The sequence below is a fragment of the Passer domesticus genome, chromosome 2 (assembly GCF_036417665.1).
Source record: "Passer domesticus isolate bPasDom1 chromosome 2, bPasDom1.hap1, whole genome shotgun sequence".
Classification (NCBI taxonomy): Eukaryota; Metazoa; Chordata; class Aves; order Passeriformes; family Passeridae; genus Passer; species Passer domesticus.
The window spans coordinates 103576367-103864724 of record NC_087475.1 but is presented as its reverse complement, the minus strand read 5'-3'; the positions used below and the strand labels follow the sequence as shown (position 1 = coordinate 103864724).

The 288358-nt window shown below is 42.3% G+C and overlaps 3 long non-coding RNA genes across 20 annotated transcripts; 1 reads left to right on the top strand and 2 right to left on the bottom strand.

The window, feature by feature from the left end:
- Positions 1 to 132452: 132452 nt before the first annotated feature.
- LOC135294638 (uncharacterized) lies at positions 132453 to 287934 on the top strand. 18 transcript variants are annotated; one of them, XR_010356724.1, is made up of 6 exons: positions 132462 to 133878; positions 135116 to 135219; positions 170747 to 171548; positions 177358 to 177405; positions 177920 to 177984; positions 287507 to 287934. It is a non-coding gene; the product is annotated as an uncharacterized LOC135294638 (long non-coding RNA). The 18 variants fall into 18 exon arrangements; XR_010356721.1 differs by lacking the exon at positions 287507 to 287934 and adding an exon at positions 179645 to 186420 and having other exon boundaries at positions 170747 to 171544; XR_010356720.1 differs by lacking the exon at positions 287507 to 287934 and adding an exon at positions 179645 to 186420.
- LOC135294641 (uncharacterized) lies at positions 218246 to 220767 on the bottom strand. The gene is made up of 3 exons (XR_010356738.1): positions 220711 to 220767; positions 220015 to 220062; positions 218246 to 218508 (listed from the first exon to the last, which is right to left on the bottom strand). It is a non-coding gene; the product is annotated as an uncharacterized LOC135294641 (long non-coding RNA).
- On the bottom strand, positions 247522 to 255946 carry LOC135294634 (uncharacterized). The gene is made up of 3 exons (XR_010356713.1): positions 255852 to 255946; positions 254934 to 254997; positions 247522 to 248451 (listed from the first exon to the last, which is right to left on the bottom strand). It is a non-coding gene; the product is annotated as an uncharacterized LOC135294634 (long non-coding RNA).
- Positions 287935 to 288358: the final 424 nt, after the last annotated feature.

Here is a 288358-nt window from a genome sequence, read left to right as displayed (position 1 = left end):
TGCTGCATTGACTCTAAAATAGTTGGTCTCACTTTAGACTTAATGATATAGTAAGTGTAGAGCCTTCTCCCAAGGTTCTCAATTGGATACTTCCCCTTTAGAGAAAGGTCAGTTATGGTTGAACTAGAAACACACTGAGAATGATTTGAGGGTTGTTTAAATTGTCCTCTGAGATGTATTGATCTTAATGGAAGGAAAATATGTCCTCTTGTGGCAAGGAAGATAGGGCTGAATCTGCTATATGAGGGCAGCTCTGTGACCAGATTTGGTTAGCAAAATCTCTTGCTGCACAGCTCTGTCTTGAATAGATGGAGATGTTATATCCATTTGTGTGTTTTCTATGCCTGCGTTGGCAGGATTTTCTAAATACCTGTGGAGAGGCACAAGGTATTTGTCAAGTGCAGTGACATAAAAGAGATGTCATGGGAAATTATAGCACTGGCAGTTCAGCTCTAAGGAGGGCAGTAAGTCTTCATGGATTCTCTGGTACCTGTGAGTAACACACAGTGGATTTGTTCTCTAGGCTACTGGGTGCCTTCAGGATGCAAAGAAAAATGGTGCTAAAGGGAATATCTGGATTCACTGGGGAAAAACCATGATTGACTGTGCAGAACATACGCAAAACTCACTGGCAGTACAGCATTTTTGTGAACTGTGCCAAAAGGTGGTGCAGGGAGAAAGAGGAGCAAAATGCATGTAGGAAGGGGCAGTATAGTTTCAGGGGCCAGTAGCAAAGAGAAAGTGCAAGTTTAGGAGTGAGACTATTTCTTTGTGTGTATTCAGCCTTGTGAACCTTCCTGTTTATTAACCAGCAAGGGATATCCTCATATTGTTTATTTGTTCCCTAAGCTTTACAGGGCCTGAGCTGGATGAAGCACCTGCCCTTATTTGCAGTCTAAGCCCTTGCATAGTAACAATGTAATCATCACAGTCATAATGACAAAGTCATTCATGGCAACTGATATGGTTTATCACATGTGACACATTTGTAGGTGTGTATGAGCTCAAGTTGCATCCTTTCTTTTGAGGAGCTCAAAAGAAGTTTCTGTCCCAGGTACCTTCTCCCTATTGACTTCTCCTTGGCTTGGCATAGCGAGCACAGGGTACAAAGCTCAGTGGAGACTGTTTTATTTGTGCACCAGAGACAGCTAGGATAGGTGATTTTCCCAGTGTAGATCTCTTGGTTCAAAGGAATGCTGGGTTTAGCTCTCTATCTCTCTGCCATGCACATCAGCTCTGCAAGTGTCTGTTGCCCTCACATGACATGAACTCCCAGACTGGAGCTCATTTGACTCTAAGGTTAATTTTCTTTAGCCACTGGCAGGCTGATTTAAGTGTCAGCTCATTATGATGGCATTCTAATTAGAGCCCCACGATAGCCTTTGACCCTGGGAAATGACTTGGGAGAGAAGAAGCAAATAGGGTGATAAGCTTAGATACTGGCACACAGGAGGAAATATATCCTGCCTGACGTTTGTGGGTGTCAACTTCAGTATTATCAGATTGTCCTCTGGGAAGGACTGGTTATTAGTATTTATCTCCCTCAGACAAATTCAGCAGCACTGATTTCTCTTGCTTCAAAGGGAGTTGCACCTTCTTCTTGCCAGGAATGGATTTAGTCCTTTGCCTTCATTTTCAAGGTGTATTTTGTGTCGTTTCAGAAGAGCTGATCATGTCTCTTTCTGGGTGGAAGATCAAGTTTTCACAGGGACATGTGAATTTTTTTCAGGCCTATCTAGGAAGAAGAGCTGATTTTTTTTTTTTAATTTTTTTTTCCCCCAGGATATAGAAGCGGGAAGGAAAAAAAGTATTCAGGTAAAATTAGTACTTCGATACTACATCCACATCCTAGAAAGTTGGGGTTTTTTTCCTTTTGCTCCTATGGACATAGCCTTTTGAAAAGAAAGTGGGGTAGTCATCTTGATCTAAACATGTGAGACTCCTACACAGCACCAGTGATATCTGAAGCAGATCCTCTCAACAAAGCTTTTAGGAAAATGTACAGTTATAACAAGTCTTGGCTAGGAATGCAGTCTGCCCTCTGCAGACAGGTTTTCCTTGTGCACCTTGAATCATGCCATTTCCTGCACACCTCGTCAGGAACTCCTAGCATTCTATGTCTCTACATCTTTCTTTCTCCTGTCCTTTGATAGTCTTTTATTTGCATTTTTCTCATATCCCTCAAAGATGGGAAAGTGCTGGGCCTGCAATTATGGAGTAAAGAAACTTGGAGGACATGATCCTCTGGAACTGAAAGCAGTGGCAAATTGGTGTCCCCTTCCTGTTCTCACCATACCTGGTGCATCTGAGGATGTCCTTTGGTATCCTCAGTCTGGAGATTCTCTGCCTGGTATTCTCAGGCTGGAACCCCAGCAGACTGATCTCTGAAATCTCATGGTTTTACTGTTGAGTGGGAGGTAAGTTTGTCCTGCATGGAACAGATGGGGAAACTAAACAGAGAATAGAGGTTTATGCAAAGCATCATAGCAAGTCAATGGCAGAGTGTACTAGAACTTAACTGTCTGCAGATGTTCTTGACTTGACCTAAGGCTCATTGACATCATTCAGGCTTTGTTAAGAGTCAGATCTTTTGATATTTGATATTTTTGTGTGCAGGCAAAATTGTTATCCTCAGAAAATACCAGTTAATTAAAACATTGTGTGGAATTGTCACCATTTCAGCAAGGTTTTGCCAGGAACAATTTCACATTTCCAGGTTTAAGTGCCTCCTCACCAAGCCAGAGAGGTCACACAGGAGTAGCCAGGAACCTGGAAGCCAGATTTCTCAGCTGGGACTAGAGACATGGGAAGGAGTCCTATGGGGAAGGCATCCTTCTGAATGAAATTGAGCAGAGGATGGAAAACAGAAGGCTAACGTTGCAGAGGGGTGAGGTCTGGCTTTCACATTTGGTACAGAGTGGGGAGCAGGGAAGGTCATTATCCTCGTGTGGTCTTGGCTCGGTCTGGTTGTGGAATGGGAATGACATCTTAACAAGTGGTGTGGGGTAGAAGATTGGTTTTCTGCATACCTCTTCTGGGGACTAGCACGTTGTCCAGACCTCGTCCGTAATAAGTCCTATAGGGAAGGACTGATTTTCTGAAGGAACAGTTGAGAAGTTATCTTCTTGTAATAACGAGGTACTTCAGTAGTGTTCCCAGCTAGCATGCAATCTTATAATTATCGGCTTTTGTGCATATATAGTATCCTGCCTGTCTTCCCCTCCTCTATATGCATGCAGGCATTCACTCATTCCTATCTCCATCATCTTTAACTAAATTAGAGTAAAATACTTCATTACAGAGACTTTCAGACACGAGTGTGGGCCCCAGGGAGTTTATTTTCATACAAATGTATTATGCACAAGGTTGATCTGATCACAGACAATTTGAACTATCTCTGCACCCCCAGGAAAATTCTTTCATAAATGTAAATGACGTGACACTCCAAAGAACAGAAAACAAGACAGAAGGAGAAAAGAGAAGAAAAGAAAGAAAGAATCTTTATGCTTATAGAAAGAAGATTATGGGCAACTGCAGAGGTGCTGGGTCTTAAGGGCAGGATATGAAGCTGTCAGGGCTCTTTTGCCTACCCTTTTCCTTCTCTCACAGTGTAGCCTTCTCATCAAACACCAAGATGTTGCAAGGTACTGGAGGGGGAAGAATGATGAATTAAGTATGTTTGAGATTATAATAACTGTTTCTATGGCAACAAGAAAATGCCCTCCATGGCTTTTGTTTGTGTTTTGAGCAAGGAGGCATGAAGTGAAGGTTTGTAAACAGAAGGCAGCAGGAAGGGATGCAGGCAGGGGGCTTTGTGGCACCCTGCCCATGATACTGACCCACTTCAGGCACACGTGGCTTCTTCTGGTGTGTGGGGCTTTCTTCTGCCTTGCTTCAGCTGTCGGTTGCAACTTTGGCTTTGGACTTCTGGGATGTGAGAGAGAGCAAAGGCATGTGCTTTTCCAGATTCTTCATTACCGAGCTGCTCAAAAGTTGGTACCTGTAGGACTCAGTGTCCTCTCATGAGGATATGTGGGACTGAGCCCCACATGCTTCTCCGTGGGATTCCTCCACTCTGCACCATCATAGGGAGCCCAGACCTGGCCCTGCAGGGATCTCCCAGTACAAGCAGTAAGCATGGAGGTTGAGTTAATCCTCACTTTCACAGAATATTAATCCTCCACACAAATTCACTGGGCAGAAAGATGCAATGTAACTGAAACCACTTTGGCTTCCCCTCTCCAGTACTGCACAGAGAGACCTATCTATTATTAAAAACCCTATTAGTCGTGGTAAGATTGTACCACTCCCTCTCACTGTAACTGCTGAGCGTTATCTAATTGGTTTTTATTACTACTCCATCTCTGGGAGCATGTGGAGCTCAAATACACATTTGCTAAGACATTTGCGTTCACTCGTCTTCGTTGGGGATGCTTTTAGACCGTTTAAGGTTTTGTCAGGAGGATTAAAAAAAGAGGGCAAGAGAAGAGGAAACTAGGAGAGATGGTTCCCAGGCTGCAAAGGATGTGGACAATGGAGACAAGAGGCAGACCAGAGAGCTCAGTTACGCTGGTGTTTCCAGCAGTTGTTCTGATGGACAATTGGCCTCTCTGGTTCTTCCAGCAAACAGCTGCTTCACTTTTCTGTTTCCCAAAGAGAGACATGCTCTCTAGGCTCCTCAGTCACTAGTGTTCCAGCTTTGTTTTGCTTGCACACAGAGCTGTCCTCTCACCCTGGAAACAGAAATAGATTTCAGTGAGAGGGCAGGACAGACTGTGCCCATTGGGCATGGGGCATGGCCAGATGAGTGAACTGACCAGCAACCTGTTGACACATGACTGGTCCCTTCTGCCCCTTGATCCCTCTATTTTACCATGCTTTTTCCTGCACAAACCACCTTGGTACTTTCTTTTTATTCCTTTGGTCTTTCCCCAGAATATCCCTGTAAATCCTGTCTAATCCCCAAATGCTTTTCTCCCTAGGCAGTATCTTAGGGATTAACACCCCTATCCTGTGCCACCCACATCTCCAGCAGCGATGGTCTCTCTTGCTGCCCCATTGCCCTTTGCTCTGCTGGTACCAGCATTTGCACAGCTCCATCTGGATGTGTAAGGCTTGCAGGGAGAGAAGCACTGGCTGTGTGACTAATGTTATTTGGGTAACAGCATGCCACACAAATTCAAAGGTGTTTCAGTGCTGGGAGCTGCCTTGAGCTGCTGGGAGCTGACGAGATTTCCAAGTCCTCCCAAGCAGTGTAGGTGTCTCTCTTTTGGAAATGAATGAATGTTAAGGAATTCAGTTTGGTGAGACATTTCTAGGAAAGGAAAAAAAAATTAAATCTTTCTGACCCTTGAATCTCCTAAGTAGTTTTACGCACTTTGGGCTTGGAGTACTTAGCAATTGGCAAAAATCAGACTTCTTGTGAAGTGTGATGTAACTGCATTTTGCATGTGAGCTGCCTAATCAAGAAATTTTAACAGTCATACTCATATGCTCCATGTAGCCATTAAACAGGCTGTAAAGCTGCATCACCACTTGCTCGGTTCAGGCTGGGACATTTTGGTTTTTGTGGTCACCGATCAAGTGAAATTGTTTGTTATGGACGGGCTGGTATGTTCATTCATTGATTCTGCAGGCATTCCTGCTGCAGAGGAAACAGCAGTGCCTTAGCCAGGGCACCCAGTTGTTTGAGCAGGGCAGATTCCCTCCAGGTTTTGATAGTTTTATAATGTCTGGAAACACACACTCCCATGCTAATGAGAGCAAATGAATGGGTTTTTTTCAGGGATTAACCCCCAGTGAGGCACTCCAAGGCTCCCCACAAAGGCAGTGAAAAAGCTCTGCCCTGCCTGATGTGAGTGGGCTGGCAGGGCACGCTCTCACCTTTCCTCTCTGGAAGGAGCTGTTTCAACCTGCTTGGCTTCTCCTGCCAGCACCTCACTTAAGCACTCCCAGGATGTTACTCTTCCTGTGGTGCCTGTTGTGTTAATGGGATATGTTTGAAGCCAACTTCACTGTAATTTCATTTTCCTTAGGGAGGTGGGGGGGAAGCACTTTCTCCTCGGAGCTACATCCCCGCTGCTCACTCTGCGTCCCTCTCTCAAAGTCTGCAGCATGCTCATTTTTCTTTCAGATAATGAAAAATGCCAGGAGCCAGGCGAGCCCTGGAGGAGCCCTTGTGGATGCATTGCTGCTCTGCACCATACAACACAGTCTAAGCCCCATCTTCTCTCCCTGCTGTGGCCCTGGCCATGGCCTCTTTCTGCTGCCCATTGTTTGTTCTAGGACAGCTGGACCATGCATCCTACTGCAGTGTGCACCTTCAACTGGAAATTACTCAGTACACAAGCTTGTGATGCAATTCTTTAACGGGAGTGTGTTGCCCAGCATGTCACACCAAAGTGCTGCCATTTGGCTTGGGGTTTCTGGCCCAAGTGCTGGCATTTACTGTACCAAATCATTCAGGAGCTTCCCACACCTGGGGATCCCTTCCCCATATGATGTTGTTGCAGTTGCAGTGGCTGAGATAGAGTCTAGTTCTCAGGGCATAAAAGAGAGGGAGCTACTGGCAGGGCTTTTCCCCTGGGGTCCCATAGTCCTGTAATTCAGTTCCCCCTCAGTCTGAAAATCCTCTGTCAATCTTCAGGGTTTACAGAGAAACTTGTCTGCTTTCTGGGGCACTCAGGGCTGCCTGAGATGGATGGGCAGCCAGGGGAGGGAGTGTTGTTTTTCTGTCTGAACAGTTGATGTTTTTCTGTTGTGTGGGTTGGGATATGTTGCTGGATTTGATTTTGGTTTGCTGTATTGTTGTTTGTTGAATAGCTTGGGGGGTTGTATATAACATTGAAATGGTTGGGGCCTGCAAGGGGTGCTTTTTTCCTGGCATTTAAAAAGAAATCAAAATAGATGAGACATTTTTCTCGTAATTAGAGATTGTACCTAAATCAAATGCTTTAGACCTCACTCCCCTCCTATTCCCCTATTTCCCACCCCTCTCCCCCTCCTACACACATACAAAGTTCAGCTGTTTGGGAATGCAGCTGGAAATTTCCTACTGTCTGGTAAGAACAAACTAAGCCTCCTTTCCTGGCTCTTTTAAAAAACCCCAACCAACAATGCGAAGCATGCCCACAACTGTTCTGTAGCCAGCACTCCTGTCCAGCTGCAGTGCAGGTTATTTCTGAATTACCCTAAACAGGCAGTTCCCCTGCTCAGAGGTCAAGGTCGGTGCAGTGATGGCCACATCCCTCTGTTGGCACTTCCCCGTGGGAATGACATTACCCCTCATGCCTCTCCCGCTCCTACTCCCTACAGCCTGTTATTAAACAAGGACAAGTGAGTAGCTTGTCTGTGTCTGTGTGCGAGAGCGCGACTCTGTCACCTGATGCATACAGATGGCTTATTAACCAATTAATTCATAGGACTAAATTGGCTAAATCAAACTAAATGACACCCAATTGCTGTACAAGGGTAGAAATGGATTGGAATAAGTGTTTCTTAAATGCCAGCCTCGTTGAGCAAAGGAATGAGTAGCAGAAGGAGGAGGGGGCCTTATGGAGGAGTGGGGATGACAGCAGACACTGGCAGGCAGCGTGAGCAGAGCTGTCCAGGGCATCACGTCCTAGGGAAGGAAGTGGCTCATGAGCTTGTGGCAGATTGTGCTGCCAGGAAATCAGATCACTCTTTTTGCTGGTGACACTTTAGGCCTGGGAATGCCTCTGGAAAGGGAGTCCCAGCCACATCCTCACTCTGCATCCTAGGCAAAAGGAGGTGTCTTCTTGCATCCCAGCCTTTGGTTGATTATTCACACATTATTAAGTGAACTATTGTTGATTACAGCATGATCTATTATTTATTCATTTGTCTGAGGAGTGGGGGTTTGATTTTTCAGAAGTGCAGTCTGCCTTTTCCTCTGTCTGAAGTCCCTAGGAACAAGTATGTTCATCTTCCTGAAAACTAGCATCCTTGTCCTTTCTATAACCATGCCCTCAGGACTGGCCAGAGCAGCTACACAGAGCTGGAATGCCTCTGTGTGCCTCACCTGCAGCCGTTTATCAGTTGCTTAAGGATGCTTCTCTCTGTTTTTTCCCTTGGCATTATTTATTTGTGGATCAGCTGACCTTGGCTGGCTGCTGCATGGCCACCAAGGTGCTCTGTCACTCCTCCTGAGCAGGACAAGGGAAGATAACTTGACAACTACTGCCACTGGCACAACAGACTAAACTTGAGAACATTAATTTAATTTCTTGCCAATTAATAACAGAGTAAGATAGTGATAAATTATAACGAAACTAAAAACATCTTCCCCACCCCTCCCTTCTTCCCAGGCTCAGCTTCACTGCCAGCTCTTCTTCCTCCCCCATGTGCTACACAGGGGAAGAGGGAATATGTGTTGCAGTCTGTCCATAACACTTTGGTGCTCATTGCTCCCTGTGCCCTTCCCGTGCTGCAGAGTGCAGTCCCTCCCACAGGAGACAGTTCTTCGGGAACTGCTTCAATGTGCATTCATCACATGGGGCACATTTTTCAGGAACAGATTTACCCCTAGGTTTTAGCTTCTGATGGAAAGCTTGCTCTTGTGTAGGCTCCATTCAATGGCCGCAGCTCTTGCTAGGAGCCTGCTTCAGCAGGGGCTTTTCAAGGGCTGCAGCTTCCTCCAAGGCCCATCTACCTCTCCTGCATTGTGAGTCCTCCTGAGGCTGCAGAGGAATCCACTCCGGCATTTGGAGCACCTTCTCCCCTCCCTCTTCACTGACCTTGGTGTGTTCAGGGCTTTTTTTCTTACATTATCTCCTCTCTTGCAGATGCTGAACAGTTATTTCTCACTCTTTCTTAATTATGTTATCGCAGAGGCACTACCTACATCACTGGTTGACTCAGCTTTGGACTGTGACTGGTTTGGAATGGCATTTTGGAGCCAGCTAAAGCAAGCTCAGTCCAAGATGGGAGGGAGCAGGTCCTGCTGTCTTCTCACAGAAACCATGTCTGCAGCCTCCCTTCCCTCTCAGCCTTGCCATATAAACTAAACAGAGTATGTTACAAGAGACTGTTTTTCTGCATAGGAGAGCATACCTATTTTCCTGTACTGAATGCTGACCTTTGCTCTGTGTTGTGATATACAAGATGGATTTGGTAGGATTTACTGGATGACTGGGAGTGGAAGGTATTTCCTCTGATCCCAGTTCAGTTTAACAACTACCATGATACATAAGAGTCATAACCTGATTTGGAATAGTGGAGGAGGTACAAGAGAAAGAAAGAAAAAGGCAAGAGTTGCACATCAGAAACTACTTATCGGCGGCTGGGGGCTATGTTTCTCAAAACCCTCTAATTTTATAAATTCCCACACTACTTTTTTATGTTTTATGTTGTAGTTTGAATATTTTACCTATCTCAAGGCTATATCTTATACCACCATATCAAAACTTGGGTTGCTTGTACCACTGTTCTGCCAGAGCTGATAATCTGAGCAAGGTTTCCTGGCTGCTTCCCTTAGCAGGAGCTTCATCTTTCTAATCATGACAAAGAGATTCTGTGGCTCTCCTTAAGGTGTGGTAGGGAGATGGCCCATGTGGGAATATGGGAGATGTCAAGTCCTTCCGTGAAGCAGAGCCATCTAGCAACAGCTTATGGCAGTTTCTTGCTAACAGCATCTTTGTTCAGCATGACTCAGGGCAGACTCTTTGGTTGATTATTCATCTTGTGGTCCCTTGGTCAGTGCTGTCTCCCCCAGGCTGTGTCCAAGTACCTGAGGGCATGAAGAGCAGGGGCTGCTGTCCATGGACATGCCCAGGAAAGTGTTTGTTTCTGGAACTGGGCCTGAGGAGGGACTAAACTGAAGTTAAGTCTGGGTGGGTGTTGTTTGAGGGGCAGCTGGACTTGATGTGTAAAACGCAGGGGCAATCCTTGTCTGGTACAGGAGACACTGTTACATAAAATGTCAGCTTTCAGGCAGAAGAAAGGGTGAATCCTTTAGTGTGAGGCAGGAGTGGAAGGTGTGTCTTGGTGATTATCATCTGGGTCAGCTGGGAAAAGAATGACAGCATGCCTCAGCAAACCCTGCAGAATCAAGGCACACTTCCGTACAGCCAGAACCAGAACATCAGAGCCCAGCACACATGCACATACATGCACACACGTGCACACATGCAGCATGCATGCTCACAGGCACATGCCACAAGCATGCACACGGCTCTGCACCCCCGCTGGGCCAGCATGAGTGTATTACACCCATGCTTAGCTTGGAACATATGCATTCATGGAGTACAGCCCATTAGGAATGAAACCTGTGCATATGCAAAACTGCCAAGAACACATTCCCCAGCACCCTAATGTTGGCTGTGGATAACCACCAAACAAACACATGCCTGACTATTATGTCAGTGTTAAAACTGCTCTTCTTCAGTTGCTGCAGCAAGATAAAGTATCCAAAGCCCGTCATGCTGCGGCATCTTTTTCAAGGCTGCAGTACACAGAGTGTGTATAAAATATTGAATCATTTAGGAGATTTTCATCTTTTCTTTTTTTTTTTTTTCTTTGAAAGAAGAATGGGATTTTCACTTTGTCCAGTGGCAGAACAAATGTTTTATGTGCTGGAGCCAGGACTACTGCTGTAGACCATTTGATGCATATATTTTGTGGCCTTTTTTTTGGTCCTTTTTTTCCCCCCTAGAATCATGCCTCTGAAAAGGGTCAAATCAACCATTTGGAAGGGTAATTTTTTATTCTTAGTGCAGAGTGTACTCCAAGAGCTGTAAAACAAACTTTGTCACGCTTTCATTAACATTTGTCCTCAAAAGATCTCTCACATTCCCTTGGCCCTAATAATTCTTGTTATCCCTGAAGAAACAGGCTGAGGAAGGGAATGCTTTCATAATTCCGGAGGTGAAGTAGGAAGTTTGTGGCTTCCATTCAATGAGCAGTGGACTGAGAGAAAATTTAGCCATGCACAAGCTGGCTCACTCAAGACTTTTGTGCAGGATTTTGTTTTTCCTCCCTTCAATGCTGTACTGCATGTACCTGTTTCCTGGAGGCTCTGATCATGCACGGAGGTTAATTGGTTCAGTAGATTTCTTCACAGCCTGTGTGTGGTGTTGGCCTGCTTTAGTTGGAAGTAATTTTTTTTCTGGTTTCAAAAAGTCTGTTTTAGGGGAGAGGGATGGCCTGTGGCTCAGGACAGGCCATTGGCTCAGGCTCTGCACTGTACCATGGTCAAACTGTGCACGGATTGCAACCCTCTCAAATGCCTCTGTTTCCTCATCCCTTCTGGAGCAATAACAGCACTGATTCATCTTAGAAGGAGCTAGAAAGACTAATTCATTAGTATTAGAATGTGCTTTGAGGTCTCCAGTAGACAGGTAAGCTACTACTATGCTCTGAGCTGTTTTTCCTTCTCCACCCCATTTATAATGATCTTGGGCTCTCTTGAAGTCTGAGTAGAAGCAGGCTGATCTTGGTACATTTTTTGGTTTTACCTTTTATTAGCAGAGCTCTGACAGTTCAGAAGCCTTGCATGGGCATGGAGTACATAGTCTCCCTTTTTTTTTTTTGTTTTCATGGTCCAGAACAGAACTGCTTTAGACACAAAGCACAGCCTAGGGTAATAAGAGAAGACAAAAAAATTAATTAAGAGGAAAGAAGAAAGACAAGAACTCTCTTTTATTGCAAAAATGGAAGGGCTGAGGAGTCTTGTTGATGTTTGTCAGTGTAGTTAGGTAGGTCATTTTTTGCTGGTCTGAGAGAATGCATAAAAAAATTAAATTTGTGTAAACATCAGAGGGTTTTGAATGATTCTGTGAGTAATACAGTAATCCTGTAAATTAAGTAAGCCTATGGTCTGTGCTGCTTCTGTCACATTCAGAGATGTAGCTGTGACACCTGTACAACTCTTGTCTCTTCATTCTCCATTTGCAATAATGGGTGTAAGTTGGCAGTACTCATATGTGAAGAAATGAGTGTAAAGTTTGGAAATGGCTTCATCATTATTGAATAATGTAGATCCTCTTAGAACTCCATGTCTGCAGATTGAGTGACACCAAAAGGATCAACAAGGAGCCAAGAAAGTGTGAGGGAGTCATGCAGGATCTGCTGCTCTAGCTGAATCTCTGCAAATCTGTGGGGCTTGATGGAATTAATCCAAGAGTCCTCAAAGAGCTCCTGATGTCATCACAAAGCCTCTCTCAATGATTTTTGAGCAGTATTAGGAATCCAGAGAGGTCCTGGTTGCCTGGAAGGTGGCAAACATTGTCCCAGTTTTCAAGAAGGGAAAAAAGGAAGGATCATGGTAGCTGCAGACCTGTTAGTCTCACTTCAGTGTCTGATAAATTTATAGAGAAGATTATTTTGGGAGGTACTGAATAGCACCTGGAAGAGAAGAGGAGACTGAGAGAAGACCTCATTGCAATCTATAACATCTTCGTGAGGGGAAAAAGAGGGGCAGACACTGATCTCTCCTTTGAGGTGACCAGAGACAGAACATGAGAAAATGGACTGGAATGAGATTTCCAGGGAAGTGTTTACAGCCCCAAGCCTGACAGAGGTCAAGAAGTGTTTAGACAATGCTGTCAGGCACGTGGTGTGATTCTTGAGGGTGGTCCTGTGCAGGGCAGAGTTGGACTCAATGATCCTTGTGGGTCCCTTCCAACTCAGCATATTCCATGATAGTCTCCTATCTTCCCCTATCCAAAGGAGGGGAAAATCTTTTGAGGAAGAAGTGTCAGAATTCAGCTCTAGAGGGAAGTACAGTTTCTCCAGTTTTCCTAACTCTCCTCAGGAAGCTGAGGAGAAGGAAAGAGCTGAAAAATGGGAGGATCGAAACACAGAGAAGATCGAAGTCCAGTGGATCTTCAGACCAGACACCTCCTGTTGATCTCTTCTGAATGCTCAACAGTCCTGCAAGTCAGTCCTCCGAGACAAGAAGGAACATTGAAAGTGCCTCACTGAGATTTGATGTCCTGGGCCAGGAACATCCTTTAATTAATTAATGTTATGCTGCAAGAAGAGGAAAAACATTTCTCTAATGGCTTTTCTGTCCTTGTCTTTGAAAGATGTAGCAGACACAGGTATAGAGTCATGTCCACACAATGAGAGGTATGTTCTGAGCAAATGTATGTCTAAATTTTCGTCTCCTTGTTTTGGGTGTTTATTTAGTAGGAGGTTTTTTGTCACTTTTTTTTGACCTTTAGCAAACTATATGTTTTCACATTAAACTCAAAGGTTCACAGTAAAATGACATCTGTGTGCAGTGGTGGAGAGAGGCATCTTTTTATTCTAAACAACCTCTTTTGGTCTGAAAATGTCTTTCAAAAGGATTTCACATCTCTGGTGAGAGGTTTTAGGGGGAAAAGTATTTAAGTGTATATTGTGTTTTTGATCAAGTCAAATATAAAGTGTTAACTTTCAGTTTTATTGAAAATTGCTTACTATTGCTGTCTTGCTTTGGGATAGCTTTGGAGCATATAGTATTTTCTTAGAGCACTGGATGACTCCAGGATTGGATATGAAACTTCAGTGGCAAGAAAGAGTATTGTATTTGCAAGGCACCCCTGACGAAGACAGGAATGATGCATCTGACTCCATGTTCTCAGAAGGCTAATTTATTACTTTATTATACTATATTATATTAAAGAATACTATACTATACTATACTAAAGAATACAGAAAAGATACTTAATGCTAAAAAGATAATAATGAAAAACTCATGACTCTTTCCAGAGTCCCGACACAGCTTGGCACTAGTTGGCCAATGAATCAAAACACCTCACATCAGTCCAATAAGGCAATCACCCAAGGGTAAGCAATCTCTGAACACATTCCAGACAAGCACAACACAGGAGAAGCAAATGAGATAAGAATTGTTTTTCTTTTTCTCTGAGACCTCTCAGCTTTCCAGGAGAAAAATTCTGGGTGAAGGGATTTTTTCAGAGACTGTGAATGCCACAAAAGAGGAGAAGAGACTGCCTTGTGACTGCCAGTCTTATGAACAGCAGATCAAAGAGGCTTGTAGCCCAAGCTGGGACTGCAAACACCATCATCTGCATTGCACTCCTGGGGAAATGAGTCATGAAATGACTGCGTGGGGTGGCAAGGTCTGAGGGGAGTAAGTGGGATGCAGTGTGAGAAAGGAATGGCTCCCACCTTGCTTTCCTATGGCTACAGCATGCTGGCAGTAACACTTCTTGAACTTGTCTCAGCAGCATGCTGCAGGACAAGTATCTGGGTAACAAACCTGGATGTGCAGTGCAGTGCAGTGCAGTAGTGCCACTTCTTCTGGGGCTGGGAGCACAGAGTACCTCTTCTGCAGTAGGTGGGGATAACTGCAGTTTTGGGAATGAGCCCTGGTGTGCTGGCCACACACGAGTCCATGAGTCTCTGAGCTTCCCAATGGGGATTTTTAACTTGACCTCGCTGGAGGCATCATTTCCGCTGGAGAGGTTTTAAACACTGCTTGTCTTGGGCAGCGCCAGGCAGCATTTAATGAAGAATGAAGGAAGCAGGGTGTAAAAAAGTGCACCTATAGGAGAGCAGAGTATCGGCAAGGAAGGGCACCACACTGCTAGTCCCAGTAAGCTAGCAGTCCCAGTGCTCAGCTTTTGACTATGTGGGGTGCAGAAGAGTAAGTAACAACATCCCATCCATCACTGCAGTGCAAAGACTGTGTGAGGAAGGAGAGGGGATTCACAGCTCCCCACTGCCTGGCTATGACAAGCAGGAGAGATGCAGTATCCAGCCACACCATGAATACAAAATTAGAAAGTGTGTGGGGACTATTTCAAATGCAATTGAGGTTTTTTTTGCTGTCTGTACTTCTTCCTTAGGCCACAATACAGCTCCTTCACAGGCCTTCGTACCAACCTGCCCCTCTCCTGCTTCCCAGCAGAGCAAACACTGAAGCACAGTGAGACATCTGGCAGGCACTCTGCCTTTCCTCCTTCCCTCCTCCTCTCTGTGCCAGTTTTGTCTGTCCCTGCACACTGTGGATGAGTTCTTTGGGGTCTTTCTTTAACTTAATGTGCATACCCAGCACAGCACAGTGAGGGCCGGGCTCCCTGTTAGGATCTGAGTGGATAATGATGGTTTCTGCTTCCATTTTTGCTGAGTCTGCAGGCTGCATTTTGTCAGCTGCATACAGAGGCACCACTGCCCTTAGCTAGTGTTGTCATCTGGAGTCCACACCTGGAGCTGCTGCTGGGCTGATCTGCCATGGATTTTGTTTGTCTGTTTGTCTGTTTGTTTGCACCAATAATGGAAATGTCTTAGTACCTGCCAATTATGAAAAAAAAGAGGCAGTCGTAATCTCCTTTCTCTTTTTCTATATCTCTCCAATTCTTCTCCTCTCCACTGGGACAGAAGTAAATAAAATGCTTGATAAAATTTAGACTTTATGTGTGTGAGAGAGATACTTATTGTGGTGAGCTGGATTGAAGAAATGAGATTTGCATAGATATGGATGGATAAAAAGAAGAGAAGATTGGGGAAGAATGCTTGAATACTGAATACCTGAAAATGTATGGATCTGAATGTATGACTGAGAAAACTGTCTAGACTTCAGCAGAGCTGTATTCAGTTGCATCCACTCTGTTCTTAGCCCCTTGTTTTGCTTTTAAATCACATTACTTATTTTGTCTAACTCCCCAGGTGTCTCATTTGAGGATGTTCTTTCTCATTAGGATGTGAGAGGAGAGAATTAGTGTTCAGTGTGCTAGAGGTATGTCACTACTACAGAGATCCTGTGGTGCTTAGCAGGGTGATGGTAGGGCAGTGCCCTCCTAGAGACTTTGGAAAACACCCATTGCTTGTGATAATTAAAATTTGAGGAAGCCTGAGAAGAAGCCTGTCAACATGAAATTTCCTGGGCTGCAGACAAATGGTAGGAAATCCTCAGAGTTCTCAATTTTGCAGTCATCCTCTAGAGGAAGTGAGCCACAGGCCAGAATCAAAGATTCAAGCTGGACTATGTAGCTTCCTCTCCACAACAGTACCTGCATTTTTGAATCGTACCTAGGACTATCATGGCAGACTTTGCCAGAAGCTGAAAAGATCTTTAGAAGACTTCAAGGCATTTTACTACTTCCATGTTGCAACTGGTAGTACATAGGCTGGGAGGTCTGATATGGAGGTTTGGGTCGGATCTGATACTTACTTGATTCAGAAACTCAGCTGTCATGATGGTTGGGAGGAGATACATCAGGGAAAAGGAGGAAGGTGGCACATTTGGGTAATCTGATCCCATGGTAAGTTTCATCCCTAGCAATGAGAGTGAGGAGCTAATTTACTTTCCGGAGCTTTAATGCATCTTCAAAAATATGCTGTCAGTTATTGTCACAATTCTGGATGTGGTGATGTGTCTCATTTCTGCTCCTTCTGGAATACTGTGAGTCTTCCTTTCAATTATTTCCTTTAGCTTCCAGTCCCAAAGTCTAATAATGTAACATGTGGAGAGGGGGAAAATGCAGTAAAAAGGTATTCCAGCACCTTTGAATTCAGCTTTTCATTTAGCTGAATGCCTTTATAGTCCTTATTTCCTAAGCTTGGACAAAAGTCTAAGCTGACAAAGAAAGATAGCAACTTACTTTTCATGTGCATAGGTGCTCTGGAAAATGCATGTGTGATCTCTCTGGGACAACCTGAAACCTAAGAATTCAGCACATGAAGATGTTTCTTCCACCTGGCTGTCAATGCTTTGTGGCCACATCTTTGGTGCCCATATCCAAGCAGAAATAAGGGTTTTTTGCAGCTCAGCCCACGTCTGGACTGCCCTGTTTGCAGTCTTTCCACATGATAAACAGGCTAATTAATTTACAGGGGAAAATAAGAAAAGGAAAAAAAAAAGAGGGCACGGGGGTAAGGACCAATGGACATATTGAAATGTCATTTCCCAGCCTGCAACTGGATGCTGCTGCCTCGCCTGTCTCTCTCCCACCCTTTTTTTTTTTTCCTTTTTTCTTTCCTTACCCTTTTTGGTTTTTTTGATCAGGTTATAAAAGCCAGGATGTAATTGGAACTGGCACCAAAATCAAACAGCATGACCTTGCTGGGTTTCTTCCAGTCCCTCCACACCATCCGTGCTGGCTGAGGAAAATAAAAGAGGGTGGAGGGGGTAGCGAGGAAGGGTGGCAGCACAGGGAGTCCCCTGACAACTCGGCTGCTCTCATGCTTGTTTTTGAAGGGCTTCTCTTCTATCCATCTCTTATTTATTTAATTTTTGTCCAAGACAGCCAAAGTGCTTTGGGGACTTGGGGGGTGACAGCAGAGCACACAAGCAGCATTTTCTTAGGAGCTGACATGTGAAACTGCTCTAGGAACTGAGCAATATAGTCTGCCAGCTCATGAGAGTGGTGTCAGCTTGAAGGAGCTGGGAAAACAAGGACCTTGATGCCTGGACCTTGTTGGCCTGTCTGGAGCTGAAGGAACAGTTTCTTATTTCCAAACTCAAGATGCGTGGCTCTGGCTCTGCTCCCTAATTCTGCCCTGTAGCAGCACCCTTCCAGATGACTGAGCCAAGAAAACTCATGTCATCTGTGAGCCAGGCATTTACTGGAGCTCAGATGTCCCCAAGGAGAAAATTTAACACAGATTGTCTATGGCTCATGTGCTCAAAAGCAGGTCTTGTGCTTAGGAGGGCTGGTTTCTGCTGTGTGCCCCAGGCTGGGTCCTCAGTGAGCTTTCCAGGAGGGGTCTGCACACATCTTGCACACATATTTCTTTGCTCTACCCCCTTTCTTTGGGACGAATTCTGAAAGTCATGGAAGCGTAGTACATTTCCAGAGGTCTCCAAGTTCTGGAAGGGAAGGGACGCAGGATGGCTCAGTACAATGGGAAACAGCCCCTGAGTTGTAGTATGGAGATGTGCCTGGATGCAGTGCCCCTAGTGTGGGGCTAACCAGAGCAGCCCAGGTTTGGGATTGTGAGAATCTCACTGTGAGAGGCACTTAAAGTGTGAGCTGAAGGCACATAAAACAGCAGGGAATAAATCTCCACTAAGTCGGTCCCATCTTTGGTGCCCTCACACACAGCCAGGTCTGCGGTGTTAGTTTTCACAAACTGGAGTAGGAAATGAGGATGAAAGCAAGACAGCAGTGGAGGAATGCTGCCAGACCTCAGGGGAGAAGACAGCAAGCTTGTTTACAGGCAATTGAGGAGTTGGGCTTGGAGCAAATAGTGTTTGGTGGGATTGATAGAGCCTATATAGCCATATCCCCATCTCCCTCCTCCATTCTGTTTGTAAACTGGATGCCCATTAGTTCACTATGAGTTTACACAGAAACTGCTGAGGTAAAAAAACCCCAAAAAACAAACAAAAAACCATAAAAATAAAAGAAATATATATATTTTATAAGCCTGTATTTCTGTTCTCTAATATGAATGAAATATAAAAAATGTGAGTGAATGAAGCTCCCATAGGAGAACAGGTAGAGAAGTTTGAGTCAGCAGAAGCAGAACAGAAGGACAGCAGAGGTTTATGGAGGCCTTGATAGTGGCTCGTTGAAAACAGTGATTTGTGAACTCATAGAGATGAATAATATGGTTCACTTCAGTTGCTTCTTTGCAGACTTAAGCCAAATTTCAGCATGATACTTTAGATACTTTTGGTACATGATGGGATAGGATTTTCTTTTGGGAATTTTTCAGGCATGATGCTGTGTTCATTCATAGTAGAAGGGTAGTTTCCATGACGTTCAAATGGATCGGATTCCGGCCCATAAGTGAACAAACACATCTTTAAACTGTTATGTAATTTTCTCTGCTACTGCTGCTTTGTTGTGATTTTGTGTTTTTGCAGTTAGCATAAATTTTTTGATTTGCCTTTACTTACTGTTCCTAAACAACTCTCACTTTCAGATCATCAAGTGCTTGTCTTACTGCAGGTTTGAACTGTACACCACAGACTCTCCTGTATAAACATTTGCAAAATTAAGTTTTATTCCCCCAAAGGAGTGCTTTCTGAAGTCAGAGAACACCCTTCTACTATGAATATCAATGTAATTAGTGAGATTTCACCCTGTGCAAAATGCTAACTGCTTTCTCCCGGCATGTAGCATTTGCTGGTAAACAAGGCAAACTGTACTTTTATGAACATCAGATCAAATTTGTCAGTGTTTATGCTTTGGCTGCACTAAGTTCCACCTTAGCATCCCCTCTCTGCACATATTTGGCCAATTTAATTGTATGGCAAAAAAAAAAAAAAAAAAGAAAAAAAGAAAAAAAATAAGTTCAGCATTGTGGAAATATTCATGGAAACAGAATTGTTTCAATTCTACAGAGAATATTCAGCATAAAAGGATTTGTTAATTTGGACAACCTTAGCAATTGTCAAAGAGAATCAGTCTTGAAGTCCCCTGAGCCCTGATTTGACTTATCAGAATAAGCAGCATCAGGTTTCCAATTGAAAAGTAAGGGAACCACTGTGGGTGGTAGATAATATCACATATTTATCAATAATAATGATTCATTTATTCCCTAAAGCATAAGGTAATATAGTCCATGTCATCAGTACTGGTAGTTTATATTTTGATGTCTTGGTTCTCCAGGTAAATATGCAATTCTTTGCTCCACTTTGCTAAACTCTCAGCTTTAATGTAATTTGCCAGTGAGTTCTCTTGCTGAAGTTCAGTGTTATGTTAAAAATAATAAAAAAAATCACTAGTAAATTTGTAATCACCACCTTTCAGCTTCATTAACTGCTCATTTTTTCTTGCATTATAAAGAAATCAAACTAGTTCTTCACCTCCATTCTCTGTAATATTCACTATTTCATAGACATTATCACACCTCCTCTTATTTGTCTTCTCTGTGACACAAACATTCCCCCCTCTTTTTATTCCTGTATACTGTATGCATTTTTTCACTCCTGTTATCATTCTTGCCACCTTTCTAAAGAGGAGGCTGAAACAATCCATTGTGACTTATCTGGCCACTAGTCAAACCATCTGGAATTTTAGACTTCACCTTAGAAGGGGAGGGAGACTGGGTGGGGGGGAATCCATCAAATAAATTGGAAAAACAAATACATTTATTGAACCCACCATCTGGTAGTGCACATTCCACCAGCAGAACAAAAAAAAAAAAAAAACAAAAAAAACCACCCAACAAAAAAAAACCAACCCACCAAGCTAAATTCAACAAATCAATTATTCATTGTGAATTATTCACTGGCTTCTATTCCAAACACTGCCAAGATATGTTTGTTTATTTTCATTTGGAGTTTAAAAAAATCCATGGCAACATTGCTGTTTGTCTGTGTTCAAGCACAAAGAGCAGACCTGCGCTTCTGTTCTGGATGCCTTTATTTAATAAAAGAAAAGCAACAGAACAAGAAAGAACAAAACAAAGTTCTCAGAAGAGAAAATAGCATGTGTCTGTAATGCATCTTTTAACTATGTCTGATAAAATGGTAGGTGGTGCAGGTGGCCAAGCTGTTTTAGCAATCCAAATGTGAAAAACACAGAAAGAAACACTGTATCTGTTACATCTGCATCAGGGCATCACCTGACACAGGCAGGGTTTGTGCCGCAGCCGAAGAAAACTGATGGATTGATTTTTACTGGAAAGGAGCTTAATAAGCTGGTGTGGCTGGAGGTCAGGGTTTACTTGCAGGTCACACTGGGGAGTAGAGGATGGGAGAAGAGATAGTTTGAGCAGATGATATGGGAATAGGAGGATTAGGAACATCCTCATCTGATGGGAAGCTGCCATGTGCTTGGGCTCAAGTTCCTGCCTGGTTTGGTCTCTTTTTGTGGCTCCACTTGTGCTGTAGGACTGCAGTGGGGATCTGAGCAGTCCAAGGCAATGGTTATTTGTAATTTTCTCTCTGGTTTGCAAGCTTCTGCAGAGCACGGCCTTTTGGGGAACTGGGGGAGCTGGACAGCTCTGGGTGGTGGGATTATATGTGAGGAGTCAGCAGCAGGGACAAGGTGAGAGTTGGCCATCTGTGGCCCTCATCCTGCTGCTCTATTGAAAAGCACAGCAGTAAAGGAGATTTTTTTTTTTCTGGTGTCCCAACTTAGTTACCACTAACAACCAATTAAGCCCTAATTGAATATTGGCCGAAGGGCATTCAGATAAGTGGTTAGGAAACGGAAGGAAATAAAAGTGCACTATGAGTCACACTTTATATTGATTGCAGTCTCCTCAATGTAAGGTGCTAGTGCCTGGCCTTAGAAGCATTTGGGGCAACCAGAGCATTTTTCCATATGTTTGCACACTGCCATGTACACAGCCTGACTCCTTCAGCTATTGCTGACTTTGGAGACCAACAATGGCACAATGGTGTGCAAACGTCCCTTTGCAGGTGCTGATCTTGGCATCCCAGTACAGGATTTGTTATTTTACATCATATGAGATGTTCAGTTTCAGCTTTATGGGGGTGTTGTACCAGAGAGCCCTGTTGCCTTTACCCAGTAATGAAATTATGTTATTCACTGATATATTTCTAGAAGTATGGGAGGCAGAAACTCTTGTTTGGGCGCATGCTTTACTCTTCAGTTTTTTGTTCCTACTTCTATATTTAACAAAAACAAAACAAAACAAAAAAAAAAAAAAAAAAGAAAAGAAAAAAAGACCAAAAAAAAAGCATTTTCAATAATTTTTATACTCCCTGATCAGTGTCTGCCTGGTCATCAATTTTGTGCCTGCAATTAAATCATTAGCACAAAATGTCCTACCATTAAGCTGTGGCCAAAAAATGCTGCTGTCTCAAATTGCACCAGGATAAGAGGTAAGAATTCTTACTGATACGGCAATATTCTGGTTTTGAATGTATGCTGCCTTTTTAAAACTGTGGCCAAGATTTTGGGAACTAAGGTTAGAATATTCAAAGCAATGGCATTTCCCATCTGCTGATGTCCTCACCTATCAGGTTGCTGTGCTGAACAGTTTACTCTGCTAGAGATCTCCACTGCTTCTTGTGGCACTAATACAAATATATATATTCAGAAAAAGGCGAGAAGGAGCGAAAGAGAGATTGAAATTGAAAACACACAAGATTAAAAACAAGAGAAAAAAATAAAATAACACAAACCAAAAAGCCCAGCAAATGAAAGATGAGGAGGATTTTTCTCCTCCTTAGAAAAAGTTTTTCATCATCTGATTTGCTTGGCTTCCTCCTCCTCTCTGGCAGTTGTAGTTTCCTTGTTCCATGTCCCTGCCCTCATGTTCCTGTGCCCAGTGCCCTTCCACTGGTTTTCCTGGGCAAGGCTGTGGAGCTGCCCAAATGCTGGCAGGACGATGGGAGAATTAGAGAGCAAGCCCCAGGGAATGGGCACTGCTCTGGAGGCAGCTCGGTGTGTGTGAAACAGGGTCAATGCCCACCTGCACTTTACAGGGACTACTGATGCCTCCCCTGTGAGAGGTTGCCTGGAGTTTAGTCCAAATCAAGAGGCTACTTGATATCAGGGACTGTTGCAGGAGCTCGAGATGGTGCAGAGAAGGTTGGTTGAGCAGAAAGTGAGGTGGCAGAACAGCTGAAACCCTTGAAAATCCTTCTGCACTTCATAGCTGGCAGATCAGAAACAGGCTGTGTAAACTAGGGGACACAGATAAATTTGACACCCAAAACAGTCTTCAGAAGAAGATACATTTGCAAGGGTGGATTTATTTTTCTTTGGGATTTTTGGGGAGGGAGGCTTAAAATTAATGCCACTAATGCACAAGGCTGCTACTGTTTTTCAGCAACATGGTTCTCTGAGATACAGGGGAGTTTTGTTGGCCATTACAAATGATTTATTCTGACAGTTATTGTATGTTCAACAATACATTAGGTTAAAATAGACTAATAGCGCATATTCATTCATGCTCTTAACAGCTCAGTAATAGATAGGAATGTCCTCTCCAACCTCATTCTCCTCAATAAACAAACTTTGGTATGTAAGCCAGACAAAGGCAGGATCCTCCAAAGGGAAGGATAGGTAGGTAGGCAGGGAGAGAGTTCTTCAGCAAATGCCTCTCTAGTTGCTGATATGTGATGGCAGAGGACTGAGAAGGTCACTTTGGTGTTAATAGCAATGCAGAGTTTTCTCCCAGCAAATAATGTGTACAGTGAGAACTTGCACTTTTAGTACTTTGAATCTTTCTGGAAATCTCAAATGCATGGCACTTGACTCTGTTTCACAAACCTTGTTGCAGCATTTGCCTCACAGGTCTTGTGGATCTCCCTGCATGTCAAAGGCACCACTTCCTCACCAAGCTGCCATGTCTTAGGCAGACCTGTCCGTGTTATCTGGTACAATGCTGCATTGAGGCACTGCTACCCTGAGATCTTTGTGCTGCAGGGTCAGCTCAGAGGGTGGAAGTGACATCAAGAGGAGTGCATCCTTGTGCCCCAAGGCCTCTGGCTAAACTGATACCATTCTAACCAGCCAGGTTTCTGATATGCTTTCACTTTAATAAGGCTTTTAACACTGTTGTGGCATCCCAGTAAGCAAGTCAGAGAACGTCAGCTGAAATACCAAAGGGTAGTTGCAACATCTCTTGTGCTCAGAGAGGAGCTAGCGACAGTTCTCTGTCAAACTGGAAAGTGTGTGGAGTGACAGGGCTCAGTCCTACAGCAGTCACTGCTCAGTATTTTCTTTCCTGAGTTTGATGACAGGGATAGCAAAGAAGCTCTTATTTTTAATGTTTATGGGATTGCAGGCCTGCTTGTGGAATGGGCTAGAACAAAATGCTTAAATTGCCTGGAAAAGTTATGTCTGAAATTCAGGAAGAGCATGTGCAAAGAACTGCACTTTGTCAGGGATAATGAAGTATATGTATGTGGGCCAAGGAATGGCAGGTTGAGGAGCAGTCCTGTGGAAGAACATGATGGAATTACTGTGAAATGTGAAGCCAGAAGGTGCTAAACTAAAGCAAGGATATATTTATTTAATTATTCACATCTTTTCACTTTCTCCTGCAGCAGCCAGGACACTTAGTATTCCTTCCTGACCTGCCTCCTTAGCATCCTTTGAGTCTGGCCCTGAGTCTCTGTCTGGCTATAGCCTGACAGCCATGGGCACAGATAGGTGACAAAGACTTATGGAAGGGCTGTGGTCACTCTGAGGTGCATCAGGGGCTCCAGCTCTTCTCCTTGCTCCCTGCCTAGTTTTGTGTCAACTCTGGAGAACCCCGATGCCATTAGCACACCTGTGGCATCAAGGAAAGAGGGAGTTAAATAAGTGGAAGAATGAGGCAGAAGGCAGCCTATTAAACCAACATGCTGTAAAAACACCCCAGATGCTTCAGGGGCTGCTTCTTCATCAGCAACAAAGCCATGGATCCACCTGTCCAAGTCCTGTGAGCCAGCACAAATGAAAGCCTAATTCTTAGGCATTGAAAGTAATCTGCCTATCATCACCTCCCCTCCTCCCTTTGCCTACTACTTTCTGTCCCCTACTTGCCTCATGACATCTTTTTGTAAACAGGGTGGTCTCTGTTTCCCTGAAAAGCATCAAGTTGGTGGTTAGACCTGGAAGGATAATTCACAGAGATTCACTGGCTCTGCAGTTTTGCATCATCTATTACAAATGTCTGCAAGCCATGGACAGTTGCCTTGACTTTACTCAAGGAATGATTGTTTGCTTTTTCATATTTTTGCTTTCCTTTCCCCCCCACTTCTTTCTTTGTTCCTGTTTTTTCCCTACTTTTAATTTTTTGGGGGTTTTTATTTTTTGGTGGTGGTGGTTTGTTTTTTTTTTTTCTTGTTTTGTTTGTTTTGTTTTGTTTTGTTTTTTGGTGGTTTTTTTTGGTTTGTTTTTTTTTTAAATCAGTTGAGCAGAAAGTATCAGAGGTTTGCTATTGAATCTACCTTTGCTGTGGTATATCACACTTGCTTCCCTTGTTTTCATGATTTGCTGAGGATATTTCATGTATCCAGAGGGTACTATGAAGACACCAGTGGTTTTCACTCTCTTTGGATGAGGAATCAATTTATGAAAATAGAGCACAGAAAAACATAAGACTGTTTGGATCTTGCTTAAAGGTTTTTCCTCTCTCCAGACTTGTGCCCTAGTATCACTCCTAGGAAATTTGAACATCTCGGTATCTCTTTGGCTGTGCGTGAGTTTAGAGGTAGCTTGTGCATGCCCAGTTACATTTGTGCACACAAACATTTTCCACAGTTAGATGCATGCAAATGACTTCTCTGATTTCTTTGGAACCAGAGCTGCAGCGGGAGATTTTGGGAGCTCTTTGTTTTTGCTGTGACCAGCGGTGTCTAGTGCAATATAAAGTACAACTTCCGATGCGAATGTGTGCATATGCTTGAGCTTCTTCTTTGTTCTCTGCCCTTTACTGTTACGTGGGTTGGCAGGCTGGAAATGGCTTCGTGCCAGTGTTTAATGGGAACAGCTCCCAACTGCTGAACGTGAGTGCAGAAAGCAAATGCAAAAGAGAGGGGTTTTGATAGTGAGAGCCACCATGTTTTAGCTGGGAAAATTCTCCTGTAATACAGATTCTATAACTTTCCCAACTCTGGTTATGACACATTTTAAAATCCATACTGCTGTGAAGTAGAAATTATAGCCAATTAAACAAGACTACCAAACAGAGTCTGTCCCCAGATTTTCCCTTTTTGTATTTGTTGAACTGCACAATTATTTTAAATTGAGTGTTGCATATTCATAAACCACATTTCAAACCACCCAGTCTTCTGGTTTATGTATCTAGTTGGAATATTAGCATATATTTCAGTAGCTCATTTCATTTCATTGATCCCAAAGTTCCTTACAGCAGACGTGCGTGACATTTGTACCAGTACCAAAGTGCAGCCTTCTCTGCGACAGAATATAACAGGTGTTTAACAGAGTGAGAATTGCCTCCCACCACATCAGCTAAACCAACATACAGCTGCCTCTGCCTCAACCAGGAGTGGCTGGGTAGGTTGTGTACAAGTACAACGTACAGCAGAAGGATTACATCACATCCACGACACTGGCAAATTTCTTTTTTTGGATTACTGTTGAGAGTGACCTTAGAGCCTAAGGGTTAGTCCGTGTGGACAGGTTGTGCTGCTGTAATGAGAGATGTGGATTTTAGTGGCCGTCATTGCAATGATGGATTGGGGTTACTCAGCCAGCTGGGAAAGCTGCTCAGGAGGAGCTCAGGTGAATGAGGCCAGTTGGGAGGGAGGATGAGTTACATGGTGTGGTTAATGGCTGCAGGGATATCTTATGAAATTTTCACCTTAAATGTGAGTGGTAAAACTTTCCCACGCAGGCAAACCCAAAGACCCACTCAGTGAAATGAGTGTTATCAGTTGCCTGTCACTTTTTTAAAACATAGCATAAGGGTTGGTAGCTCATGGAGGGAACCCTTCAAAGCTGCACCCAGCATGTCCCTCTTAGAATTCTGTGGCAGCGCTGCTGAGTTTCTGAGTCACTAACACTGTTATTTGCAGTTTCTCCCATCCAAACAGTGACAGTTCTTTTCTCAGCTCTGTTTAGCTTGTCAGCTCTGCAGTGGGGGGCTATGGCTCCTCAGGCACAGTTACTGAAAAAAGGGAAAAAGAAACCTCTTAAATTTCTATCGTCTTTCATTCTTGTGACATTTATCAAATTTCCTCTGACAAGTTCAGATCAGACGTGCTCCCCTGCCTTCCTACAAGTATCCCTCTGATGGACAGGGAGGGTGAGACAATGGGCAGCATGTGCTTGGAAAAAAAGGGGGAAAGTATTACGTAAGGGAGAAAGAGGAAGGAAAAGACTCATTAAAAAAACCCAGAAATAAAAATAACATTTAAAAAGGTTCTAAAACCTAGAGGATAGAGAAAGAAGCAGGGAAATAAACAGTTTAAGATTGTTTGAAAGACTTATTAAGCCCACACACTAGAGTCTGCAGTCTTTCAAATATCTGGAAAAACAAGTGTTGTCTTTACTGTTGTGTCTGCCAATATTCTTGTCACACAGCTAGTTCTGCATTTTCTGGTCCTTAGTTTTCTCCTGCCTTTCTCCACTATTTTTTTATTTTTTCCTCTAACTAATATTTTCCTCAGTCATTGTCTTATGTCTTATGGAGGTATTGGTTTGGTTTTTTTTTTCAATCTCTTTCTGCCTATGTCCTGAGTTGGAAAGGACTACAGGAGGTTTCTTCCATTTCCAATATAGATGGGCAGCCACAGTAGATCATGCTCACACACCCTCTCTTTCTTAGGCCATGTCAGAGGATGTCCCAGGAGAAGAAAGGCAAAGAAAGATCTGAACTAAACTTCCAGATCCTTCTTCATCTTTTTTCCTTACATTTTGGGATCATGTTGCTGGGCAAACTGACAGCAGTCTCTGCCTCCATCAGCTGCACAGTTTAACTGCTTGCTCTCAGGAGAACATTTGGAGAAAACTACCCATTAGGGAAAGTGGGGTTACATGGGCATATCAATAGCTCCCTGGCTCTTTTGAAATGCTTTTTCCCAGGCCTTGACGCTTGATGGCTTGGTCCATACTGGGCAGTGGTAGCACATCCTGCAGAACACTGGCACCACCACTGCAGGGGATCTCAAAAATTATTGCAGCTCCAGAACACTCAGCTCTGCTGACACATGGGCATTCAGCAGCTGGTACAGGCAGTGGCTGATATCTGTCATTAACTTCAAGATACGAACAGACCACAGCTGCCCTTATCCTGAGCTCCCATCACCACAAAATGTGCAGACAAAGTTTCATGGCAAGACAAAGCCACGTATGCTGAGAAGTTTAGGGTCTGCTGGCCACATAATTGTGTACAAGAAAAGTGACTGAAAAATCCACTGAAATGAGCACAGTCTGACTGAGCAAAGCTGTGCTTGCTAATGACATTGATGGGTTTTGCTTGTGGATAGCAATGAACCACACATTTTAACTCCCAGAAGTACAAATGGTCCTGCAGCTGCTGTTTGGTTTATCTTTCTGCTAGGCTGGCTGCTGCTGCACATGCTTTTCCTCTGCCATGCATCTAGTTTCCGTGTGTGTCACAGGAAAAGCTCTGAAGAAGTGCTGCATACTGGATTGGTAGCATCTGCCATCTTTTCAAAAGATGTGTTAGAGAGTCTTGATGGTTTGCACATGTTTGTCTGGGCTCTTTGTGGCTGAAGGAATATCACAGTGATTGCCATCTGCCATCAAAGTTCAGAGGTCGGTTGAAACACTGCCAAATATCAGCAATTTTCAAGACATCTCTTGGATCTGGAAATCAGCAGAGAACACACTTTTCTGGGTGATTTCCATTAGTATTAGTCAGAAAGCAAGTCCTCTATGTGGCTTAAAATGACAGAAGTGTTTGAGAATGAGTGGATGGAAGTCATGAAAGGTAGAAGTAATCAGGTTTGGTTTTGCCTCTTGTTTGGATCAAGAAGGTTCACAGATTTTTGGTTCTTTTTTTCACCTGAATCACCCTGGTAATCTGTAAATGTCTGCAGATCCATGCTCTTTGGCACTTACTATCATACATGAACAGGAAGGTCTGTGGTAAAGCAATGACTGAAAGAGAGCATGAACTGGGTAACTCAACTCAGGTCTCTGTTTCAGGCTAAACATGACACAAATGGAAAAAACCAAAAATACAGCCATTCATTGATTCCTTGTGCTTACAGATATCTGCTCAAACATGCAGCGTTTCCTTCTTGATAGCATTTCTGTTGCATGTTACTGTCCATCTGCAAGGAGATTACATATTTAGCATCTGTCTACCCATCCATCAGCATTATGTTTCTTAAGGCACCCGTTAGTGTTGGCTTTCAGCATCTGTCTTCCTTGCCACCTGCTTTCTGCATTCTGCATCTTTTCTGTCAGAAAATTCCCTCTCTGCTGTGGGCATTTGCTTTCTCGTGTCTCGGTTCAGGTAGAGATTCACTGGCTCTCTTTCATGGAGATTGTTTTCTTTTCTTCTTTCTCTCTGCAGTGTTCTTGAATGTAAAATAAAAGTGAGGCTGCTTGAGATATTTAGCATTGCTGCTGAAAGATCCAGGCGTGACTTGCAGTGTGTCACTGTTTCCTGATGGCATAGGACAGCTCACTTCTGCAATTACACACAGTACCAGCAGCATGTCAGATTCCTGACTTGCACAGCTTCCCAATTCAAACATCTTACTTGTGATTAAGAAAGATGTTGGCGTTTTCATTATTCAGAAGTATTAAAAGAGTCATCCCAGTATGTGGAAAAGTGGCTGACTTGGACACCAAAGCAATGTACAGGTGAACATCTTGACCTTCTACTGCCAGGCTATTTTAACCATGCAGTCAGGTGGAGAATTAAACTGCTGAATCTACCAGGACTGGTTACCTACAGAGACTAAATTGCTCTGTATGCAGCTGATGTACCCTGGAAGCTCAGGGCAATTAGCTGTGCATGATAAGAGTCACAAATTCTCAAGGCCAAAGTGCTCAGCTGCTCCACTCTTGAAGATCTTGGACACTCTACGGGGTCTGACCTTCACTCTTAACTTGAGCATCACCCTTGGCATGTAGATAATCAAGAGGCTGGAGTAACTGGGATAGAAAATTGTGGTAAACACCGTACAGTTTTAAAGCTCTTCTGCTGCTGAAGGCCTCAGTTTATGGAAACAGCAAAATTGTTTTCACTCTTGTTTTCTTCCTTTCATTAAAAAGAAGAAAAGTAGAATCTAAATGCAGTCCGTCACTTGTCCCTAGCTGAAGCACTAACTTACTGTGTGTCTTGTAATGATACTTAGAAGCATTGGTGTCATTATTAGCAGTGTACAAAGATATATCAAAGAACAGTTACTGTCCCCAGAAAGCTTGCGATCTAAACTCCGGATCCTACAAAGCATTAAGAATCTGCTTAGCAGTGTGTTTCAATTATAACTGATTAAAATTTCTGCATTGGAGAATAGTTCCTAAATATCAGTCAGGAGCCCAGGTTACAAAGCCCTCTAATAATACACAATAAGGGGAGTTCCAGAAAAAGCAAATTTACAGTCAAAATGTTGAGCATTGACTTTGGATTTCTTACAGTGCACACAAATTCAGTGCCTGTGTAAGGCTATGCGTAAAATGGGGAAAAGATAAGAAATAGATACAACAAAGATATAGGTGGAAGCATAAGGTAACAATGTAATGTAGTATTAAGAATATAAATCTAAGATAGAATTGAGAATATTCCAAGAGCTTGGTTTTTTTCTGCAACATTAACTTGATTGCATTGCACGTTAGAATATATATAGGTTCTCTGTTCTTATTTTACCTGTGAAATGTACAGTTTCATATATAACGTGTGATAAATAGGATGTACAATGGCCTAGAATCAATGGTGCAGGAGCAACTTTGACATATGGAATGGCTTGACTTCTAAGCTTGATTTCTCAGTCTTGATGTTTTAGCAATGCTGGGGTTTTTTTGTACTATAGATATATTTGCATGCATGTGCCCTTCTGAAAACTAGGTGAAACAGAAGCCAAACTTAGCCCTGTAGTAGTGCTGTCTTTAAAAAGAAAGACCTAACGAGCTTGTTGCAAAGCCCATCTGTTTGACAGGCCATTTGTTGAGTGCTAGTGCAGCTGGAGTGGGATTCTCTCCGATGGGAATAGATGGGCAGGCTGATAATTTTTATACAGGAGAGCTGAGTCTCTGGGGGAAGAAAAATGTTTTTGTATTAGTTTTGTTACCTTTTAGTTGCCCTATTTGTTAATAGTGGGACTTCCTTGGGGCTCTTTTCCTATTTCAAAATTGAGAAAAATAAAGAAAAATAGGTACTTTTCCCTATAACCTTGGGGATAAACTGGGCTGACTCTGTAGAATGACAGAGATTTTCTCCTGTGGAGTGGAGAGTGCTGGGGTTTAGAACATGTTATTTTAGACAGATATCTATTTGGACAGAGTGAAAAACCTGAAGATGATAAATGGCCTGTATTTGCACATTTCCCAACTGAAATGCTAACATTACTGGAGGCCCATTTCCCAAATCTGATCTGAAAGACATGCTTCATACTTATGTCTCTTCCTAGTGCTTTTATACCATCATAAAGACTTTAGTATCCCATCAAGCCATATTAACATTTTTCCTTGAGCTGGGATGGTATGAAAGTGGCTTATTTTCCAAGACTCATCATGCCTTCTCTAGGTAACAAAGAACTCTCATATATCCTTACTTTCAGTCCTCTTAGCAGCTCAGGGCATGAAGAAGGCTTGATGTGACAATCAGATAGGTAAGAACTCTGATGAAGTCCATGAAAATACAACCTAAGACTCTCAGGGAAAAATAATTTTTACCACTACCGCCCTGGCCACAGGCCAGTTTTTGTTGTCTCCTTTCTTTAGGAAGGAAATGTGGAGTGACAAACAGATATAGGAGTGGAAGGTAATGGATGATACATGGAAGCATTATGTATGAACATAAACATAAATATATGATGGAAAACATTGCATAGCCCCAGACACTTTTCTCCCTCCTTCCTTCTTTCTGTTTCAAATCAGATAAATTAATATTTTATTTTTGTGCAGCTGTAAGGGAGATGTATTATTGAAGGGATCAGGGATCATGTTTTCCCAGAATCCCTCCCCCTTCCCTGGTTTTCTGTGCTAGATCAAAGCAAGTATAGAGGGCAAAATAAACAATGACTTGTAGGGTTGGAATTGTGGAAGTTCCAAAAATTCCACCCCAGGACTCATAGAAAGACCCTCTGCAAGGTTTCATTTATGCCTCGAGTCCTTCTTGGCTTACTGTACTCAACATACCCATGAATAAGGCTCCCATGAGACAGGTGCATCAAGTTTGGCTCTTAATAAGTTATACAGATGCCCAAGGTCTGGGTATGGTCAGAAGAATGGTGTGTTACTCAAAGCCCTGCCTGCAGTTTTGGGTTCTGCACCTGTGCACATCTCAGGTTCCCTGTCAAATAGCAATGCTTCTCAGTTTGTGTAGCATGCTGTAAAATACATGCATGAAAACCTCTAAGGAGAGTATTGTGGTATTGCCTCTTGGGCATAGCAAAATTTGCTGGTCATTTGTGTTCTGTTTGTTTCTATTATTTTTTTTTTTTTTCTGGAGAAGACCTGAGGATTTCTCATCCAGGGAATTAGGAATACTTCAACTGCACCAAATTTAATCAGTTCAGCAGATATTTTTGTGCAGTCTCAGAGAGGAGAGGGTGACCTAAAAGTGTTGAACACACATTTTAAATCTACACTGTCCCTCAACAGAAAACCCTGCATAAAATCTGCAAATACAAGGTACTGCTTGGTCCTGTTAAAAACCCACTACTCTTCAGCCTGCCAAAGTATGAAGGTGCTGATGAGTCTGTCTGTAATGACAGGTTCAAAACAGCATTTGAAAACAGATGAGTGATTGTCTGAAAACAATCAATGAGATGAGTAAGTGTCCCCTCCAGACCAGGTATAGGGGGCATGAGCAACTCTGCTTTTTTGTAATCCCTGTGTGAATCTTCAAGTAAAATATAGCAGAGATTGAATGCCACAACACAGAGAGAACACATATGTTTTGGTCATAGTTTTTTTTTTTTCCTGGCATTTCAGAGGCCAGTTTCTTCTTGTTTAGTTTTTCCTTTATTTGTTTGTTTTGTTTGTTTGTGGTTTTTGTGGTGTGGGTTTGTTTGTTTGGGGTTTTGTTGGTTTTTTTTTGTTTGTGGCTGGGTTTTTGTGGAGTTTGTGTGTGTGTATGTGTGTGTGTTTAGTGGGTTTTTTGGGGGTTTTTTGTGTTTTTTTTTTTTTTGTTTGTTTGTTTGTTTGGGGTTTTGGGTGGGTTTTTTGTGTTTGTTTTTTGGGGTTTTTTTGGTTTGGTTTGTCTTTTTTTTTTTTTTTTTTTTTTTCTGGAGAGTCTCCTGGCTGTTGCAAATGTTTTTTAGGGAAAAAAATGCTGCAGAGAATAAACAGATCCCACAGGCTGATCTAAAAGATATTTCTTTTTGTCTTTTGCTGGTGGTAGAAGGGGATGTATTTGATAGTGGGAGTGCTGAATGCAGCATGGCCGTTTGCCTGACCCAGTGAGAAGCTTTATCATCTCGTGGTGTGTTGTGAGGCATTTGCTAAGTCCTGGGCAAAATCATCACTTTCAGTGCTGTGAAGGTGTTGGCACTGTTTAGAAACACAGGGCATTCTCCTCCATGAAAATCATGCATGTAAATCTGCCCTGCTTTGCCTTAGGCTCCTCTAATCTCCCCTTCTGTCCCTGGGGCTGCCCCCCAACCCCATGACCCTTCTGCTTCTTTCATGGCTGAGAAGACACACACAGCTGTGGGAGAAATTTGCATCCTCCTCTGTGTCCTCCCCCTTCCCAGCCACACATAGGAAGAAAATTCAATTAAGCAAGTGATTTGCTGTTGTGTTTAAGTTACAATAATAGTAATCACACCAATTATAGAAATCAGGTTGGCAATCATGGACCCTGCCCTCTGCATTGCTTATTAACTTCATTCCAATGTGTGATTTCCCTCCGCCCCATTGAAATTGGTGAATGTCACCTGTGTATGTCCCTGCTCCTCCAGGGTGTAATAGCATCTTTGAAACCTAACAACCAATTGCTGCCCTCACACATGCAGTCAGATTTATCCCTACCTCTCTCTATTACAATAATGAGTGGGTAGCAGATGTAGTCAAATGTTTTTGCAGTATTCTCTCTCTACCCTCCCTCCCTTTCCCTAGCAAGCAATAGTTTGAATCTTAAGCAGTGTCTTGGATTGCTTAGTGGAAACATTTCCCAGGCCCAGGGGGAAAATAGTTACACAACTGCCTAGGATCTTTTTTTCAGTTTTCCTTTTTTTTTTTTTTTCTTAATCCTATCTTTCTTTCTACTTGGATGAATCTTCTTTAATTATTTAAACTGTACAACAAGAAGCACCATTAAATATGATGACAGATGTCTCCCTGTGTTTCTGTTCTCCCATCTCCAAGATTATCAATGGAAATCCCTTCACAGGCAAAACATTACTTTGTTGCAGGGAAATTTTACCATATTTTTCCCCTTCTATTGCTCTCATGAATGTAGACAGATTTCTAGCTGACTTCCTTTTGTTACCTCTTTCTCCAGCTCTAGAGTCAAAGGGATGCAGAATCCAAAATACATTTGAGTACAAAAATTTTTGAGAAAGAAGCTGTAGGTCCAGTTTTTTTGGCCAAGGCAGGAAATCATATCTCTTTCTGCCATGAAATGCTGACATGCTGTATTGCAAACATGGGGCCTTAGCTTTGGGATGCAGTAGCTGTTCCAGATATCCAGGTACCCTCCAAAACCAGAAACATTCAAATCACCATCTTCTTTCTATAAAATTGGTTGTTGCTCAACTGTACATATGTATGAGCTCAGGGTGAAATTGGGTTGTGACATGTGGAGGGAATGAGATGAGGTGATGAATGAGATTAATCTCATACTACTTTAAAAAGATTTCAAGTTCTGTGAATAGAAATGCCAGTGAAAGAAGAAATGGAATTATGATTCTTCTTATTGATACTATTTCTTTTCTCTGCTTTGCTCAATCCCAGGGCTGGGAAATGATCTCACATCTCAGGGCCAAACTCAACTCCAGCATAAGGGATTAGAGAACTCCACAGAGTCACAGAATGGCTTGGGTTGGTTGGGACCATTACTTAGGTTAAAACTGTTGCCACTTGTCCTGTCACTACAGACCCTGGTGAAATGTTGCTTTTCATCTTGCCTTTAAGCACTTTATATATTGAAAGGCCACAATAAGGTGTCCTTGGAGCCTTATCTTTTCCAGGCTAAATAAACCAAAGCTGTTCTTCATAGGAGTGGTGCTCCAGCCCTTCTTGTGACCATCCTCTGGACTCAGTCATACAGGCTCACATCTTTCTGTGCTAAGGATATCAGAGGTGGCTGCAGTACTCCAGCTGGAGTCTCGTGAGAACAGGGTTGAGGGGGAAAATCACCTCCGCTGCCCTGATGCATTTTTTGATGCAGCCCAGAATGCAATTGGGTTTATGAGCTGGGAAAGAACATTACCAGCTCACATCAAGTAAGTTTTTCACCAGTATCTCCACGTTCTTTTCCACAGGGCTGCTCTCAATCAACTCATTCTCCAGCCTGAATTCATACTAGGGATTGCCTCGATGCAGGTGCAGGACCTTACACTTGGTGTTGTTGAACATCATAGGACTCTCACGGACCAATTTCACAAACTTGTCAAAGTCCTTGTGGATAGCGTCCCTCAGCTTCCTGTCATGTACAAACTCTCTGAGGTGGACTCAACCTTACTAAGTCATTAATAAAGGTGTCAAACAGTACCAGGCCTGATATGGCCCCTTGAGGAACATCACTTGTTACTCATCTCCATTTGGGCCACTAAGCCATTGAGTGCAACTTCATCCATCCATCCTTATTCCTTATCCATATACTACTCCATCCATCAAACCCATATTGTTCCAATTTATCAACAGGGATGTTGGTCTGAACCACGCCAAAGGCATTACAGAAGTAAAGATAGATGACATCAGTTGTGTCCATCAAAACGTTATCCTGCCTTGTCTAGTGCACAGCTGCTCCTCATGCCACCTCCTGTTGTATTCCTGCCTTTCCCAGTGTGTCTGGGTTGGGCATTCTTCAATCATTCATGGCATTTGCTGCAGTCCAAAAATGAGGCTGTTGGGAGGATGTTAATTTAGATGCTTGTTCAAAAGTCAAATTAGCTTCTCACATCTCTGCCTTTTTGGGATCACCGTTTTTCCTGTGGTTGGTCTGCTGTATTATTTACACTTTCCACAAGAGAGGTGGCGAGCCATCTGGATTTGGTGTGCAGCCAAGGCTGGTCAGATTGTCCACAGAATTAAGATAGAGCTGCCATGTATTGGGAATATCAAGCCCTTTAACAGGTATGAGAGCAGCTCTAGAGTGGCATTTTCCCAACATGCTGTGCCTGGTAAATTGGTCAGCACTGAATCATTTAAGGGACACTCTTTGTTATGTCTTTCTTCTACTGCCTACCTCACGCTACATCTCTCTAAACAAGCTCATTACAAATTTGTGCTTCGTTCAACATGTTTGTGCAGTGAAGTTGGGACCTGGCCACCTGAGTAACTTTGGTGTTTGATGTGGTGCTGAGTGGTGCATTCATGTTATGTCACAAGCAGGCTGCCTTGAATTGCTGCTGTGATAAGACCCTGCCTCTTCCCTAACGTGGCTCAGGCTGTCTGCTGAGCAAGCTGACAGAAAGGCTCAGTCGCACTTCTTGTCAAGTAGGGGAGGATCCCGTTTAAGCAAGAGTTTATCTTGAGAGACAACCTGTGCAGAAATAGTCAATTGGGCCCTAGAAGTTCAAGAAAATATTTTTCCAATGTTCTTCTCTCCTTAGGTTAGGTTTATTGTCATTAGCCCACCAGCCTGCTGCAGCTGATGAAGGGGCCGTTTTCCATGGTACCCCAGCTTGATGTCCCATGCTGGGATGTGGGCTGTGGCATTACCTCCTGTAGAGGGCTGAGTGCTGCCTTGCAGGGTTTGACAGCAGTACCAGGCCAAGTGCCTGGCTGCTCTCTCCACAATCCCCGGGGCAGGCACAGGCCGTATAATTGTACAGACAGGACTGGTTTAATCCTAGAGAAGGGAACAGATGGGGAAGGGAAATGGCAGCGTTTCAGGATGTGCAGGTGTTACCTGCCACAGTGCCACTTTCGGTTGGCTGCACAATGAGGTTTCACTGGTTTTTCTGCCACCTTGGCTGGCCCATGGGCTGAGGGACCTTTCAGCCCTGTGGCAGGTGGAGGAGAGTGGGGCCAGTGTGTCCTGGCCAGAACCCTGGAGCTTTCATTCCTGCGTGTTTTCCTGTTCTGACTCCCAGCCACGTGTAAATCTTTCCTTGCTCTTCACTTGCCAATGCCCAGGGCAATGAAGGATCAGGTGGCAGGTAAAGCAATCAATCTGGAGGGCTTTTAGCAGCACGTCCTGCCATCATTTGACAGCACATCTCTGTCAAGGAGACTGTGTCTTTCCCTGATCAATAAATCAATCTGTCCTTTTTTACCTTTGTGCGCCAGCCTGTCAGTCATTTCATGCCATGGACAATGTAGTACTGGCACTGAAGTGGTATGGCAAACATTACCTCCTGCTGAGGCCCCTCAGGGCTGGATCAAAGTCCAGGGCCTCTGCAGGACTGGTGTCCATGCCCACAAATCAAGGGAGGGCACCAATCCACATCCTTTTACCTGCCTGGGTCACTGGGTGGTATCTGATTTCAAGGCAAATCCTGTGTCAGGATGTCTGTAATGCACCTGAGAATATCCCTGAGAAGCCTTGGGTTCATGTCCGCATAAGCCACACGACTTCATTTCTGTCAGGTGTCACTGAGTCAGACATTTCTCCTGGCTCTCTGCAGCAGGGCTCTGCCAGCATCTCCTCCTGCATCCCACAAGTTCTCACTTTCATATGCTATAAAATTTTCACTGCTGTGTTTTGGGGAGAAAAAAGCACAATCTCCCACGGCAGTTGCAGGTGGAGGCATGGAGGATGCTGCTAGAGCTGTGCCAAGCGAGGGCTGAGGCAGTGCTGTGCTGCTGAGGCTTGCTGCGTGAGGCTGCTGCTGGCCTGGGGCTGGCCCTGCATGCAGGGTGGGCTGAGCTCCTGGCACCCGGCTGCTGAGAATTGTAGAGACGTAGCTTGTGTCAGCCTCAATTTCTGATTTATCTCCTCCTGTTCACCCTGTCACAACTCCTTCCTGCGAATGCAGAGTGAAGAGGGCGGCAGCGCTGGGTAGAGAGGGACTGACAAACAGCTGGGGCCTCAGAGCTGATGCCTGCACGCTGTGACTCCTTTGCTTGTTTTATCAAGGTCCAGACTGAGCATCACCCAAGTTAGGGTGCTCAGCAATGTCACTCTGTAATATCCAAGTGAAAGGCTGTGTCTCCTTCAGCATCTCTTCTACAAAACTGAGATTTGATTACCTGAGACTAGAAAACAACTGGTTTGGATGTGTTATGCTAATTTAGGGAATCTTCTTTTGGCGTTCTATTGCTCCTGGCTCTTTTTGGCAACCAGCTTTTCTTTCTCTTTGCATCTTTTGCCCTAAGATCCAATTGCAAATCCAAGGTGTTATGAAAGGGACACTGATGGTTGAATGCCATAAAAATGTCTCAGCTTGGTCTTGGGAATTCCTCTTGTTAATTTAGAAACACTTGGAAGCATTGAAACCAAGGCATCAGGTGACTGGAAGTTTCCTGCTGGAGTCAGGAGGCATCCCTGCAAAACATCAGAATCATCCAGGAGCCAGCACCAGAATGCAACTGATATTATCCTGTCCCCTACCTTTATGGTTTAACAACAAAATCAGCCTTCCTTTCTAGACACGTGTAATTGTATCCTTAGGCTATCATGACTATAACTACACTGCTACACTAATTAGGCTTACGGTTCAACATCTTTCTTAATTTCTCCTTTCTTTAATTTCTTTGAAATGTTTTAGACAGCCATCCTAACTTAACCAGTCTTTCATCACCTAACATCCTTCATTTTTCCCTCCCTCTCCCCTGGATGAAGCTGTGGAATGCCAAGACTCTTTTACAGCTCCTCTACAGCTGGTGGCTGGTGGAGCACCTCCTTCCATTCAGGCAGCAGGGGAGCTGCAAACAGAGCAACAAGAATCCTGTCCTCACCCCCACTGTGAGGTCTGGGAAGGCCTTGATGTGCTGCAAAACAATGACAGCTGCAAAATTCCTGGATGACCCTGGATTTGTTATCCTCTTAATTGCTTTTACTTCTTTTTGGAGGTCAGGCCCTGCCATCCATTGCCAGCTCCTCAGAGAATTTAGAGAAAAATAGGGACTAGCAGCTTAAAATGTGGTTCTTGACTGAAAAAATGAAAAAAGAAAGAAAAAGTGACTTGACAAAAATAGCCTCTTCCTCCTCTGTTGCTCTGATTTCTGTATGACTCCAGGTCAGTTTTGCTCACTTACAGATGGAAAAAAAAAGGTTTTTTGCCTTTTTTTTTTTCCTGTTTCTCACAGAGCTCCAGGAGAGAGACCTGCAGTTTCTCAGCAGGATAGCTAACTAAAGTCTAAATGAAAAATTTGGGTTGTTCCCGGAAACAGGGGGTGGGTGGAAATCCCCAAAGCAACAGTTTAATCCATATATTTTTTCTTAGATCTGCATAGTTGACAGTAAGACTAAAGAGTGACCAACAACTTAGTAGGGCACATCAGGAATCAGATATTGTGTGATAACACAGTTGTATGTAACTATTTGCAAGGAATTTCTTCGGGAAATTGTTCTTAAATATTTTAGCCAACAAGATGCTTGTCAAGTTTTTACAGTGTAAGCATTCTTACATTGTAAGGACAGAGTCAGACAGGCAGGGATGTTTTGTCACATACTGCCTGCCCCCATATTGTCACCATTTCGGGTGGTTTGTGGGGCTAAGAAAATATTGCCAAGCTTTTCCATCTTCTGCTTGCCACAGGCCAGCACCTCTTTTTCCCTCTTTTGGTGTGCTCAGGGAAAAATGCAGCTTTCCTTAAAGGGTTTTTCATTTTGAAGGTATGAAATGTTTTTCCTTCTCTGACTGCTGTAATTGCTGTGAACAGTTGTTTTACACAGGGGATGCTGTCTGCTCAAGGAATGTTTTAAAAAGAGGAAAACTTCAGATCATCAGAAATAGGCAGCAGACTTCGTCAACGAAGTGTGCAAAATTTCCTTGCTCCAGCACATCCCATGTGCAAGAAACAAAAAAGACCTCAGGTTGTCTATCTGTTAAGCTTGTACACACTTCTCTTCTGCACACATCTGCATAGGGAGTGTTATGTCAGGAGGGTGCCTCAGAGTCTGGGTGTGAAAGCTCTTAATTCCCAGCTCTGTGACTCCCTCTCCTCTCTCCCTGCCTCTCTCCAGCTTTACAGGCCTGTGAGGGTACCTTAATGCAGGGACTCCCAACCATGGCCCAGCCTTGTGAAGCAGGCAGCTTCATGGCTGGGGATGTCTAGGCCTTCCCAATTTCCCGTTGGTGTTTTGATCTAGCAGAATCTCTGCTAACCTCTCTCCTGCCCAGCCTGAGAGCTTCAGTAGGGGGTTGTCCCAAGGGACAGGCGAAAATAAGCCTTCTGTCATCCTGATCAGAGCCTTCAAACTGCTGAGAGAGAAGAGATCCTAGCCAGGTTTCCTCATGGATTTGTGTTTGACTGGTCCCTGGGGCTGATGTCAGAAGGGTGCTGCAAGCTGAAAATCTTGAATCTGAGACCATGCCCTCTTGAGATCCCGTGGTAAGCCTACTACACTACATGTGATGGTTCTGGTGTATGGTGGCTATCAGTTCATCCTGCCCACCTTTGCCATCTCTGTTAGATACCAAGCAGTTCTTCACTTTCTCTCCTAGGCAGCAGTGTGGCTGCTGCCAGGGCTCTCCAGAGGTCACTGCACCTTTCTGGCAAGTGAAGGAGAGCAATCCCACTGCCAGCATGGGTAGCAGCCCCAAAACATCGTGTGTCACACTGGGACTGTGCTGTAACTCAGAAATTGGAGATGAGGATAATATCTCTCATTCTGTGCTGTGTCACACGTGTAGAAATGGTTAAGCCAAGCTGTGGCCTGGGGATGTCCCTGTTTCTGTTCCTTTCCTCCCCTGCCCTCCTCAAATGAAAAGCTTAGAAGACAGGGATGAGGGAAGTGAAAGCTCATTCTCAGTGAACTTTGCAAGTCTGCTAACTGAGGGGTTTCAAGGGCAGCTGCCAGCTATAGTAAGGCTTGCAGGAAATTCACAGGAGTTGGCTGTAGGCATGTCAGATGATGTAAGGAGAAGGGACTCACTGATGTATACAGAAATAGAATTCACCAGGCCAGCTGAGGAGTTGAGGAGGGAAAAAAATGTTGCTTACTCACAGGAAAAAATGAAGGGGGTGGCGGTATGTTTTTTAGCATTTGAGAGGAATTGTCTGATTTCCTATTCCTTCCATGTCGCTGTTTTTCCAGGCTTTTTTAACCGGTGGAAGTCACCCCACAAACATCCCTAGATGACTTAGATGCCCTTAGATGTGATGGTGTCCCTGGCACTGGGGCTTTTCTAAAAGTGAAAACTGACTCCAGAAGTAATGTGGAGAAGGATTTAAAGCTGTTGTTTGGAAGCCTGCTGTGCTCCCTGAGTTGAAAACCCCTTTTGTGGTTTCCTGCTCCAAATCTTGTGGGTGTGTGGGCCCTGTGTGCCCACTGCCTGGCGCAAGGGTCAGTGGGACTCTGCCACCACACCTCTGACATGTTTTCTATCTGCGACCCCTTGAACTACACAATGTAGAAGGCGAAGGAGAATCTTGAAACTGAGATGGGGCAACAAGGATGACAAAGGAAGTTTGTCATCCCTGTTGCCCCATTTTTCTCAGTCATTCCTGGGGAACCTCCTTGCAGCTCCCATCAGCTTTTCTGCTGCTCTCAGCATCAGCAGCCGCCTCAGCAGTAAGCGCACAGAGTGTGATCGGGCTCAGCCTGGCCTTGCCCACAGCACACCATTCTCACCCTCATCCGGCAGCCCTCCTGTCCTGGGGCCACTCCTCAAGCCCCGTGCAGACAGGTGGGATGGGGCGAGCTGTCCTGGGCTGTTTGGGGCTCGGGGAGCGCCCCAGGCCAGGCTGCAGACTGCGCTGAGGGCCGTGACAGTGTCCCCTCGGCAGGGGCAGCCCGCCTGGCCGGAGAGTGCCCGAGGCCTGGGCGCTGAAGGGACGCGAGGGTGACGGAGAAAGCAAGCACAGCAAAAGCAGGGAACAAGCGCTGACTGCAGATGGATTTTGCCCCCTTCTGACAGCATCCTGCAACAGACCGGAGCTGCTGCCTCCGGCCGGCGCTGCGCTGCCGAGCCGGGTGCCAGTGGCTCCACAGATGCTGTCACAGCCACTGCAGCCTCTTGCTGCTTACAGGCAGGGAGGCTGGGAATTATGACAGAAGCCTCTGGGCTCAGCTGTAGAGGCACACGATTGTGCCACAAACAGGGGTGTTTTATTTTCAGGTCAGAAGATAGTGGTCTGGGGCAGGGAAGCTGGTGGGGGTACAAGAGGAACAGAAACATGGGAGTCACATAGCCCAGGGGTGACTGTCAGTGTCTGAGAACAGGCCTTGGAAGATGGCAACATATTTTTGCCTGCAGATTCACTTGTGAAAATCTGCTGCTGTCTTAAATGTTGTCAGTGCCTGAGTATTTGCCTTGCAGGAACACAAACACAGGATGCCCGTGCAGGCCCAGTCTCCTGGTGGACAGCAGAAGAGTGTGGAGCCTCTAAAGAAATAGCTGTGATTGCAATGACCTGCTACCTACACTATCCTGGCATTTGTTGGAGTGAGTGTTAGGCAGAGAGGATGTCAGGAGAGCAGGTGGGGGAGAAGGACGTGTGCTTTAGGGATGCTCACTATGTCCTGTGCTGCAGAGAATGGGGAGTTGTGGAGTTTTGTGGGTGTGTGTTATCTTCCAACCAGTCTGCCTGGATGGTTTTTGCTTGAGGAATTGCATTCCTTAGGCCTCGATTCCAGAGGCATGGGACAGCTTTTTCTTGCATTATTTGGCTGTTCAGCATTAGTTCTGGGCTTCAGTAGGAAGGTTATAATCACCTTATAAATAATCCCTTTCTCTCCAGTATGACCTCTGTGTGGACTCTGTGTGTGCTGCTAAGCAGCTACACGAGAGGTGGTGGCTTTTCCATAACTCCAATGCACTCAGGCTTAGTGGCATTTCAGAGTCTCCTCATGGATGTGTACTCAACAAACATTTCATATGAAGACCCAGAGGGCTGCCCAAGGTACAGTGATTCCAGTGGTGTGGAATTTCCCAGTGGTTGCCCAGTCATTATTTTAATGTCAGTCGGACCAAAATGAAATTTTGAATCCAAGGCAGACCTAAGAGGATGTGTGCTTTGGAGTTATGTTGACCTCTGTGCTTCCATCACAGCTGAAAAATAGGTCTGCTGGGCAAACCTGCTTCTTTTCAGCGGCTGTCAGGAGAGTTTTGTCTTTGGAGAAGTCTTGAGCTCTCTCCAGGGCCCAGGTGGCATTAGCTGAGGTGAGGTAGAAATCTTATGGGCACTGTTACAGCCTTCAACCCCAGGGCAGTGTTAGTGCCACCTGGTCCCCACTGCAGAGGGCACAATGTCATTCTTTGAAAATGGGTGTTGTGTAGAATGACCCTGCCTGATGGGGAGGATTTTGCTGCCCCCAGGAAAAAAGGTAGAGAAGCACATCCAAGCCTTCCTGGCAGTTCAGTAGTAGATTTGTATGCAGGTGTCAGAGAGAACATCTTCCAGCCCATCGGTCTTTTCCTCCTGTTAGTCCTCCTTTATCTGTGGCCTTTCTATCTCTTGGCTGCTGCTCAGGCCAGACATGAGCAGCTCACCAGACACCTGTTCTTGCATCATTCCTGGTCCCTCTGGGTTATGTATTTACTTTCTGCCTTTTTGTGCTCTATAAACAGAAGATACACAGGTCAATGGGTCACTGGGAAAAGCACCTAGACTTTTGTATGCAGATTGTATCCACAGCAGGCCCAGCAAATCCCACTCAAACCCCAGCTATGAACATCTCTCTAGCTTGGCCAGGCTGGAAGAAAACAGCCATATATAGCACATGGGCTCTTCTCTTCCCTGGGAAGTGAGAAGTGCTTCCAGCACAGGTTCCAGTGTTCAAGAGCACACTGCTGTAAGACCTAGAGAGGAGAAGATGCAGCCCACTGCCTGCATCCTACGTGTCCCAGTGCTTTATCTGCAGCCTGGATCCATGGGAGTGCAGAGCCTGGGAACTGTGATCTGCTTGCCTGCCAAAGTTGCGAGCTGGTACCTCCTGATGGGCTTGCCAAGAACATGTTGTGGCTGGTGTATTTTTTTCTTTTTCTCCAAGCAGCTGAGGGTGGCACCTGTGACTCTGGGAGGGAAAGCTGGACAGGTTTTTGGAGTGCTAATGATGATTAGTTTGTCTAAGCCAGCACAAACTATCAATGGGTTTGAAATGTTAATCAGGAGAAGGGCCTAGTGCTGAAGAGCTGCAGAATGAGAAATGAATGGGAAAGGGAGGGGAGGGAGGACAAGGGCTGGAGCGGGAAGAGATGCCTAAGTGGGGATTTGACACAAGTAGTTTCAGCTGCTCAACTCTCTGCTCTCTGAGTGGGACAGATGCCTTCCTCTTCTGTGTGCCTGGAATACCTCACTTTGCTCACAGAAACACTATGACTGCAATTAATTTCACTCTGCCTGTATAGGAAAAGTCTCCTTGAGGATTACTTCCTAGATACTCCTCTGCTCCACCCCGATGAAATTTACCCTTCTGCTGCTCTCTGCTGCTTGCTTGTTTGGCATTTTGGTATGCATATACCTTTGCACAGTCCTGGAAGGTACTCTCACACAGACTTGATTTCAGACAAACTGCTGCCTTGCAGGCTGCACTTTCCTGTAGAGTGCATGGATGGGAGGATTCTGATAAACACTAAAATACGTGCACTGTAAAAAAACATTAAACATGCTCCTCTCTCTCCTCTCTTCCTTTTGTAGATACCTGTGCACCTCCATATTTTTATCTCATACTTGCACTTGCTGTCCATTCCTGTACTATCTTACACTCACATTCACATGTAGGAAGATCATCCTCAGAGTACCTTGCCATGCTGTGCTGCCACTTTCAGCTCCTGAATTTTTGTAGAACAGGATTGTTGCTCACACACCCTCTCCAGCTGGTAATCAATGAGTGGGTGTAGATGTGGGTGATGATGTTGTCCCCTAATCACATCTCAAACTGATCATGTGTAGATGTAAGACTGCTTTTTCTCAGACTTTACCAGGAGCTCCTGCCCATTCTTTGGGATGGTCTTTGGGCCCATGGAACAGGAAATGCAAAGGGGGAAAAAAAGAAAAGAGAAAGAAAGAAAGAAAGAAAGAAAGAAAGAAAGAAAGAAAGAAAGAAAGAAAGAAAGAAAGAAAGAAAGAAAGAAAGAAAGAAAGAAAGAAAGAAAGAAAGAAAGAAAGAAAGAAAGAAAGAAAGAAAGAAAGAAAGAAAGAAAGAAAGAAAGAAAGAAAGAAAGAAAGAAAGAAAGAAAGAAAGAAAGAAAGAAAGAAAGAAAGAAAGAAAGAAAGAAAGAAAGAAAGAAAGAAAGAAAGAAAGAAAGAAAGGAGAAAGAAAAGAAAGAATTTCATAGCTCTCTAAGCACAGACATGCCTAACTTCCTGCTTAAGGATCTGAACCATACAGCTCACCCAATTAGTCAGTAACATAAGAACTGCCATACCAGGCAGAGCCAAGTATCTGTCTAGCTGCCTTTCCCCCATATGTTTCCAGCAGTGACCTATAGTAGATGCCAAGAGGAAAATGTACGAGTGCTTAAGTATATGATGTAACTAATGATGCCGCTCTGTTACACTTGCTGAGTCTCCAGTGATTTGCAGCCCAGGGACCTCCTGAGCCAGTAGTGTTCACTTTGTGCTGAGTAGCTCCATGTGGATTTGCCTCACAGCTTTTTGAGGTTCTGCAGTGTCCTGTGGCAATGAGTTCCACAGCTGAACTCTGCTCTACCTGCTCTATTTTGCATTTGATCATCACCTGTCCTGCTTCATTGAGTTTCCATTGCTCCCACTGGAAGATATAACAAAAGATCTTTCGTATTCACTTGATGTATGGTGCTCATGATTTTGTGTTTCTATGTCACATTTCTTCTCCATCATCAAAGCTCTAGCCTGAAGAAACCTGTCTTTTTCTCTGTGAAGAAACATACAAACAAGAATAAGCAGGAGGAGGCACTCCAAATGTTCTTAGCTTTTAGCATGTTTCAGACAGTAACTTTTTCTACAAACTGGTGCTAGAAATCAACCTGTGAGTGACTCCTCAAAGCTCCATATTCACATCCAAACCAGAAATCATCTGTGGTCTTTTCTATGCAGAGATTTTGCTATCCCATATCTAACTTGCCACTAAAATGGCTCTTGAAGAACATGTGTTGACTGCATTTCCTTCATTTTTACTCATTTTTCCTCATTCTGTCCCTTTTCTGTCCTCTCTACACCAAGCAGCAGCTTCCCTCACAGAGCACTGTGCTCCTCAGAGGAGGCTGACGCCTCACAAACCTGTCAAAATTAATGCAAGTTGGGAGTCTCTGGCCTGGCTTCAAGGTCAGTCCTATGCTGTGCAAGACTCTTAGTCATTCCTCAGTGTGCATATTTCCGAGCATGTGCTTCTGGAGAAGAGATAAACGGGAGCTGTAATCAAAGCATCTGGCAAGAGTCATGGCCTTGATGCAGTTGGGTAATTAGCTGGATCCCTGGCATCCTGAGATTGCCACCTTCTGCATCTGTCCTTTTTACAAAGGAGAAGTTCTGCAGTTAGCTGCATGACATAATCCCATCAGTGGCCATTGGGATTAGCTCTTGGCTTTACAAGGCAAGTAAGCAGCTCAGACGAGATGGAGAGAGCAAGAGCTCCTGTCTTGGAATCCGATTTAGAGATAAGGAGTTCCACTAAAGGGTGACACAAAAGTGTGAGCAAAAATAATAATTCATCTTCTTAATCAGGGAATCTTTTCACAGCAAGCAGAGCTTTTAGTGAATTTACTTCTACATGTTACTCTATGACACACAAACCATTTAAGTCAATGGCACCTTTTCCTTTAGCAGGCTTTGGATCAGAAACTCTGGCCAAAGAGTTTGGTACCCCATTTTTATGTAACTGCCATTCCTGAGCATTTACTTAATGGCTGGCAGGAATGTGAGAGCTGCCTGTCCAGTGGACTGCCATGATTTTTGTTCAGGTTCTGTGTACTCATCTTACGCAACCAGCACTCAGACTTATCTAGCTCTGCTTTTTCTCTCCTATGAGGTGGTTGTCAAGTTTTTCAGAGGGCCATGCAAAATCTTCCAGTGCAGGTAGTTCAGCTGATACACGAAGTCAGCACCACAGTGCTCCAGACTTTGTTTCTCTCCCCAGGGATAGTCTTGCAAACCAAAGCCATTTGTGTTAATGTTCACAGAAAGCGAGTAAAACGGGCCACGAACACAATCAAAACAAATCTGCTGTTTATATTTGAATGACTGTTTGGTCATGCTCTAATAGCAATAATCATCAGCAGTAGCAGCAGGGAGCCAGCATGCATGTTAACTGCATTACATTTTCATTGACATGAGTAATTGTAACATTCACTGAAGTTGTTCTAATAGTTACGATACACTTGTTGGTCCACGAGGTGGAAAGTGGTAGAAGGCCAAATTAAGGTAGTTTGTCTGACTCTTACTAATGAATTGCCCTACTTGCAACTGATAATGTAGCAGAAGTAACTTGACTATTGCTGATTATTTTTAAACTATATTTAAGGTACATCAGGCACTTCCTCTACTGCATGAATATATGTGATGATTGGAGATGGGCCCAGGTAGGAGTTGTTGTGAGTGCTGAGTGCAATACCTGAATTTGGTTTACAACTCTTCATCTCTTCATTCTCTTCATTCATTTGCAAACTAAATGAATGCCCTGTATCAAGCCAGTCCCATGTTGTGTAGAGAAAAGGCAAGAATCAATTCCGTTATTTCTTTTAAACAAAGAAATTTCTCAGCTAATAAATGGATCAACATGGTCTCCAGCCTAATAATGTTGTATTAGGTTTTCTTAAGTCTTGCCCTGGTCTGAGAGCTGAGTTAGGGGCTATTAGATTGTGTCACTGGTGGTTCAGATGGGGATCTGAGGTCCTCTACGTTTCAGCTCAAAGTGCCCAGCTGAAGACTGAGTGATGAGGTTGCATTTCAAAGCCATCTCTAGTCATAAATGCCATGTGTGCTTTCTTATTCTCTAAATTAAACAAAGAAACAAACAAACAGCAAAAAAACCCCAGTTGAAAGCTGGGGATCTCACAACAGGGGCCTTTCCATACCTACAGGAGATTCACACAAGCCAGCCTGGCCTCTGCCTCGGTGTGCTCCCTCCAGCCTCCCACTGCTCCTGGCCGGCTGCTCTCACCGCCCCGGGGTGACCTCCCTGCTTAGCACCCTGCAGCTTCTGCTCACGTTCACAGCATGCTCTAAACGAAGTAGAATGAGGCTCCAATTACAGTTTTAACGAGGATGAAAATCCTGATTCCCATCTCGTGCTGAGTTCCCAGCTGTAGGAATTTATCAGATTGTTCCAGCCGGGCAGACTCCGACTCCTGGCTCTGCCGTGGCCTCTGCTGGGCAGTGCCTGCTGGCTGTGCTGCAGAGAGCCGAGTGCTCTCTGCTCAGCCAGGCCAGGCTGATTTCTCACACGGCAGTGAGCAGTCATTTTGTTCACTCATCTGCTCACATTACTGTGGTATAATGATTTCCTAATTGCTTCTATTAAGCACATCCCTAAACCGCTACCTGTCCACCTGCCAGACTGTACTGGGGTCCATGCAGGATTGAAAACAGAGCCCTGGAAGGCCCCTTGGACTGTATCTCTAAGGATTCAGTTTTTGTTTCCAGTCAAGGATGAAGCCAAACCCTTAATGCAAGTCTTCACCTAAATCATAGCTAGGTTCTGTCCAGGGGCCAAGATGAGAGTCAGTCCCATCCAGCATCTCCTTCCTCCAGCTCTTCCCTGTGGCATCCAGACTCACCCAAAGCATTCCTGTGCTCGCTTTACTCAGATGGATCCTTCACCTGGATAATCTCCACCTGTCATCGAAGCAGTCTGGCCTGAGGGCTTCCTATGTGGTTCCTCTGCCTTCCTCTTGGGTCTGTGTGTGCTCAGCCCTCATCAGTCCTAGCTGCTCTCCATCTTCCCTGCCCTTTGGTCTCATGTCTCCCTCATTCTATCAAGTGGTTCACAAGGTAGTGCCAAGTCTGTCTTGTATGTGGCCAGCACAAGGCAGCCCCACATCAGCCCAAGCCTGGCACAGAGGGGAAAGGAGGGGGAAAAGATGGAAAGGTAACTGACATGAAAGAGGGAAATACAGTTGGGGAGTTGGCACAGGTGCTTCCCATGTAGTGCCAGGCAGCATTTTCAGACGGCGGCAGCACGTGGTGAACATCACTTTGCATATGAAAATCTAGTTAAGCTAACGAGGTCCTTAATTAGGGCTTTTATTATCTTTTAATTCTTTGCTTAAAGGAAAGTGATTACAAAGCTCATCTTTATGATACAGCAAACTAATCTTTCATTTCTGAAGTGTTTCCTTTCCTTCTCTTACCACAATAATGGGGAAAGGGAAGGGAAAAAAAAGGATTAAAGGAGAGGTGGGTGCAGAAAGGGAAACAAAACTGCAGGAAGGCCACAAAACAGAGGCCTGCGAACCTGCACGCTCTTGCAATACCTTTTCCACGAGGATCAAGAAAAGCCTCAGGAACCTGTGACTGGGAATAAGTGGATGGGAGAAGCAAAATACCAAAAAGGCAGTGTCACAGCAGGAAGTGGGGGGTCATAGGCTTTTGCCACAGGATCTGCATACCTCTGTCCCTGGCACAGGGCTTGCTGCTCATCGGTGCCACTCAGCCATATCAAGCAGCTCAGAGGGCTTTGTGCATTAATCTCATAGATGACTTTTTGAAGTGACTTCTGTAAAGGCCCCACAGATATCAAAGCAGAGTAGTTGGGGCCGTAAGGCTCCTGTTTGCTCTTCTAGATGCCCCCATACTGCACAGCCTATGAAACTGGAAGATGAACAGAGCTGATTAGAAACAAGCACATACTGAAAAACTCTGACAGGGTCTCCTTCTGCCCAGCACCCTTCACCCCCAGCTTTCCCAGCCTGTTGCTCCCTTCACCAGTTTTCCCAGGGTATTTCAGATCTAATGACTGGCACAATTTATGTCCTTTTACATTTCCTACAGGCCTGGTAATTTTATTCCATCATGTTAGATCCTTTGGCATACTGGTGCTGGGCTTCACACAGAGAATACTTTATACACTGGATCTTGACTTGTTATCACAGTCCTGTGAGTCTGACAAGAAGATATCACGCTTTCTGTCTTTTGTGATATGGACATTTGTTGAAAGCTGCTAAATTCATGTTTCTTGTGAACACTGCCAACTTGGAACCTTGGTTACTGCTTCCCTTCACCCACCTCTAAAGGCACAATATGATACGACACAAAGCCATATCCCCTAGTAGGGGGATGGTGATAGATCTCTCCAACACAAAGAGTGTAAAGTGAGGTCAGCTGCCTAAAACCGAGAAGCTTGAGAACCTTCAGGTGGGAACTCCATCAAGTCAAATTCTGTGAGCCAAGATTGATCAGGTGCCCTGCTGCAGTTTGTGCATCCCAGTGCTGATGGTGGAGTAATCCCTTGGATGGATATAAAAATAGAGTTTGGATAATTTTTTTGCCATTAAAGATCATGTGATATTTCCTATAAAAGTAGAGATGTTAACATCAATTTCACTGAATTCCAATACAAGTCATTCCATGCTACTTTCTGAATTTCTTCTTTTTGCAATTAAATTTTCTGTCTCTTCTGCTTTTCTTTTCCAGACTGCTTCACCACTGCAAAGCAGTTGCTTCATTCCATACCACAGCCACATTTCAGTTTTTGCTGATACAATCTTTGCTGTATGTGTTTAGAATGTATCAGAAAACACAATTTGGTGTGTTAAGGCTATCCACTTTTCACTGCCATGATAGCAATGTTTGCTGTGCACTTTTTAATCCAATTACAATCCAAATGAAAATAAAATAATTTTTTATACCTTCAACTTGCAGTTGAAGCTAGGAACATTGTGCGTTAGCACTGAGCATCAAACAGCAATTTGTGCCTTTGAATTCTTTTTCCCTGGTAAAAGATCATCAGCTTTATCTATGAAGTTGTAGATGATGCCAAAGACAAATGGACTGATTTTGCAAGGTGCTTACTGTCTGCATTTCCAACTCAAGCTAATGCTTAGTATCTGTGAAAATTAGGCAAAAGATTTTTTACAACCACTTTGAAGTGCTTTGTAGTCTCTTTTCTCCACATCTTTCACATTTATCTAGATTGAAGCAAGTTTAGAGGAGCAAATAAAATTACTAGCACTTCTTTGTCAACCTGGAAATAGTTTCTGTCTGTTCTGCTTAGAAATTTCAGTCTGAACAGGTAAGATGAGCACGTATTACAGCTTTTCAGAAAATATCATTATGATATTTTTAAGCTGGTAGATTAGTGTCACCATCTTTAACTGTTTATTTCCATGTTCGTATTAATCGTATTAATCTGCCCAATACAAGGTAGCTTAATTTTCCAATAATTCCTTAAGGACATATTGACCCTAGTTAGAATTGGAATGAGTAATGGAATACAGTTTATCATATTCATTAATTTCTGTAGATCTGATTTACTTTGTAAGATGGATAGCCTGCTGTTGCATTTGTTTTAGCTGGAGCCCCAGTTAAGTCATCTTTGCCCAAACTCTGGCCACAATGTGTTAGACCCCAGGTATTTCACTTACTGGATCAGCATCTCTTTCTGGCTTCCTGCAATACTTGCCAGAGTCTTCCTTTGCATTATCTTCCCTGTACCCAAATTAAAACATCATCCATTAATAGTCTGACATCTCATAATCCCTCAAAGATCCGTGCAATTACTCTTTGTAATACCTTGGGATCAGAACTTTTACCAAATGGCCTTTGCTTAAATTCACTGTATAGTATCCAAATGGTGTATTAAAAATCACTAGCTTAGAGCCCAAGCTATCTTTTTTTCTTCAAAAAATGAATGTGTTACATTAATTGTTTAGAATATTTTTATTTTTTCTGCTAAAATCTTAGCTGTCCTTTCTTTAGTGATTTTGATCAGATGCTGGACAGACTTTATGGCTTCGTTTTGGTTATGTGAATCGATACACATCCATAGCATATTTGACTTCTCAGTTACAACCACGTAATTCTTTCAAACTATAAATTGTTCTTCTGTACCAATAAATGCTTGCTTTTTTCCTATGATTAAATTCAGTTTTCCTGCTCATTAGGGCAAACAGTGCCTTTTTCTTGATGGGCATCACAGGGGAGCGATTAATTTATCAAAGTGATGTTTGGAGATGTGAGGAGTTCATAGTCTGTTTAGGATTCTGTAGTGCTTATAACACACATCCCTTTTTTCCAGCTTGGACTGTGTCATTTTCAAGTCTCAGTATTTTCCCTGGAACATGTTGCAGTCACCCAATTTAAAATAATACAACCATGCCATTAATGTTTAGCTGCGTGTGTCTGTCTGAGCCATTTATTTTGCACTCTGTCTACAGAAATATCTATGCCATTTTCTCTTTGTTTTCTAAATGTGCAGACTCTCCTGGTTTAAATATATCTTCTGAAACTCTGAATTTTTTTTTTGTCTTTGCATTTATATATCTATATGTTTGTGGCTAGGGTATTACAAGTATCAGAGTAACTTTTATTTCCCTTCTGGATTCTTTTTTGGATTCCCATAATCTCCAGCTTTCTGAAATGATGCAGTATGGACACTCATTCATCACTGAGTCACACAAAGCCCAACTGTGCATTCCACTGCCTTTTAAAGTGTCTCTGTTCCTGAGTGAAGATTATATACCCTCTTCTTCACAGGTTTGCATCCATCTGGGGTCTGATCCAATGCCCCCAAAAGCCTGTGGAATCATCCTAGTTGCCTTCAATAGGTTTTAAATAAGGCTTCAGTCATTTTGTCCCAAGGCTACAAATTTCTCTTTCATTTAAGGCTTGTGGAGCTCTTCAAATTCATGTGACTGAGCTTAAATGTCTATCCAGTCCCCAGTGCATCAGCTAGATCAATTACCCATGGTTGCAATGTTTTTAAATGATCACATTTTGTATAGTAGCAGCTTCTCTCTCTGATTTTCAGAGCCTGAGTCAAATCCTCCCCAGTTGCTTCTCCTCCCCTGCAAAAGCAGTGCACGCCAACAAACACCACCGAGTCCACCGTGTGTATGGTACTGCAGCTTTATAAGAGCCTCCTCTGCAGCTTATTGGGACTGGGCAACTGTTCAAGCTCTTCCTGATGCTCTCTTTTCTGTTCAGATTTCTTGACAATTCAGAGAATTTGGGGAAATAAACGCTCCCATCTCGAACTTGTGTCAAGGTTCAGTGGGCACCGAGGGAGGGCAACACTGTTGTCATGAAAAGGAAGATTATGTTTTTTGCATAAGGGTATACTTGGATCCTGGAGACATCTGAGTGATACTGGGCATGCTTGGAATTTTAATACATGTGTTATTATCACAGGCCATCCTGTGTTAATGTAATGTCTTGTTAGCTCCAAAAGCTAGGCCTGAAACTAAACACCTCCAGGGTTAGACAAAGCATTCGGTCTGGAATTGAACCAGCTCTGCCTATGAGCCATGAAGATATAACATTGGATAAGAAACAGGGCAAAAAGCTGAAAGTTGCAAGCTAGCCTTCCTAGCAGCCATGAACAAGAGAAGATGAAACACGGGAGAAAAGAATTAACTATAAGGCATCCATCAAAGTCTTTCTCAAGGTGAATAATTACACTCTCTGTTAATTACACGTAGTACCATAGCTTGGCTTTCATGATATATGTCAGGTTTTATTGCTCTTGTTGTCAGTTTCTGGATGTCATAACTCTGCTCCCCAGCAGCCTGTCTTCAGGATGTGCTATGGTAAATGAAAAAAGCATTTGCTAATGTTTGTTTCCCCAGGAACAGCAGTGCAATAGGGTGGTTGCAGACCTTGTACCAAGCTCTCCCAGCAGGATGGTGCTCAGAACTGGTTTACTTCTGCACTTTCTACAGGGCCTTGAAATTGAACCTGAATAGTAAACCTAAGTAACCCTTGCTACAGCAGGCGGGGGGGGGGGGAATGTTTCTTTGTACAGGCTTTATCATGCTGCCTCTAATCTCATTCATAAATCTTACAGGCCACCATTGCTGCCTTGGGTTATCCCTGGCTCTCCTAACCCACCCAGGCACCCTGGGCTTTCAGCATTTTAGAGGTCTTCTCACTCTAGTGTGGGGTTTCATGGCTCTCTTCCTGCATATTGGCAAGTCTCATTTTCAGTACTGTGCTTATTTTTCTTTCAGAAGTGTTTCTTGGATGAATTTTGCTTACAATTATGGAATCACAGAAATAAGCAATGAAAAAATGTATGTGCTTATAAAAGTCCTGTCAGGCTGAACTCATTCAACCAAGGAGAATTATCAGTATTATTTTACTTCCCTTTGTCATACCAAATGATTTACTAGCCAGCTTTTGAAGAGCATATGAATTCTTGTAAGAGTTATGATAGAACGTTGTGTTTCAACTTATTCAAACAGAAATGTGTGAGGATGCTGTTCTTTTGTCCCTTTCCTTGCCAAAAATAAACACATTTCATTTCACATCTGAAATTTTTAATTTGCTCTAGCCATGGGGAAATTTTTATGTTTAGTCCATGGGCTGAAATATGTTCTCATCGATTTTGTTTTGAGTACATTTGCATAAGGAACAAATTAATCAAAAATGTCTATGTGCTAAAATTTCATGAAGAAACATTGCCAAATTTTGGCTGCAAATAATTTGTCCAGCTCTGGTGATCAGGATGAATAAGAAAGAGCAAAAGTTCTCATGGAAATTTTTGTGTCTGGTTCTCCCATGTTCTTGGTTATGGTTAGTATTTGCAGGCCTGAAAATACTTACTGTATTTAACACCCCTGTGAAATAATATGAATTACCTTTCCCTTCTCGTGGGAGGCTCAGAAAGGGTGACACTAAAGATGGATCAAACCACCCAAATGAAATTTAAGGTGGGATGCAGTGTTGCATGGACCTGTGATCTTTCTTTGTAGCTTGTAAAGGGAACTTATGATAGAAGTCCATCTCGAAGGTAGGATGTTAGACTAGATGAATCCTGTTCGGTATTGTATCCATGGGAGGTGTCTGCAGGAAATCTGGCAGAGCAAGGAAATGAAACTACTCCAGGGATCCCAGGTAAATCATGGGACCTTCTTCCTTCTACAGCATTTCAGGCAACCTCTGCTCTCACAGATTTCAGAATAGAGAAGTGCTGATGCAAGCCAGCAAGCAGTCCAGGTAGAATAGCACTCACATTGCAAGCAAGCAGAAAAATAAGCACTCTGAGCACAGAAGAGATGCACTGATGCAGAGGATTAAAGCCAAAAAAACACCTTGGCTTTCTGAGGCAAGTCTGGGTCAATACTGGTCTTATCTGGCCATGTCTTGAGCAGGGGGCTGGACTAGAAACCTTAAGTGACCCCTTTTCACCTGCAGGGCTCTGCAGGCCTCTGGCTCCCTGTTTGTTCTGTGGCCTGGTCTCCAGTGCTGCAGTGTGGTTGTTGCATGCACCATGTAGCTCTTTGCCACCAGCCGGGCTGCAGGTACTGAAGATCACTGTGGCCTGTTCTTGGTGAAACTTTGAAGCTCTCCATGTCCATCCTGATAACACAGTGGTATAGAGACATCCTGGGAACACGCTGGAGTTCCAGAGAGAAGTGGCAGGGAACAATGGCCCCTTTGGGTACACAGAAATATTGCCAAGTGTGAGCAACCCTCAGAGATCCTCGTGCTCATAGGAAAGAGTTGGGTCTAACATCTCTGGTGTCCCCCTTCTACAGGGGCTCTCAGGAAACTCAGGATAGTTGCACAGGACAGGGCAGGTCAGGGCTTTGCTCTCTTCAGGCTTAGAACACTTCCCACTGAATCACCACCTCAGCTGCCAGCCATGCCCCCAAGCCAGCAGGCTCAGCCCAGGCCCTTGCAGTTCATGGTGTGGGGGCTGTGGGGAGAGTGGGGAGATACATCTCCCTGCCTTGCTGTAGAGGTCTAACCCTGGCTGTATGGCCACCAAAGCCACTCTATCCCTGCCCTGCACAAGTAGACTGGGAACACAAAATCCAACAAACAGTTCATAGCTTGAGATACGGACCAGGAGTGACCACTCATCAAATGTCATCATGGGCAAAACAGACTCAGATTTGGGATATTAACTGAATTTATTACCAATCAAAATGGGGGCAGGATAATGAAAAGTAAAATAAATCTTAAAAACACCTCTTCCCTAACCGTCCCTCATTCCCAAGCTTTACTTCTTCTCCTCCAGTGGCATAGGGAGACAGGGAATGGTGTTGTGGTCAGTTCATCTCATGTTGTTCCTGCTGCTGCTCAGAAAGAAGAGTCACTCCTCTCTTTTCTGGCTGCAATTACAGATTCACAATAACATTTTTCCCCTTCTTAAAATGTTATCACAGTGGCATTACCAGCATCTCTGATTGGCTTAGCCTTGGCCAGCGGCAGGTCCACCTTGGAGCCAGCTGGCAGTGGCTCTTCTGGACATAGGGGAAGCTTCTGGAGGTTTCTCACAGAAACCACCCCTGTAGCCCCCCCCTCTGCTACCAAAACCTGGCCACACAAACCCCAGGCACATGCTTTCCTTGCCCCTTAGAGTGGGCTGAGGGGAGGCACAGGGCACAGCCTCGCATCCAGAATGGATCTCACCCATGGCTCTTGTCATGCTTTCAGACCACTTGGCAGTGGCTTAGTTTCCTTTGGAAACTGGAGTCTTTTCAAATATGCCAGTGAAAATTGCCTAAAATTGCTTTTAACCATGCTAAAATCACACATAATTCCTAGAGCAGTGAATGAGATGCAGTCTCATTTGTTGTGTGGTCCACTGTCCCATTTGGCTAGGACAGTTGTAATGACACCAAGCCTTGGGGCTTCCCTGATGTCTGGTAACTCATTGTCTTTCCTTTTTTGGAAGGGTTGGCCATCACTGGACCTCTGTCCTTTTTGCTACATTTCTGAAATTTGTATGGATGAAGTAGCTGGGAAATCACTGCTTCTGTGTCAGGGCTAATTGAAGGAGTCTCTCCTTTGATGTCTTGGGTGACAGCGGGTCCAGCTATGCTCTGTCTTCTCATATAACTGCACTAAAGTCATATGAAGCCAGATCCACAAAGGCACAGGTATGTCCTGAAGAGCCCAGGAAAGCTTTTGGAATCTGGGCCTTTGTTTCAGTTCCCCATTCCTAAAGACAGAGTCCGTGTCTCTGTCTTTGAACTCAGGGCTTTTCTCTTGGTAGCCTCCCAGCTGTCACAGGGACACCTGCTACCACCAAGGAAATTTCTCTGCCAGTATGTAGTTCTGTAAGGTATTTTTACCATTCAGCCTCCCAGATAAACTCCCTTAGCAGAATCTGCTGTCCTGGTTGTCAAGAAGTTGGAAAGCCTTGCTGTAGAAAATCAGTGGCATTTGGAGATGAGTGAAAAAAAATATAACTCCGAATGTAAGTGATGTTAATGAAGCCCTTATATAGATATTTGTGTATTTATTGTTATCTCTCTCTGTAAAAACTTGGTTTGTGGGGGAGTGATTTAATTCAATTACTTCAAGATTGTGCTTAAAAGTATTCCCTTAAGATCTCAGCATGCCTTTTTACCTACCAACACATTTGAAGACAGTCTGCACAATGGAAATTGGAGAAATCACATTCAATCTAAGTCCCACACAGTGTCTCTTGGTTTACCTAAACCAGCTTATGCCTTCTCTCTAGGAAAACATTGCCCAGATGCTTGGGTCTTTATTAGAGCACATGCTAACTTTGTGGCTTTGAGTCACAATAAAGGCTTTCGTTTTCTGTCATAAATACTTTGACTTGATGCCAATGTAACCCTTGCTATGACACAGTCTCTCCCTGCAACTCAGAAGGTAGAGGGCTGGTGATTTCATCCTGCAGAGCAATGACAGAGAAAACACATTTCAGGAATTACACCTGAAGCATTTATTTTTCTGATTGCATCTCTCAAGCAACATTTTTAGGGGAAAGCAAGGTTGATGCCAGAATTCAAAATGAAGCATTCCAATGAATCTTAAAATAGGAACTCAAAGGGCCCTTAAAAACATCACAAGGCAATCTCTCTACCTTGATGCAGTCACCTGTACATCTGTTATTCCTGACATATTATTTATTTGAAAGCTGTCCAGTGCCAGAAAGACTATGCCCTTCCCAAGCAGACTTTCTAATACTTTCCCAAGCTTACCAATACAGGTTTCATCCTGCGTGCTAGTTAGCATGCACCCTTTTTTCTGAAATTTAAGTCAGTTACTCCTTGCTCTGTCTGCAGTGGACATGTAGAACAAATTATTTTCCCCCTTTTTAAACAATATTTTATATACATGAAGATTCTTGTCATACCTCCCCCAGTCTTCTCTTCTGCTTACTTTCAATTTACCCTGAAAGATGTGTTTTCTAGAAGCATAACTAGTCTTCCCTCTAGATTTTTTTCTTGGGTCCACATCTTTCCTAAAGTGTCATGCCTGAAACAGGACATCCTCCCCCCATCCAGCAGAACCCACTCAGTGTTTGGTAGAGTGGAAAGATCATATCATGAGTCCAGATCCCTATGTCTACAAGGCATTTGCCTTTTTCTCAGTGTTCTAATCTTGCTCAGATAAGTCCAGCTAGTAAATCACTGCATTCTGCCTACCTCATATTATTTTATTTCTGGAGAAGTTTTGACTATTTAATTGTTCCCTTATCTTCTCTATGTGGTTGTATCTCCTTGTTAAAGGCTTTAATAGATCTTTGTTGTATTCATTCAGTGGTTAAGAGTTCTTCTCCACATTGTAAAGATCTGTTTCAATTCCTACATTGGCTTTCAGCGGTCAGGTATCATCTACATAATTTATGAACCAGATCTCTACTCCATACCATTGTTTGGTTAGAGGATAACACATTCAGCACATTTGTTGTAGGAGAGAGCCCTGAGCATCTCACTGGGCACAATTTCCCTTGTTGACAGAAATCTCTGAGAGCAGCCCTCTGAGTCAGGCTGTGACACTGGTTTTATTCCTACCCTTGAGTAGTTACTAGTCCATGTTTTCTGAGATTGCTGAAAAGAATATCACAGGCACCAGTCACAAATCCTACTAAAAGTCAAGATATATGGCATCTACTGCTTGTCACCTTTGCCCAAGGCCCATTACCTGTCACACAAAGAAATTAAATTGGCTTGACACAATTTCTTTCTGACAATTCAACAGGGTCTGTTACTCATCTGTTTGTACTTATCCTTTTAGCTTTCTACATACAGTTTGATTATTTGTTTCAATATTTTTTCTTGGGATGAAGTTCAACTGAGTGGTCTGTAATTCTCTAGCATAATTTTTTAAAGCTGGGCACCATGCTTCTCCTCTCCAGACTCCTTAAGTCTTTTCTGTTCTCTATGATTCATGTTCTCTAGGACTGGAATTGCTTCAGCCACTTCTCTTAAGTATTCAAAGGAAGAGGTTTGTCAGGACCAGTCAGCTTGAATACACATTCCTCTGGGTTTTTTTCTTGGCTTTCATGTTATTGGCATTAATAGCATAGTGTTAGATGCTTGCACTTGGCCTACTTAATGAACTGTCCTCCAGAAATTATTCAGCCTTTAGACTGTCATCTGTCTCTTTCCATTAATACTTTATTTTTGTTCTCCTCTCCGCTAGCAAATAAAGGGGGTGCTTGTTGCTTTTTGATTGGATCTGTGCATCCAGTAGCAGGACCTTGGGTCTGTGCTCCCTTCATACAAGATCAAAGGAAGTGCTCATGATTTAGTTATGTCCTGCTGCCTTCCTGTGTGCTGCAATAGGACACTGGGGGTCTCAGTGCTGTTTCTCTGAGAAATTGTCAGCTTTCCTTGTTTCCTCTAGAATCACTTCCATTGGAGCCTACATATCTGTTTTCGGTGTGTATTCTCTGCTTCGTTAAAGTTCCCGCTTTTGTGTTCTTGTTTTAATTCTTACTCTTTGTATGGGTTCTGAACTCTATCATTGCTCATTCACTCTCACCAAAGGTGCTTTCTGCTTTCACAGTCCCAGTTCACCTTGGTTCCAGGTACAAAGTGAACTTGTATCACCAAAGAGATTCTGTCTTTGGGACTGCAGTTCTTTCTGCTCCAGAGCTTTTTGCTGTGGTGATGGTGTTTCCCTCTCACTTGTTCCTTCTCCTTGTCTGTCCCCGTGTTGATGTAGGTCAAACAGCAAAGCTTGTAAGCAGTGGCTGAGCTGCAGAGGCACAGGATCAGAGCTGCTGCAGAACTGCCCTTCTCCCACTGGGTCACTGGTTAGCAGTTCTGTTTACTTGGGCTTTTCTATTCCTCTGGGCTTGCCTCACATTGCATGAACTTCATGGATGCTTTGTGTTTGTTTTTTTCTCATTTAATGCTCATTGAAGTCGAACAGCCACTTCTTGCAGCTCTGCTTTGATTTACCGATCAGTACCAGGAAGAACCTGATTGTGTTACCGTGTCAAATCTGGTCACTCCTACAGCTGATTCAAGTCCACAATAAGATATCCTCTCCAACAGAAGTGGCTTCTCAAGTGTCTGCCCTTTCACATTTTTATTTTGATTTTTTTTTCTTTTTTTGAATTTCTGATTCTATTGCCACAACTGTGCAAAAATAGTAAATTAAAAAAACACAAAATGCAACCAATGTCTGGTTTTGCTTCCATGTTGGTTTATATGGAAACTCTTTTTACCTTTCAATCTTAAAGTTGTGTTACAAATTTTAACTAATGTTTACTTCTGTAAAATAAATTTGCAGTTTGTAGTTTTCTGCTTGTAGTATTCTGCCTATGGCAAATAATTTTTGCAAGGACTCTGATGAATGAATTCTACTAAGTGAAGTTACTCTGAAATGAGTGTAGCTCTTCTGTAGTTAAAGTTTCAACTGGGGTTTACCTGATTTTGAACAGATGTTTGCCTTATGAGATAGATAAACAAAGGAATAAAACCGTCCACAAAAGACAGACCGTATGAAGCCTTGAGTAAGAGGTTTTTACCTACTAAGAAATGAACAGGATTCCCTGGATTGCTGCCTATAGCTACCTGAAGGTAGAATTTTTTAGATGGAAAAATGTCCTTTAATTCACTTTGCAACTTTATGGCACAAGAACAAAAAAAACCAAACAATGCAAAAACAAATCAGAGATTAAAAAGCTACTCTAGTAGACTCATCTTGTTGAATCTAATGCACAAGAGCATTGAAAATTAGTTGATTGAACTCTAATTTTAAAAGTCACTGACATTATAAAAAATGTCAGAGGGCATGTCATCAGAAACAGGCTTAAAATAGGATGTCAGATGACTGCTGAAGACCTAAGTCTTTTTTTCTGTTTCTATTCTTAATTTGTTTAGCAGCTTGCAAATACTGAAACTACAAAGCAATTGTCAAAAAGAATTTTTTCACAACCCCTGGCAACACTCAGATGACCAGCATACATAAAATAATGCAACAAGAAAACAAAACCCCTCTTCAGGAGGAGCTGAAATGAGCCCTGAGGAAAAAACCACTAAAACTCTACCAGCAGTTTTCTCTCTTCCCTTTAAATTGTATCACCCTTTGTTCAGGATAGTGCTTTTGGTAGGAACAATTTGCTGGTGATGACTTTCTTTTCTGATGATGATAAGAATTAAGTCTGTCTGAAAAGCTCTGTGTTGATATAGACAAATCAAGGAGACCCATTACTTCATTTTCTGTTTCAGAAACATGTCCTTAGCTTGCAGGTGATTGTTCATTTTGTATTTTGTTAAAACAAGTTTTCTGTAGTAAGAAGACAAATGGAAATGCTCTGTGCTGATTTGAAAATGCATTCATAAATTGTGGCTGGTGTTCAGAAGCTGTTACGAATGATTGGTGTAATAAGGGAAGCTCATTAAGTTTTGGGCTGTCGACTTCAAATGGGAATAACCTGAGATTGAGGGGAAGAAGAGGGCAGATGGACAGCCACACACATGGCTGAGGAATATTTTCTGCAGAGAAGGAAGAAGGAAAGAGAAATAACTTCTACCAGTAAAACAAACATGTCAGGTATTAATACCAAGTGATGCTGCACATCCTAAAACCTCATGTCCCATCCCTGGATACTTGATCCTCTCAAGGAGCAGACCCTCAATGATTAAAAATTGTCTTCTGGTGGTTTAAGTCATGTAGAAATTTGTGACTATTCATTTTAAAATTCCAAGCTGCAAAGTGCAGAGCTGTAGGAGCTACCTGTGAGCATCTCAAGTCTCTCTGCATTAGGACAGAAGCAGGGCATTTTAGGTCAATGTGATGGCTGTCATCCTTATTCCTGAGCCAGAGCCTTTAGAGCAGGAAAAAACAGAAGAAGCCTCGTCACAGGGAGGAGCAAGAATGCACGTTTTAATAGTGGAGTGGTCAGTTTCAATTGTGAAACCAGGTAGTGGGAGGAATTTTAACTGCTCAGAAGAAAAAAACAGTTGTGTTTGTTCTTTATGAGTTAGGATGCTTAGCTGCATAGCAGGCTCATCCCAAAAACTCTCACCAAGTGCTGAGGAAAAAAGTCAGAATACAACTGAAAGTACTTTTTAGTATTCTTACAGATTTTTCAGCTTCTTATGCCAGCCAAAGTAAAGAACAATTGATTGGGGAAACCTCAGTAGAGCCTGTGAGTTTTCTCTAGGATGCATTTCTAGAAGGGTGAATATCAATTTCCAGCCCCTGCTTGCACCTCTGGAGGTCTGGTACTTCAAGGATGGGCTTGAGCTTTGTCTGAGTTTGGGGCTGGAGCCAGCACTGGAGTCTGGGCTGCTCCTGGGGGCTTGGATCAGCTGTGTTCCACTGGGGCTCAGGGGTGACACAGAGCGGGAGCCAGAGAAAAAGCTTAAGTGTGCCGGGGGGACTTGGGAAGGCAGAGCACAGCAAGCCTGCTCACATCAAGGGAAGCTGAACGGCACATGGGCCCAGCACGTGAGATACAAATAAATATAGCAGCCTGGTGAGTGCCCAGCTGGGGTGAGCTTTATTTTGCTTTTTAAAGGAATCCTGTCAATTCCTATTTGGCTGATAAATTTTAGCTTTTTTAAAAAGGGGAAAAAAAAAAAAAAGAGAGAAAAAAAGAGAAAAGGTGGTGGTTGTTGATTTTTCTCCCCCACACAAGCCAAGAGTAAGTAATTTCCTTTAAGAAGTTCATTTTTTGAAAAAATTTCTGTGCAAAGGGTTGTCTTAAAAACTGCTTCCTTGTCACCTGATACTTAAATTCACTGGAGAGAAAAAGGAAAGCTGCCACATTGATTTTCATTGTCCAGGCTGAGAGGAGACAAAAAGCTATGAGGGGGAGGGAAAAAGAATAAGAATACTCCTCCTGACGATAATCTAAGTGGTTGTTTGCAATAAGAATTAGGGGATATGTTCCTTTAAAAAACATTGTTGCTTTTTAAGTGGCTAGTTCTGCTGTAAACAAATCTTGGAAAACACTACTGGAATTAGATGTATTTCAATTAAGGAACTCAAAGGAAGTAGGTTTTTACCTACAGCAGAGTATGGAAATGAGGATGGGAGCGTAAGGCATTTTACAAAGCAAAATATAAGTTCCTTTGAGTAAACAGGGAAGTAACAGCTGTGAAATGTTGCTAGCAGAAATTAAATGTTGTGGCCAAAAGGTTTGTTCTGTTTTTTGCCTGTTTGCTAAGGCGTAATTGTTCAGGTACAAACAATCAATCAATCTGCAAGTGTAAGAAAGGGTCAGGGTGTCCATTTCATCAAACCAGACCAGTACATTACTTACTGCCAGATTAAATTGTCTGGAGGTGGGAAGGATGTCAAAACGTCATGCCTTCGATAAATTTGTTTTCCTGCAGACAGTGATTTTTTTGAGTGCCTGGCTGTGGTTGTTAGAAGTGCATCTTGCAGAAATGGGTAGTTGTTGCCCACCAGATGGGCAGAACGAGGGTGTTTTGGAAGATGCACCAGTGTGTTTAATAAGTCACTTTTTATTTTGCCAGACCTCATACAGCAAGATACAATGGCTTCCCTTTTTCCTTACATATTTATTAGCTGTTGGATATCTAGAAGGGAAATTTAAGTGCAGCATCCAGAGGTTTGTGTGTCCGTATGCATATGAGTTGGATGAAGTTTGAATCCTTACTGGCATCAGAAGATCTGAGTGTGACTCAAGCTACACATGTGCATAACTATTTACAGATTCTAGTCATGGTAATCATTAAATTCAAATTAATGAAACCTGTGCAAGGTTTAATTTCTTTATGTGGGGCCCATATTTCTGCTGGTACTCTGTACAGGCTAATTTGTGATGAGCTTGAGGATTCTGTTTGTCCCCATGTTGTCAGGGACAGATGGAGATAAGCAGCTCTTCACCTCATGATGCTCTTTGCTACAGAAAGTGCAAAATTTCTGTCTTTTAAATGATTTTTTAAAAACAATTTATTAATTAGCCACCTGTAGAAATTTGAAAACAGCAATCAGTATTTAAAAAAAAAAAGAAAATACTTAGAGCTTGGAGAGATGGATAATTTTTGCTTTTGTGGAGGCACCTCTGTAGGAGCAAACTGACTGCCCAGATTGTATTTTATATTGAATCCAGTGCAAACATAGGATTTATGCAAATAGCAAAAATACTAAGTGTCACATATAATTGGGGCCAAAATTTTAACCTCTAGAAATAAAAAACAGAGCAAAAGTAATGGAAAATCTAATCTGCTTTAGTACAGCACAGGATAAGTTTTGTGTTTTCTGCATGCAGCAATTTGCTACTTCCAGAGCAATTGGAGAGTGTTTTGATGATTTCCATGTCTTCAGTGGAAAAGAGTCTTCTGTGTTTTAGGAGATTTTCATTTTGTCTACAACTAGAAAAGCTCCTTGATCAAGTGATTTCAGCTTTTGGAAGGTTTTCCAGCTAGCATTGGCTAGCAGAATGCCAACTACATACATGCTTACTTTGTTAGACCTAACTCTATTTGTGACTTGCACCTTGTTTTCTTCAACTGCTGCCTATGTGCATGTTTTCAAAGAGATTTCAATTTTGAGTAACTTAGAGAGATGAAAAAAGCCCTGGTTCAGTGGTTTTGGTTTTTTTTTTTGTTTTTTTTTTGGGGGGGGTGAGTGTTTTGCTGTTTTTTTTTTCTCAAGTGAAAGAAGGTAAGGAAACACTAAGTCTCACAAATGTTCAGTCTGGCATTGCCTTCCTCTTTGAGTTGCAGGTCCAAATTCTTCAAATTGCAGTGAGGAGGAGGGAAGGGAGGAAAACAATCTTTTTACCTTCAGTATAAAAACCTGCAATTATGAGATGAAATTAGAGGAAAGCATATGAAGAGTTATTTAAGTCAGAGCTGAGAGTGGGAACCGATTACAACCTCAGCTCTGAAGAGACTCCAGCGCTTCCATAATACCATGGCAAGTCTTGAAATTTTCTGCCCTTCCAGGATCTGCCACTTTAATCACCTTAAATCAATGCATGAAGACTGAGGTGAGGAAGGGTGTTGAGAAATCAGAGGTGTCCATTCTCAGTTGACTCAGAAATGTCAGCTTCTTTGTCCATGAGATCTTCTGGTCACATTGGTTACAGGTAGTTTTACCAGTCAGCAAATACAGTAACATAGGAGGTCAAGGGGATTCCTGGCCTGAATCTTGCAGCAGCTGGGAATTGGTGATGGAGGAAGGCACTCGGAGCAGACACAGGTAGAAACAGCCTTTACTGTAACATTGCAGGGCTAAGGAAATGGGTTTGATCAGATCTGGCGCATGGCAGCTTGCAGATGGTGGCTGTTTGTCCTGCGGCAGCTGAGGAGCTGTACGTAGCGAACATCCTGGGTATGCAGTGTTTCTTCCTGCCGGCTCTGCATGTCCAGCAGCAGAAGTGCAGGAAGAACAGGAGGGTTGGGCCTGTTTGCCTTCATCTGCTCATCTCAGAGCAGCCAAGTGCCCTGCAAAGAAAGCATTTAGTGTCTCCATGTAATGTTTTGCTTTCTCTGGCATCCACATATGAATGTTGATTCTCTCCCTTTGCTTTCTCTCTTTCTGCCTATGATAGAAAAAAATAATTTATGGAATAAGCCCAGGCTGGGCAATGGTTCCCCACTCTTGTCTGGTTGGGAGCAGACCCAAGGGAAAGGGCTTTTGTGATGGTACTCTTCCGTGTGAGCAGCACTGCGTGAGAAAGGGGGTTCCATCAGTCTGTTTGGGGAAATTATGCTAATTTTTACAGGTTATTTAAACTGATTGTACCTGTTTTATTTGGTGTGTCATCATGGTCACCTATATTGGTGCAGCTGAACAGATGCAAATGGCACTCAGACAAGAGGGTAGGGTGATGGGGAGCTCTTACACTGACTTCACAGCACAAGAAAATGTATCTGGCAAACCAGTCTTGGTCCTCTCAGCATGTCTGACTTTGGGAGCTTGGTAATTCAGAGTTGGCCACCAGTTCCTCATTTTAGGAATGAGCAACAGCGAAGAGATTAAGGCAATAACAACAGCTGTCAGAATATAGCCTTTTTAGTGGTATATTGGAAAGGAAGTTTGGCCTGTGTTAGTCTCAACTGAGAATGCATCAGCAAATGCTGGGAAAGATGAAGAAATGAGTGTGCAGCAGTGTCTGTTCCCTAGTTTGCTGTAAACCATATGTCTGTTGGTAGCATATATAAATACTGAGTAGGTGAATAGGTGACTCATATGAAACTGGCCAGATATTACGATTATCAGCACTACTCAGCCATGCAGGTTCTGCCAAATAACTTTCAGGCATTTAGCACCTGTGGATGCTGTCCCTGTCATCACGCCAGAACTGGCTGCCATCTGAATGACAGCAGCTCCAGCCCCTTGGTATTGTCTGCCTGTCTTGCTGAGCCAATCTTCATGCACACAGGAATTGTTCTACCTCCAAATGAGGTAGAGCCACTCTGCTTGGTATTGCTGTGTGTTTCTGTACTATACAACAGTGCAGGCAATAAGAAAGAGGCAATTTCCCACTGAACTGCAGGTAACACAAATGCAATTAGCTGTACTGGTGTTTGGCCAGTGAAAATACGGGAACATTCTTGGAAGCCGGAGAGTTAATGATGTTAAATCTTCATGAGCGGCCAAAGTCTGTCCTCTCCTACTACTTTCTTTTTGCTGCCTTAATGTATAACTTTCTACCTTTGAATTGTAGGTAATTAAGCTGGACTCCTCCGTGCGGAAATGTCACACTTACCACCTATGGGCTTCCGATCTCCAGCTTTAAAAGGAATTATTCTTCCTGCAGCTCCTGCTGCTCCTGTGTTCCACTCTTATTAACCTCGTAGCCACAGAGAACAGTCTCTCCTGTGCTTTCATTAGATCTGCTTTTTAAAGAAAGGTAACCAGAAACCAAAGGAAAATATTCAAAGTAAAGATTTGACTTCTTTCACTTGTGGAGTAAGGTGACAATATGGAAAGAATCCTTCTAGCTCTTTTGGTCCATTCTGACCTGATCCTTCTGCTGGATCTGCCACAGCCATGCTCTCCTGGTTTGTCTCTCAGCAAGGAAGCAATTGCAGGTACACACGTTTGCCATCATTCAGTCTCACATTTCATAACAACCCTGATTTGATAGTCATAGAACTGAAGAGTATTTTCACCTGGAAGGCGTTGCAGCATAGCAATACACTTCTTTGTAGTTTAATCTTAATTACAACTTGAGGGCACCCTGTGTGGTGGCATTGGAGAGCACAGACAGTGTTTGTCTGTGAATGCACATCCTGAAGCTAAGCTAGAGAAACAATTTCATCCATTTGAGCAGGAGAATGCATCAAAACACAGTGCAATACATTATACATTCAGCTCCCTTTACACATTGCAGCACTTTGCTGGCACTTCTGCATTGCCCTGTATCCATTCTGCAAAATGTGCAGATGTGCTGTGCTGGAGCTATGGAAGTATTGGATCCATGGTGAATGCCAGCAGGAGACTGACTAAGCATGGGGACATGGTCAGGTAGTCAAACTTTCTGATACAGCACAGACAAGCTTAGCCTGTTGTTTTTGATTTTGAGAAAAGCTAAATGTCATTAGAAGAAGGAAAGAAAGAAGGGCATGTGTAAACTGAAGCTGCTTTTGGGACCACTAGAAGTTGTTCTTCTTGAAGAGTTTACACAAGCAAGATTTTCGGTTCATTTACGCTAACTGTAGTCAATTTGTGGTTGCATTAAGTATTTAAATCATTACCAAATCAGAAAGAGATTGTTTAGTAGTTGCTTTGCCCAGATTTAGAAATTACAGTTCTGAATGCCAGGTGGTAAGAAACAGTGCCCAGCATTCAGTAAAGAGCTTGTTTGCTCCCTTCCCACCTGGGGCAAGCTGGGCACTCTGCTCCTTCCACCAGACTTGCACAGGAAAATGCGGCACCCGGCATTCAAGGCAGAGGCATAAGGAGTGCTGTTTGGTTTTTCTGCCTTCTGATGTTAAAAGCTGCTTCCCTGGAAAATGTTTTCTCTTCCCTCAGGGCCCTCCTCTCATCAATTGAGAAAAGGAGTTACAACGGCACATGACAGATTTTTAGATCTTAATAATAAACAGTTAGCAAGGCTTTGGTTTGTGTTCTGCTTAGGAGCCTTGGAATGTGCAGAGATACTGCGTTTCATCATCAATTCCACCAGATAATGAAGTCCCAATTCCCCCTTATAGCAGTGTGAGTTCATGCAATCTCTGTTTTGCTAGGCTTGTCCAAGATGTGGAGGGAACCAGCAGTAGGGCACAGCTGCAGGCCGAGTCTTGAACTCAGAAAGCTTCTCCCCCATGCTGAGTCTCTCATCTGCTTCTACCTTTTTCTGTGTGGTAGATGTGTCTGAAGCACTGTGGGTGTGGGACATAGTAGAGCCTACAAGGATGAGATGAGGAGGTCAGGAAGGTGACATCCACACTGTTGCAATTCTGCGTTGTTTATCGTGCCTTCTTTGTTGGTACAGGCACACAAACAGCCCCAGGATGACTATGTCTTATGCTGAGATCCCTGAATATGAGGAGGGATACAGCTATTATAATGGTTTCCTCTCCCTCTGAGTTGCAGGATGAGTCTGCTTCAGACAAAATAAGTTCTTTGCCTCTGTCAGAGGTGGGATTTTCCCTATCAGGTCCATTCTAGTCATGAGTAGGGAATACTGCTAGAGCATCATGGCACCCAAATTACATGTCTTCACCTGGTTCCCCAGACAGCTGTGACCATTCAATGTCAATGCCAGTCTGTGGTTAAGCTGTTCATCCTAGGAAACCCAGCAAGGGTGTGGGGTAAATTATGCTTTCCCTCTGACCTTCAGGGACCTGAGGAGGAAGCCACTCATTGGAAAGTTTGAGGTGGCTCGGCAAGGAAGAGTTTTGCGAGTAATAATTTCTGTAGAGAAGAGAAGACTGAGGGAGTGGTTGTGAAGATGTGAGAAGGGAGTTTGGTGATCAAGGTTCAGAAAGTAGAGAGACTGCCTGATATTTTAGAGAGAGAGAAAACAAGGATAAGGCTATTTTTAGGAACAACATGTCCAAGCAAGTTGATGACAGTCATACCTCAGAGCAGAAATTCTCATGCTGAAGTGCAAATGCTGCTGAGCTTGCGCTGCCAGCCTAATGAGCAGATGAACATGATGAGCCAACTACAGTAAAATAGGGATTTAAATAGCATGGTTCCCAGGGAATTTGCATGGGAAAGAGGAGCTGTACAGGAGTGGATGATGGAAAGAGTGCCTTCTTTTGGGATAATTCCCTCATACAGCTCTCCCCAGAGAAGGCATCAGTGTCAATAACATGAGGAAAGGGATGTAAGCATCAATGTTGATTTGGTGGTTTCTGGTGGAAAAGCTAAATCAAAGCCCTGTGTTTGCCCTATTTGAGAGCTTTCTAATCCAACCTGGTGAGGAAAGTGCTGGTCCTGTTTCTTTCGCCTGAGAAACATCTCTGGAGCTGCTATTGCTTCTGTTTGTGTCACTCTACCAGAGCCAGCCTGTCTCAGGTGGATATTTAATCCCATTTCCACTTGAAGGTAAACCAAAGTTTTGAAGGTTTGGACTTTGTTTCCTTGAAGATTTTCCCCCTGTATTCTCCATTTCCTCCTGTATTCTTTGCTTTGTATCACAAAATATAATGAACCCAAAAGAAGAAAGGCAAAACCCAAAAAGCTCAGCACACCTATTTAAATTTAATGTCCCCACTTTCCTAGTTTGAACTTTATGAATACTGCATAAAATCCTAACTGTATTAGTCAAGGCCCTCCAAGGGGAACTCAGCTCCAGAAATTTTGAGGTGTTATGGTCCTGCCTCCCAGAGGGACATGCTAGTAAATGCTGTGGTAATTGTATTTGTTATCTGCAGCGTCTAGATTCATTACATGATAGAGGTAACAGGTGACTGCAACTTAACCTTCTCATTTAGGATGCTCCATGAGTCTTCATCCCTATCCCTGCCCCTGCTATCAGCACATACGGTGGCAGGAGCTCTCTGCAGTAGCATCATGTGAACCTCTGGCTTTTGGGTTTCTGAGGGCCTGTTCTGAAATGCAGTGTGGGGAGTGAGAGTCTCCAGACGGGGAATTCAGAAGCAGGCAATGGGAAAGTGTTGTGTATAAGTCCACATTCATCAAAAGCCTAACCCAAAGGGAGAGGTAGAGGTTGAGAGAGCAGCTTAACCATGAGAGGATCTTTTTCCACTGACTATAGACTGGCAGGCCAAATTTTGGTTCCTTTGAGATGACACTAAATAGGCAAGCAGTTTCATATTTAAGCACTTTGATGACCATTGTGGTCTGCTGCATCCCCTGCTGCTGTCAGATGGGATCCCAAGGCTTGTCAACATGACTGATTGCCATGTTACATCTTTCTCTGCATATGAGTAAGAGGTCCCGTGATCATTTGGATGAGCTTCACTGCGCAGCCCTGCCTGGGGTGATGGTGTGGCTGAAGAGGCAGGTCGAGAAGCTGTTGCTTGCTTGGGTGCAGTGAAGCTGCCAAATGATTCAGCACTCACTTGCCATGGTGGTGAGAGCAGCAGAACAGTGCCTGTGGGACATCAGGGTTCAGACAGTTGTCACCAAGAGTAGGGCTGGTCTTGGTCTTCCTCCATGACAGCTCGCCCAGTGGGACCAGGCAGCATGGTGATGATACAGCTGCAAGTCAGCTCCTGCAGCCATGTGGTATCATTCTGTGGTTCCTGTGAGACAGCCCTGTGATCATTGGTGATGGTTCTTGTGGGTAATAAAGCAGGAAATCTTCCCTTGACGATGGAATTAATGTCCTTGGCTTTGTCCCAGTGGCACTTTCAACTCTCCTGCTCTGTCTGCCAGATCTCTTGGTTTAGGGTTTGCCCTGGTTTTAACTGGGTTGGGTTAGGAACAATTAGTTATCTGCTGGAACAGGTTGGTGGAGTCTTTTGATCTGGGTTGGGGAACTTAATGTTGATGTCACCTGTGCACACTAAACTGGCACCAGAACCTCTTTAATCCAAATTACGAGCAGTTGAGCAAGGAGTCAAATCAAATTTAGCAGACCATTTTAGAAAATGATTTTATTCAACCTGTACAGCTCCTGTGTGTTCATTGAACCAGAGATGAAGTGATTGTTAAAGTCACTAGAGTTAAACTCATATAAATTTGAGTGCAGGCAGGCTTTTATGAACTCATTCGTGTGGATCAATCACAGTGTTGATCCAACAGGAGCACACTGAAGAACACAAAAAATAATTTAATATGCTACATGTTGGTTATGGGCAAGTATTCACTGGGCTCACCCATTGGTAAAGGCCATAACCAGGCAAGTGGTGTGGGAGAATGCTGTTTGTTACCACTGTGGGGACACTCAGGTCTGCATATAACCAGCCTTTTGACATCTTTGCTGAGACAATAGTCCTGTCCCATATGTAGTCCAAAGTGACCCTAATAGAATTTTTTTCTGCAAGTTGATTCCCTGTGACTCTGCTGGGGATGCTGGGTGGTTCCCCTTGGTAGGGGAGAAGTCCAAGACATTCAAAGGCCAGTATCACACTTGACAGCTTTCTCAAGCTCAAAATAATAAGGACTGTGTCCGTACCAACTCCAAAATACCATCCTTTTCCTAAGGGAGACTTCAGCAGGAGTGTGAACAAGGCTGTAGCTCATCTTTAATAATGCTACTTTTAAAAATAAATCATGTTTTATGGATCTAAACTTAGCCTCTCCAGATAAGCAAGTCCTGGGGCCGCTGGTGATTAATATGCAGCACTGGAGCGTGGCCCAGCGGGGCCCTGATTAATAGCGATGACATCATGACTTTTAAACATTCTGTTAATGCCGGCCCCGGTGACAAATGGGGATGCGCGGCATTGCTTTCTGTGGCATTTGCGTTGCCGGAGAGAGGGCCAGGAGCAGCGCCCTGTCGCCTCCCCTGGTCCAGGCAGAGGGAACCTGCCTGGCTGACCTGTGCTGGCCCTGGGAGCTGTGCCCCGGGACCCGGCACTGCCACAGCTCCCCATCCTCATTTGGAGGCATGTGCGAGTCCCTGGAGGGCAAGGCAGGTATGGTGGAGGTTTTTAAGCACCCTCTCCACCTGCAGCTTTCTCTGCCACCCTACCCTTCAGGAAGTTTGCTCACAGGCTTGGGGCCAAGGCAGCTCCCCATTTAAGGCTCCTGCTCCCTGCTGAAGTGCTCCCTGAGTTTTAGGGGCTGGTACCCCACAAACCTGGCACAATGTGCACCCCTAGCAGGTCTGAGGCCTGAATCCATACCTTTCTGGGCATCATAAGGTGACAATTTTGTTTCAGCTGCTTCCTTTTCCATGAGTTTTAAAGTAAATAGCCATGAAGTTAATAAGCGTAGGTGATTGTTGTGCTGCCAGGAAGAAAGGACTGCTGCAGTCATGTGCCATTTACCACAGTTTCCTGCCGTTCCATGACCTCCTGGTCTTTTCCCCCTATGTCTGGTCCCCTGTGCTGAGAGGCAGCACACTGCATGGGTGCCTGGGCCATCCTGCAGTACCTGGTGGGCAGCAGCTCCCCAGGCACATTCTGTTCCTGCAGACTGTGAACTAATGAACAGCCCCATCACTTCCCTCTTCCTCTCCTGCTTTTATGGCACCTTGCAGGGAGAAGTCTTGAATTGGAGTGCTGACCTTGACCTCCATGGGTGCTCTGGAAAGCTGTGTAGATTGGTGTCTGCTTTTGAGGGCTTGGGATTTTTTTTTACTTTTTGTTCACACGGCTTGATTTGGCCTGGTCTGGTGTCTGGAGAGCAGTCTAATAGACCAGACTGCTAAAACTTTTGGATCCTAAATAACATGTTTCTCAACTCTCTGAGATTTTGATAAGAATTTTTGCCTGGCGTTCAAATAAATCCTCTTCCCCCATCCCACCAGCACCAGTGAGAAAGAAGTAATTTGAAGCTCTCTGCTTTCATATTCAAATGACAACTCCAGGAATCCAGACTCCATTTAGTATCCAAAAGTAATCCCAGGAAGGTTTTAGACAGTTTGAGTTTTATAATATAATTTCATCTTTGCAGTGGTCTCTATGCCACACTAATGTGTAGTATTGGGACCAAATATGTGAGGAGTCTTGAACTGGCAAAAAATCTACTTGAGACTCACTGGTTGTGCTGGGACAGGCACAGCCCATAGTTGTCAAAACCTTCACAAAAAGCTGGTGACTTAATGTTGTTGTATTAAAGTTATATGTGGTCCTCTTTGACCCTTCTGATACCAAATGACTGTGCTGCATTTTGCAGAGCTTTTCTTGTTGAGTAAGCAAGTTGCTTTGGACTTGCTCAGTGTGTGGGGAGGGGTTTTTATTCCTAAACACCTCCCTCTAAAACGCAAGACATCTAACTGTAATGCTGTACCATACAGAGCATATTTTATGAACTTAAAGGTCTGAGAATATAAAAAATGTTGTAAATATATAACCTCTGAGCTACTGAGCATCAGCCAGGGAAATATCCCCCCCTCCCCTCTGGCATGACTAGGAGAATGCAGACATGCTGCCTGTCAGAGAAATCTTTGCTTGCTGGCATCATCTGCTCTGTAATGTTTCACCCTTGCAGCAAATCCTCTCACCCCTTCTCCAATCAGTCTTGTTCTTTGCACTTTCAAAGTCTTTGCCACCCCACCTTTAATGCATGTTCCTTGTGCAGTTAGTGCAGTGATAAAGTGCATTTCAGAGGAAAGGCAGTGCAGACAGATGGGATCAGGGGCGTCTATTTTTGTGTCTCAGCCATGGACTTGTGTATACTTGGTTTCATCAGCTTGCCCCTCAGCATCAGGAACAAATTGGTATTTGTCATAAACTCTTGATCCTTGAAGAAAATGAAGGGCCATTTAACATTTTTAGAGTAATAATAATAATGTAGAAAAGAGATGTATCCTGGTAGCTGAGAACAGCAGGTTATTTGTTTAAGAGCATACTTTAGAACAACAGCAAAAAGAACCTTTAATCTCAGAATTTCAAGGCACCCTGTAACCTATAAACATTGATTCTCCTTCTTCTTGTTATTCCTTGTGGGCATTTTACCTCTATAAAACCAAGCAACATTCCTACCCTGATGATCTTGCAGCAAGAACAAACGAATACTAGAGAGAACTGAGGCGAAATACAAGCAGGATTCAGATGGCAAACACAACCAGGGAGTGTGCTGGCAGTGGGTGGTTTATGTTCAGGATATCTCACCCATGGGGACATGTATTCTGGGTAAGTCTGCCTCATGGACACCTGTGAAAAAAAATTTATCCTGCCCTGGGGAAGCTGAGTAGTGGGGCATGTAAATGAGATTGGTCACTCCATAAATTTCTCTTTGAAAAATGTAGCTTTTAACCTGGCAGTGAGGTGAGTGGGTGAGTGTTGTTGAATCATGGAGGGGACAGGCAGCAGTTGGGGGAGTTTTTTGTTGGTTCCAGTAGATAAAGACATCCTGCTGAAAGGGAGTTTTGGATTTGCCTCCCAAAGTGTGTGCCTGCTGTGTCATCTCTACACTGATAATGTTATGCCTCCTTTCCTTTTTCCTTTTTTCCCCCCTCCACTTTCTATAAAAAAAGCACAGAAAACCATTTTGAGCTGTTCTGAAATTTTGGGTTCTTTTGTTTCTCTGCATTTCTATTGGATTATGTCCCTGACATTATTGCCAAGAAGTTAAATAATACATCTAGAGATTGAGAAAACTACATAATAAAGCTCTGGAGCTTATAGCTTTTCTAGTGCTGTGCCACGGAGCTTTTTGAGTTGAGAATTGTGACTGGCAGTCAAATTTAGACAAAAATGGTTTGAAAATTATTTCTTTTTTTCTCTTTTATTTTTTTTTTATCTGATAAGGACCAAAATGTACTGTTGGAAGTTGTAACATTCATAGCAAAGCAGCCTCAGAGATTCAGAAGAAGTAAACATGATTAAGTAGGAAACCTGTTTGCTAAGCAAGTGCCTGTGGTTGCAGATCATGGGTTATTCAGAAATCACGGGCTGTGCCACTCCACAACAGATGACCTGGGCACACCTGACTCATCTGGAGTCTTGTGCAAGATCAGGTCACAAAGGAAATTCAGACTGAGCTTCAGGACTGATGGAGGGCTCCCTTACACCTATGGAAAGGGTGGAAGTGTTTTCATTACCGTGAATGGATTTTGGCAGCCAGACCAAATCAAATTCAGCAACTCCAGCAACCACTTCTTACCCTCAGTTTGCAAGTCCCACAGCCTTTGCCCTGCCTGCTCCTGTCTGCAGCACCCTGAGTGCAGCAGGCACTGGGTTCTGGGCTTAGACTGTCTGTGCTTTGACTTTTCCTCTCTCTGTCCCTGACTGTTATGCAGAGCCAAGAGGAATTGAGTTTGGTGGTTAGATGCCTCGAGGAGCTGTGTGACAGCATGGATGTTCTTCTTAACCTTTTCATTGTCTGGAGGTCCCCTCCTCACTGCTGCTGCACCATCCCCAAGTTTGTTCAGGACACCCCTTGCCAAATCTCAGTCAGATCAGTCGGGTGAACTCATCCTCACTCTTTTGCCTATGGGGAGAGAAAGAGGTAATAAAGCTCCTCCAAAACGGACTGAACAGAAGTCATTATTTTATGTCCAGACCTTGCTGAGTAATAATGATCTGCCTTTAACCACCTACTCATGCCTCTGCTTATACCCATGCTTGTTCATGACCTTCATTCATTGTATTCTGTTGAATTGAGCTTGTATATTCCTGACACACAGGAGCTGCATCTTCATTCATTTGTGGTAAATGCCTGAGACACTCAGGGCACTTGAAATTAAATAATCAGCAGTGGAACAAAAGACCCCAATTGGGCACACAGGCACATTGTCTGTTTTATTTGCAGATAAGTTCTGCCTAAAAGCCAGCAATGCGTGATGTTTCTTGCTGCTTTTTTAGTTTAAAGCAGATGTTGTACACAATATTAGAAACCATATCCTTGCAGGCTGTGAAGGAATGAGGGCAGGAAGAGGGAAGTGAAGAGCTGGGATATCTCCTGTATCTCCTGCTTTATTTTAGGTGAGGCTTTGGGGAAGGGAAGTGTGTAGAGTGAGGGCTCTGCATTTGAGCAAAATGTTCTGTGCTTTTGTGCCTTTTGAGGCTGAGTGTCTGTCCAGTTGAGGATGATATGTGAAAGGGAGGAAGGGAGGGAGGGAAGAAGGTGAAGAAATAAAGGTGCTATATGGTGGATCTACACAGCATGGTTCAGTAAATGGCTCACATAGTTCATGTGAGCTGTGCTGGGCTCTAGAGGGTGGCATATCTGTGCTGGAGGTGAGAGAAGAGTCTATGAATTTTGTGATGATGCTTCATGCTCAAAGAAGCCAATATTGTCTTATTGTCTTATCCTAGGTGCAAATATATGCTTGTATCTCTTGAATTTTTTCATAGTTTTCAAACACTATGAAAAACTTCAAGAGATACAAGCATATATTTGCACCTAGGATAGATTCAAAAGGGTCTTATATCCAAGAAGGATCTCCTCTCTTTTTTCTTCCATTGGATTTTTGGGAAAGAAAAATGTATTTGCTCTCCCAGCTGAAGAATAGCCATATGGGAGCAGCCCTGTGAAACACCCTTAGCACAGGTGGGACGTCTTCTTCGAGGAATGTGTGGCAGCACAGTGAACTCCCATTTTATTTCTCTTCTTGGGAGCAGATAAATTCACTTGTTTTAAAATACTGAGAAGATGGGAACTACTGTGTGTGTGCATGCATGTGCCTAAATCCCCCCTTGGAGCAGTGGGAGCGGCTGCTGGGCATGTGCAGCTGGAAGATAACGCACTCATCTCCTCTCTGAGGGCAGGCGGTGCCAGCCCTGCCGTCAGGCCCAGGTTATCTGTTACCAGCACGCCGCTTGCTGCATCTCTTGACTCTTCCCACCTGGTTCCAGGCAGTTCCAGATGAGACCCTCTACGTATGATCTTGGCAATTAGTCCGTCAGCCCCTCTGAGCCTGCAAGGTCTGGCCACAGAGCAGGGGGAATCCCATTCGATGGCAGTGGGCAGAACAAATCAACCATGCCCACCAGATAAGAGTCGGGTCTGGCAGTGTCTGTCACTGTCAGTCCCAAAAAAGTCCAGTATTCTATGGAGCAGCTCTCAGGCTTCTGGTTACCTGTCAGGAATGGCAGCTGTAGGTTGTTCTTCCCTCCTACTGGGCACTGCTGAAAGATTTGTGGAAGCCCTGCAGGAGGTCTGTGAGTGTGGCTGCAGATGCTTGTTGTGTCAGGGTGTCACACCTCAGCAGAAAGCACAGCCTTTCCATCATGGGAAACTTGGAAATCTGTGCTTGTGAGTAGCAAAGGAGGGGAGCTATTTATTGGTGTGCGGACAGTTGGCACTACCTTTTGGGATAATTGCTGATTATTATTTAGATATCAAAAGGGCTCCCTGAATAACATCCTCCTCCCCATTTTGCAAACTAGGTGTGGTCTTAGCACAGTCATAATTTACCACGGAGAAGATCATACTTGCAATGCACAAGAAAATATCAATAAAGGCAGAATGGAGCATCACTCTCCCAAAGAAGACCAGAAGTTTATTATGTGGGTGGGGAGAAGGAAATCCACTCCTGGTTCTGTCCATAGAGTCAGAGAGTTTGTGTTGGAGTTACCAAGTAAATAAACAGGATCTGTATATGTAAACCCCTCATATAGCCTTGTAAATTTCAACTATAGGCTCCAAAAATATAAATTTATTCTTTTTATCAGCATTTTAATTTGATTTTTATTGGGTTTTTTAAAAGAAAAAAGAAGGACGTGAGTAAGAGAAAAGAAGAAAGGAAAGGAGAGGAAAGAAAAGAAGGAAAGAAATTATTGGAGTGAGAAAGAAAGTGAGAAAGAAAAAAGGAAGAAGTAAAGAAAAAGAAAACTACACTAGCAGAATATTAAGGTTTGATAAGGCACAGATAAGTCGTGGAGCTGAGAAATCTTGCCTCACTTGTCTGTATGCTGCATAAGTTATGAAGAGAAGTGAGTGACACAGTATATCTTGTTATTTAAGGAATATGTGCCATGTAGTTCTAGCATTTCCTTGTATTAGCATACTTGTGCAGCTATCACACAGTGTATCCATTTAGTGGTGGGGGTTTTTTCCTACTTTTTTCTTTTAAAATTAATTTTGAAGGATGGGTCCTGTCTTAGTAAAGGCTTTCTATATTCCATAACTTTTTGTGAAAACCTCAGCATAACCCCCCCTCAGCAGGGCAGAGCCCTGAGATGTTGAATGAATGAATGAATGAGAACTGTTGGGTTTGGAAGGGACCTCTTGAGACCATTTAGTTTGACCCCATTGCACAAGCAGGGCCAGCTGGACCAGGCTGCCCAGGACCATGTCCAGTTGGCTTTTGAGCATTTCCACTGTTGGAGACTCCACAACCTGTCTGGGCAACCAATTCCAGTGTTTGATTACTCTCCAAGTTAAAAAGGGTTTTCCTACATTTAGTTGGAATTTCTGGAGCTTTTGTTGGTGAAAGAGGTACTGCTTAAGGGCCCTACCTTCCTGATTTCTTCTGAGAAGAGTGGAAGAAATAGCAGTATCCTTGAAATGAAAAATGGGAAGACAACCCAGAAGGATTCCTTTACACACTTATTTTAGTTTTGATAAGTGAAGGGAGGTACCATCTGGAGAAAGCAGGAACTAATTTGACTGGGTGGAACATGGCTTCATCAGAAAAAGTTTGATCTGCAGTTAGTTTTTAAGTGCCTTGAAGCTTGTGGTGTAATCAGAGCTTTGCATTTCATTTGTAATGAAGGCAAACAGGTGCCAGCTGTAAAATTTATTCCTGGATCTGGACCCAAGAGTTTTCATGCTCCTCAACTTTTTAGAAGTTTTGATTCAGATTTTATTTCTGCTTTTCTCTCTTCCCTCTTTGGCCAAGCTGAAATGTCTGAGGATTGATTTGGGATATTTCAGAAATATGGAAAGCAGGGAAGAATATGCATACCTGAGAGGACTGGCGTATCTCTCTGTGTCCATTAAATGAGATTTCCTCAGTTTCCTGGGGCTCCTGGTAAAAATTACCAGATGGAGGACATGGGTCAAAATGACATATTGGACCAAGATGGCCCAAAGATCTGGTGCTTGAGAGGAAATGCTGCAGCCCTGGCTCCTGAACATGCACAGTGGCATCTACAGGAGAGCAGCCACCTATGTCACTTCTCTCTTCTGAACCTTATCCTGTAGGTTGATAGGCACCTCTTGAAAAATAATGAGGATATTCAGTTGCCCACTTGGTGCACTATGGAGGGGGATCTGCACTGACAGGGATCACCGGGGGCGGGGGGGGGGGGCGTGGGGTGGTGGTGTCTGCAGCTCAGGAGGAGCCACAGGGTGTCGGTGCACCATAGGAAAAGATCCAGGCTTCCTGAGACCTTGTTCAAACTGAACCTTTAAGCAGGATGATGGCCCATCAATAAGGAAGACACCATAGAGCACCATCACCTGATTCTTGACAGTGTGATGGGATATTCATGACAGTGTAATAGGATTTTGGTGAAATGCAGTATTTTATTCTCATTACTGGAATGCAGAAGGGCCACTTTAAGTCAGAAAAAATTGATTTTAGAATAGGCTTTGTTAGAACTGTTCAGTCCTACAATCAATGTAAATGGGCAAATATGATTCTCTTGGAATCCAGTTTCCTGAGGCACAGCTGTGTCATGCACACATTGGAGAAACAAAAACAACCGTCTGTACCCTCAAAGCAGAGAAAACCAAATTAATTCTTCATGCTGGAAGCCCTCTGAGCAGAAGGCTGAAAGAGCTGTATGTGAATGGGCCAAATTATACCCTCACCCCAGGTGTAAGGCCAATGAAGTCTGGAGCAGGGAAGGTAGAAAGGGAGAGGTGAGGCCTGTCTGCTGATATATGAAGGAATATATTGTGAAGAGAAATGCCCAATTTTTATAAGCCAAAAGAGGAAGTGCAGAAAATATTTAGGTCGAGCATTAGGAGAAAATTTGTAGTGGGTGAGTTATTTATTAATCAGCTAAGGCAAGGCATGCTTTGGAAAACCAGCCTGGCACTTTGGGAACCAAATGGGTGCTGTATGTCTTGAAGAATAGGGAAGTGGGATGTCGGGGTATAAGGATTAAATCCTGTCCCTGCTTCTGATACTGAGTCATAGCAATCCTGTGGAGAGATACCATTTTTAGTCCCTGTAGACAAGTCTAAGCTGTCCACAGCCTAAATAGGTCTGCTAGCTAAGAACAGACATGTATGTGTTAAGTCATGGGCAATATGAATGTTGGGAGTCGCTCGGCCATTGCCTTGCAAAGCTCCTGGATCAGATACAGCGGTGCCCAGATTTGGGGTTGTCTCCACTGAGAGATTACTTGTGCTGTTCCTAGGGAGAGAAGACATTCATTTCTCTGTTCACTAAATGGAAATGGATAAAAATGCCAAAAAAAAATATTCCTGGAGAAATTCTAAGTGAGCGAAAACCAGTTTTTCATCTTTGGAAAATTTAAAATCTCACAATTTTTGTCATGTGACCTGAAGAAAAATGGAGGGGAAAGTTATAATATTGGAAACATCCATAAAGAGTCTAAAACTCTTTCACTTCAAACTTACCAAGGCATTTATTATATTCATATAATGCAATATCAACATTTTTTTTAGCCTTATGCTGTCATGAAATTTTTCCTTGAAGATTTCTGCACAATTGATACTTTCCTGAAGAATATGCCATTTCGGTTCAACTTGAATCTTCTCTCAGAAAATGTTCCTTTTCAAAATCTTGGGCCGGTGTTGATTACCATTGTACAGCTGCTGTTCCTGCAGCAGATCCTTTCAAACACAGCCAGTGAGCATGCTGGTTTTTAGCCTGTACTTTGTGGCACCAAAGAACATAGCAAAACCACCCTTAGCTGCATCTGGGATGGGCTGGGGATGTTTCAGGTCTAACTTGTCTGTTGCTCTCATGATGAGACTACTTCTGTTTCTATAGCTGGAGTGTGAGGAGGATGAGCACCGCGATGCACAGGCACCATTACCTGTCTCCAGCACCATGGCAGAGAGGGATGCTTAGGTTTCCTCTGAGGGCCCTGTGGGCACCAGCTTCAGTGTTTAAAATGTCTCCCCAGAGACAGCTTTCTTACTTTTGAGGTTGGTTATGAGGTCACTCAGACATACAAAGCATTTTTCTTGGAAGGGTAATGTGTCATAGAAATAAATACCAGCTCTTACTCCAAGCAGGAGCTCAGACTTGGGAATTCAAGGCCTGTGATTTCAAGCCAGGCTGGTGACACAGCTTAGACACATGGATGTGCACACCCCAAGGCCTCTTTTGTTGTGTGTGCATGAAAATAAGTAAATAATAAGTAAACATGTGTAAATATTCCCTGTCACACACATGTTTTTATCTTTTTTTTGTTTGTCTCAATCCTTTGATGGTTGTATTCCTGGATTTCTGTTACCAGTGTACAAGCAGGGATTCTTGCTGCTCAGTAAAACACATCACAACAAACTGAGCTCTCACGTTCTCTTTCCCTACCACACACACCAGCACACAGACATTACACAGCTGCAGTCCTGTGCACGAGCCAGCATGGATGTCACTTAATAGGTACACTTATGTGGAGACTGATTTCTCTGGATGAATTGCAGTCACCAGGCTTTAAAATCAAAGGCTGGCCTTAATGCCAACCATGCAGCTGCAGGGTGTGTGGGTCACTGCCTGGGATCCTGATGAAAAAGTTCAGAGAGGGGTTTGTTCAGATGCAGGTGGACAGGAAGATTACATCTTTGGAGGGGATTTGGTGCTGGCATTAAGGTCACTCACAAAGCCACTTGCAGGTAGCGTCAAGCCCTCCCTAGCTCGTGCTGGGGGATGGTGGTGTGCTTTGTGTTGATGGTGCTGTGTCCTCAGAGCTGCCTGGGAGATGCAATGAAGTGGAAAGTGAGAGTAAACTCAAGGGTGAGGGAGTCTCAGCCACGTAATGAGGCAGTTTCTGCTTTCCCTGGATGCATGGGCAGTGAGAGCAGAATCTAATGCAGATTGCAGAGATGGAGAAGGTGTAAGAGATCCATCCAGTCCCTCTCCAGGCAGGTGTAGTGCTTTTATTTGAGCATCATGCTGTTAGGATTTCCTGAGGTGACATTAAGTGGATTCATGACCACAGCTGAGCCTGACACCACAGCGAGCCCCAGCATGTTTTGGTGCCATTATTTGGTCTAATGATGGGAATAAATACACCTGGAAGCAGGGAATCCTCTCCCATCCTTGAAATTTGCCTGGATGAATGTGAAGCCTTATCAGGCCAGATCCATGAAGGAGATAGGGGGTGATTTTTGTCCCCTTCGGTGGATGGTAAGTGATACTTGAGCCCTGTCGCCTCCCAGTTGCCTCCATCCTTCATTACCCTCCCATCTCCTCCCACTGCCCCCTCCTTGTATTGCCACCCACTCTCATAATAGCTCCTGCACCAGCACACCACGGCTGCAATAACAAATACCGCCTCGTTTCAGCATGATGAATGAAGAGTTTTAATGAAACTGGCCTAAGCCGTTCCTGGCAAGCTGCCTGGTTTTTGTTTGTTTTAAGCAAGAGTGATCCATCACCCTCCCGACTTCTCTCCATCGCAGCATCCCCAATCAATGCTCTGCACCAGCCTCCCTCCTGTATTCCTCAGTGGCAGCCCATTCCCTGGCTTCCTGCAGTTACCTCATCTCACTGTGACCCCAGCCCCCTTCCAGATTTGCTCTCTGTGATGGAAATTTCGTTTGGGTGTGTTTCTTTCCCTCGGGTGTCAGTAGCTGTTGCTGTGGCTAACGGGGTGCTCGGCTGTACGAGTGGATATCATCATCTCTGCCTGTGCATCTCCAGCTGCCAGTGCTCACGCACACACAGAGGCACATATTGCTCACTAATGGTGCAGTTGAATGTCTGGTAGGTATTAATTACCCTTGCAGCCTGCTCTTTCATTAGGGTCTCCTGGCTCTCCTGGGACAGACTGTAAATCAAAGTGTGACTCACACAGCTTTCAGAACAGAAAAATATAAACAATGAAGCCCCAAAGAATGGAAGAAATAAAGCAGAGCTCCACCCAACCTCGTGGGAAATAAAAAAAAAATTTAAAAAAAAGGAGAAATAAAAAAGGCAATCTCAAAAGCAGAAAGCACTTTAATCAAGTGAGTGGGTGGCAGCCCCCAGCTCCACACTCTGGAGCCACATGGAAAGGGGGGGGTAAGAGAGTTCTCTCTATGCATTGCTCTGTCTTCCTGTGCAATTTTTCATTATTACAAGGCAGGGAGAAGGAACAATGTTGGTTTTTTCCATCTTTGAAGGAATTAAGCTGACAGGTGTACGTGCAAGTGGTGGAATGAGGCAGGACAGAGGAAGGGAACAAACCAACTCAAATACAGAGTGCAGTGTAACATCAAGCATGGGACTCCTGGAAGAAAGAGCCAGAGAGCAATATCAATGCAGCTTGAGTTTCTAACCTTTCTCCAGCTATCCTTAGTACTTAGGTTTTTCAGAGCATCCTGATGGTCTGTGCTGAATAAATGCCATTTTTAATAATTTCTCCAAATTTTTGACAAATTTATCCCATGCGAATAACCTCCTGAAGTTTATTTCTATTTGAGAAGTACCTGGGGAACAGAATTTATTTCTTTAAGCAAAATATAGGGGCAAACAGGAGAATCCATGAGAGCTAACAGGATGCATTTGAAGAAACTTGTTCACCAGAATTTTCAAAAGAAAACCTTGAAAAACTTCTGGATAAAGTATGTGATGGCATTTTCATCTATAAAGCTGCTCTATGTGGCCACACTCTTGTGGTTTTCATAAGCAAAATGAACAAAAGAATTTGGAGTAACGTTGCCTTTAGTGTCAGGTCAGATGTTCTTGGAATGAGGAGGTGATGTGCTGTCCTTACTGTTTACTACTCCAGATTTTTTTTTGTGGAAGAAGCCTCAGGGCAGAATCAAGACCTCACAAATGCCATGAAGGGATTTATAGGTCTTGCCAGCCTTTGATGGCGAATAGCCTTACAACCTTTCCCAACAGAGAGCATTCAGAATGCAGATTTCTCTGAGCAAAGTTATTTCCATGTTTGCAGTTTGATATGGAATGGATACTTTAGGAAGGGGTACTATAGGATAGAAGCTCTGGAGAAAAAGGCCTGTCTTTTAAAATTATCTTGAAAACTCTAATATTTTCACACAGCAGATTAGGCATTTATTTGTAAAAAAAAATATGCTGGACATTCTGACTGCAAAGCAGATAATTGCTTAGTGGTGTCCATTCCAAGTCTGTGTAACATTTCCATTCTTGCTTTCCAAGCTTCAGATTGTTAAAAAGGAAGAAAACTTTTCTTATTTTCTTATTATCTCATCCCATGATGGGAAAGCCTACTGGGGTGGGGTGGGGGGGTGGGGGGGGCGGGTTGAGGTAACCTTGTAAGCCCAATAAGGACAGAGATTTTTTTCCTTGCTCTTTCAGTTAGGAAAATTTGCTTGCACCCTGTTAAATACATTCAGAATCCCACAGGATTTATCCAAGATCCAAGCTTGCTCTTTTAATCCCAGGGTTTGTTCTTACAAAGAAATTGTATCCCATAGAGCTTGCTAGCTAAAGTGTTCCCATTTCCTTGTAGGGGCCTGTCAGCAGATGCACCTTTGCAGGAGACCTACAATGTCTCTTTTGCATTTGTGGGTCATTCTTTTCACCTCTGCTCACTTGCTGTGAAAATAACAGCTGACCTTGAAGAGAGCTGCATGGTCATACATCCCATCACTACTAGGCTTTTGAAATTAGGGTAACCCTCAAATCTAAATACCTCTTTCACTACCTCCTCTTTCTGAAACTTGATCAATTTTTATTGAAAACAGGGTTTAAAGTAAATGCAGTAGATATCTCATTACCAAGAGCACAAGCAGGGATTCAGTTAGTCGGCTGCTACATTGCACAAGGAGATAGAAAAAGCATATGGAGCCTGGGCTATCTAATCTAATCTCACTATGTCTATATAATCTGGGTAAATGGCTAATCTATCACAAAGAGATAATAATAATTAAGGCTGCAACCAGGTTCCATTAGCAAAATTGATGTGCCTTGATCCCTATTGGGTTTACTTTGAAAGCAAGAGGGAATTTTTTTCCATAAGGCTTGAAGAAAATTAGTCAAAGTGTCCCTTTTTTAAAGAAAAAAAAATGTTATAAGGCATTAACAAATTAACCTAAATTTGAAAATTTGGCTCCTACCTAGCATTTGTTTTTTCATCTTCTTCTAGCTAAACATAGCTTTATCACTGTCCTGTATTCCAGATTTGCGTACGGTGAAAGACTCTTGAGAATTCTCTGCTGGATGAATTACTGGAAAATAGGTTGTAAATCAGCAGAATCATTAACTCTTGTTTTATGTAAGAGCTGTGATTGCTCTGTACTCTGGAAAGAGATGTTCTGCCACCTATTAGCCCCTCCTAACCCAAAGAGGATATAAACAGTCATTTTTCAGGAGGTTTTCCTTTACAGAGAGTCCTCTGAGTATTTGCAGTGGTGGTGGTAGCAGAATAGCCCAGATTTTTTAATCTCTTGTGGAAAACTCTAGTGTTCACCTTCAATACTGAACACTCCATGTGAGGAGATTCATGAGTATGGGTGGGTAGAGGGGTAATTCTGTCTGACACTTGGAATGTGGGGGTTTTATTTTATTTGCTTACACAGCTCGCTACAAAAGAAAACAGCTTCAGGAGTTGTAGATTCCCCACCTATCTTTGCTGTTAGTTTTGGAACATGAGCTACAAACTGATCTTGTTGGAGGAAGAAGGTGCTTTAAATCAACCCAGGTTTTTGGAGTAGTGCTTCTGAGTCCTCTGAGTATCCTCTCTCAGGATAACCAGGGATGTTTAAATTATGGCAGCCTCCTGACTGGCCTCTTGTGAGCTATCCTGCAGCACAACATTGGCATGGCAATGAAATGCTCTGACAACTCTCTTTTTTGCACTTACTAGCCCTTTCCCAAATCCAGCCAACATCTTCCTGGCAGGACAAGGAAGAGAGGAAATATAGTGCTTTAGTGAGTATTTCTATTAGGTATCTGCCCTGGCACAGGTTCTCCTTGTGGCTTTCCTGCAGCTACAAAGCAAAATGCCGTGAGCAGAGCTGAATCTCAGTGATTGCAATGGATTTGATGGGATCAGCTGCATTGTCAAGACTAGTCTCTTTAAGTCATGCAATATCTATAATTTCTGTGGAGAAAAAAGATGTGAACAACTAATCCAAAGATCCTTATGCATACTACAAAATATGTCTTAAAAGCCCATAGTGCTCCATAGGAAGGATAGATTTTATTTTGATGTGAAGGGTTTTTGTTTTTTTTCTTTCTATGCAAAACAGTGGTTATTAAGCTCTGCTCTGTAATGAAGAATTTCTTGGAAGATGTTGTACTAAATGGCAAAACATTACCTGCTGTTGCCTCTGGGTAAGTGTAATGATGAAACCCCAGCAGATGTGGGTTTGATTTGAACAAATAGTGACTTTTAGGTACAGAGCTCTGGTCTGCTGAGTGGTGCATGCAGAAATTCTCTGTTGTCTGGGGAAATATATGATATAATATTTTGTGTATCTCCATTTGCTCAAGAGGATTTATAGCCTGGAGGGAGTTTGAATATTGACATTGTGATCACAGGTAAAAATGCTTGACAGATTCTGTGTCTCTTCCCACCATAATCTTTGGCCAGTGTCTCACGAATGATAAGAAAAAGGGTTTGTTTTGCTATAAGCAAGTACCTGTCAGACATGTTTAGCAGTCTGCACCCAAGGGTCTGTTATCTCCTGCTTAGCTTGGTCTGCAGAGCTGGTAAGACAGGATGCAAAGGCTGTATGCAAGACGGAAAATGGCACTGTGTAAAGAGAGACAGTGCTTTTATGTTTGTGAAGAGTTAGGCAGGTGCTTGAACTGGTCATTGCAGTATAGGCAGAATTTAGGAGATGGTGTTCTTCCTCTGGGCCTCCTGGTTCCTGGCATCTGGTTCCATTGTCTTATTCAAAAAAGCATCTCTTCTAGGCTGCTCTTCCATACTGGGAAAATATTCTGTCCCCAAAGGAGATGGGGGGTTGTTCTGTAAGAATTTATGTTGTTTTTCTAACTCCAGTGTTGCGATGTTTGTGGAAGCGAGAACCTGAAAGCAAAGGCTAGAGTTGGACCATGCATGGTTGGGAGCCATATGAGGCCCCTTCAAACCAGTGGATCTCTGTTTTGATTGGCAGCCAGACCAGGTCTTTCCACACCAGATCTGCTAGTGCCCCTTCCAGATCAGGCTCTCCTTACCATCTCTGCCAGTGTGGCAGCTCTGACTGCATTCCTGGCCTTGACACAGAGTTCTGCCCATGCTTTTCCTGTCTGTCCCACAGCTTCCCTAGATTCTCAGGGATTGGACTCACCATTTCATGGACACAGAGATCCTTTATTCATGCAGAGTTCACAGCCTGTTCCCTGCCACCCTGTTTCAGAACCTTGGAAATAAATACTGAAGACTATAGAAGAGCAGAAATTGCTCCAATTGTATAGAAAACTTAAGTAGTTTGGATGTACATCCTAGGAACTATGGAGGGATTTTTAAGTCATCTCCTTGCTTCTATTTTCCTTTCCTTCGTTCCCTCCTGTTTCCACACTATCCCATATGGTATCTGTCAGATACTGTTCTCCTACCCCCAGAACTCTTAATAAGACAGAGATGAAAGTGTTCCTTTATTAATAATCACGAAAAATGTTGTGTGGAGTTCAGAACTGGAAGAGTAAAAGAAAGACAGTAATTAGCTTGTTTCTGTATCTCAGCTCACTGAGGCATTTTGGATGCAGTGAGAAAATTCTTGACAGATTTTCTTTTCCTTTTGTTCTCCCCTTCCACCTCCCCTTTCCTTCTTTTCTTTTGAAGTATCATGCAAAGTTCTTAGGTTTGGATTTTCTATTTTTTAATGATAAATTTTATAATATGTGTACACTTTTTTTTTCTTCCCTCTGACTTGTCAGAGGTATCAGCTCATAGTGTATCTCTTTGTTTGCCTGCTTTTCTAGGCAGTTCTACATTTGGTCTCCTAGAGGGAAGTAAACATGCCAATTTTCCATTTACTAACAATGTTTAAAGTGCAGGGGTGATTTCATTAGAGAGGTCCAGAAAACCATTGTTCAAGAGTTTTGTTTGTCCCTTTGTGAGGAGCAAAGGAAGGGAATTTAATATTCCTCATTTGTTTTTTCTTGTCTCCTATGCTAACACGTTCTGGAAGGACAGGGCAAATAGTTTTCATCTGGTTTTAGTCCCTCACCCAAGTGCATGCCATCTTCCTTCACAGAAAGGAATTCTCAAGTAGGATATACACAGCCATATTGCCAGCAACCAGTTCCAAGCCCTTCCTCCAAAGAAAATTGGTTTTGCCTCTTTGCAAATGTGTTGGATGTAGGACTAAAAGACACATTTTTTGACTCAAGGCCCAGGGGCCTTACAACTGGCATAGCCTGTCTGTGAGTCACTGTATGTGTCTGCTGTAGAAACAGCAAGTGCTTCTTTGTTTTTTTTTTTTCTTAAGTCTTGCAGGTGGGAAGAAACTAAGAGGGTGGGAGATGGAGCAGAGGCACTAAATCTGTGATTCTCCACCGTATTTTCTATTCTCATGGAATGGGTATAAGTGACAAGGCAGGGTTCAGGTTTGTGGGCAAAGGAGGGGAGTAAGACATCACTTTTGATGCCTTCAGTAACTGAGGAATCATTCTTACCTTAGTTTGAAGCCCTCTAGCAGTTTCTTCTGCTGCAGGGTACATTTGTTGATTTGTATTATGAAACAAATCCGAGTCTGGATGCAGTACTGCATAGGTGTGATAGATCCTACCCATTTTGAAAAAGATTTTTCAAGAGACTGTAGTAGAATGAAAGCAAATAAGTACTTGGAGTCAGTAAAAAGTTATTTTGACTGTACTTTTCCCTGTAAAATCCAGTCAGCTCTAAAGCATCCAAACTATATCATGTGCCAGCTGTCTCCATTCTATAATAGGGTCACCTGAGTAAATATAGTTAATTTCTGTCCAGTAACCAAAAATGTTAGATCTAAGGAAAAAAAAAAAAGAAGAAAAAAAAAAAACAAGCTGGTTTTTATATCAGTTCTTAGTGCATTAATTAAAAGCTCCTATGAGACAACAAGGATGAGTGGGATGCAATAAAGATGCTAAGAAAGAATAAGAACATTATTATAATGAAAGCAGATTAATGGGGCTTCACATAGTGGTGCTAATGGATGTTTTTGAACTTAGAAAGGAAGCGATGAGACAATTGAGTAATGAATTTTGTCATCAGAAAATCACAGCTGAGCCAACATCACCATATAAAAAGGGAACTGATTTATTGATTATAATGGAAAAGACTAATAGATGGTTTTAGTGAAAACACAACACAATTTTTTTTCTACAGGAATGCCCTGAAAAGGCCACTCACTTATATATCCATTCCCAAAATGGAGGCACAGTAATTACATCCTTTGTTTATGCACTTCTTGAATGCACACTACATTAGCACCAAGTGTGAGGCATATGAAGGGAAAGCCTGGATAGAAACCACAAAGGTTGAGAAGGCCACAAGGAAAGACTGCCAGAGCACTGCTGTGTTACTTCTCAAAGCAGAAAAAAGCAGGGACTGTGGGGATAGCTTGGCAGCACGTTAATATGGTGGAGGATGGATCGATCCCAAACTGCCACTGCTGGCAAAAAATGCATGCAGGACTGGCCACATTGTCTCAGATGAGAGATATCTGAGACCAGAGTGATGGGAATAATGATGTGCCTGGGAGAATTTTCATGCAAAGAGAAAGTTCTTTGAAAGTCTGGGACCCACAGAGCTTGTATGTTGCCAAGAAGAGGGGATATGTAAAAGTTTGTATGTTCATAGGAGAGCGCTTAAGTTTTCAGACAAAAGACCAAGGAGATGTTTGATGACACTACAAGATGAAAAAGTGGGAGTATTTTTTTCCCTGTAACAGGCAGGTTGGCTGGAGAAATCATTGTCTTGTAACATCATTAATAGCCATCTTTCAGCAGGACTCAAAAATAAAAAAGATCCTGTATCCACTGGGAGTATTCAGGGACTAGTCCTAATGAAGAAGAATACATTCTGGGAAGGAGAGCCAGCCACATGCAGTCAGTAAGATTTAAGGTTTCTCTAGGTCTCAAAACCCAGGATAAAGCCTGGCATAGAGGGAAAAGCACTTCAACATCTGTCCACATGGTGCATTTGTACCTTCCCTGAAGCATCTGGGGCTGACTGCTGTCCCACACAGGATAAGGAACTGGACGAATGCTATGGCAAGTACAGTCAGGCCCTGACAGTGCTGCTCAGTGGAGCCTCTCCTCGAACTTCCTCAGCAGTGACTCAAGGAGTAAGTGTGCACAAATGCATTGAGAAATCAGCCTGCATTATCACCACAGCTTAACATTTTACCTGGATGAGCCCCAGCACTCAGTTGCACCAGAGTGCAACATACTGTACGCTCCTGCATTCTGCACACAGCCTTTCAGGGACTAATTACCATTCATCCTGAAATCACTTTAACCATTGGAGGGAGGGAGATGGTATGTGCTTAACATCTGCACAGTGGCAGGCTGCCTGTGAGATTGGGACATGCAGCACGGATGGAAGCATCCATTTGAAAGTGCAAGGAGTGCTAACTGTAGCTGGCCCCTGCTGCAGAGCAGGCCTGCCTCTTGAGCACTCAGCTGGCTTTCCTCTGAAATGTTTTCTAGCAGCAAGGACCTAGTTGCATTCTTTACGAGACATTCCACAACCTACTGCCATACCTTGCTGTCAGGAAGTTTGTCTCAGGTTTGGTCTGTTTGCTTTTTTCCCTTTGTTTTTTTCTTATTGATATCCTGTCTCCTATTCACAGCCACAACAGGCATATTTGACCCTTTCATTCTTTGACTGCTCTAATTATCTGACTGTTTTGTTGCTCTGCTCTGCTCTTGTTCATTTTTGTCAATATATTTTGCATAATGAGGTGCTCAGGAGTGAAGATATAGTCCTGCATGTGCTCACATAAGATCTCCAAACAGAGAAAACTAATTCCCTCCCTCCTCCAGGCAGCTCTACATACACAAAAAAGGGGCTGAGGAAAGGTTCAATGGTGATTAAAGTCTCTGTTTTTGTGAACTTATAGACACAAGATGGGACAGCAAAGAGAGTTGTGACAATCATCTACTTTTAGCAGAAATTTCCAAGTCCCACTCTTCACTTTTAGGCCACCATGGTCCAGAAATATCTACTGTCCACACCACAGGTGGCAAAACACACCCAACCGTTATCCTAAATGATGGCTGCATCTCCAAAGGCTTGGAGCCTTTTATGGACTGCAGCCCCTCCAAACACATACTGCTTTAATACTGAATCTCACCCAACACTACTGAGCCAAAACACTCTCTTTTTAAGGCTTTTTGTGAAATAGTGAGAGAGCTTCATGATGATGTCAACATCATAAATCATCACGTGCAGTGCAGAAAGTCCGCAGTGATGAAGGTATGGAGAAAGAGAATGAATTGTTCAGTTAACTAGTTCACTCCTTCATTTCAAAACAGATTCCAAAAGTTAGATTTTCTCTCTGTAGATTACTCTGATCTGGTTAAATGTTGGCATTTTCAATTAAAATAAAAATTTGGAAATTAGGGCAATATGTTCATTTGGGCTTGTGGACTCTCAGCTGTGACACAGAGAAGTCTGGAGAAAAACCTGGTCTGCCTTGGAGCTTTTCAGGTATCCTGATGCCTTGAGCAGAGACAGTCAAAACCTAGCAAGAGCTGCAATTTAGGGACTTCCAGAATAGGTTCAGGCAACTCTGAAGTGAACTGAGAGAGGCAGGGAATGCCACAGTCCTTTTCAGCATAGTGTATAGCAGGCTCATATTGTTGACAACTGCATAGGGTCACCCATGGCCACACCCATGTACTCCATCTCTTTCTGCTGTCCTTATTTTTATTCAGACTGCTTGATTTTGCTGCAATTATCCTTCCACTGAAATCTATTGGTTCGAAGGGGCGTGACTAGGCATGAGTCCATCTCCTTGGTGCTAATTGTGACTTTATTCTATGCAAGCTATGAAGCAGGGTTGGTCTTTCCAGCAGGGATTTTGGCAAAATGTGAGGCATATTTGTGGTACAGAGGACATATGATGGCTTCCACTTTGATAAATCAAACATTGCTTCTGCCAGTGCTGTATCTGCTGTGGGATTAAAAGTGGGTCTTGCTGAGCTCCTTGGGAGCACTGCTGTGGGGTTAAACTAGGTCATCTTCTTGCTCTGGGTGAGAACAGAGAGTTTCTGTACCAAAATCCACCCTGACTGCAATTCTGGAGTAGCTCTGCTGATGGTAGTTGGAATTTCTCTGAGTTTACAGTGCTGAGACTGAAAAAAGAATTTGGCAGGGTAATCTCCAGAGCTATTGAACTGGCACCTCTCCCCAGAGCTATGTTTAGTTAACATTTACAATGGGAAAGCAAACGAGGCATGATTCTCCAAAGCTTGAACCCTGTTGAGGGCTGATTGATCTTGAATGCTGGCAATCCTGATTCCCCCAAACACAAATAAGCATGTATATAAATGTGAGCACAATTTTCCTTCATCCTCTTAAAGAATGCAACACAAGTCATATTTAATAACAGAGAAATGATGCAAGGTCTCCCTCCAGCTTTTCTGTGTAGTCTCTCTGCCCTTACTTTGGGAGGGGGTTTGATTATCTAGTGAAATATCTAGCGAGTCTTACATCTGCACTGAATGGTGGTGAATGCTGGCATTCACTGGAATTTTCCACAAGCTAGTAACTGACTGGGATGGAAGTCAGGCCCTGCAGTCCTGAGCTGTGGAGTGAATGGTTGTTTGTCAAGGAGGCAGAAGGTGAAAAGCCATGATAAGAGAGGCAAGAGAGAGCCTCCCTGTGCTTGGAGAGACCCTTCTGGTGGCTGAGAATGGGCTGATGTGCCAGCCATGGCTGACACCAATTGGCACCATTAATCCAGGACTCAAATGACAGGGAGTTAATGCTCTACAGGGTGATTATTGCAAACACTGTGCCTTAATTGTTTACCTCTGTTTCATGGAGCCAGTTGACAGTCAGCTCAATAGATTTCAGGTTGGTTTTCTAGTGGGGTAATACTTGTTTTTCAGACGAGGGTTAGAAAGCTGAGTGGAAGTGAAATTGGTTGTGGCATGCTGTCTGTTGTTACAGGGAATAATGGGAAAAAGGCTGGGAATCAAGAAAAGATGAAAAATGAAAATGTAGATGTCAATAAAGCTGCAAGATGAGAGAGCCAGCAATTAAACAGGAATGGATTTACATGGGAATGGGAATAGCAGAAAGGGCTTTTGCTCAGGATCAATGTGTATTAGTGGGACTGCAGAGGGGCTAGGCTTTGGATGGAGTGTGGTTGTAGGGTGCAGCTGAGGTTCATCTCCAAGCAGACCTGTGCAGATGAGTTTGCCTGAGGCCAGAAAAAGCAGGGAATGCTGCAGAGGGGTTGGCAGAGCTGGGTGTGAAAAGTCCCAGACTGGCATAGCGTGGAGACCAGCTGGGCAGGAACAGAATTCACATGGCTGTGAGAGCCACTTCTATTGCACTTCAGCAATTTTCCTGTCTTAAGAATGAAATGTCAGTTGTAAAAAGAATAGAAAAGCAATTATCTGGACTGTGGAGTTCCAGGGGCAGCAAGTCCTAGGCCTTGTCCTGAATAAAATCTGCCAGAAGCAACAGAAACAAGCTGTAGTCATCCCCAGCTATTTTTCCCACTCAGTCCTGGCTGTATCATCTGAGGGGACTCTGAATTCTCCAAGGGATTTTGTTATTGCTATTGATTTTACATGGGAGATTCTTAGATAGGGAGGTTATGGGTTGGCAGCACAAAGCCTTAAGATAAAGGAATCTTCATAGTGCTGCTCCCCTGTGCTGCCATAGCTGCTGGCAACTCCAGTGCTGTTCCACCAGCCTCGTAGCACCTCTTGCTGGGAGAAGTTGAGAAGGGAATAGCCACTTTACTTTGATCAGGGGTAGAGAGAAAGTAGAATTCAGGTTCTTCCTTATTAAAATATGCTACGCACAGCACAAAATATTCTAATGCATATATTTAGAATATATTGTAGAGCTATTTCTTTCATTTTTTTTAAAAAAAAGCCCAAACACTTTTATAATAATAATAAAAATGCAATCTATATACAGTATCTTCATATCTCAAATATTTATAAACATAGTTATCTTTGGTTGACTGATTCCAGGAAGTTTGCCAGCACATCAAAGTGGTGACATTTTACATCTCATATTCTTTTCATTGTGAGGAATGAGATGCTTCTCCATTTCTTAACTGATTTTTCAGATTTTCTTTTAAGACTGGAGCAATTTGGTAAAACCTTACAGACTCTAGAACAGACAGGAAATTCCATGAGACTTAATAAACACTATGCTTAGTTTGATGTTGCTGTAGGGTATTGAAAAGAAATATTATTGACCATTAGTCTGCCACACAGACACATCTATAACTTGCTGTCGTTGGCAATAAGGCTGTAGCTATAACTGGTTACAGATGACTTTCTCGGAGCCTGGCCTCTGTCTCACAATCCCTAGAGCCAAAGTCTTATCTGTTCATCACACCCTCTCGTTCTGAGGTGTGACAGGGCAAACAAGTGGCCAGTGGTGCCTTGGTAGAGTGTGTCACAGTGCCAACCTTCAGGTCAGGCTGTTAGGTATAGGAATGCCATGCTTTTACGACTAGATGATTGTAGATGGAAATCAGGGACTCTTTGAAATGATTGCCACTTTATTGTCATAATGTCTTTTCACCAAGACCTCGTGTGTTGTGTTTGTTATGCATTTTACTTGGGACTTGCTATCTCTGTGAAATCCATAAAGGAAATGCTATGGCATTCTTGGGTGCTTGAGTGGATATTCTCTCCAGATGTTTTTAAAGGTCCATCTTCTAATTCAATCCCCAAGAGGCTTTTCAGAAACTGAAGTGAGCAATTGGAGGCAGCTGCATAATATCTCAAATGACCTACTCAGTCCTTCCTTTCTTGATTTCTTCCTCATGTAGGTTATCCATTTGCAACGAAAATCAAAGTGCTGAAGGCATTTTTGCATTGTGTAGAAACCATTCATGCACATCACTTTAACAATAGGGGGGCAGACCTGTTGAGTACTAGGCTAACTAGTCATGTAAGTGAAGGCTTTAAAGGAGGAGGGAAGAATGATGGATGCAGTGTGCAGGGGTCTGGAAGACAAACGAGTACTATGAAATGGATATCGTCTGCACAGTTTTGAATAATATTCAGTGTTCAGTCCTCCATCAGGATACCATCAAATGGGCTTCTTCCAGGGTGTAATGTTACATCATCATCTTCCTCATTCTCTACTTGAGGAGCTCTTCATCACAGCTAGCCCAGCTTATCTTTCTAAGCCAGCTCTTAACGTTGGAACCACTACTAGGCAAGGAACTTATATCAATCTATATAATATAAAAAATAAAAATAAACATATAAAATAGGTGTGCGAGTCTGTGTTCACATACAAGTGTGTGTTTGTCTGTCTCTGCACATAACAGAAACTTTCAGGAGAATAAAGCCGGAGGTATTCAGGCAAGCAAATGGGTATTCAGAAAAGGAAATAAAGCCAGTCCTCAACTTTTCATGACTGGACATGGCACAGGTAAGAGGCAGGAAGCTCCTCTCAGCCCCAAAGCCACAATGGGTTGAAGGAAGCTCCAGGAAGAGTGACAAAAAATGATAGGTTCAGAAAGCATTGCATAAATGAGAAGATTAAGGAGATTGGTATATATTCATTGAGGAGGAAAGATGTGTGAAGGGAGATGTAATCACTGCCTGCAAATCCATAAAGAAACGCTACTGAGAGGATGGGGATCCATTTTTCTCAGTGGTTGGTACAAACAGGCCTAAGACATAATGGTCCTGAGCTACAATAGGGAACAGTTAGTAAAAAAATATCAGGGAAATCTTTATAACTCCAGGAACAGTGTGGTGACAGAGCAGGCTGCCAAGGCACGCTATAGAGCCACCAGCACGGGAGATATTCAAGGCAGGGATGAGTCACCCATCTGTCAGGGATGGTTTAGGTGTAATCAGATCTGCCACAATGTGCAACAATGGCCTGGATGATGCACCAGAGGTCTTTTCTCACCCAAATGAGTCTGTGATTTGTCGGTTGTGCCTATTCCAGTGTGTGGTACTCTGTGTGTGTTTGTGCTCAATTCCTAATGTTCCCATGTGTACTGGTCTGTACTGTCAGTCCTCCAAATGCTTTCTCTCTCTTTCTTGCCAATTTACTCCCTCTTGATCCATTTCTCCTACATTTCCACATTTTCTTCCTGATTGCTGATCCTTTATTTCAGTGTGCCCTCTTGCCTCTTTTTGTCTTCATTTCACATACACTTGTGAGTGCTTTCATGCTTTTGCACCTGTGCCTGAGCAAGTGCACATATGCCCTTCTTCATGGTTACTGCACTTTTCTCCTCCTGCCTGTCCTCCAGTGAGAGCAGTGGGTGGAGAAGGGCAGGCAGCAGGAGTATTTTCCTTTCTGGAACAGAACTGCTGGGAATCATCCAGTTTGGGTTTGAAAGAGGCTCATGGTTTTGGAAATACTCCAGTCCCATGGGTATACGATGCCTGACAAGAGGTGGAGCATTAACTCTGCTGTGTGGTTGACAGATCTGCTTCCCATCTGATAGTCTAGGGCTGTGTACGGGACAAGCTTGAGTTGGTCTGCACCCCTTCTTGTGACTTGCCTTGCACCCACTTCTCTGCAAGCCCCACATAAGAGCTGAACAAGCTATCACAGCCATCTGACAGCAACAACTGGAATAACTCACAGACACTGACAGCAGCCTTGCTGGTACTGATATACTGGATCTTCCTGAACTTGCAGCAGCATGGGAAGTGCTTTATGAAATTAATATGGGTTAAGTTCTTGTGCTGAGTGCCAGGTGTGTTTTAGAGGGCAAAACCAGGACAGGTTTCCTCCATCAGCAGTGAATATGCTTGGAGAGTCACCAAAGCCCAGTAATTGGTGCTAGCTGTTACTGTGACAGACAGGATCATTGAGGTGCTTTTATTTTGGGTGTATAGGTGTGTGCACATGTGTGTACAGGAATCTCTTTATTGCCTGTTTTAATTTCATAAAATAAATTAGATTATCCAAGGATGAGTTTAGCTTTACATCACTTGAAGTTTTCAAATCACCAAGAGATGTCTTTCTAAAATATTTTCTTTGCTTCACTCATAAGTTTTTGAGTCAGAAATGGGGAATTTATGGGTGAAATGTCTCACTGCTTCCCTCAGGGAGAAGTCCTAGGTGATCTAAGCTCTTCCTTTCTAATCTTTAATAACAGTGAAGCTAAATGTTGTATTAAGAAATTGTTAAATTTCAGTGTGCTTAAGTCAGGGGATAGCCAAGCTAGATTGTATGTGAAACCTTGCATGGAAACAATAGAGTCGTTGGTAAAAGCATTAATATTGATAATGAATATTCATGTATACTCTAAAATCATTTGGACCTGCCTTATAATGGCTACACTAAAATTGCTTTCCAAAATTACAGTTGAACTATTGCTCTTGCTGCCGGTCTCCTGCAAGTCTGTGTTCCCCCTTTTCAGTGTGTGGCTCCACAGAGGTTTTCACAGAATGCAGTGTTGCTCTCATATTTTTTTCTTCAACCTTAATCACCGTTATGTATCATCTTTTGTGTGTCCGTGCTTTCCCATATATGGCAGATAAACAGAGGCTATGAAAGTAATTTGTACCAAAAAATGCATAGTAAATTGCGTTAAACAGCATGCTACAGATCAAGACTGGCAGCAAAAGTAATAGTGAAGATGTGCTGGCATATAGAAGGGTTTATAATTAAATTGCAACATTAGCAATTTAATTGTTGGTGTTTGTTTCATATATCTTATGAGAAATGCTCTATTACTGCTTAAAGTAATTACTTTGTACTTGAAAACATGCATATATTTAAATGTCAACTGATGGTAAAAATCTCACTTTTCAATTTACTTGTACTTGGACATTTAGGAATATATTGATAACTTTCAGATCAGTAGTTTTATGGGATAAATTCTTTACTCCAACTCTCACTCAATTCAAAAAAGAATTTAACAGTAGTTTAGAGAAAGCAGATTGATTACTGAAAGTAATATTGAAACTTTATTAAGACAGTCAAAAATGAATCACAGGCAAACTACAAAACAGTTAGATTGATACGTAAGAGACCTAGTCAAACAAATCATCAGTTATCATCATGAAAACTCTACACTGTTAATACAAGTCTCTACACATATTTCTCAAAGAAACAGCTTTGGAGATAGTAGCATAATGAATTACTGTGAAGAGGTGTATCTGTCTGTAGCAGAGAAAATCTATCTTATTTTAAATGTGCATGTGTGCTGAGAAAATTATTAACATACAAACCTGGCACCAAGGAGAATATGGCATAAAGAGAAGCTTAGAGGTCATTTGCTGTAATGGACCAGGTAATAGTAACACCTAATAAAACAGAATTGAGATAGGATACAGGAGGAAGGAGCTTAGGAGAAATTCAGAAGCTTTTGCCCTCAGTTCCTAAAATTATATGAGTCAATTAGGAAAATTATATCTTTCTCAGGGGTAGTGTCTTTTTGTAAAGGAGAAGCAACAGCAAAGAAGAATGGCAAGGGATGACACGAAATTTGGGTGCCATTCTATGTTATCCGAGGCAAGGACTATCTATGTGCCAGGCTGATTCCTGGTAAAAGGAGAGGCAGAACTCCTTCCTGTATTCCAAGTGTCCTTTTCTGACCACATTCACATGAGCATCATTTGTTAGGACTGCTAGCCCATTGCTCACTCAGTGTCTCAGGGGCCTAAAACAGGTTATGATCAAAGGTACATGCTGCTGGACCCTGGCAGTAACCTTTCCAGGAAGGATCTGGGCAGAAGTAAGTCATGAAGCCTTTTGTGGGGGTCGGAGCATTCTCACCTTTAGGTTGGAGGGAGGTAACATCCTAACTAAATTAATAAGAAAGTAAATAAAATGGCCTCAGAATGTGAGTTTGGAAACCCACAAGCTCAAAGATACCACCCTGCTCATTAATGAGTATATTTTCATTCTTCTTCAGTTATTCTCTGAGGCTGTTAATGAGACTGTGACTCTCATATGAGGGAAAATATCTTCATGTGTATTACTGATCATGATTAAGGGCTCAAGTCCAGTTCAAGACCCTGCCCTCCTAAATTTCGAGTAAGACTTAATTGTAAAAGGGCCTTGGTTTGAACATATGGCATAGCAACAACAACACACAATCCGTTTTGTAAGCAAAGAATCAAGGCAAAGAAACTAGAGTCCTACCCAAGGCCATACAGGAGATATGTCAGACCTGATATCTGAACTGACAGGCTCCTCCATTGCCCTAAAAAGAATCCCAGAAGGGGACTTTTTTTTTTTTTTTAACAGCAAAGGAGTAGAAGATCTGCCTAGACATGTCCCTGTCCAACTCAAGCATATTGCCCTGATGCTTTGTCCAGTCTAGATGCTTCCAGTGAAGGAGTTGGTCTGAAGTAGGGAGAAAATGTTTACCCAGAAGCATTCATTCCCAATGGCTGATCTTGTGATATGAAAACAGGTGCTCTGGACACTTGTTGATAAAGCTGGCCATCAGTTTTGCGCCCCTATGCTCACCAGAAACTGCTCAACTCCTTGGGCTTGCTGCTACTGCTGCACCCCTCAGAGGTGCTGTTGCCAGTGGAATGATTTGAAGGATGTCAGTCTGAACCTGCATTCAAGATGAGCCAAGAAACTGAGGTGACCTATTAGCACGGCCAGCAATTTTTGTATTTTTCAGATTATTTTTTGTATATCTCTTTACCCTTTGTTCACTTATGGCAGGATTCCTTTCTTCTTGTCCGCTTATGTTCTCTCTCAGTGCTAAGTGCCAGCTGTCACTGCCTGCTGGATAATTACCATTTTACAAACAGTGTTTAGGGAAATGCCATCAGTTTCTGAATATGTGGCTGTCAGGGCTTATTTGAGGGGCTTTCCTATGTTAACTACCTCTTCTCTTTTCAGGCAGCAGGGCAAGGGAGGGGAAAGAAGCTGGGAGATCTGTCTTGTCTCCAGGCATTTGAAGAAAAATTGCATTTAATCTTTTTCGCATTTTGACTGTCAATGCTTATTCCTTCCCCCACCCTTTCTCCCAGTTTATGCGCTCCTCTCACTTTTTCTTTATGACAGGCTGCTCTGTCCTCCTTTGCGGCCCCAATGGCCTGCTAGTGACTGGTGGCAGCAGAAAAGATAGAGCTGCTTATCATGGGGAGTTACTAATGGGAAGGAGGGCATATTCTTAGAAATAATCATGGCCCCTCATTACTGTAATATGCTACTTAAAGCTACACAGGTCTGCCTGAGGTTAAGCGGGGAATCTGGAAAAAAGCTTATACTCTGATTGCCTTACTGCAAGAAGCAGTGGCATGAGCACAGCCAAGGAGGAATGGAGCCTAGATGTTGCTGACAGAGGCTGAAATGCTGAATTTCAAAGCCGGACCATGGAGAAAGACATCTGCTAAGCCATGGTTCTTCCAGGGTGCAAACTGTACAGGTGGTCTCCTCTGTGAGGGTGGCAGGGAAGAAGGCAGGATGGCCACAGTATATGGTTGTGGTCTAATTTGCCTTCACTAAATAAGGTAATGAAAGATGCATTAAAAAAATAATTTACATTCACCTGAAGGGGCTAGAGCAGACTTGAGCTCCCTTCAATGCCAAAAAATTTCTGCTGTCTTTTAAAGAACCTCCTTCCCCCTACTGACAACTGGGAGCAGTTTCTTAAGCATTTCTGTAGAGACTTGGTCAGAAGGAGTCAGCATGAAAATCAGGGCCATATGTAGTACTAGATCAAGATATGTGATCTGGTCCCGCTGGTACTCATGCCCCTGAAAGAAGGTTTTCCTCAAAGTGTCAGTATTTTGGCTTTCTAATGATTTTAGCTACCTATCCGCTTTGGGGACACTCAAGGAGAAGACAATGGAGGCTGCTTCTCAGGCACAGCAGGAGCTCTGAATTTCTTGCCACATTCTGAACAATGGGAATGGGGTACAGGAGGGTCCCAGGGGGATGGATCTCAGACTCTGTTGCAGCCAGGGACAGAGGTTTAAATGCCAGTGTAAAGATTAAGACCTCAGTGCAGCTGTGATTTGGCCTCTCGGACCAATGTGGTTTTTCAATTAAATAATAAAAACTCTCATGGCTGGTGGGCGGAAGGGGCTCGGTATACAGGCCTCTCTCTCCCCCAGCAGAGAGACGTGGACACCACTCCCACCCATTACTCTTGGTTTATGCTGCCAAGGCAGAAGCAGCTGTCCCTTTTCTGCAGAGCCCTCTCCCACATTTTTCCGTTGCACCTCATTTTCCACACCAGTCCTGATCTTGTTGCTATGGAGATGCACATGCAATGTGTCTGAGTTCATGCACACTCCTTCTGGAAGCTGAGGGAAACAGTGCTCCTGCTCCATGAGCTGGGTCTGACTTGGGGCCTTAGGATGAGAGGAGGAAAGGTGTCCTATGTAAGGTGTCCTATGAGCCTGGCGCTGTGACTTTTCCAGGGTCTTGCCACAGTGCAGATAGGCAGGGATGGACAGCAAGGTCCTCTGGAGGTGTGCACTGTCAGCAGTCCCTTACCTTGGAGCCCCCTCTGTGCTGTTCAGGGTCAGGTCCCACTCAGCAGTGCGTAAGTTATATGAATCCTGTGGCTGATGGGCAGGGAAGGATGTGACAGGAAAGCAGGGAGGCAGCAGTCAGGATCCCTGCAGCTGGAGGATCTGGGTGGCTCAAGGCCCGGCCCATTGCTTCCAGGGGCAGCACCAGCCTGGACCAGTAGCTTCTCCTTGGTTCTCTGAAGGCCCTCACTCAGTGTCTAAACACTCTAATTCATGGCTCTGCTCTGAGCCAGCTGGATGGGAAAAGGATAATGGACATGGAAATGGAAAAAAAAAATTAGAGAGGAGAGCTACTCAAGTCCCATATAGGGAAGCAAGGAACTAACTTCTAACATCTAAGTTTTTCCCCCATCTGTCCTTTGAAAATGAGGTGTTCCAGCCAACACCTGCTTGTGCCTCCCCTTTTTCTGCCCATATGTTGTTACTTATACACCTTAAAGCAGAACAGGAGACTGAACTTCTGAAGGGTATTGAATACAGAGGGAAATGGATGGATCTCAAGAAATTAATATTTCTGAGGTATGCCTCAGCTTCTCCTCTCCCAGCCAGGCTGAAGAGCACACCAGCCCCTTCTTCACTGAAACAGACAACTAGGTTGCCAAAAAAAAAAAATTAAAAAAAAAATAAAGTGCTTTTAAAATCATGTCTTATTTTGAAAAGTATTATGTCAGCCTGCTGTTCACAGTCAACATGCAATGAAACACGTTCATTAGCCATTTGGGTCATCACTTCTCATGCTTTTCCGTATTTGAGCTACTCAGCAGCAGATTGCAAGGCATTTTTCTAGCCATCCCTCCCAACCCTCTGATAGTGATAAGCAATATGTTTTGTACTGTTAGCGTCATGGTTATAAATGACCGCCATACCACATGCTACCCAAATTTAACATGCTCAGACAGTTCTGTCACTGGCAGCTACTCCATTCCTTAATATCTGTCCCTAGAGTGAAACTGCTTTTAAGGGATAGAATGGCAGCCACCTCCTCCTGTTGCACTGGGTATGAGACAAGGCTGTCCTACTGCAGTGAAATTTGCTTCTCACCCCTTTGTTTCAACACCATTTTCTAAATTGTTTCAGTGTCTTCATCACACTCAGTAAGTTACTGGGATTCTTTTAAGGTTTTAGCATCAGGAAAGATTCAAATCCCCCTGTGTGCCACTACCTTCTAGCACACTTCTACCCACCCAGCCACGTAAGTCCTTGCCTGGGTCGTGTCAGAGCACCCGACAGACTTGAGTGCAGTAATCTCTGACTTCCCAAGGCAGCGAAGAGTTAACAAGCAGTAGTCTTGCACTGGAAACTGAGCCCTGGTAAGGTCAAGCAGGTTGTTCAAGTTGAAAGCATGAAGTCTGGCAGCTCTAAGAGCTAAGCCTGTGCCTGCCATTTCCCAACCCAGAGCCTTAGCCACAGACCTGTGCTTCCTTCCTCTGGAAGTAGCTGGTTTTCTTCCATCATTTCTATCTCTTAATTTCCTTTTCTCTGTGCTGTTTTTTATCACTTAGCCCACAGAGCAATTGTGATCCTGTTTACTTGAGAGATGCTATACAAAATACAGTTGTATTGTATTTCATTTCATCTGCAATCCAGCATTCTCGGAGGGAGGCCAGTTGCCAGGGAGGAAAAATAACCAACAAAGCAAAGGGCAAGAATGTTCAGCACTTTCTTGAATTTGATCTATTTCTTCCCTTAACATACACACAGAGTCAAACCAAACTCTTTTACTGTATGGAAGGGGCTTACAGTTAAATGTGAGTACAGTGTAGGTAGAGTCATCACCTAATGAAAGGAGGCTTATTGACTCCCTTCTGTCAATTTAAGACCACCTCTTCTTCTCTGATCTTTCAAGGGTAAACTTGAGCTATTAAAGTTAAACAAAACTTGAAATCTGGACCATGTCCATCAAGGAAATTGCCATGCCAAGCAGGTTAGAAAGCCCTGTGTTTGCACTGAGAGGGCTGGTGTATCCCCATAACCACGTTGTGAGTCTGAGAAATCAGAATAACCACCCTAATGGCATGGTAGTGACCCAGTTACTTCAGTCAGTGAAGCCAGTACCAGAGAGTCTGGATCAGAGGTAAGGTTGGACCGTGCAAGTTGTCACTGTGGTTTGAGCTGATCACTTATGCAGACAGCTCTTTCCTAAGCTGGCTGTTCTGTCAAAACTACTTTCATTGCTGTCGGAGCTGTTCTTTCTCTAAGCTGGTAATTTTTATTTTTTTTTATGTGAGCACATTTTTGGATCAGATGAAAATACAAATGGAAACAGCCTTTCTGGTCTTCAGCTCTTTCCATCCTGCTCCCCGTTCTGATCTCTTTCTCTACCTGTCTACTGTCTATGTCTCTCTTGATTTTTCAGTGGCCCTTTCCTTTCCTCTCTACCATCTCTCTTGCTCTCCCCTCTGCTTTTTCATTTGCCTGCCACTTTTCAGGGCACACCTAAACGAGCTGCTCTCCATTTCTCCCCCCTGATCTCCCTTCCCACTTTTCTTTTGTTCTTCTCAGTGTGTCTTCTTCCTGTGCAGTACAAAGGCCTCCTAAACTTCATAACATTTGCCCTCTCTGAAGAGTATGACATACTTCTCTGCTGATTTTATGCAAAGTCCATAACTAATTAAGTTTTGTTGTTGCCCAGTCTAACTATGAAATAGCTACATTTCTTTCCTGTGACAGAAAAAGTAGGCAAATGTGAGCGTTGTCTGGAGCCTGAGTTACAAGATCGTGAACAAACTATCTAGAATTTTCTGCATGTGAACAGGGGCAAAAGAGCAAGAAAGTAACATGAAGTGTTAATGCAAGTGTTGAAAACAGCCTGGCAAGCAGAGCTCAATTTGATAGCTGGGACACAGATTCAGCCCTGTGTGCCTGGGAGGCACAAGCAGACAGGCTGTGATGCATGGTTGGACTTTAATGTACCTTTGTAGCTAGAAAATGCTATCCAGACTAAAAGGGAACTTCCCTGGATGGTGGCAGTGGATCAGCATTTATTAGAGTTCCCTGGAAACTAACTCTCCCATCAACAGCTCATACTCTTTGAGGCTTTCTGAGAGGACCTTTGTAAGAAAGCTTGAGATCGATTATTACTACACTGTGGAGATACAAGGTACCCTTTCTGCAAAAAGTCTGCTATCAAGGTGCAGAAATAAGTAATTGAGACCTGTCTGCCTCTCCATGCCTCCCTTTCTCCCTCTTTGCCTTTCTCTCCCTCCCTGCCTGCTCCCTCTATCCGAAGATCATGAGACTTGTCCTTGACATCTTTGAGTCACATCACAGAGGAAGAGTAGGATTAAGTTGCTTGTTGTCTTACATGGTTTATGGATGAAGGTGGATGTGACTGCTGAAGTGACTTTGTACCCAGTAGCTCTGGTTTGTGAGCGAAGTTCCAATGGAACCAGATCTTCCCTGCTCTACACTTTCAAGCAAGGGGACAAAATGTTTGATCAAATTGACATGATGGAAGGGTTTTACCGAGGAAAAAAAAGCACTCATGTCTGCTCAGCTTCCAACACAGCAGTAAATCCCAGTCAGGATATAGGCTGTTGGTTCAATACCACAGTTATGTCAAATAAGTGTCACCGTATGCCTAGAAACTGTTCATGATTGTAGTGGTATTGAACAATGAAGAAGAAGAAGACATGCCCAAGACCTGAAAGAATTCCCCACATAGTCTTTATTTCATATTAACTATACATAAATTCTTCTTGGGTGTCCAGTGCTTCATTTTTCCTTGTGCTAATAACAGTAGTGAAACTGAGAATGCACTTTGGTCAAAGTTATTGGACTTAATATTAAATTTATTGAAACATGATGTATGTTTCTATTGAAATACATGCATAGGATGCATAGTATACATTGAAAATGCATATGCACAACATGCAGTGTAGCAGGGTTTTCCAGCGCAATACAGGGAATAATATTTTTAGGATTAGTCTAGATGTAGATGTGTCCAGTGTCTGTCTGTGAAGGCTGCCATTTTACTTTGCACTTTTTTCCTTTGGGAAATGTAGCCTGCAAAGAATACAGCAGGTTTTAAATGAAGCTTTCAGAGCTGTTCACAAACATGAATGAATTAAACCTCACAACTCCTCTGTGCAATAGAGGAGACATCCTCACCTCATTCTGAAAGGCAGCCACCTGTGGAAGGCAGCAGCTGTTTAATAGTGCATGGTCACATTTTACAACTGTTGGGTACAACAAGTGATGACAGAAAATATCCAAATTAAACTGGTGGGAATTAGGCCCAGAGAACATAATTGCTCAATTAAAATGTGTGTAGTTTAAGTTAACGCCTATACATTGTGCAGACTGCCACCGGTTCCGTAATGAACTCTTCTGGTTAGGGTTAAAGCCGTGCAAATATTGTTCTCTTTGGCTTCTGAAACAAAACATTTGGAGATAGAAAAACTGGCATGTGTTGAACCAAATCCTCTTCGTGTTGGTTGGTTTGCCTCTTGTTCAGTTGCTCTTCTTTTTGATACAGGAGGAGAAAAAGAAAAAGATGGAAAACATCATTTCACTTGACACAAATTATTTTGTTTGGCCCAAAGCAAAACTTTTCAGAGCAGCAGCTTGCGAGAAAAGGCCAGGAAAGGCCAGAGTTGCTCTTATTGCTGCAAATGTAAAAGGCAGTACCAGCAGCAATACACCACCTCCTAAGGGTATTCACCTCACTGTCAGTGGACTGAGCTGCCAATATCCTGCCTACCCAGAGAGACCAAGTCCAGTGCTGCAAGCCTTGGGAGAGTCATAAGAATTAAAGTGCAAGGAAATATTGTTATGTCTGTGGACATAAGAAAGATAGAGTGACTTCCCGATGGAGCAGGAAGAGGAGTGTGCCATAGTTGAGTCCTTTAGCCAGATCTACCATTTTATAAGACTATTTACTTTGAAGGAATATGTACTTGGCTGAGCTGAGATCCTGCATCAGTTGTCAAGGAGAGAATTTTTCCATTGTAGGCTGAAATTTCCTATTCTAATGGAACCGAATGGCTAATTTAGAGAGAAATCAAAACAAAACAGACTCATTGCACCTTAGCATTGTTTTTGTCTGTTTTAACTTACCATGTGGAACCATTTCAATAAGCTGTATTATCAGTGAAGTTTTCATTTTCCTTCTTTTTGGTCGCTGCCCAAGAGCTAGGCAAACGCATATCCACTTTTATTTAAATTCACACTCTCATGGTTAGAAATTCACGGCATTACTTTCTCCTCCAAAGCCAGCCTTGCAGACGCCTCCTTATGATGAAAGATCTTATTAGAGTTAGCTCTCTGTATCAAGGAGAGACAATCAATTCCTTTTGGAGATTTAATTTTAATCATGCAAACTGGCTTCTGTTGCCCTGTGTTCCATAAAACTTTCTCCATTCCCTAGCCCTTGGTTTTAGTTTCTGTGGATGGCAGGCTTCAGAGCTTGTCCCGGTAATCGGAAACAGGAGGTTACATTAGTCCCAGGTTGTGTTGCACACAGCAATTCTATTTGCAGAGTCTGTTTGCTGCACAGCTAACGGCTGCTTCAAACAGCGCACAAGTAATTTCCAAATGACAGATCTCCTCTCTGTCTGCAGCTATTTTAAACTTGGTTTGCCACATGTGGTGTGGCCGTGACTCTGGAGGGAGTCATTCCCCCCAAGCCCTCTTCTTCCAGATCCAGTGTGCTGTTGCCCTGAGCTGAATACTGAATATTGAACTTCCTTCAACTGATGAACTTCAGGCCAATTATTATTCAAAGAATAGTTCTAGGAGCTCATAAAACTAAACTAGCAACCCACCATTTCCAGATAATTTCTACGCAGAAGAAAGAGACAACATTCATCCCATGAGCTACAGTGAAATTAGTCTCAAAGTTCTTGTTCTTGGGGAGAATTCAGAGCAGGCACAGAGAGCGTTACCACACTGACTTCTGTGAAATTCTTTCCACTTCTGCTAGTGATAATTTTTGTCCTTTAACCTGCAAACTCTGGGTCTGCAAGAAGGGATGTGAGCATAGCTGAGAGTATCCAGCACGTTGCTACTGTCACGCAACCAGAGCCCATATCCCAGTGGTACTGCCGTTTTTCAGCAGCATGACTGATTTATAACATGGTGGGATGGAGGGAATCAGACTCTTTTGTTTTGGCCGTTCTCCAAATATGCCTTTTAGGAGCACTCTTCTTATTTGCATTCCTAACATTGACTTTAGTGTTGGGACTCAGCATATCAGCTCTTGGGGTTTCTTTGGCTCTATAGCCAGATGTGTCTTTGGGGTTGACCTTTTCTTCGAACGTGATCCAACTGGAACTTCAGATCTAAGTGGTAGAACGTGGCACAGCTCTGAATTTCTAATTGTGGGCCCCCACTTACATCTTTATGCAGAGCTCAACATCATCTTTGTTCTTTCCACTTGTCTACTTACAGTGTCCTTGTTGCTATGATAGTATAGATATATTGGAGCTGGGAGACCATCTCAGCTAATGGAAATCTTTTTAATGTATTTTTTTTATTATTTTCTCCTGTAAATCTCTATGCCTAGGGTTTAAAGCTGGGCTGCTTTTCTGCTTCATCTGTCCACTGCTCAGTCCTTTTGCATTATTTGATGTGTAATGGTTCCATCAGGCTGGCATGGGTAGTCTCCGTGTTGGTATTATAAACCCAGCTACTGGATTCATCCGGTTCTCTAGGCAAAAACTACTGTTTTGTTTCCAGTAGTCTTTATCAATAACGACTATTTTTATCTCATTGAAAAGAAATAGTGCTTAGATTATTTGGAGCCTGTGAGGAAGCAGCTGGGTACTGACAAGAGTCTTAAGAATGCTTGAATGAAAATACTTACCTTGATCAATGCCAAGCCTTGGTGATTGCTGAATTCAAAGCTGCCACTCCATTTTGTGTGCACAGCACTGTAACAAATGAGGGGAAAATAAAAAATACATAGGATTTAATGGCTGTCAAAAGAATCTCAGCTGAAGCGTGGTTTGCCTGGTGAATGACTATTCATTAAGCACAACCAAAAGAAGTAAGGGTCACAAGCAAGCATAACTCAGTGAGAAGGCCATGGGCAGACACAGATCCACCAGAATCTTCTTCCCAGACAGGCTTTTTTAGTTGTCGCTAAACAAGGGTTTATGTCATTGTTACTAGTGTCTGGGCAATACCAGAATTTTTTGTTGGAAGATCTGGCTGGGAGTGCATGGATTAGCTGGTGACTCTTAATTTAGTTTAGTTCAGTTCAGTTCAGTTTAGTTGGGATATGTTAATTCATTAAAGTTGAGGCTGTATTTATGTTAGCATACTGTCAGCTAGAAAATTTTTCATTTTAGGATTTGGAAATATTGAATATCGAGCATTTAGTACCTGCATGTGGTACTAGATTGTGGCATTAATTTGTGCTACTGGAGGTGTGGGAAATACAGCTCAGATCCTCTATTGCCATAGTTATATCTGGGATGCAGATTTGTCTTTCCCATCCCAGGCAGCATGAGAACCATCTGTTTGTACTGGAATTGGCCTCTCTTTTCAGTTTTCTCTGGAGTTTCATGTGTTTGTCTAGATATGAAATAGTTTTGAATTTTAAGTTGTTTTTTTTTTTAAATAACTAAAGGAATGTTGGTGTGTTTTGGTTTTTTTCTTGGACTTTAACATTTCTTAATGAACAGTTATTTGCTAAAAAGCTGAATCGATATGTGATAATTAAAGGAAAAGCTCAGGGAAAGTAGCTCAGCAGCCCAAGAGCTCTCAGAAAACTGGACAGGTTTACAGCTGTAGGCAACTAAAACCCCAGCCTCAGTGACACAATTGTTTTTCCAAGGCTGAAGAAAAAAGAGCTCAGAGGGAACAGTAACTCATTATGGAGTTGATGCAAGGGGCCAAGCTGTGTCTGTGCCCATGAGAAAGAGGAGAGGCATGCACAGACACATGGGCAGCACACTCATGCATGCACACACCTGCCTTTGATGTTTCCCTACAATTCTCTTTTGATGGTACTGAATCCTTGAGCAGTATCCTGAGGTCTTTTTTTCCTTTTCACTGATTTGTAAGTCTTCCAAGCTTGGTTTCCAGAAACAAGGAGTGAAAAAAAAATTTTAATCGATCTTTATTAAACCTTACTTTTCTTGTATTTTAAAATTGTTTTTCATTTTATTCTTTTAAATAATAATACAAGGATTCTGTTGACAGTTTCCAAATGCTGATATTGTATGCAGTTAAAAAAAAATTAAAATTTCAATATTGAAAAAGAATGAAAGAAATGGAAACTATGTTTTCTTTTCCTTTTTTTTTCTTGCATTAAACCAGATGAAGCCTTTACAAACTGAGTGCATTTTGAAAAGAAATTGTCCACTTCACCACATAATATGATATCTGCGTAATATTTACCAATCTGCACAAAAGCTTAGGGCAGCAAATGAAGATAGAAAATGTGCACCGGGAATGGATGTGGTCGTGATGGGCCATTGCACACTCCCTATACCCATCACAGCTGTTCTTCTAGCAGCCTCTCTGCTTGGCAGTGGAGAGGACTTTTAAGGAGTAGTTTCAAGGAGTAAAAATCCTCTTGGTCCATATGCCCCTCAAAATTTGTCTCTGCATCCATAAAATCCTGCATAGCTATCAGACTGCTCTGCAGTCTGCTGATGAGCAACCACTTGATTCCTTACCTTCTGCTTTTATCTCTGGCAGTCTCTGGTTCAAGCCCACTGTGCCAGTCAAAACATTTGATTATGAATTTGTTGAGCACACTAGGATTTTTCCACCCTGCAGTTAGAGAAGGTGCTGCTGAGGCTTTAAGAAGCATAAAGAACCAGACACATTTCTGGACAGGTTTAAGGTAAGCAACCCCCAGTGGGAGAGTTGCCTTTCTGTTACGCCAGGACAATGATTATGTACTGCCTGCAATGTCTAGGATTTTCCAAAAAGTCTCTCATTTCAGCAGAAAGGAAATACCACCTCTTATTTAAGAAATGGCTCAACTACTTGAGTTGTCATCCAGGAGGCAAGATTTATATTGCTAGTGCTGCATTGTCCTGAGCTGTGAACACACTTGGGGCTTCCTCTCCAGGTGTTCCACTCCTGCTGGCCAAAACACAGAGCTGGTGAGAGCGTTGTACAAGGATGATCTGAAATAGGCCTGCTCAATGTACACATATTTCCCACAGTGAAAGGCAAATCCTTGTACTTGTCCATCCTTGTATATCCCATTAGCTTTTCCTTGTCAAGTTTGGTATCAGTCATCCTCGATCCTTAGACTCATCTTAGCAGAACTGCTTCTCTTGTGGACTTTGTGCTTTGCCTAAGGCAACACCAAATGATATTCCAGCTCCCTCCATTGAGCTAGCATTCTTGTCCTTGCTCACCTTTTACTGAGCCCAGACAGACTCCAGCACTGTGCACATTCCTTCTTTGCTAAAGGACCTGCTCTGCCCCATCCAAGTCTAACATGAACTCTGGTAAATATTGTTATAAATATTTTAGGTTAGAGCTTCAGTACAGTTTGTTCAATATGCCAGAAATCTTCAGCAGACCCATAGCTCACTTTATTCCCCACAGTAAGCCATTTTTAATCCTTAACATTATAAATTATGTTCCACTTTTTCACCAAAGCCTGGAAAATGTATTCACTCTCCTCCCACCTCTTAAAAAGGTTTGTGTTGGAGAAGATGTAGATTTACAATGCTGAGGATGAAAGAAGTGTTTAGGTAAACATGGAGAATGCCCTGTCAGAGCAGGAGTCTTGTATGGCATTGACAAGTTCCTGGTTGCTGCCATCCACCCACATTTTTCTTGCTGCTTCAGACATGGCAGAGAAGAAAATTTTGTTGAGGTATAGTACCACCAGCTCACAATTTACCTGACAAAGCTGGGTTTGACAGAGAATTGCCTGGTTTTATTTGGCAACTTGTATTACCCCCCCAAGCCACTTGATGAGCTCTCATCTCTACTGATTTTGAAACAGCAGCCAGAGGGATTCAATCCTGTCCAAACTGATCTAAGACTTCCTAGAATTGCAATTTCTGTGAGATTATATTTATGTTTTTAAGTAAAGGACTGATGGGGAAATATGACTTATTTAGTTGCAGCTAGATTTCCAGTTTGGTCCAATTTCTGTGGCTTCGTATACTATGAGGATGAATTTTCAACTTTGTACCAGAGGAAATCAGTATATGGAAAGGAGTTTAAGAATAATAAAGGAGAAGATTTTTTCCTTTGGGAAAGAGTTGTACTATGCACAGACAAGAGTTTCAGGCTGGTTGTCTTCTAAATTGCTGTGCAAAATGATAAGGATAATTTTGTCTATATAAATGTGCGGGGTCTTTTTATTTTAAATGACATCTTTGAAAGGTTATACTCAGATACGTGGGTTTAGAATAAGTCAGGGAAGCACAGACAGAGCACAAGCAGAGGCAGACAGCACAAAGAACAAGTGAGCCTATGCAAAGACAGTGCAAAGGTCCTCATCTTTTCTACTGAACTTGGTGCCAAAAAGAGATGTTGCAGAGAGACAGACAGATGCAGCCATGTCAGAGACCTGCCAAGAACTACAAGCTACAGCCCTAACAGAGAGGTAATGCAACACCGAGGAAAAGAGACTTCTGTATGCATTGTTGGAAATGAAATATATTTTTTCCTCCTCCTAACCCTTTTAAGCCTTTAATCTTAATCCTATTCATCATCATTAACTTCAGCAATTGGCCAAAATATTTAAATGAGGTGAAATGAAAAGATTTAAGAGTCTGGTGAAGTCTCATCAAACCACAAAAGAATAATCTCCAAAGATTAAGAAAGCTATGACCCAACCTGCAAGGAATGAGAGGAGGAGGGAGGGATGGGGGGCTTCTGAGATGAAAAGAAGTTACCAATTAGATCCTTTTACTAACAGTATTGAGTCTTTTTCCCCCTTACAATAGCCCAGTGCAGAAAAAATTACGGAAGATGAATTAAGAGTTTAAATCCAGTAAAAGGCACGAGGAAAAAAAAAAAAAAACCAACCCAGGTAATATTTTAATAAGACTTAAATGGGTCTTTCAAAGGCACTGAAGAGCTCTTGGGCCTGCATCTCTCACCATTTCTGGGTGTAAAATAGGCTTTTAACTATCACTGCACTATGAAGTGCTTTGATGTTTATTCCCCTGATTTTTGTGCCTTCCACCATTTGCTGTTGGGGGTGTGTGTGTGTGTGTGTGTGTGTGTGTGTGTTCTCGCCTATGTTCATTCCCCTGAGGCACCCATTGTAACTTGGTTTCAGTTACACTTTAGTTAATGGGCACTTAAAATAAAATGGTCCCCATTTCACTTTAATTTCGAGAAAGGGGTAAAGGCCGTTCCCTTTCCATTTCCAGATGAAAGGAGCAGCGCTGCAGCTCCATAACGAACCTCAAATGAATTGGAGAGCTGATAAATTTAACGATCTCATCAGCATACAAATATATGTGTCTGTGTGTGTGCATTTTTATATGCACACACAGTTTGTGACTAAAACTGGCTCTTGAAGGAGATGGGGGACCTACAGATACCAGATTTCAATGGTGAGAGGGAGCAGGTGGATTTTTGCAGAGCTGTGTTTCAGCCTCCTGTTGTGCACTAGTGACTGCCATGTGGCTGCTGACGTCCCTGCTGAAGGCAGGAGGATATTGTGGCATGAAGGGCGTTATTCAACCCATTTAATGTAATCATAACATTGTGCACACCTGAATCCTCCTGCTATTGCCCCAGCAAAGTGTGTAGCTGCCATAATATGTGATGGAGCTGCTAGTACCAAATGACTTTCTCAGAGACTGGGACATTTTATATGGGGACTGTTATCAGGCCATTGAATTGTGCCTTTGAATTCCTGCTGCATCAGGACTCTCCTCTGGGGCAGGGGTGCATTTCTTTCTCTTTCCTTGCCTGCAGAAGAACTGATTGGGTGTGCAGTAAGTTGAACAAGTCTGTAAAATCCACCTGGGTTGTCAAGGGGCTGTATCATAGTTCTGAAGATGCATGGATGCCCAAACTCTCTTCTACAGGTACTGGTAGTTCTGAGGAGACCCAACCCCAGGGAGATTTCATATTTGTGTGCTTTGACACTTCTAGTAGATGGTCTGACTCCACTGTTTCATGTGTATGACTCCTGATTTTTCTCTTTCATGTGGCCAGGGCTAATAATGCCAAAAGCACAATGGGTACAGCATTGGAAAATACTGCAGCTTCTAGTAACTTCCTGTCTTACCCTCTCTGGCAGCAACACAAGTAAGGTGTTGCTGTCCTGCAGAAAGTGAGGGGCAAAAGTAGATTAATTTTGGGAAAACAGTTGTTGGTTATGTATTTGAAGCTCTCGACTTTTCTTGTATCTTAGCTTGAACCTATCCCATGCAGTTTAAGGACAGCCCTTTCTTCCTCTCAGGGAATGTTCTTTCGATGGCAGTGTCAGGGTGTGAGTTCCTAGAGCAGAAGCTCAGCTTGGGTTGGGGAAATTTTGCATGCCCTGCCTATAAAAACTTACCAGCTTGTGGCATCCATATCTTCATCCCCACTGTGCAACCCTCCAAAACACCCCACATCTCTGTCTCTATCTTCACCTTCCACGGTGCCTGCAGAAAGATAAAGCGGTAAGGACTGATTACAAAACTCTGCAATGAGAGCTTTCCCCTGCTCCTCTCTGAGCACTGTGGCACTCATTTCTCCATCCTCTGACTGGCCTATTTTATCCCAGTCCTGGTCATCAGCTCCACTCCAGCAAACTGGAGCCTCCAGTTTCTCCTACCCATTTATATAGCAGGCCACCGCAGGGTAAAATATCACCTCCATCAGCACTGACATCCATCACTTTAATGAACAGCAAAAATCAATCTCTAATTGACAAAAACATTTTTAATCAAAGTATGAGGCATTTGGAGCACAGAAGCAGCCTTTCATCTTCTGTCAGTTTTTTTCCTTTACAAGTGGAAGCAGCATGGGTTTGTAGCTGCCCAAAGAGGCCAAGTGGTATCAGTGGAGGGAAGCAGGGACAATGCTTTCAGGTGGTAGTATTAGAAAAAAATCTGCTTCTCTCCTTTTAGACAGCCAAAACTCAATTTTGTTTTGTGGGTCAGTGAAGTCTATACAGCAGTAGTAGGAAGAGATTGGAACAGCCTAAGTTTTTAATTAGCATAAGCTCTCCAAGACATCACTTGGGCCATGTTTCATTTTTCCTTCTTTATACAGGTACCAAAATCATAGGCATTTGCTACTAATTTACCACTGAAACACAGTGTGCCACCAAAACCCATCACACTAAACAGGCAGGTGAAAAAGCTCAATTTAGCAGCACTGGTTTGTGTCATAGCATTTAGGGATATTGCCTGTGTACACTGGGGGTTTCCTCAGGGCAGCTCTCCTGGTGGTGAAGACAGAAGAGGTGGTAGTTATTGCAAGAGCAGTTGCTTATAAACTTGTAGATGGCTGTGAACTACATATGAGTAAGTGAAACAACTTGCCAGCAGCACTGAAAGATTCTTTTTCCTCTGATTAGGGAGTCCCTCAAAGATTTGTAAGATTGCTCTGGGCAGCTTGGTATCCTTGCAAGTGTTTCTGAGCCATAAAGGGCAGGGGAAGGTTATTAGAGCACCATATGGATACTTGGGTCTTTTTGCCATTTCTTGCAAGAAGGTATTATTACAAAGCATCTTTATCTATGTCTGGCACAATTTGAGTGCCTTGGCATCACTGCCAGTACCTGCAATTGAAAGGGTGAGGAGGAGCGGATCAGTAGCAACGCTGTCGTAGCACCTCTGCCAGTGCTTGACAGGGAGGCAGATTGGGAGATGCAGCAATATTTGGCACTGTGAGCACCCACTGGCAACGTGCTTATGAGAGGAGCAGTAGGGGGCTGCAGGAGTGCCTGATGCTGCCGGGAAAAGTTGGCACACCTTGCTGGATTTATGAAGGGAGCAATGGGGAGGAAAGGTGTGTCCTTGCCCGTCACAGTTGCCAGTGTTTGCAAGGGAATCGGTCCAGGGGGCTGCAGTGGTACCTGAGCACCATCTGGCCACTCTGGCACTCTTGCTGGTATTTGTAGGTTTGGCTTTGGATAATGTCTTTTCCTGATCAAAGGCCAGCATTTTGGAAGCAAGCCTGGAGTGTGTGTTACATAAATAGTTTGCTCTCCTGTCCAAATGGCTCCCACATCTACAGAATCTTAAGAGCTTCAGAGGAACTTTAAATTGTGTCCCCTTGCAGAGAAACCACCTCCAAATTTAATGACCAGTGGGATATTAATTCACCCTGTCTTCCTCAGGTTGTCCAGAGAGAATTTTTTCAAGAAAGGACCCTTAATTTTTCTGGTTTTGCATATAAGGAGAAGGAGGCAATAGAATTCCTTTGGCTGAATTCACCCCAGCTGCTCTCTGGAACCATAAGGTGTGCGTGTTGATGTTCAGCTGGAAATAGGCTGGCATATCTTGCTCTTATGCTTAGTCAGACTTCTAAATGTTTCAAAGAAGAGAGGATATTTTCCATGTGTCTTATTTGTTCATCAAATATTAACACTTACCAGTGTTAATATTTTCAGCTTTCCTAGGCTTCTAGCACTCATTGTCCTCCCCAGAGCTGCTGTGTGTAACCACAGAGGAAGAGATGGCTTTGAAACAGCAGCCTGGAACAACAGCAAGTGTGATGAAGTCCAAAGCAGATCAGAAGAAGAAGGACTTGACTTTGCAGGTGGATGTGGAACATGGATCACAAAGGGAGATGGGGAATGAGACAGATATGCATCAAGAGCTACAGAGGGCTTCAAGGCAAGCTTCACTGAGCCATGTGCAGAAGGGCTGCAGGAAGGTAGTGTGAGCAGCACAGTAGCTGGGGACTTGCCTTGCCCAGTGTATAAACATTTTCCTTCTTCTATAAATAAAAGCAGAGCTGTGAGTCACTGCACTTGCGGAGATACCAGGAAGCATGGGGGAAAGCAGAACAATGACAGTTATAGTCTCCTCTCCCAGAAATACCTGTCTCTGCTGCCCAAGTCAGTGCCCTCAAGACTGCTTTGCTGAGCATTGTTTTTCCACTGGCTGAAGAAGTGTGGATGCTGACATTCATAAAATATGCAGAGTGCCTAGCCAGGTTGCTGGATTTTCTTGCTGCAAGCCTTTCCTACTCTATGTTGAAATATATGGGTGTCTTTCACTTATAAAGATGGATGTGTTATCTAGATTGCAGGTTTCCCATGTGTCATGCCAGATGTCATGCTCAGTCCTGAAATATGGTGGAGAAGGAAGGGGGGTAGAAGTGAGCTCTGATTTAGGCAGAACCACTTTAGATAATTTTTTCCTTCAAAGGTGAAATGGAAAGCCATTGTATAGCAGTAAAGCTTGCCAGTTTGAATTCTGCCCAGCTTAGCAAACTTGGAAACTGCTATCATGCAGCAGCCTATGGGGTACAAAATAAATTGGTCATTTCCATCCAGTTCTGATGAGCAGAAATTCACATCAGAGAACCCATAATTTCAAAGTGACCCACTTTTGTTGTCAGACTCTTTAGAAGGGCCATGGGCTGAGCAGGACACTAAGAGGAACTCATCCTGTGACCTCTAGGCTACAGAACCTCCAAATGGGATTCAGGAGAACCAGACAAGCTGATCCCAAGGTTAAACACTGATAAGGATTTTAAAAACTTTGGGAACATCTTCCCCTAACACTATCTGTGGGAGAGGCATGCTTTTCAGAATATACAGAAGCTAGGAAAAATTTCAATAGTCCATTGTCTCTAATACTGAGATTTCAGAAAAATTGAGATCTGTTCCTGTTTTTTTTTCCCCTCCTAAATATCTTGGCATTTTCCAGAGATAGATGAGAACCCTCCTATAAGCAGCAATATAAAATTCCTCATTCTCTACTTCTCCTTACTGAAGAGGTTGTATGCCTAAGGGATTCCTACACATGAAATTTGTGTGAGTGCACACATATGTGCATGCATGTTTCTGGTCTCAGCCATGGTAGCCATATCAATCCTCCCTTTGTAGTAATCCAGCTCCCTCTTGGCCAGTTTGACTAACAAAAATTTACCAACCAAGCAGCAGAGCGGAGCGAACACATTAAGAAAAACAGCATCAAATGCAGCCTTGCGAAGAGCCATTGGCATCCGTCATGCCACAGCAATCTGTACCACACACCTCCTCTCTGTAAGGCCAGAGACAGCCTTTCCCAACCTGCAGCCCTTTCACAACATTAAATAGAATGTCTTTCTTCCTTCTCCATTGTAGCAGGTAGGAGTTCTGTTCAAGAATTCTTTTTAGAAAACTTTCCTCCTTTCAAAATTTGTGTCTGACTTTGCAAAAATTTATTCTGAGGCTTGAAAAATTGCTTTTATATTCAGGCTATTTGCTGTTCCTTCCAGAACCGGGTAGTCCCAGGTATTGCTGCCAGATGAGTGAATTATGCTGTCCAGTTTAAGGTGGAGTTATCAACACATCCACTGGGAGCATACATAACTACCCGACAGACTGAGATCTTTTCTGTTCTTTGAGCTGAATATAATTTCAGCCTGTCACTCCTTATCATATCCCCTTTAATCATGCAAAATATTTCCTCCCCTTCTCTCTCTCTCATCCTGCTCACAGACTTATCATTTTCCCCTTTAGCCTTCATTTAGTTGCAATATTCACATTGTATTATACATTCTCTATACAATTAAGTAGGGAAATTGTCACCACGGGTTGTCTGTGAGGCCAGAAGTAAGAATGGGTTCAAAAAGGATTAGGGAGTGCATGGAATGGTCCATCAAGGGCTATTAAACTCAAATATATAGGTAAATATTGGCTCAGGAAGTCCCTAGGCTTTACATTGCTGTATGCTGGGAGAATATACTGGGGAGAAACATTGCTGTATTTTTGTCAGGTTTTTTATAGCCCTTTCGTAGGGCATTTGCTTGTGGCTAGTGCCAGACGTGGCCTGGGAGCTAGCAGGACCTTTTGACCTGACACCACTGGATTTGTGTTAATAAGTTTGGGATAGGATGCTTTAGCAAATTATACATAAAGCACCTTGTTCTGTTGTTACGATTATTGCACAATATAACTTTAAGATCCGCACCCTGAGATTTATAGCATTATAGAGTTTTCCTGGACTTGTCCACAGATCCTCTTGATTTTGCAGACTGCAATTATTCTTGCTTCTTGCTGGTTTGGCGTAAGTGCTTAAAACAATTAATCTTCAAGGGAATTAATCTTTTTGTGCTAAGGGCTGTACAAATCCAGAACTGAAGCAATCTGGATGCATTAGATCTATGTTTTCCTGGTTGCATTTCAGTTTGTTATCCAAGTAAGAAGTCTCGAGGGAACAGGGAGAAGGAACAATTGTGAAGGGGATTTTTAAGATCTTAAAATACACTGCATAGCAGTCCTCTTCCTTCTCATGCTTTTGACTTGTTTGATACAGAATCTGTTATGACAACATCCTGAAAATGCACGTTACTCCTTAATTTCGTACCATTAGAAATATTTGCACATTACTCCTTAATTTCGTACCATTAGAAATATTAAGATTCTAAAGTGTTCCATGTCAGAATTTGGGTCAAATTTTAGTGAAGGAAAAGCAGACTCAATCTTCTCCCTCCATCATGTCCTCTTTCCCCTCCTCCTTCCCTCCCTGCCCCAAGTGAAAAAAAAATAAATCCAGAAGTGTTTAACAAAGTGTGAGGAACCAGACTTCCTCCGTTTGGGGACCTCTCAATTTGATATTGAAACTCCTCCTGACTTGATCAGCATTTGACCATGGACTTCCCAAACTGGAAGAAGCTCTTGCTCCAGTTTCAGCCTATTGCCTGCCTCCCTGCACCCTCTCTTTCCTACTTGTCCCTCTGTGAACACAAGCTTTGTGATTTGATGCTGTTTTGTATTGAGTGTCAGACAGTCGCCAGCAGATGGAGAAGGGATCAAAAATCTGTGGAGTCACTCAGAGAGGAATTATGTTGGTGTGATGGGGAGTTGGTAGGAAGTTGTGGTACTGCTTTTCTGCCATCTTGTTCACACTCAAATAGAAGGAAGGTGTAACCAAGGTACCTCTATATCCTATTATTTTATCCTGAAATAAAGCACCAAGGGCATAGGCAATTGCATATGAGTTAGGTGGATGTGTAATAAAAGCTGTTTAATTATGCTGAGGCCACTGTAAGTAAAAGAGTGACTGACTGAGTTGGTCCATAGCTGTATTTTGCCCTTCTATCCCTCTCTTTCTTTCTCTCTGCTGGTTTGAAACAGTGAGCACAGGTTGTCACTATTTATCCAGACACAGAGCTGAGAGAAAAACTCTACATCCTATTAGAGTTTTGAGTTTGCCTTTATATGTCATCAAAAAAAAAAAAAAGAAAAAGAAAAAAAATCACAAACACAGCTCACTTTGTTTTGGAAGGTTTTTGCTTTTCAGTTCACGTTTAATGTAGTAATTACAGTAAAATACTCTCAAAATTCAAGACCTAATTAAAGCAAATAATAAAACCTCAATTGATCCATTATTTAGATTGGTGAGAAGTGAGCATAAAGAAGCAATGAAAAAGTTAGTGCATTATGAGTGAAAGAAGCATGCTTTCTTTTGGAGAATACTGATGGAAGGGAGACCTTGGGACAGTAACAGCCAGAAAGGGATGTGCTTAAATTATTTATTGACAATTCCTCTTCAGAGAAGAGTGGGTCAAAAGCAAATGTATCAAAAGGATACTTTTCCCTGACAAACACAGGTGTTTCTGAATGTGTCTGATTCAGAAGCTGTCTAGTCTAATATCGTCCTTCTGGCAGACCAGCCCCCAAGCTGCACAGTTAGAAATGAGCTCTGAACCCCCCGTTAAGTTTTTCTGTCCATGAGTGGGCATAGTTTGGCTGACAGTCTGCACTGCTGGCTGTGTCTGCCTCTGATGGGTGCCGAGTATAATGGCACTTTTGAGTCCTGCTCTGCAGATTGCAGGGAGGTGTGAGCAAGAGGGATTTTTGAGCAGGGGCTTGGCTGTGCCCAAGAGAACTCAGCTCTTTGGATGGACCACACTGTCATAGTCATTGCCATCATTCACCCTTTCTCCAGCAGGGGCTGGCCAGAAGGACCTGAGACACAGAGCATATCTGACCTGTCCAGACCATCCTACTTTGATGGCTCTGAACAGGATCTTTCATTTCCAATATTCTCTGTAAAACTGCTGGTGAAGCTTTAGCCAAATTTCTTTTCTGTCTTTTTTTAGTTCCTGTAAAAACCAAAATGACAAAAATTTCACTTTACCTGAAGGTGGTTTTAAGCTACAAAATTAGGCATGTTGTTTGGTTTTATGAAGACCAACTAAATTAAAATAAAGATTTTTTTGTTATTCTGGGTTTCCTAGTTGTCAAGAGGGATTCAAAACTACTTCCGTATTATCTTACTTTCTAAGGCATCTCTATTGTTCCTGGAAGTGCTAATGTTAAAGTCTAGGCTAAGTGCCCTCCTGGGTCCAACATCCCTCCACCTGCCTTATTATTCCTATTGCATTTACACCCAAATGATACTATAAGGGGAAGTAGCTGTGAGAACCCACTCTGAAATGTATCTCTCTGCACTACGTGCTTAATTTCAGATGAACCCTTCCCAAACGACTGCCCTTTTTGTTTAGACTTAGCTTGGAGAACAGTGATTGCAAGGCATCTCAAGGAACAACCCCATCTTACCAAATGGAATTCAGGTCATTTCTACTTGAATTTCTCTTTTGGGGGAGTAAAATACAACTGCAAGAAAGTTACAGTCAGATCTGTATGTGTCATGTTGGAGTTTAATCAATGAGTAAATCTCTGCTGCCCTTCCTCTGCAGACCTCTGCCAAGGGACAAAGCAATTACAGCTCTGTGTGTAGACGGAGTCCCAAACTGCTTGAGATGGTTTCTGCCATCCATCAATACATAAAATAGATTGCCAGTTCCTTCTATGAAAGGCACAGTACTCAGGTTGTGCTTCCCTAATGCCACCTGGGGAGGCAGAGTGGCCCTGAGTTGCTCTCTGTAGTAGGTTATAGCAGAAATGCTACAACTTAATCCTGGTAATGCCAAACCCCTAGTAATGGCTTGGAGCAAGAGTAGGAGAAATTCTGCTTCCTCCAGCCAGCTGTAGATGCTTCAGGTCAAGCAGTAGTTTCTCACACTTCTGCTTAGCAAATATGCCTTTAGAAATGTGCATAAAAGGCAAATAAACACCAGCCCTAAATCTGCTTTGTGAAAATGGACTGTTACGGTCTCGGCTGGGTTTGTATCTGAATGCACACAGAATAAAGCAGGGTAATAAATGCTGACTACATGGCCGCTTTTGTGTCTATTTCTGCAGCTCTCAAAGTAGTATCCCCAAATTCCTCCAGAATCAAAATGTCCCATTTTCCCATTAAAAAAAAAAAAAAAATTAAAAAAATTCTTGGGTTTGTGTCAATTGGAAGCAACTTCTCTTTAAAATAAAACCTCTAATCATTTTTAATTAAATGACCGAAATAGAAAAAATTATTTGGTTTCATTTGAAACAAAACTTTTGCTGATGTTCCAAAAATCACTAGCAAACTGAAACATCAGCCTTGAGTGCACAGTTTAACTGTATCAGCGTAGCTAATGACAAATGGCATTCAATGCCATGCCAGCAGCAGTGGTTAAACTCCATAATTATTTCTTTTATTGTCCTCCTTTGCACAGATTTTAAATCCCTTGTTCCACAATTAACTTTTCTTTTCTGCTAAAGGCTCTTGTCTCTCTTGACAGGCTCTCTGATTACAAAATGTCTGCTGCAAGCTCAGGAATGGCAGCAGATCCAAGGATAGGAAATCTGTTTCTCCGGTCATTACCTGAGCAGATTGGAGTGTCTGTGAGCTGTAATGGGCAGGAGAAGAGGGTGTGTGGCCAGAGATCCTGCAAACATCAAGATTCCCGATGACAGTCGTCCACTTTTGCTTTCTTCACTCCTTCAAATTCCTTCCCTCTTTCCTCTGAAATGCATTTTTGGGAGAAGGAGGGGGCAGGTTCTACTGGCAGAGGAAGCAGTGTTTTTACTGGGAAGTCTGATCCACTCTTTCCTGTAGCTGGTGGCAATTTTCCTTCTGCTCTCTTCTGTCTCAGAGATAAGCCCCTTGCTTTGCTTGTCAGTCATGAAATCAGCTGCCATTTCAGGGCACCTCTCAGAGTTTCCAAATGCCTTTGACGCATTTTGCCTGAACAGGAGTCTGCTGAGAATAGCTACTAAATCTTTAAATCTGGTTTCACACTTAGTCGTCTTTGTGACTTTAAGTTTGTTGCTAGCATAGCTGGTGTTCCAGGTCACTGAGAGCCTGGGATTATTACTCAAAAACCTGGTATTAATATGAGAGACTGGCAGTTTTATTGAGCCATTCCACCCTGGCTGGGGTTCTAAACCAGAAATAATTCTCTGAAGACCTGCCCCAAAGTTCTCTGTGTCTGTCGTAAGGGGGGGATAGGGAGGGGAAGCATGACTTTCCCTAGGCCCTTCCAAAGGTTCAGGAAGAAAGGTAAAGTCAGAATATTACCATACCACTATTTCTTTCTCAGTAGGAAAACAGCAAAACTTTACCTCAGGATGGGACAAAGGTCCTTGTTTCCACTGAGTGATACAAACTCACTGCCATGTTGCTAGTGTCTAAAAATTCTTTATTCTCATTTCTACACACTTTCCTTCTTCCTTGCAGCTTAATGAAACCATTCACTCAACTGGATTTTATCCCTCCTCCACTTCATCTCCATCTGTCCACTCCAGGTGGCAGCTCATCTAGATGAGAGTGTACCTTCAGTATCATGGCTTGTGCATCAGTGATAGTTCCTATGCACAGCTTCAGCTGGATGTGCTGCAGAGAAATTATTCTGAATTCTGGAGAATACATAGTTAAGGTGGGCAGGAAGAAAAATGTTTGGATTTAACCAGCCACTTAACAATTCTAACAGTATGTGATGCTCTAAAGAGAACTCCTTTTCTCCATGTTTGCACATCAATTTAATGAAGTATCTCCCTAAACAATCTACAGTCTGAAAATTATGGTTGTGTATTAATGTGACAGACAATCTGCCCAACTACAGACACCTTCTACAACTTCTTGGTTGTCACGGGCTCTGAAATCTGGTCAGTTAGCAGAATTTGGCATAAAATATAAGGGCTCAAATTGTCTGGGGGTAACCAGCCATTTCTATGGTGGGAACAGCAAATTAAGTGTTTCCAGAGCTAGCAAATATTTGTGACACTTGTTTCCTTGTGTACCAGTATTCTTCCTCCACATCCTAAGACTTCTTGGTTCTCTTTGTCTGGCTTATCCTCTGTTAGTTAAACATATCTGTCTCTCAGCAGTTTCCAGACTATTTTCTCATCTTTTCTGTCTGTTCCCTACAGCTGTGACCCCAAAGCAGCTCTCCTGAATGCTGTCTCATTCTCTGAGCATCCTGTCACAGTTCCCACTGAACATGATTATAAAGCCCAATTTGAAACCAGTATTGATTCTGCAGTTGAACAAAAGGCTAAGGCTGCACGTCCTCTTTTGGTCTTGCCCTGGCCAAGAGAGTCTAAGAGTATCTGGCTTCCTTCCTTCCTCTAGATGTAATCCCTTGATGCTGTGTGGAGGGGAGCAGTGTTTCCCATTCCTTTCACTTCTTTCCATAGCTGCGCTTGTTGATGTTCATCATAGTCAGAGTCTGATTTATTCTCTCAAAAGCTCAAACTTTGGTCCAGCTCTTGAAGGTCCTGCGGAACTCGTTCTCTTATTGGCTTTTCCTGCTTGCACTTTGGCAGGGCAGAAGATTGAAAGCTAAATGATTGGCAAATTTCTTCAGAAGTTACTGTTCTTCCAGAGATTTTTTGCTTTTCAGATATTGCTAACCCTGGCTTGGTCACTGTCAGATTACAGAGGGCTTGGCTTTTATATTTTTTCCAGTGGGAAGAAGCTGTTAAAGACCTGCCAGCAGATCTTCCTCTAGATGCCATGTCCTAACCCACCATCTCTGCTGACATCTTTGCTGAAGCAAGTCAGCTTTATTTTACCCTGCTTCTTGAGTATCATCTCTTCTCACCCCCTTGCATCTCTCTAATCCATCACAACATCTTTTTTTATCTCTCCTGCTCTGTCTGACATCTGGGTTCCTACAGTGCTATGCTATGTCATTCACCTGTGGTCACACCTAGTTGTCCACACATTTGCCATCTCTGGAGATCTGAAGCCTCTCCTAGGTGTGAGAAAACAATAGTATGGCTGCATTTCCCCAGCATGAATCCCACTGCTCTCTCTGGAGCACAGTGCTGAGCTGCTCAGTCCCTGGAAGAGCCAAGGAATTCTGCACCACCTGCTTGTGCAGGTTTGTCTACAGTGTCTGCTGTCTTTAACTGCTGCCTGAGTGTGTAGGGAGGGGGCTGGCAAGAAGGGATTATATTCATTACAATATTAAATAAATCAGGTGGAATTAGCTCTAAGCAGAAAGCAGCAGCTGGCTTTTGCAGTGTTGTGACAGGCTCCGCCAATTATGAAATTATGCAAAGAGAAACTCTCTGACTTTTGTTGCTCCTAGGCCATGACAGGCCTGGAAAGACTGGCAACTTAGGATCTTCTCCAGTAAATCTGTTCCCTGCCCCAGCCTCTGAGAACCTCCATCCTCTGCTGAAGAGGACCCATTCCTCAAGTGTGGCTTCCATTAGAGCTGTGCCAAGAGGGACCTCCAGAATCTCCAGACTCCTGTGTGCACCCTTATGGCCCACCATGGGAGCAAGGAAGAACTTGGATAGCTTTATTCTCATTGATGCAGTGGGATATTGATTTTAACTGGTAGCTGTGCTATGGTAGTTTTTTAATGCTTCAACCAGCAAAATGAGGCCATGATACCCACACCATGGCGCTTGCCCTAATTACTCTGCAAGGTTAATTTGCTGCGGCTGTGCGAGTATGTGTGCCTGACAGATTGATTCCTTTGTATTATATTAGCTAAGGGAGGACACTGAGTTTCATATGTATATGGGGGAGGGAGAACAATTAGACAAAGGAGATCTGTTCTGGTAGCATAGGCAGGTCAAGGTTATGCTGAAATGAAATTATAGCTGAAATACAAAGAGTAAAATCATTGCTAAAAGACACCAAGATGGATCAGGATGAAAGCTCTTGAGGAGGAGATGGATCCTTTGAATTCAGATGATAATGGACTTGTAGAGGTGTTCAATCTTGACACGAGACCATGGGGAGGATGGTGTTATATATTTCTATGTGTATGCACAGAGGAAATTTTATTTTAATCTTGTTTGACAGAGTCTGGCTGTAACTGAAAGTTAAGAAGATTACTGTCCAGGGTCAAGAGCTACAGTATGGAGCTCTGTACCATAGACACAGGTCTCTGCAGACAGCAAAATGATAGATAATGATTTACGTTTAAATCACAGATCAGACTTCTCAAGAGAACTTCTTTGCCTTATTCCAAAAATCATCATATTTCCAAATAGATGAAGCCCCTGTTACAAGAATACTGTCTTGCTAAGAATACTGCCTTCCTTTAAGAAAGTGAGCTGGCTCTGTTTGCTGTAGAAGAGGCTAGTCACTGGGCAGAGGTGTTATGGAGCATATCTTATCAGAGATGTTAGAGATACCTCAGCAGAGCAAGAAAGCAGGTAGTGAAATAGGTGGGAAAAGGCACCGTGGTGGTTCCAAATGCACATAAAATTAGAGCCAGAAGATGAGGATAACTGGAGAAGAATATGACACAGTGGTAAATATTTCCTAGAAGTAACCAGGAGACCATATTCACCTCCCAGTAATGTCCTCATGTCTTGTAAAAAGAGAAAGTCCCTGCTAATCCACAAGCTGTCAGTCCAGGAAGCTCCACTCCAATGACAATGGAGAGCAATGCCCTAGGTCTGAGTGTACCTTTAGGCACATGTTTTGTTCTGGCCAGAATACTTGTTGTAAGAGTAAAGGGAGTAAGGCAAAGTTCCACTCTTGGATAATTACATTCTGCCTCCATAACTTCTCCATCAGTTGTAGTAGAGAACAGATTTTTTTTTTTTTCTGCAGCCAGGAGGAGACAGAACAAGAGGTCTACTGGTAAGAGGTTTATGTTGGATTTGGTTCCATCTGGTATTTTATGTGGTGTCAAATTTCAAAACAAACTCAGGATTGCTTGAAGCCTATTGGTAAGGCTGCACATCCAGAGAACTGCCCTAGCTGTGGCAATGATGTTTCACCCAGACCACACCAATCAGAGGGTGGAAAGAAAAGGAAAAGCATCTTTTGCCTTGCATTAATCTTGCGGCAGTTTGTGGAATGGTTCTGAGTGAGGTGAGTGGGAGGATGAAAACTTCCCTGGCACATTTTGTGATTTAAAAATAATAATAAAAAGAAACCCCTTGTGTTCTGAAAACTCTATTAAAAGAAATGTACTTACTTCAGAAGAACAGCATGAAAGCAGAGACTAAGGGCTTCAGCAAGGGGAATCTGAAAAAAAATTGTATTTGGGGCCAGCTTTAGGGAGTGGAGCTGAGAGCTGAAGGAAACAAATGGCTTTGCAGTATCTGAAGTAAAATAAAGCCAGCCCTATACATACATACATACATACATACACACACACATATATATATACACACACACACACAGACATATATATATACATACATATATACATACATATATATATATATATATATATATATATATATATATATATATATATATATATTTGGAACAGCCAGTTACTTTATGCTGAGCACTGGGGAGGCTGGGAAGGAAACAGTGTCCCCTTGCAGATCAAGTGGCAGAAAGAAGCAGCTTTTGGCTGTCATACAGAGGCTCATGTGCAGTTTGAAAGAGGTAGATTCCTCAGGAGGTGTTCAAGAACCACTGGTTTACAAATATCCGTAACTCAGTGCTCCCCCACTTTGCTCAGCTGGGGACAGGGGAAATCATTTGGAGAACCTAAAAGCAAAGGGAGTTGTAAAACCAATGTGGTGGTTTTTGCACAGGAAAAGAAAGAGAAGGAGTTTGCTGCCTTGTGCTCTCAGTAACAGCGCCAAATTTTAGAGATAAACAGTGGAAAAATGAAACTGAGACAGTAACACCTGAGAGTGCTAGTGCAGGGAATTAAGAGTGGGAAGAGAAAAAAATCTGAAATGCTGAAGATGAAATGTGCTTTATATTTGTGGAAAGGTGGGAACTGTGACAAACTCAGACCTGGAGTTTATGTTTTATTATATATTTTCCTCTTGACCCCTGGAGAATACACAAATAAAATCAATTAATGGGCCTTGAAGAAGAATTACTTTAAACTGTTCAATTAAACACTGCAATGCAGAGAACAGAAAGGAGGCGGGGGGGAAAAAACAATAAATACATCTGAAAAAATGGACTTGTCTGAGGCGCCTGGGCCCCGACATGCACCATTACTGACGGATCGAATCACACTTCCATTAACACCATAATCTTATAGACTCCACAGGCCGTAAAAAAGGGATTTACTTTAATCAGGTTTGGTTAGGGCTGAATTTGAAAAGCGCTACAAGTGAAATAAAACACAACCTCGTCCCCCCTTTGATTTTCTTTCTTCTCACTCTGGCTCTCTAATTTACAATTTGCCAGCCACCAGCGGTTCATTTCTAATGGCTGTGATCCACTGGTGTATGTCACACTCTCTCCCTTTTTGTGGCGGAAATTATTAGGAAGAACATAGACCTTTCATTTCCATCCCCACCTCCTGCTTCCTTGACAAGCACTCAGCATGCAGCATTTCTTTCCATATGGGCTGTAGTTATCCATGTTTGTGTGTTCCACACCCTTTCACTGGCTGTTCTGGGGCTGATCTTTGGTCACTCAGTTGTGGCAGTGAAGAGATTGTGGAGGAGAGGCAGGCACGAGCTAGAGATAAACAGTTTGCCCATTGGCTTATGAGTATTGACTCCTGAGGAGAGCAGGAGTGTCAGAGTGATGGTTTCTACCTCTCTTTCCACCTCCTTTTTCTTTGCCTCTTCTCTATGCTTCAGTCTGTTAAGTTTATCACATGGGGCCAGCTAAGTATTGTGATTTCTGTTCCTTTTTTAATTCATTCCCAAAAAGGGCAAATCCAACACTATTCAAAGGCTGAGATATCAAGTGTGTTTGCTTTTGCTGCCCTGTCTCACTATCACTATTGATAAAAAAATATAATGTTTTTACTGTTTAGAGAGGTGCCTTATTGGGTGTCATGGTTCAATGCCAGCTAGCAACTCAGAACCACATGCAGCCACTTGCTCAGCAGGCCATTGGCTGCCAGTGACCAAGCAGGTTAATTGCATTGTTAGTCAGCCCGTTGTCTTCTGCTAGATTCTGTTGTGCTTTCCTAAAAGTCACATCTTTGGCCCATGGTAATGCTGGCACTCAGGTGGCAGAAATGAGGAACTGAAGATCACAAGGTCACCTTGGGCTTGTACCTACACGAACAAAATAAAATGAAGCAAAGAACAATCAGTTGGAATAGCTGCTGCTGCCCCTGCCAGTGCACACTGACCTGTGACAGGGTCTCTCCCGTGTTATGATGTAACGGGCCAGCTTGGTGGGAAATGGATTAGGTGAGTCTTGGGCAAAACACTGCAAAATTAACTCATAGCACCTGTGGAGAACTCTGCTGGGTCAGCTGTGGTATTAGAGTTGTTTTATGATAGCTGGATGCTGACAGGTGCATTTTGATTCCCAGCCTGTGGAAAATCATCAGGTTGTTTCAGAGTTGCAGCTTGCTGAAATTTGCTCTCACCTCACATTCCCTCCTTCTTCTCCAACACACATGCACTACATGACTGAGCAAGTAAAATCCTTGTGCTTATCTGAAAAACACTACCCACTTCTCCCACACAACTCTACAAAGTATACAACCAGAATGGACTTATTCCTCAAGGTTTTAATGATAAAGATTTAAGGCCAAATAAAAGCAGTAGGCAGGAGAACAGTTTAAGCATTTCATGGGGGATCTGGTTGCATAGCCACTCTTGACTTCCTGAGCACTGGAAAATGGAGGAAACATTGTTCCTTAGTCCAGCTGGGAAAACCTGATACTGGAGAGCTGTAATGGAGGGATGAAATACCACCCTTCTAGGTCACTAGTGCTTGATGACTCCTAAGGCATGGGTGAAGGAATATGCTCTGTAAGAAAGGAAGCCCATCATAATGCTTCATAAAATTAGGTTTAAGATGAAAAATTTACACAGTTATAAAAGCAGGGAAAATATTTTGAATTTGTTCAAGTTGTTCGGTACAACCAGACACAAAAATGACAGATGAAAGCAGAAAATACAGAGGAAAATGAAAAAGTGAAGAGAAATGCAGGGAAGGGGAGAGCGATATGGAGGAAAGAAATACTGGCAAAGAGTAATTTCAATTTAGAAAGAGATGTCGGATCAGAAAGAGACTGTTACATGAACATTATGGGTGTTCATTTGTGTGCTTGTAAGGTTTGAGAGAGAAAGAAATGGGGAGAAAACTAAAGGGAGGAAAGCAAAAAATAGTCTGAATGAGAGTTTGGTCATGGGAAGGCAAGGCTAATGTTAGTAACTGATAATAAAGGCAGGCAAAGGGGGAAAAAAAGCATACAATTCACTTAAAAAATTCTCAAAGTTTAAAAGCTCCCCAGAGGCTTGGTAATAGGAAAGGGCTTTTAAGTGCTATTTTTTCCCCCTGTTTTTTCCTCTGGGGATGTCTCAGAGGAATGATTTATTGTCTAATGTATTTAAAGTGACAAGGCCAACTTCTGTGCGCGTGCTGCAGCGGTGCCAGTGGCTCCTCTCCCGGTGTCGCAGGAGGCACCTCCTGCCGATGGCTCTGTCACACAGGGCCACACCTCTGTGCTCCGGCAGCGCTGCCAGCCCAGGACACACCCCGGCAGGACAAATCCAGTCCTGGGGAAGCAGCATCCCAGTACATTCCTGGCTTAGGTGGCCTGGAGTGGGAGAAGCAGGTGTAGTGATACAGAGAGAAGATGGTGAGATGCTAAGCCTGATCCCTGCTCCCAAGAAAAGTGGGCTTGGGTGACCTTTGAAGACACAGATCGTTCTCCATTCCCTTTCCATGCTGCCTTCTGCTACAGCAGCTGGCCCATAGCTGTGCCACAGCCTTGGCTTCTGCTCCGCTGTCTGCAGGCCAGTTTGGGCTGTTTCTAATCACTGGTGACTCACGAGATTTTGCCTTCTTCTCTGGATCTTTCTGTGGAGACTTCCCATTGAGGCATGACTGCAACCCTGTTCTCTTCATACCACTACAGCTGCTGCAAGAAATAAGCCTCACCTTCTCAAGGAGAGTTAAAAAAAACCTCAGGGCTAAGTTTGGTTTGTTTTTTTTTCTTTTTTTTTTTCCTTAATATTGAGCCTGTGTTTACTTTTGCTCTATTACACTTATATTTATACCCCTTAATACAATTCTTCTACTTCCTTTGTATTTACACACTTGTAGACAGTTAATCTTAGCCCTTGCCAAGCAATACATATTTAATTATTTTAATCTCTTCTCATATGTCAGTGCTTTCAGGCCCTTAATCATTTTTTTTTCCCTGCTGCTCTTCTCTGAATTCCCTGTGCTCATCAACATCTTCTGTAAATGTGTGTTGCCCAGAATTGAGGGCAGCATTCCAGGTGCTGTCCTGCCAGATCTGTACAGAGGGCCACTACCTCCTCACTTTTTGACATTATTTCTCTGCAGATGAAGCACAGCATAATGTTAACTTTTTTTTTTCCTGCTGCTGCTTCTGCTGCTATATGACATTGCAGATCTGTAACTTAATTTGCTGTCCACTATATTCCACAGCCCTTATTTGATCATTACCAATTTTCAGATATACTTCTCTTTTAACATCCTGGTTTCCATTTATTTTCCCTCATATGTACAAACCTGTATTATTATAAGCTGATTCTCATTTTCTCTGCTGGTCCCTACTCATAACATTTTGGCTTATGTTGTATTTGTCTTTCTACAGCAGTGGGTAATGGAAGAAGCTATTCATTTTTCTGTAGCCTTTTATTCAGTTTTTGATCCTCTGCTCCCCACAATTTCTTGTGCATGTTTGCTCATTCTTCCCTGGAACTGTGCCCCTTGCTCACAAATGGTCAACAGCCAGGCAGCTGTGTCTTGTCTCTTTTAGGAGTCAGGGAGATTCTCCTTGACCTGAAAAGCAGCAGCAGCTCCCTGTGCTCAGCTCGGCTGTGCGAACGCCAAGTGCGCCAGCCAGCTTTGCATGTCCTAACCACTGTGTGATGCTTCCTCTCATAATCAGCCCAAGCATCACTGCTTCTCCCAATTGCCCCCTGCACTTAATTGACCAATAGAGCTAGACATATGGAGGATCGAATCACAAATCCAAATCAGCAGTTGTCAGAGGAGATTAATTCAAACAGGAAGCTACAAAACACTTGGGCTTTTTTTTTAGAAGTTTTTTTTTTTAATTTTCCCCTTAAGCTCCAGTAGAAGAAATTATTATTAATATCCCCAGCAGATGGTAGTGACTTCAATGCACTTTCTCTACCCAACTTTCCATGTGATTTTTGTGGCATTTAAGTGACACTGGGAAATTACTGAGGCAGCCAGAGAAGAAGCTCCATTCACACTGCCTAATTCAAAGCACCTAAGTTAGATTAGCCTGTGCCAAAAGGATAGGCTGTCTTAATTCACTGTACAGTCAATGCAGAGAGACAGGTGCTCTCTGGAGGTGCTTCTCACTGCTGACTCCGAGAAGGTGAACATCATAAGTCAGGTGCACACATCTTCCCTCTTGCAGCTGCATTGCCCTCTGCTGTGCTCAGGCTGTCCTCAGCTCTGAAACACATCCAACCAAGGGTGCTGTACCTGTGTCCTGTTACCAGTCCCAGCCATACTGAGATCAAGGCTCTTTTATGTTATCCACTGTGTGCTCTTGCATCAAGTGGTGACATTTCCCAGCCCTTTGTTCTAAACAGACAGCAGTGAGGCAGCACAACCTAAGGGGGACTGCCCCACAGGTGCAGAAGGTGGGCAATTAAGGAGACTGAAGATCTGCTTGGCAGAGCAAGGCAACCTACTTTATAGAGTGCTCAACAGGGACTTTGAAGAGGACCCTCATCTTGCTGTGTCAGCCATAAAAGCAGAGCAGAGCAAAGCAACTCTCTCCACTTTTTCCCCTTGACAGCCTTCAGCTGTGGAGGGGAGCTCACAGCTGAAGACCTGATGGCCCCCACTAGGGCTGGAGGAGAAGTCCTTAGCTGGGTTAGGTTAGCTTGTGCCAAAAGGACAGGCTGCCTTAATTCACCGTGCAGCCAATGCAGAGAGGCAAGGCCTCGGTGTTGATGCTCGGATGAGATCCCCTGTGCTTAGGAGAAGGTGGAGGTGGAGGCACTCAGAGGAAAACAAAGGAATGGAAGGAACAGGTGGGTTCCAAGTATAGCTATATAGAGCCACAGCATATTTGTCTTTTTCATGCTTGTGCCTGCTCTAATACCTGTTCTGCATCCCATGAGGCCTGCATTCAACAACCAAGCTTTAGGTGACAATTGGCTCCTTCCTCAGCCTTCCTAGTGAAGGAAGGTAAGGGACTTTGTGAGGATTTTCTACAAGCTGAAGAAAAACAGCAGCAAAAGTTCTTCCCGGAGCCCATGAGGGGAACAGGGCAGCTTTCAGGTGAGCAGTAAACTACTCTTGCAGATCTGAAGCTGGCTTGAAGATTAGGGTTGAACCATCAATTTTCTATGTCTCAGAAGAAAGAGGAGCTCCCCAGGCACTACCTGGGGCCTTGGGTCTGCCCTGTGAGAGCTGAGCAGAGAATCCACAGGATGGAGAAGTCTTGACTATGATGTGCCCCTGAGAGGGGGTGTATGTACCATGGTTTCTGTGAAGTTACAGCTTGGAGGAAACAGTTTGGATGGGTCTCTCGCTCTGCTGCCTTCTTGATTAACTGCAATCAACAAGGGGGAAGAGGACTTTGTACTGAAACCCTCTGCTCAATACCTAGCAGCGATTTTTGCTTTTTTTCCTTTCTTCTCCCTCTCGAAAAATTAAAAAGTGTGAGGATGCATGAAGATTGGAATAGAAATCATTGACAATCTTATCATACCACTGTATAAATCAATAATATGCACTTGACTGGAATAATAGTGATTGCTACATCCTATGAAAGCTATAACAGGTTGAGGTGGGATTTAAAACTTTGAGACCAACCTTTTTTAAAAGATGCCCAGATAAGCTATGGGCTGCTTCAGTGAGCAGAAGTGGGCTGTGTCAAAGTCTCCAACTGCAGCCCTGGAGTTGAAGAAAAGATTTCCAACAGGACAGTTCCAGCCTGGTACTCCTGTACTACAAACACACATGAAAGGTAAGAGAAATGGTGACTGGTGTAGAACAGCACTGGATGAAAAATTTTGTGTACAGGGGGGATAGTAATTATCTTAGTTTGTCTCAATGAAAAAAGAGTTGGAAATTGAACCCTGAATGTGTGTGTTTATGTTGTTAGATTAAGAGCCTTGGGGTGGAGTTGTCTTGCTCAGAAAAGTTATTTTTTGCTGAGGTGCTGTGCAGGGGATGGAAACTGTGAGGATGAGGGTGGTAGCTTGTAATGCATTCTGGTGGTAACTAATCTTCTGTTGTGGAAGGTATGAGCTGGGGTCCTGCTACATGACTTCTCTGAGCTCCCTCAAGAAAAATGACCTCAGCAGAGGTGAAAGAAATGCAATCTGGCCTTTTCTTGTTAAGATCAACCCTCTGCTGCCCTGCCACTCCCTTCAAAAGCATCTCGCATTCCTAAGGAAATTTGGCTGGGAATCTTCCAATAATTCTGAGGGTCAGAAAAGCCTTATCTTTTGCAGGATTTTGTCTTGTGCACACACAAACACCAGATGAACTCAGGCATGGAGCAGATGCTGCTGGGTTAAATGTTCCGTCCATTTTTTCCCTGGCATACTAGTAGTTGCCTGAAATGGAGAAATGCATATGCACACTCCTCCTAACTGGGACAGCAGAAGCTGGTGCCGTGAGAGATCTCTCAGGTTGTCAAGTGAGTAGGATTAGGTATGGCCCAGGAATCTGAGAATAAACACAGCTCTGTTGTGCAGGATAAAAGGAGATGGTGATCAATATATCTTAGAGCTTCAGGGCTTAAGGCAAGCAGTATCTGACAGGATTAGGAAGAAACTTTTTTAACGTGGACTAGTCATCCTATAATTGCCTGCCTGGGAAGCTCACACATCCTTTTCTGTTACCCTAGTGAAGCCAGCCACCTGAGAGAGTTAGCTGCTACGGCAAAACTTGTGTGAAGAAAGCCTTGCAGTTCCTGTGTACCATAGTTGTTACAAAGGGGATGCAGTGAATCTTGAATTCCTGGAGGCAGGGACCAATGGTGCTTCAGCATGGATCCCTTCTAAAGAGTGGAAGGAAGGAGCTGAAAATCAGGAGAAGTGGTGGTACTGTGGCTGGGGCCAGCCCTTGGTGGAGAAATGGATGGATGCAGATGTAGAGATTGTGGGTAGGTGAAGGAACATGCCAGCTGCTTCCCAGAGTTGCACAGGTGCATGGGGGGCTCATTAGGTGATGTCTCTGTCATCATTAACACACAGGCAGATGTTGTGGGATGTGACTGTTGTAACCACGAGGGAGAGGACAAGTCTAGAGCTGAGAGCTTTGGAGTCGAACCTTGCTGTAAGCATGATAGTACCTTCAGGTATGTGCAGAAGGCAAATGTGTGTTGCATTGGTCTTCTCTCTTTTTCTCCATGATATAATTCCTAAATTTTGTGTTTACTATTTCTTCTACCCTGACCTTCCCTATAGTAATGTCTAAAGGGCATCTGTCTTATGAAATGTATATATGTCAGGGACATGGGGTAACTATGAAGGTAGTTTAGGCTTTTTATCCAATGTTCAAATGTGAGGGCTCTGAATCTTGCCTCTTTCCATAGGCTGTAGATCATGATCTGAGTGGAGATTTGAAGCTCCTGTGCACTGTAGGCCTTTACCATGATGTTTTTATTCATGTTTTGGCTGTCTCTTTTGCAATAGAAATAATAATGCACTGTAACATACTCTGTGAAGGATACTGTGCTTGTGTGACCTGTTTCATGTGCTGCTTTACTTTTTCTGACAATCGAGGCACACACCATGTGCTCCTGAGGAAGAAAAAAACAAAAAACCAAAGCCTCTTAAGTACCAGGATTATAATGGCGGAAAGGCAGAGTCAGTTCTACTATAGCTTTGTCTCTCAGGATTCAGAGAAATTCCTTGATAGGAACAGGGACTCAGCACAGGCTATGTTTCTTTGGCTGCTGAGGTCAAGAGACAGAAGGAATTGAGTTGATTTGTGTGAATACATGGAGTCAGAGCAGGAAGAGCTATTGAAGCTGAAGAACAGTCATGGCACGAGAGCAGGGGATGAAGTAGCTTACAACTAGTTTGAGTAGTGGACTTTTGAAGACACATGTCTGCTAAAATTTCTTGGGGTAAATGCTCTGAGTAGTTCTTAAAATGAATATTAAATTGTAAGATGAAGGACTTAGGTCACTGATGGTGATAGCCTAGCCTTGTCATACTTCAGACCCCTCTAACACGGGACTAGACCTGCAAGAGACTCTTGTTAGTGTCTCTCACCTCTGGGAATAACTAGAGTCTAATAGGAATATAGGTGAAATATTCTTGCAGCTATTTTGGGCTTTTCTGGTCTCTGACAAATCAGCACTGTTGCACTTTAGAGCCTGCCTGAATGTACTTCTTCATTTGAATTCCTCTACTTAAGTATCAGCATTTCCATTTCACAGATAAAGAAATTGAGACAGAAAGGTAAAATGACTTGCTAAATGTGCTCACAGGAGAATTGGGAGTAGCACCCTGTGAATGCTCCATGCTGGCTGCATCTGCTGGGTTATACTCCCACCCCTGTGCAGAAGGTCTGGCTAGCAAACCCCTCTACCAAAACCTGCTGGGCTAAAGGCTTTCTGACAATTCTCTGAGACATAAGCGTGTTGCTTTATGGAAGTTTTTAAGGCTATGGAATTTGTTATTTTTGCTTTTTATGTCTTACAAAGCAGACAATAAAAGAAATGTAGCAACTATTCTTTGTGACTTTAATCCCAGTATGTGTACATTGCACTTAGCACAATAACATCTGGAAGCAGGTTTTTCTGTTCCTTATGATGTTGAAAGACCCAATGATTGCTGGACTAAAGGTTAATCACACAGTTGTGCAATCTGGCAGATTGGGGAATAGGAGAAAGCAAAGCCAGCCTGCTCTTCTCTGCCTAGCTAATAGTCGCAGGTCCTTCTGGTGCTGCTTTCTGACTGCTAAACTGACCAGCTGCTGCTGTTCCCTCTTGCTGAACTTCGAGAGCATGAAGGCTGCACCTAAATGCAGATTTGTGTGCTCCTGTTTGCATAATTGGAGCAAGCAAGGCTTAGGGTGACATCTGCAGCAGTTGTGCTTGTTACTACTGAAATTCAGGCAGGAGAGGAGGGAAACTAGATGAGGTCTTTGTGCAGGCTCCCTTACATTCTCTCCCCACCCACTGCAGCTCTAGGTCTTGTCAGCTATCAGACACTGGGGCCTTTAAGAAAAAGGGGTTTCTGGAAATATCTATCTGAGTATAGGAAATGGGGGCACTTTGGTTTGACCTGACTGAGGGAGAAATTGTAGTGTGAGGACAGCTCTTTATTAAACCTCAGAGTTCAGCCAGATGAAAACCCTCAGAATTGTCTGTGCCAAGTAAAGCTTCCTGTACAGTGTTCACACCTTCTCACCCACTGAAGCTGCCCAGCCATGAGAAGTAGAGCTGTAGGAAAAAAGGTTTTCACTAGCTCTATGGCTCTCAGAGCTACTTGTTTAATTTCACATTTATGATGTAAGAATGTGTGTGTATATCAAGCACTTAACATTCATCTTCTCTCACATGCACTATATTGAATCTCATATTCTTTTATTGTTTGTTTTTGCATAAGTAATTGTTACATAAGATCTGAATTATTTAATTTTTTTTCCTGACTGCGTTATATGTGCTGGTCTCGCTCTTCACTTGTAGAAATGTAGTGGCTCCACTTTAACCTATTTACCTTTGGAGATCTACCTGTCTATCAATCTCTTTTCTTATAAGGAAGAACAATGTTTGTTTTACACAGCTCCATATTGCATGTAACATTTGGCAGTAGGAAAATCTCTCATGAAAAGTTACTACACACACATGAAAAACGGTCTGGGGAATAAAATGTAGAAGAGTGATGATATTGCGGACTGTCTGGCTTGGTAGTAGAGATGCTTTTTTGTAGTAGTACAGATACTCTTAGTAGTAGAGGTACTCTTTTGTAAATTGAGAGGGCTGGTTAAGCAAGGACTAAAGTTCAAGGCACTGAGCTGGAACTGAGGAAAGCAATTCGAAGTAGTGTCACAGACTACCTGAGTGATTGTGGATAGTTCACAGAATGTTTCTCGTTCACCTTCTATGAAGGCATGTAATACCATGTTCCCCTATCATGTATGTATGTGGTTACATGATCTGGGCAGGAACTGTCTGCCATGTATTTGTACAGCCAGTCACAAAATCAGGTACTACTCTCAGTCAAGTTTTTTGCTATGCTAAAACAAATGGTCAGAGGTTTTGTAATGTGCTGTGGAGCAACCTCACAATTTGGGGGATTGATGGGTCAATACAGGGTGTGTGACAGTCATACCAAAAGAAAATGACAGAAATGGGTTTAAATACATGGGATTGTTTTAATTGAGAAGTAGGACTGAGAGGATTTTAAAGGGTTTGACAGACTTGTAAACCTTTTTTGGTTCAGGTCAACTAGGTAAAACCTATTTTGATTACCTAACTGATCTTTTTACAGGGTGCAGGTGTTTGGTGGCATTGTCTGGGGATCCTACAGTTTAAACTTCATTGCTCATCTCTTGTCCACCTGCAGTGCTGGCTTAAGATTCAGAGAGAGAAAACTATCTAATATTTAAGCACAGTGCTTAAAGGATAAAAGGGGTCTCCCTCCTGGGTGGTGCAGCAGGATACTAATTTGTGAGAAAAGTCTGGTTTGTCACCTTGAGCCCAGGTGATGTCGCTCATCATCAACATGCTCCCTGTTAGCAGGAGGGACTTGGCAATGACAAGTGCAGCCTTCTGTTTCTAGAGGATTCAAAGTTTAATTACTTTGTCTCTGTCTCATGTAAAATTGCTTCAGGCACAAAGAGCGCCCGGGACTCGTGTGTGCCAAGGAAGTGGCGGCTCAGCCTGAAGCGCTGACGTTCCGTGGAGCTGCTGGTGCATCCCAGCAGCACTGTGTGTTTGCAGTGGGTATGAATGATCAGCACTTGCAATCTTTCCTGTGCTTGTCAGAAGCAGCAGCTGCAACTCTTCCTAAGCCTGTGCTGCTGTGTCCTTCTGGGAGCTTGATGAGAGCTCTGTTTTCAGCATTTGGCCTCTAGTTTGAGGTGTCTCCATTCTTGCAGCTGTGCTGCTTGAGAGACTTTAGGAGTTGATGCTTCTCCTACCACCCAGGATGCTTGAGCCTATGGAGAAGAAAGTATGGGGATTATCAGAGCTTGGTCTAGGGTGTAAAATGCTATTTCAACAGGCAATGCTTGGGAAAAATCTTGCATGTAAATGGTGCCTATGGGCATCTGACACACCTATTTGGTCATAAATGTTTCTGTTTCCATGCCTCATGACTAAACAAAATTATAGTTTTCTCTGGACTCCAATTCAGTCCAGCCCAGACAAAATGAATTTGTCTATGGACTCAGGCTTTCTCAAGTTACCACATGTCAGCAAATTAATAGCACCTTTTTGTGTTTGCTGCTGTACTGGCATGTCCTCCCTTTGCAGTAAAGGCTAAGCTAAGTAAAAATGCTTTCCCTAAGGCCTTCTGAATTCTCCAATGCAGGAGACTCCACAGTGTGAACTGAAGCCTTAATACATGCAAAAATCCACAGGAGTAAGTTGTTACAAATGCCCAAAAGGCAGGCAAAGTTTCAGCTGGGGCTTTCTCTTCCTTATGCACTGAAGTCAATCAATCATGAGATGCAAATGTGTAGAAAATGAGGCTTCATTAGTTCTTCTGCTCAAAGCACTCCCTTAGGGTTTTGTTGGTGTCTTCTCTTTTCTTTAATGTTAAATTTCGTGTCTTTGAGCTGCTTTGTCCTCATGTGGTTAGGTGTGTCTAAAGGAGAAGTGTGTTAGAGGAACAACCTTCTCCCTTCCCATCCTTTTGGAGTCGTTCTGTGAGATTTCTGCAGTTGTTATTAAAAATGGAAGGAGAATACTATCCCTGTGCTATTTATAAGCGTTTTCTGATGGACAAGGACTTGCAACCTTGTGTAATGCTGCTGGTGACCTGGTCAAGGAAGGGAGTTGCTTTTTAATGAGATGTCCCCATGGGGATACTTTGATCCAACTTCTTGGAGAGGCACAAGAAGAACAGACAGAAAGGAGACAAGGGATGCGGGCATCTTAGCTCAGGCCTTTGCCCGCTGGCTTCAAGGGCTCTGTCAAATGAGGAAGGGGCTTTGTGAAAGACAGCGATTTGTTTTGCCAGGCTGGTAACTTGGAATGTCAAAAACCCTGAACAGCTTTTTGCAGACACTCTCTGAAGTAACAACAAGTCATTTATGAATCAAAGAAATTCACTGTGCCAGCCAGACCTTGGAGATACTAAGCAGTAACAGGGTATCTGTAAGGAATGTTAAAGCCATTTCTGCATATAAAAACCTGTATGGAAGTTGCACAGAATATGAAATTAGTTAAAACTTTAGAACTATGTATATTTTCCACCTACTTTTTTTTTCTGAAATATTCTTGGTTCCTAAAAGTCAATATGATACAAGGAGATTGTGCTTTCTTACTGGGGTTTGTTACTTTGTTTGTTGAGAGGTTTTTAAAATTTTTTGTCCCTTTTTTTTGTCTTTTTTTTAAAATTATTTTTGGGTTTGTTTTTTTGTTTGTTTGCTTTTGGGCTTTTTTTGTCTTATGGGAGCAAGGGAGCAGTAAGGAGGCCTTCTGAAAAAAGTCATGGTTTATTTTGACCTCATCTGAGTTTGGAATGTCAATGCAGTTCTCTCTAAGCTAAATCTAACTGGAGGTCTGAAACACTTAAATAGACATTCATTCATTACAGAAATGGAATGCTTCCAGTAAAAGCTAACAATTAAAATTGATGGTGGATGACTGTGTTTCTCTCCTGATATGGACTGAATGGGAGATTAAGGGGCTTTGATTTTTAAAAAACTAATAAAGAAGAATGTTTTTTGGGAGTCCTGAGCTGAAGCCTTTAATTGGTGTGCCTTACTCATAAAAGAGCTGTTCTGCAGGTACATTTGCTTGTGCCTGCTTACGTGTTAATACAGTACCCTGGGATGTAGTCTGATTTCTGATTTGAACACAGATACATGGTCCATCCATCACTCTGCTGTCCCAAAATTCATCCTTTTTTTGTGAGCATTCATTCTTTGTGGCCACTGTCACCACATCTTATCCCAGTCCAACTGGCTATGGCCTTTTGTAGTGTCCATCTGGCTCAGCAGGAGACTGTGATTGCAATCAACTCCTCCCAGGCCACTTCAGCATGGCCTGATGAGAGTGAAGAGTACTTCAGGTGTGCTGCCCCCTTCCTTGCTGCCAGTTTTGCAGAAATGCTGTGAGTTTTAATATACATGCTTGAGTCTGTGTTCCTGCTGGACAACAGGCAGAAGGGAGCAGCAGCAAGCATCCCTGCCTGGCTGCTTGGTCTGTAAGTTATTTGTGTCTGCTGTGCCTGAGATATGAGGACCTATTTATGTGGCCTATTTAAATTTTGCAGGTGGCTCATATTTCAGCACTTTCCATGGAACCAGCAAATCTCTGGTTTTAGCCAATTTATCAGTGTGTGTTTTCCCTGTTGGGGACAGCATGATGTCTATTCCTACTGGGAATTGGCTGGTAGCGCTGCTTCTGTTTCACATGAGAAAGTGCTTGCAGTGGTAGATGCCAGATGCTAATAGCTGTTGCAGGGCCTCTTGCTAGAGCTGCTAGATATTCCAGGTGTGCCTATATCTGAGAGATTACTAGAAAGGGGGTGTGTTGGACACTACAAAGCTGCCACCCCCTGGTTCATGTGTCCTTGCGATTTTCTGGTTTCTCAGTATTGGAAACCTGAAGATGGACCAAGAGTCATACCATGTGCATGAGAGCATTGTCCAAATGCTTCTTGAACTCTGTCAGGTTTTGTGCTGTGACTGCTTCCCTGAGGAGCCAGTTCCAGTGCCCAGCCCTGCTCTGCGTGACGAATCTTTTCCTAATATCCAACCTAAACTTCCCCTGACACAACTTCTGGCCATTTCTGTATCATTCTTGCCCACTTTTTTCATATGTCTCTTAACTGATATTTTGAATGCCAGGGAAAACAGGATGAGCTTAACAGGCTCTTTACCAAAAAAAAGCTGATTAATAGTATGGGTTTATGAGGCTAATATCCTAGATGGCAAGTGGAGTGTGTGATCTCTAAACCATCAGGTTATTGACAGTACATCTCCTGTTAAAAATGAGCCAGATGCCTCTGAAACATAAAAGTGTTCACAGCATTTCTGTACACTTCAATATGAGCATCTCCCCAGTAATGTATGTTGGGTTCCAGTTGTTGCTCTGCTAAATTTATATTTACTGGTCAAGAAGATGATGTCAATACACTTTTCATGTATGACAAATTGTTTCTTGATAACAAATGTTTGTATTTGTCTTCATTTGGAATTACTGGCTGAGCTGTCAGAAAATTTCCATTGAAAATGTGTTCCTGTTGCCCCCACTCCTGCAAAGCAGTCAGGATTCCTGGGCCTTCTTTTCCAAGACTATGATTTCTTCTGGTTGAAATGATGGTGCATTGATGGTTAAATAACTATCTTACATCAGGGGACACAGTCTGGAGTCAGTGAGTCTTGCATTTAGAAGACAATGAGAAAGTGAAATCAATTTAACTCCTGAGAAAACAGTACCATCTTGAAGCATGGCTGTTTTGAGGTAGGAAGAGGAAATTAGTTCAAGAATTAGAAACAAAATACTTGATTCAAGAAAGTGTAAGCATTTAACTTTAATTTTTGAAAGTGTTAAATAATTTATTGTGCTGATTCAAATATTTCAAAATGTTCCATTTTATACAAATACAACTTCTGGATTTCCATCAAAATTGAAAAGGAAAGTAGATACTAAAATAGTGGCATTTGATAGGGAAATATTCTTTGCTATTTATTCATGCATAGGCTTATGCTAGTTGTGTTTTTTGTGAGAGAGGGAATAATTCTCCAGGTGTGCTGTAACATCCTGAGCTGCTGTGTGCAGAAACTGAGGACAGCACCAGACCTCAGTGAAGGCAGCAACTTTGCCCTACCAGTGGCAAGACTCACACTTTTTGTAAATGTGACCCATGCCAGGGGAGCAAGACTGTGAAAGGGGGCTTCTGCAAAGGGTTGTTGTGCTGCAGAGAGGACTTATTTTTAATGTGTGATATCTTCCACATGTAAAAGGTCATGTGTGCGAGTGCCAGAGTTTGGGATCTGTGTCTTTCAGGTCATGAGCAGGCTATGGGAAATTGGAAAATCCCAAAGGGTCCAGGGAAGTAATGGTTACTCATCACCTTCATTTGTGCCTGCTGGTGTCTGCAATGGGATGAACAATGTTTCCCTCTTCCTTCCCCACCTGAGATCATTTCTGAAGAGATCATTTAATGTTTAGGAGGGGATTGAAGTCACTACTTATGATAGCTGTAAAAGCAGAAAACTAACTAAGAAATTATATGCTGTAACAACTGTGTAACTGCAAGATATTTATGCATTCAGTCTGATTACTCAAATGTTGCTTGGCACTTTATTCTGTGAGTGATTAGATGATAAACTTTATATGCAAAAAAATCTGCATCTGCACCCTCTATAGAACTGCTGCATCTTAGCATTGGAGGGGAGGAGGAATACATTGGGAGGCTGTGCTGGTGAGGTAGAAAAAACAGCTCTTGGTTTAGAAGATGCAGGACTTGAGTTCTACATGTACAGATTGGTGGTTGTAAGCAGCTGCCCCTGGGCCTGGATTTTTTCCAGTGAAAATGACATTTGCCAAATGCCTTGCAAGGAGTAAGTAGTTGTACCTCTGGGACATAGCTAATAGAATTAGTTCATATGTATGGGTGGCAGTTTCTGAATTTGTGGGTTTTCCCTTGGGCAGCTCACTCTGTAAATGAGAAGCAGGTGTCCCTGGGGAAGAGAGGGGAGAAAGGGGTAGCTATTGGAGAAGGACTCAAATGTCAGCCCATGCTGGGACACCTGTGTCTCTTGCCTGTATCTTCAGAGCTATGTCTCAGATATGTGTATGTTTTTAAGCCTAGTGAGCAAAACACCGATGTGGTTTAGAAGGCAGGAACTGATAGCAATTGTTCAGCCAAACCAATGCAGTTGCTGCCTAAAGCTTTGATGGAAAATGTCAGTCAGTGATGAGCCTCTCAAGTGACACCCATGCTGTGCTGCAGCAAGGACCTCAATGGCCACCTGTAGATGTCTTTTCCCTTTTCATGTCTCTGCAGCCTGCTTCTCTGTCTAGTTCTAAAATGCAAATTTTGCTTGCCCTGCCATTGCTACCTCTGCAAAGGTTACTTTCTAAGTACATGCTGATGATATTGCAGGTGCTTTCTTTAAAGGTCTTCTGATGAGATTTCAGTAATGTCTCAGTTCCAATTCTGGCTGCATAGCATGAGCCTGCCTGAAGAAGTTTTTGTACTGGTCTTGGAATCTTGAATTGTTGTGCATCTCTTTGTCTTCAGTTTTTCAGAGAAATTTGTGAACACTTCACCAGACGCCTACTCAGCCTTGATACCAATCATGCAGGGTGAGCTGTAGAAAATCAATGCATCACTTGTCTTGGCTGTTCCAAAAAAGAGGTAGTTACTGAAGTTAGAAATATATTAGCTGTGTGTGTGTTGCTTTCTCGAGGTGCTGCTGACTTCTAGTGAAACAATGTATTTGCTTCAGGGTACAGCTGCTTCATTAGATATCCAAGACTAAAGAAGCGCCCTGTGCCTGAACTGCCCTCTGATACATGGCATTGCTCAAGACTTGACCCTGGCTTTGTGAATTGTCATTTATAAGCATTACGGTTTTTTTTAAAGTAATCTTTCTGTCTGCCCACTTTTGAGCTATTAGGAATGGAGACAGATACAGCAAGGTCAGTGTTCCAGCCTGATTAACAAGTCATGTCTATTCGACTTGGAAGGATGGGAAGGTAATGGGCCAAAAGAAGTTAAAAAGGCCTAGGGTTGGCTTGGCTTAGATTAAATAAAAAAAATGGTGGGATTGTTCCAGCTTCTGCAACCTGGTAATCATCAAGGGTCATTATCTAAGGTGAAGAGTTGCTGATGGTTAGTACACTTCTCACCTTCTCTACAGCCCCTACTCTGTCAATTCAGAGATGCTGACTTCAGATAGTTTGAAGTCCTTGCTGCAGGTAAAGCAGTGTCTATTTAGTTTGATTCTGCATTTGCAGTGTTGACATATGACTACTTAATATCTTTCCTTTTGCTTTGATCCTCTTCTCTGGAAAGAAGTTGAGTTCCCTATAAATGTGGGCAGAGTTGACAGTTTTTTTTTTTCTTCAAATCTCTTCTGAAATTTTCTCCTATAGTGGTGCTTTTAAAAGCAAAGCCCCAAATCTGAATACTCAAAAGTGAGGCAACACGTATGCTAGGCAGAAATGCAAGGAAATTAAATATTTAATCTTTGATCTTAAAACTCATCAAATTAACAGTTCAGATTTGAGAATGTGTAAGGTTTAATTGGGGTTTTTTTTAGATTGGTTTAGATTGATGTTTCATCCAGACCAGTGTGTCTCAAAGTACTCAAAATTTTCTTTTTCTTTCTGTGCAATTTACTACTCCTATGTCCAATTTTACCTTGGTTTTTACAAAGGGGTCTGGCCTGTGATGGCTTCCTATGCTTTTCTATGATGCACTCTGTTCTGTCCTTACCAAATCACAAGGCCAGCATGTCTCTGCCCCTGAGTCAAATGCACAGAGGCAGCAGCTTTTGGCAGCATCTGTGCTTACTCAGTCAAGGTGGATAGGAGTGGGACAGCTTGAAAAGAATGCATGTATGGTGTGAGGATGCAGGCATGTTTTATCTGGAAGTAGCCTTCATCTGTGCCTAGTTCAAAGGGTTGAACATTGTATATCCAAGTGTGTTTGTCCCTTCTTTTCTGCTTTTTTGTTGCTATCAAGGAGTGGCAGTGATACCTGCCGTGTTTCTCTCCCTGTGAAATGTCAACGAAAGCAATTCAACTCTTACACTGATTTGCTCCAGATAAAAAATGTCAGGCAAGCGTTCCTTCCCATCAAAGCTTCCCTTTGTAAGAGGAGCTGGCTGGTGAGTAGAGAAGTCATATTACTGATATGGAGCAATCAATTGAAGAACTGTAATTCAGTCAAGTGGTTCTGCTGGTATCACAAACCATGAGAGCAGAGCTCAGTCCGTTTAGAGATCATCGGGGCCCTGTGACTGAGTTAATACAGACTGCAATCGATCCCTAACCTCCCTCTAACTTTCCCCCTTGCTTCTCAGCTTTTCCATCTCTTGTTTCTCCTTGGCTCCACCACCCTCATGTGCTGTCTGCTTTCCCTCTCGTCTCTTTTACCATCTACCTCCTGCTCCCAGTTCCCGTTCATCCTCTCACTCCTGTGAGCCCAGCCTGATCTGTACATGACTGGTGTATAACAAGGCTGGCAAATCCTTTTTTTGTTTTCAGTGCAGGGGGCTGTCTGGTATGTTGGTTGTGGTGAAATTTATTTTCTTTGCATTTTGAGATATCAAGAATTTGGGTTAGGAAGTTCAGTAATACAGATTAAGGTTTTTTTCTCTTAAGAAGGTTATGGACTCAGGGTGTGTCTGTCTTTCTGTGTTATTTCATTAGAATCATAAAGGGAATGTCTGCCCAGGTGATGGGCTCATAAACACTGTTACTGCCACTTGGACCCTCATGTATTTTTCATGAGGTGAACACATGTACATGTAATGTATACAGTGGCATAAAAAATTTAATTTACTGGTGGGTGGCATATCTTATGACTGGCAAGGGGCATTTGGCTTTTTTATTTTATTCTAAATCTGAATTTTTATTACCTGACATTTCGAGTTGACTAGCTATACCTGCTTTCTGATGTGATTGTGCAGGTAGTGCATGTGGTCACTGTGAGATGGCCATGTGCATGTGTCCTTCCTACTGTGCTGAGCACCTCCTTGGGAAATTCATTGGCATAAGCAGATGCTTTAGGAGAGAGTAAGGATGTGACAAATTGGTGCTGTTACCTATTCCACTGAGTGAGTGGAGTGGAGATAGATGCCTTTTCATGGCTGTAATTTAGCATTCAGTTAAGGCTGGGGCTATAGGACCTCAGGCTGTTTGTTTGCTACACACACACAAAAAAAAAAAAAAAAAAAAAAAAAAAAAAAAAAATCAAATAATCAAACGTAAACCCCAGAAGAATACATGTTTTCATAGCCACTGGTCCCTAAGAACATTTTTGGGTGTGGTTGCCCTGATGTACCTTTGGCACTTGGCTTATTTGAAGTTTTTTGCTGTTATTTCTTTTTCTTCTTCCCTTTCCTCAACACACAGCAGGAAAACCCAGCTCTTTCTTTATCTGTGGGTGGTATGTATTCATCAGCCTGGCTCACCACATCAGAACAATCAGCAATTGACCGTATGTTGAAAACAGACACGCTCATTAATTTTAGGAGCCAATGTGCACTAACCAAAATGGCTCATAAACTACCCCAGGGGAGCATGAGGAAATTGGAATTTCAAGCTGTGGTGCTGTCACGGTGGAGGGACTGCTGGCCCCTTTCTCATCTCAGTCCCACAGTGGTCATCTGGAAGCTGCTCTGCTGGCAGAGGAGGATAGCTCATGCATAGTAGACATGGGCCCTCTTCTCCCTCTCTACATCCCTTCTCCTGTGCTCAGCCTCATCACAAGCAGTAGGATGTGGTTTCCTTGTCAGCAAGCTATGGCATGAAAGCACAACTCTGTAGCCTCCTGGAGGCTGAACTGCTTCTTGTTGCGATACAGGGAGTAGCCATCCTCTAGGTCCTCTGCCAATTAAACCACAGTCCAGTTAGATCCACCCACAGTGCAGTCCCCAGGCAACAAACTGCAGTCACTGCTGAAGTAAGAATATCCAGCCACAGCCACCTCAGCTTGTTTAAGCTATTCTGGTAGCTTTGAGTTAGAGATCTCTTTGGTGTTCCTAACACTGAAGACTTCTCCCACCCCCACACACTTCAGAACTTCTGTTCTCTTTCAAGTTCTCTTTTTTTTTTTTTCCTCTTTTGTTAAAATAATTTCTCTTCCTTCAAGCCTTTCAAAGCACTTCTGAGGCTTCTCAGTTGCACAAAGAAGGCTTTATGGGTTGAATTCCTAGTCGCATTCCTTCTATCTCCAACTATTTCATGTTTCATATAATGTAGGCAAGGGTTTTGTGGTGGCTAGTGATTATGGGCCATTTCATGAGGCTGCTTGCCCACCTTGAGACAGCTTCAAGAAGCTTAATTGTTAGGAGGTCATGAGCCCTCATTCTTTAAAGATAAGATGCCTTTTACTTGTTTCAAGGCAGACTTTGAAAAATATGAGAGTGGAGAGAGAGGAGACAAATCTCAAATGACCTGGTCATCTATAAAATTTGCATACCTATTTAGGATAGTAGGCTGTTTTTTAATCACCAGGTTAGAATGAGCATTATGCTACGATTTGTGAGGCATGCATTTTGAGGTGCAAAATGGGTTTGTGCCTCTATGGGAGACACCTGCCAAAAAAATAGGGAATGCCCTGCCATAGTCTGGGTTTGAGTATGTACACAAAGAGGAATGAGGCATTGCCAAGTGGTTATCCATGCATTTTTTAGTAGTCAATAGGCGCTAACCAAGTAATTAGTGGTAATGAAATTGTATTTGGAACAGTCATGGTATCATGTACGCTGTCCCTGCTGGGTGTGGCCACTGAAATACTCTGCTTTCTCCCAAGCAGTCTTTCAACTGGGATATGCATCTCTTCTGAAATACTCACAGCACACATCTGAGCAGTATCTAATGAAATCAAGTATGTGTCTGTGTGGGGGTGGAGAGCTGTCAGTATTTATTGCAACAAAAGGAATTAGTCATCACAGGGCTTTGTCATGAAGTTCTGTCTGTCTCATACCCCAGAAAAAGAGGAACAGCATTTTATTAATGTTTTCCCTCGGATCTCCTGCCAGTAAAAGTAGTACCTGCAGAAATGACATTTTCTCTTCTTTTCAGAAGTGAATAAGATGTGAGGAGAAATACTGTGAACAGATTGCTGACAAACTGGTGAAAAGAGTGCATAAAGTTGAGTTTCCCAGAACTTTGAGATGCTTATCTAATGTAAGAGCCCCCCCAAAAAAACCCTAAAGACTTTGAGCATATTCAGTATTCTCTCTTGAAAATACTGTATTTTAAAAAATGGCTTAGACAAAATGTTAGACAAAAACGAAAAGCAAAAAAATTTCAAATCTTGCAAAAAATGGTTGAGGAAATACACAGGTTAATGGATTTGTCAGAGGAAGAAGAAAAAGTAAACTCAATGTGTTCAATTTGTGTGCAATCACAGTCTGCCTTGAACAAGCCATTTGCTTTTTTGGTATCATGTGTTTGACTACATTGTCAGCAGTGATAACATGCATGGCGTATTGGGTAAACAATTTATAGGTAATGGAGAGAGGTAAAAAATACGACAACTTTGAAAACATTGCCTTTATTTAAATTTGACCATATTTTGAGCCTGTTCTTGTTCACTCAACTTCAAAGGTAGTCTGCAGTGCTCAGTCAAATTTACACTCCTGTTTTGGTGAAGATTCAAATAACTTTTACAAGAAGTGTAGCAAATTCAGCTTTCTGTTCATGTTTCAGAATTTCTGGTAAGCAGATCATAATTTCTTGTGCTCTTTCAATTGATCAGCTATTTGGGATTATTCAGAAAAATTCAGTGAATAATTTCGGTCTCATTACTTTGTGAACAACTTGGTTACAGTGACACACATGAGATCTGGCTGGACACAATAAGTTATGTGTCCTTCCTGCTTCTGAATTGAATAATTAGAGTGCAGTCATGGATGTGGCACAAGATTTCCAGAAACTGTAGGGAATATCTAATGCTCATCACTATTTACAGCTGCAGAAATTTCTTTAATGGTGTCAGACTGTCTTCTGAGGATATCACTAGGCAAATGATGGTGTGATAGTGCTGAAAACAAATGTCATGCCAGGGATGTCAAAAGATAATTTTCTTTTCCAAGGAGGATGTTTTAATCCTTTTCTTTCCAAACTTATCAGAGGCAAGTGGAGAAGAGTAACTTTGTACACTTGAAGAATGGGAAGAACTTTATTTCATGGTGTGTTCAGGCCCATTTGAATGATGGGCTGGTAAGCAAGACTCAGGGATAATGGCCCCTGAGCAGGCTCATGATGCTCTGGTTCTGGTGTATGAAACTGTGAAGGATGGGGCAGGCATGGGCAGTTGTCTGGGTGGGAGGTGCCCGTGTGTTTTTCACATACACTGGCTAAGGTACTCTGCTGTCATCTGCTTTGGCGAAGACAGAGGCTCACAGACTCTTTATCTGAACCAGGAAGAACCCATCTCTCAAGTGGCTGGTTCATATAAAGATAAAGGTATGCTTTGTGCCTCAAATAGGAATTAAGACCTGCAGACACATATAGCTCCAGAGCAGTTTTCTGGGTCAGTGCAGATTTTGTAACCTCAGTATATTGCTTGTGTTTAAAGCTCTTTTAATGAATGCTGGAATCACTTGACTCCCTTATTTTTTCATATTTGAACTTAGTACTAAGTTGGAACTTAGTACTTTTTTAGGGATGTTATGACTCAGGATTTAGTTTGCCTTTGAAGACGGGCCCTCAGGGAGTCCCTAAGTCATCTTCCATAGCAAAGGCATCTGCCCCACTAGAATGAAAGTTAACTTTGTCCTTGGAAGCATCTGTGGCCTCATGCAGGCAGTAATCATATTTGTGTGGTTTTTATCCCTGATGGTTTAGCTGTATGGTGCCACAGGGGGGGATGGGGATTGTTGGCTGGAGCTGAATGTAGCATTGTAAATGAGAGCATACCCCTAATTTATATGGCAGTACCAGAATGTACTCGGGTACATTCGTCAGCCATGCATTTCCGTTGCTTCCCCTCACCCTTTCCTACTGCCTGTGCATATTGATCAGGCTGTCATTGAGCCGTCCCCAGGTCTCTTCCCTGAGGAGTCACAGTTAATACTGGCTGCAGATATAGGTGGGGGCAGTTCAAACTGAGTTTTCTGCTCTATGTTACATTTTATTTGTTAACAGAACTGATCCATTATGCTGTAGGTGTAGCCAGCTTGATCACAGACCTTTAGAAGAGTTGTCTTGTTCTACAGTTTGAAATAGTTAAGTCTTTCTACTTGTGAATTTTTTTTTCACCTTATTACTTGTTTTTACAAATTGTTAGCACATACAGGAAAAAGTACTCTCGAGTTATCACGTACTGTGCTGTACTTCAGGCATAATGGAATGCTTGGTGTTTACTGTCTTGCAGATTTCTGATTAAGTGATAGCACCCGGTGCATCTAAAAGACTCCTAGATTTTGTTCTGATTGCCATTTTAAAAATGTGAACTGGGTGATATTCTGGTCACTGGTATATAAAAGGTCATCAATAATTGTCTTTATTTTAACTTTTCTGAATTAATGAAAAAATGTTTTTCAATTCTCCTTGTACCCTAGAACTGGCAGTTTCAAGAAGCACTTAAACTAAAATTGTTTAAGTTCCATCTTGCTGATCAGGTAGCTGTTACATTAGATTTCTTTTCCCCTTTGATTGCCTTCAATGTGGAATAAACACCTTTTGTTGAAGACAAAGTGGTGATTGTAACTTGAAAATACATTTACAGTGTGGTATTTTTGTCAAGACATGCTAAACTAAGGCTCTGTGCCTGCAGTGATGTCAAGTCACTGAATGCTGTGGGAGCTGAGCCTGTTGCTGCTCTAATAGCCTCTGCCTCAGAGGATTGGTGTCTTTATTGCCCTAACTCTACTGAAGTCATTGGAGATTTTCTAGAAGAAAACTTGGCTCCTATCTATCCTACTTGAATACTTTATAGTCAGGTAACACAATATCCCATTGATTTCCCTCTTTGTCATTTCTCCACATTTTTGCCTGTTGAGTTATGATCTGGTTCTTTTGCTAGGATTTCTGAGCAGCTTCTCAATTTGGAGCCATATCTAGCCTTGGGTATGTTTTATTTTTGGCACTGTTCCTTTTAGACCCTTAACAAAAGAAAACTTAGGAAACAGTTTTTATGATGTGTCCATTCTTGTTTATTGTGCCTTGTTCACTGTTTGAATGCATTAGCTGTTTTCAACCAGAAGTGTCAAAATTAGATTATTAAAAGGTTTTGTCCTGTATTTTAAGGAAATATCTAAAGACATAGCTGTTGGAAACAATGCCACAGAGAAGCTACAAAGTGAGCTCTGTTTTGGGTGCCACAGTTCTTGCAAAGACTCAGCCCTAGTGAAAGTTTCAGTCAATACTTTTATCGAGCACAAAACAAGTTTTTAAGAAGCTGGGCTTGAGCCAGCCCATGACTTAAGGTTGTTAATTTATAGTCTTGTTCCTGTTCTGGAAACTAAATCCATCAAGCTCACCATCTCCATCCTATACAGGGCATGATAGAAATTACATCTCTGCAGCAGGAGAAAGTGTTCTCTCTTCATCCACAAGTCCCAGATTTTCATCTGTCATGACTGCCTATAACATCGCAGTGTTTCCTCAAATCAAGTGGCTGCAATAGGCTCCCTATCCCTCCTGTATCTTGTGCTGGGTGTTAGTGTTGCTTGGGTAAAAGCAGAACTACCTCCTTTCAGTACCAGTACACCATCTCCTCTGGAATCAGTAATTTATTTTTCTTTTGATGGTATTTTTTATGTCTTGTCATCTGCACATTGCTGCTTGAAAAATGGTCCTTCTAGCTGTACAATGAGGGTTGTCAGGGACACTGCAATCCCAAACCTTCCTATGCCTTGCATTATTTTAGTTTTCTGTCTTGCTATGTAATGAGAGAAACTACAAATCCACAAGTCACTCTCACTGATGAGTTGCTGTTATTGTACAAAGTTAACACATCTGACACTAGGAAGTCAAAGAATCAGATTAGTTTCATGTTTGCCATAAATACAGCTTCCTATATTTCTGAAGATCAAAGATTTTGACATCCCTTTCTTTTATCTGTTTAAGAGGGAAAATTAGCTGAATCTTGTTGTTTGAAACCAAATCCCAGCTAAAGTATTTGTCATGACTCCTATTTTCCCCACTTTTTTTTTATTAATTTCCACTTGGAATACTGGAGGGGCTGGCTCTGAAGTGTTGAACTATCATCTCAACAGATCCCCATAAGCTGTCTCTATAAATAATTCTGTCTCTACTAGTTCAGAAACTTGATCATTGGCAAGAAATGCAGGATGTCTTAGTTTACTCTGACAGGTGGCCCTGAAAGAAATTTCTGATGTAAGTGATGTTTGGTTTGACTCAACAATGAGGCAACTGAGAAAGACTAATCTCTGACTTTAATTTTCAGAGAGTGTTGATGGGAGATTGGAAGATGAGTAAAACAGGGAGCTCAAAAACTAATAGCAGATCAAAAGTGGGCCGAGTAGGATGATGTGCCTGAACATAGAAAAGGGGAAAGAGACTGGAAGAGGTAAAAAGTGTGAGAGAGCTAAGATAAATGAAAGCTGAGAGAGCCCAGTTTTCATCTGTTTTCAGCACTGCAGCAAGTCAGAGGAGGTGTGGGTTAATGGAATGTCTGGGCAAAAGCTTGTCCTGCTCAGCAAATGGAGGACAGAAATATAAGAAACACCATCAAAATGAACAAAAAGAGGAAAAGAGAGGAAAGAGGCTGTAATTCATGGACAGGGAGACAAGAGAAGATAAGGTTCTAGGAGGACTGCAATAAAGAAACATTGGAGTGATAGAGGGAGAAGAGCAGGGCATGAATAAAATGATGGAAAATAAAAATGGGGGCAGAAGAGCTTATGACAACTTAAAACAGCTTGAAAAAGGTCATGCATGCCCTCTGGGCTCCTAGCCACACTACAGCCTGAGAAGACTGTCATGGTAGATAAACAAGGGATGGTAGGATTGAACACAATTTATAACTTGCTTGTCATTGGCATGGGAATGGAAATTAATAGCCCATCCCTGTAGGGTTGTCAGGACACTGGGGAAACTGGCCTCTGGATTGTCTCTTGGCTGTCAAGTGAAAGGAAAGGTGCCAAATACTTGAATGTGTGTTTCTTCTAGCTGGGTGGTATTGGAAGGGTTTGTGAAGGAAGGGAACAAATGTCTATGAGAATACAGCTTGTTGCACTGAAATGCACACTTCTGTGCTGCCACATCCACTGGCCCATGAAATTTGATAGAGAATAGAATATTCTTGTAACTCTGCATTTGGGTGATGTCTATGGCTTGAATAATACATTATTACTCCTCTTTAAGGGCAAACGACATAGGTCCTTCCCAAATTTATCTGAACTTAAGAGCACTACAAACTTTGATAAAGGTTTTAAGACAAATAATTTGTCTGTGTGTCCCCTCTCCTAAAAGCTCCTCTATTTGGTACTGTGAGAGTTTCATAGATGGCTCCATGGGGGAAGGTACATTAACTACCAATCTTTTTATTTATAACAGCAGACTTCTGAGATACATGGTGCTGCTCTTTATAGCACCACACTGCAGCTGTCTACAGCTAGGAATATTCCTAGATAAAATATGGGATAGAAAGGGTAGCAAACCTATGTGAGAACATTTGTTTGCAGTTGTTGGCTCCAGGCTCTTAGCAGGTTGAAAACTCACCCTGAGGAAAAGGGTTGGCTTTACCTGGTAAGAAAGGGTCATGTAGCATTTGTACAAACTTTGCTTTCTCTTGCATCATGCTCCTTTTCCCTGAAAGCTTTCATTTAGCTGCATTGAACCTAGGTTACTGGGGAATGGCATGGGGCTAGGAACATGGGGTTTTCAGAACTGGCATAAAATTTGAAATGCAACATGCAAATGTGATTTTTGCAAACTGGAACAAATTATTCTCTCTTTCCCCTGGTATAATCAGGAAAACAGCCTTACGACTTCCAGTTTTGGTGGAGTGGAGAAAATTATACAGGTTTGAGAGGTAAATGGATTCAGGACTTGCTAGATATTAGTGCTATTCCTCTTACTGATGTCTGTCTGCTTCTGGTATGCTGGCAATCCTTTCATTCTCACAGGCAGCTCTTTGTGCTGATTAGCCATATGGACACTTCGAGTTTGAAAAACAGCTGAGTGGAAAATTTTGAAAGGAGTTGTGGTTTTCAATGTTCTTGAGGCTCAGTTAACAATCTGTGGTTACCTGTAGGTCAGACCCTCAGCTCCAGTCTCTCCCTCTCAAGTGGATATGAAGAATGGCCAGTAATTCTCTGGGATGTGCACCCATCCTTCAGAGAGGGAAAGGAGCTCTTGCTGAGACACAAACTGTAATGGTGTTGAGCTTTGGCAGAAAAATAATTTCTGAATTGTTTCTCAGCCTGAGAGGGTAATATCATAGGTATTACAGAAAATCAGTAATGGACCACTTTGTCATGTTTTTGGACTAATGATTATCCAGCTGAGAGATGAGGTTGTAACTCTCCCTGATGTCTTTTATTTTCAGGGAGAGTTTTGGGGAGGCAGGTGACTGAACCCTGTGAAGTAGCTATAGGGTGAGGGAACCTCTGCAGGACATGTGTACTCATGCTTCATGGGTTTTGTGTGGCTGTCTAGGAACAAATCTCTGCCCGTATCAAGTATACAAAATATCTTCCCTTATGTAAAAAATATATTCTCATTTCAAAATCCACATCTCTTTCCTCTAGAAGGAAGAAGGCAAGCAGCATCACCTGTCTGACAAGGTTACCATCACTTCTCACCAATTCCTGAGGGACTTTACAAGTGATTTCTACCCACTTCCTTGTCCTCATGAGACTCTGTGGGAAATGGCAGGTTACCAAGTTCACATGAAGCCTTATTTCTAGAAGCATGTACTTTTTCAGCTGTCTGGATGAGAATGCCTGGTGTGTTTTCTGAAGATTACTATTCCATCAGTAAACTTCCTGCCCTACTGTCATGTCCTGTGTGTGTTTCAGGGGTTTAAGCTGATCTTTTATTTCCAGAGCTAGCAGAAAGGGGAGAAAAGTGACCTCATGTGAAACTTTAGGGACAGGTCTTTTACTACCTGGAGAAAAAAAGACAAGATACCATCTTCTTGAGTGACCAATGGTTTTAATCTTCACTGGTGATCTCTCTGGTGTTCTTCATGCTCACACTCACCTGCCCCTGCTCCCATTACCAGGTTGTCTGAGCTATGAACCTTCCTTCTTAGCTCTCTAAGGTATCCTGGGCACCAAAGTGATGGGTGTCCCTAGTTCATGATTAATAGCATGACTGTACCTTGGAGAGGAGAGATTTTTGCTTTTCCTATGAGTTGGCTCCCAAATCTGAAGCCCATGTCTCTTATGTTTTGTCCTGTCAGTCACAGCAGTTGGCCCATTATTTCATGCTGATTGCTGCCCACTGTATTTTGACCTGTTTCCTCCATAAAATCATAACAATGCGCCGATAACAGGCATGTAGTAGGTGATCCATTTGCCACTGCTGACAGTCACTTATGTTGTGTTCCTTAAAGCAGGAGGGTTATAACTGCAGTCTACATTAGAGCTAAAAGAAGTGGCAAAGCTACAACCAGCCTCCGCCAGCCTTGCATGAGCAGTCAACAGTTATTTAACCTTTAGTGACAGGTGACGTACTTCAAAGAGAAACGATGCTATGTGGGCAATGGTTTATTTATTTCTTGAACAGCAAGCTGTAAATTCACCCATTTATGGGAGCCACATTTCTTGCCTATTGTTTGACTGTTGCTCAGAAGTGCCGTTGTGTTATCAGCTTGGATGTCAAACAGCCACAGTTCTGTCAATTTGATGTCATGTCATCTGTGGAAGGGACTAAGGCTGGCAGTGTGTGTTTGCATTTTGAGGGAGTGTGTTGTGAATGAGCTGGAGAACAAAGCAGGGATGGAAGAGGCCTCAAATTTCCACTGGTCCTTCATTTCTTGACAAAACTGCAATGGGAGTCTGTCCTGCTTCTTTTTGATGCTAGTGCCTTTGGAGAAGTGAGTGTCAGGCACAGTGGAGCCTGACACTCACTTCTTCACAGCCTGTGGGGTGTGGGAGAAGAGATGGGTGCCAAAATCAAACAAATCCAACAAACACAGATCTGTAGCTTCCCTGACAGTGAATGGAGGCTCTGCCCTTTCCTAAAACTAGGCTGCAGCATGGGGTGGTGGCTGCTTGTGTGCTCGGGCACTTGAAATGCTTCCTCCAAGTGTTTTGTTTTTCGGAACTGTCATTAATATAAGGCTACAATGTGTTTAAGGGTCTTCAGTCAATCAGCCACATGTGTTCTTTCTCATCTTAAGAGGTCATGTGAGAAGTCAAGGACAGACTTTCCACTGAGTTAGGTTGTCTTGTCTGTCTTTCTGAGACTATTCAAAAAGGAAAAATTCCAGACCCATAGAGATGTTTTTGCCAATTGTCATCTTTCAGCAGTTCTCTTATGTATTTTAAGTGTCTCACACAGTGCTTCTATCTTTCCTCCTTCCCTTTGCTGTGATGCCTTTAATGCTTTTATTCAGTACATGGAGTTTTGTATTTCATCAGTGCTCAAACAAGTCTAATTTTTCAGGTAAATCTGGATGTGCAAATGACCATTTGCATGTTAAAAATCAGTGCACCTACAATTCTGCAGCTACCCATAAATATTGGAAAGTACAAAATTGGAGGCTGCAGTATGCAATTTAGTGCAGTGTCTTTGTGCCCTGTTCTGTTCAATTTATTGGTGAAGCATGCATCTATGCATAAAGCTGAAGTTGTACATGCATTTTCACTCTAAATGCTAAATTTCAAATGGAGCTGGATAACATTTTTGGTTGTGTATTTCATTTGGCAGAAATGAGTAGTTTCTTTAACCCAAGTGATTTTTTAAAGTACTTTAGCCCCACCCCTCTCCCTCAAATTGGAGAATAAAAATTTTCTCCTTTAGTTTTTTCAGAAAATATTTTTTCTCCAAATGCTTTGATTTTTTTTTTTTATTAATATCTCATTCTTTTAATTATTTTAAGAAAATAATGAAAGAACAAGAATAAAATGACATTGAGTTAGAGCAGTTGAGGATATCTGGAAGAACATCATGGCAAGAAAATTCAGTGCTTCAGATAAACTGTAAATAAAAGATATTTCTCTTTGGCAAAGAAAAAAAAAGAAATCAATTAGTGCTGAATAATTCATTCTCAGACAACACAGTCTGTAGATAAAACAGGTTGCTTGGGTGTGAGGGCAAGCCTCATGGGATCTGCACAGATCAGCTTAGGTTTGACAGAGCTTAGTACTATCAATGCCATACAAATGTAGTTAGGCTGGCTCCAGGCTTGAGCTGGTTCCAGGCATCCTTTTAGCTCTCTGCCTTGGTTAATAAACCTTTCTGGGACAGAAGACAAAAGATGCAGAAAAATCTGAGTTATCAAACATGTCAACATAGGTGTGGAAGTAGATGCACTGTTGGTATGGACTTCTCTCCCGGATGTAGGTCCCTGGTGCCATGCCCAGTAGAGAACTGCTTGCTTCTGTACATTTCTCTTTTAAGATATTGGCAATTTTTAGGAGGGATATTGGGTATTCTTGTCTGCTTCCAAACAGGGTTTTGGGGGAAACTGATAAACACTCCCCCCCCCCCGCCCTCATGACCATATTGAAATGCGGCAATTAGAGCTATGAGAACTTGTAATTTGCTGACTATTTTGCAAATGGATGTAGTTTCCAACTTTTTAAAGATGCACAGAAATTATAATTTGCCTGTGACTTACACTGCTGGGAACAAACAAGTCTTTGAAAATTTTGGTGTGGTAATGACAGTAGAACTGTGACTATTCCCAGGCACTAGCTAATCAGAGTTACAGTGCACCTTTTCTGAGCAGATGTTTGTTCACCATTATAGTTAGTAGACCTGAAAAAAAAAAATTGTGGAGGTTGTACCACAGAACAGAAAGTTTGGAAGGGACCACAATGGGTCATGTGGTCCAATATTCCTGATATTGGATAAGGTCATTCTAGGGCACATTGCACAGGATTGCACTCAGACGGTTCTGGAATATCTTCAGAGTGGCATACTCCATAATCTCTCTGAGCAACCTATTCCAATGCTTGGTCACTTGCACAGTAGAGAAGTTCTTCCTTATATTCAGGTGTAAGTTCCTTCCTGTGCATCAGTTTCTGCCTGTTGGCTTTTGTCCTTTTGATTGAAACCACTGAGCAGAGCCACGCTTTTTTCTTTTGACACCCTTCCTTCAGATACTTACAGGCTGATGAGATCCTCTCTCAGTTGTCTCTTCTTGAGGCTGAACAGACCCAGCAGCCTCAACTTTTCCTCATGTCATGGTTTAACCTCAGCCAGCAACCAAGTGCCACACAGCTGCTTGCTCACCCTTCCATCAGCAAGACTGGAGAGAGAATGAGCAGAGTAGAAGCTAGAAAACTTGTGAGTTGACATAAAGACATTTGAATAGGGAAAGCAAAGCAAGGAATTCTTTTCAGTGTTTCTTATAGGCAGGCAGGGGTCCAGCCTTCTCCAGGAGAGCAGGGTCCCATCACAGAACCCATTCCTTTGGGAAGACAACTGTGAATATTCTCCCATTACAAATTGGCTGGTATGGAGCTCTGTTTTCATTGTGAAGAACATTCATTCTACTTCAGCCAAAACCAGCATATCTTGTAAGATAGATGCTCCAGTGAGTACTTCTCTCATGCAAGAAGACAAAGATGTGTTTTCCTATTCTGTCAAATTTCCCTCCATGCTTAAATTGGATCAGGGAATTGGGTAGAGGGGCATGGATCTGCTCTTATGTCTAGGTGGGCACACAAGCACCATCTATACCTCTGAATACATCTCTGCCTTGATCTGCCCAGATCAAGGGCAGACTCACAGACTCTTTTTAGGCAGGGATTTCATACGTGTGGAGTTGGTGGCCCAGCAGGACCTTAGCTGTGGCTGATGGCTTATGGCAGCCTCAAAAACAATATCTTGTTCAGCTCAAGAGCTGTGTGATCAGGCCCTGGTCCTGCAGAAGTACCACCAACCACACAGGGCTGCATTTTGAGGGTTTGCTGCTGGTCTACCCCAACCCTACCCTACTGTATTACCATGTGAATCCATTGCGGGGCATGGTCTTTAGGTTGTTTTTGTCTGTGTGAGGGTAGCCAGGCTTGCGCGCTTTGTTTATAAATGATCCAAAGGTCAGAGCAAAAGCAATAGGAGAGTCTGGCTGTCTATTGGTTTAAAGCATGAGGTGGAAAACACAAACCTTGCTCCTCTCTTCTTGTGAACAGCTTTTTATGAAAATATGCCTTTATGTCAATTGATATGCTGATAAACTCAAATTGACCTTGTGATGATGACATCTTTGGGGCATGTAAAAGTGAAAGGAAAAACTTCAAGGAAGTTGAAAGAATATCAAAGTAAAACTTTGGGAGTTATCTAAAATAATCAAAGAAATGAAAATTTTTTTTTTGAAAATAAAAAATCCTAAACCAGAGTGAACTATTTTCAATACAACACCTGAGTTAATCCAACTGATGGGGTTTTTTTTTCTTTTTTAAGATTTATTTTGGCATGATTTTTTTAGTAATCAAAAAAAAAAAAAAAAAATTCACAGATCTAAATTGCCCATTTATAAGAGACAAGGGCTTTATTGCTGTCTGTCAATGTGTTGCTCATGAAGGAATTTCTTTGTTTATCCACTTTTCTTTTTTAAAGAAGCAATGAAATTCAACACACAAGACATAGATTAAAGTAACGGTGAAATGAAAAGTACAGAAGTCAGGAATTATCAGAATTGCAATACAGTTCTTAAATGCTCACAAGCTGTTCTTATTGCAGGGTTTCTGCCTTGTTCAATGAGTGGCTTAGTGTATGATAAATAAGATGTAATGCCATACAATGAATAATGAAAGAAAAAAGATTGATGAGCCATGCATTCAGCAAGTCCCAGCCATCCTCTGAACCAACTGTGGTAGGAACTGGACAGGGGTGTCAAAAAGGTACAATAAAGCTAAATCAAAATAGCTGTGAATGGGGAGCTGTAGTTAAAGAGTATGAAGGGAGGTGTTAGATTGACATTTTCTGACTGTGCATCACTCTGCAAACATAACTTTTTAAAAATGAAAATCACTCTGAAATTCCTTACATTACCACTGATGTAAATGACTGTGAGCACTCTTGGGATTATCTGCATCAAGCCATTTTGCAAAACATGGCCAACTGTCCTGTGAGGAAAAGCCCTGGAAGTCAGGAAATGCTCTATGTGATCAGTGGTACTGGTGTACACAGAACAAATAGCATGGAATAAACTCCATGCATCATAAACTACCTTCAAAACCATTTGCAAACTTACAGCTCTTGTAATAGCTGAACTAGATTTCTGGATTTCTTTGAAGAGTGTTGTAGAGCAGTCACAAAAAGCAAGATGACAAATCTCAGATGGCTTCTGTGCTGTGCTGCACAATACTGTTTCCCAGTAACATGGTTGCAGAAGGAAAAGGAATGTAGCACTTGGCAGTGTTTCAGTAAAATGCAAGATGTATTTGCTGCTTGATGTTGGGTTGCTGGTCTGCACAGAGTTGGGGCACACTGGGATCCCTATCCTAGCTTTAGGATAATGTTTCTGGCAGGCTGTAAGCTGGTGGAGATGCACATCTGAGAGTCACTGCAACAGTGTAAGAGAAATATCCTTGAGAGTGTGGCTACCGTGCCTTCCTCTGTCTAGTCTCTTATCTGTTCAGTTATACTCAACAATACAGAGCATGTATATTTACCTTTTCCCCTTCTCTATTTGTCAAAGTTACCTGGGAAAGGTGGCTAACTTGATGCTGATGTGTGGGGGTCATTATCTTTGCAAATATGTTTTGACCACTGAAGAAGGGAATTAATCAAAACTTTTTTCCTTTGGTAGTTAAGGAATACGTCTGTGTTAGACCTTTTTCCTTAGATGTGTTGAGCTTTCTCTTGTGGTTCTAGCCAAGGAGAATTGTCAGAACTCTTTGAAAGAACAAAGTTAACCAGTAACCATTGCTCGCACATTCTGTGCTTTCTGTAACCTCACAAGTGTGTTGCCTGCAATTAACAAATTGTTTGCTTCTGGGTGTAGAGCTTATGTATGGGAAATTTGCATGAACTTCATTCATTACACATCCATTTTTCACCTCTTATGTCTTCCAGGATGAAAAACTGATGTTTTTTTCCTGTGACTTAATTAAAACCAATTCTTTTTGTCCCTCCTCTTCCAAATAACAAAAGAATACCACTGACAAAGTAGCTAAACTTGTGACAGTGAACATTGATGGAATGCAAAGATGTTTGGCATTCACATCTTGGGGACTGGAAGCTTCACCTCAGACTCCAAATGGCCACAGCATTCTATGTACCTGTGTAACTTTTGCTGTTGTGCTGTTACATCATAATTTTGTTGCAGAGATGTTTACATGCTGTTATACCCACCAAAGAAAAGACCTGTTCTTCTAATGCTGGTTACTAGAAAGGCATTTGTACTTTGCTAAGACGGGATTTTCCTTGCAGTGGGGCTTGAGTGCTTTACAAACTTCCAGCTTGAGGAGATTTGGAGTCGAAATGCTCCAGATGAGAGAGGCAATCAAATAGCATGCTGCCACCTGTAGACAGAGTGTGCCTCTTCCAGGGGCAGTTCCTGCCACTTAACTTTCTATTTTGGTGCTCAGTAGGTCCCTCTCCAAGTCCTTTCAAACCTGGCACATAAAAGCAACTGGTTTTTCAGGTTGGTTAGTGAGCCAAATTCCTTGGGTGAAATGTGGGTCCAGTGGGCACCGAGCTGGGACAAGGAAGTAGCAGAGTTGCACTGCTAAGAACGTGGGTGAGGAAAGAATTGGGGGAGCAAGTATTCCCTCTTTGTGCTCAATGACCTGTTTGGAACTGCTTGGCTGCTCAGGAAATAATGCCTTCAGAGGAAAGGTCTTACAAAGCCATTACTGAAACTTGTACTTGCATTTGTTAAAGTTTTCCCAAGTTCTTACGCTACTTGCCTGTGTAATTTAATTTAGCAGAGAGTTGGCAAAATGCCCTGCATGCTATTTTTATGAGGTAGTAGTTGGTTACAGAATCATTAGCCCTTCCTCCCTCCCTGAACTACATCTTAGTGGATCCTTGATGTTTAGTGCTAATTCAGAGCCCTTCCACACTAAATATTGTACAAATGCTTGCTGAAAGGGACATGTCTGAAATCTTCTGGCAGATGCTTCTGGCTTTTTAACTCTCAGACCTAAGCACTGTGGACTTTAAAGCTGCTTAATTCTGTCTGTCATGACTTTTGAATAATAGCAATGAATGCCATTCTAAGCACTCTGTAGTGGTTAAATCACTTCTGCCACGTTCTTTCAAAAAATAATCGCTGCTGGATACTGGCCAAGCCCAGAAAATTTCAGCTCTGAAGATGAACATTTTGGCAACTTATGACTGACTGAAATCAGCACAGAAACTCATTTATGTTCTTAACTGCAGCAGATGTTGCTGCTGTTGCCCTGCAAGCTGGACAGCAGGCTGTAGGGGTAGGGGCCACTGCTGTCATGAGACCTGTTAATGCCTATTGCTTCTTCTTCCTGCCCTCAGGCACAGGTTAGGAACATTTTCTAAATTCTGCCTGCTGGTGTTGGTTTAGGGGTGGCACCAAGCATGTTCCTGTATGCTCTTATTTCATCCCATATCGGGGATATACCTCCCTACACCTGATCCAGCTTGGTGTTGGGAGCTGTAGAGCAGATAGGACACAAGTTGCTTGGGGGAATTAGCAGGGAGTCAGGATGGACCTGTGTCAAACTAAGTCCCAAGACTCGGGTCTGGAAATGCCTGATCCTGAGCACTGGTGAGTCCTTCAATACACATTGGAGTCTTTCTGGAAGGAGGTCTAGGCACAAGATAGAGTCAAGTGCTGAACTCATACTCAGAAAAAGATTCATGCAGTATCTCAGCTTAAACTGTTTTGACAGCCTAGGTGAAGTTCTTTTTTATCATGGGACAGAGTTTTAGGGATAAGAACTTGCATGGGAAGCCATGGAAAAACAATTTGACTGATAACACTGGGCAAGAGGAAGCAGAGGGTCCTAGCAGAAAGTAAGTGCCAGATCTATCCCAGCTTCTGCTGATGTAACCAAAGTTTAGCAGTGGTGGGAAAAGCAGTGTTTCTACTGCTGCCTAGCAGTTTGTCATAGCCAGCTCCCTGATTTGTTTCTGTGAGAGAATTATCTTTACCCAATGCTGTTATTATTACACTGCCATGCAGAATTTTTGTTTCAGTATAAGCATACAAAAGAATTTGCCTTCTCTGTCTAATTAACATGTGGCAGTAGTGGCAAATGTTAACTATGGAAGAGCTGTGTGCTGCTGGAAAGGCCAGCAGAAGTCTGATATGAGAATCTGGCAGGGGTGGAACAGCACTGCATAGCTCAAGTGAAGTAACTATTCCCCATCCTGTACATCTGCACTGCTTTACATGGGTTTGAACCTATTATTGTATGGTTGTGCCACTATTTCTTTTGGTGCTGTTTTGATTTTTAAGCCTTAACAAATGTGGTTCATATTGAAGTGATCATTGTTTCTTTTGACTAAAACCTAATACTCCTAGCACCAGCTCTTCCAAGAAAAGAGTGCCAAAGGGCATTGCTTGAGTCCTGAGCCCTTTTCCATCACTGCAGATGCTTAGGCCATGTTAGATTAACTGAGAGAGAATGACAGCAATGTCTGGGAGTGAATGCAAGGTGAGGCAATGGAGCTCTGGTCACTAGGGACTCCCATGAATCTTGGGCATTTTGACAAACAGATGTAGAGACCTCATCCAGTGGTGTGAGTTTGTGAGAATCTGGTTTCCATAACAACTTACTCCAGGTCTTCTCTTTGTGTTCGAGCATTGTCTTTTTGTGTTGCTCCAAAAGCTTGACTTACCATAGCAGTGCAATGCATGTGAACAGCAGCAAGCTCCTCTCCAGGAGCTGAAGCATCTGAGGACGTGACTTATTCATCACAAAGATAAAGCGGGAAGTGAGACACACATCTATAATGTCTCCATCTATTCTTTCTAGCCTTTTCAGTATTTGGCACTGTTTGAGCTCCCCAAAATGGAAACCTGTTGTCATTAGCTAAAATGTGTGTTATCACATAGTTCCCATGTTCCATGCTCATAGTTCCCATGTTCTCACTGCAGTTTTCTGGAAGCGGGTAACTGACCTTCATGGTCCTGACTATCTCCTGCTGCCCTGTCCTCCCTGCTTTTCACTCCCTTCAACAAAGGAGAGTCATGACTGAATCAATGCATTTCAGTATAATCTAGTAAATCATTCCCCTCTGGGCAAGTTAGGCATTCCCAAGGCAGGTAAGGAGCACTATGCTTGCCCTCCTTTCAGCCCTTCAGAAGAGGTGAGTGTCAGAAGTCATAAGGGTGCAGTACCTGATTGCCAGAATTTCCTTTAAAAACTTATTAAAAGTTGTCAGAAGTTGCAGTGGTCCAGAGGCCATGGTAGTTTGTGTGTGGAAATGAACACAACCTGGGAGGAGCTCAGGTGGTGGCAAACATCATAAACATCTCTGCTAGCTGGGAAAAGGGAATCTGCAGGAAGGCTGCACATATTTTCCTTTCTGCTTCTGGTGAAGTGGCACACTGCATTCAGCAAAGATCCATATTCTTGGCGGCTTGCTTCCTTTTAAAATTTTGATATAGCTTGGGGAAAATATCAATTTCTTCCTTCCTCCTGTGACTCCACTCTTGTTGGGAATTGAATAGTCAGAAGTAAACAGGCTTTATTTTTCTCTCTGGTGTGTTCTATAGCTTCAGACCAGTTGGCAGTCCTTTGCATCAGAGTTTGGCTGTGTGCTAGAGCATACCTCTGATTGTCTAAATTTTTCAGACAGAAAGTTGTTACAAGACACAGAGGCTCTTGGAGGGAAGGTTTACAAAACACAGCAGCCTGGAAATCATAGATGACTGTGACAGCTGCCAGTACTGCAGCCCCATCACAGATGATGGTGGCCCTGGGAGCAGCTGCATTTTGCAGCCTCTCCGGGCTTTTGCAGTAAGGTTGCTCCCCTTTTGCTCTAATGCCTCCTTGTTCTTAAGGAAACCCTCATGGACTTAGTGAAAAGCACCACACATAATAGAGCAAGGGCTAGAAAGGCTCCTGCATCTTCTGCTCCCATCTATTATCCCTATATCCCATTTTTTTTCAGTTCTCTCTGTTTTCAGCACTTGTTCACTAGGGAAGCTTGAAAACATAAAGGAGAGCTATGAATGAGGCTGGCACTGAAGTAATAAATTTAACTCTGAAATAAATGATACCTGTGGGTAATAGGTTTGAAATTGTTGTGTTCCTTGGTAATGGGATATAATTACAAGTACCACAAGATCTGCAGGACAAAGGTGCAATTATACCCCTCACGTCTAAGTCAGTGAAAGCATTGCCACAATGTTGCCACAATTTAGTGGTGTGGAACAGGGAGCTTATTGGGGAGATAACAGCAGTTCAGCAAGTGTTTCTTTGTGATTCCTCCATATTGGCTCCCCTTCCAAAATCTTGAAAATGGGCCATATGCTGGGATAAAAATCCCCACAGCAGCAATGTGCCACAGTTGCCATGGGATTACCAAAAGGTTCCCTTAGTAACTACCAGGGAATGAGTCCTGAGTGATAGGTCCACTTTATACCAGTGGGCAGGTCATCATTTGTTGCAGTGTGGTTCTGCAGTAATTAAAGGCTACTGAATGATATTTCTTCACTGTAACTCTGAGGGGGGAGTTGTGCCTTTGTGTCCCTGTGTAGCTGCACAGTAATTACTGAGTAATGACTTATGGTGTGACGGTGTTATGCCAGGCTGCTTATTGTGTTCCCCCGCACTGGGCTGTTAATCAGAGGGTAATGTCCTAATTGTTGCTACCTCTAGCAGCAGGGTTCGGTTGTGTGCTGCTCTCCTGTTCCATGGCAATTATGGCTGGACAGCAGGGATGTGGCTGTGCTGAGATCTGCATGGACTGGATACTCTGGGTAGCTGCTGAGGCTTGGGAGGTGTTGGCCTAGCATTCAGCTGATGAGTATGCTGGAAATTGCCTGATTTGTGAGTTACATAGGATAACACCCAGCTTGGAGGTTCATGTATCTTTGTAGTGCCATGCTGTGCATTTTTTTGTTTAGTGTCATTTAGGTATTGACCAGTAACCTGGGTTAGGAAAGGGTTGTTTTGTTCATGTGCAAGATTTCCCTGAAAGGACAGTTCCTGTGTTTTGTGTTCTGTTTCACTTACACTTGCATATTTACCTGGGTAGTGGCTGTCAGGTCTGTGGCTGGCAAAGCTGTCCAGTCTGCTAAGGTGGTGTGTCCATACAATGTGACTTGAGCCCTCGTCAGGTTCTGCATGACAGTTCTGTGTCTCGTTTTTCCTGAAGGTGTCAGTTTGTCTGCTCACGCTCTGAACTGACAGCAAGCTGTGTCTCCACTCCCAGAGCTGAGCTTAGGCAGCCCTTGTAGGGTGTGTAACTTGAGGCACAGCATCACCATGGTCACAGGGGCTTTCCTTAGGGTGTGCTACTGGCAGAGGACCTTACTGTGTGGTTGTACTCAGAGATATACCCAGGTCTGGTCTAAAGCTAGCTGTAGCCTGACCATCACACTGGACAGTGGTCCTGAGCTGCTGTGGGGTGAAAGCCAGTTGAAAAAAATGGTAGGGTTTTTCAATATTTTTATGTTGGACTTTCTTGTACAATCTATGCAACAAAAGTAGAATTGGCTGAAGCGCTGAGTATGGTGTGGTGGGGAAAAAGCCTGAGTAAGCAGCAGAACCATTTGAATACAGGGGTTTTATGTTAATTTTAGTCCTGTATAAAGCAGTGTAGTGAGAACCACGCTAGTGACTTGCCCCACATCCTTGCTCATGCCAGTAAGTTCTGCCCCGTACTGCCACTGTGTTTATAGGAAAGGGCTGTTTGTGACTTTTCCTTGGAGCATCTGAGATCTGGAAATGCTTTTAAAGAAGATACCAGGCTGGGTAGTGCAGTGTGCTGTTTGTCATTGCTCTGGGGACTTGGTAAAACCAAATGAAATAAGGCCATGAGCGTCAGTGCAGATCTCTGTAATCCCTGTGACCACTGGGGTTCTTCCTCTGTGTGGGAGTATTTGAGAGGAAAAATCGGTTGCAAAGCAGCAAGGAGAGCTGATTGTCACATTCAAACCCCTTCTCTCCTCTTGGAGGCTACTGCAGTACAGCCAGATTCCCTTTTCCTCTGTGCGAATCTGGCTGTTTCTGTTTCTCAGAGTGATGGTGGCTTCTTTCTTTCTTTTATTTTCTTTTTTTTTTTTTTTAGTAAAAATTGTAACTTTTGAGTCTTTGAAATTGAAATGGATTTCAGTCTTTCTTATATTAATTATTGATAAGTGGAGCCTGAGAAATGGAGATGAAGTCGGATGTGATTAAAGACAGTCAGTTTTTAATTTTATGTCTCTCACACACTGACAGAGAAATGCTGTTTAATGGGAGTCATTTATTAAAAGGGACTTAATCACAAGTAAGCAACTAGCAAGACAGCAGAGGGAAGAGATGTGCATTGGTGCAGGAGAGCAGCCAGTTGGGTGGGGAAAGATGCTGCAGTGGATGCACTCTTCAAGCCCCAGCACGTGTGGAAAACACATGTGGAAGCCACACAAGCTGACTGCAAAGGCAAGGGAGCTGCAAATCCAGCAAAACCACGTAATGGCAAAGCTGCTAAACAGGGACTGGCTGATGACTGCTCTCATCTCAGCAACATTAAAGTGGCCTTGCTATTAACCAAGGCCCTCTGCTCTGCACCAGTGCAGTATCAGAATGATGGTTCTCCCTTCCAAAACATTTATTGGCTAATTAAAAGGCAAGACACCACATGAATAAAGAGAGACAAGGAGATTATATTTTCCTCTGGATGTGGGAGGAAAAATGTTCTCTGCCCTGTCAAGCTTGCTGAAAACTATGTAGGCAGGGTAGTGCATTTTGTATTGCCTTTGCTCTTGGTGATGTCACTGAACAACATTACTTCATGTGACCTGCACCACTGAGGCCATAGTTTACTCTTTCCTGACTGCTGTCTGGCTAGCAGGTTATAAGTAACTTGGTTTTTTTTAATATTTACTCCTCCAGCTCTGCTTTTTCTCACAGAATTGACTAAATTAGTGATCTGTAGTTTCTGTTGTAGCAATGTTGTTCAGGCTGTGAGATAGGGACATCATGTGTAGTGACCTTACCTAAAGCCATCAGCTACTGCTCTGCTGAGCTAGAGAAGCTGTGTGGTCGCACCAGGGTTCAGAAGTTTTGATAAAGAATGGATTCCTGCATTTTCATTTCAATATTACCTTACAAATAATTTTTATATTTCATGCAAATCAGAGCTTGTTTACTTTGTTTGGCATGTTCTGACCCCAGGGCTGCAGCAGTACAGGGAAGCCATGGGCAGCTCCTTTCCTGGTGAAACATAGAACACCAAGGTTTAGATGGACAGAAAGAAGTGTTGTGAAATTTTAGTGTGACTTCCTAGGTCATTTAGTGAGCTTAACATGAAGGCTAGCATTTACCATTAAGAGTTTTCTTCAGGACAGATATCTCTGTCCTGGGATGGGCTTGGACCTAGCCAGGAAGCTTGCAATGCTCAAATAAGACTGGAGCAGTTGCCTCCTCTCTTTATCAGTAGAAACCCAGCCTAAAAAGATTGGTGTGTGGATTAATGGAAGTAGGCTTGATAAAAAGCAAGGAAAGACAAGAAACAGAGTTGATGCAGTGGTGATATTCATAGACTGAAGGGATCATTGCTTCAGAGATATTTTCTTTCCTCACTAGCTGTTCTGTGTTACAATTCTTCAGGGAGGAAAATGAGAGTTTTCTGTGGAGTTGTTTATGGCCATAAAAATTTGATGTTTGAGGGCTGAGACAAATGGTGATTTTGGATAAAAGACCATCAGTTGAGTGAAAGGAACAGTGAGGACATTCTCCTCTGGCAAAAAAACTTAAGGAAGCTTACAGTTCTCAGTTTGGTGACCATCTCTCTGTTCCTGTGTGTCTCCTAAGCCCACATGGACTCCATATGTTTATCTACGCTATTATAAAAATTACGTGAGCTGCTTCAGGAGTTTTAGCCTTCATTGGCCTTTCTGTTTCTCTTGATGAGAGGCCCCTTTTGCTTCACACTTTTTTTTCCTTCTTTTTAAGAAAGAAAACTTTAGTTAGGACTGCTTTTTCAAATTGGGAAAAGAGATATAGGATCAAGTCAATTTCTACTCCATTTTAGTATCTATGATTCTCTAAGTAATGAACTTCATTCTTTCCAGGGATGTTGTAAAATCCCAGTTCCCTCCCAAACCTACCCTTCATGGTTGCCAGTGTATTTGCTCTTTCTCTTGGGAGAGATTATTGAACGACTCTTCCACAGCTGTTAGAATATAATCCACCAGATCTTTTGTGCTATTTGTGTGCCCAGGAAGCAAACGCTATGTTACTTCTCAGCAGGGTCACCATTTATATCCAAGGTAAAGGGAAGTTTCTTGCTCTGTTCTTTTCCCTTCATCATCCTTCCTCTCTCTTTGTTCCTTGATCCTGACTTAGTTGCATGTATGTTAGGAATACTGCAAAGCAGTAGGTAGGAATGATGGAAATTGTGGCACCTAATGATCAAATGCTGGGCTCTCAGAGCCATTCTTACAACCAGACTCCCAACCAGGCTGCCTGAGACCTTCATGGAAGGCTGGTCTGGCTGGAAGGGTGGAAGTTTAGCATCAGTCATGCTGTCCTTTAAATGTGATAAAGACTTCAGCCATTTCCCCAGGGCACTAATGCGAAAGATTATAAAGCTGCTCTATAATTTTTGTCTATTCAGAATTTAAGCTACCATCAATCATCTCAAGTTTTTAGTGTCAAATAAGATAATGTAGCCAACTATATTATTAGGAAGAGATGTGTTTCTGAAGCAGTGAGCTTCTGTGGGTGCATCTGAATAGCACTTAACAAGATATGCAATCTCTCATTGACAGTGCTATTAAAAGAAGCTTCAGTTTGTGGAGGCAGACTCCAACTCAAGGTATCTGTGCTGAGGGATACGACCCTCTACTACTTCAACTGCAGCCTGAATTTTAGAGGGAATAGAAGGCAGGGAGATAAACAACAAAGAATGATGGAGCATCACTCAGTCTGTGAAAATATTTTTTCCCCTGTCTCAGCATGAAATAGCTCCAGTGGCTGAAGAACCGTGGTTGGAAGGTGGTGTGGCAAGGATCTGGTTAGCTAGGCCTGATGGTCACTCCCAATGAAGCATGTCTCTGGTTTTGCTCTTTCTAACACGGCATTTTACACTGATGCAAGGTCCTGGAGTGGTGGATAGCTCTGTGCAGATAGACCAACTACTTGGGTAGCTGGAGGGCAAAACTTCTGGCCACTCCAGCATAATCCTTGATGGAAAAATTTCCTCAACTGGAAAGAAGCCAGTCAGAGCTGTCCCATCCTCGTCAAGGATCATCTAGGGAGATGTGAGGGGGAAACAAACTCACAGGAGGAGATGTGAGGATGATTGAGAAAGGGATACATAAGAAGATACAGGAGGAGGAGGCACATAGAAGAGAACATTGTCAAAGATGCATCATCTCATGGGTGGCCCACACTAGAACAGGAAATACCCAAAAGGAACTGCAGCTTGTGGACAACCTGGATAGGAGACAAGCAGGAAGGAAGGAAGGGAGAAAGAAAACAGTAAGAAATAAGAAGCTGCAGCAAGAAAGCATCATCTACCAACCCAGTCTCCTGAGCTGTCCATCATCTCGCCCAAGGGGTTTGCTGTGAGTAAGTGTAATGTGTGCCCATGATAAGGGCAGGGGAGACTGGCTGGCTTGTGTGTGGGAAGATGTGTTGTACTACAGTGGACCCCAGGGAACTGCAAAGAAAGAGGTTTACCTAAGTGTCTGTTTAATTGTTTATCATCTCTGTTACCCAGTGCCTGAAAGAGTAAATAAAAGTTTAGGTTAATTGGCAATAAATCAAATTAAGTGAAATTCCCAAAGTCAAGACTCTTTTGCCCATGACATTTTGGAACTTACTTTTGTCAAGTGTTTCTCCCCAAAGGTTATTTATTTATTACTCCCTTCACCTCATGATTTGCTTAAATTTTAATAAGCAATGAGGTAGGTTCTTCAGTTTCAGAAGGCTCTATAACACTGACTCTCTAGAAAGTTGTGGAGGTGACAAACGTGCTCTATTTTTTTTTTCTCTCAATGTTATCAAAACCAGCCTGCACAGCTAATGCTAGGAAAGAGCTGAAAAGATATTTATTTGCCTCCTTCACTTTGGTGCTTCTTTTCTAATAGAAATACTAAGTTGATTGCCTGTGAAATCTCATGGTGCCTTTGTACAATAGTGACCAGAGGACAAAAAGCAGAGCTCATTATGTCATGTACTGGCAAGTGACTTAAGGGTAGTGATTGCACTCGTTGTGCTTTATAGTATAATGAGAAGAGATACCTGTATTAATCTCTTAAGTTATAAAAATGATGCACGGGTTCTTTCATGTAATTGATATACAGCTGTCTCTGGTGAACTTCTGTCACAGGCATGGGTTTGGGGTAACAAAGAGGTGGCACAATGACATTGCCACTGGCCTCTGACCTCCATGCTCGGCTTTTCCATGTGGCATTGCTTGTCCCTGACACAAGATTTTCTATTGCATCTGAATGTGCTCAGGGCCAAGGCTGGGTTTGATATAAGGCTAAGGATGAAGGGAGGATTATACAGACAGCTGCTACTTTTAGTTCTGTTTCCTTCCAGCAGCTAGAAGCAAAGAGATATCAGTTTTATTTTTTAATTATTTTGGTTGCTCTCTGATGCTTTTGTTTTAATATTGTAAATTTCTCCTATTTAGAGCAGTTGTCCCCTCAGATTAAAACCAGTAGCCAGACTCCTGCTCTAGTGAGAGCAGGGATTGGAGGCACCATAGAAAATGCTTCCTTGTTTTGTTTTGGAGTTTTTGTTTTCTTCTAAAAAAACTCTGAATAGATGGATTAATTCCCAGCTATTATAGTAATAATGACCTCTACACAAAAAATAGAAAAAAAATGGCCATAAGGGTCTCCAGCTAGGTCATTTCGGAACCCCTGGTGCTGGAGGCCAAGAGCCTAGCCAAAAAAATCACATCTCTAAAAATAATTGGCTCCAGCAACAAAAGAAGAGAGCAGAAAGAAAGGAGAAGTCAGCAGGGTCAGATGGTGAAGTTGCAGGCATTCATATCTAAATAGTCTCCTGATGTACCATTTTGTTCCTAATGACACAGGATTAGGAGAGGAACATTATTGAGGTTTTATCGAACGTGTAAGTGAACAACACAGCCCAACCCCATCCTGTTCCTTCCTTCTTCAACCTATATTGTAAAGGACTTGAAGGATTTGGGAAACCGGATTTAGCAGCTGAAACTAATTTGCTCCCTCCCTTCATCCTCCATCCCCTTTCCCATTGCCCCCTCCATCTCCTATTTCTGTTTCATTCAGTAATTAACCTTTTGAATAATCTCCTGTGCAGAGCTGGCTAAGCTGCTCTTCTATTTTCCTATTGTTGAATGTCCTTAAGACAGAAGCTGGACCAAGTGTTTTGCTTGACTGATGAGTAGAGCTATCTGGAAGGCAGGAAAATTTAGCAGGAGCAAGAGGTGGTGGGAGGAAGGGAGGGTTAGGTGTCCTGTGATAAGGGGGAGACACTTGAAAAAGTTGTGCTGTGGGGTTTTTGTTCAGTATACCCAGTGTTGCTCTTCATAAGTGGTTGAACTGAGATTTCATGCAATGAGGGCCAAATGTGCTGTAACCTGACTGAAGCAGGTAGGAGCTTGACTAGTGCAAGCAGGGAAAGGATTTATTCCCATCATTTCTTTTCCCTGCAAGGAGGAACTGGTGTTTTTCCATCTCCGTTCACGTTTTCTTCTCTACTGTGTTATTAAAATGTATTCTCATCCCTCTATTTAAGTTTTCTGGGAGCAGACTGATTTTATACTAATTTGTTCATTATTCTCAGTTGTTAGATATTTTGTGCAATTGAATTTTAGCCTCTGGTTTATTTGAGAATGTTTTTTAACTGAGTATCTACTCCTAATTTCCCATGCCATTTGATGGATCAGTGGTGCTGTATGACATTATTCCTATTCCTGTATCAGTGAATCTCAACACACTACAGGTTTCATCCTTTTGCCTATTCACAAATTGTCTATGAATATTTATCTGTAAGTATTCAATGACTCTGGTATGGATTGCACACTGAGGTCTGTTCCAGATATCTGCAAGACCATTTCTGGAGAGAATGTGTGCATTGAGATATGACTGGGTTTAGGGTGTTCACAAGCTTTTCAGTGTTATCTGCTTTTCCATCTCTAAATAGCCATCTCTATCCTTTCTGTCTTTGCATACAATTTTCTTCTGTCTTGCATACACTTAACCAAAAATAAATGATCCTAAGCCTGTTCTTTTGAAAGGAACCACCTAATCTTGCTCCTTCTTATTGAGACACTTATTTTTTTCTCTCCACTAAATGAGTTTCATCACATTGAGGTGCATGGTGCTGACTGGTTAAAGGGCACGCTGTAAAATGAAGTTGTGCTCCTGACTAACGGAGCAAGCACAAAGCGTACAAGAGTTCTGGGTGAATATTATTTGTGAACAATCACCTTGTTGTCCGCACTAGTGGCAATTGCATCCATACAGCTGGAACTGTAGGCAAGACAGCTGAGCTGGTACGTTGTGGTGCAGTTCCTGTGCAAGTGAACGGGGACTTCTGTAGGCAGGAGCAGGAGGGCCCATGTTGACAAGCTGCTTGCTCAGATGTTTGTAAGCTGAGTCAGTAATTTGCAAGCAAGGGTCAAGGCTTGATAATGTAGGTTCATATATCCCCCAAAAGTGATTTTTCCTTCTTGAGTAGCCTCTTCACTGTAATGTTGCTCCTTTCTACTCTGAGCTATTAACATCAATAGTCTTTAGATCAGGTCCCCTGTAAGTAAGGCTTTTTAAGCAAAATAAATTTATTATGAGTGCTTCCTCATATTGTGAGTTTTATTGTCTACATTCTGTTTGGAAATCGCAGTGAAGCAATGATACTGTGTGAAATACTCATCCTTACAGAGCTGTGTTACCATTTGTAGACTTTCTGCACAGCAGCTGCAACTCCTGCTTGGCATTGGCTCTTTCTGGCACACAGGCATGGTTGTCTGAAGGACAGCAGTGTCATTTTATTGAATGGGAGACTAGGCTTGGGGAAGGAGTCAAATTCACCACATGAAAATTAAAAAGTGGGTTGCAGTGTCAAGATGGGAGAAAGCCTGTGTGGGGAGCTCAATTAATAGGAGATTTTCAGCTGTGTTTGGTGCTTGTAGCTTCACCATCAAGTTTCCCCATTTTCTGGTGAAAACTCAAGAAAAAATAATGAATGCACCCTAGTTCCTTCAAACAAAGCAGTCCTTGGTTTTCTGTATGTACCTAGCACCATGGATCTGTGTCTCATAACAGCAATTCCTATGTAGCACAAAAAACTGTATGGATAATAAGGTTGAGGTGGTGATAGGTGTTGCCAGTGGCGACCACAGGACATTTAAACATGCTGAAACCAAAAGCCTCAGTCAGATGGCTATGGCAAGTTCTGGGGTGTATGTCTCTGTTCCCAGAGACAAGGAAGCCCAAGTAACAACTGAGAGACCAGCTAGGATCCAGCAGCCCTTTTTGACTAGGTGAGGGCATTGCCAGGGTAACTGCAGCAGGTTTAAGCAGTTTTGGGGAAGCGTGAGTGCCCAGGAGCATAGGGAGCAGTGGGACACCTCAGCAGGGCATGGCAGCGTGTGCAACACAAGTACAAGTGTGCAGGGAGAGCGCAGGAAGGGCTCCTGCCCACAGCAGGGCCAACACGGAGCAGGACCATAAAGTGGCAGACTGGGAATAGCAGTTAATGCTGAGGGGAAAGAAGAGGCCCCTTCTCCTCAGTGTTAGTAGTCTGAGCTCCCAACACTATGGTTCCTAGGTGCTGTAGAACTCATTCCCAGTGTCTGTGGAAGCTGCTGCACTAGTGATGTCAGAGGCTTCCACCCAAACAGGCCTCACAAGAGTACATGTAGCTCAGCAGACCCTGGTTGTACAGTGCCCGGTGTCCGTCTGGAAAGCTGGGGCTGAGAGTCATCTCCTCTGCAGAAGATTTGTCATTGTCAAGGAGCTGTGTGACCAGGTCAAGGAGATACACAAGGAAATAAGTCGGTTGCTTAGAATTTTGGCAATAAAGAAATAGAGAGGATAATCTCAGACTTTATAGATGCAGGAGATGCAGGTGGGCTCTGCACTGCATCTCACAACAAGACAGAAGTCCGAGAGGAAAACTGGATAACAGTCACTCTCCATAGAACTCCTGTTCCTCCTGATGGCTTGACATTAAAAATAGGTTTAGTGCCCTGCAAGCTGAGAAGGAGATGGGTAAGGCTTTGAGTGAAGCAACTGAGTCCCCCAGACCTGAGCCACACAGGATTGCCTGGGTGAAGTGGCGAGCAGTTGAAGTGGGTGACTCCCTACTCCAGGGGAGAGACACATCCATTTGCCACTCTGACCTGCTATCCAGAGAAGTTTGTTGCCTGCCTTGGGCTCAAATCAGGGATTTCATGGAAAGGTTGTCAAGGCTTGTTAAGACATGTGACTGTTACTCCCTTTTGGTCTTTCACATGGGCAATAATAATAATACCAAGGGTAAATTGGTAATCAGATTCTTGATTTCAGAGTTCTGTGGATGTGTGTCAAGGATCTGGGTGCACAGGTGGCTTTCTCCTCAATATTGCCAGTCAGGGTAAATAGTGAGAGAAGAAGTGAATGGGACAACAGCAATGGGCAGAAACTGGAGCACAGGAAATTCTGCCTGAACCTGAAAGATCTGTGCAGGTGACTAAGCACTGGAACAGGTTGCCCAGATAGACTGTGGAGTCTGGAATATCTCACTGGAGATATTCCGGAAACATCTGGGTACAGTCCTCTGCAATGTGTTCTTGGATGACCCTGCTTGATTTGGGAGGTTGGACCAGATAACCCAGTGTGGCCCCATCCAACCTTAGCAATTCTGTGACTTTGTAAAGTGAAATATCTTGGAAAACTTAAACTATTTTGTTTTTCTGCATGCAAAATAACCCTGGGAAATAAACCCCCTTCACATTTTAGAGCCAATTCAGAACTAATCTATTATATTTATTTTTTGATTGTTCCCCTGTGATATCTAACACAAGTACTCTATGTAGTCCATAAGACTTGTCTGATGCTCTCTCACCCAAGTAGGAGAGTAACATTTTTTTCCTGCTCCCCAGGTGATCATTTTCTGATATGCTCTTGAATGAGAATGTAAGTTCCTCGGGGTAGGAAATTATACTTTTGTTTTGAGCCTACCTGTAAGCATGATTAAAATTGCCATTTTTTCTAGCATTACCTGGTAAGTTGGTCCTCTCTAATTCATAGAGCCATCCATGCAAGGAACTTGATCTGCTTTTCCTGTTACTTTGTCAAGACTTTTGTGATATTTCTGAGCTCAAATTGTTGGAAGACCTTCTGTCCTTGCTTTTGCTCAGCCGATAATTTTGCTTCTCTTTTTTTTTTTTTCTTCATAGGTAAGTCTTTGGGCTTTCTAATCCTCCCTGATTGTCTTTAAAGTAATGGTAAGTTATTTAACTTGGGATCTTTTTGCAGTAACATTGATGTGTAATCTGTATTGGCAACAAAACTGCCATGTCGTGTACTTGCATGTGCTAAAGTTGGGAGGGGAAAAGCGAGATGAGTAGACATGCACAGCTTGTTCTGAATCATAGTAACTGTTAAACATCTTGATGCCGTTGAGCATAGCTGTGATAAATACCAGTATCTCACTGTAATTAGCATCCATCAAGTTATGCCCAAGTATCAGAACATCCTGTCACCCAAATGATATTGGCTACTGCTTCTATGACTACCAGAGAAGGCAGCAAGCAATATGCGTGCTGGAGCTGAAGGAGTGGTTATTTGTCTGGGAGGATTGTATTAATAAGATACCGGCGCAGCAGTGCTTTTTGTTATGATTTTGGTAGAATGTATATGTTGTGAAACATCCAGAAACTGTTGTTGGGTGGCAAGGAAAATTATATGTTCATATAGGATAGGCTATTAGTGAAGTCACTGGGATTTTTTGTTCATCAGAACCTTAATATGTTCCACATGGCAGCTTTCCTTTACTGTGACAGCTGAGTTCAGCTGAAGATCTGGTAAGTCAGAATAAAATTACAAGACCAGCATTCAATGTGGACTGGATGGCAAGTATGCACCATGCTAAGGTCAGCATACTGACCCCAAATGGGAGATGGAAGGCAGGGCACAGGTATTTCAGCTGCTGTTGAGATATGAGGTATGAGATGGGTTAAGCAAGCTTTTTCTTTAGAAGAAACTTTTGATCTGTGTCTGGAGCCCTGTTCAGACTTAAATAACCAGTGTGGGGCATTTTCAGAAATTCTTGCTGCTTTTGGGATAAAATTCTTTGTTTTACAAGTGAACATCATAGACTGCCTCTCAATGTCTGCCCTATGTGATAAAATGTACAAATGAAATATGTAAAAAATGTTAGTGATATACTCAGATTAAATAAAAAAGTTAAGTTTGCAGAATTAGCAATTTACTGTTCACATCAACCGCTCTACTGGAAATTGTCCCTCACCAACAATTTCACTTGCATCAGTTGAAGTGTCTGGTTTCTGATCAGATATTCAAATTACTAACTTACCTCTGAAGATTGGTTATCTGGTATGTTGGCAATGATAAGATGTTTGTAAACCAGGCATGATCTGACAACATGAGTATGGCCTAAAAATAATTTTTCAAAAAGCCTTATTGCAATTGAAAACCCCCTTTTATTCAAGTAGGTATCTCATTTAGTGTTTGAAGAGACTAGGTGGGAATTGTGTTATTCAGATCCTGTATAAAAATATGTTGTGGCTTGGGTTTTTCATAAAGCATGTAATTCATATGTTAGGTGTGGTGCTGAAGTCAAGAGCAAATCTTTCTCTTTTTTTTAATTGATATCTTTGTACATTGTTACATGGTCCATGATCCTCATGCCTAGAGAAAGGAGTAGATAAAACTCAAAGTTTGTCATCTGTCCTAGAATTTCAAGCTTCATTAGAATCAAAAGGTTAGAAACACTGTTTCCAGTATGGCATAGGACAAAACTGTGTTGTGTGACAGTGAAGGGGAAGCAAGTCAAAGTTCCAAAAATGGCACTGAAGACTAGGGACAAACCTCCTTAAAAGCACCTCAGCTGCTCAGGAGCTTATCTTCCTGAAAATCAAAGGACTCAGGGATCCAAGTTCTTTTTTTGATAATAGGTCTTGGTTTTTTGAAAGCTACTTTTGAAAACATACCCTACACATTTAAAACAGGCCATTCTGGACCATATTGAACAGACTTATAAACAGAGCTGTGTTTGTTCTTGAGGGTACTGTGGTTTGTTAGTATTTGTACATAACCATAAATCAAAGGAAAAACTCTGAGACACTGGTATGGGGTAACTTTTACACATAAGTGTGTGGGGTAGTTCTAACACAACATAGGATACATGGAAACCTCTGAATTATCTGATTCAGCTTTTGTTAAACATTCCTTCATAAATTTGCAGTGTGATTGGGGTGGCTTTCTCCTAATAGTGAAGTTGGTGATCCCTGTCTCATTTCACTTCTCTAAAGTTTTAAAAGCCTCTCTTTAATTTCCAGTCTCAGTGTGTTCATGGCCAGTTAACATCCATATGTTCTTATGTCAACATGATCTCTTAGTTTAAAGAGCTCTTTTTCCTCCCTGGTGCTTAACCATCTGATGAATTTATAGTTTCTAATTGCATACCCCTCCACTCTCCTACTACCTTCCCCCCCTCCCCAGCTTCCTGCATGTTCACAGAGGGAACAGGGAAGGGACTCCAAGAGATCAGCTGAGCAACACTGTCTTGACGAGGTCTGAGGCAGCCGTGACGCAGCTGAACAAATCTTCACCTCAAGCAGCCTGCTGTATCAAGTTTATATGGGAGAACTGGGCTATAAAAACTGCAACTCCGTGCTGCTACAACAGTGCTAAAGTGGCCAGATGGATGTCAACCTAGCAATATCAGGGCTCCCAAATCTGTGCAGTGACATCTGATGGCATATTTAGTGCTGGTGCTCAGATGGACTTTGCTGCAATGTTTCTTGAACACAGCTGCTAGTCTGTGAGTTTTCTTTATTAATGAATCACAAAGAGGCACTGGGACTGGATGTATAGTTATAAGTGATTGCTCTGCAAATGTATTTTTTCCTCTTTGGCTTCTAAATTACCTGCTTAGTATTTTAGGGTTTGCAAGTTGATGGAAGGGCTGTGCCTAAGGGCCATTTGAGCTTCTGGAAATCTCCCCCATAAAGAAGTTCTCTGTGAACCTTTTAGGGGTGAGTTTTGTTTGGGGGGTTCTGTGGATGTCTGTCCAGAGGCTGTCAGTCGCTTTATGACCATATGTTGGCATCTGATGTGAAGATGGATTCCAAAAAATATGCAAAGCGTGGTACCTGCTTGTACCTTTAAAGAGCTCATGAATCTTGAGCATCCGTGCTCGGGTTTATTTTATATCTTAGAATGAAGTTTTCTAAGCAGGTGTTATGCAAGGCCTGAGGTAGGGTATGAGTTTCACTGAATTTCATGTGTCTTAGGCACTTCTGAAAATATCACTGGGTTTTGCATAGTTCCTTTTATTTCTAAGGCTCAAGGCAACTATTTCCTAACCAACCATCAACATCAGCAAATGCTCCTGTAATTGTACTTTTGTTTATTGCTTTATTTGCAGACAATTTTACTAATTATTTTTAATATAGCTTTTATTTCTTTTTAAAGTTTACATATGATAATAGTATTCAAACATAGCATTAGTATCCATCCATTCTATTTCTTATACTCTTTTCTGTGAAAGTTGTGTGAACCTATAGAAAAGCAACTGCACAAGCAGAAAAATTAATTTCAGCACATGGATTCAGAAAAAAACACCTATGTTCTTTCTGAAAATTTGTGGAGTGATAGAGTCCTAAAAACAAGTGTCACGGTGTGAGGTAGTAATCAAAAACCTGCTCTGCAGGATGAATTACACCTCAGAGTTTTCCTTATGTGAGACCATGGGATGCGTGCTGGGTAATTTCCTTATGGGTGGAAGTAAAGATGTGTGTTAGGTGTTCCAGTATTAGGATATCTCTGGGGTGAGTTGCTGAATATCCCTGGTCCTTCACTCTTGGATCATCCCTGTTGCTGGTAAGTGTGAATCAGGCAATTGGTTCTGAGTGTATGATATAAATTTTCTGAGATTAATCTGCAGAGTCTCTTGCCAAGCATCTAGTGCCTGCTAAGCTGTTTCCTGCAGAAGCCAGGTGGGCACTTGGCAAGAGCTGTGCATTAACAGCAGGAAGTGCCAGTTCAGATTGGATCATGTGCAACCCACCAACCACCCCAGTCCTGACAGTGCTGTTTGTATAGAGATGCTGTTCCACCACCACAGGGGCCTGGGGACTCTGGCACATCCCATTGCCACTTGAGGACACAGACTCTGGTGTTTTGGCAGCTGCATACAGTAGTGAGTAAGAAAACACAGGCAGTGTCACTGTGGTGTCTGAGGGTTCATCCGGGAGCTAATGCTTTGCCCAGAAAGTAAGGAATAAGTTTTTGTTGACATTTCTACATCATCCACTCAGTTGAAGTACAGGAAAGTGAAGTTGCATGTATTTGGGATGACACCATTACATGCATGGAATTAGGATCCGTTTTCCCATTTATCTCCAACTTATGCCTCACAGTCCAAGTTGTGCATGGTCTTTAATGATTCTCAGCTTCACATTTCTAAGATCTCACCTAAGTGTGCCTTGGAGGATGTACTAAACTCTGACTCACAATCAAGGCAAATTTCAGCATCCTAGAAAGCTTGGGCCACGACTCCAAACATGGCACTGGCTACACAAAAAAAGCTGTGTTCAGGATGCACCTCTGAGTGTCTCTTTGCAGTAAGTGACCATGGGCACAGCAAGTTATTTTAAGGCTTTGAGTGGCTGCTGTTCCTGCTGTTCCTTAGAACCTGGCATCAGCCAAGTAATGCTGTAGCTGTGGGTTGGAGGGCTCCTACAGAGACCACATATCAGAGGAAAAGGAGAGAGAGAGATCAGCATCTAGCTTTTTATGATGTGCTTCATTCTTGTGTCGTGTCATTCCTGCTTTCTCCTCTTGCCTGTTTTTTGCTTTCTCTTTCACAGCTCTAATGTCTGTTTGTTAAAATAATCTTTTTTTCTCTGCATGAGCTTCTGTCATTAGATGAAAGGTCATGGATATAATATGAATCTGGAACAATAAACACAGAGCAAAATGGATTGAAATATACAGAGCAAAGGGTTACCAATTAAAAAACACTTTGCCAAGCTTGCACTGAACAGACAGCCATGCAGCCTCTAATTTCTCTTTGTTTATAATTAGCTGCCATTGAAACTTAATTACTTTCAGGACTGAAATAAGTGAAAATTAAAATAAAAAAGGGAATTAATCTTTTACTGAAAGGTATCTGCATAGCATCCGTTCCATGGGCACAGAAGACAAATTCAGGTTCTTCATATCTGGAAATCAGAGATGGAAAAGCGGTATGTGAGTAAATCTGTTATCTTGGATGTGTTCTTGAGTTGCTTTGAAAGCTCTGCCTCTGAAGTCTATATTCCAAAGGTATATGGATATTCTTTTCCAGCTGAGGTTCCTGATGTGCCAGTATGATGTGAAGGATAGGTACTGCAGAAAGCCAGAAGCTCTGCTCCCCATTCAAGAGCATCTCCACACGTCCCCTTCCAGCAGGCCATTCCCACATAGTTCAGAGAACCTTCCTTCAGGGATTCATCAGTCCTGAGTGCCTTAAATGATGGTGGTCTAATGACTTCTCTTTTCCTATCCAGCTAGCTGAATTTTAAAATTAGTTATTTGGGACTATGTTTCCTGAATTAATTATTTTCACCTCTTTTAGCCTGCTCACGAGAGAGACATGAGTTGTTACAGTGCACGAGTTTCGGATATCTACATATAAGGGTTTCCCACAACCATCCATTTTGCTGGGATTTCTATTCCAGTTAGAGCACACATCAATCACAAATGTATTGTTTTGGGCAGTTGGATGTTTCTATATGCAAGTGACAGTATAGTTAACTCTTCTAAAATTCAGTCCTCTTGTACTTAAGAATATGGATAAGCCATAATTCTGGTGGGGGGTTGGGAAAACCATCAAAGAACTAAAGGCTGGGATTTCTAGTGCTGGTTGTTATTGATGCCCCTGTTTTTAGAGCCCCACACTTGAAAGTTAAGAAAGCAGTGTTTCCTCTTGGCAATTCTTGCTGTGCTTTCAATGGATAAAACTTTCAGTGTGTTTTCAAGTTGGGCATCTGGAAAAGCATGCATGCTTTCAAGTTTTCAAGACTTGAATCAGTCTCCACAAGGGACTGTGTGCATCTCCTTTGAGATAAGCTGCAAGAATCTTGGAGAGGGAGAAATGGCTTCTACACAGGTAGCAAATTAAACTTCCAATGCAAAGAAGGCAGGCATAAGTCTCTCATTCCTCATATTCACCCAAGATCCATGAATCAAGCAAATAGATATTTTCATCTGTCACATGATTATTAATTATATCAGTAGACTACCCTCCATGGCAGTGGAAGTCTTTGTATATTTAAGAGAACATGACAGGTTGTGTTAATTCCAGGCAAAAATCATGTTCCCACTCCTTCAGCATGAGGAATAACCTTCAAAATGCAAACGAGTTTTGTTCTTCAAAAAGCACAAGATCTTAATGGTGATTTTTGAGATAAAGGGAAGCCCTTTTGAATCTAACTGGTATATGAGGACTGTTTCTACAGCATTACATTTAGGACTTCCCTTCTTTTTTTGGCACCATAGTATGGAAATTCTCATAAGAAAGAAGATTTGAGTCTGATTTTTAAGTAGAAAATGGAGAAATGCTTTAATAGGGCAAATGCTTTAATAGGGCAGAGGAGCAATAGAGGAAAATTTAGGAAAAATGCAGTAGGCTTGTTATATAACTGTATATAATATCCCAACTGTTGGTAACTTTTACCACCACCCAAAGCTGAAACCAAGACCTACAAAGCAGACTTGTGGGAAACAATAGCTAGTGACAGGAATATAGGTAATGGGTTCAAGGAAGGAGCTGCTCCGTAGAGAAATAGACACTGGTAGCTTGTGATATTTTTGTCTGGGGAAAGAAGCGGGGTTTGTAGTCCTAGTAACTAGCTACTGTTTTTGTTTTCTTGGTATGGCTTTGTAGGAGAAGAATGTGCAAGCATCTGGACCACCTATCCATCCTCTGACCTCTACTGCCAGTGTTATTAACTACTGTTATACAAAAGTGTAATGACATATAGGTTCATTCTCCCTGGTTACAGTTCTGGCACTACTTCTACAAAGTTTTGGATGGGTCCATTAGACCTCCTTGTAGGCTGCTTCCAGCTTTTTTTTCTAGACAGAGAGCTAAGTGAGATATCCTTAATTCTTCCCAACAATAGAAAAAGGGCAGCCTGCCATTTGAGGAGCCAGGCTTCCTTTGAGCCAGAGAAGCATGGGCATTCCTATGCCAGATGAGTAGGGTTCTTGGGGAAGGTGGCTGGGGGAAGCTTTTGGAGGGCCAGGAGGGAAGTACAGCAATTTCATTTCACTTGGAGTCACCATGGCAGCAAATTACTTCTCCTTCCTTCCTCCACCTTCTTTAAAAAGAAAATGGGGAGTAACAATGGCAAGCATGGCCTTCAGCTAGAGTGAGCAGTAGAAACTCATTTACAGCTGAAAAATATATAGAAAAGAAGTCAGGAAACCATGGAATGATTTGTAAAAGGAGCATGGTTTTCTTGTTTGCTGCTCCATTCACTGTCTTCTCTGTTAATCTCTGAGAAGAGAGACAGGCCATTTTCTGAGCCAAGAACAATTTACCTGTGTGCTGGCACACAGTTAAGAGCAATTTAGAAAACAACAAAAAAAATCACATTCCAAATTAACATTTAGCTGGTGACATTAAGGGAATTCTTTTTTTCTCTTTTCCCCTCCCATTCAGAAGTTAAAAAGCAGGATCCTTCTTGCTCCCTGAACGGATCAGAGGAGCATGCTGCTTACAGAGATGGGGTGTGAGGTGCCCTGAAGGAATGAAGAAGCTGACCCTTGCAAGGCATTTATGGGTGCAGAGTCCCATGGGTGCATGTTTGGCACATGTTGCTAGCATAGACAATCTGGCCCTCTGGGCATGTTGGCACTTCAGGTATCCCAGTACAGGCGCTTCTGTGGGGAGATGCAGCTGCACATGTGAAAATTGTGGGGTGTGTTTGAACTCACCTCTGACATCTTGATCCTCGTGCATTTCCATTCAGGTGCAGGCATTACTCTGAAATGTTGAGAATCCCCCATACTGGAGTTTTTGCACCAGTGCTGACATTGTGACTCTGATGTTTCAGCATCCTTTCACATTATTGTAGTATAGATATTACTAAGAAATTAGTGCCACTAACGCTAGGACTTATACTTTTTAAGCCATGAGTTTTTGCCAGCAAGATTGTTAGCTGTTTTAGAGAGAAGGAGGATTATAACCAGAATTCCTCCTTGATATGGAGAAAGAGTCTTGGATCAGTAGGTGAGAAAGCTGTTCCTCCCTTCCCATCCACCTCTGGTACCCCCATAAGTAAAGCAGTGTCCAAGGAATCATGTGAGCATATAATTTCCAGCTGCTGATGCATTCACCTTTCCTCTGGCCTCTCTTCAGCAATTCCATAAAGCATGTATGGCTGCAAGCTGGACTGGAGATAACAGATTCTCCTAATTCTTCAAATTACTTTTCAATATGACACTGCCAGGAGGTAGAAAACTCATCTCCTAAATCTCACAACCTTATGGGGAGCTGAAGCTACATGGGAGTCTCCCAATCCAATGACCAAAGCACATCTTTGAAGCTCTTCTTGGGACAGGATTGGGCCTGCTGCCAGGTCCAGTATCCATTTGGCCTATGTGGCCATGATGTGACACAACATGTGTCCCAGCCTCTGCAGAGAAGTTTGGTGTGATGGTCTCAGGAGTCATAAACTGGCTGCCTTGAAAGAATGGTATGGCCTCTGCCACCAGTGCTTTCTTGCTTTACTGAACAACAAGAAATGTCTTGCCAACATATCAGCATCTGGTAGGAATGCTTGGAGCAAGTCAGGATAACCTTACTTGTCTCTGTCGGTGGAGAAAGCATATGCCCTGCAATAGCCCATGCACCACCTTCTCCCTGGGTAAGAAGGGTATCCCCTTCTGCCTGCCAGCTCTGAACTCCCTCAAACCCACATCAAGGTCAATACCTGACATGAGCCAACCAGTGACATAGAGCCTGGTGAAGCTGGGAGAAAGGGAAAAAGCCAAGCTGTTTAGATGGAATGGAGTATGGTCTCTTCATGGGGCTGGGACAGTCTCACCTCCACCCAAGGGGATGCTTGTGCAAAAGTGTTAGGAGCTAGGCATGAGAGTCATCCTAAATCTGTTCAGCTGTGCTCACCACAACACCAGGGACCAGGAAAGCTGACCAGATGGTTCTCTCTTTTCTTACAGGCCTGAAGGGCTTGTAGGCATGTGGGTGGCAGCATTCTTTTTGTGCCCTGGAAGGGGATTTGACTTTTTGTATTTTTTTTTTTTTTACTCGTGCAGATCTGGTGTCATCACTCAGGCAACCTTTTATTTGATAGAAATGTTGGGCCAGTGTCATGGCTCATACCCTGTACACCAGAGAAAGATTTTAGGAGAGCCAAAAGACCAGCTAGATTGTAAAGGTGTGGAGAGAGTGTTGGGAAGAACAAAGGTAAGATAGGTTGTTACACAAAGAGAAAACTTGATGGAAGAGAATTGTTTTGAGCTCCTAATATGGAATGGGTCAGCATGTTATCAGCTGGGAGAAGATATAATTTTCAAGGAATCCCTCTCTCATTTCTCTCCTGTGTGATACAGAGAGGTGGCAGCAGTGGTTCCCACTTAGAACATCTATCTAGAGGCAGTGTCCTTGGCTTACCCTTATCTGTTCATGTGGATGCAGCCCAGCTGCACTTTTGCTGAAAAGGATGCTGTGGGCCAGGTAGAAATGCCTTGTGCGTGGCCAGCTGGACCATCCCAGTCTCATACATGCCTGCCCTGCTCAACAGTGACCCTGTTGACCTAGATTATTAGAAAGTGGATTCTTCACCTGTTCATTTGCTGCAGATAAAACCCTCCTGTATGGACATATACTCATCTTTCAGCCCCCGCCTTCCTGCAGAACATCACTTTAAACATGTGAATGGCTCTAGAAGTAATCTTCCTGCTAACTGTGTTTAGTGCATATTCCCTCTCATCCTACTCCTTCCTTTTCTGTTAGACAGCACCTATCCCCACTTCCCCAGGGCAGTCCACCCCATCATCTATTCTGCCGCTGTACATGCCATGTCTTCTTTTTTTTTAAATTTAATTTAATAAAATGAGTGTGTGGGTTGATTTGCATATTCATGGATCACTTGATTAATAATTGATGAGAGGGCCTGGGGCAGGTGGTTGAGAATAAAAAACATTTAGCAGAAAGCAGAGTGAAAGGAACAGATCCCTTGCTGGCACATGTCCACAGGGGGAAAAACTGCTGGGGGTTGGCAGGGAGGGAAGGGGAGAGGCAGCGTAGATGTAGAGCTGAATGTCACCAGTGGAATGTAATTTTGTCGATTTAAATAATTAATCATGTCCTCAGAATTTGTGACATTTCAGTCCCAGGGGCTTTCTCCTTTGCCAGAAGACCGGGAGCAGGGAGGTTGCTCTCCTTGGGATGGGAGATGAGGACAGGGCAGAGGTCGTGGAGAGTCATTTGATAGGCTGATATCTTTGGTAGTGAGAATCTTGAGAATTTAGATGAAGCTGCTGTTTGCTACCTTAAATCCAAGACTCATTCACAGACCCTGATGCAGTGCTGTGGGTCTCTGATATGACCAGCAGGACTGCACTGTGGTGAAGTGTGAGAAGGTCTATTGGTTAGACTGGATTGTGGTCCTGTGGAGAGTGGAGTCTGAAAACTCCTGTTCCCAGCCTGCATCTATGCTCAGCACTCAAAACCAGCTTCCCCCAACAACTCATGCATGTGAGATTTATGGGTGAAGAAATAGGGAGAAGTTCCATATCATAATCTGAGGGAAATGGAAGTGCTTTAAAGGCATTTTAATGACAAGGTGCAGCTGCTGATTCCAGATGTTGCAAGAACTAATTTTTAGGATCTTCCTGGCAGGAGGGATCAGCCATGTAGGAGGAGAGGGACAAAAGAAAACTGGGGGCACAACTGCTTCCTGGGATCTCATTCAATCAAGTAGGAATGTTGGCTGCTCATCTTGCTTCCCCAAATCCCTGCCCTTCTGTCCCTTGAAGACTTTGCAGTGTTGACATGCCAAATGTAAATACTGCCAGGCTTAGGCTTAATGAACCTCCAGGGTTTAAGGGCAAGAGAGTAAGGTATGGCTTCAATGATCTGAATATGTACATCCATCCTGAATACCGATGTCCTGTAGTGTGAGTTCCAGGATTTGTTGCTCCTTTTCTACTAAATGTGCTGCATTTTGCATGAGTTGGGAAAAAGACTTTCAGTTTTCTCTCTAGAAATTGTCATCAGTGGCATGAAAAATTACTGGAAGTGATGAATGTATCAATGCCAGCACAGCAGAGGTAGGGAGACCTGGCTAAGCTGGGAGCATTGGCAGAAGCTCCAATGCTGTTTGCAGTTGTGAAAATAATGGTTTTAGTTCTCAGCTTTGTTACTAAAGCTGTGAAAGCCACTGGGACCAGCCACCCCCAAGCCAGAAGCTTTTTTTCTGATTGTGTCTGCCCAAGCAGAGCAAGCTAGCGAAGTGTTCCTGCTGTCATCTCCAAGGCTGGGGCTACTCTGAATCTATTTAGCAAAAAAATCCCAGTATCTGGAGAGATTCTTGCCATGGGACTCATCCTCTCTCTATTTCTATTGCTGGTGACAGCACACAGGATCAGTTGGGGAAATTTGGATCCATAACAGATTTTTCGTCTTCTAGTAGGAGCTTTTATAGTATATTTATGAATAATTTTCACAGTTAAAAATGAAAGCAGCCTTTAACAATTGCCCAAGGGAGGCACTGACCATTCACTTCTGTTACAATTTAGCTATCTTTTAATAAATAGTAAGGTAATACTTCATGAAGCTGAGATAAGTAGTTAGGTAGTTATTAAATTTTTTTAACAGAATTTATTGATACAACTCATATACTACTACACTGTTTCCATCTGGAGAAAACTCCAGCTCTTTGCACATTCTCTGCTTTGGTGGTGCTTTTCCCAGTGTTTGCAGCTAGGAGAGATGGGATCTACACTTGCTCTGAATTTCCCTCCACCACTGCCACCACTACTGGTTTTCTGCATCTCTTTGATAGCTTGAGCTACACAGGAATTTTTCATCTGTTTTTTCTTATCTATCTTACATTTAAAATCAAATTATCTTCCATGTGAGATGCTGCCTCCCTTCCTCACATGCACCTAGTCTCCTCTAAGCACTGGGATACACTTTTAAGTGCACTGTTTCCCTGAGAGCACCCTCTTGAAGCCTTGCCTGGTGTGTAGCCTGGAGATGTGGGGTCAGAATTTTCACCGGCATAGGAGGTGTCCTGGGAAAGCAAAGCATCATTTCATGAGCTGGCATTTAGACATTGCAGAGATTTCCCTGACAAGAGCCTTGGCATGCTGCATTTTTGGAAACATACCAGGAAAAGCTTCAAAGATATGCCCAGTCTTTTGCTTGCTTTGTCCTGTCTGTTCAGGGCAAAAGAAAGATGAAGTTTCAATAACTTGGAACAATTCTGGTATCTTATGACTCTGCCTTATCATTTCAAGACTTTGTACAGACTTGGTTGATTTCATACCTTCTACCACTTCCTGGAAATCCTTCAAAAACGTGTAGGGCTGGTTTGAATCGGCATGGAAAATACAGAAGCTTCTCTAGACTTTGCAACCAAATTTTTGAGCCGGGAAAAAAAAAAAAAAAAAAAAAAAACCAACTCAAAAATCACAAAACCCAGAAACATATGTAATGACTGTAATGGGACACATGCATCTTTTCCACATCTGAGGAAAGATGTTTCTAATAGCAAATACTAAATTAGTAAGAGTCCTTTGCAAACTTTTTTTTTTTGCTTAATACCAAATATGTTGGAAGGGAGGTGCTGGGTTCAATTTTATTCAGAATTTTAGGTCAATCTTTATTTTGTTAAAATTTTTGCTCATTATTCTACTCTGTCACCATGACTCCAGAGAACTGACTATGAAAACAGATAGAAAAAAATGATTATAGTATAGCCAGACAATTTTATTCAGTAATTCTGTGTACCTGCACACACTAGTGGTAATTTTAAAGTAAATGTCCACATCTAAACTTAAATGGAAGCCATGGGAATTACTGGACATGAATTCTGCATATATGTTTTTCTGCAGCAGAGTATTTCGTACTTGCTGTTTCAGGTGCTTGAAACCTGCTCCTGGACACAAGGCCAGGCACAACACTTACTTTTAGGTAGATCAATGTTCTCCTTTTGCAGCGAGTAGTTCAGTCTTCCTCAGTCTCCCCAACTCTTTTGCCCCTATCATCACTGTGTCTAATCACAACTGTTGAGATGATTATCTGCATATGTCCCTGGTGGAAAGGCAGTGTTACTCTTCCCATTTCACAGAAGGGGAGAGATGCTGCGCAACTATGTGACTAATGCAAGGTCCCGAGGGAATTAGTTGACAGCAGTGCCTAGAGAAAACTGCAGGAAGCCTGAGTTTGGTAGTGCATGCTGCCTTACTGAGTGGCTGATTTTATAACAGGAATCCCACACCCAGGGATCTCATCTGAGATTCGTCAGTTCGTTTTCCACTTGCAATCTGGTGATAAACACCAGCCTCTGCCAGCCTAGTGATTTAACTTAAGTGCATCTCTGCAAAGTCGCTGATTTGATTGACTGGAGATTGTCCACATCTGGGTAATTGTAGTCAGAGTGAACTTTTTTTCCCCCCAGTTTTCTTGATTTTTATTGACATTTCAGACTTTGGCCCATGGTTGCAGGAAGAAAACCTGTATTCAGAATTCAGGTCTGTAGACAAGTTTCTGCAAAGTCTGAAGGTGGAGATGGTGTCTTGTAGTTCAGGGCTGTTTCATTGCTAATCTCTTTGCTATGTAGTTAACCTCAACAGTGATTTTAGGCATATTGTACCTATCTTACAACTGTCCTGTTGGTAACATGCACAATTAATATGACACCTGGGAATGTAATACATGCTTCATGTCACTGAATTCAATTCATTTAGCCATTTTCTTCCCTGGATATATCTTGGATAAGGTCAGTGAATTTGCACTGAAATTTCATTTGTCTGTGCACATGCTGCTGCATTATCACAAGATCCCAATTAACAATGTCAGACACATTTGTCTCCTTTTCTCCTAATAGGAGAAGAAAACGCACAATAAGCTGAACTTTCACAATTCTTTTCAGCACACAGGCCTCGGCACAACCTAGGGAATACCCTTCTATCGCTAAAAATAATAGCTCTAAAGTCTTTGCCCAACTGTTAACTAAAATTTGTATAGCATGGTGGATAAATCATCTGCTTAGTACGTCTGAAACATTATGTTCCGATCCTGTTAAAGTTGTAGTTATTCAATATTTCAATTAACTCTTCTGCTGATATGATTATATATAAATTAAATCTTGTTAATATTTCCAAAGCCATGATAGAGGAATATATTTGATCAGATATTTCTTTTCATGTGCTTGAAAGGCCTGCTAGGGAAGAGAGCTGCAGAACTGTAAAGAGATCTGCTATCTCTAAACAGAAATTACTTTAAGGAAAGGGTTGGCTGTGGGAGATGCTTAGAAGCATCTGTCTCTGTTGTGTGATCTCACTTTTTTCCACTGTGCAAGTACTGTTGGGCCTCAGCAGAAGCAAAATTATAAGAAAAGACAGAATCACAAAGAAGTGGTGATACAGCAGCTTGCACTCTCCTTTTTAGCAAGTCCTGTAATGATATTCCTGTGTAGCAAAAGGATTTCATAGATGTTGGGAGCATTTTCCCTCACAGACCCATTTAAAACCTTGTATATCAGTTCCTGTGATGCTTTCAGTAAATACAGGTTACTCGAAGTCACCAGGCTTTCCAAGGTCTAAATGAGGCAATTCCATTTTCATGGTGCAGAGCTGAATTCTGCCTCCGCTTTCTGCTGGACAGTCTTCCCTTTTTGCCCTCCTCCTGTGCTGCTAAGGGAGTTCCTGCATCTCTTTGAGAATTAGTCAAGTGGGTCCATTCCCATATACTGGAAACAGACTTTCTGTAAAGCAAGGAATCAAGCTTTGTTTGCTGTGAGCAACATAGGACAGAATTGTGGCGGATTCAGCCCTGCTTTCTCTCTGTGTGTAAGCCTGTGCAGCCTTCTAGGACAGGGCAAGCTGCTCTTAATTCTGCTTTGTTTCATTCAACCATGTGAACAGCTTACTTGTATGTGTCTGGGCTGCTTTAATCCCTCGCTCTTTTCCTTCCCTTACTTTGCTTTCTGCCTGTGTGCAGTGATTTGAATCTGCTCCACAAATCCTGTATGGAAACACCAGCTTGCTCTTAACTTATTTTGTTTCCCCTGCCGTCTACCCCATCATGCCGTGATCCCTTTCAGTCAGTCAAGGGAAGTCGGGGAGCAGAGGAGGCTGCTGTAAAGGATGGGCTGGAGCCCCCGGCGTGCGGGAGGTGACAGCGCTGACAGATGATGGAATGCCACAGTGGTGGCACCGAGCACTGGTCCCTGTCTTGCTTGCTAGGGCAAGTGGTGTGGAGAGCTGACATCTCTTGTGTTTGGGGTGGGCAAAGGGGCAGGCAGTGCGCCCCGACAGGCACAGGCATTTGCTGCGTAACCTGATGTTTGCTTTCAGGCATTTGGAAACACACATGCAGTTTGCAGGGCTGCTGCTGAGTGAAGAAAAACGCTGTGCTTTTTTAAATCAAATCCTTTAAGAATCTGTCTTTTCCCTCTGGTTATCCTAGCTCTCTCTTCTGCCTTGTGAAAATTCTCTTCCCCTCCTCTCTCCCTTCTCTTCCTTTTGCTCTCTCTTTATCTTCCTTATGCTCCTCCCCTTCTTTTTCCTCGCTTCTCATTTATTCCTTCTTAATGAGGGAAGAATAGGATTTCTCTTTTCAGAGATCAGATCCCTTTGGCCCATTTATTCGTCACAGCAGTGCATGGTGCAGCGCACTCTGTAAGTTTCAAAGGAGAATGTGTGCATATGCCCAATTGTAACAACCCCACATAAGAACAGGAAAAGCAATCCTTTGCTTCCCTTCCCAGCCCCTGATACCCTGAATTCCCCTTCACATTTGTCCAGCATAACTTTCAGTGTTGTTATTTTTCCTAAAATTTTCCAGTCACAATATCTGAGCTGACACCTTGCTGCAGAAATGGATCCCACAGTTCTCCATCACAATGAGAGGGACAGTTGTTTGGTGTTTTTTTTCCCAAAACAGCTGCTTCCTATTTTAATTACCCCTTGGTCCCCTCAAGTTTGACTCCTGCACTTCTCTTGGTGGCTGTAGCTTGCCCTATGTTATGCATTTCTGTGAGTCAATATAGTCATGGTTTGTCAGAAAAGCTGCCTTCAGAAAGGTCTCACCTTCCTTGGGTTCTTTGCCTACTCAGCACCCTGTGCATTCATTGTCATAGATGTCTGTCCTAGCACAGGCCCTGAATTTGTTTTTGTGAGTTCTGCCCCAAATTTCCAGTGTAATCTTTTCATGCGTTGCTTACCTATCTATAAAATAGGGAATTATCTTTTGTTGTTTTTCTGCTCCCTGGCAGCTTTGCCAATCTATGCCTCTCTTGTTTCAGACAGTCTGTACCTGGCCACATATAGGGAAGTACAACAGAAAGCTCTTACTAGGAGCCTCTTGGGTACTAACAGATAAGAAAAAAAAAGTGTTCCCCATGCTTCAGGGCTAATAAAAGTTCCACTTCAACCACTTCAAGGTTTTGTAAAGAAAAATTTTAAAAAGTCAACATCCAAGTTGATATCCAGGATGTGGATCATCTGAAGACATGTTGTGTCTTTTTAAGTGGATTCCCTGCTTCAGTGCCAAAGAGAGCCAGAGAGCCACCTTCACTAAAGAACATCAACTACCAGCCTGCTCCTCTCTGAAGGTTCACTGAACCTGGCTTCTTTTGTCTGATTTTTTTTTTTGGTCTTTTTTTTTTTTTTTTTTTTTTTTTGCAACTTGAGGAAAGAGAGCTCTTTATCAAATCATAATTTGCATTGACTAGTTGGTAGCATTGTGCCCATAATGGGTGAGTTGTTTTGGGATTTTTGTTTTAACTTTCTCTTCCTGTGATTCCTGAAAAAGTAACAATCTAGATGATGTGAGCTTTAGAAAAAGATTTTTAACAGGGAGTATCTTGCTAAGGCTACCCATTTTCAGGTGGTACTGTTTTGATTTAAGCCAAATCAAGCATATATATGGATATGGTCCTGAGCTCTTGCTAAACCTGACCTAAACCACTGAAATTGGAGGCTTTGTAGTAGATGGCTATTTTTAGGTGCTGCATAGGTGAACCCAATAGTATAAACACAAGTTATTTTTCAGAAACTCAATTCTCTGTTTTTAGCCCCCACCCTTTATTGCTGAATTGTCCCTTTAATTTGTCCCCATCTTTGATCCTGAATTGTCCCTGGAAGAACAGGATGGTGCTCAGCGCCACAGGCTCCAGCCCATCATATTTTAAAGCACCATTGTGTTTTAAGTTCACCCTTGCTGCTTCCACCTCTCCCAGCCATTCTTCCTCCAAGCAAATTCATGCTGGAGATGGAGTTGCCAAGTCCCACTCACGCAGTGGGATGCTGAGCACTGAATGGATGTGTGAGGGTGGGATCCTTCACCAAGTGGCCCCAGCAACTGTCAGTCAAGTATTTAGGCTGAATCTATAAGACTGATCATTTAGGTGTTTAACAACAAGAAGTTCAGTTTCTGTGGAGCTCATTTAAATATACTCTTACATAAGAGCCAACACAGTTGGCTCATGCATGATGGATATGTTTCTGCTGCTCTAGGATCATGACCTCCATCTGGGTTACTGAGTCATATTTTGAGGTGACCGTGGCATTTTCTGGAAATTGAAATTCTTTCAGTACATAAAAATAAATGTTGCCCTTTCTTGGGCTGAGGGAAGCCTTCTGAATGTAAACAGCTTCAGTGGTTAATATTGCTGAATATATAGCACTGGGCAATGCATAGTTCATGAAAATTTCATTGAGAAGGTATGAATTTTTCTTTCTTCAATATGAAATTCATAACCAAAAAAAAAGGAGGCATTGTACCCAAGAGACAAATTTAGCCTTCTATGGAACAATGAAAATAAATTAAGCTTTATAGCATTTTTATTGTGTTGTCTAAAAATGAAGCAGAGTGCTGAGGTGTGAAGTTATAGATGCAAACAAAACTGAGTGTTAAAAATGGGCAAACTTAGATCAGAGGGCTGTGATAATTACAATGTCATATGTCTGGGATAAGAATCTGGAATGGCATGCATAAGGGGAGCCCTAAAACTGGGAGATCATGGGATGCTGTAGGGTGGAGGGAAGTGTTGGAGGAGCTCTATTGTATATTTAGGTTGTTTTTTTTTTCTTACACTTACAAGCAAACTACCAAAAAAAAAAAAAGAACAAAAAATAAATTTTGCAGTTTTGAAACTCTGGAGAAAAGACAGTGATTTTTCCTACCACCGTTTAAACATGCAACAACAGACAATAGTCATGCAGGTGTGATATCATGTGGGAACAATGAGTCTCGAAGATTGCCATTATCTCATTTTTACTACTTTGGGTCAAAACATTTGAAGATGGGCCATATGGAGAGGGTAATGGGGAGAACTGTGTGGCTGGGCTTTGGTTGTAAGGGAGAATTTATATTATAAAATGCCTTAGGGATGGAATAAACATTGTCCATAGTCCTTACTTGTTGAGCACGTAGGATATTTGATCAGGTCTAGAACAAGGTGGCAAGAACTGGTGAACCAGACTATCCTATTGGTTCTGTCAGCATCTGGTATCAGTTTTTCATTTTAAATACTGCAGCCTTTCATTTACAGGGAGTGTTGAGGTGGAAGAGAGAAGTTGCACAACTCAGGAAGTTATCTGAATTAAAAACAAGAGCAAAAATGAAAGCCAACTGCAGTCATTAAAAATGAATTTCCAGGAAGGCTGGGAAAGGGAGATTAAAAAATATTATGATTTCTGTCACGACCGTGCTTAAGCTGGGCCATTAAAGATGCTATTGTCTGGCCCAGCTGTTTTAGAACAATTAACTGTTTGACAGCAGGCAGAAGGATAAGTTGGCTACTGCCCCCTTTCTCCAAGACCTTGTACAAAGGCAGAGGTGTCTCTGTGTGTGCCTCAGCACTCTGTCCCAACTCAGCCCACGTGAAAAAATCCAGACCCTCTTTATTGAGAGAGGTAAAGGAGCCTGAAATATCCCCCTGATTAAGCACATGCTGTAAGGAGCCTGGTGTGTTTGTCTTGATTTTTTTCTTTCCTCTCTGCTCTGTGGGAGTTTTGTGCCACACAAGTCTGGCAAGATCAGAATGTGAGTTTGCCACGTGGCTGTATGTGTTTTAACACCTACCTCCGCAACCTCGCAGCAGCTTCTTGGAATTCCTCCGGCTCTGCTCTTTCTCTGTGTGAATTAGGCTGGTGTTCTGAGCTGAAGAAATTCAAGGGAATGTTCTCCTGGAGATAAGAAAAAGTGAATTTTTTTAGTTTTGTCCCCAACGTTGTTTCTTGTCATGTTCCATATATATAATTCCAGTCTCTACCTGCCCAGCTTCAGTTCCCAAGGATGGTCATGAGGCTCCTTAGAAAAAAATGTAGCTGCAGACATTTTAAAATATAATTTAGTTTTGCCTAGTGTCTAAGTGGGCAGAGCACTGGGGGCTGGTTGCTTGGACCTTACTTACTCCAGGAAAGTCACTTGGCATATCTAGAAGATAAAGGAGTTTTGGGGCTTTTCCTTCCCATTCACTTCCAGATCAATATGTCTTGGGACCTGGAAGCCAAGCCTTCTCCTTTGTAAATCATGTACACAAAAGGGAAGACACAGCAAAATGGTCATAGTTGGAAAAACAGTGTGTCTTTTAGCTTTGCTAGAATGTAGTGAATGGTCATGTTAATCTGCTGAGTAGACAGGATGGATGCAGAGAAGAGCAAACTCTGAGAGAAGATATTCTACAGCTTTTACACTTTCCAAAGAAGACCTTTGTGGCTGAACTTCTCTATGTAATTTCAGTCAACTAAGTTGGAGAATAACCATAATCTATTTCTTAAGGTAAACAAGAAGTTCATACTGTGGTTTTTGTTTTCTACCCAAGATTACTTCAATAACAGGCCCAGGCCTGAAAGTGTTCAATCTTATGTATTGTGTGCTGATTTCAGAGTCCAGGCTCATTCTGGGAGGAAACACTGCAATTTTCCCTGAAGGTTTTCTTTTTGCTATCCTCATTCTGGTCTGTCAGACAGATGATCTCTTTTCTCTCCCACGGACTGTTTGTTAGGAGAGGAACCTGACCACTCCCAATTTTTCTCCACTCCCTTCTCCTAGCAAAGCCCCCCAGGTAAAACAGGGCTGCACAGGTTATTTGGAGCTGTGTTCTTGCCCATGCTCCTGGACAGGGTTTACATTATGTCTGCTTCATCTCCTCATTGGTAGTGGATTATTTCTGAATGGTTTTGCATGTGCATAAAGTACGTGAAAGTTTCAGAATCTTTCACAGTCCTAGTCTGTTATGAATAAGAAAGCTGCATTTCAGTGTGGGGCTTGCCAAGGGGTCAGTAGCCATGCTGGCTGTTTGGTCATTGGTAACACTGTTTTATGCTGTGGTTTCCTGGCAGCTAGAAGGGGAATTTCTCCTTTGACAAAGCTTGTGCCATTGTCACTTGTGTTAAATCAATCTCCCTGCTAACAACTGACAGTATGGAGCCCCTGACACATGGCTCTGCTCCTAATTCCACTTACTAGAAAGCAGTAGTGATGCACAGTAGCCAGCCAACTCATTACTGACTGTAACCATTGCAGCAGATGATTGCTGTTCCTTCCCTTTCACTTTGGATTTCTCCACTGCTGTTTGCTGTCCCCTTTCCTATCAACTAGGATGACCTGACTGCAACAAAATCCCATCCTGTTAATGTCTAATGAGCAGTTATAATGGCTATGGAGATGCAGCAGCACATCCAGGCTAGACATTGACAGGCAGTAAATAAATATCATGCTTTGTGCTTCTGTCAGAGTGCTCCTTGTGCGGTAGTGTTTGCTCTGTTTTCTGTAGCTGCTGGCAAGTGTATCACGTTAGTCCTGTCTCTTGGCTCAGGCATGGGAGGGAGGAGAGGGACACCTTGGCTGTACAATGGGTAAAGCAGGGAACTTGAAATCCCTTTGTCTCATGGGGCAACTGGAGTGTGATGGGTCCTTGCCATGTGTGTAGGGTGGGGTTTTCTGCACATGGAACTTGTTTAAGTGTTGCTTTCTTCTTGCCTTTGAAAGATTTGCACTTGGCCATCTTGAGTTCATTTAAAAATGTGCTCCCCTGTTTGATGTGCAGAACCCAGTAGAAATTCCACCTCTTCTCACGCAGCATGACTGAATAGTCATTGGCTCAGGAACATGGTGTTAGAAATCGTCATTGTAAAAGAGGAAATATGTTCAAGAGTAGGGAGACATTTGTAACTTTTTCAGTTCTCTAAAAGCTTCTCTCCATTAGGACAAAGTTTCTTCCTTACAGCAGCTCTCACCTCTGCTGTGGTTTTATAGGCATGGGATGTAGATAGTGGAGGGAGAATTTTTGAGATAAGAGCACAAAATCTACTGCAGATGATTGATAATGAAGGGCTGCTTCAGAGATGCAACATCAGCTAAGAGCAGAGGAGCATGATTTTCTCCCACAGGCAAATTTGGGAAGTTGCCATATGCCCCTGTTACTGCACATTCCCAGCAGAGTGCTGCCTCAATTGGGAAGCCTCAGTCAAACCTCAGGGCACTTGGCCCTGAGATTTGCAGGCAGTCCTTTTACATCCTCCCAGCTACCTGCTGTGTCTGATAAAAGCCTCTGCAAAGTTCAAAAGTGGTATTGGGATGAGATTGCTCATTTTTGTAATGGAGATAGATGAGTTTTCAAATATGCATGTTTACTCCTTGCCCTGCCTGTGAGCATCTCTGGGCACAGCTCTTCATCCACCTGCACAAACATTTATGGTGCGTGGCCTCCTCTGACCTGTGCACAGGCACGCTTCATTTCCTTTGCTCTCAGCTGTTCAGGGAAACACCTCCAGGTAAGCCAAGACACATCACTCAAGCAGCTGGAACAGCTGCCAGATCTGTAGCACCCTCACCTGGTCCAAGTGGCAATCTCCATTAATGTCCATTCCTTCATGTAATGGACAACTTTGTGGGGATACAGCTGCCCAAAATGGTTGGACTCCATCTTGAAGGTGCTTTCCCTCTTTAACGATTCCATGAAAAGCAGCCCAGCTCCAGCCCTGAATGTCATGTCATAGCTGTAAACCTGAAGCAGCACTTCCACTTGCTTGAGACATGGAGCATCCCAGCTCCTAGCCTGCAGTTAGAGGCACCTGGGTCTCTGCACATCTGGGTGTTCAGAGGTTCTTTGGATCAACTGATGTTCTGGTGTAAAAATGCCATGACTCAAAGCAAATGGGCTTCTGGGCATCCTCTCAAAGAAGTCCCATAAAAGAAGTCTTCACAAAATCTGGAGAAGCTGGATCCTTGCAGCTTGTGGGCCTTGGCAAAGATATATGTGATCTGGCCTTGAAGGTGTAGAGCTGCTGAGTCACCCAAACCCTATGATTCCTTTTTTACATATGTAACTATCTAATATAGCCATATGCATAGCAGATTCTCTGCTTTCATTCTGTCTCTTGCCCGGCAGCAGCTATTTTTCCAAATGGCACCTTTCAATATTTCCTTCCCATTCCCTGCTTCAGTTTTGACCCACTGCATCTCTTGCATTTTCAGGCACCTTCCTGAGTAAAATTTGCAGCACCAGACCTTTCAGTGATTTGCATAGGAACAGACTTGACCCTGTGTCTCAACTCACATGTCCAGACTTCTTTGCTGAGGGGTAACCCAAGCATTCAAAGAGGAAATGTTGCTCCTCTAATGCCCTGTCCTGTATGGATTCCCCAGGTTGTGCCTTGCTCTCTGCCACTTATGCACAGAACAGAAGGATACATTTCACTTGCAATATATATTTTGAGAGGCTTGAGTGTTTTAAGATGCTTGTGATTCTAAAAACAGCTTTATTTAAATACTGCATTCAAGCTGGTGTTTCAAAATAAGAGAATAATTAAGATGAGGGGAAAGAAAGGGAGGGAGAATATCAAATATTCATGTACCTCAAAGAAAATACAATCATCTTAGGTGTCCTGTGGCTACAGAATATTCAGGGAGCAAAATGCGCCATGGCAGTTCAGTGAACCTTTCTGTGCACAAGTTGCTCTCGGAGAGCTTGGTCTGGTAACTGTGATGGCATTTGGGAACAGGCAGATGCTTGCAGGGAAAAAGAGCAGGAAGTCAGAAGAATGTCAGCAAGAGTGCTATTTTACCTTCCTAAGCAGAGTTTGGAGAGGGCTTGCACTCTTTGTGCATCATGCTTAGTTTTGGGGAGGGAAAAAGGGAGAAATTTATTGAAGAAGATGAACCATTTTAATTTCTGATTTTGCAGTGAGTTTTGTTTTGGAAAATTTCTGTAATAAAAAAAAAAGGAAATTTGTAAGGAAGAGGCTTTTTTTATTTTTTCCATATAGGTCAAGTAAAATGTTTCAGCCAATCTGAAAAGAGTGTTTTCTAAAATAAAACAAACAAGCAAGCAAAAATTAAATTATAGGGCTTGAGTCTTCCTGTAAAGAAAAATTTTCAGTTTATCATTTTGACCAGCGGACAGAAAAATTGTGCCTAGTGCTGAAGGAAAGGTGTGTCAGAGGCAGATGAGAAAGAAGAAAAATGTGGTTGAGATTGATAGAAAGGCTGAAACTGGTGCTATGCAGACACAGAGAGAAGGAGGGGGGAGGCTTGCAGCCCTTGCTGGGGTGCTGAATGAGAGCTGTCCCTGCGGGAGAAAAGGGGCTGGGGAGCGCTGGCAGCCCTGGGAATGGGGTGCAGGGAGGGGCTCGCCTCGCTGCTCCTCTTGGAATGGCCCTGCTCTGCCGTGCTCTCGGCAGCCAGTGGCATTGCTGGGGGCATCCGTGCCCGCCAGGACTGGAGCAGGAGCTGGAGGAATAATTGGTTGGCTGCAGTCATTCCATGCCCACTGATCTGTGGGGAGCGGAGCCATCCAAGAGGCACAGCCAGATGGTGAGTTCTAATGTGCCCATATTTATGAATGTCTTCATTAGGTGACATCCACATGAGAGTTGAACGATCTGTGCCTTTTGGGGCTTGTCTGGGATCAGCGTGGCATGATGATGGAGGTGGCTTTGAATTAAGGGAGTGAGGCACAGGTGTGGGGATGCAGCACTATGTACCATGCAGTTTAAGGAGAGATGTAAGGTCAAAGCAGAAAAAACAGTAAGAAAAAGGGGGAAAGAACAAGGATGGGGAGAAGCTACATTAAACAAATGTGCCCTTATGTCCAATACTACTTTTGGTCCATTTTGTGTCACCCTATCCTGTTTGTAGGTCTCCTGTGCTCTGTGGGCTCATGCTAGACTCATGCTCACCATCCTATCCTGCTCTCACTGCCACTCCTTGGACTCAAAGCCTAGTGCTGCCTTTGGCCAGTTCTTAGCACGTCCCACTGCTAGCCCATGCATGAACACACACGTGTGTGCATGTGAAAGCCTTCATGCTACTGACTCCAGGCTATCTGACTTGTATAGGCAGGACTCTGGAATATTCTGTTTAGGGGAGCAGAGCTGAGAACAAGAGTCTTGTGCTTGGACTCCATCCTTGTATTTCCACACCTACCATGACTCCTTCTGCCTGACTCCTGATTTTCAAAGAGCTCCTTCCATGCTCTTTCACCCTGACTTTTGTGTTATATTTATTCTGCAAAATCCTGTAGTCCTGTTTCCTGGAAGAAGTGAAAGATGGCAATTTTAGCTTGCAAATTGTTGTTCTGATTACTGCCAAGACCATCTTCCTTTAGTGTAGTGTTTCTCTGGGGCTAAGTGATGTCATTTGTTTTGAGGAGAGGTAGGAAGCATACTCTCCTTTTAGCAACTGTTTCTACATCAGAGTCAGATACTTTTCCAACACAGGTGAATTTCCAGAACATTGTCATGCTTGTTACAGGAAAGCACATGTAGGCTTTTGAACATCCTATTCTATAGATAGATGTTGTCTAAAAAAAGAGCACTTAAATAGTCAAAGTGTCTCCAAAGGGCTGTAAGAGCTAACTCAAGTGAATGGTGTGTTTTGGATAATAATGCTCAGGTCAAAAAACCCCAGAGTAGAGCACTTAAGGAATAGGTAGAAGGGCTGCTAGCCAGGATTTTAGAAGGCCTGGTCTGATGGTACTTTGGTATTGCTGGGTAGATTAGATGGGCATTTCAGGAGCCAGCAAGCCCTGCAGGGTTCATCTGCATGTGACAGCCTCAGTAAAGAATTGCCTTTCACCTGATTAGACCTCTTGGACCACTTTTCATTTCCAAAAGACATATTACTAGCCTGTGGAGCTTTTTGCACTTATATAAAGTCTGTGTTTGTGTTAGCAGTTGATGAAAGTTTTTTTCTAAGAAAAGAACAGGTAGATCTCTCCCAGGGCAACTGCAGAGGCAGATTTTTGTCTTTGATCATAAAATGACTTGGGTTGGAAGGAACCTTAAAGATCACCTCATCCCAATGCCCCTGCCATGAGCAGGGATTCCCCCCCCACCCCCACTAGATCAGTTTGCTCAGTGCCCTATCCAGCCCTCACTGCAAGTAGATTTTGCCCTGAGCTTGCAAGGGTCTGACAGCATGGTGTGCTGTTTACCTGTGTTACTGTTCTCTGTATGCCTTAGGTGGCTGCCAAAATAGAAGTGTAATGCAATTCTGTGAGTGTGATGGCTCATCTGGAAGGGAAGTGCACAACTTTTTGTGCTGGCTGCCATTAGTCCTGGTCTGCTGTGTGACTGTACTGCAGTCCTGGGAGAGGTGCCTGTGCAGTAGTCATACCTGAACAAGCTGGCTTGCAGCTGATATGAGTAACTATCAGCTTTTCTCAGACACTGTTGGTTGTGGTACTGAGAGGGTTCTTTACTGAAATAGCTGAGTGGCTCTTGGCCTAATGCAAGTGAGAAGCCTGGACCAGTCTCAGAGTCATGGGTGGTGGTCAGGGAAGGAGGAGAAGAAAACTGTACAGTTCTCATTTGTGGAAGAAGGAACAGGGGATCTAATGCTGTTGATCTCCTACTGCCAATTTCATCTTTTAATAATAGAGAGTCCTTTTATCTCTCTATAGTCTCAGGGGAGCAGAGCCCTTCCCTGTCATCTCACTCCCTCTCCTATCTGCTGGCCAGGGCAGTCAAGAGTTTTGCTGTCTTCCTCAGCCCCCCGGCAGAGATGAGATCCTAGAAGCACACCTAAAAATTCTGAGATTTCTCTGCCATTAAGCAAGCCCAGAAGTCCTGTAGTAACCTGAAGCAAGTGCAATGATAAAATCCCCCTTGTATTGAGTTGTGGCTGAGCCAAGGTGCCAAGATGGATTTAAATGAGTCAGTGATGGTTTTTGCAAACGTTTGATAGTAATTGTGGGTCTGCTGCATGCTAAGATAATGCATTTCCAGTGAAGGCTGATTGAATGCATGGGCTCAAAAAGGCAGAGTTCTTCCCTCTCCAGCCTCCCGCAGGGTGTTACACACTGGCCAGAGAAGCATTGCAGTACTGTTTTCCACTTATATTTGAAGCATCAGCACCGTCTGCTGCTGCAGACTAGAAATTGTAAAGTGGGACCAATCTCTGGTCACTCATTAAGAGAAACCCATTGATTTAATTGTGCAATCTCATAAATGCCAATAGCTTCTCTCTTCCAGGACCTGTAGATATGCTCAGTGTTAGGTGCTGCAGTCCTGCTAATGAAGTGGTATTAAACTTGTACCTGCGTGTAGGTGCATTGACCTAGATTTATCAAGCTGTTACACTTAACGCTTAAATTGCACTTGATTGGCCCAGTGGACTGATCTGGTCTGGCAAATACAATATTCTCTACAAGGCTCCTAAAAGGAATTCCCTAGCTGATCACACATTTCTTTGCACTATTATAGATCTTCCCCTATCCATTTCTTCTCACTCATTTCTACTTATTATCTAGGGAAGCTATCTGCAGCAGCTTGTTCACAGGAACATGTGAAATTACCTTGTTCCTCTCTGCTCCAAGTCTCTACAGTTAAAAGAACAAACAAATTTTTCCCTCTAGCTGGAAATATCTTTTTTATATACAAAAGCATTAGTTGTTTTTATTTTCTTTTTTTTCCCCCTATTTCTTTTGCCAGAGAGAGGAGCAGCTGGGATTCTTCCACTGATTCAGGTTCTCATTAGCAAATACCATTTTGTTGAAATCAAAACACTTTGCAGAAACTTACTGGTTTCAGCAGACTTATGATTCTCTACCACACAAGGGCTGTCAGAAGCCAGCTCATGGGGTGAGCTGTTCAGAAGTACATTTTTTGGATCACCATGGTCCCTGAAGATGCTGCTCCACGATAGTTTTATCTGATGTAAGCAAGAGCTAATCAATTCCCATTCCTGCCTAGGACTGGGTTGAAGAGGGGAGTAGATAAGCCTGTCTGCCTAAAGCTGGAACAAAGGCAATGCTGCAGCAATGGTAAACCTACAGTGGAGCTGTAGCCCAAAGAGGCCTTGCTGTGTGTTTATATTCCACATCCTTCTTACATGGTAATAAATTCCTCATGTTCCTCAGTAGGCAATTTCTGCAAAATTTCCTGAAGTAGACATTCCCACAAAACAGAAATCCTCTGTTTTGGTTAAAACCCTGCTCATGTTTGGGGTTTTTTTGTCTCTAAACCATTTAATAGTTGTGTGCTCTTGAGGGCAAACTCTTAAGTGACAAACCCGGCTTCATTGTTAGTGTGACCATGGATACCATCTAGCATCTGATTTATTTGCAAGTCCCTCACAATCCTGGGTTAACATTTACAAATCCTTTACATAGATGTGAGATTTTGCTAATGGAGCTCAAGAATGTTATGTTATCCCTAAGGACACGGCACTGACAGGATTTGCTCTCGTACAAAAATAACTTGCGCAATGATGCATTCCCCCTCACCAATTTGGGGACAGGAGTCATGTAAAAGTCTCAGAAGCAAAAGAATTTATCTCCAGCACCTGAGCTAAGGCAGCACCAAGGGCAATAAGCTACTCTTTGCCACGTAGACTGGACAGAAAAGAGAGTTATTTTGCATTTAACCAGTACCCAATATGTGGAAAGCTGAGTGCTGTGTAAAAAACTGATCTATACTCTTTGTCTCAGTCAGATAAACATACCCAGTGGTGTTTCCTGTATGTACTCAGGAAAGACTTTCAGACAAAATGGGAGTTTTGTGCTCTAGTTGGGACAAATTTTCAGGAACTTGTCCATCCTCCTGTGGCAAAGGTACATCTGGCTCAGTTAATATTACTTAGATAATTGTGATTTTCTTTCCCATGCTGGTTTACTGATCTCATGGGACTTCTGAAGGTGTAGAGCTCTTGCTGGGAACAGCCTTTGTACTTCAGAGATGGATGAAACTCAAGTTCAGGGCACCTACCCATGGGTCAGGTAGAGCAGGACCATCTCCCATAATCTACTATCACACAGGGCTTTTGGTATATGGCAAGTGGTGAGAGCCTGGGGCTTGGAGACCTTCCCCTGAAATTGGTCTCATCAGATTTTAAATGAAAAACTCCACAGCTGAATGGGGACAGAAACCTTCTCTATTCCAGTGGCAATATACTCTGCAACCCCCTGTTTTTTTCGTTTTTCCTCTTATCAGCTATAGGCAGGATATATGCCAATTCTCTTACATGCAGAGACTCTCAGATATTTTTCAAACCAGCTGAATGTGAGTGAGGAAAAAAACAAACGATGGTTCTGTTTTAAAATCTATGAGATTTTGTTTTAAAATGAGGGGAAAGGCAGAAAGTTGAGGAAGGGAGAATCAAATATTTATGTATTTCAAAAGAAAGCAATATAATTTCAGTGACACTGTTGCTAAATGACTGTTCATCCCCCATACTGACTGACAGATAAAACAGGTTTATGTCATTCTGAAGTGGCTCCTCATCCATGTAACCTCTCCTGTGCAGTCAGGGCTCTGTCAGCTCCCTTCAGAGGCCTCTGTGGGGAAGGAGTGAGGAAGATTACAGGGACACAAAAATATCAGCCATTAGTTCAATTGTTTCCTTTGCTTGTTCTCCTGTTTTTGTTATGGTATTTGTTATATATTCTGCTGCTGGAATGGCTATGAATGAGTTCTGTTAGCTCAGTTCAAAGAAACCCAAATTCTGGTTGCTTACAAAGAGGGAGATAGTAGGGAGCCTTAGAATGGTGGGAACATGGGGTTTATAATGTAAACATTAGTTTGTGATAGTCCTTTTCAAGTTGTCTGATGCCCTGTAATCCTGGAAGTGCTCTCAGCAGTCGATTTACCTGGGTGCAAGGTAGCAGCCCCACGGGGACTCTGGCTAATGTGTTTGGATCTGCATCCTGATCACAGTGCTGTGCTCAAGGGAGATGGGGGTGGGGGGAAAAAAGGGGGTCTTCTCCCTGGGATATTGCCTGCAAGAGCTCAATATCAGTCTGGGGAGTTGGAAGAAATATTTGCTATTACTGCCTGCTCATTTTCTGCATAAGCTGTCGGCTGAGGGGATGCATTGATTTAAGGGTAATACACTTAAGGCTTTCCACAGAGGTGTATTGGCCCCTCTGCCTACAGAAATGGATTGTCTTGGAGTCATCCCAGCAGTGCCTGGGCATGTGCAGAGCTGGGAGTGTCAAAAAAGAAAAAAAAGGAGGAGAATATATTAGGCTGAGGGGAGTAGCTAGTTGTATTTGATAAATGCTTGAAAATCAAATTAAGTGGAAAGATGAGGACCTTACCCTAGGTGTCTGGGGGGGAAGGCAGCCTTTAACAATAAAAGTGCCAAACAATAAAAGTTTAACATTTTTTCTGGATGTGTTAGGCATTATCTACCAGCTGACAGAATCTAATATGATGTCCCAAATGGCTCAGCCCCAACACTTTACTGGCTTTATGTCAAATCTGATTGGGTAACACGGGAGGGATCTTTCCACCTCATTATACACGACGTATCTAAGTCATACCTGATGCAAGCAAGTTTGTCGCTTCTACTTCATTTGCCTGAAGCACATTCACCATTTCCTTTTGTTTCAGTTTGGCTGCTGCAAGCTGCTCTTCTGTTCAGCATTATGAATCCTTCATTCTGTTTCCTCTGCTCTCTCTGGGAGGAGAGGGATGGCTGTGCCTGCAGCAGCGCCAGGGTTAATTAGTATGGTGTTAGTATGGGTAACGAGTAACCTGCAGAGCAGCGTGGGTTCTAGAGTAAATGTGGCATCCCTGCTAGATTAAATTCAGGGCTGGTAAGCCTCCTTACATGCACATGCATTTATTACCAAATGTTGATGTACCCCTGCAGTTTTCCTCTTTCCTTTGGGACCAGGAGGAGAGTGGCTTTGCTGCCTCATCCACAGGCTACCCCTCTTGAGACTGTGTTTCCATGGGCGATGAGATCATGGTGGCCCTGCACACAGAGCTATGGCTCCAGTGGATTTGAATGCCCCACAAATTTTCCTGCAGGGATGTCGGAGCAAAGGTGGACAGTGAGGAGATCAGCAGCTGAGGCAGCTCTTGGGGAGACTTGCACAGCCATTCCTAGAATTCCTGGTTGCAATGTCTCTCTTCCCTGCAGGGGAATACCCCAAATTAACATTCCTGTGATTGTACTCTAGTTCTATTGTTTGAATATCTCAGCTAGTTCTATGGCCCTCACACTGTCCTATTCCCTTTTTCCTCAGTATTCTCCTTTTTCTTTTTTTTTTTCTTTTCATTGTGATAGAGTTTTCAGAACAGTTATTAACATTAGAGCTTTTAAGTGACAGCTCTGTTTTCTTTAGCTGCAGACTCCATCTCTGCATTGTTCTGCTAAACTGTTGGATGAATGTGGCAGAGTCCTCTGTCACAGAAAGCTTTCCTGCTTATTGTATCTCTTTTGGAAGGATTGCAGTGGAAACTCTGTAATGCTGTGAATAAGGGTAAATATGTACACACTGAATGGTATTGAAGCTCTCAGTCCTTTGTGGAGCTTAGAGTTTGTGAGCATCTCTACACATTCAGAATTGAGCATTAAGCATCTTTAGAGGCATTTTTTCCTTCTTATCACTCCAAGTCTGCTCAACTCTTTAAGACAGTCTTGAGATACCTTTAAAGAAAAAAAAAAGTCTTTTAAATTAGCAATGGCATCTCTGGAGAGTGATTAATACGTAGTAATACAAAAAGTTGGAATATTCATGGGGTTCTCATTTATATAGCTTTTCTTTCTACATAAATCACCAGGAAAAAAAAAAATCATATCTTGAAACAACACTGATGATAAACTGCCTCCTCTGGGATGGATGGATGGATGGATGGATGGATGGATGGATGGATGGATGGATGGATGGCCGGCAGCAGTTTACCAGCACAAAGCAAGCTGTATAGGGATGTGAGAATGAAAAATATTTGGGGCAGGTTTTGCAAGATACTGACCAAATCATTCAGAGGGCATCATGCAGTATGTCCCTGTTTCCACCAAAGGCAGTCGCAAGCTCTGTCCTTTTATAAGGTTAGCAGCACAGAATATGTTGTGGATTTAAACCTCACATTAAGGGTCTCTCAGCAAACTCTGAATATGTAGAGGGAAATCTCTCAGTTTCAGAGAGAGGGAGAAAAGCCTTTCAGTAGTAAAAATTCAACCCCACTAGTTCTCCATTCACCTTCAGCTCTAAACTAGAGGTGATGATTAGAAAATATCAATAGAATATTTTCCTGTCGGGAGACATTGTATCAGGAAAATCAATGACTTTTGAAGTCAAGTTGATGTTGATAAAATTCAGACTGAAACTGAATGGAAAATTGTGATATTTTTGCAGTCGAGGGGGAGAGTCTTGGTTGTTTGTTTTCATCAGTGAATATGGAACACTTAAACCAGCCCAAATAAGGGTTTTTGCCTTTTGTTTTATCATAGTACCTTAGGGAAAATTTTGCAATTTTAAATACAGCATAAGAAAAAACAAAACAAAGCCCTTCCCTACTTGAATACACTGAGATTCCTGTGCCAACTGGTTCATCTATAGGTGTTTTAGCTAAGCTGTTATCAGCTGAATCTCTTTATTAGCCTTCTGCTCTGCTGTCTGCTTGGTTTTCAAATACTGGCACAGGCTCCTCTTTAACACATACTTGCTGAAAACTTGGTATGGATTTTTCTTCTCCCTTCCTTGTCAGTGGTCTTTTGGTCATTTTCCTCATGATCATAACATGGTGCTTACTTATGTAAAACTTACTGGTCAGCATCATTTTATGAAGTGTTTTTCTACCTGAGGATTTGTATACACTTGGCAAACATCAATTAAATTAGTCATTGACATAGGTACTACAATCTGAGCTTCACAGCAGTGGATGTGGGAACGTGCTGAGGGGAAGAAGGAGGAACAAAATACCAAGAGGTGTGCAATCTGTCCAAGGTCATGTGGTAGCAGTCAGAAATTGCTTTAATTTTGTATTTTCCTCCATCTGTGCAGACTTTTCCTTCAATTTTGGAAAGTACAGAGCACATGAGCTTTGCGGAGTCAGTCTTCCCACTTTTAAGGTTTGGATCCAGCAAAGTAACTGAGGCTAGACTTCGTCTTTGAAGAGCTCATATCTCCATCTGGGATGCCTGCCCTTGGAGATGACTGTATGGTGCCAGTCCAGCATCAGTGGGAGTGAGGGGTTTCTCTTGTGCATCAGGTACAGAGGGAGGGGTCTGCTTTAGGGGGACATTACTAAGAGAGAGGCTGGTGCCTGCTTCCCGAGAAAGGCAAGGTATTGATTGTTTGGGCTCATTGGTGATACACAGGGTCATCTCAAACTTAGTCCCACTGTTGGAAACATCCCAATTTCTCTCATTTCTTTGCTAAAAGGTCTCATTGCTGCAGTGACAGGACTGCTCTTTTTTTCTCTTTGCCAGCTGGGTTATGTTTTCCTCTGATAAAACTGGTCTGAGGGAAAGAGGCTGTATTGTAATAACTTCTATACACAGATGGCAAGGAGTGATTCAGGGAATGGAGCAGGATATGGTGCTCATGCTTAAGTGGCTTGAGGGAGGAAGAGGAGGTACACAATGTGGTGGATTTTCAATACCTGCTGCAAAATTTGCCAGAACCTATTGTTTGCCTACGTGCAGGATAGCAGATCTGGAGTGGGCAGAAGTTCAGTGTCTGGCCTCCCTGTTGACACATTGAAAGGTTTCACTCACAAGTCTCTCCTCCTGAAATACTTCCAGTAGATTCTTTTGAAAAAGCTGCATTCATAAAGCAGTGCCACTCTTGTCCCTGCTTCAGCATGTTACCAAACCAACATGCTTTATTAGCACACAGGACTCTGTAACTTTTTAGTGTTCTTAAGAATAGCACCTTTTTCCTCTGCACTTTGAAAGTCTTTACTCTTTCCTAGAAATAAGGAGACCTGATGATGGACTTAGATTTGTTGAAATAATAAACCTGAAGTTGGGAAAAAAAAAAATAAAAATCCAGCAACCTACATGATCCAAATTCCAAGAAGGCACCACCCTCTGAGTTTGCTGATGGGTGCATCTATACAAAAGAGATATTCTCTGAAGTTGACCAAAGATAATTTTGTTCTTGACATTGCTCATGAACTTTGGTGGTTTTTAATTTGTTTTATTTTTCCAAAGACTTACTCAAAAAACCTCCAAACAAGCAAAAAACCACACAAAAAACCCAAAACTCTGAAAAACCCCAAACAAACAAGCAAAGAAAACAACACATTTTTCTTTCCCCATAATTCAAATCTTTTGTTCAGATTTTCCTTTTTAACAAAAATAGGCAACCTCCCTCTTTCTAAAATACTTTGTTTGGAAGTGAAGAATGGAAGTTACCTTTTACAGATGGTGCAGTTGATTATGTAAGTTGGAGTATGATTGCATACTTTCAGGTGATTGATTTTTCAATTTAAATACCAATATTTTCTGTGGAACACATCTGATGAGTCAATTTCAAAATTTAACTGAAACTTAGTTTTGACCAAAAAATGTTTTAAGGGAAAAGAAAAAAAAAGACAGTTACTTTTTTTATCTGCAATCCTTTAAAATTTTTATTCTTTTAAAACAAGCAGAAGACAAAGGATGAATTTTGCAGCCATAAATAAAAATTTCAAATGGGAATTATATTTTTGGTCTTGAAAATTACCAGATGAGTTTGAGAACTTTGCTTCCTTTGACCCAGCTGAAAGCATGATGTCTTCAAAACTAACAGGGACTTTGATGTCATACCCAGTAGCAGACCTGGGGAGCTGAAAGACATGGAAGATGGAAAGAAGACAAAAATGCCTCAGATCTAAACCAAAACTTGGAAAAATTATTCATGTGTTGAAGAGAATACTGCTTTTAGCTCCTTCCTGCTTCAGTTTTCCTGTCTGTAAAATACAGTTGTTAACTGAAACCAGTAGAATAATTTGGGTTGTACAATTAATTTTAAAATTGTAGCTTCTTTTGGTTATAAAACATCTCCAGGAGAAATTTTATTTTTCAAATTATTTTGCTACTTGCACTTATTCAAGTCAAATGAAACTGGGGCCATTTCTGCAAACAATTCTTGGGCTGTAAGTTTCTTTCTGAGATTTTCTTTCTGAGTTTCTGGACTTATGAAAGAGGAAACTTCAGGTAGATTTCCATACCATATAACCCTGCTACAGCCTCATGTTGCCTCTGTTGTTTGCTGTGGAGTTTTGACTTCAGGGTTTTGATTGCTTTTTTTCTTCTCCATGTCCCCTCATTGTGTTTTGTTTTGTTTTTTTTTTTCCAAGACCTGTAGTTTTCAGTTCCTTGGAGCAACATTTTTCTTCCATCTGGCTTTTTACATGGTTATGTATCTGCTTTGTACATTTTTTCATTAAGGCATTCTGAAATAAAATTAGGGGCTAATACATTTATTCCTGTCTCTATGACTGTTCCTGCCAGGAAATGAATTGTCCTGGACAGCAAGCAGAAAATACTGCTCTGTGAGTTGTCAGCATCCTTTTGTCTGATCTGTGACTGTCAAGTCCATCCCTTACGCTGTGTGTCCTCTGTGACACTGCTCAGCATGCCCACAGAAAGGGATCACTCACATGGTGGAAAGCAAACTGGCTTACACCCTGAGAGTGGACCTACTTGCTAGAGGTTTCCCTGTCCCATTTAGCTGCTTAATTAAAATACAGAAAGAGATTAAAAATGCGTAAGTCAGGCTCACGCTGACAACACACAGCTTAATATTTGGATTATTACCCCAAACACAGAGAGTTGCAGTTGTACAGAGCTGCTGCTCTGGTTCTTTGCTGGAATCTGCTCATGTGCTTTTCATAAGCAAATTCTCTTGTGTACGACTTTGCAGTTCATTTCCTGCAAGCCCTTTGCGGCAGTAAAATTTGATTGCTTGAAGTCTGTGGGAAATGACAGCACAAGGGTGCCACTGAAATGAATCAATTCACAGTCAGTCAGAGGAGTATTTGTGGAGAGTTTTCTGTGTCTTACTTGCACACCCTATCATGAAGGTATTTACAGCACCTGTGTCCCAAGGGTGTGATGAGACTTAATTTAATAAAAGCTTGTAAAGTACTTTGGAGAGGAAAAGAGGTAAGTGTTGTATGTTGTTATTTCATTTTAATATGCCTTTGAGCTTCAATGTTCTATCTAGGCTCTGGGATAGAAGAGCTTAGAAAGTTTGTCCCCTGCATTTCCAGATCTGGAGTAGTTTATTTTCAGTATAACAAACATTTCTAGGCTCTTATCTAAGCATGGCCTACAGCTTCCTTTAACAGCTCAATTTTGTTTTAAAAAAATATCCAACTCAACAAAAAAGCAGGAACACAAGACCATCAAAGCCTCATGCAAACACTGAAGGAGGAGCTCCAAATCTAGTGAGTCTTCTCAACCAGCATTTTACAAACATGGCTCTGCTGCACAGTCATCCAACATGGCACAAGGATGCCATCCTGCAGGGAAGAGCTTGGTCACTCTTGGACACCAGAGGATGTTGTGATAGCAAGGTACTCTCCATGAGCTGAAAAACTCTGTCTTGCAGCAAGGCTTGCTTGAGCACAGGCCTCTGCTAACTCCATCATTCTACTTGCTCATCACAGCTCAGGTGGTGCTGGGAATGCCATTCACACCAGTCACTGTGAGTGTGTCCTTGGTGCTCTGCAAGGAGGAGAATCATTCTGGCAGGTATCATGGTTTGACCCTTCTCCTTCTAGGTGTGATATATCCCCTCTTCTGTGATTGCACACCATTATCTGGACACAAATTTTGCAGAGTTCTTCTGTGGTGTTATGTATTTCTTGGTGCACACAATACATGAAAAATCAGTCCTGTTTCACAAAAGAGAGAGAATCTGAGGCATAAATCTCTTCTTTATGTTCACAAGGAAGCTGGAAAGAAGCAAAAGATTTTCTTGACTTCTAGAATGAGATTCAGCTTCTGATTGAAATGTCTAAATTTAGGAGTCTTCCTGTAAGTATCTAGATGTGAGTTGGTGTCTAAACACCTATTATAGCTGATAGAGATTCAGTGCAGTCAGTTGAGGCTAGGAACTTAATTCAGCTCACCTAGAGCAGACACCTCCTGATCAGCTGAATTAACCTTTTGACTTCTCTGCCTGTAAGGACCAAGTCTTCATTTACTGTGGTGGGAAGTTAGACCATGCAGCATTTACCTGTGGGAGATTCAATCTCAGACTGAATTCAACCTGAGCCAGCATTTCACTTCCAGGGTGGCTGTGTCTACAACTTTGCTAAATGGTCTGTAGAGGGAATTTAAGGACACAGGAGATAATTCCAAAGTGGAGCTGCAAGCCAGGGCATCAGACAGACAACCAAAGAGTTTTGGAGGACCACCTCTTGTATGACTTACAGAGAACATAATGTCGTCTACAAAATAGGATTATGCATGTGTCTCATGCTGCAGCAAAGCAGGATAAACCCCAGATTTACATTTGACTCCCACAAAGAGAAAAAAATGGGAGGGAGAAAGGGAAGAAAATGAAAAAAAAAAGGAAGCAAATACACACATGAAGGCATTAGACAGAGGGTTTGTGTTTGAGTCATAAAACAATTTGTCCCTTCTTTCTCACCCACCCTTCTCTCTACCCTCTTCTGGCACTAACTGGAGAAATAACAGCTTGTTTAATGTTATTGACAGACTCTTGTCTTCTGCTTTGTAAACTTGTTTTCTATATTAATGTATGGGGGCTGTAGGGCACAGCAAGGAAGAGATTGAAGTGCCATTACTATATCCCCATGAGCAAGCATTTGGAACGATGAGCTCACCCAGCTGTCTGGATACCTTCTGGGTGAGAATGACAGGGCAAGAATTCTAGTGGCCAGCTCACTTGGAAAAAAAAGAGGAAAAGCAAGGAAAGTAGACATGAGGGAGAGGGCAAGGAAGAACCAGATATTTTTTCATGTATTTATCCCCTGCTTGATCTAATTTTTGCAATATAGAAAATGCATTTAGAAGGTTACAGAATTGTAGAATTTGGTGTGAGATATTTATCTAGTAAGACATGTTGCTTTTTAAACAGGGTTCAAAATGCTGTGCTAAAGTACTTTTCTTTCAGGCTGCATTTGTATTGCCAAGGTCTGTAGCTTGGTCAGTGATGGTCCTACAGAGCTTTCTCAGTCCTTCTGTTGTGAAAGCACAACATGATCCCCTTATCTCAGAAGGGGTTCCAAACCTGTCCACTGACCAGGTTTCTCCAGCCTCTTTCTTTCTGCAGCAACTTCTTAAGGACCCTCATGACCTGGAGTTGTTTACAGTGACTTCAAGAACTATAAGCTCTAGCTAAGGAGATCTGGAATGAGAGAGAAAAGAATTTCCAGCAGGTCTCATAAGCAGCACAGGCAATAGGCTTAGACATGAATGCAGGAAAGGAGTTGGTGAAAGTTGGGGTGGTAAGCAAGAAGCAGTAGAACAGAATGATTTGTCTCTAGATATTGCTTCAGTCTCCCTTGAAAACTCAAACATTATTATGTCAAATATGTCTGCTACACATTTTCTTTCTAAATGAAAGCAAAAAGTTGCAACACTTCCATCAAACATATATATAAAAAATAAAATCTGAACACAGTAAGCAAGCTCAATGCCTGCTTGTAACTTTCTCAGACAGTTCCCTCTGGGCTGACATTTTCCATGCTTGAAGTAAAGAAGCATGTATATAAAATACACATGCACAGTGCTGCTGTAAATGGGAAGTTTTGTCAGAATTTCAGCAATAGAGTTTCATGTAGTTTTGGTGTGCTAGTTTTTCATTGCTTTCCAGACAAAGAGTTTTCAGTTGCCTCTGTTGTACTGAAATGACATGAAATTCTCATTTAATTGTCAGTGTGCTTCTGAACATATGCTCTCACTGAGTCTTGCTTGGAGGGATTTGGGGTCTGTTTCTGGCTAACCAGGCATACAGACACTTTTAAAGAATACAGTTGGTGCCAGCATATGCAGAGCAGGGTTCCCCCGGCTCATGCGTCTGTTGCGCACACACACTCACACAAACACGCCTCCTTTCGGCTAGGGGCCTTTGGAAGCCAGGACAGGGTGCAGCTGCCTTACAAACGTGTTACTGGAAAAATCAAGAGCTTGAAAGCAAGCATTGGAGCACCTCTACTACCTGAGTAGGAATCAATAACTCTGCACAATGACCTCTGCACAATTTTGAAACCTGTGTGGAAATAACTGCATCCCAAAAGGAGGGGTAGAGGGCAGGTCTCTGAGCTTGGACATCTTTATTGGTGGCAATCTTATAACTAAAACAGAGGGGTAGAGGTAAAAGGGCTGAACATGCCATCTTCTCAGGGTCAGAAGGAATATGCAGTAATATAGCACAGTTTTCCTGCTGTCTCTATCTTTCCTCCTAAGTACGTCACTTAAGGCTTTCATGCTACATGGCCCACGCTTTCTTATGGCTACTGAGATGACTGAGTCGCTGATTTTGCTTTCTTGCAATTTTAATATATTGTTTTGTTCTTTAATCCCCTCTAAAACTCTTTAAGCTCTTTGAGCCATTGAAATAATCTTTCTTTCTGGCATTCCTCTTTCTCTGTTTCCTCCCCATTAGTCTTCCACGCTTTGCACTCCATTTGCCCAGCTAGGAGTTGCAGTCCAATAGCCTTGTTTATTTTCCCTATGTTATAGCAAAGGATTTGATTGATTGCACTAAGGTAGGTTGTGAAATGGATATTTCAACAACTCTGGTGCTGGTTGTCACAACACTAAAGCACGAATGTGTGTACATTGTACCTGTCCCCCAAGTGTAACTGGGAAAAGAAAATATATATTGAATAATGAAATAAAACAGAAATGCATTTAAAGTAATAACAAAACCAGAGTAAACATCCTCAGTGTGTCATTTTCCTTAAAGTAAGGCCTTTGCAATTTAACTACATGAACATGTACATGAATAATAGTATGAGAAGAGACAGTGTTATTTTCTTTTGGTTAATGCATGGTATCTGCTCTGCTCTTCACAATCTGAATTCATTCACACCTCCATGGCCACTGTGTATACCACCACATTATAAACTTACATTTTAAGATTCCTTTGTCTATTGCTGGCATCCTAGATTTTACAAAGTAAAAGTACTGTGTAAATCCCCATGATTTTCTCTGGTTAATGCTCTTGGTGGGAAGGTTTACAATGTGCATTTTGCAGGGTGTGCACCATAAAGCAAGACACAGTGCTTCCACTTTTCATTCCCTTGAAGCAGAATTCAGGATAGTCACGTTTAAGTTTTATAGCTGGCTGTACTGTGGTATGCTTTCTGCATTTCCCTTGTTGGCACCTCTGATGGTCTTGTCTTAATTCCAAGACTAGTCCTTTCCACAAGCAGGGTGAGTTTCCTGATGGTTTTAACAGTAGTAAATCCTGCTTTCCTAGTCTGCTTGGGCTGGGGTCTTTCAAAGCTTTTTAGGGGAAAAAAATCCAATGGCATTATCTAGATTCCCAAAGCAGATTTAAAAGAACGATCAGCAGTTCCTAAACCAAGCACAGATGAAAATGCCTGCCTCCCAGGAGCCAGTGCCAAAAGGAGGGTAGATGCTGATGGTGCCTTCACCAGGGAGGCAGCCTGGGCTGGGAAAGGAGCCCTCCCTGGATGTGGCTGAACCAAATTGCAGCCCCAGGTTTTGCAGATGCTGCACCAGGCTGGTGCTGTGGCAGCTCACTGCTGGCGCTGAGTGCTGCAAAATGTCAAGAGTCCCTGACTGCTGTGTGTGCAGGCTCCTCATCCCCATTTTCTCCCTGTGCTGCTATTTAGCTTTCCATCCTTTATCTGTTTTGTTTATGTTCAAGCACACCTATAGTTTCTATGTAAGCAGTAAGGTAAGCTCTATTAGAGTTGCAAACACTGCAGGGAAATAATATATTACAAACCACAACAATTCCTTTTCCATTGCAATAATAATAACAAAAAAATCTAGGGAATTTTCTAACCCTGATACATTTTTCCATTCTCTGCCTTCTCTTCTTCAGTGTGGAGTTGAAGTAACAATGTTAGTTAAAGATTTAAAGCCTGTGACATCTCTGGTTTTGCTTGGGGACTTGCCCCTTATTTCAGAAGACAGGGCTGCACAGTGGCATGCTGTGCTTCCTAGTATTGACAAAGCCATGCAGAGCTCTGGATTTTTTTTTTTTTTTGTTTCTCTTTGAAGCACCAGTTCAGTGGTACATGTATCTGTTTTGTTTTAGATAGTTCTTTCTGTAGGACTACCTATCATGCTTAAATTTAAACAGTGCGTGGAAAGGTCTGAGGGAATTGCCAGCTGCAGCAGTACAGAGCTGGAAAGAGAAGGGGTCTGCTGCCATATTAGATACATGTGTTCATAATTGGGTGATTTAGTAATTAGCATAGCTGCTGTAAATGTAACTGGATACTTAAAATCAGGAATTTGCCAGCATCCTCAATGTGCTCTCCTGTCCACTGTTATTCAGAGGGAGTGGGTTGCTTTGAAACTTCCTCTGTATCACCAGGTTGTCCAAATACAGCTTCCTTGTGCATTTTGAACAATGTATAATTTCTTTTTCTAACCCTTATTTATTTCTTCACAAAGAAGAAAGAGGCTTCATCACTCATTTTTCTTTGTAATTTGATGCTGTTTGTTTATTGACTTATTTATAAAGCACCTCTGGCATGTGTGGCACTTTACAGGCAAATAACATTGACAGGTCCTTCTTTACTGCAGGTTGAGCAGTATTGTGCCTGTTTCATACTGGCCTCCAGTGCTGCAGCACCATTATGTACTGACCTAGCTGGGACATTGCCTCAGGGAGCCACAATGGATTTGGGAACCTCTTAGTACAGGTGTATGAGCAGGCAGCCAAAGAGGGAAGATTGATCTGCTTCTGCACCCTTAGGGGTCGGCACTGAAAGGAACAGCGGAGACCTTCAACTTCTCAGATTTAGGAATGCTTTCCTCAGCTCTACCATTTGAATGGCATTACTTTGAAAAGAAGCTGATGGTGTGGTTGTGGCCTCCAGTTCCTCCACCTGTGCTACTTTTGGAGAGCTTGGAATCTGGTTATAGTGTGGTGGGGACACAGCTGAGAGCAGATCCCCACTGCATGCTTAATGTATCCAGTTTACCTGCCCCTCCTACCTGTTTGCTTGCCTTTATTCTGGGGGTTACCCAGCACTTAAGCTCACTGTTATTCTTGTCATCCACACCACTAAAAGTGAGCTGTCCTCAGGCCAAAGAAGTCGAATGAAAAGGTTTTGATGCCATGATGTTTCATTTTGGTGAATGTTTTTAGTTTTCCCTTGATAGCAGGCCAAGCCACCATCAGTGCATAACAGTGTTCAGCAAAGGAGATGGAAAGGAGAGCAAAAAAAACCTGCTGCCTTAATGGTGTTGGGAGCCACTGACAATCTCCAGAGTGTAATGTCTTAGATCCACACCTCATCACTTCCCAAAAAAACAGAGAAAGGAAGAAAAGGGCTGCAGAGCCAAGAAAAGTCTTTACTAGCTTGTCTTCGCTTTCCTCCCCCCCTTTCCAATCTGCCTTCAATCTTTAATGGAGAAACTTACAGCTCCAGAACTAATACTTTCCCACATTGCATTAATCCTAATTGACTTGGATATAAGTTCCCCCTTCTACTATCTTCAGCCTGGCATTACCATTTGCCCCTTGGGAACCCACAGCCACCTCTGCTCACTGACTCTTGCTGGCAGCTTTTGCACAGGAGAGCACAGTTTGCCAGCGGGATGCAGGGAGTGCAGCTGCCAGGACACAGACAGTGACCTTGCTGGAGATCTCAGGACACAAACGATGAGAAGTTGCTGTGTTGGAGTTTAGGTTAGATATGTAATCTCAGTGGTTCTGTGATTGTGAATTGGTTGGGTCAGCATCCCTCTCCATCTGGGAATTGGTGAAGGTCACAAGGCACTACTGGGTTTTTTGAATGGATGGGTGTTAATCAGGGCTTAAAAGGGAGGGGGAATGAGCTTGGATGTTGAGACTGAACCAGCCAGAGCCACAGCACAAAACTGGCAAGAATTGTTGTGGCTGATTTCCATCATGTCTTCATCGTGACTTCAATTAGTCTGGGCATCTTGCCTTCCTCCTGTCTTTCTACCTATTTTTCTTCAGTCATCTTCCTACTTCTTTCTAATTCCCGCTATCCCTCTTTTGGTCTATTTCTGTGGATGTCTGCACTCCATTCTTTTCCTTTTCTGTTATTAGTGTAGCTACTATTAATCTCTTCTTTTTGCAAATGGGGAAACTGAGGCAAAAATCAATTGATTCAGAATCACCAAGGAAGCTGGAACTCATGCAACCCATGTCCTAAGCCCCATGCCTGGCAGCAAACCTGATCAGTGCTGTTTTTCTACATCATTCCAGTAGTTAATTTCTGCAAGACAGTGATCTTACCTTTGTTACTTCTCCATTCCATACAGTCTTCTGAAGTCACAATGGTACCTAACACACACACCAGATCCTGTGAGGAGCGGAAAGAGCTTGCATGGAGAGAACAGGAAATCAGGTGAAAGGAGATGGATACATGGAAAGGATCAAAATAACAGTGTAATGAAGTAGAAACACAGTGTGGGAGGAGGCATGGGGTGGGAGTACGGCTGCCCAGCCGAGGGCAGCTGCAGCTCATGGTGGGGAAAGGCCACTGCAGTCATTTGGTGGCATTTCTGCAGCAAGGGGGAGGATGTGGTCTGTCTGTGTATTGAGGGGCCTTGTAACTGCAGGGGGATTATGTGCAGCCTGAGTGTCTTCAGATACTGGAGAAGCCAATGCCTGTGTGCTCTTTTCTATATCTGCAGATCTTTCTTTCTTTTTTTTTTTTTTTTTTTTTTTTTTTTTTTTTTTTTGCGCCACTGTGCTGGGATTTGATCAGACAGAGAACACAGGGGAAAAGAGGGGGATTACTGCAAGAGCTTTTCATGCCTCTGTCACTTCTTCCGCTCCAATTGTTTTTCATTCTCACTACCGTATCTTTCCCACCAGCAGCTCTCAGTTCTTTCTTCTTTGGCAGCATCTTTCTTGGATCATCCCCGTTGAAGTACTTTTCTTTTTAGAGCACTGTTCTAAAAAAGGTATACCCTGGGTGACAAATACCTGGTTTCTATTCTCTATTTCCCCTCCCAGGCCAGTATGTTGGTTGTTAGCTTTGCTCCATTGTGAACTCAGCTGGCAGGAATGGATGCTGTAGACATTTCTGGTGTTTTTCTATTCCACAGGCCACTGTGGTTATGTAAAGTTATGTGGTTAGAGTTATATTGTTTTATGTACTAAGTGGATTATCTTCTAAAGATTCCTGACTTTCTCCCTTCTAAATACCCCTCACAACATTTTTGTATGCCCGGCTTCTTTCCTGGGATTCCCCCACTGCCTGCAGGAATGGCTCGTCTCAGCTGGAGGTCAACAGATGGGAGAGTGAAAATGTGATCAGTGCCAGGCCCAGGCTTCCAGATGAGTTCCAAGAATTTAATTTTTGTCAGAAAAGACATCCATGCAGCTTAGATATGGGTTAACTACCCTTGTCTATTAAAAGTGGCTGGAGGCTCAATTTGTTTCATGCTCTTCATTGAGCAGTACTAATAGCAGTGTAATTTATGTAGGAGGAAGCAGATGATGTGTAAGTGAAAGAACCTTGCAGAGATCCTCAGTGCATTTGGTTTGTTTTCTAAGAGCTAAACTGCCATGGGAACTTTGAGGTTATCCCACAAATGTGGAAATGTCAAGTCTTAATCCTGTACTCTGATGCAAGCAATCATGATATGCCATAAGGAGCTATGAGCATTTTCTGACCAGGACCATACAAACCCCATGCTTCTTCTGCCCCTCTGCTTTCTCCTCATCTACTGACTTCAGATACTTGTCTGTTTTGTTATTTACACCCAAAAATCTGTCCCTCTGTTTTCAGGAGTAACATGAGAATTCGTTGCTATCTGAAAATAGATAACAAATGGGGTTGTTTGTTAAGAAGTTGTCCTGCCTTGGTGTGTTGTTGTTGTTGCTGTTTGGAATTTTTTATCTGCTGAAGTCTGGATTACACTAGAGGAAACATCTTTGCCAGGAGGCCCCTCACAGTGCTCTGGAGAGGCCATGGAGTGCAGCAGAGATGCTGTGACTTGTAGACTGAGGCTGTGTCCAAAAGAGCACAAGGTTTACCCTATTTGTAGGACACCACCAGAAGCTTGCTAGCTGATGTACTGACTTGAGAAAGCAGACAAATTACTGGCAGCAGGACCCTTTTATCATGAGCATATGTGACAGTTCACTTGCAGAAGCCCTTCAGGGCAAAGTGCATTGCCCAGGATGAAACATCAGCAAAGGACCTTGGGGAATAGGGAGATGTGCTCTTATTCACCTTAACAAGCAATTCTCTCTTTCCAAACCTGGCGAGGGAAAAAGAAAAAGAAAAAAAAGTTCGTTAAAAACAGGTGCTTCCCCAGACTAGGGACAGGTCCATCTTTTTATTCCGTGTTTTAACTACTATACCACTTGGCAAAATAAATGAAGAAGGAAATCTGATAGTCCCTAAGTAATCATTAGCTGGTTGTCATGTCCCTCTGAAGACTTTAAATGCTGTTTTCCGCTCTCCAGCTTCTCTATCATGCCAGCACTGCAGTTTCTGAACTCTCTTATTGCTCCAGTAAATATTGATCACAGTGTATGAAAGCCAAAGTTGCCTCATTACTGCTTTTAACCTCAGAAAGCCAATCATGCCTGCCAGCTACTGGGTGGTAGGGAAGATGGGAGAAGAGAGAAAAAACCACCACACCCTGCTTCTCTGCAAGATCACATACAGAAGTTTACAAGGCAAAAACTGATTTATTTATTTTTTTATTTATTTATTTTTTAAACATTGTAGTGTAGGATGATCAAGGGTGGAAGAACGGAGTTAGTACCTGTGTTGCCAAACATCAACAGAGGGTATAGGTCTATGGGGATAAAGTCTGGAGAAACAGGCTGTTTTGTCATTTAGAGACACTAGTTTAGCAGAGAACAAAGGTACAGCCCTCCAAATGTCTTTGCCATGACTGGAAAGTGAAGGAAGGAGAGAAAAGGTGAAGGGGGTGTTGTGGGTGGGGAGTGTGGAGCTGTGGGTGCCTGCAGAGCTCAGCAGCTAGAGCAGGACTCAAGGCCTGGGAAAACCAGCTTGGTGCTGCTGCCCAGATGTGGCTCAGGTCATAAAGCTGAGTGCTTCCACTCTGGCATGCTCCCACCAGCCTGTTTTGGGAAGGCAACCTTTGCTGCTGTGGTGGCTACAGCTTGGATTGTTTCCTGTGGTGCCCGGTTGCTATCAGCATGTGAGAAATGTGGGATTTTGGGGCAGATTCAAAGGGACAGTGGGGCTGCCCCTATGCTGATGGAGAGGCTCTGCCCAGGAAGGTCTCCTGACAGGCTGAGGAAGAGGGTATGAGGACCAGGACCAAATCCCAGGTAAATTTGTGGAAATGTTTCTGAATGACTAATACTAAGGGACAGGGACCTAGTTGCTACTGTTCAATTTTCTGAGTGAATTCACAGTTTGAACTGCATCCATCTGGTTGGTGGGGAGTGTGCGATACACAGGGACATGCATGGCCCTGTTAAGAAACACTGAGCTTTTGGCACATTGTCGTTACAAATGTGTTACTAAAGTGAATCACGTGCCTTTTTTCCAGATAAATGTAATCCTCTCTTGTATGTAGCAGCGTTTCATATCAGAGGACCTAGATGCCCTCTATATTTAGATCACAAGTGAATGATTTGAATGTCTGCAACGTTGTCCTGAGGGGACATTTATTCACATCACTAAACCATCACAGAACTAGGAACAATTAGGCACGACTGGTTGTCTTAATTGAGGAAAAGCTGAAGGGACTACAGTAACAGGTTGACAGAGCTCTGTGAGGTCCTTAGGAAACATAATGGGATAAAATTGAGAGACAGGCAAAGTTGGTATGGAAGCCCCAAGATATGTGGGGGCTGCAGGGTAGGAGCCAGTGACTAACCAGGGATTTGTAGTACTGTGTGAAGAACTAGATCCTTCAGTATGGTGTTAGAGGAATTGGAGAGTGAACTGATTTGCCTGGCGGGGGAAATGGGCAAGGATCTTGACTGCTCTATGTTTAATTTTCATTTTTTACTATAAACCCAACTAAAATCTGAGAAAGAATCCCATTGCCATATAATGCATGTGTATGTATATTTAATGAGCAAGTCTGAACCCTTCAATCTAAAATGAAAGCCCTGGCAATTATACAGCCTGGATGACAGCAAGCAAAGTCTCTCCTTGCCCTAGAAGCTTTCATAGGGAAACATCAAAGATGTCCTTCATGGGCTCAGGTAGTGCCACTCCCTGTGTTACATGTTTTGCCATGACCCTCAGTTGCATGATCTGATGTTTTTCATGGAAGAAGCACAAAACTGCACAGCTTCTCTCTGGGTAATTTCAGTCTGAAATGGAAAAAAGAGCAAATATGAGCCTTTTAGAGTAAAAGGCAAATGTAAACTTCCCAGAGATGTGGGTTTTGGCATAAATGTCTGCAGTCATGCCTTCTGACCTTGCTCCACAAACTGATTTAACTGAGCCTTGCCATGGTCAGTGATGTGGGTCCCACCTTCTCCAGGTGGAACACATATCAATTCCAGTTCTGCAGGTGCTTTGCTCCATTAAGGCCAAGGGCAACCCATGAATATTTTATCAGGAGCTGGGGTGTGCATGCCTAAGTGTAAATGCAATTAGGTGGGCAGTAGTGGGTGGCCTTGTTCTCTTAGTTACAAGAGCAAGTGTTTCCTAAATGCTTAAAAGTGAGTTCAGAGTGGTGGGGTAGCTAATGTTCAAATGAGCTTTTCCTGTTTCCTGTGAGTTATTCCTCAGAGGGAAAAAGCTTTGCTTTTCTAGCTGCCAGATAAAGATGATGGTGCAGGAAGTTAGGTTCAATCCTGGCAGGTAAAGTGCATCCACTATAGATTTTCCCAGGTGTTGTTTTTTTCAAGCCTGCTACTTGCAGTTTTCCCCTCTGTCCTGAAGTCCCATTAATTTCCCTGGGATGTGTTAGGTACTGAAGGCTGTTGACATTTCAGACTCATCTTAGGAAATGTCTGCTGCAGTTTTGTGGTCAGGGCTCAGGTGTCTCCCTGGGACACTGCAGGAAAAGGACAGGGCTGCTGCTGGCCACTTGTCAATCTCAGCAGCATTCAAACAGGCAAATGCAGTCTAGTGCTGAGAAAATACATAGGACAAGGCATGGGTCAAGGAGAAGGGTGTATTTTTGTGTCTCTGGGATTGGGAATGTGTGCCTGTACACGGCTGTTGTAAGTGCCATGCAAGTGCCCTTGCAATGGGTCTGTCTCCTTGGTATTTTGCTTTGTTTTCCATGATTCTGGTACCTGAGTGCCTTGTGAAAAAAGCAGGTGTCAGGCATTTGCTGCATCGTGAGACTGCTCTTATTTGTGTGGGCACAGTGCTTCCCTTGGCCACAGGTATGCATTTGCACAGGGAAGAAAACAAACAGAAATGTGTCCTGGGCACACACATCATGCAGTAATTTGGTACTCATCAGCACTGGTCACATTCAGAGAGTAGGCGAGGAAGGGAGGAGAAATTATGGAGGTCAGCTTCCACCACCCATACCCACATTAAGAATCAGCTTCTTTTAAAACACTTGCTGCTAATGGGATTGCTCTGTATCAGCAAAGGTGACAGAAACAGGGTCAGCATTAATATGTAAGTGACCTCCTGAATTAATGTTTACAGTAAGGAGCTGCAGGGGGGCTGATCTTTATTTCATTTGGAGAAAAGCTCAGAAAAGATGGGGAATGGCGACAGCCACAGCAAAGATGCTCATTAAATAGAAGGCTTTCTAAGGCACTGCTTTCGTTTTCAGCTTATTTGCGGGATAAGGATTAGTTTTAATTGTGAGGTTTTGTGGAATGGAAGTGCTTAATAGGCAGAAGGGGCTTTGTATGAGTGTGCATCTGGGACCGAGGGGGAAGGGCAGAACAGTGTGCAAGGAAAGAGACTGCAGCACATGGAGAGTGCTGGGGAGAGGTAGTAAGTAGGAGTGTAATGCTGGGCATGCATAGAAGGCAGGGACCTGGATCAGTATAGGAGGCATGGAGAGTAAATCAGTGAGTCTGAGGATTGCAGAGAGGTAATTGGGGACTGAGATTGGTATGTGGGGACCAGCAGAGGGAGTGCAGCGAATGGACGTGCTCTGTGAATTGAAGGGTATGAAATGTGGAAAATGTTTGATCATATACTTTCTACAGGGCAGTGGGTAAAGCAGACAGAATATACTGTTAGCATTTCTCTTTTTTGGAAGATCCCTTTTGAAGAAATGACCACACTTACAGATATTCATTCAGTAGATTTCTCCCCCTCTTGCACATGTATGCATGCATACTCATTTTGGGGGTTGCTCCCATTCCTGGTTTTATCCGAGAGCAGTGAAGTTATGACTTGTCACACAGCACATCACTGGCTGAGTAGGAAAGGGGAGCCAGGTCTCCCAGCTTCTAATTCTCCCTGGTAGGTCTTGGGCAAAGCTACTTTCTAAGAGGACTTTATCACAGTCCTCCTCAGGAAGACTGGCCTCAGTCTCCCTCGTTTCTAAATTATAACCTCTGTCTACCTTAATTCTTCTTTTCCCTGCTGCACTACTGCCTCACAGACAGCATCCTGGGAGGCGGGTCACAGCATCAGCAGTCACTGTCAGAATGAGGTAAGGGAGCCTGGGATTCTGCTACCAGTCTGCCAGAGGAGGAAGTGAAATTCCCATGGCCAAGAACCTAAAATAGAAGCAGCCAAAGTAGGCCAGGAGACTGCACTGCCCAGTCCATGCAATTCTCTGTTCTGCACATTTCCCACTACATTTCACTCCTCTGCAAAAATGCAGCTTACAAAGCAGGGACAGCAGCAGCAGCAAGAAGTGCTTTGGCTTTCTGTCTGACTTTACTGCAAAATACCAGTGCATGCTGTACACACGCAGTCAACACACACAGTAAGTCGTGTTCCCATCTGCTGCAAATGAGTGGGAAAAAAAGAAAATTACAGATGATCTGTACCTGTGTGTGTTTGAATCTGGTCTGAAGAGAGACAGCTGGAGAGAAATGTGTCCTATGCAAAGCTGATACAGTTGCTTATCACTAAACTGCCTAACATTTTTCATTACCCAAAGTAATTTTACATTGCTTATCAGTTAACCAAACTGCATCTGTTTGGTTTGAAGTAGCTTGCACTGAGTATTAGCCAAGGGCTGAATATTTGAGAAAATTTCAGCTAAAATGTCCAGAGATTAGGAAAACATATGTTGTCTTGCTCATTAAAAACAAAAAGTTCATGTTTTCATTTTGAATGGAAATTATGTGGTTTGGAGGAGAGATCGGAATTTGGCAGGTAAAGTAACCTCAGTGTCAGGGATTTATCTTTTGCCACCTCAGTTCATATCTACCTAGATATGGCCAAATTGCGACCTTCTGAAAAATCTCAGTGCATACATACTCAGCAGAGACTTGTTAGAGTTTGGCCACTAAATCTTCCATCTGTGTCATTCGTGCTGTATCCAGTTTCACCAACTGCTGAATTATTTGTAATACTCATAACATTTGGTGTTTTACTTAAGTTCATGGTTTCTGGAGAAAAAAGAATTTTTTGTTCCTTTTGAAATTGAAATAATTCTGTGGTCCTCAAAGCTGCACAGGAAAGCAGGGAAGTTCATTCTCTCAAAAAGCACATCTCATTCCCCACTCAGCATTTACTCTTCATTTCATAACCTCTTAACCATAAAAATCTCTTGCCTTTTTAAGGGTATATGTGTGCTGTTGGTGGTGTTGATGAAGAATAAAGACAAAGGCATGAGCTGACCTGTTAATTCAAGACTCAGAAGTCTTGAATAGAGCATATTTATTTGCAATGTAAGGTGTTTTGAGTAATGTGTTCTTTACAGTTTGCTTCTATTTTGGTATTCATGCCTATATGGAGGTGCTGAAGTAAGGCTGGTCAATGGGCGGAGTGTGAAATTTTCTAGTCAGCAAGATGGACTCTGGAAAAGCCGTGTCATTTGCTTTGTGGTACATAGACAGATTTTCAAATTGATGTATTGGAGTATGTAAGATGTAACTTAAGATAGTTGTGAGTGGGAAGTAACCCAGATAAGCCTCTTGCCATTTTTTCAGGGGTCACAAATACTTTTAAAACTTTTAATTGCTTGTTTAATGAACAGAGAGGAAAGAAAGTGGGTTTTGAAAATCATATCGTCTAGGATAGCCTCCATGAGGTCTAGTACAAGGTTGGAAACAGATGGTCACACATCAGAAATGTAGAAAATTTTTATACTGAATTTGGGGAGCTGGAGAGCGGGACGTGGCAGAGTTAGCTCATTGGCTTTGTTAGCCAGACAGCTCTGGGCCACAAAATCTTGCTGATTTCTGAGGAAATTTACTGGGCTATGAGACACGGGATTTGCAACTCTAGGCATACCTCTTACACGGAATTGGAATTGCCCTTCTTGTGCCTCGTGTAATGCCTGTGTATTACCCAAGACTTGGCTGAAGACATACCATCCCTGCCTCTGGAGGCCAAGGGGGCAGTTTAAGGCAGAGCACTGCTTTCAGAGCAAGGTTCACCTCTTCTGCATGTGGTAACACTGCCCTTTTGGTACTGGGGTTGATGTTTGACTTGGTAGATAAGGGTTTAATTTAAAGCTGTAGTTTATTTTTGGTTCAACCCAAATTTTGCTTCCTCTTGGGAGCCTCTCCCAAAATAGTGAAGAATTTGCTGTGTTGCCCATGCCATGGAGCCTGCAGTGATTTACATGTGTTGAATTTACTATTTTAAAGAGGTTGCACAGATATGTGGGGTCTTCTCATGAAGAGCTGCTTCTGGAAACCGGCTTTAGGAAGGGTGTAGGTGAGCTGATCTGGCAGAAGTAGTTGTTTACCACCTTACTCGTATAATTCTTGAGGAAAAAAAAAAAAAAAAGACAGTTGCTTTTCTCCAGCTGAGCTTCAAAGAACATGCCCTCATGAGTGAAAGAGGGCAGTCCAACACTTGGAAACTTGTTTACATCATTAGCTTTCCTGTAGTTTTTTCAGGGATGTTGAGTGAGTCACAGCTGTCAGAGGTCACCTCTAATCTTGGCTTCCATACCTCTATGCCAGTTTCTCCTCTCCCAAAGAAGGAAAAGTACCTTAAGACTTCAAGGCATGTGTTGCAAAGAAAGTCAGTTATGGTTATGAAATCAGACCTCTGTGCCCCTTTCATATTTTGAAGGGATTTGGGAGATACTGGGTGTGTTTGGGTTCCTACCTGGGGTGGAAGTTGAAAGGGTGTAGCCCCACAGGGGCTGGAGTAGCAGGCTTGGGTGAGGGCGTCATTGGGTCTTTGTTATGCTGAGGGGCAAAAGTGGGAAGTCAAACTCTAAATCTGGAAAATGACCCATCCTCCTGACATCAGTGCAGAAATCTCATTAAAAAAACTTTACAAAGTATCTTTGTCCTCAGTGTAAGTCTCCAGGGTCATCTTGGTCACTGTGTTCCTCAGCAGCTTTTAAAGGGATGGTATCAAACATGACTATTTTGGAGGGAGAGACAGTTTTACATTGGCTTGAAAAGCCAGTTCTGCTTGTTTTCATTAAAAAATGAAACCAAGTCTGATTTTTTGTAGGGGTCCAGTGTTTACCTTTCATCATTCCAGAGGCATTTGAGACTGATCAGTGTTAGGGAGACTGGAACAATTCTGGTCTTTAACTTAATTATGATGGTGGTTCATTAATTGCTGGAAGCACATCCTCCATGAAAGAGTTGTGGTGTTTATGGCCCCAGGCTGGTATTCCAGCCAAAGCGTGCTCTCTCATTACCTGTTTGGGTAGCCTGTGGAGGAGGTCCTGTGCTGTTGCTGTTTTCGGTGCAATGTTGCTAAATTAATCTGGTCTCACTGTGATTCAGAACCCTCTCTTGATGAGATGCTTGTTCTTAAATGAACAATTATGCATGCAGACTCCTGTGCTGCTGGTTCAGCCATGACACCACTGAGACTGATACCTCACTTGATTTCCATGAGACTCAAAGTGGCGGCTGTCACAGTTGGAAAAGCCTTCACACACCTTGGCCATATGAAAGTGAATTCAGGTTCCTTTAAGGGATGGTGAACAATTGAGGTAAACCTATTTTTTAATTAGTACAAAATTTGACTACACATCATTAAACCTATCTTTTTCACTTTTTGTTCCCAACTATGGGATATTAAGAAAACACAGTTAGTATTCACTTATGCAATGATCACTAAGACTATGGAGAGCTGTTGGAGAGAAATGAGTTCTGAATACTTATGTTGCCTCGTTTAAGTTTGATAGCTAGGAGTTGGGAGGGAATAGAAAAGCTTTGTTTTTCTTGCCAGTATACGTCTTTTTTTAGTTCCAGGAACCAGAGCCAGTGCAATGACATCTTCTAGGGACTGCAGGATCTTAGAAAACCTTAGAAACCTCAGAAAAGGTGAATAATTTCCTCATTATTAGATTATAAACCCCACAATTGTTATACCTATGGCCTTCTCCTAAGGATTTAATACAGGGGACTTCTCCAGTGTCTGTCAGCTGAATGTAGCATGCCTATAACAGAGTACATATTACTTTAAAAACAACAACAAAAAAGTTAGAGCAGTCATAACATTCTATTCACTATTGTTTGTAATCCCTAGAAATCTTCCAAGCATCATAGATAGTGCTTTTAACTCCTTCCAGGACAGACAGCCCTCCAACATTCTATTTCCCACAAGGTATAGAAATATGGCAGACCCATCTGGAACTGCTCATTTCAGGGAGTAGGGCAGCATGGCAACAAGGGAAAGGGGGTGATAGTATGTCTGTCATGGTTTTTTGAAAAGAGGGTGCATTTTATTTCACATATTTTCTTACTTTGGACTTGGGAGGCTACAAACAGCTGTGGTATGCATGATGTGTGTGACTGAACTGGTTCCTGAGATGCAGTGGTTAAAAATAATGGGATGGCTGTGAATAATCAAATTGTGGTAGATTCTGTTTACAGCTAAGTTGCTGCATCTCACTCAAACCTTCACTGCAAGGGAATAAAGTTATCTTCCCTAAGCTGCCTTTTGCAAACAAATCCATGTTGTATGGTCACAGGCCTGAGAGAGTAAGCAGCACCGAGCCGAGGCTTCTCTTTTCAGAAACAGCAGATTATGAGACAGCCTTTTGGTTCCTAAACATACTTATTTGCTGCACTAAAAGAAATACTTACCTTAGAAGATTTCTACACCTACAACTGATTGAAATTTTTACTTTAAAAATAAAAGTTTCAATAGCTTTTCAATGGTATGTGCTCTTAGTGAGGTGTTGACAAAAACGATTTCCATTTTAAATTAAGACTTCTGAAGATTTTATGTGCCAAAGAAAATACATCTTGCCTTAAAAAAAAAGATTAGTAAAAAAAAAAGATTTTTGTTTATGATTCTTCCATTATTTTCCTGTGAGCTGTATTTAATTCATTCAGATACCGCTTTTTAATACCTTTCAAATAAGAGAGATTAAAGTAATGCTTTATTGATAATTTCCTGACTAGTTTCAGGAAAAATTTCTAAAAACTTTCTGATGCCTTTGAAACTGTTTTCATGATAGGAAGTATGGATGCCATTAGGGGTGAGTGATGTGTCATGGGATGCAAAGTATATATTTGATATAGTTTAAATTGCTACAAAAATCTCTGTAAAAGGGAGCAAGTTGTCTCTATGCTGAGTGCCTTGAGCACCAAGTTGCTGGCTGAGTGTGCTGGCCTGTTGTGCTATGGATGAGTTAGGTCAGGGTAATTAAAACCAGAGTTAAGACTGTAATTGAATTCTGCCCAGGAAATTACCTCTTACTTTGGAGCTTTTGTCACTGCTGCAGTACTGAGATGCTGTTCTTACTTTTGTTTATCAGGAAGGATTTAAGGGATCAGTTGGTACAAGTCTTGGGCTATTCCTCCGAATGCCAAAGCTTCCTATTGAGCAGGACAAAAGGGTCCCTCTGACTTTACTGCAAAATGTGCTTCGGAGCCTGATGTATAAGGGGCTAAGGCCAAGAGGCAAGTCCTAGTGATATTTGAGTTTGTGGGATTTTTGCCAGTGGCTCCCAGACCTTGCCCAGAGTTTATGTAGCTTGGTATTGTCTTGCACAAAGTCCAGGTCTTCTTTTCTTCAGCATCTGTTGGGGCTGAGTCTAATTACACTGCAGGACTGGCCAGCAAGGAGGCATTGCACCAGTTGGGCAGCCATCCCTGCCTGACCCTCTCAATGAACTGCAGCTAAATGAAGACCCTTGGGGAAATCTGTTGGAGGCAGCAACAGCTGTAAATGAGGATGACTTTGAGTGGTGCCTTGTTGTTTAATGGGACTCCCTTTGCCTTGGGATGTACTGTTGGCCCCGGAGGCAATGATGCTCCCTCAGGGAGTAAAACTAGATCCTTTCCCATCCCTCAGAGATAGTTTTCTGCAAGGAAATGTAAAGCTAATAGGACTTGTTTCCTTTGACCATCTGCAGAATGGCATTCCAGGTGGCAGTGAGAGGTTGTGCAGCAAGGGAGGGCAGTTGTCTGGTCACAGACAGCAAAATGCCTTCACAGAGGAAGGAAACAGAATAGAGAGAACAAGCCAGTCATTGAGAGAAGGAAGGCAAAAGCATTCATAGAGTGCCAGGAAGTTTTTCACCAACATTACCAAAGCCTGTAAATTCACAGGCAATTAAGACAGAGAGAAAAACAGAAGGTTCTTCTCTCCATTATGGCACATCCACTGCCTGATGCACTTTAATTGCCAGAGATTTGAAAAAGAGCTGTTCATGAACAAAGATCTGCTCATATCCTTTCTAGTAGGAGCAAATGTGATTGATGGGAGCAGCCAAGGGATCAGCTAAATCTACCTCTCATCCTGCATTCACCTTCCTCAGCTGCTGGCCTCCAGCTTAATGTCTAGCATCAAAATCAGCTAAGTTAGTGCAGCAGTCACTCTTTTTGTTGCATTACAGGCACAGGCAAACAGAACAACAATACCATGGCTCCAGAGGGACAAAACTACACACGGATCATTTGTGCACATGGGTAGTTCTGCATTCATCCAGGCGTTAATGCCCCAGATAGTAAATGCAAGCTCCAGAAGGCTGCTGCATAGGCAGAAGTGTTTGTGAGTGCAGCTGAAAACATCTGTTCCAGTAAGTGTGTTCAGTCTGGTTTAAATTTTCTTACTGGAATGGCTGTTACCTCCATTGTCCAGGCTGTGCACATCTTTTAGGACGTGCTGCTGCACCAAAACCAGAGGGAACACACATAGGCACACCTATTCCAAATGGTGGGGGAGTTGTGCACAACTCCAGTTCAATTCTTGCTTTTGTTGTGATGGCAAGTTCAACCAGTGTTGACTGAAATAAATAAATAAAGCTCATCTTGAGTCTGTATTAGAGACAGGTAGGGTTTGCCCAGGGAAGGGACTGGTAATGGGTTTGAAATCTTGAGTAATTTCTTAAGCACGATGACTGTAATTTAGGTCAGCAGCAGTGCCAGTTCCAGATGTAGTGACAATTGGCTAAAAAATGCAGTGCAGGAATAGCTTCCTGAGCTATTCCAAAGAGCTGCTTCCAAAATAGTAAATTAAGAGAAAACGTATATGCCTCTGTTGAGATGCCAGATGAGCATTCCAAGGCAGTACAAAAGATGAAGACCTAATGATTAATTGGGAAACAGGACAACCAGGCCTGTGTCTGTGTGTCTGTCACTGCAAAGCTGTGACCGCTCTACATCTTACAAACCAAACACTGCCAGTGCCTGTCTAAAAGAGATGAGGAGATGTGTCCAAGGCAAGAAGCACCAATAGGTGTGGAGAGATTTCCCTGGGAATAGACAGTGAGTTGCCTTTGGCTTTTGAGAGAACAGGTCTGCAAAATCACCACTGGAATGGAGAAAGTGATCACAGAGCAGCTGTTACCTGCTGCTTACAGTGTGAGAGGAGGTCATCAAAGGGTATTTTCAGGTCAGAGGTTTAAAATAGGAGATATGCAATGTGTAGTCATTGCAGGGAATTTACTGACACAGAAAGGTGAGGTGATTAGAAATAAAAATACTTTCAGCAAGTAATTTGACTGACTAACAGAAGGACAAACCCTGAGGCTGTACACAGAAGGATGTAGGTGCAGTGCCTGCCAGAGGAGCTCCCAAAGCCACAAATTACCGCGGGCTGGGAGAGCATGTTGGGCAAAGACCCTTGGGTACGGGCTTCTTACTCTTTCCTCTGTGTCATCCATGGCATCCTGGAGGCAGGATGCCAAAACAGATGGCTCCTGAATCAATATGGACATTCTTAAGGCCAGCTAGAAAATGCAGGTAATATGTCTACAAAAGTTTCAAAAAAGTTTCACCTGGGTGAATTCCACACCACCTAACGTTTGTTTTGAAGTGCCAGAAGTCTGGAAAAAAATGCTTGTGCTTAAATACAATTTCAAATTTAAAGGTGTGTATGGGACAACCTAAGATAATTACAGTCCTGTCATTCTGGTACTGTTTTGAGGTGAAATAATAGAAAAACTGATATGGGATTAGATTAATAAAAAATTAAAGAGGGGAAATATAATTAATGCCAATCAAAATGGATTTGTGGGAAATAAATCCTGTCAAACAAATCTGATATCTTTTTGATGAGATTATAAAATTTGTTTCTAAAGGTAGTAGTGCAGATGTGGTTAGACTTTTGAAAGCATTTGTTGTTATACCTCTTAGGATCTTGATCAAGAATAATGTAAAATAAGTCTCTGTGTATTAGATTAAGAACTGGTTAAATGGCACTCTGAAAATATGGACACAAACAGGGAATTATCACCACAAACATGTAATATTGGAATGCTGTGCTCACTGCTTCTTGCTCCTTGCCATATTAATTATTTTTATCAATACTGGGGAATAAGATGTAAAATCACCTGAAGGAAAGTTTATTGGGTGACAGAAATGATAAAGTTCCACAGACAAACCATGAAAAAGGACAAGGTCACAGATGCAAGACAATAGCAGATTCCTTGTTAAACTTGGCTTAAAAAAACTGTGTGTGTTTAATCTGGTCAATTATGAAGCACTGTAAAAGACATGCAAAAAGATATTAGTTAGTAGTTAGCCATGTTCATAACCTAAAGGGTCATTTTCTAAGAAACAGCAATTTTGAAAAAAGTACGTTAGTAGTTAGCTGAAAGTGCATCCTTGTTCAAAATTATGCTGGAAGACATAATTTAGAGGCTTTGAAGAGTTAACTGGGGCATCTCAGGTGTGACCTAGGAAGTAACATTTGAAGTCTGAACTTGGGAGGTGCTCAGCTCCTGTGATTGGTGTCCCCAGTTAAAGAACATTACTGCTAAACTGAAAAGTCTCAGAAACCAGACATGCAGGTGATGGGAATGCGAGGGGCCATGCTCCACAGGCTGAGGTTCCTGGAGAAGAACCTCTTTAGTTTATCAGTGGGAAGCCTGAAGAGTTGCAGTTTGTAAATACCTACTTAGAGAACCAAACTTTAATAAGAGGGCACTTCAAGCTAGAAAACAACATATAAAAAGACCTAGTGGCTGGAACCTGAAGCCAGGCAATTTCACACTAGAAATGAGGCACAAGTTTTTTCAACAGTGAAAGTAATTAAACATTGGAACAATTTACCATGGGAATGTGGTGGATTCCCTATCACTGGCAATTTTACAATCAATACTAGCTGTTTCTTCAGAACATATGCTCTATCCAAGCATGAATTAATTTAGGGTAGTCCTATAAGCTGCGTTATTGAAGAGGTTGGCAAAAAAGTTCACTTTTCCTTCTGGCATTATAATCTCTATTTCCCCAACTGTTAAGTAGTGACTTACTCCCCCTCCCTCCACCATTTTTTTTTCTTTTAGATCTTTTAACTTTTCTATATAAATGACCAAAAGTATTTCTCATCCTGCTTCTGTTTTAAACTGAAGAATAGGATTTATTTTCCCCTTGGAAACTGTTATGTTTTCCATCTCCAAGTTTTGAATATGAGTTTATTCTCCCTGATCTTGGGTTTGGTCACAGTTTTGTGTGTATTCTCACATGATAGTGATAACTGCAGTTCTCCAAAATGGGTCTGTGTGGCTGCAATGGTGCTCCTGAGTTGAACAGTCCAGGGAAGGTTTGCATGCCCTGCAGCTAGCTGGCACAGCACCACTCTACTTCCACAGGGGTAAATTCTCTTAACATTCAAAGCAGTGAGGCCACATACGAGCAGCCTGTAGGGGAGAGGAACTTAAAATTTTCATCTTTCAGTTTGCTTTGAAATTAATATTATTAATTTGCAGAACTTCCCTTAAGGAAGGTGGCTTTTTTTGGAGGGAGTGGAGAATGTGCTAGATCTCGTGCCCATGTTGTTAAGTGTGTCTCTGACCTCTCAAAACAAGTTTGTTCTACTTGCCTACAATCAAGATTGGAGTTCAGCTTCAGAGTGTAAACCACTAAATGCAGATATCTGTATGTTATCCAAGTATCTGTGCTCTCATAACCTACTTTTCTGCCTATATGTTCAGTTGAGTCATCTGCCAAGATAGATTAGACATCTGCATTTGGCTGGCAAAATTGCTTTCCAGACTGCTGAATCAGGGCAGTGATTCAGTTGCCTAAACGTAGGTTTGTGGAGCCATTTTAGTTGCCTCCAGTTGTTAAGATCTTCACGAATGACATGGATAACAAGGTCACAGGATTTTTTCAATACCTGTCCTCCTCTCTCTTCAGGTGATTCCCTCCTCTTATTAAGTGTAAAAAGAAATGTAAAAGCATCTTCCACAAAATTTAATTAGCTGTGGTACTTTTAGCTCTTTCAGGTCTCTCTCATCTGCCCTGACAGAACATGAGGCGCCTCTTGGTGAAATGGGAAACGTTGCTTACTTATGCTACTGTCTTTTATTTCCAGTGCTATATTTTATAAGTGCTTTATGCTTAGGGACAATCACAAAAATATTCTGAGCTGCTGCTGCTAAGCTCGCAACATCACTGCAAGACTCAGAATCTGGAAGAAGGAAACACCTATGTTCTGGTCCAGATCTCTCCTGGGGTTGATGAAGGACCCCTGGAGAGGATAAACTCCTTAATTGAATATTTGAATGAGAACAGCAGTAAAGAAAATTCTAGCCTGAATTTCTTGCTATTGAATATGAAGCCACACATCAACAAATCTAAGACATTAATTTCTTCATACCCATTGTTCCTACACTGTTGTAACAAGACCTTCAAGTACCATACACAGTTTTCAAGCATATCTTAGTTTAAAGAAATATCTAGTTTCCAAGGAAAGCAACCAGCCCCAGCAGGAATTCTGAACTCAGGAAAGGACAGCTGCCAACACGTTTGTACCTACATATATAATAACAACTAAATGTGCTCTGGCCTCTACCCTAGTACTGAGGCCAACTGTGATGGAATAGCCCATGCTGAGTCTGTTAAAATCTCTTACTCTCCCTAGCAGATTGACTGTGTCTGATTTTTCTGTTGAGAATCGGTCTGTTGGGAGTCCTAACCCACAGACAGAACAGGAAACTGTTTGGCATGGTGTTGGTTGACTCAGGCCAAAACTGTGTCAGGAGCCCCTCTAGCTGTTCAGCACTGCTGGTGGCTCCAGCACCGGGGAATGTTTCCAGATGATGTTTAATTTCCTAGCAGGGCCAGCTCAGAACTTTGTTATTGCCGTTGATCTTACATGAAAAGGATATCTCAGTGTTGAGCAGCTACATAAAATGAATAGATAGGAAGGTATAGAAATAGGTCATGTTTTCATATGGATTCAATTTTGGGTCCTCTGACACTATGTGGTGGTGCTTGTATTCTCTCAGTTGGTTGAACTGGCATCAGGACTGACTGCTGTTTTCTGTAGATCTATTGGCAAGGGAGATCAGGCCAGTTCTGTTCTGCAGCTGTTGTTGCTGAAGCTCATTGCATGTCTGCCATTTGTTTGCAAAACTTGAGATGAGGGGGTTTCCACGTTGGAGTTGTAATATAATTAGTCCATTCAGCTGTCAAAGTTGGGCCCTAGCTTTTGCTTTCCTATAGCTGGCCAAGAAGGATTATGCTAGCAAGTATTTGGGAAGGATTTTCTTCTTGCAGTGTTGTGTTTACCTAGTGCATTCTTTATGTCATGCTTTCATTTTTAGATTGAAGCTTAGTCATTCATTAATTATGAGTCCTCCCTATATATAATTTAAAGGATGTTCAGTGCCTCTTCTCTGTAATAGAATTGCACTCTGTTTTGATAGTTTGGCTTTATTTTTTCCAAATTTGATCATCACTTTCTACGGAGTGAACAATGAAAACCTTCCAATCACGATAGGAACATCAGCATGCAGTGGCAGCACCTTTATCTCAGTTGTTTTTTTGCAGCTTGGGATTTGAAGTGTCCAGGAAGTTCAGTAGGTCACAGGTGTTCCACTGACTCTACTGGAGTGTTTTACTCCCCATGCTTGTTTGCATAGATCTTACTTTAAGCCTTCGTGTTTGAATTGTTGTATGAATTTAATGAGACACTCTGTTTTTCAATCTATTTAACTCTGAGAGCCAACCTGAGTCAAAAGCCTTTATTTAAGCCTATGCCTCAGAAAAATACCTTTGCAGCTTTTATCTGATGCAGGCTTGTTAATGAGCATCTGCACGGTAATGTGGTTAGCACTTAGTTTCCTTGGGAAGAATCCCATTTGAATTCTCTGGATTATGTTATTGTTGGCTAGATACGGTAATGCGTCTTTCTTGAGGATGCTGCTGACTAGATGGCTTATAAAACACCTCTGTGGCACACAGGTCTAAGTGCATTTTGGCTTGAGTGCATTTGGGGCAGTTATTTCATCTGATGTGTGTGCTCCTGAAGGCAGCTGGGTGGTCACCGTGCCATTCTCTCTGTGTTTATCTTAGAGGAGGCTTCAGATAAACACATGAGAAAGGGAGGACTGCATGATATGGAAAGCCAGAAGGGCTGAGGTGAGACAGAGCCATAGCAAGCACACAAAAAGGGGGAGTGATGTATTTAAACATTTAGCCACAGTTACAGGGAGGAAATCGCAGACAGGCTAGAGCGGAACGCTTGTTAATTGCTGATTTTCTGGGCATTCTAGCATACAGGCACCCACTCCTGTCTTGTTACTTGTTGAAAAGGGGTTGAAAAGGAAAAGCCATTTATTTTTCTGTGTGTGTTTTTAATTGTCCCTCCTGAGACAGGTTTTTGCATGGTAGTGTATTCAATTTGCCAGTTGCAGTTTGTTTTCTGACAGCTGAGGCTCTTATCAGAGTGCGCCACCTACCAAAGGGTGTAAGGTAAGGGGACAAACACTGCCCACCACAGGGTGGTCTTGGGATGGATGGGCTCTGTCACACAGGCTTGGGTCACCTGCAAGGTTGCTGTCAGTCTCTGGTGCTGGAGGAAGAGACTCGGTATCATTTTTGAAGTGTGACACCCATCCTGGTGGGATTCCATGGTTTTATGTCCTGTCTCTCCCACAGACCAGCTCATGGCTGTACTAAGGTTTTCCTTGCAAAGGTCACGTTGGTCAAAAATACTGCCCTGACAGTTTAGGAGTTGACATTCTGTCTTCTCTCATGGAGAAGAAAAATAATAAGTCTTGTTGTACCAATCTATTGCTGTTGACATATCTCTACTTGGTGATGGAGGTCTCTACTTGGAGCTAGGTCTCCACTATCCATTTAGTTTTTAGGTTCTCCTGACAGTCATGTTCTCATGTTTGAACTTCCTGCCAGTGTAGTTACCTCTGTGACCGTGGAGTACAGAGTGCTGAGACAAACGTGACCCCTTGAAAAGCTTTGGAATTACTTGTACTGATGCTTCTTGCAGTGATGGCCGCAATGCAGAAACACCCAGCCTGTGCTTAAATTGCCTAGTTTGCATGTTGGTGGCTGCAGCAGCAGGAATGCACTGGAAATTAAATCACTGTGTCCTTCCACTGTGCTTTGCAGGCCTTGCTGGGCGCTGTGCCGGGGTTAGACTTCCCTTAGACCAAAATGTGGATTCAGTGCAAGGTTGGACTGCCAGCAGTGCCCCACTTTGGGAGTGTGGCAGCTGCCCATGTGTGTTACTGTGCTTGAGGCAGAGCTCTGGGAGGCAGCAGAGAAGGTTGATAGCTGTTTTCATTTGCCATCCCTTCAAAGTCATGCACAAGCTTGAGCCATAGAGAGCAGGAGCGGGAGCATGGGAAAGAGAAGGTAGATGCAACTTCCTCACTCCCACAGGAGGAGAAGCAAGGGCAGGATGTCAGGTGCCTGAAAAGACCTCCAGCTGTGTAGTGAATTTTGTGGAGAGCCTAGAAGGGGCCATTTAATTCCTTAGTCCTTGGGAGGGAGCTTGGTCAAAGAGATCGAGAAAGTTTAAGAACTCAAACTAAGCATAGTTATAAACAGGAAATGTGGGGTCTCACCATCTTGGGGTTCAATGTAGGATTTGTGGGGAAAAGGAAGCTGAAAACAATTTTTCAGTTTATCATACCTGCACATACTCACTGTTTTCTGTGCTGTGCTCACTGTCCTCTTTTCTCCACTTTTCTCATCTTCATGTGTGCAGCTCCAGTCCACTTTTCCATAAGGTCTTTGCATTCCACAACTTTGAGGCATAATGGTCATGGTTGTGCTGTGTCACTCTTCGTGATGTGAAGCTCTTGTGTCTCCAAATAATTTTAGGACAATGATTGGGAGATCACAGTGCTAAGGTGTGATTCTCCAGTTCCACTGGATGCTCAGACAAAGCAGTGCAGTGGCACCTTAAGGAGGAGTGTGATTTGATGGAGCAGATTATACACATGTTTCTGTGAGACAGATTCTTTGAAGTAGTCTTGTCAGTAATTGCCACAACAGGAGGGAATGTCTGAACTACATTTATAGGCCTGTTTTCAGGAGTTTGTCAAAACAGAGTTTTATCAGACTTGGAAGTGTTAAGACTTAAAACTTTATTTTTTTTTTTCTCCCCGAAAAGCAGATGGAAAAAAAGATGAAATCCCTATATTTTTTTATGAGAGAAATATTTAGGCATATGGGAAGGTTTTCTTTTGACATTGTAGAGATGTTTCATTTCTGAGATTCTGAAACACTGCATTTCTTTATCATCTCAACTTCTAAATGACTCAAAATATTTCAGCTTTTAAAATGGAACACAAACTGGTGCATATTCTTACCTGACTAAAATTAAACATGTAAGTGACTCTTGGCAAAAGTGACAATGAAAATTATTAAAATATTTTGCAAATTATTTTTACAGCTACATAACAGTGGTTTTTTTGTTTGTCTTGTTTTGTTTGTTTGTTTGTTTTTTTAACAAAAACAATTATTTGTGGAACTTTTGACAAAATAGTACACAATGTGTTTGGAATGGAAAAAGTTAATAAAAAAATATTTCATCTGAAAGGTGTTCACCCCTTCCAAAAGTTTTCTCCTGCCAGACTGTTGAGAATATCAGACATTATGGTCTTTGGAAACAGAATAGGGAGTTGGCTGGGAGGTGTTTGTCATGAATTTAAAACCGTTAGCATTTAGACTAAAAAAGCAAAGTACTAGGAAGATGGCAGAGAAGCACATTTTAGAATGTGATGTCAGGATGAGAAGGTAGCCCTGATTTTGCCTTTATCTCATTTTTCCTCCTGGAAAACCCACATATATACACCTTTTTCTCTCTTGGTCTCATTTGAAGATTTTGGGGACATTCAGTTGTATTGCCTGTACTCCCCTTAACTAATTTACACACTGCAAGCATATCATAGCAATCCAGAAGCAGTTCAGTGCACATGCAATAAGAATATTACTTATCTAACCAACTGCAATTAAGCAGTACCATTTGAATTTGGAATATAGAGTGTGTGTTGAAGCCATTTGTGAAAGAAAGTGCAAACAATTTAACAAACATAATTGGGAAACAAAAATAAACAAAACCAAATTCAAAGTAATGGCCCTCTGGTCATGGAAAGAAGCTGAATTTGTTGGCTGTCTTATCTGGCATGAGTTAGTTGCTCAGCTGTACATACAGACATTGTCCACCAGGATTTGAAATGGGAGCCAAGAACTCATTGCTAGGCCTTCAGCTGTTAATGGCCTTCAATCATTAAAGATTTCCCTAATGGAAATTGCTGACATTTAGAGAGCTTTTATGGAATCTTGCTTAGTATTTAATTGAGAATTTGAGCCATCCTAGGAGAATTTCTTCCTTTTCCAGTCCTGTGTTTTCAGAAAGCCATTGTGTGGATAGCCTGTTAAGTTTTTGTGGAGCCCTGTTGAGGTTTTCTCCATTGTAGTCTAAAGGGTTTGCCTGAAAGAGCTAGGTTGTAACCTGTCTTCTGAGACAGAGTCGTCTTCTTCCCTCAAGCCAGACGAGTCATTTTGTGTTTCTGGTAGGTCAGATTCAAAGCTGCTGCTGGCCATCAAAGCTCCTGTGATCTCTAAGAGGCATCAGTCAGGCTATGCCAGTTTATAGGGGTAATGAATCCACCCCAGAGAGTTTGTTCCTGTGCTCTTTCTCCGGTGCCATCCACCAGTAAGGAAGCTAGCTCCTCTTTGCCAGTCTCTGCATGAAAACAAATAAATGCAAATAGTGACAGTGGGATTTCAACCTCTTTCTACTCTTGTTAGCCATAAACATTATAGCTTGTCCTGCATTTTGTAGCAGGAACCTCCTGTACTGGAAAAGGAGAACACTGATTTTCTGCAAAGTGTTTGGCAGAATGTGGCCAAAGAGAGGAGCCAGTATGTCAGGAAAGTAGGAGAAGCAGCAGTCAGGCAACATGCTGCAATTAGGGATTTCTGTATGCTTGCATAGTCCTGTTGGTGGTGTATATTACTGTCTTTCAAACCATCCAGTAGTTAATTAAAGCTAAATGCAGACTACCATCTCTACTTTCTTGCCTGCTGTTTTTCCTTCCTCCTGCTCCTTTTTTTTTTTCCTGAATTCAAAACATGGATTGCTGTGCTGACTAGAAGAAGAGATTTGAAATGGCTGCATGTGTTCTTAGCTAGATGCACAACTGTCTAGGGCACATGAATTAGAAGCAGCAAGAAAGAGGTCTCAACTTATTTAGGTTCTTGTAAGCCACCTTTGTATAGCACTCACAGCTACTCAAAGAACTGAATCCAAGGAAATGGACTGCACTTGAGTAGCAACTGGAATCAAACCACAGCTGTCTCTGGGAGGTCATTCCAGGGTGGTGGACCTCAGAACAGGGAGGAAGCTTGGCTGCCAAGGGGCAACAATGCAAAGAACAAAAGAGAAGCAGGAGTGATGTGTAAAACATATGCCTGGGTCTTAAGAAAACCTGATTGTGGTGTACTTTTTTCCCACTGAGCTGAGCTCTGTGACCAAGCTTGCCTGTCCCAGCAGCTAATGTATGGCACATCAATCAAGTATTGAATATTTTAGACTCTTGATTATTGCAGGAACAAGGTTTTCCTCAAGATTTTCAACTACAATAAAACTATTCTCCTGATGTACTGGGAATGAGGAGCACCATTTAAAATCGGGGGAGGACCCAATTCATTCCTGAGGTATATCTGTGTACTCTAAAATATTTATAACCTGTCTGTGCACAATTTTGCCAAAAGTGTGAACTTTTGCTAAGTGTTGAACGAGAACTATTTTAAGAAGCAACCAAAAATTGTAAAAGCATTTTTGTGTAGTATGTACTTATGAGGGTGTGTGACTACAAGCAGCATCCCCTGAATGTATCTACAGTAGCTCTCTGCCTATTTCCCTCATCCTCCAGCTACAGTACTGAGGCTCTACCAGCCCTGAGCTCCCCAAACCCAGCTCTTCCTGTGCAGTTTCCCTTGCTCCCCTAAGCACGTGTTGCCAGTGGGTCCCATTCCCAGCCTACGTAAGTCTGGTATTGTCAACCTGATCACCACTTGTTGGGGGGTATTAATCCCTTGCGTTCAACAGGGACAGGTAGAAGCCAGCACACACTGTTTGCACCAGTGTCATTAGCTAGGTTGTTAATGCTGGGATTTGAGAAGCATTGATGAGGATGTTGCTACAACCCATGCATGAGCCACCCAATGTCCCTTTTTTCTTCCTTGCAGATGGAGAAAAAAACTTTCTGACTTGACAGCATAAAAGGGGGCACTTTTTTTCTAGATTTTTTTTCTTTTCTTTTTTTTTTTTTCCGGGGGGAAAAATTATATAGAATTATGTCACATCAAGAAAAACACAATGATTAAAATAACTTGCTATGAATATTCATTCTCAGCTTGGCAGATGGATGAAGTGGGCTGAGCATTTGCAGAATATTGCTAACTGAGCTCTCTTCCAGAGAATAACATTTCAAAAGAATTTCCGATGAGGTCTGTTGGCCAAAACTAGAAAGGATTTTTCTCTTCCTTTTTTCTTTCTTTGGCATTCTGAGCTTCCACCTTCCTGCCGAAATGAATTTCTTTCTAATCACAGTTTTGGATACTTCTGAAGCCTCACACTGAGGCTTTCCAGATGGGTTCATTGCAGTGGGAAGAGAAATACTCATTATCGTTATTATTATGATTACTATTATAATTCTTAACTCTTACTTTACATTGTTATGATTGTCCTGAACAATCCCAAATTGTTTTACAAACAAGTTTCAGTTCCTTCTATCATGAAAACACAGTAACATCTGAAGAAGCAGCCAGCATTTGTTGAGTATTTTGTGCTAAAGAAACAGGGGGCGGGGGGGACGGCAGAGGGGATAGTGATGCATTTTAAAGTTTAAGAGGTACGTTACTAGGAAGAGTGAAATGACCCAAACTGGACTTCAGCTATATTTTTACCCAAGGAATTGTGTAAGATTTCATGGATGCAGGAATAGGCAGTGGGAAGCAGAGCTGTGCCTCCTGTGAATGTCACAGTGCCCCCTAGTAGCAGCTTTGATTATTGATAAGAACTGACTTAAAAGGAGCACTGCTTATTTTCAAAACACCAATACTGTCTCAAGTTCTCTCTCTACAGACCAGGTTCAGAAGTTAAGAATATATTTTCCAAGAAGAAGGTTGAATTAAATGTCTGTTGTGCTGATTTATTTTCTTTTAATGGTGGTTTAAAACCATAAGAGAAAAAAAAAAAAGCTTTTTCAAAACTGAAATATTTTGTGTTTGCTCATTTTTCTTAAAAACAGAAGCTATCCCACTTTTTCACATCACTTGGGGATGTGCAGCCTCAGAAGGCTGAAAACTGACCCAGCCCATAGCTGCATCACTCCAGTCAGGTACCTTATGATAGGAGTCAGGCAGAAAGATGCATAATTTGCTATGACAGATATAGCTAGTCCATGTCTTCTTTGCAGGCTAGTGGAATCCCCACCAGGTGATTTGCCTGGCATGTGATGCCTGCTTTGAGGTCATGCAAGCACATTATGGCATAGCTAATGTTCCAGCTTGCATTCCCCTCGGTGCTTTCCTGGGATTTTTTTTTTTTTTTTTTAAACTGTGGATGCTGCAGTATGTAGTGCTTCTGAGCTGAGCAGGCCAGCAGCTCCCGAGGGAAAGACCTGATTCAGGTGTCACAGCGTGGTGCCATTTCACCCAGCTGTATGAGATTGCAGGAGGACTTTCCTAAGTTTGCTTTTCAGAGCTGTCACTACGAGTAGGTGGCAGGTGTGAGAAAAACATCAAGCCATATTCTGCTTTGGATAGACAGGAGATTTAGTGAAAACATGACCATCAAGGAAAAGGGCAGAGAAATGCACACAAATAAGGGAACAGGAATGCAGCAAGCAGGATTCTGCTGCAGAGTGATTTGTTGCCATCCCAGCAATAGCTCTTGTTTCAACTGAGAATGATCTCTCTTGAGAAGAGGAGGAATCTAATCACGATGATTGATAATACCTTCAGAGGTTCCCCAGTAGGCACCAGACTTACAGAGCAGAAAACCACTCTCTTCTGGGAGAGTGGATAGAAGCAAAATGCCTAGCACACTGCTCGCAGGGTCTTACCTCACTTCAGTTTCAGCCTTTGGACCAGGATGTTTCACTGCTTTGGAAAGCAGAAACAATTGTTTGAGGGCCATCCAAAGAAGGCCTCTGGCAGGTTGATGTGTTGAAGCCAGTGCTCTGGCTCTGTTTAATAAACTCAGTACCTCTTGTACACCTCCCTGGCAAATGGATAGTGACACATAGTGGCCACGCTTTGCCAGCAGTGTTGCCTGAGGCTTTAATTGCTTTGCACATAAAGTTATTTATCTCTACATCAAGAGGGTTGAGACCACATTTAGGGAGTAATTACAAAGCTGCCAGAGGGACTGGTGTTTGCCACGCCAGCCAGGCTGTGATTTATCAGTTCTGCTCGTATTTAGAAAGTGAGCTTTCCTCTCACTTCTTCCCTTCATTCAGTGCATCATGGCTAAAGGCATCTGTATCCCCCAATTCCCTCTGATACTATCTGTGTGGAATATGTTGGGCAACTATAAAGAATCAAATACTGTGAGTTTAGTTCTGAACATTGCTCTTGCTGCTTCAATCCTGAGGGTTTGGATTTTTTTTTTGTTATATCTGTCTTTTTTATTTCTTATTTTATAAAGAAAATGTTATTAGGATTCTCAGTGAGATTTCGTGATGATATTTGGGGGCTAAATAGCAACAAATTCTCACCTTCTTATGAAGGGCTTGATTTGGCTCTGCCTTATCCGTGGAGTCCATAGGAATTTTTGGTGTTGTTTCCTCATGAAATAGAAGGAAATGCAGTGTGTTTGGCCTGAAGTCTTGCCTGTCACGGTTTGCTGTTCCAGACCTGGATTCCCTAAATCCACATCCAAATGCCCTTCAGTCTTGCCCTCCATTTAACCTAGTACTTCGTCTCTCTAATATGGTGTTTTGTTGGGTTTTTTTGTTTTTGTTTTTTTTTTTTTTAATTCATAATGCCAGCTTTCAAAACTCTCTCTGCATAATCTGAATCTTGGTGACATCACAGATGCTTTGATTACTGGACCTAACATATGTCCTTTGCTAATCCAATGAATTTTTAGAGGCTCTAGCATATTCATGTCAGTGGAATGGAAACCTTGCCCCAGCAGAAGTGTGATATAAATAATAGATCATTTCTTCAGCCTGTCCATTTAAAAGTACTGTTCTGTTTTAAAGGTTTCCTTACTTCATTTCCTAAATTCATGTTTATCTTTCTTATTTGGCCATGCCTTTCTGATTCTTGGGTGGATGATTTTTTTTCCTGTTGTCCTTAGGGTAGGGATTTAATCCTTACCATTTTTGATGGTGACTTCCTCAGTAGTTTTACAAATCCCTTTCAAAAAATTTAGTACCTCATATGTGTTGCTTGGGGCTTTTTATTATTTTATTTTGGCGTGTGCATGTAATCTCTGAAGGACACTGAGCCTGTTTGTGGTCATTGTTTTTCAGTGCATCAACAACGGTTGCTTTGCAAACAGACTTTTGTCTTTCATGTCAAATTGCACTGCAAATAGCCTCCTGTCTCTGTGAGCTCTGGAGTCAGCTGTTCTAAGTGATAATTTATTTAAGGCATCAAGAAATTATTTTTCTAAACTGTCACCCAACATGACACCTGACTCATTTCTGTAAGCAGATAACCAAAGTCATCCACTTTTTTCTGCTTTATTAGACTGATTACTGCTTTGATGTTCATCAAGTTTATGCATTTTGTATTTTTTGTTCTCTTGATCAAGAGGATGATAATGTACCCTTGCTAGTATAAAGAATATTATTTTTATTAAGGGCTTTTGGGCTTATGTATTGGAGCTCTCATATGAACATTTCAAAACACTCCCTCTCTGGATTCTGTGACCGCACTCACCTCTATAGCCTCCTATGCTTCATGTACAGTTTGAAACCAAAGATCATGTTCTTCCATTGATCTTTGTAATTTCATTAGTCTTTATTATAGCAAGGTTTTCTTTCATTATTCAGTGTACTCGTTTACTCATTATTGCTTAGAAGCCTATGAAATGACGTGTATATACATGATGATTTTTTAGTCTTGGCACACAGCCTAATTTTATTGAAATTCTGTGTCAGAAGCCCTGTTATATTTCAGAATTTATTTCTGCATTTTGATGTGTCTTAGCTTTGCTCCAGCTGAATTTTCTGTCCTATCCTCTGCTCCCAGATAACAGTTATCTCTCTGTTGCTGACATCCCTAGCAGATGTCTTTGTCTGACTTGAGCACTCCTCAGCACCTGCCAGATTTCCTTAGCTCTGAATTTAAGAAAATCTCCTCCAAACTTTATTACTTTTCAGTAGCAGAGCCAGGGTCTGCTGTAGTTAAGATGGAACCCATCCTGAGCCCATCCTCTCTGCACACACAGAGAGTAATCCTTGCATTCCCAATAATGTTTATACCCTTCCTTTTTATCTGAACTTTTCCTCTCTACAAAGTCCCTCTAATTCCAACTATACAAGCTAATATGGTGCCTGTGAAATATTTCCAAGAAACACATTGTAGAGAACTAAGTGCATAATCAGTATAATTTTTTAGGGTCTCTCTTACATGACCAGCTGTTCTCTATTACAAGTGTCTGTTGTGACCAAGAATCTCTCATCCGTTATTGATCTGTGTGCTTGCAGAGCACTCCTGCTCCTTCTAAGCAAGGTCCTTGTAGGTTCCTTTAGTCATCAGCTGGAGCTGATTCAGATTCTTCTGGCACTGTAGCCTCTCTGCATCGTTCAGCTGGAAAATTCCTGGAGTTACATTCCTTTTCAAATGGAAGAAGATTCCGTTACTAAAATCATCACTTTAACAGATTTCTGCTGCATTTTAGCCTGGTGCAGTGCTGCTCTGAGTCCAGGATTTCTCCAGGCGTGGGAGTCTGCTCTTTGTTCTCTCATCCATAGCTCATCCTTGTTGTAGTCCTTTGCTTTTGAAGGCTATGAGGTACTGAAAGTCATGGAGGAAGTCAGAAATTTGGATATCACTTTAAGAAACTGGCCATCTAACTTGTTCCCTTTCCTGTGGGTATTGTGGGCTTTTTGTTTGTTTGTTTTCTATGGGTGAGGTTCAGGTATGTCTACCTGCAGTTATGGGGAATTGGTCAGTACATGCTAGTTTGTTCCTTCCTTCTTAGACTACTGTATTACCTCTGCAGTTTCTCACTCTTTTCCCTCTGCCCTCCGTCTTTTTCCTACCCTTTCTTACAAAGGCTTTCCCCAAGGTGCTGCCAGCTTGGCTGAGGAACTCAGCTGTGAACTGCACCCGATGCAAGTATTATAAAAAAACCCCAATAATTTCATTTACAATAGGTGTCAGATGAAACCATTACCTCAGATTTTGTGCTCTTAATGTGCAATCCCATCTCTAAGGATTTTCTGCATACACAGATCCATAGCTTATTCTGCTGCCCCAGCTGCAGACCATGCTCCTTTGTTGCTGCTCTACCTTTAAATTAGGAGCTGAAGGGATTTTTTTATATGTCTTTTTTAGTTTTTTTATATTATTGAATCTTTATCTTAGGGGCAATAGTAGGGCATCCTGTTCAATTTTACTTTTAAATCCTCCTTGGCCCCAAATGTTTTTTGCTCTTTCTGTGGTGGTTCTCAGCTGGATATTTCCTGTGAAGCACTATGGTCCTTTCCACATACAGTAGCTGCAGGAACCAAAAAGGATTGCTGCACCAGGATGGGAAAGCCTGGGGGAAACAGATATGATGGATGAGTTGGTGGATAGGCATGGTACACTCAGTTAAAATTGACCACAAATGTGTCAAGGTCAGAAGAGCTGCTCTGCTGAAAAATGAAAAGTTATATCTATGCTATTTTTTGCAAGTGCTGTAGTTATTAAGGTGATGGCTCTAAATGAAGCCTGATCTGCAATTCTAGGTACTTCTGAAAATTAAAAAAAAAAAAAAAAAAAAGCAAGCCAGTGAATAAAATGAGGAACATGAACCAAAATACAAGAGAAAAACACACCTGTATTTGAGGTGCTGAAAATAGGGAGTTTAGCACTAAATCATTTCCATTCTCTCATTTTTCTCTGCATTTGTCAGGCACTGAGAGTATAACATTTGCTCGTGTAGCCTTAGGCAAGCCTGGCACCAGTGAACTTGATGCTAATACCAAACACTGCTCTTTAATCCAATGTATGGAAAAAATCAGCAGTGTTGAGCATTATCCCCCATTTTCTGGCCACTCTTTCACTCCACTATAATGGATAGGATAGGATATAGGATAGGATATAGGAAAGGGAAAGGGAAAGGGAAAGGGAAGGGAAAGGGAAGGGAAGGGAAGGGAAGGGAAGGGAAGGGAAGGGAAGGGAAGGGAAGGGAAGGGAAGGGAAGGGAAGGGAAGGGAAGGGAAGGGAAGGGAAGGGAAGGGAAGGGAAGGGAAGGGAAGGGAAGGGAAGGAGAAAGGAAAGGAAAGGGGAAAGGAAAGGAAAGGAAAGGAAAGGGGAAAGGAAAGGAAATGCCAGTTCCTCCAGCCATTAGAAAATGGTCTTGTATTCTCCACTCTGCCAATGACAACCTGAAAGTGGCTTTGGGAATTGCACAGCCTCCCTATGGATTTCTGTTTTCTCTGCATAAGGGAGCAGCTGTTCTCACAAGCTTTTGACTCTGTTTTGGACATTTTTGAATGAAAAGGGTTTGAAAACAAGGTATTTTGAAATGCAAAGCTCTACTTTTACTATCAGCTTAAAACTGGACCTCTCACTTTACACAGGCACATTAGTCTCATTTTTGTCTGATTTTTGCCCTGTTGACTTGTTATGCCCTTTCTCTTTTAGCTCCTACAGCTTTATCTGACAATGAGATGTATTATTCAAATGCCCTCACACTTCTCTTATTGCTAATTATATATTAAAGAGGTTCTGACTTCATTTTTGCTCACTACAGAATCTTAGTCCAGCTGTGACACTGACAGGGCTGCTGGAGCTTGGTAAAAACTTGTGCAAATGGCACTTCTCTTTTCAGACTGTCAGTCTTAATGGAATATATGATGAGCCAGTAATAACCCCAAGCACTTCTTGTGTGCAAAGTTGGTAGAGAGCAAGGAGTCCTATACCAGCTTCCCATTAGTAATATATATTTGCAAAAAGAACATCTTTTTTATTGGTTGTTTTTCTGCAAATGGTAACACTTTCCGTGGGATTGGTCCAGGTTTGTCCTGCCAGGTGAGCACTATGAAAGCTCCCTGCTGCCTAGTCTGTGCAGGGTTTCATAGGCATCAGAGGAAATAGTTTACAGGGATCCTTAAAAACTCATCTACTTCATCCTCTGCCTCAATGTGCAGAAGTGCTTGTAGTGATCTTCTGCCCAAATGTGGGTATTGTAGGATGTGTCTTTAGATTGCTATAGACTGAAATTGCAGGATGATTTTGGCTGAAGCATGCACTACTTTTTTGCGAATTCACAGATTCGTAGGTCTGAAGTCCAGAAAAGGCTGCTGTACCTTTCAGAGCCACCACCATGGGTTTCAGAGGACAGAGAATTTTACTGGGTCTGATCCCAGTGCTTGGCTTAGATTTGTAGTTATATATAGGTGCATTTTGTAAGTTATTGTGGAGAATCAGCATGGGGCTTTCCTGATCATATTTGGTCTTTCAGTGTGAAGGATCATGCAATTTGTTCTCTGTCAAAGTGTGGAATTAAGGACCCACTTTTGGCCACCACTTTATGCAATCTTTACTGCTAATTGATTTTGTTTCTTATGAACATCACCAGCTGCTACAATACTGTAGTGATGCATGTGATCTAAGGATGTAAAAACACAAAAAATTATGTCTTTTAAGCATAAAAATTACTTAATCCAGTGACATACTGTACCACAGGTAAGTCTTTGGTCTGTCACCTGAATTTGGAAAATCTGCCCTAATGTGAATTACACTGTGTCTTGCATGTCAGTGAATAGGGACACCACAGGCAAATGTCTGTGATACCACAGAATGCCAGAGGCTATAGCAAATTCTGTTTCTTTGAGTTATAACTAAGTTATATCTTTCTTTCTCTAAGCTTTATTTCCTTTCCCAGTTGGCCTGGCACAGCCTGCAATGGCCAGAAGAGCCTATAATGACTAGACTGCCAGGACAGTTATATTGTGCATGCTAGAACTTTAGCCTGTCTCAATAAATTGAGATGAATTCTGAATTTAGAGTTCAATTTTCTCCCAATGAAGAAGAATTTACTTTTTTATTTAAACTCTCACTATTTCCTCTGATTTATTTACTTTTCCTTTTTATTGTATTAGACTAATTAGTAAATAATAATTCACACACATCTGATAGAGAGCAATAGATTAAATGAAATATTAACATGACATTTAAAAAAATCAAAAAAATGGATCTAAACAAAATGTTCTGAGATTAACACAATGAAACTCTTGAATGTTTAGCCATCAAACATTTCATTGAAGTTGACAATTTCCACAGAGAGATTGGATTTTGATAAAAAACTAAATCAAAACTGTTCTGGCAGGTCTTTTTTCCTTTCTCTCCAACAGTTTAGATGATTGATCTGCTAAATTTCACATGACCTCTATCGATAAGGAGGGTCAGCTCACTGGCCTGAAAGCTGGCGTCCTTTTCAGGCATACAAAGAACCAGGGTTTCTTAATCTCTTAACACAACTTCTGATGCTGACTGCCTTGCTCACATCATGAACATTTTCTACTCAGGCCTTTCTGGCACTAGAGGAGGGAGTCTTTATGACTTTTTGCCTTCACAAAAAAAGGTAGTGAATATCTATTTGCTTACATATATATCTTGTGTGTAAATGAATCTATTGCTAATGTAATCATATACATCATAGACCTCAAAATAAGCTGTTCTCTTTCTTAAATCAAAGGTTGTGTCATGATAGTGTTTGTGGAGGAGGTCCTCAAGGAGCAGGCAAGCAGGTGCATGATATTTTATCAGGATACTGTTTGTGAATGCTCTTCTCATTTGATAAATATTAAATCAAACACTAGAGAGGTTGTCGGTGGTTCTGTGTCACCAGTGGTGTGAATAGATGTAAAATGGATGGAAGATTCACATGAGGTTGCTGTGGTAATAAAATGCTCAACATGAACATTTGAAAATTTTCTCTTCTCTCTGTTGGCTTGCAACAGGAAAGAGTTGTATTTATATATGCTGGTGGGTGGTAGGCCTTAAACTGAAGGGAATTGTGGGCTGTGTTACTTTGTGTTTTCTCAGTCAGATTTACTTACTATCATGGATTCAGTTTGCAACTTAGCTGTCTGGCTCAGATTCTAAGAGGTGTTACTGCCACACTTGGTGTGTTCCTTGGTATGCAGTCGAATGGGACAGGCCTCAAGGAACTCCTTGCAGCTTTAGGGCACTCAGACTCAAATCTCGTGTGTGACTTGCAGATTTGTCACTGTAAATTTCATCTGCCACACTGATTTTTCCAGATGGTTTATTTCTTTGTTGCTTTTTATGTTCTCAACTTTCTTCTTGCCACTATGAGTTCATCCATTTGAATGGGCTACTGGAAGAGCTAAAATGTGTTTCATCAATCTTTGTGTTCATACAATCTAGGCATTCTTCCCATGGCATCAGTTTCTTACCATCACTATTCTCATCCATATTATGACTGTAGCAGTGATAATTTTTTTGTTCCCATTGATTTGAGTTCTACCTTAAGTATTTCCAGTGTGCTGGCCACAATAGAATCTGAGTTCTTGTGAATACCTTCTGAAGGCACTGTCTTTAAATTGTTTATATTGTTATAGTACTTGGAGGTGTCAGCTTGAATGTCTAAGCCAAATGGAAACGTGGCCATCTGCCTTTTTAACTTTTCTATCTAAATGAGCTGGTGTCTTCACCTCAGACCTAAAAGCATTTTGTTATTGATAGAAATGTTTTCTCTGCAGCAAAATGCTTTGCAGCCTTTGGGATGAAGTATTCTTCTTATTATAATCATGGTAGTAAAGAGACGTGATTTCATTTGTGTTCAGTACTTGTAAGGATGTTGCCCAGGCAAACAAGGCTCATATGGGACTCTAAATGAAATAATGCAAATGATGGTTGGGCCATACTCTTTCCTGTGATGCCAGTGTAAAACTCAGCTGCCTGTTGACTTCAACTTTCCTTATACTGAAATCATCCCACTCTCTCACGTGAAGTTCCACTAGATTTATGCTGGTGAGAGCATATTTTGGCCCCTCAGATGAAACTCAAAGACAATTACATCTCCATTAAGAAATTAATTCAGAATTAATGCAGTTATTGTGCAGCGATTAAATTCCAAACTGCTGTTAGAAAAACTAAATTATCGAGGTTTGCCATTTAAGCTGTAGCTTGTGGGGACATAATGAACTGGCCTTTTATACTGAACGATAAACCTCATGTTCTTAATAATCACTTGGAATTGACTTCATGTAAATAACTAGTACAGCTGAAGCAATCATCTCCTGAGATGGTGCTGCTGCTATCTTGCCAGAATTTTTCTGGTTGATGCATTATTTTTCATTGCAGAGTTACTACAAAACCAACCTGCATGGTCTCCTAGCAGCTCAATTAATACCTTGCATAACTTCTAAAGACCACTTTATAGTTATAACAGGTTGCTTATTGTAGGTTAAAAACATACCACTTGAAATTGAATGTTGCCATTATTATTGTTGATGGAGTTTTTACAACTCTGTGAGATGTATAAATTACATGGTGTTTAGAGCTCAATAAATATGCTTTAGCAGTAGAGCAGTTTGTATTTAATCTTCCATACGAGGGCTGGTCCAGTAATCCAGTGAGTGATAGGGCAAAGGTGTGTTCATGCGTGGAGCTCTGTGCATGCAATTTTAAAGGTGGGAAAGGGACTTAGGGCCACATGGCTTTTGGCCATCTAATTCCCTTGGCTACTTTAGCCAATGGAGCAATCTCAGAAATAAAACCTGGCTTTAAGTACATTTAACTCTGGTTGAATCTGATGTTGGTGGGTTTATTTTTCCAAAAAGTGTACCAGTTTCTTAGTTCCCAAGCAGTAAGGCACAGAGATAACATATTACTTGATTATTGGTGGAAAGGATGTAAGAGCATGTCCATTCCTGCCCTATGACTGTTTTTTACCTCCCTGCTTGGATTAGAGGGTTTAGGATCTGAATGTCAGACAGTAAAATCAGTGGAAGCAGCTATAAATTCAGATCTTTTTCAATTGCCAGCCTTTAATCTAGGATCATCAATATAAACTTCAAAATCTCTTCAGTGGTCTAATTTTTTTGGAAAATCTCAGCCTTTTGACTTGTATTGAGCTCTTTGAAAGTGAACATGATGACTCACCTATGTGAGAAAGAAACTACCTTTAGTAGAATGTCCTGTGCCTTTTCTCTAGCAGGTAGTAGGAAAAACCAGCATCACATCTTCCTAAGTTTTTTCATCTCCTGCTTTTGTATTCATTGACACCAATACTGCTGGACGTGGTCTATACCTACCTTAGGTGTTTTAGCAGAACAGGATTGCTCATTGATATTCTGTGTCCTCTTCTGTTCTCTGAGGCTGGTGTAGATCCAAAGGGTTAAACATGAGAAAACTAATTGCCCCTTCAAATGTCTCTACAACCAGTGCTTTCTACTCAATCAAATTATTTGGGTGCTCAAGTGCTTTCTGGAGTTTCACAGGTGCAGCTGTCTGGGTACCTATTTGTCTATGCTGTGCATATAATTATTATTTCCTTTCCAGATCAACTAAGTACATGTCTAGCCTCTTCTCAATCATCTCCTACTTCTCTCTTCTTTTATTGGGGTGAAAATTCCCTGAGATGCTGTTCAGCAAAAATTTATAGAACAAGAAACAAATTGTTTCTGGAGAGTGCTATTTACCTTTTTTATTTTCTGCTTTGTTAGCGACGCAGAGGTTTCATTAGCAGGGAACAAAATGAATTCCAGGGACAGCGAGTAATATGCACACAAATTATATGGAGAAAAAAAAAAGAAAAAAAAAACAAAACAAACCAACAAAGCACTAACAACCTTCAAACATAAAAATAAGCATATCCCCAGAAACAATACAGCTGAAGCATCCACTAATAAGAAAGCAAATGGTGTTCTGGATTATAATGCAAGATGAAATTATCCTGTTAAAGCCTTGGTAACCAGCAGTATTGTAGCCAAATCCACAGGTTCACTGAGCCTACTCCATGTTAAGTTGTCAGAAATATGGGGGAGCCCCCAAACTCAGGGTTGGCGCTGCTGCAGAGCAGAAGAGCGTGGCTGAATGGAGAGAGCAGACACTAGTGGCAGAGCTTGGTCAAATGGAGATTCTAGGAAAAAAATACCAGGCAATACTAAATTGTGATTCAGTAGCCTTACCAAAGCATTGATGGGAATTTCTTGCGGCTACCTCTACTCTACCTTTGTTACACCACGTTCCAAACCGAGTGTTTCCAGCTGTGGTGCAGTGTTGACTTCCTGTGCCTGGTGGACGGCATTAGAACTGCAGTGCTTGCTGGGGACAAGCCTGAGTGTGTTACCCAAAACACAGCACCTTGGGAACTGACTGGCTCCTTTTGTACACACAGGACAATACCCACGAGTCTGTTGCTGGGGTAACCCCATCTCCCTGCAAGAGGTTCTAGCAGAAAAGCTTTGAATCTCTGCTTAGGGTGAAAAAAAGAAAAAAGAAAAAAAAATCCACCTTCAGGCCTGAGGGAATGGAGCTTTCTGGAGCAGATAACTAGGATACTTTTATGAAATGGATCAAGCCCCCTCACCTCAGGGGAGAAAGTGTGGGGTGTTGATAAGATTGTACCATGCAGACGACACTTGGTAATTAGCACTATCTCTAATGTAATCACTCACTAAGAGGTTTAGCTGGGATGTGACTTACCCAGGAGAGGCACTAGAGGAAATGGGAAGAAAGGACAGGTGAGAAGAGCAAGATGTAAGTAGTCTTCACCCTTCTTTAATATTATCTATCTGTGGATCTCAAAGAGTGTACCCCACTTTTAAAACAAGGGTGTAGGAGCTCTGTGACATGCATAATATTAACCTCTTTTAGCATGGACAGGAATCAGGAAAAGCGGTGTTAATGACTATGGCTAGGCTGTCTGATTTGTAAGAAATTATGCTGGGAACAGAACATGGGTGCCAAGAGCAAGCACTCTGCTCAGTGGTGCTGAGATATGCCCAGACCTGGGAGGTGTACAAATGAGACCACCTGTGTTTATACTTCAGAACAAGTCTTGCCTTAAGAAGCTGTTTACCTAAAGCGGTTCATCAGTCTCATTAGAAACTGTGAATAACATGCTAGTTTGTCTTCTCTCCAAGGATGTCTCCCTTGCACGTTGTTGTTGAGGAATACTTGTGGTGCAGCTGCAGTGGGCGCTTCAGGTTGAGTTCTGGGTGGCAGGAGCCAGAGACAGGAGGCTGTGGACTGCCAACCCTTTTCATAACAAAGGGCACAAAGGCTGATGGACAGGCTGGGTGGATGGGCACTGGGAGACACTGCAAAGGGCTGAAGGCTCAGAAGGGAAGAGCAAGAGTTTTTTGAGCTAGGACTGTGAGGGGATAAAAGCCAAGGGGTACTTTGTTGCTGGTTCCTCCTCAGAGGCACGAGCTTGGGCTGTTTTGGTGTTACTGCACCCTGAGTAAATTGCTTTATGGAATGAGACATCTGAGACTCTGCTAAGGGAAACCTGAGTTGAACTGCTGAGGAAATCTTGTCTGACTGGGGTATGTAGAGTCAGGCAAGGCAAGTGTTGGCTCACTGGAGCCACCTGCTGCAAAGGGTCTTTGGTCCCTGCAGATAAAATCCCTGGCCTTGGGAGTGTGACTGCAAGAGAGTCTTGTGAACAGTCAGATTGGGAAGTTTCCTTAATATGGCCATATGCCAGTTAAACAGATTCAATGGAGCAGTTTAGTGATTTTCACATCAAGTGAACTGATTGTCTGCAAATAAACACCTCCTGTGAGATTCAACACTTCCATCACTCTGTGAGCTTTCTTGCATAGGTGCCACATGTAATGGCCACTGCTTACACCCTGATGGATTTGGTTTCCAGACTGACAGACACTTCTTAAATCTGACTTTGTGAGAAAGAAAGTGACGCTGAATTGTTAGCAATTATGACTAGAATCTTCAGACGTATTAGAGAGTTTTTCCTCATTTATAGATTTCATCTGATCCTACAAAATTGCAGTGGTGAGGTGGTATTATTTTATTTTTCTAACTTTGAAGCTGAAATCTGTTCTTATACCTAGGGGGAAGCATTCATACCACAGTCCTTTTTCTTAGCTGCTTGTAATATTCTTTCAATCAGTATTTCTAGCAGTTTTTCTGTGCACAAAATTGGCTCCTGTATTTGGACTTGACTCCTGCAGGGGCAGTTGGCTTAGTTGGTTTCTCCTGTTCCTCTTTCTCTAGTCCAGTTGCCTACAGCATCACCTTCCTTTCCAGACAAATAAACGCCTTGAAGCAAGCAGACGTCACTGGTGTAGTTTCATTTGCATGGGGAGTTGTCAGGCCTGATCTGACCTGCCTTTCCATCAGGATTATAAAGGTGACGGATAGTCAATTTCAGGGATTCATGATCCATTTTAGCACAGCGCTTCACCTTGCAGCTAAGTAATACGGCTGTGATAAAATCAGCCATAATCACTGCATCTTACTCAGCACTGCTTTGGCTGTAAATATTGCCTTCATATATTAAGAGAAAGAAGGAAAAAGCCTCAAATGGAAGGAGAGGGGAAAAAGAGATCTAAGGAGAAAAGGTCTGTTGACCATGACTGACCAGAGTAGTATTTGCTTATGTAACATAGTCTTTCCGAAATAGGGAAACAGGGCTTGCAGCTGGTGGGCTCCTTGTACTTCTAAGGAGACAATGTAGAATGCACAAACCTGAATTCCCCATTACTCTGGGGGGTTCACTAGCAAAGCTGGGCATGGGACACTGCTTCAGAAGTTAATGAACTTTGATGATGCCTCCATCTTTTTTACAAGTGCTTCAACTTCTGAACTATTATCAAAATAATTTCCTTACTTTCCTCTAAATTCAGTCTTTGATTTCCTGAAGTAAGCATTCATGACTGTTGTTTCTCTTTTGCAGAGCAGTTTTGAACTGAAATGGAATCACTTTTAGCTTTTGAGGGGAAAAAATTGTTTTTCTAGCCTTTGATTCGTGTTTGCTCTCAGTGCAGCTGTTTGTTCACTGTTATCCCAGTGTGGTAGTGGGGTGACCCTGCCTGAAAGCCAGGCAATCACCAAAGTCTCTCTCACTCCCCTCTGCAACTGGACATGGGAGAGAAGATATAATGAAGGGGTCACAAGTTGAGATAACAATCAGGAGAGATCATTCACCAAATACCATCACAAGCAAACCAGGTTCAACTGAGAGATATGAAGAGAATTTATTAATAACAAAATCAGAGCATGATAATGAGAAGTAAAATAGAACCTTCAAAATACCTTCTGCCCACGCCTCCCTCCCTGCTCTACCTTCTCTCCCAGTGGCACAAGGAGACAGGGAATGGTGGCTATGGTCAGTTCATCACCGTGGCTTCTCCTGCTGCTCAGGGAGAGGAGTCCTTCCCCTGCTGTGCTGTGGGGTCCCTCCCATGAAAGACAGTGCTCCATTAACTTCTCTGATGTGGCTCCATCTCCTACAGGCAACAACACCCCTCAGCTGCTGCAGAGTGGGTCACTCTTCCACAGGGTGCAGTTCCTCAAGGACAGGCTGCTCCAGTGTGAGCTTCATTCTCCTTCTTTCTCCCCATGGGCTCACAGCCTCCTCTCAAGCATCATTTCTGCTTCAGCATGGGGCTCCTCCATGGGCTGCACATAGATTTCTGCATCCTCCATGAGCTGCAGGGGTACACCTGTCTTACCATGGTCTACACCATGGCCTGTAGAGGAATCTCAGCTCTGGCATCTGGAGCACCTCCTCCCCCCTTCTGCACTGATCTTGGTGTCTGAAGGGCTCTTCCTCTCACATGTTCTGAGTCTGCTCTTCTCTGGCTGAAATTACCTTATTTTTTTTCTCACCTTCTTGAATATGTCCTGGTCTTGTAGCAAAACACCATCATCATCAGAACATAGGTGAAGTATTTCACAGACTCAGTAAGATTTCTGTCTAATTGTTGAGGTTTCCTTCCTCTTAGTTTACTCTGGTAAGATCTGGTGCTGGAAGAAGCATGATGAAGATGTAGGTTTGAGAGGTTTGTGCTTGTCTCTAATGGGAAACAGAAAAACAGGAGGACTTCCAGGAGCTGTCCCCAAAAGGAGAATTAATAGAGGCTCAGCTGAAGATATAAAATCGTTACAGCACAATGATTTGTGTGGAATAGAGGTAAATGATGATGATATACGGTGGTTCCCTGTACACATGAGGAGTTTGGTGGGTAAAAGCAGGTCCTGTCCTTCTCTGGTTTTGTTATACCTTCTCCTATCTAACTGTATAATCTGCCATGTTCTGCTCTGCTTCTTTGTTCTTTTCTTCACCATTAGTTTTGTGATAGTCCTTGTTTTGTTCATTTTATGAAACAGAAAATGGGGAGAAGGACAAGAAAAAGGGGAACATTGTCCTGATTTTAATCTGGAAAGGACAAAAGGTACAACATAGCAGAAAAGTAAGTTTGAGTTTACATTAACTGAGGGAATAGTCTGTATGTTGAGCTCCAGAGCTGCCTTTTTGGCAATTTCCTGACTAAGTGTGTTACACCGTGGTCTTTTAGATTTGCTCAGTTAGTCTCCTCCATGGAACTGCCTCTGTGCTGAACTTTGGTTGAACTTCATTGATCATCAGTGTTCATTCTATCTGGTCTGGAAATTCAAAGGGAGAGAACAGAAGAAGTCTAGCTTGAAGTAAGATTGTCTCAATAAGAATTTAATTTAGGTATTGCCCAGTTATACCATGTTGGTCAAATCACAGGCCATTATAAGAAAGAAAAAAATATTACTCAGGTTTCCTGTTCCACAACCTCTGGATAAACCCAAACTGCCCGTTCAATAATTGTGTTTCTACTTTTCATTGCTTCTGGGGACAAAATAGGCCAGTATATCTACTGATGATTCTGTGGGATGCCTATGTCTGTTATGGGGTGTCTGTTCAGGTGATAAGCATAAAATTGGTTTCATATGGTATCTCATGCTGTCTTACTGGGCTGGGTCGCTTGCCTTGCTCCTTCCAGATTGTGTTGTCAGGAAACCAGCTTCAGCAGCTGGCTGAGAAGTTGTCTTCCTTAGGGGATCCTTCAAGTAGCATAAAAAGATCCACACAAACATACTTCTACAGGAGTAGAAGAGGAGATAGAAGTTGGTGTGGCAGGTCTGCCTTGTGGTCCTTGAAACCAGGCCTCCCTACCTCACCATCCTCTGGAAAGAAATCAAGGGGAATGTATGGAAACCTGAATCTCCGAAGTGTGGTGGGATAATTCACAGAGTGGGAAATTACATGTGAAAGGAAAAAAGTGTTTCAAGCCAATGTTGCTGTCACAATGCTTGTTTATGTTGGGCTGGATATTATGCTGGCTAAAGCATCAACATCTTAGTGACATCTCTGATTTTTCATGAGCAGTGAATGCTCTAAGTACACCCAACCCTACACGCCCCAACATCAAATTATGCTCTTCACCAATTTTGGAGTTTAGTTAGGCAAGTGAAAGGAGTCTTGCTAAACTTTTGTCCATATTGCTTTAACAATTTCCATATATCTCAAAAAAATTTGGCTTCTGCTGTTGATTTAATACCATCACTTGGTGTGAAGACCAGCAGACATGGATTAAACAGAGTAAGACACATTGCTGCAGTGATTGTAAAAGAAGCAATTCCTTAAATGAGAGATGAAGCAGGCTTAGGGTCAATGTCTGGGAGCAGGTTTCTACTGTGACTATTCACTGTCTTTAAGGAGGAACTAAATTCTCAAATCAATGGAGTAAAAATTCTGCCTCCACTGGAATCACTTTTTGAAATTTAGAAAGCCTTCACAGTTTTGGAAGCAAAAATTTCTTTTCTTCCTCTCTCATGATGTTTACTTTTCTCCAGGAAAGACTGAATATAATTGAGTGGGCAAATTAAATGCATGTTTACAGATGCTGCAGGACTGCAATATTTGACTCTTCTGGCAAACTATAACTACTGCTTTCCTTTCCTGCTGGTTACAAATATCTCCATGCTAGTTAACTTGCTTTTTCTATCCATCTCTGGTTGTGTCTTCTATTTTCTAAATATCTCATCCCTTTTTCCCTGGAGAAAAGTTGAAAAAAGGTACTGCAGGGTTAGTGAGACCATGCATATTGCAGCAGCTTTTGGTAGAAACTGCTTCTAATGAGTGAAATACTTCCACTTCCCTGCCATCTGAAATCAGCATTTCTAGCTGAAGAGGTGGAGCCTAGCATGACTGGTTTTGTCTTGGGAAACACTGGCTATAAGTAATAGCTTCACATTGCTGTGCTGCCAGACTGGAGAAAAGACCCTGAGACCAGAGAGTGTTGATTTCAGCGCAGCAGTGCATCTCCATTGTTTTCACTGGGATGGTGCCCAGTGTATAAAAGCCTAGATGAATATTAACAAAATTATTTCTTTCTGTCATAAAAGATTAGTAGTGATGACCCTAGAGGATTAAAAGGACCAGCATACGTGTGGTGGGGCAGTTGTTTGCTTTGGGATCTAAGTTGCTTGGAAACTGTTCTCCAGTATTCCCTGCATGTTGTTAGTGCTGATGTAGAGATTGAGGACTATGTTTCCACTTTGGGAAAAACTGCACCTTAGAGGAGATGCTTAGAAGAAAGATACCATGTCAAATCTTTGAGTCACTAGTGAACTCAGTCTTTGGAAGCACCCTGTCCAGCCAGCAGAGCATTTGGCCAAGGAAATATACATCTGGGTTCTTACCTCAGGTTGGTCCTGAAATGAACTGGCTTGTATCTGTTTCTACCTTTCTTGCTTTTTCTAAGTGGATCATGTTGCAAACTATTTGTGCTCAGATGGCTTTCTTAAAGTAGATGCTATAATTTGGTTCATTGTATGTTACCTTTTGTGTCACCTTCTTTTAAGAGAGACTTCTCTTAGGGGTGTACTGAAAAGCAGATTTGTTACTATGCTGGCTTTGTTTTACCTGGGCTTCTTTTATCCTCCCTCTTCCCTTCTTTGATATCCAGATCAAACTTCTTCTAGGGAACTCCCTCCATCACAAGGATGTTTCTATCTGTGTTCCTGCCCATTCATCACCTGACCTCCCCACTCCCCAGCGAGTGAGAATCAGCATGTTGTTGCTTTTAGTTTGGTAACACAATTATATTTATCATCCAGAGACCTTCCAAATCAAATGCACATCTGAGAAGGAATTGCTGTGTTTCCAACGGGCCAGGTACGGAGTCTCTCTTCTTTTTTTTCTTTTTTTTTAATTTGTTTTCTTTCGTTTTCTTTTTCCTTGTTTCCCTTTTTCATTTTTTTCTTTACTTTTTTTCTTTTTTCCCTTTATTTCTTTTTTCTTCTTTATTTTTCTTTTTCTTTTTTCCCCTTGTTTATTTTTTCTTCTTTTTTTTCCTTTTCCCCCTTTATTTCTTTTTTCTTTCTTCTTTTTTATTTTTTAATTTTTTTTTCTGTTTGATGGCCACTTGGTGCTTCATGCATGTTGAACAGATGATCTTCTTTCTCCTTTTTCTGGTAAATCAATGCTAGTGCTTTGGAGCATGTGTGGTGGGTCCCAGCAGCAGCAGCATATGGTTTCTGAAAATGGCCTGAATCTTTTTGCAAGCTGATTCTTAGTCCTAGATCTGCTGCATGCAGTGGGTTGGGAAAATACACACAGAGTGTATAATGCTGTACTACTGATGTCAGAAGACAAACATGGCATTGTTAATAGTTCTGCTATTATGAGAGAGATGTCTATGTAATAACCTTCAAAAGTCTGGGGTTTTTTCTCTACTGCTGGAGATTCAAATAATGATAGAAGAAGAGTGATCCAGCTACTAACTCCTCAAGGACATGTAGAGGTACTCTGTGCAGGTAACAGACTTTGCAACTGTGTTTTCCGTCTTTTGCAAGTTTCCTCATACATCACCATGGAAGGTCTTTGTGTGTGTTCTGCTGCTGTGGTGGTGGTGCCCAGCCTTCCAGGACACAACTTCTAATGGTACCAGAGACCCTTGTGGGGCAGCACCTCTAAACTGGATGGGCCTTGCCCTTTCTTGCTTGTGCTACAAGTATGGCAACCTCTTTTACTATCTTTCATTTCTGCTGCCTCTACTATGTACTTAAAATGCAGTAACCTAGGGGAAATCACTGGCATGGCATGGATATCCTAAAGGAGCAAGTCTTTTTTGCCTTCATTTCATAAAACATATACATGTGTATGTCTAGCCTCAAAAATTCAGGGGAAGTGTTTTGCTAGCAGTCTTAGCAAGCTCCTATAATAAGGCTTCTTGGGGGATTTTGTAGCCCTTTTCTATTATTAGGTAAGCTTAGCAATGCAAAGCTCTGCAAATCACATCGAAAGGACACAGTGTGCAATTAGAGATGCAGAAATGTACAGCAGAAGTGTGACTGCTGAAGTCTGAACATATAACTACAAAGATCTAAGCTGTACTGTTTTGTCAGAGATATTATTTAGCTGTCTTCCCACAAATATTCAATTTTCACTTGTATAAAAATAAAGCCACAGTCGAGGAGGTTTCTGTCACTGTGGGAGTGCAGTTAATCACCTGAGCAGCCATGGTGCGTGCAATCCAGTGGCTGTATCTCATAACACTGACCTAAGGCCAGGTGTACCAGAGGAAGATAAGGAATGAAATAGGAGCCCAAGGTGTGGATAGAAGTATATCATACAATTTTGTTAGATTTCCTGTACTGACTGTGGCCAGAACACTCCAGTAAGTTAAAATTTCTGGGTGGAAAGGTGGCTGTTGTGTCAATGATATCACAGATTTTGCAAGGCAGGATTTTCCTCAAAAGTGCTAAATCTGGTGCTTCAGTTTGGGTGTCTGACGTGAAATATGACACCTGTTTAAATGGGTGTACTTTGCTTTTGCATCTAATATGGAGACTACTGAGTTTGTGGTACTTTGTTGTATTGGTTACAGTGTGAACCAATTATTTCAGGATGTCAAAGAGTACTTGACCCTGGTGTTTTAGAGAGATTGATCATCTGAGCATCTGTCATTCATACAGTCCACTCAGTTGGAGGGGATAGGAAAGGGGTTTGGGTTTTGAGGATTTTCTGCTTGTTTCCTGGAAAGCTGTTGAGTTGATGGTTTCCCATTCATCTCAGTTCCATGTATTTCAAAACAAAACTAGCTCAGTGCTCTCACAGATCCTCCTTCTCACTTTTTAAGAAGCAGATCCTCAGGTGACCTACAGTCAGAGTTACGACCACCTAATGCTATATGTAGATGTGCCCCCAGGTTTTCTGGTATGCAGTAGTTTTCTGAATTTTCTATCAGAGGTTGTCTAGAGTAAAAAGAATATAAATTTAAAATGTTGAATACAAGCAGGAAAAGAATCCCTTAGGGCTTACTTTACACAGGGAAATGAACTGGTAGAACGACAGTGGAATAATTATAATTATACCACTGTGGCCTAGCCATAAATGAGATGGAGTAATTGTATCAGAGGCATCTTACTTTTATTCTCAAATACAGTGCTCATATAGGGAGTTATTCTGCTAGTGCTGCAGCAGATTATTACTATTATTATTATTATTATTATTATCATCATTATTGTAGTTATTTATTAACCAACATTTAATTTAGCACTTCCTTTTTTTGCCCCACGGATTTCAAAGTGCTTGAAAATTAAATCTGTATCATTATTCCTGTTTAAAGTACCACTGTTGTCCTTCAGGCCAGTTTATATGAACTCTTAAAAAATCTTAACACTTTCTTCATTCATGATCATAAAAATGAAAAGAAAAAAATAGGCACATACCCAAGTATTTTTCCCTTGCGGATCACCTTAAATATATGTAACCAAGAGCCAAAAAGATAGGTTTTGTACCTGTCTCGGCCACTGACTCTCTGTATGTGACCTTGGCCAAGTTATTTTACTTTTACAAATGAGAATAATAGTGCTGACCTTGCAGAGGTATTATGAGGCTTTATTTCTAAAGCTCGCAAAACCTTTTGAGATCTTAAAGTGGAAGGAGATAGCAAAGTTCAAAGTACAACTAATATTAAACACATTTATCATATGGGTTGGATACAAATGTTTCAGCCATCTGATCTCAGTCATTTTCATTTTTAAACTTCAAAACATAATTGAGATTTAGTTTCTGCAAGTTTCACTGATTGCTTCATTTCCAGTGTGTGGGTGATACTGTACATTCTCTTTTCCCTTCCCACAACCCTGCAGAACACACCTGTGGCCAGCCTCTATCCATTGCTCTTGCCTCCTGGCCCTTCACCAATAGCTGGAAGATGATGTGGCAGAGCTGACAAGATCTGTGTTGTTAGGTCACTGATCTCTGCACTGAAGATTTTAATTAGGCTCATCTTCTGGGCCTTCAATGGCCTAATTGTCTCGGGGACTCTTGAATCTCTCTTTGTGAGAGACAGTTGCAATCTTTGCAGGGGAATGCTTATGATACCTTATTTGTTTGATTTCTTAACACCATGAAGGGATTCCATAATGGCACCTCATTACTATCTGTAGCTTTTGCCTGCTTGTTTCCATCTTCAATGGCTACTGTGGCTGGAAGCCTTCCCCGTGCCTTCCAAAGCAAATACCACACAGTGAATCGTTTTCCCAAGGGAAAGTGTCAAGCATATCTCATATATCAGGAGATGCTGGTGGGAAAAGAAGTATATAGATCTTTTACTTGAGGCAATGTATTTTACATGTTTCCTTAGGAAAGAAATATTTAAGTGAACAGTGGCTGGTAGCTCAGAAGCACAGCCCCTCTGTATGGACTCCTTGGTGACTCCTACAAAACAAACAAATTGTAACTCCCAATCATAAAATCTTAGCATGGTTTAGGTTGCAAGGGACCTTTAAAGGCATCTAGTCCAACCCTGCAACAAGCAGGGACACCTTCCACTAGACCAGGTTGCTTGGAGGCCTGCCCACCCTGACCCGAGTGTTTCTGTGGATTGCAGCACTCTTTGTGCCCTCCAAATTGCCTGGTGGAGACAATTCACTCCCTTTGCTTACTTCAGGATGAAAGATGCTTGTGGAGTTCTGTTTAAATGAAGCCTTTGTGCTGATTTATCTTCCAGCCCAAGTCCAATACTGTTTGTACCTGAACAAATAGGCAATTATTAAAAGCTGAAGGTCTCAGGTTTTGGCTGCACTGTTTGCTCTGCTGCATCATGAAGACCCTAACTTTATTTGAGAGATGAGGGAAAAGTAGGGAATGACTGTTGGCATTATGGTGTTGAATAAGGTTTATAATAGCAATGATCCTCCATGAAAACTGTTGTTATCATAGTTAATGTCCGCTTTGTCAGTGCGTTAACCTTCCTTGGCTTTGCCTCGGGCCATTAAATGACCAACCATTCATTACACCAGGGAGCAACCTGTTTCTGGGGGAATATTATGGAGTTCCTTTCCTAAGTGAAGCACTTGAAATATCACATATGTGTCACTTGCTACCTCTTATGCGTGGGGTCCTGTCCCAGCTGTCACACATGTGAACTTGGCCACAGAGAGAGTTCTCTGTTCTCTCATGTGTCCCCTTTTGTGCTCTGGATTCCACTGATTCATGTCTTCCCACGGTAAGCCTGATTCCAGGTGATGCAAATAGGATTCTAAGAGGAAGATGGAAGATGTGTGTTTATGAGTTGATTTGATAAATTAGGAGAGTCATACACACAGGTGCTCTTTTCCTCCGATTTTTGTAGTTTCCACTTTTTCTGCCTTTCAGTTTCCTTTGTTATTTTTCCTAAAACAGTTGAGTTTTCACCCAGCTTTCAGTGGAACAGTCACTCAGATACACTCAAAAGATCCCCAAAGAACTACTTTAGTATTGGCACTCCTCCTACTTTGACTTGCTCTTTTCCCCAGAGATTGACTCATTTCTAATACTTTTTACCCTGTGGTGCTAACTTTCCTAGTTATCTTTTTTGACAACTGAACATAAGTCTTAGTCTTCTGCCTTTGAGCTTGACAGTTACTTTTACCATGTCTTCTATTGTCTTCCACTGTTCCTTTGCTTTTCTCAAACGGCTGAAGTTAAGTCTGTCACTTTTCAAAGTGAATAAATGATCTCTGGGAGAGATCTAAATCCTTCTTCCCCACTGAGGAATTTGTGCTGTCATGTAGCATTGGGAGTTGTAGCATCACCACAACACTCATACTCTCCATCCGATATTCCTTTAGGCCTGGCGCATCTGGACTGGCTTTCTCCAGGTCAAGAATTCTACTACATACCAGAAGAGTTGTTCATACACTATAGGAAATGTGGATCCCTCCATGTGTCCCTTTGCATCTTTATTTTTGCTTGTATAATGTTATATAAAAATATTGAACTTTATGCCCTTTATCCCTGTAAACTGGGATATACAATCTTGTATACAATCTCTTGTGTCAATCTCAGAGATTTACAGCTTTGTGTAAAAAATTCCTGTGTGAATTCTTCTGCTGATAACCCCTGCTTGCATTTCAGTCTTTAAAAATTTGCTAAGGCAGGGATCATATCTTTCCAAGTGTCTGAAAAGCAGCTAGGACATAGCAGTACTTCTTTGTACCAACATTAAAAAAAGAGAAAAATACAAGTTCTGCCTCATGATTAGGATTACAAAGGTTGTAGTGGGAGCTCTCCCTGTTGAATATTGAAATCTGTTTGAAAAGATAATGCTAGACAGCACACTATGGCAGGAGTAGCAAGAGGGCACACCAGAGTTCCTGGCACCTCTTTGCTCTAAAAGGAAATGTTACCTTCTGCTTCAGATATGTAGATGCAGGTGCTTTTTATGCTTCCTTAGCAATTCAGAAATGAAAATGTAGAAAAAGGTTCTCCTTTAGTGCCAGCCACTCGTAATTGCACCTCTCTATCTCCGTATGGATTTCGTTACTTTTTAAGGGCTCCCCCGCTTTCCTTCCCTTTTTCTGGCATGGTAAAGTGCTCTCACACGCTGCTTGGACACTCCCGAGTGCTGCTCGCCGCAGGTGTCAGTCTGACAGTTTATGAGAGCTCTTCATAATCCCGTAAAGAGAGAGGAGAGCACTTGGCAATGCACAGCCAGAGATGCTGCTTAGCTTCATGTGCTCTTCACATGCAAATGAGGGAGGCTGCTTTCACTACACAGGCCCTTCAAGGCACAGAGAAGTGCAAACATTTTCAGAGTCTGTATCTGGTAAGCAAACATCCTTAACTTTCCACAAGTGCATCTCCCTTGTCTTCCTATCAAATAAAAAAGCAAGGAAACTAAGTAACTAAATAAATAGTTATTAGGAATAGTTATGTTGACAAAACTAAATTAACTAAAGAGCTAAATAACAAGATTTCCATTCTGTCCTTCTGTGAGATCCCAATCATAGCAGGGAAGATCCAGAAAAGAAGCACATGCACGAGAAGTTCAGTTGAAAAGCTGCACATCCAAGGAACTAGGGCATAATGAGCTTTGAAACCATGTGGTTTTAAAACACAGTGAGCCTAAGACTTGTGTATTTGCTTCATAAGACATTAGGATGCACTGGTCCATGTTGTCCTTGCTTTAAAAAAATTGGAGAGATTACTTATTTTTTCTTTAAAAGCACAACCAGAGGGGAAAAATGCAAAAAAATGAAACAACAAAAAAAGCCACCCACAACAAGAAAAAAAACAAACTAGGGGTGTGGTTCTCAGCTTTAGAAACCAGTGAGTTAGAAGTAGAAAAGGCATTGCTTATTAGTAGACTTGGTATAATGACTGTCTTTAGGATACTTATTTATAGCACAAATAGCAAGGGGATGAAATATTCAAATTGCAATTCCTTCTTGCCTCTCTTCTACATTTAATTTACTTTTAATATAATTATTCATTACTTAATATAGCCAAACATTATTTGCCTAAGTGTCTGTGGTATAAAATGTGTTTATCCAAAGCGAGGTCATAACACTCTGTTGTTTCTGACACGTTAAACAGTACTCTGTTCTGCCGAACCTTTTACTAACATGCCTTATTGTGACCTCCCATTCCTGTCAGATAAATAAAGGAATGTGAGAGCATGTTTTTAGATGCTGCCCTGCCTATCTCTAGATTCATAAAGCAGTGCTGCTGGAATTTTGGGCAATGCAAAGAGCTGTTTGCTACTAGCCACGCACACGGCATTCCCTCACCCAGACCCATGGAAGGTCATTCTCACAAGCAAGAAGACAGTGGGAGGGGGGTTAAAAAGTCAAGGTGCTCACTTTCTCTTCTTACTGATGTTAAGTGCAGGAGACACAAGCATATCCTTTGGAGCCTGTGGAAGTAGAGCAGTGTTTTAGCAGCAAAGAATGGAAAACAGCCCCAGGATGGGCTCAAGTTTTGTAATGTTGAGATGTGTCCAGTTTTGGTAGCTAGATTTCTCTGGGTGATGCAAGTTCCCACAGTTCTTGCCCCTAATTAGCATCATATAGAAACAAAGGCATTATAATTTGTACTTTTAAAACTTCCAAGTGGCATATTAGCAACTGATACTGCAGGTATTGGGCAACTTTCTCACAGTTTGTGCTAGGCAGGGCATTTGGAATTAAAATAGAAGATGGGAAGCTAGATGGCTTTAGGGATTGGTAATACAAGTATTACCAATAATACTTCTGTGTCATAGATGAGAAAGCAGTTGAGGAAATGTTGTTAGCTGCTTCATCATGGTGTCTCAGGAGAATATGTAGGCTTTGCATCAGTTCCTTGTTCTTGAATCAAGGAATGCTGCAACAAATACAAATCCTTCCACTGATTTTATTGACTTTGTGGCTTTGGCTAACCTCATGCAGTTTGGGTATATGCAGTTTGCATCTGTGCAAACTGCATATCCCCAAATTGTAAACTCTCTCTCAAGGAGAGTCCTGACAGAAGGGCCCAGCCTGAGGTCTAGTCTCTGGCTTGGAGACAGTCCCTCTCTGTCAACATTTGGCTGTGTCTGTGGAATAAGGTATGGAAAGCAAGTGTTGTTTCCTGTCCTGTGGATTAATAGACAATTTCCTGGGAGTGGTAATACAGCACATTAAAGCAAATAAAGACCCCAAATCAAAACCACCAACAAAAATACCCATTATAATAAATATCTATGTAAGTAGTGCATATCTGAATTGACAATTAGGTTGTTGCACCAGCCTATGTGTAATGTTCCTGTGTGTCATTCCTTCCGCTGCTGATTCTTAGCACTTTTTATCCAAGGCTCTCAAAGTCACAGTAATGAATTAAGCTGCAGAGTACCCCTGCTAGTTAGGTAAATGCCATTTCTATTTCCACAGATGGGGGGAAATGAGGCACAAAGAGGTTAAGTGCTTCACCTAAGGTCATGCTCTAATGCATCATTGTCCTTGTTCTGCATGGTGAGGGCTCAGGTCCCCCTGCTGGAAAAACTGCTCAGAACTGGTTTCTGACTCTGAGCATATCTGATTAATCCCATTCATACAGACAAAAAAATGAGAACTGGAATTATACTCTTGTCCTTCAACTGCCTAAAACAGAGATCTTAAATTGAATTATAGGATATTTGATTAGCTATCTGTAGTAATGATAATTAATTAAAGACATATTAATACCTCTCTATGGGTCTATCCAGTATGGAGAAACATAATTGTTGTGTATTACATCTATGTAGCAAGTGCAGTCAAAACTGTCTTACAGCTGCTGGTTCTAGGACACAGAAAAGGCTTTATGGTGCCTAGAAGCTTCCTGCTGCCTGTCTTTGGAGGTTTTAGGGAGATGAACAGCATTCCTGAACATAGCAGTACTCTGTTTCTGTATTGATTAAACTTTTACATACACAGCCATCTTCCAAAATTTGTCATTCCCCTCCTTTCTCTTAGCCCCATAGTTTCAGGAAATGGCTGTCATCACTATTTTGATGATGAGGGCAAATGGCTGAAATGACAGAAACGTCATTCTGTTTGCAAACAAGATAAAAGGAAGCATGAAACTCAAAAGCACTTTCAACCGTCAAGTGGAGAAAACTGTCACCAGATCAAGATTTGATGGTAAAAGATTCCATTCCTGTTTTTATTTTGTATTCAGTCAGAGGCAGGAAACAACTAAGACTAGAAAAAGTAAGTTTCAGGATCCAACACCCATAATTCCCTAGGGGCTGGTAGTCTTTTGGTTTTACATATGTATTTTTTATTTATTTTACACAAGAGTATGCAAGATGTGCACATGATCATACTGTCTTCTACTCCCAAGGGGCTTCAAGCCTGTTCTTCAGCTCATGATCACAGGCCCTATATGAAAATACTGAGCCTCTTAATGTGAGAGCTCTAGGGGACAAATCTGAACTAATGAGACAAAATTTTGTCAGTCAGGTATCTTGTAAAGGCTTTGGTTTTGGTGGAAAGATACGACTGTCTCCAGAAATACTTTGCCAAGAGCTTTGTTTTTGCTGCCTTGTTTTCCACCTTGTTGAGTCTCTGGCTACTCAGTGGCGAGCGATTGCTGAGCTGTTGCCTTCTCTCACCTCTGTGCATGATGTACCCATGGCTCCCACCTCTCTGCTTTGGGGCTGTTAGGTACAGTCCTGGCATATGAACAAAATGCTTCACTGGTATTTGAGGCTGGGTGCAACTAATTGGAAGATGATCTCTTGTTCCTCATCTAAAGAGAATGAAGGGACGGAGGGAAAGGAGAAGGATGATACTTATCGTCTTGCTCTGCCTGTCAGAATATTTTATCCTGTCTTATGCATGTGTTCACATGATGTATGCTTATGGTGGCATTATTAATATCTTCCTGAAATTGCTGCTTCTGAAACTTCCTGGGGTATGATTTGTTCTTTTCCTTTAGGTATCTGTTTGGCTAGAACTGTGTCCTTCTAACTTCATCTAGAAAACAAAAATCCAGAGTAATGCTTAGAGGCCAGAAGAAGGAGGGTACGAGAGTTTCTCCAGCAGGGCTTGTTTTTACATTTTTTCAGAGTTGGAAGGAGCAGCTGTGTGTTGTTCCTGCACTGGTGTTCTTACTCTCTCATATATGCCTCCCTCTGTCAGGGCCAGCTGTAGAAGCAGGGACAGAAGAAGTCGCATACCCTTTTTAAATCTACAGGTCACATATCATCAATTACTTTTTGACAAGGTCAGGCAAGGATCCTGAGAAGAGTCAAACTCCCTAAGTAAATCAGGGAGCCTTCCCCCAGGTAGCTGATGTGTACTGATGGACTCTGAAAATTACTGCAACAAACAAGGTTTCTCTTTCTGGCCCTCCAAGTAATAGTTTTCTGGTGCAAATGAAGTAGCTTCATCAAAAAACCCCAAGACTTCTCAAAATAGAAGATGAAGTGAAATAAGTGCAATTCTTTAAATGATTTATACTGGAGGGTATAAAATTAACCCTTCTGCTCTACATATACTCTGGTTGCAGGTAGTAGTTCTTTTTGGCTGTTCAGATGTCAGATTTTTAAAATAAAAACATTCACTGTGAAGCACTTCAGGATTTCCTGGCTAGCTGATACAAATGTTTGCTTGTCTTCAGGTACATGGATTTGTCCTTGCTTGTATTTGTGTTCTCTTTTCTTATTAACATACAAATATAGGCAAATATCCATGTTCCTTCTTCCTAATTTTTTGGGCTAGCAGTTATTGTCAAAAACACAGGAGGCTGTGATTTTTGCTTCTGGTCTCTAGAGACTGCAGTAATAAAGACAGCAATGTTGTGACAGCATTTGTAGAGCCAAAGATTGTAAAATGTCCACTTTTCCTCTGAGAAGGCCTTTATCCCTAGGAACTCAACACTAACTGGTGCCTTCATCTTTCAGGTGAAGTGCAAGCATAGGGTTACAGGGATGAAGCTGCTTCCTGTCCTCTAAAATTATGCTTTTGCTTTATATTTCTTAAGTACCACTTCATTAGAAGTGGCTGGAGGAATGAATATAGTTTCTGCAAACATATATGCTCTCAGTTAATAGATTTTTCTGAACTAAAATATTGAGAACAAAGTCCTTCACAAATGTATCCAAAGGACAACAACATGCTTAGGCTCCGGGGCCTGAGGTTAGATACGCAGCCCTAAAAGTAAATCAACAGATAATGTGTCCTCATTGAATTTGATGGAAAATAGATAGCTAAGTTCTTTTGAACACTTGAACCTTAAGCAGTTGCAGCAAGGTGACATCCTGGAGTGTGGTAAAAAGGAGAAGCTGGAAGGTATGATTTTATTATTCAGGCAAGTCATGACAAGGAGATGCACAATAAGGGTAGAAATTCTTTTCTCCAATATACAGAAGCAAAAGGTTAAGGCTCAATAACATTTCTTCTTTCTCTTCTTCTTCTTATTCTTTACTAAAAAGATCATTCTGGAGACAGGGAAACAGCAGTGCTGAAGTCACTCATAAAGATTCTGACAGAATAAGAAACAGAATCCAAATTTACTAACTCTTAGTACAGTGCTAGAAAAGTAACTTCCACAGGACTGTGCAGACAGATTTAGGTATAGGGATGAGAATGGGAGGAATAAAAATGTGCTTCTCTTACACTGGTTTTTCAGGTGCTGCTAACAAGCCCAGTAAATATTTTAAAGTTTTCTTCTCTTATGTAGACAATCTTGGAAAATCACCTGCTTATGTAAATCTGTTGGGCTAGAAACCTAAATTAACAACTATATTGGTTACTGGTGGAGGAAGATAAACAACAGTGATTAATCAAGCTCAAGAAAAGCCAAATTATGTGGCTCTGTGGGCCCCAGGAAGTGGTTCCAGCCCTCTCTGTACTTACCCAGACAGAATGTGTTTATTGACACTAGTCAAAGGCATCAACTGAGCAGAATTGCCCCACACCACAGGCGATGGCCTTGGTGAGTGGAGCCAGGGTTGCCCCTGCCTTCTTAATTTTACCCGCAGATGTTGCAAGCCTGATCCTATGGGCATCTCTTCCCCTTCCAGGGACAGGAATGGTAAGGTCTTCGTTGTCACCTATTGGATGGCAGCCTCAGCTCCCCCTATGATGTTGGAGCTAATTGTTCGCTGGGGATGATCTGAGTTCCTGAGATACTGTGTAGGTTGTGCCAAGGTATTTGGTTTTGCCTTGATTAAATCATCGCCTCTCCTGAGAAGCTATCAGTGGGTAGGGGTGCTAGTCAAGAAGGATTTAGCTTTCAAGACACCATTGTCAAACCTGTTCTTAAGCATTCACAAAGTCCTTCCGGCTGAGCAGTTGCAACTTAACTTTAGAGTTGCATATCTTCAATCTCTGCATTATGGAATGAGTAATTCTGTGTGATTCACTCCTTGTACAAATGGTGACCTCACCATGTCTCCAGCACCAAAAACTATTGTGTAATCTCTACATCGTTTTCCATGCTTGGAAGTCTTATCTATCCAGAATCCCTCCCTTCCTTCATTCCTAAACTGCCAGTGAAGGACCGGACACAGACCAAGACAAAGAAAATAAAGGGTGAAGAGCTCTCTCTTGACTGTTTCTGTCTCCATTCAACATCAGTGTGTAGAATGTGAGAGAAAAACCCTGCAAAATTATCCATTTTGGTGGGACCATTCCTTTCTGCAGGAGTTCAAAGTGCAAATTAACAAAAATGACAAAAAAAGTTGCATCACTGAGTCTTTTTTGCTGTTTGAAAATGTGAGATTGTGGATTGACTTAAACCACTCTGTGTAAGAAGATGGTCCATTGAAAAGTTAAAAACCAGAATTTTGGTGGTATTCCCTAAATTTCTAGGGAGCCCTAGTAGTATTGCTGTTTTAGTAGGAAGGATGATACTGCATTCAGGGAGAAGTGTGAAAGAGGAGATATCACCTGAGGAATCTCCTTTTGGTAGTACATCAAGGGACATCCGCCCAAGGTACCCCTCCTTGGCACATCATATGTCACTGGTCCTAACCAGGGAGCTTCCAGGGAAATACCCTTCCTTGGCATTTCAGTGATCCCATACATGCAAAATCGCCACAGCTTCACTTCAGGTGCAGGTGTATTTTTTGCTTTTTAGATATTCAGCTCTGATTCAAACGTTGTTTGAGCCCTTCAAGGGATTAATATCAGAAATAATGAAAAAATGCTGCAAGGAGCAGATACCTTATCCTTTATTATTTTATTTTCATTTCCTTAACACATTAACAGTGCTAGCCTGTGATTTAAATTTCAGGGTTTGCTCATTTTAGAGGCTTTTAGGAGGGAAGGATATTTTTCTAGTGCCTGACCAAGTGCTGTCACACATGGAGGAAAATCTGCAGGTTTACTGAAAACAGCTCAGGTATTGTCAATGGAACATAAATAATTAATTCATAGCAGCCTTCAAAATGGTCATAAAAACTTCCTTTAAAATTTCTTACATTAGAATTTTTTTCCCTGTAAAATTGGTTTAGAAGGATAATTGGGATTTTTCTTTAGATGTCTTAGAATACAGTTTTAAAAACTGTTCTTTTATGGAATGCTTTTTTATTTTGAGAAATGTATTGAATGAGTTAATCTTGGGGGAGAAAAAGGAAGACTGACCTAAAGTGGATTTTTAGAATGTTTGCTTAGGAGCAAATTTTGAGCATCGGTTTTCTGGTTTAGATTATTAACTTGCATACCTGCCTGAAGATCTGGTAAAAAATAATCTTTAGACTAAGATGTCTATTATCTGTTATAGCTCTGCTCATTATATTCACTTTTCTGTCCTGCTCAAGGCCATGCATAAGCTCATGGCGCTCAAGGCTTGCTCGTAAGTGATTTTCAGAGCAGCACCTTTCCACTGGTGAACCATGACAATGACAGTAGATGATGGCATCCTGGATGTCTGCTCTTCCTCTCAGTGCTCCAGTGACATTAACCCTGTTGCAGATGGTCTGCATCCTAAGTGGCACTGCATCCCAAACCAACTTATTTTTGTCCCAGTGCTTTTGGGCTTGGGGTGGAGAGTTGAACACTGTCTCCATAAACATCTCTGATAAAATGGGTTATTAATTTTTTTAATGTTTTGCTGTCAAAAGAGTCATATTATGGGATGTTTGTTTTCTTTTAGCGACTTCCTCCAGCTTACAGAAAATCTTTCTTTGGTTTTCAGCATCTAAATCTTCCTCATAGATACACTCACCACATTAGACAACAGAAAAAGTTGGAAAGGAAAACTCTTCTCTCATGTCTCTAACATCACTGCTGTAAATTCTCTCTTCACTGACTTTAGGGCAATGTTTTCATATTGAACGTCTGTGTACTGCTAGGGAAGGAGGGAATGTGGGAATTTGAATATAGGTAGATGTTTACAGAGGCATAAATGGAAAAAAAAGATGCTAGTTACTGCTGAAAGGCCATGCCTGGGATTGGTATTTAATTGCTACTTTAGCTTTTTCATTCCCTTTTTTAAACATCTCTGATGATGATTATGTGCAAATAATGATAGCTCCAGCATACTCTGTATACCTCTTCTGGCACTCCAGGGATGATCAAAAGGAAAAGCAGTGACAACTTTGGTCAACAGAGACAACAAATTTGATTAAATTTTCTTGAAGGACAGGTCTATGATAGAAAAAGGAGCACATTTTACACTTTTTTTTTTTAATCTTTAACACTTTTTCAAATATTAATTTCCAGCTAACTCTAACTGGGACATGTACCTATGCCAGTAAGATTATTTTGGGGATATTAATAATTTTCTCTATGGCCAGTAGGAGATGATGCAGAGCTGAGTTCTCTGCTGCCTGTCCAAGGCTTGAGATAACTTATCAAGTCTTGAGTCACGACACAAGAAAGCATTTTTAATGCTCTTAATGTTCCTGGTTTTTCCACTCTAATTTGTGCTGATCCTTACCCAGCCCTTTCTCATTTGTTTGTGTGCCCATTTTTCTGTGTCTGTCTCTCTCTGTCTCAGTCTTTATCTCATTCTCCCATGCATTCTTTTTGGGTTTCGTCCTCCTTGTGCTTCATCTTTGTCTTAACTTTGTCTCTATTCTTTCTTTCTTGTTTTTCCCTTCATCAATATGTTTTTCTTTAGTCTTTTTTTTTTGTGCATGCATCTGTCTCTTCCTCTGTGCTTTCCCTTCTCTACTCATCCTTTATCTCTTTCCTACTCCTTCTCTTTTTTCCAATTCCATTAGCGAAAGTAGATAATAACTTGTGAATTCAAGTGGAACTTCATTTCTGAAACCGTACACTCGTGCTGGAACCCATTAAGCTCGATAGCGAGAAATGAGAGAAATCATAATTATCAGGCCAGTAAAATACATGAAACATAAAATTTGTCAGGGAAAGTAATTGAAATTATTGGAGCAGTTGGGTCCTGGTGCTGTGCAGACCCTCAGTGATAATGGAAAGGTTACGGGCAATGTTTAGCAATGCTGATGAGGCCCAAGGTGACTCAACACCACCACAGTCAGCAACTTTATGCTCTGCTTACATTAATTTGCTAATCCATCTTTGGAAATGGCCAGGCTTGAGCAGCGCATCGGGGTTCGCAGAACCCCTGCCAAAGAGCTGGTGCAGCCAACGTTGCAAAACTTTTGCTTTCGTTTTCCCATTATTTCACCTCCCTCTCATCTGCTCCTTTTCACATCTCTCTTTCCTTTCCCTTCTTTAGTCATGCCATCCATTTCCCACTGGAGCCATTTTAGAGTCTGTCTATACAGTCACAATATGTCGATTATTTAAAGCTTGTACCAAGGCAGTCCCATCCGTTTCCCTTGCATTCCCCTCCGAGGAGCTGTATGCACTTGCAAACTACAGGGGAAGTCCAGGAGCTGTTGCTGATGTTTCCATTCTCTCTTTGTGAGTGGGGAAGCCAAATCAAAGGAAGCTGCAGTTGTCAATATCCAAGCTGGATATAATATATTTACATCTTTGGCTACACTGTCACTCTTCTCTCAGCCCTTATTCCTTTCTTGACTACGGAGATCGCAAGGGCTTTGGCAGAGATAGTGCAGCTTTCAGTGCAACCAGCCAGGGGATTTGTGCCTATGCTAATTCAGTGTATGCTGAGTATCCCTTTGGATTCTGTGTTATATAATAAAATGTTATTGCATCTGCTTGAGCAAGGCAGCCTTGAAAAATTGGCACGAATGTTGATCCGACAAGGTACAAAATCTATTCGCCCACTCTCATAAAGGCAAACACTAATGAACTATTTGTTCTGGGTGGAGAGAATGATTTTGCAGGGCTCCTTGTTTTTGAAAGGGAAGGAGATGAGCAAGGAGAGAGGGGAAATAGCATCTGCTCCTCTTTAGAGCCTGAAACACGCTGTGAGAATTACTGAATCATCTAACTCCCTCTTTCTTTCTTTCTGAGGGGTTAATATTATTTGGAGAGGATGACACAGTGGTCTGTGTTTTCTCCTTAGAATCACTGTTGGGGGGTGACATGTGTAAGCCCCGATCAGAACTGCCTGGTCTCTTCCTTTCTTTCTGTATCTGCCATCCACCCTATTCCTACATGTTTTCTGCCCAGTGTGTCTGCCCAGGGGTGTATTCACTCTTCAGGAATTTCAACCCAGACACGTGCAGTTCACAGATCATTCATGGGCCATTTTCAGGCAGTCTAAAATGTTCTCTGCAGGGCATCTGCTTCAGTCCCGTCTAGCACAGGTATCATCACCCTGTTCCAGCTGCCTGCTGTCAGGCTCCTGCAGTACAGGTTGAGGCTGTTCATTCTGAAAAGATCTGAAAGCCATCTACACAGCATGGGCAGAGAAATAATCACATTGTTGGAATCCATGTGGCAATAGTGGTAGATTCTGTTACATTGCCTGTAGCTTCCTTTTTCTCTCTTCAGCCAAACTGCTCTGTGCTTTCCCTCCTAACTGGTTGCTGCTGTGGAACCAACTGCATTTCAGTAGCACTGTGTCATAAGTAGTTTTGTGGGCTGCTCTGACAGGAGGAGTCTGCCTTATCCAACTAGATGCACGATTAAAAATGATAATCTGATAAAACAAAAAGCCCTCGCCAATTCTAATGAAATGAAATCCTTTCTCCGACAATCTTTCCCCAGATGTGCTGCTGAGCCTGCCATTTTCACAGCAAATATACTTAGTGCTGCTAGGTTTCCAACAGCAGAAAAAATGGTGTTTAATGAACTGTCCGAACAACCTCTTAGCAGCACCAGTAGGAGTAGCATAGCTTATTAAGGCTGATGCCTTGGCTCAAAGCAGAGCTCCTTATTATGGGGAATATGTTACATATAGCTTGTCCAAGAGGGCCAATTGTAGATATCACTTCTATTACTATTGCCATTAATACTTTATTGATGGTGATTTTAAAACCACTGGGTAGGACTTAGAAGATGCAATTTAAGAATAATCTATGGCATTCTTTATGGCATCTCCCCTGAAACTCTTTTCGGGTGCTGGATTTTAAAAGTGCCTGCGCAGTCCCATCAAAGAGGACAAGAAATCCAGAGCTGTAATGCCAGTAGGTAATAGAGAAGTTATGTGGCATTGGAAGAAAATGAGGCATCATTAGAAATGGCCTGGGAACAAGAATTATCACCAACTCTTGAAATGGCTGGACTGGAATACGCTTTTTCCCCCTGACACTTGAGAAGATGGTCTTTACATTTAAGGGACTGAGGATTATATTGGTATTTCTGTGCCTGGGAGCCTGGTTTCACTAAGTGGAGAAGATGTGAGGAAGCCCGGGGGATGATGGAAGATAGGGGATCATTTCTTCCTTGCTGAATTGTTTTTTGCTTCTGGCAAAATATGGTCCTGCTGTTCTCTGGCAGTGTAACCTCTGCTCCTTCTGCATTGGCTCTGACCTAGCAGGTGAAAAATAGCTTAACAAGAAAAATGTAGTGTCCAGATTCCTATATTTTCACCAGTCCCTTAGAGGCAGTTTTCTATCTTAAGGGATGTCTCGGAAGCGTCTCCAGTGGTGTCAGATATGGCTTCCTATTTTCCTGGGAAGTGGTGTCTGTCAAGCAGTATGCTGTCTCTTGGCATCCTGTTGTCAACACATGAATTTATGATGAGCCTTGTGAGCATCCTTCTGCCCTGAAAGACCCCAACAGCTGAAATGTATTTGTAAGAACTTCTGACATTTTATTTATTTTTTAAACATGAAAAATAGGAAACAGTTTTCTGCTGTCGTGGTTGCAGCAAAATTTCAAGAAATGTTATGAACAGATTTAAAAATTCAGGGGGAAAATTAGGAAAAAAAATAACATTAATAACACTGATTATTTTAAGAGGATGGGGCTTTTTCATTGGTTTTGTGGGGGTTTTTTGTTGTTTTAGTTTTTTTGGGTCTTTTTTGTATTCGCAATAATTTGTCACATGAATGGAGATTCAATAGAATTGCTTCAAAACATAAATTCCAGATTATGGTACTTAGTCCCCTAAGATCATTATGGGAAATGAAATCTTATGTTTTTTCTAAACCTGTTCTGTCAGTACAGCTTTTGTTAAGGTACTCAAATAGGGTAGGAGAAGTAGATTAATTTGTTTCACTGTAGCAAGCTATTTTTTCTCTTCTTATAACACTTCATGCAGTAGCACAATTGAGAACTGCGTAAGTTGAAAATGCTACAAAGTAATGTTTAAATCCAAGAACATATCATTATTTCTGTGATGAAGATATTAGAGGTGGAATAATTCTGAGACCATCTCTTTTTACAAGGGAATAAAAAGCATTTCTGGTGGCAGTGAAGTTTTCTGGCTTCAAATTTTTTTTTCTTTTTTTTAAATTAAAATCAAAGCTGCAGAAAAAGAAGACTCTGAAGTGGTTTAATCTGCACATTTTTTCATTAAAAAAGAAAAAACATTTAGTGGATTTTCATGCGGTAATATGAATCGTCCAGATTTTTTATAATGTACTTAAATTTTTAATGAGACTGATCCTGCAGTCTAATTATTTATAACTTCCACAGCTTAATGAAGTCCAGTGAGAAGGACTGAAAAAATGGAAACATCTTAACCTGAGCTACCAAATAACTATCAGAAAATGTAAGCGACAGGTTTAGCCTGTAAGGGGACACTTTAAATGTTCACTTGTCCCTTTAAATCCAGGAGCTGAGAGAAGATGGAAATAAGGCACTCCAAGCAGGACTCCTGCTTCTGATGCTTTGTTAAAATGTCAATTTTAGGAAAAAAAAATGTCTCTAGGTCAGTCTTTTGAGGTCTTGAAATGTTTCGTCTTGTGTGGGTGCTGCTGGCAAGCTGTTCATAGACACTAGTGCATCAAAGTGTCCAAACAATGGGACATTGCTGGGAGCAAGCAGGAAGATGAATTGCAAAGAAAGTGGCTGCTTAGTGCATATTAAAACAATTCACAGGCAAACACAGGCAGAGAGAAAAGGGCCCAGTTATGATCCACCTCAGCTTTCACTGCTACATGTGGAACAAGGGGTTGTGCATTAGATAAGTAAGTTTTGTCTGTCTGAAGAAAAGTGAACAAAACCAAAAAGCATCCAGGCCCAAGTATGCTGAGTGGGCCTAAGTGTCAGGTGAGTTTCTGCCATCCCTACTTTTTCTTTTTTATGGGTCCTTTAGGGGCCTTGGTGGCATTGTTCCAGACTTCAGCCTTGTGTGGTGGCTGTAGAACAAAAGGGACTGTAACACTGAGAGACCTGGATTGTGCGTCAGTTCTCCATTTGTCAAGCTGCTTTTCACACTCTGCCTAAGCTTTCAGTTGCATAGCTGAGGATGTTGGTGAAACTGTAGTGCTTTGTGACTCAGTCTTCAGCTTACTACAAATTCATGTTTGAATGCTGTGATGATTGCCAGCATGAATGCATACTGCAATATTACTGCTGACTCTTTCCACAGAAAGTGGGTATTTTGCCCCAAGGTAAAAGAAAGATACAAAAACATGTAGGCATTTTTAATAAATCCAATTGTTCTCATATGGCAGAAGTAGATGCAGCCAGTTAGAGCAGGAAAAAACAAATTTCTTGGGTTAGTAATTCCTGGAGTACCTGGCTATTTCCACCTTGGTGCATTCATCCTTCTGGTGTTGCTGGATAGATAACTGTGGAGAATCTCAAGGTCCCAGAGTGGAGAGGCCATAGGGGACTCCTAAATAGAAAATTTAGGAAGAAGAGTTCTACTCAAATCTTGCTGTCTGGATCACACTAGTTCCTCCATCACTCATGTCTGAACACCAGCACAACTGACACTGGAACATCAGTGAAATGAGAAGCAGCTGATGGCACAAGTGCTTTATTAATTGTGTTGTTTCCTGCAGACTGATAAGTGTTTGCCTTGAGTATGTGAGCTTGAGCAGTCTTCCTACACAAAGGTACAGTGTGTTTGCTTTCTGTAGAAACCCTCTGGGCTCCTGGCACAGCTCTGTCCATGTGTCTTAAGAGCAGTGCTGGCAGGTCCCAGAAGGTGGATGAAGGGTATTCTAAAGTTACCAGCAGCACACAGTTGACAGGATTGAGAAGCTGTCCTACTCTTGTTGTTTTCTCATTTCCCCTGTGAGAGTATGGCAGTATGAAGTATGGTAAAGCCCCTGCTACTCTTTCAGGACTTATTCCTTGGATTATTATGCTCCTCCTTCTACCAGTATATCATGCTATTACATTTAAATCACTTTAAGCAGTGGTTCAGCAAAAGCTGTTCCCATACTGATGATTAGACACATGCCAAAGAAAATACCTCTCTGTTGTAGATTCCTGACAGTTTGAAAGTTAATCAGTAGCTGTGTTTTAAGCCTATTCAAGTTGAGACAAATTGTGATAGCTTTCAGTGAACCTTCTATACGCTCCTAAATACGATTTTGTTGTTATTACTTCATTTCGGAAGGCTGGTAAGGCATGTGGATATCTGCCTTTTAGAAAGAGATGGCTGGTTGTATGATGACCTCTCTGTGTCAGTCATTGTTGCCTGTTCCATTTTGTGAAGCACTGGGAGAAGAGAATTGATTTGACAAGTTTAAGATTTCCTCAGAATTAGTTGTCATTCAGAGTTACTTGCTGGCTAACATCCATAAAGATGTTTCTGGGCTTTGAATAATATTTAACTAATAGAGTGTTTTCTATTGGTTCACCAGGTTTTTGATTACACCTGCTAGCTGTGTTTGCAGTCCTAGGTTGGCAGGTGACGCTTTTCTTTGCAAGGGATATTGTGTTGTTTATAATTAATTATAAACTTTCTCTCTCTCTCTCTCTCTCTCTCTCTCCCTCTATATATATATATATATATATATATATATATATATTTTAAGAGTCTGGCAGGAAATTTAGTAGCTGGCGAGTGCTGGAAGTGAACAGACAAGTCATCCTATACAAAACGTACACATTTGTGGAATAATATTTTTGGTGTAATGACTTAAATGTATTAGTTTCCTTGCAAATTTTGTCAGTTCTGCATGTCTGAAGCATCTATGGTATATATTATAATTATATGGCTTTGTGTGTGTACAGAAGCTGCTGAGCTGAGCATCCAAGCTGTGGAGCATTACGAGTTACTAGAGCTTATAGTTCAGTACAAGTGCCGAGGCATATGTTTCCAAAGAAATAAAACCTGCCTTCCATTGCTGCAGATGTGTCAGACTTTTGAGAGGCAAAAATAAAGATCAGTAAATTAACAATCATGTTGTGTGATGAAAACGAGATATCCTCATTCTTTTGGAAGCATTGAAGCATCAAAATGAAGTAACTCACACATATCCAGCAAAGGCCTCATTTCACCTTAGGAGTTTGTGTTTTCAGGTAATAAATATATCTGTGTAGAACAGGTCAGTACCTATAGCACTGTGAGCTTTGTGTTTTGTATAAACCTGCTTGTTACTGTTATAACAGCAGTTATGTTATGAGGGATTTTAAGTTGCTTGCATAGCATTTTAAATGTCCCAATGTCAACTTGGAGGTATGTATTCCTTAATTTTCAATAGCATGTACTGATCACCTCAAGCAACCTGAAAAGTTAATATTCTTGGTGCTGCTCAGGTATCCCAACTTGATGTCATTGAGGGCCACACTGGGAGGGGGAAACCAAGACAGGGGAAAGGGGAGAATTTTCAGTGCACAGGGGGATTTGCACATCTTGATGAGAAAGTACCAAGCAAATTCTCTGGGGCCAAGTGTCCGGGCAAGTTAGATAGAAGTCAGTTGATACAGGAATCTCAGGGAAGCTGAGCTGTAGGATTCTTTCCAGACAGGATTCAAGACTAGACATTATCTGTAGAAGAACACAGCTTCAGATGTCAGAAATTAAAATGAACATTTCTATGGGTTCTGTTGAGGAAGAAGTGGAAAATTCCCATTATCAGGTGGGAGAAGGGTAAGAAATGTATGGAGTATCAGGGCACAAAACCCAGACAAGCCGTGGTGACATTCCAATTTCCCAACACTATTTCTTAGATAAAAATTTCCAGTGAAATATCATGACAGTGCAGCCTACTCCCACATGACATCTCCTACCAACGTGTGGGTTGTGAGCACCTGCTTGCACCTTATGCTGCTCCATACTGAGAACAAAATTTCATTTGGAACAGAAGCAGCTCAAATGAATCAAAAGCACTGCTGCCCTGCAGCTCCCTCTGCTCTCCCAGTGTTGGATTGTCCTTGTAACCAGAAGTATCCCACACCTTTTTGAGCCAGGATGATACTTTGAAAATACCTGTGACTGTCTTTTGTGAGGGAACGTGAGCTGTTCTTTCTTTAACTGCTCTGAGCATTGCTATTACATCTGTTTAATATTCCTGACTTGTTTCAGATCCCAAAGTTTTAGATATTTAATGCAAAACAATAAAGGGGAGAGGGGAAAATCCTCTCACCAGTCATTTGTCTTCATCACAAGAGGTGCTCATCCCTAATTTCCATGGTGATCATGCAATTCTGTGTTTTGTTGAAGCTACACCTCCCTCTCAGTTACAAAGGAGGAGATGCTAAAGGAGAGGCCAATGTAATTACTAACCTTTCAGCTCTTCAGCAGCCCTAGGGCTTATCTGTTTTCATCAAGAGAGGATTGTGCCTAAAGTAAGAGGACCTGACAGTTAAGGGAGTTGTGCTTCATGGAAGGGTGAGGAAGGCAGCGCTGCAGGAAGGGTTTGCTTACCTCTAGAAGACACCAAACAAGAGACCTGAATGGAACATTTTGTACAGCATTAACTGCAGTTGGAAAGGTCTCAGGGCTGGTCCTGCATGTATATTCTGTCTCTCACACGTACTCATACAGGTACTCTCACAGACAATCTGGAATAGCTCCACTCAAATAAGTGAAATTACACATCTGTAAAGCAGGGTGAGGTGGTAGTAACATTGGTCCTTTTTGATGTTAGCTTGCAACAATACATTTTCAACTTCCTTCATATGAGGGTGTGACTAGAGCAAATGAATGAGAATTTAGAGGAGAACTAGGAAAGCATCTAACTTCTGTGAGGGCTAGTACTACCTTATCTCAAAAGGGAAATGTGATGGGTCAGTCCACCTCAAGAAAACAAGGACTGAATCTATAAATCAGCATAAATTTCAGGTATCTGTTTAAAATGCAAGGGGCCAGACATGTTCTGTGAGTGGCAGGACCTTCCCTTTGAATATAAACAGCACAGTGAGACATTTAGTATTAGTATGATCACTGATGGGTATGCAAAATAAGCAGCAATACATAGCTTGGGGACCACAGTCAGCTATGGAAGAAGTGATCACAGCTCTTGAGAAAATTCTTGATTCCTTTTCATTCCTCAGAGGGTATGAATGATGTTGCATAATAATCAAAGGGAAGTAACTGGGAAGAGAGATTATTTATTCTAGTTTACATGCAGTTTCTTTTTTTCCTTTCTCTCACTGTTATGTGTAAAGCAAATAGAAATAAATTAGAGTAAAAGGAGTTCAATAAATCCTATCTGTACTGGGTTCAGGATGGGTCAGTAAGTCTTACACTGAGGTTGACACCAGGGGCATGCTCAGCACAGTCCTAGTCCAGCCACTGAGGTTCCCTATGTGGTACATGCATATCTCACTTCATCACCTATAAAGTATCATTTTTTCCCTAAACCCTCAGTTTGAGGCCATTTGAAGACTTTTGGAATGTTGCTGGTAGGAACATTCCGGTGAATTCTGAGTTGGCTGCAGAATACCGGTCAGACGAGCTTAGGAGCAGAAGTGCTATACTTGTCAAGTATTAATATCACTGAAACTTTCCCAAGATCTTACATATAAATCATTATCTCCTTCCTCCTCTCTCCCCCACACACACCAGCTTGTCTGTAGACTTGGACAGTAACACAGCCACAAGGAAGGATTGCTTCTGGCTTTTGGTTCTGCAACACAATTAATTAGTTATGAAAGTTATTTTAAGAATGTTATTTCCATCCTGTTTCCTATAACATCACAGTAGTGTATGAGATTGCTAGAAAATCATGCAAATTTTGTCATCCATTGCATAACTATTGTGGCATTGACCCTTTTCACCCAAAAGTCATTGCACCAGTCATCAAGTGATCACATCATTGAAGTGTTTATGTATTGTCCACAGCAATTTTCCTCAAAGTACTGTAGAACCCATAATTATTGCAGGGAGAATAACGTTTTATCTATTAGACCTGGAAACACTCTGAAGGATGGTCTATAGCACTGTCAACTTTTACAAGAAAATTGCCAGTAGTTCAATTTTACTTGATATTGATGCAGGTGGGAGACAGAGCAGACAAGGTCGTGGTATCCAGGCTTGGATTTTATAACAATTTCATACAATACAGTGCAGTATTGGTTTCAACAAATATTAGTAAAAATGTCAGGGTGAAATCCTTAGCCCTATTAAGAGTTGGACACTTGCAAGGGTTGGTCAGCTGCGTTGTATGTGAGTGACTGGGAATGGTACAGTTGGTCTAATGAGCTTCTTGCTTATACGATGAATAAAAACTAACTGACTGAACTAGGTCTGAAAATTAAGAACTAAAGTTAAAAGCCTGAGGAACAGAGTAATTGGATTTGTGGAGGTGATCTATCTCTTCGGACTTATTTCTTCCGACTTGCCTCCTATGGATTTTTTGATTGATACACCATTTGGAACTGATAGTGGGGTGACAGAGGGTGCAACAGAGGAGGCAAAGAAAAACAAGTGAATTATTTCTGTCTGTGTCTACTTCTAATTTTACAGAAATAGCCTCTGACTTGTGGAGAAACAAAGCAGGGACTCTCATCAGTGGGAATTCAGCAAGAGCAACTGTTTGATATGGAGGCAGAACACCCCTGACCCAAGGCAAAACTGAGCTGATCAGAAGTATAGTGTTCATCTGCAAGTCCTCACAGGCTGAGAGATACTGCTGTTAACACTCTTTGTAAATCAGGACTTCACATGTGAGACTGGAAATTTTCAGGGAACATCCTATGAAAAGCAAAGCGGTGGCACCTCTTTGCTTGCATTTAAAATATTATGAGAAAGAACTAGAAGAAATGGTTGTAAGAAAAAATGATATATTATCTATATAATATATATATGCAATATATAATAATTATCTATATAGAATATGTTACATATGCCTGGAAACTCTTCCTCTTTTGTTCAATATAAACATTTCAATGTCACAGTTTTGTTTGTTGTGCATTATTTTATTTTACCTTAACAAACCTTGTGGACTTAGAGCTGTCATCTCCTAAATCTGAAACATTAACCACATACATGAGCATAAATAACAACTAAGAAAAGGTTGAGATATGAGCAAAATGAAGAAAAGTTGCAAACATGAGTAGATGCTCGTGACTGCATTGTCTAGAATATAAAAACAAAAAAAAAAGTTGACAGTGTCTTGGAGGAACAGAGTCTATTCACAATGCAAGACATGTAAAGACAGTACTTTTCTTCATGGGTCTGCAAGTGGGTTCAAAAATAGCAGAGCATGGAAGAGGCAAAACCTGAGAGCTTGCAGCTCTGGTAGGTCTTCTAGATTTGTAAGCACTGGGTTAGCCAGACTTGCAAAAGGGAAGATATTTAAAAGCTGTGTTGTCATTG